Source organism: Falco peregrinus, chromosome 10 (assembly GCF_023634155.1).
Source record: "Falco peregrinus isolate bFalPer1 chromosome 10, bFalPer1.pri, whole genome shotgun sequence".
Lineage (NCBI taxonomy): Eukaryota > Metazoa > Chordata > Aves > Falconiformes > Falconidae > Falco > Falco peregrinus.
In genome coordinates this window covers 2063269-2351626 of record NC_073730.1, presented here as the reverse complement: position 1 = coordinate 2351626, position 288358 = coordinate 2063269, and the positions used below count along the sequence as shown (strand labels likewise).

The 288358-nt window shown below is 38.3% G+C and overlaps 1 protein-coding gene across 2 annotated transcripts; it reads right to left on the bottom strand.

Annotated features, from left to right (window-relative positions):
* Positions 1–63497: 63497 nt before the first annotated feature.
* On the bottom strand, positions 63498–277357 carry BRINP3 (BMP/retinoic acid inducible neural specific 3). 2 transcript variants are annotated; one of them, XM_005231130.3, is made up of 8 exons: positions 276747–277357; positions 258367–258652; positions 159117–159307; positions 149218–149408; positions 130126–130231; positions 126478–126714; positions 103446–103668; positions 63498–64964 (listed from the first exon to the last, which is right to left on the bottom strand). In XM_005231130.3, the coding sequence occupies exons 2-8, from the start codon at positions 258600–258602 to the stop codon at positions 63848–63850; spliced, it is 2301 nt and encodes a 766-aa protein (XP_005231187.1). In that variant the 5' UTR covers positions 258603–258652; positions 276747–277357; the 3' UTR covers positions 63498–63847. The 2 variants fall into 2 exon arrangements, with proteins under 2 accessions (XP_005231187.1, XP_027633667.1); XM_027777866.2 differs by lacking the exon at positions 258367–258652.
* Positions 277358–288358: the final 11001 nt, after the last annotated feature.

The following is a 288358-nucleotide window of genomic DNA, read 5'->3' as shown; positions in this document are numbered from 1 at the left end:
ATTCTGTAATTATGTAACTAGCTGGAGCTTTTATATCACACTGAAATTAACTGTTTTGTTTGAAATATGTAACCTCTGAAATACATGAGCCTTTGCAATGTAAGTGTTCTGTAGAGACAGAGCTGCTACCAGGTCTAATGAAATATCGCTTGATAAACAAATTGCCTCCTGTCTTGATATAATAAATGTTCTAGGGTCAAATCCTGACCCTACCTACACAAATCTTGCTCACAAATGTATCCACTGGCTTAATGTTCAACAGGGCTACAAAAATCAGTTATCACCACATTAATTGCTGTCAGAGAAATACAATTCAATCTTCATCTTCTTGTACATTTAGTAGGTTCATTGTTTACTATTTTAAAAATAAGTATTTATCAATGAGACTGTGTCAGTGGTTTAATGTTCCTTCCCGATAACATGAATGCAGGTGTTTGGGGTTTTTTTCCAAATGGATTCCTAATTATGAATTCTGTCCAAAACATATCCCTTTATAATAAGGTAAATGCGTAACTCTCTGTCCTTGTACACATTCTTCTTTTAGAGAAATAGGAGAGAAGCTGGCTAATATAGTTATGAAAACAGAGAAGTTTTTATTGTACCCCTCTATTTAGAGTTATTTATAACATATGACCCTGCTTTTTATAGCTGCCTATCTCATCTAGGATAGATGCAAACTCTTCAGCAATGGACGTTTTCAAAACCTCAGCTGAGGAAAAGTATCATGTTAGGACTGGAAAGATGAACTGGCTGGTTTGTATTAGGCAAGGAGGAGGATATTCCATACACTGATGTTATTTTTAACAGTCACCTAAAATACTGAATAGTCTCATACATTCTTCCAGGTGATAATCATCCCAAGAGAACCTTAAAATTCAATTTTAGCATTACATTTTATCAAGTAGCTTTTATTTGTCACCTGACTTAACATCTAATGTTTGCTTCATTATACAGTTAGCCATATATCAAGATTTTTATACAGTTTGTTAAAAGCTCAGCCAGGCTGCTTTAGCTGATGTTACAGTGATTTGCATTGGAAGTTTTTCAAGAACAACTATTTCTCAGACAAGAAACCAGTATGAAGTCTATCAACATCCATTTTTTTGCTAATAACATTAATTGTATAGATTGCCAGATAATATATTTAGCTCTATTTCAGTGGTTGATTCTGCAAAATTACATGAGTAATATTATTTTTAAAGTCATTTTAAAATAGTAGAACTCAAAACCAGTTTACCAGTTTACTACAGTTGTACATGTTCTTAGAGTGAGGGGAGACACTTTTTTTTTCTTTTTTTAAACAAGGTTCTCCAAATTTCTGGTGGTTTTGGAGCTGATAATGGGAAGCATCCTATTTTCCTTTTAGGTTATCTATGATTAAGGAAGGAAATAGAATTTTATGGAATACGTTTTTTACATTCTACCTTCAAATCTGTAAATAAAATTTGTGTAATGAATGTTAATTAAAGGAAGACATAGACCTGTCAGAATGGGTCTGGAGGAGAGCTACAAAAGACATCAGAGGGAAACACTTTTCCTATCCAGAAAGACAGAGAGCTGAGGTTCCTTAGCTTGGAGAAGGCCCTAGCGAGACCTTACTGCAGCCTTTCAATGTATACATAGGCTTTAATAATGATGGAAAGACTTTTTACTAGATCCTGTAGTGACAGGAAGGGGCAGCATTTTTAAACCAGAAGAATGTAGATTTAGATTGGGTGCAATTAAGAATTTTTTTATGATGAGGGTCGTGAGACACTGGCAGAGCCAGAGAAGTTGTGGATGTGCCAACATTGGAAGTGATCAAGGTCAGGTTGGACAGGGTTTTGAGTGACCTGATCTGGCTGAAGTTGTCCCTGCCCATGGCAGGGGGGGTGGACTAGATGATCTCTAAAGGTCCCTTCCAAGCCAAACCATTCCATGGATTATGTTTTCCAGAGCAGCATCTACTGATTACACCTGAAATTGGTTGTACTGTGAAAATTATAGATAAAGGTTGTCCCAAATTATTTGTAACTTAATCAAATATTTTTAAAAGGGCATATTAAAAAGGAGGGTTTCTAATTTCCTATTTTACAGGTGATGAACCAAGACAAACAAGAATTTCCTCCCTATTGAGATCTGGCTTTATACTAACTGCCCTGAAGCAGAATTTTGCTTGTTACAATTTCAGTGCATACAGTCCATGAACCTCATTTCTCTCATGTAATGAAGGCAATAAGTCTGCCATTTGAGCATTGTTGCATATGTATTAGACATGTGTAATTTAGATTCTTAAATGGTCATATTCAATAAAGATTAATTCATAAATTATATGCAGTAATGGCAACCTAGACCACAGAAGCTAATGTCTGGAGAAATACATTTTGAATAAAGTAATGAGAATCAGTTGTTAGTGTAACCTCTTATTTCTCCTGTTGAACATGTTTTGTCAAAATAAAATAAAAATAATAAAAATTGCATTCCTCTCTGTACTTATTATCGATCTTGTAATAAAATGTTTTTCTGTAGAAATATAGTTCTAGACTCTTTAATATCTGCCACCCTGTAAATCATACAGCACACCGGAAAGCTTCAAACTGTCATTGGTGATGTATTAATTGGTAATTATCATCCTACTTTTAGTATAATAAGAAACACGAATTACCAACAAATTATACTTTTTTTGGGGGGAGATGAATATTTTCCACCTTTTTCACTAAAAAAAAAAAAACAAAACAAAAAAACATATCCAAGACTAATTTATAAATTGCCTTGATTTTCCAGGGATCTAGTCAACTTTCAGTTTTTCCAGCATTCTGGATATGGAAGAAACGCAAGGCCTGCCCAGAAAAGAAATGCAACTAAGACATTTTCCTCATAGTTTCCTGATAAGCAGTATAAGCTTCTACAAATAGCAAAGCACTTTACAGAGGAATTAAATGTTAACCCAGTTTACCAAAGAATGAAAACTAAAGCACAGAAAGCAACTCATGCAATGTTTTGTAGGCCACTAACAGAGACAGGAATGAAATGAAGCCTTTTAGACTTTACCTCCATTTCCTAAATAATTGTAGCTGGCAATTTTATCTCTTTCCTATTAAGTATAAAAAATGTACAATTTATATAGGATTTGTATATAAATATGTAAAAGGTAATTTTTAGATAAGGAAATCAAGCACACAATATATGGAAAAAACTGAAAAAGAATTAATCAATGTATAAATGTGACCATTTAATCTGAATTAAGAAAAGGTTATCAGGTTTATCATGTTATTACTCATCTACCATGAAAAAGGCATGTTAAAAATTTGAGAAAGACTTTTGAAACTCCATTGTCCTATCTTTTCTCACTACTATAGACAAAACAGTTCCTAGACTCTCAAGTCTATTGGCAGAACTGATTTAAGCATGGATTTTCAAAGGCTTTTTAGAAACTACTAGGAATTTTGGTGCTTAAATGGCTATTAAAAGGCAAGCTAAGGCAGTTGTGATTTTTAAGCTGAGCAGCTCCCGTGTTGCTTTAATTGTAATCCCAACCTGGAAGCATGAGAGCCCGCAACTTCTCACAAAAAAAGGTTTTGTACTAGATGTTTTCCACCAGGAGAGCTAAAAATATCTCTCTGAGAAGGGCTCTTATAATGCAACACCTAAGACCACTGAGCAAACAGGAGGTGAGCTCAAGAAGCTCTTGTAACTGATTCACTTAATCAGAGCAGATGGCTATAGCTATTAGCTCATTAAAGCTAATTAAGGAATGTATAAAAGCTTGTCTTGCCCTAAACGGAAAGTAAGGAGCATGGATCTGTAGCTGCCTGTAAGGTTAGGGAGAGTCACAAGTATATTAATAAAATTTAGAAACAATATTTAAAAGGAGTTTTAAGGATTTTTAATTTATATTTCTCTCTTACACAAGCAGAAAAAGAAAGTCACAATATGTGGAAGATTCCTGGCTTGTCTGGTTTTAGACTTAATGGGCTTAAACTAAACCTCTTATACCTTTGGTTTCTATGTAATGTCTTCCTTATACATAAGAAAAAATGGAATGTGCTTTCTGTATCTGTTCTTATTAGCATTTAATGTTAATGCAGTAGATTGAGCTTTCCTAATGTGTTTTTCATTTGTTCTACTTGTTCAGCCAATTGATTCTTTAGCAGCTCTTATTTTCTCAATTCCAAATGCTAGCTGGTCTATAAAAGCCAAGAATTGGGAAGTGGTTGGTTTTTTGTGACTGCAACAAATTAGCTGTAAGCAACTAATTTAGATCAGAAAATTTAAATAAATCAACAACAATCTTAACTGAAGCTTTGTCTAGTGAAATCAGTGGAAAGACTTATTGACTGGAATGGCTTTTGGAGCAGACCTTTAGCAGGAAAGAAAGAGGGCAGAAATTAACTAGAGAAGAAAAAGGAATAAGCTGATAAATTTATTTAAAATTTACTTTCACTTTGAGTGTAAGCTCAACCTTCTTTTCCTGTTCCTATTTTTAAGTAATGTGATAATTTCTATGAAAGGTCTAATGAGGACTGTGTATAGCTGAAGCTTAGAAGACTTAGTGAGAAATTAAGTTATTCTAGAAGCTATAGAAAACTTTCAAAAAATTCCAGTTCTAAAAACCCCCACAAACCCAAAAAACACCCTTCCTCTCTCAGCTATAGTTCAGTTGCTGCAAACTAATGTTTGTAACATGGTATATCGTATTAGAGTACATTTCATTTGCCAATAGATCTTTTTCCTGAGAAGCAGAGGTGTACAGCTCAGCTTCAGGCAATTTTCAAAAAATACACAGGAAAAAGAGCTCAGCAAAATATTTGACTGAGAAAGTTTTTTAAATCATCTATGAAATTTCAATGTGTGGAGGAAAAAAATAAAAACTCTGAATAAAAAATTCAGAGCTTGGCTTTCTGGTTAAAATGTTTTCTGACTACACAGAAGAGAAGGAGCCAAGGATCAAAACAGTCGGTTTTGCTAGTAACCGTTTTCTAGTACTGTGCCGTTCTCTACAAGTCCACATATTTAGAAACTGTCTGTCAGAAAGGTAGTGTGTATTTCTCTCTTTGAATCTAATAACAAACAAATATAGCTAATGATAAAAGGACAGCTTCATGCTTACTGACCAGCAAAGCTAACTTTTTTTAAAACAAAAGACTGACAGAAGGTGCATATCCAATATACGAGAGAATCTAACTGTCAATGTCTTCTTCAGGATGGTTCCAAATCATCCACTCTATGCTAAAAAGTTCAAAGTGATTTTATAGAAGGAATCTTGTGTGATGTGATTTTAAAACCTGCAAGTCAAAACATTAATGAACTACCAGAAATTTCACGCCTAAAACCATTAAAGAGACTTTGTCTTCATTCCCTGGCACAGCAACTCACAAGCTATGTTTTGCCAGAGCAGGATCTGGAAGATTGAACAGGAGAGGTAATAATATGCCTCTGGGTTTATGAAGGGTGAATAAACAACCAGAGGTCTTTGTTTAGAAACACATCAATTTCTAATGCAGCTACTTTTGAAGGCTATATGCCAGGAGTCTGCCTGGGATGCAAGAAAATGGCCTTCTGAAACATCTTTCTCAAGGCTCTTTTTGTATCTCTGATCATTTATAGTAGTAATTCTCTAACAGAAATACGATTTTTAAACTGTACTGAACTGCCATGTTTAGGGATTGCTACCGACAACTGAAAAAACAGAACAATTCAACGAAAATTGTTGGGGGTTTTTTTGTTTTTTTTTTTTTTTTTTTTTTATGTAGCATGATTAGTACCTGGTTTTCTTCCTTGGTAAAGGAAACCTACAAAGGTTGTCCTAATCTGAGAAAATCATACTGCTAAGAACAGGGTGGAAAAGTGCTTCTATCTGAAGAAAGCTACTCCATAGCAAATTAGGTAATTTGTAAAGTACTTCTAAACTTTTCAGGAAGGAATCATGGCACTAAATAAGATTCTCTTCACATTAATTAATTGAAAATTCTTTATTCATCCAGGTTGGGATTAACCATTCTACAGAAGACATTTTTACCTTATTTTTGTCTAAATTTAAAGCTGCATGTTTGTAAACAGTGACAACATAGAAACATTCACCTTTGTAAACTTGAAATCTCTCTTAAAACACAATATTCTGTGTCTCCTTGCCTGGTAAACTTTGACTTTCTAGCTAAATGATCACATTAATCACTTAATAGGCTTGTCATTACTGTTATAAAAGTAGTTGAGAGTCATTTCAAAGACTTGTTTCATAAAAATAAGTGAGTGCAATAGAAGTTTTAATCTAATCTGGCACACATGTCTTAAAGATACTTGATTACCTATTTAATTTTCAGCTCTTCTGTGACAGGGAGAGGACATCCAGCAGGTGTACAAAACCAGAAACTAAAGTAATGTAGCCTGTAGAAGAACTTTCATAGTAGACTCTAGGACCTGTGACAGTCCGAGACAGTAACAATAGGCAATAATTGTAGGGATTTGAAGAGACTGGTTTCAAGAGTGGGCAGATGGCGAGAGGAACAAAAGCAGCTTTCTGAGGCTTCCTCACACTGCTGTTGGGGTCCATTAAGTTAAAAAAGGGTTTATTGCTGCTAAAAGGAAACTTCTCAGTGCTGGTGAGACAATTTGATGTTGAAATAGGCATCGGCAGATCACTGCCATTGCTGGATTGCTGACACTCGAAATTTCTTAGCTGAGATATAACAAAGGAATCACTGTAGTGTGTTCCATGTGTGACGAAGGGTCATTGCATACACTTTCTAATAGTATGTGCTGTTGCAGTTACCTTGAGGTTAGGTAACCTATTTTACCACATCTCTACGGGCTAGTGTGGCAACAAGAGCAAGATCTAGATAAGCTTATACTAATTATTGTTAAGGGCTGCTCAGTTTACTAGCATGATATATGTGAGGCTACAGCAGCTCAGTGCCTCCAGCCGGAGTCTGTAGCAAGGCTGAGCAGGTTCCCAGCTGGTGCATATACACACGTGTGAGCAGCCAACCACACTGATAACACCAACAGAAAACTGTGCTTTGGCACTGATGTAAACATACGCCATACTTACCAACAGCATGGATGGCCTGATCCTGTTCCTTCCCGCTAACTGACCAGCACCGAGGGCCACTTGTGGGATATACATGTATGTATATACAACTTGTATCACTCCACCAGCTGCCTTCGGATGCTCAGCTGACCCCTACGCTCCCCAGTTCCTAGTATCTGAACACGTGAGCTTCCAGTGTTTGTTGCCACACTCTGGCTGCACTGAGACCTCCTGTCCCACTCTCTGACTGTCCCAGCCTGATGTTAACTAGCACTCACCCATACCCATTCAGAATAGAGAACACCCACACAGAAAGTAGAAACAGACATTTCTCAGCTACTTTCCCATGCTGCTTGCCTCTCACCCACCCATCTCCCAGTACATCTTGATCTTTCCATTTCCTTGCATTCTGTCCTTCTGAATATCCCCAAATCTATGCCACATTCCCACAAAATTCATAATATATCCCACAGTATGTTTTGTACAATCCCTAAACACTCTTCAGCTGCACCTTGCAACCCAAAGGGGTTGGCAATAGCCCCTGCATGTCTGCAACACATTATGGGAGTTTCTTTGGCTGGCTCACATTGGTGCGTTTCCCAGAAGAGACAAAGGACCAGTACCTCTCCCAAGGTAGCCCCAGGGGAGAAGGGAAAGGCAGTGATCCATTTACACTGATTAAGCTCCTAGGGTTCCCCTGCCTGTCATCATTCCTCTGATCCTTGCTGGGATTTCTGTTTATGGTGATTAGCCTTCAGTCACATAACCCAACAGTTGCACTTGGTTTCTGTATCATGCATGCTTCCCATTTTTATACTTGGTCCTTCATTGAAAGTCTCATGAGATTTTACTAATGTAGAATTGTGTAGTTTAAAATAAATGGGGGAACGTGGGGAGGTTAGAAGAAGCGAGAAGAAAGCAAGCAACAGGATTAGAGCTAGTAAAATGTTTTTTCATTAGAACTCTAGCTTTTTAAAGCTTTTTTGCAAAACTTAGGGAATTAAAAATGAAATTGCTGATTTGTCTGTTTCTTGTTTTCCTTTTGAATCTCTAACACACTTAAAATGTAGATGAAAGTGAGAAACATTTACTCTGTTCACTGCTCAGTAAATGTTTGATAAGTGCTCAGCATTACTGAAAACTCCTGGGGAAAAGGGCTGATAAAGGCAGCCCATTTTCAGCTCTCCCAACCACAAATGGATGCCTTTTGGAAGAATGTGTGGATTATATTTAAAAAAAAAAAAAACAAAACCAAAAAAACCAACCAAAAAAAACCCCAAAAAACAACAACAAAAAAAACCCAAACCCCCAAAAAAACCAAAAAACAAAAAACACCACAGCAGATAGAAATAGAGATAATGTCGCTCTTAAAAACGTCTTATCTCCCATTTTGCATGTGTTTTGGGGCTGGGGAGGGTTGGTGGACATTATATGGCTGGGGGGTGTTTTATACAGGCTTATTGACATTTTCCTAGTGCAGAAAATGTCACATTAGACTTATTTAAAGTCTCTGTGCATCTGTCATTCATTCTGGTGACCTGATGTCATGGTAGAAGCTTCCATTAAGTCAAAAGCATGAGTATGGCATTCTGGGAGTGAGGTGAATCTTTCTGACCAGTTACTACCAGATTAGCATTTGTAACACTAGAGTACAATTTTACATTTCAGCAATTCCATCTTTCTGATATTCTGGTAACCCAAAGGCCCTTCCACCAGTTCGGCATCTCTAGCTTGCTGGACTAATGTCAAAAAGGTATCTCTCATTTTCAATGCCTATGCATCTCCAGCTCATTGGAGTATGCCAAAGCAGAGGTTCTTAGGACATCATTGGCTTGGAAAGCAAAGTAGTGGAGGGAGCCAGTAGTGGCAAAACCCCCATAAGTTCTTTTGTCAGTTATGAAGGAACATGAAATTATGGAATATCTGCAGGTGCCCTAGATACAGAGGCATTTTTGCCAAACGAAAAAAAACTGTCATATGAAAATGCTTTTATTCTAAAGAAAGCATCAAGATAGCTTACAAGTTATAGTGGGGCACCAAGCCATTTGGGAAAGGGTAGCTTAAGAAGAAAGCATTTTTTGAAAGAAAAAAAAATAATTCCTTGGTTACTGCTTTTTGTCAAATTTGATGAGTATTGAGCTACAACAGTCACATCATTTCATGTTCTAACATTGTGATTACAAGAAGAAATCACAGGATCACTCATGGATCACGGCCACTGTCTGTAGAATTCATTCACTGTTCGTATAATTCATTCATTCTAGAGAGCTCATAAATATTCAGCATAGTGAAAACAGCGACGCTCCCTTATGACTACAGCATATTTTGATTTTTATATTTTTGCTGTAGATCCTTCTCAGCTTAGTTTTTTTTCCCTATCAGACTGTAAGTAATTGGTTTGGTTTAACATTTTAGTTTTTTCTGAATTTGTATACTTTATCATTAACTTAATGTAAAAGTGGGAGCAACACGTTGTGACTATCATGAAAGATTACTCAAAGGAAAATGCTCTTCTCCCAAGACCTTTCAGGTGTCTCAACAGGTATGCTTACATAGGCAAGTACTGCTCCCTTTTTTGTCATGCTTCTTACAAAAGCAAATGTTGCTTACATCCCTTCCCTGTCCTCCAGCCAAGCTTGTACATATGAAGACATTTGCACAGGAAGCCAACCAACTTCCGTGGTGATCAGTAGCATGAAATCTAGTCGAAGCCAATATCTGGCACTTTAGGGGTTAATATTGAGTCTGATCTTGTTCAGCATCTTCATTAATGGTGTGGATGATGGAACATACTGTACCCTTAGCAAGTTTGCAGATGACAAAAAAGCGGGAGGAGTGGCTATTTCACCAGAGGGCTGTGATGCCATCAAGAGGGACATCCACAGGCTGGAGAAATGGTCAGACAGGTACTTCATATAGTTCAGGGAGGAGAAATGCAATGTTTTACACCTGCGGAAGAACAACCCCAGGCACCAGGACATGCTGGGGACCATCCAGCTGGGAAGCAGCTTGGTAGAAAAGGACCTGAAGGTCCTGGTGGACACCAAGTTGAGCATGAGCCAACTGTGCCCTTGCAGCAAAGAAGGCTAATGGTACCCTGGGCTGCATTAGGAAGTGCTGCCGGCAGTCTGAGGGAGGGGATACTTCCCCTCTGCTCAGCATTGGTGAGGCCACATCTGGGTACAGTGCCCAGGTCAGGGCTTCCCAGTACAAGAGAGACAAGGTCGTACTGGAAAGAATCCAATGAAGGGCCACAAAAATGATTAAGGGTTTGGAGTATGTCTCCTATGAGGAAAGGCTGAGAGAGCTGGGACTGTTCAGCCTGGAGAAGGGAAGACTCTGGGATCTTACCAATGGATGTCAATACCTGAAGGGAGGGTGCAAAGGGAAGCTCTTTTCAGTGCTGCTCAGTGACAGCACCAGAGGCAGTGGGCACAAACTGAAACACAGGAGGTTCCCTCTGAACATCAGGAAACACTTTTGCACTGTGAGGATGATGAAGTATTGGCACAAGTTACCCAGGGAGTGTGTGGAGTCTCGATCTCTGGAGGTATTCAAGAGCTGTCTGGACATTGTTCTGGGCAACTGGCTCTAGGTGGCTCTCCTTGAGTCGGGGGAGGTAGGGGTAGCAGTGTGGGAGGTTGAACCAGATGACCTCCAGACCTTGCTTCCAACTAGAATCATTAAGTGATTCTGTGTGGTTTGGTGAAAAGAGAATGTATTAAACATTGTATTTAACTATTGGTTTCAGATGTAACTGTATGCACCAGAAGATTGTATTCATGCAAAGTGTCCTGATTGCTAACTTAAGTGAGCTTAGGACAGATGAGAGCTTTTCTTTGGATTCCCACTTGCTCTTGACACATACTCCATGTATGTAATGGAGTTCCTGATTACTTAGCAAGCTGAATTTCTTATCATACTAAGACCAGAGACATGCACAAATTCTGAACAACTTTTTCCTAATTCTTCACTTCCTTTCATTATCAAGGTGGCCTCACTGGACAGCTAGAGACACTAGATTTCATTGTTCAGTCTGAACAAGATCCAAAGCATGTTTAGAGACTTATGCTCAGATTGCCAAGAACAAAAGGGAACAAATATTTGTGAAGTAGCTATTTTCAGATTCTGAACATAATAGATGCCTGCAGATGAGGACCAAAAATATATTTTATGTAACAGAGTAAGACTGGAACATAAAACTGGAAAGATAAAACTTATAGAAAATAATTACTGGATTTTTCTGTATTGCCTTTGAAAAGTAGATTTTATATTCTTCTCAGAAACTAATACTGAGATTAAAAGAGGCTTGTTACGCCTTAGCTTGATGTCCAAGATATTACAGCTCTGTCTGGAGTATATGGCAGAAAGTGTTGTCAAGCATTGGAACAGGTTGCCTGGGGAAGTGGTTGAGTCGCCATCCCTGGAGGTATTTAACATATGTGTAGAGGTGCTGCCTGGGGGCATGGTTTAGTGGTGTGAATGGCTGGATTAGATTATTTTAAGGTTCTTTTCCAACCTAAATGATTCTATGACTGTATTCTATGATTTGATGACTAAGTGACACCAGCAAAGTTACTTCATTCAAAATTAGTATTCCAGAAGGTAGTTCTTAGAGCATATCTACAATTAACTTGGTTTCATCGATATGCTGTGAGGGTAATAAACATTTTATTTCTGAGCATAGTCTGAAGTGCCTGTTGCACTGATACAACACTTAAGGTTAGTTTGTCTTTGTTGTGACTGACACAATAACATTCAAAGAGGAGTAATTTCCTTTAATTATTTTACTGGTAGGGGTATCCACTGCTAAATGACATAGCCAATCCTCTGATGCAGAAGTTCAGAATTAGAAGGGAATATAAACACATTTTTGATTTGTTGAATATTTAAAAAAAAAACAAGAATGGTAAAAATAAAAAAAAAACCAAAACCCAAAACAAACCAAAGGAAGAAAAAACTACTGCTCTGCGAGAGAATCTTATCCAAACAGGATCCACATGATCTTTGATTTCAGAGCTGCTTGCGGGGGGGGGGGGGGGGGACAGGATCCACATGATCTTTGATTTCAGAGCTGCTTGCGGGGGGGGGGGGGGGAAGCGGGGGGTGGGGGAGGGGGGGGGGGAACCAACAAAACCCCCCAAATCCGTTGTGCTTTACATTATCCATTCCTTCATTTTCAACTTGCCCGTAACAAAACCAGATCTAATTCTTTATCAATACAAAGTGGTTCACCTAATGTACTCAGAATAGTCTTTCCCAAATTAAATGCTCCAATAATGACCAATGAATGGCACAGGGTCACATTCATGATTCCCTGGCTAAAGCAACAGCAATCTTTGTCCAGAGGGCACATTTTGCAGACAGTAGTAGTTTTGTGCAGCAGAAATGATCCCAACTTCTCTGCCCAGGTCCAAACCAACCCAGTTCTCAAAATCCCTAGCATTGCTAGTTCATAAAATAGGTTAGTATCAACCTCCAAAGACAGCCAGATTCTCTCACCTTTCCTGCTTTTCCTTTTGACTTCAAGAAGACCAGTGAGTTAGTGCTATGGACATTTTGTGAGTAGTCTTTGTCCAAGGATGTATTTATTTTAATTGCCTAAGTAACAACTAATTCCATGTGTTAGACAAGTGCCTTAATATTCAGTTGTATCAGCTGGACACTGAACAACTTACATGACGCTGAGTTTATTGCAACATCTTTCTGTGATCAAATTTCTCCTGTCTGCAAAACTTGGCATTTTTATGCATACTTCCTACATTTGAGTTCACATCAGTAAACTCACGTTTTCTCAGTTGCTGCTGGAAGTAGGAATGATGAATTGTGGAAATTACTTTTCCCTCTGTTTTTTAGGACAATAGGTTTATGATTAGCTAAGATGTCAACAAATTCCATCGATAGTTAAATAAAGTTGCTGTTACCAGATTTATAACAATATCAAACCAACATGTAAGAGGCAGTAATGAAAGAACAAACACCTGACGTATCAATCTGGCTTCCTCCCCCAAAGAATCCAGCAGACAAACAACTTAAAGGCCTTGTAACAGTCATCTCAAAACACTTTAAGGTGAAAACTTTGGCAGCATTAAAAGGCAGCTTTGATATGAAATGTACTTTAAATAAAAGTAATGAACTTCTAAAAGGATCGATGATTGTAAAAAAAAATCTCCCTTATTAACAGACTACATTTCATTTTCAGATGCTATTTTTTTTACTTTTTTTTTTTTCCTTTGGACAAAAAAAAAATTGAGAATAAAGTAAGGAAATGATTGCTCTCCATTTTGTTCTGAGCTCTCATTTCCTTTTTATATTGTCCTGAAATAGTGTTTTGTTGTAGACTGACTTTTCTAGCTCATTCATTGTACTGTTCTTCCTCAAACTCCCACTACTGTTATATTGATTTCAAATGTGTATGCCTTAAAACTCATATATTGGCTTATCATTTTGTTCATAAGAAACTAAGTTTCACAGGTAGCTCACAGCTCATGGATTTGGCAGCATGGAAGTGTTAGTGCTTATATTTCAGGTATTGATTCGGTTGTGGGAAAGCAATTGTAGAAAGAAAAAGGAAAAACTGGAAAATGAAAGTGATCATAGGCAGAAAGGTACTTTTGTTAGCAAAGAAGTATATTGAGGCAAGGGGCAGTTTAATTAAAAAAAGTACAGAAAAAAAGTAAAAAAAAAAAGAGGAAATAAGGCAAAGTTATAGAGTATTAGTTCACAGATGCTGCTTAGGAGAAAGAAAAGGGCACTTTGTTATATAGATTACATATCAATTTATTGAACTGCACATGGAAATATGTACCAGAAATAGATTCCTGAAGCAAATTAGGTTATATTTATAGAAAACAGGTATACATGTGTTTAGAATAATGCCTACTTTTTTACTTTAAAAAAATATTCCCATTTTAAACCTAAATTCTAATGAAAATTTTTCTGTAGATCTCTATTTCCTGTTATAATATTACAGTTCATTTCTGCAGTTCATATAAAATAGACCATCCAAGTGACTCATGATATTTTTTAGAACACGATCACAGTGTACTCTAAAATAATGAGAATTGGTTTACAGCCAAGGAAAAGGAAAGTGGAGAATCATTTTAAACACAATTCAGAATCACTATCCTGATTGCAGGACAGGGAAAAAAATACTTTCTTTGGGTTGTGTCAGCATCAATTTAAATTGACACTGCAAAGCTAAGAAGCCATCTGGGAAGATGGAAAAATAAGTGTCAGCAGTCCTTTTTGAACTGGACAAAAGCATGAAGCTCATTTCAGAGAAATGGCTGATCATGACATATCCATTGTAATACTGTTTTATGAAAGGATGAAAAATCTCACTTTAATGATGAATTTTTTGATATCTTCTCTGGATGGAGGGACAGTTACTCTACTATATCCTTGTACTAAGATGAGAAAGGAAAGTAAAAATGCTTTTCCCCCAGGAACCAGCAGATCTGGCCATGTCTGATTTATACTGAAAATCATTGAGTAAGAACAACCTCCACCACCAGAATATTTTGTTGTATTGTTGGGTGTATAAGCAAGCTTTGTTTATAATCATCAGGTCACTGATGAATAGAGAAATCTCATTCTGCTTAAAACTTATAATTAACATTTTATCATTTTCTATCAGCTTCTTACACTCAAAGGTACTGTCTTGGGTATTTAAATAACAAAGTTAGTTTGTCATAGTCCCTGCAGCCATGAATCATTTTAATTGTTGAACAATGTGGAAGAGATGATTGATGTGAAATCATCTGTGGTAAACTATTGTACCTATGTGGACATCATAGTGGTAAACTATTGTACCTTAAACAGCTCCTTCCCACATACCACTCTATACACAAATGCCCTCCAGATTAGCCTTTTTTAAATATTATTCGCATTTAAAATGCAGGATGTATTATAGACTGTATTTTATGAACGAGGCTAAATGCTAAACCCAGCAGTTACATATTCTTTTAAACAGTGAAATTCACTGGTGTACTTTGAAGGCACAGTTTTAAGCAGACTGGAGAGTCAGGGACATAAGAGGAAAATCTCTTTTGATGTTTGCAAGGTTAGGGGCTAAAAGAGAGTGCAGAAATGCACTGACTGTGGGTTCTGAATTGTGACTAAAGGAAAGTATGCCATGTTCTGAACAGTGCCTTTGTAAACACATCTTCATTCAAGTATTGTACAGCTTTAATGGATTTTCTATACACTGAATTGTTTTGTTATTTTGCAGTTAAACTTCAAAATATTCTGCAGAACCGCAGTGTGGTAATAGAGTGCTGCAATGTCACTTCTATCCATAGCTTAAGTAACGAAGGCTCTAACTGTATATTGATGCTAAATACCATCGTTAGGAAGCCAAATTATATTTTTTTCCATGCTCAGTTTGAATAAGTGCAGTAGGTCAGTCATTCTGAATAACAAATCAGCTTCTTAGCCTTTCCCAGAAATAATTCATTATTCAAAAAATCTATTGTTGATTTTCATTTTCCAAGAGGTGGTTACAAGTTTTGTAAAAGGACACTTTTCTTTTCCAGGCCTTTCAAAATTCAGGACCTATCTATTTAATAGAGTGCCAAGAAGCTAAGATGTGCATTTCTCTTTAATAAATAATAATAAAATAAACCCAAACCAAAACAAAAAAAGCCATCAAAACCAACTCGTTCAAAAGTTTATACAATATAAAATAAAATTAAAATTTCCCTATATCGGTTAATATCTGTGGGGTTCACTTCATTGTGCAACATGCTAACACAGGACAATGTATCATAAAATGCCTACTGAAATTTGTTAGAGAAGGGTATAGCGATGTTCTTAGGAGAGTAATAATATCGAAGACCTAATTTTGTATCAAAGGAGTATGCCAATACAGAGTGTTATAGGTGAGATCTTGGAAAACACTGGCTGACAAAGAATCTGGTCCTAATCCAGAAAATAATGAAAGAATGGAGGGGGTTGTGGGCAGGGCAGGGGGAGAGTGGCGTGGGATATGAAAAAATGGAGTATTGGGGTGGGGGATGGATACAGTGGCAAAGGTGATTATTCAAAGACTTCATCAAAATAATTAAGCTGTGTCACTGGTGTGCTTGCTATGACTTCCAGGGCACTAGTAATTGGGAACAGAGCTTGGAAAATCGTTCATAATGAATGAAGAGTTCATATGAGAAATATGAATTCTTTTTTCCATGAAGTTAGAGAATCACTCATTTGAAATGCTCAGCTAGAAAGCTGTAATAACTCATAAGCAGCTCAACAAAATTACTTCTACTGCATCAGACACTTTAAGGGTAGAGAGTACATTTTACAATATGTTTGCATAGGCCATTTGGATGCTGCTCTTGATTACAGCCTTTAAGACAAATTGATCATCATGGTTTCAGCTGGGATTGACTTAATGATCTTCTTAGGAGCTAGTGTGGTGCTGTGTTTTGGCCTTGATGCAAGACTTTTCAGTTCCTCAGGCCTTGCTAGCACAAAGGCTGGAGGGGCAGAAGGAATTGGGAGGGGACACAGACAGGGCAGCTGACCCAAAGTAGCCAGAGAGGTATTGCGTACTGTGAGCTCCCCGGGCAAGCTGCACATACCCAACGTTGGTATTGACCCAGCAAATATGATTATTTATGATTTCATGCATATGTTTACAGTAGGTGGGTGAAATATTTTGAGCAATATATGTGAAATATTTGGATCACTGTTGAGATTCAGTGGTTATTAATCCTGGTAGTAATTCAGAAAGTGTCTGCTCTTTATTTGTATCTCAAAACAGCATCCCAGAATGATAAGTTATATACAAAGTCAAAGGCATGGGGTTCACTGACGCACCAGCTGCTCTCCCAAGTGGAATCCTTTACAAACAGCCAATAATCTGGTCTGCAGTGAGAAGCTTACAGCACTTTTTCTTAAACTAGAAGTGCTAGCATTGTATATAAAACATATCTTCTGGTATTTCATTAAGGTTACTGACCTTGTCTCCAGGCAAATAACAAGACTCCAGAAGGCTGCAAGAAATGCAAACAAAAAGGATGCATTGTTCTGGGACTGTTGTTTGCAATACTACAATGTTTTTAATTCTATAATGCTATCATTGGCCTAAGAATAGTAGGCTAAAGCTGAGAGTTACTGATACATGTCCTCAGTCACAGAGAGATTTTTAATGTACTTTTTTAACCATTTTTCTAATGGTCTATAGCAAGATGGTATGGAGTAGACATTCATATTGCCAAGTTTTAGACTCCTAGCACAGATACCTCAGTTAAAAAGCCAGCATGCTAAAGTACACAAGTTTCCTTCTCTGGTTTATGCTATCAGGAAACCTGTCTTTCTCCTGTTACTATAAAAAGAACCCAATGTTCACGAATATTTAAAATCAGAAATAATTTTGTTCTTTTCTCATTAATTATTTTAAATCTGCAGAACTTTAGACTTCATCTTTTGTGCAGTGTATTTAAATGGGAATTTCTGTGTACCTTGAGGAGAAGACTACAATGGCTGTTTTAAATTCATTCCAGAACAGCATGTGTTCAGGAACTGGCTCGTTCTACAGCAGTGGTAAGGGAAACGTGATTATTTTAATCCGTAATAATTGTCGAGAGCTTTAGTGGACTGTGCCAGTAGGTAAGAACTGGTGAGATTCTAAGGGTACATACCACAGTGCCTTCTCCTGCCAAATCTTAATCTTCAAAGGGATGACTCTTCTATGAATCTTCCAGTGATCAGTCAAGACACCTGCAGGACAGCTGTCTGCTGCACAGAGTACCGCAGTACTGCAGTCTCTATATGACAGACCACAGAATGCATCTCCAGATGTAAGCTAGTCTTAACATTCAGCGTTGCTTAAAAATATTGTGTACCTGATTCTGAGACAGTAAGATGAAGAAGCAACAAAAACGTTTCAAATGCCTTCTAGGGAGACCATACAAGCTCTAAACTATGCAAGACAAATTTTCCCTTCTTCAGCTATATTATCATCATAAGGGAATTCTCATGCTGTTGGTGTACTTTTAAGAGTTGTGTTTGTTACATTAGAGTATATGAAAACTGTGCGTGTGATCAGTTACAAGGAAGCGTACTACTAGAGAATGCCTTCTAAGGCTTTTCAGGTGGGATATTCTTGACATCAAATCTACTTTCACTTTCAAACAGAAATATTATCTTTTGACAAGATAAAAGAGTCTAGCTAATCAGCAGAGAGGCAACTTTAGTGGAAACTCCAGAAAACACTTTTTTTTTTCTTTTCACATCATCCACTACAAATGATTCCTGCCCTAGTATGAGGGCTTTGGACTTCAACGTGGTTGGAATATTTAATGATAATAATGACAATAATAAGGACTGTAACAACTGATGTAGGCAATGTATTCCTAGATCAATAAGAAACATCAAATAGGAAAATAGTATTCTGATTAGTAGTATAATGAAAAAGAGAAAGAATTTTATAAATACTGAGATACAGTGAAATTAGCAGAAATTAACTGAAATTTCAATTTTAATTGTAAACACTTGAGAATGAGAAAGACCTTGAAGATGAAAAAGGCCATTAGGTTGAGAATGAAGGGCAAACCTGTCAGGGAGGGATGTTTTGTTCTGATGACTGCCCTATTCAAAGGTGTTATTTTCTTTTTCTCTTTCCTCCAAGTAATGGAATAAATAGACTGCAGCATTGAAAGGCCATTTTCAGGGACCTGAGAGCACTAATAGTTCTCAAAAGCCCTGATTAGCCCAACACGTGGCCCCCCAAACCCACCCCTGGACCCAAGACCCCATGCCAGCCCCACTGTGTCCTGCATGACCGTAGGCCCTGCTGAACCAGGTCCCAGGCACAGGCTGCTGCCTTGCCGCAGCCCTGGCCATCTGTCCTGGGGCTGTGACTGGCCCTGGTGCTCCTCACTGGGGCAGATCCTGCCCCCCCTCTGCACAGGTGGACACCCCAGCCTGCCCTCAGCTCGTCCCCATTCATACGCAGCGATGGGATCTGGACATAAGGGCCCATGATGTGCAACAACACATCAGCAGCAGGGTAAAACTAACCTGTCTCACGACGCTCTAATCCCAGCTCACGTTCCCTATTAGTGGGTGAACAATCCAACGCCTGGTGAATTCTGCTTCGCAATGATAGGAAGAGCCAACATCAAAGGATCAAAAAGTGATGTTGTTATGAATGCTTGGCCGCCTGGACATAAAGACCCATTTCTTTTGAAAGTTGACAGGCATATTCCATATTTGCAAATGGCAACCAAATGTTTAATTTGCAGCTATTACCACAGCCTAGCTGGACAACAGTTTGTACGTCCATCTGTGCACTTCTCCAAGCAGCTGTGAGCATACAACACATAAACTCCTCAAAGGTTACAGTTTGTAGTCTCAGCACCCAATTAGAGTTACGTTCAGCAGGTTTCATATCAAAGGCCATCACTATTTTATGTAGCCAGCTTTTCTGTGTTGCTCTGATCTTTCCAAATGTCTTAGTTTGTTGAATATTTTTAAAACACAGTTACGACCTTGCAAGTACTTACACAAATTCTCTCACTAATGACATAATACATTTTCTTTGGTTATTGCACACTAATTGCAATACGCAGCTCAGCGGTATTATCTCAAAAATGTCTCAGCACATATACTGCTATGTGTCAGGGAATGCCGTTAAAATGTGTACACCTCTAGTCATTCACTGGGACAATTGGTTTGCACACATATACACAGGGAACATCTGTTCAAGGTATGAAAATAGATTATTTTAGGTATGTGTTTACAGAAACAGTGGGGGAATGAAAGGTCACATAAACTGTTATGTAAAATGCTATCTGCCATATGCATCAGCTGGTTAAAAAAAAAAGGTTTTGATTGAGAATTCTATTAACTGTAAACCTTCCAGTTTAGCATAACAGTTTGTATTTCTAATTTACACTGAATTAAGTAAGAAAAACTTATATAGGTATTTCTAAATTACATATACAATAGACATGTCAAAATTAATATCACTATATAATATAATGTATCTTATTAAAAAATGTTACATATTATAAATTAATAAATATTATAAAAGGACAGAAAAAAAGAGAACAAATTTATTTAATCATCTTGTCCCATAATGGAGAAAACTTCTAAAGGGCTCCCTGTAGAAGAATTCCTCTAGGTTTCATTCTTCCATTCATTCCCATGAAACTGATGTAAGGCAGAAAGGAGTAAAAAGGATCAAAGTTCATTTTAAGAGTCTAAAGAGATAATCAGCTGAAAACTCTGTTCTAGTGCTAGAATTCACAGTTCACATAGAGACATGGGAGACATGGTGATTGTTTCAGTAATCTTTGTGTAGTTTTTTTAACATTTCCAGGTTCTGAGTTTCTCAGTCCATCTATGTATATCCATCACACAGGATTCATCTCCCTAGAAGAGAACTCATCCCTTTCAAATTTAGTATGTTACTGGGTTTTTCAAATGTAGTTTGCTTTTTTGCTTTAAAATACATAACAGCAAAAAGAAATGTCCTATTGCGCCTCCCATTCAGAAGTGATAGACATTAGCAACCCATTAAAACAAGTGAGTTATGTGTCTTTAATCTATAATACACTTACAAGTAATGCCAAGTCACACAAAAAATAATTTGTTTTTATGAGATCTGTGCTTTCTGCTTTATCCTCCTTTTCAAATACAGAATCTTTTCAAGAAATATCAGAGGAGTTTTTTAAAGACACTTGTCCTGCTTCTTTATGATACCCTTCACTGACTGCTCTGAGTTCATAACGAACTTCCTTAGACACAGGGGACAACATGGTAAAATAGAACAACTTATTATCATTATGAACTCCTATTTTATTATTTTTGGAAATAGAATTATCAGAATAATACTAAAATTTATAATTTGTGAGGAGAAGAGAAAAGAAATAAAAAAAAATAACCCCAACTTAGAAGCCAGAGAAGAATGAAAATATCAAAAGCTCCAATAGTTCACTTTTTCTTCATAAACTAAAAAGAGCAAGAGAATGATTGTTACAGCAATACTGGAACCTCCTCGTTCTGTCTACATTGTTATCAGAGAAACCAGTATAGGAGCAAAGACAGTGAAAATGTCAATGCTTATGTGAAAAGTGAACATATGGCAGGGAAAGTATGTGCCATATATCAGTTTTTCTTTGCTTCCTTTTGTATTTAAAACAAGAGAATGAGGTAACTATATTTCTCATTTATATTACACCAACATACTGCTACCCTCCCACTCCCCAAAATTATCAGCAATCTACCATCTTTCAACTGCTGCTGTACACAGTGTACTGTGAAAAGGAGAGGATAAAATAATTCAATTTGCTAAGCTATTCCAGTATTTGTAGTCTTTTGCATAGTTTGTGAGAGCAATGTTTCATGAGAAAAGGAATTGTATTGATGATGGGCAGAAAGGCAGCAGTAAAACCAAAACCCTAACTTCTCCTATTACCCTTTTCTATTTTTTTTTTCACGTGTGATGACTTTGCAGGATCCCTCAACCTTATGGGCTTGAGAAGCTGACATGATATAGTTCCCTTTACACAGAATTTATCACCTTGTGGTTTCCTTGGTCAGAATAAGTTTTGGGTCACCCTTAAGTGCTTATTTGATTAAAACCTATAGACAGTCCCATTATCTTGCCCAGAATACCTGATTTAGCAATGCCTAAACCCAGATGCTGCCATCAATGGTGCTAGTAGTAACACTTAAAGTTAGGCAAGTTAGATTGCCCTCCTAAGTTGATCCCAACGAGGTTAGCAAGAGAAATCCTAGTTTAGAATCTTACAGAAACAACTCCTATGAGTAGGTCCTATGAGTAGGGTCCTATGAACATCACATCTCAAAATACTCTCTTCATAATAATTTTGTGGAATTATTCTTGTTCACAGAAATAACTTCAGCAGTAAATTAAAGCTTCTTTTAAATTAAATGCCTTTTCTACTAAAGATCACGACTACCTGTTGGAAATTGGCTCATAAATTCAGTTTCCCATCTGTGTATCCTTACTGAATTTAATTACAAGGAAACCCCAACACACTATAGTAGCAGTTGCAGGAGCCCTGCAACGCTTGGAAGTGTTGGTTGTGATACTGTTTCTAAAGTTTTAACCTTTACCTCTCTAGTTTATATCATGGATGTTTCAATGAACTGAGGAAAATTTGTTTTGATAGTTGATGTGAGTGAATCCAGTTATATTTATGGTCATCATCAAGTCACATACAACCTCAAAGGCAACTTGAGCTCTAATGAAGAAAGAAATAAAAAAAAAATATCAATTGATTTAATATAATTTTTCATACGGGATATAAGTATTCAAAATGTCTGGAACTCTGACTATATGGGTAAATATTTGAAAAATAGTCTACACTACTAGATTAAACAAAATCAGGGCAATTTTCTGTCTTTGCATTCTTGGTAGTATAAAACTATGCTCTAAAATAAGTTGAATTTGCCCTAAATAATGATCCTTTGTCTGTGTTAACTTCTGGTCAGTGGTCATGGCTTCCTCTGGGCTACTACTATGAGGCCCATGCCACATTCGTGACGCGCAGTTCTACCAGAGTAACAGCATCAAGGACTGAGGTCTTATGCCCAGAAAAGTTTTCTAGTGTTTAATTTTTCTGTTATAAAAACTTATATGTCTCTATGTGATTAGCATGTTGCTATGTCAAAAGTGAACAATGATGTATTTACATGTGGCTGTGCTATCTTAAGAGCTAAAGCAGAATGTCAATATTCTGGAAAGCATCTGTGAACATAGAATCACAGAATCATAGAGTCATTTATGCTGAAAAAGACCTTTAAGATCATGAAGTCCAAACATTAACCTAACACTGCCAAGTCCACCACTAAACGATGTCCCTAAGCAGTACATCTATGCATCTTTTATATACCTCCAGGGATGGTGACTCAACCACTTCCTTGGGCAGCCTATAACCAATAACCCTTTCAGGGAATATTTTTTTCTTAATATCCAATCTAAACCTCCCTTGGTGCTACCTGAGGACATTTCCTCTCATCCTATATTTGTTACTTGGCAGAAGAGACTGACACACACCTTGCTACAACCTCCTTTCAGGTAGCTTTAGAGACCAATAAGGTCTCCCCTCAGCCTCCTTTCTTGCAAGCTAAATAACCTCAGTTGCCTCAGCCATTCCTCATAAGACTTGTTCTCTAGACACTTCAAGAGCTTCATTGTCTTTCTGTGGATGCACTCCAGCACCTTGATATCTTTATTGTATGTAGTGAGGGTCCCAAAACTGAACACGGGATTCAAGGTGCAGCCTCACCAGTGCTGAGCATGGGGGGACAATCACTGCCCCAGCCCTGCTGGCCACACCGTATCTGATACAAGCCAGGGTGCTGTTGGCCTTCTTGGCCACCTGGGCACACTGCTGGCTAAGTCAACCAAAATACAAAATATACTTAACACCATTTAGGACAGATCTTATAAGACAGATCTTAAAGTAACATAATTATGAACCAGTAAATATCTCCAGTACTAGTTCCTGAAGTAAAATAAGCATCAGTGTGCCAATCCTAGTAATTTTTGATTTCTAGCCTTGATCAGACAACTCATTTCAAGGGCCAATCCCAACAAAGTGCATTTTCAGTGCAAGCAAGGTTGAAATGTTTTCTAGTTACTTCAGTTTCTGGTTAATTTTTTATTTGCAATTACTTTATCTTTGATATATCTTTTTCCTACTTGTAAATTTTTTCAAGTGTGGTGTGGTCTTTGCTTTATTGCTGCTGGCAAGGACCATTATTTTCTCCTGCATAGCTACTGATCCTTCTTTCCTTTCAAATATTCTTTTTTCATAAGAAATAAGCTTAAGAGGATTTTAGAACCCTCAGCAAAACCAACATTCACCAGCTACCAGGATGATGACTTTCCTGCCTACCCTTTTCTGAACAACAATATTTCTGCATTTCCCTTATGCAAAAAAAACACCAGAAAGGTTTAAGCGATGTATTTTTTTCTCATTTCTTTTGAGACAGGAATAGAACCAAATCTGTCCAAGCTTCTTCTTTGTTTGTTTGTTTGTTTTTAATTTTACAAAGGCCCTTACCATTTCACAGAGGGAAATAGTCTGCTTTACTATTGTTACGATTTGCTTAGTATTTTTTATTTTATGATTTTGGTTTTTTCATGGGTAGAAGTAAAAACGCCACCCATGTGGATGTTTATTCTTTGTAGAGTCTAACAACTTGAAAAAATCCAGTATTTGAATATATAGAAAAAGTAGAATTAGTTCTTTTCTAACCCACTAGGAAAAATGCATAGTTTTTATTCGGTAATTTCATTATGGAATCATTCCATATAAGCTGGTCAGTTTAGCATACAGTTATAACTTATTTTCTTATGCATTTTCCAATCTTACCTAGAAGCTATGGAAGAAGGAGTGGCTCATCAGAAATGAGAGAGCATAAGATGTCAAGTTAAGCAGGATGTAGTTAGCAAACAGTAGAGGTCAGATACTTGCACCTTTCCCAACTAATTAAACCCATAAATAAGCAATATAACTAATAAAAGTTACTCTAGATACCCATTCCACAAAATGCTTTGAGTCCCGAATCACCATTTGTAAGCCAACTGCTTATTTGTGGATGGCTGGTTGGTTGCTCGACTCCTTGCTTTTCCAGCTTTTTCCTGCCCTTTGCCTTCAATACAGTTATTTTCTTCTCAGTGAACCTAACTATCCTCTCCCCCTCACCCTGTTCACAATTTTTTTCCCTCCTGTGATTAGTGCAACTCAGTGACAGGTCTTTAACTCTCATTAGCAGCAGAGATGCCTTTCTCAGCAAAGGACTGGCAATGATAACATTAAAAAAGCGTCCTCAGCTTCAATGGACACGATAGCTGTGCCTTTTTGAATATGGCCCTGAAATTTTTTACCTCATTACTTCCATCCTGGATAATAGATTCTATGTGAATAATGGTCACAGAAACAGCTCCATAAAATGCATACTCTAAATGTGTTTCTTTGATTTGGTAAAATTACTATTCAGCAAGCTGTTGCTTTTAAAGCTAAAAACACACAAAGTGAAGGTCATGACCAGCTTTGTTTTAAATCAAAGGAAATAATTACAGAGGAAGCCCTTCTAAAGACAATCATTTTATGAATCAAGAACAAATTAGAAGCATGCACTGGAGTATTGAAATATACAAAGAACTTCTTTAAGCATCTTTGGGAAGTATGGAAAAATATTGTAAGGCTGTAAGTAGTTCAATTGCCACTGATTTAAAAGGCATGAAGTGCAAGGCACCCCAACCCCAGCTTCCAGCGGAAGCCCTGCTCCCTTCCAGCGGAAGCCCTGCTCCCTTCCAGAGGAAGCCTGCTCCCTTCCAGCGGAAGCCCTGCTCCCTTCCAGCGGAAGCCTGCTCTCTTCCAGCGGAAGCCCTGCTCCCTTCCAGCGGAAGCCCTGCTCCCTTCCAGCAGGCTCAGAGCCCAGTCACCCCCAAAGCCACTCCTCTCTCCTCTGGTCCAGTGGCCAGTGGTGACTGGCGATTGGCTGGCAGGATCCCCGCCCCCCTCCCCGCCCGCCCCCTTACCCAGGAGTACCTCAGGCCCTTCTCCTACATACTCAGGGGATGCCATTTTGTTTTGTCCACCATTTTATGGCAGGGAGACGCCATTTCACTGAATACGGTATTGCTCTGTGACAGCCATGTCTTGACACAGTCATACCCACCTATTCTTAGGAAGGCCTCTAACTGGCTGCCCGGTCCTTTGGTCCAGGAAGGACTTAAGACAAGGGTCCTCAAACTACGGCCTGCGGGCCGGATACAGCCCCCCAGGGTCCTCAATCCGACCCCCAGTATTTACAGACACCACCACCCCCCGCCGGGGGTTGCGGGGGGGCGGGGGGGGGGGGGGGGGGGGGAACCAAGCAGCCGCAGGTGACTGCCTGCCACTTCACCTGCGCCGGCCCCCTGTGTAAAAAGTTTGATGACTCCTGGCCTAAGACATAAAATTATGTTCATTTATATACAATCCCTGCATAGATAGATTTTTATATGCAGACAGGTACATTTATACACATAGATTGATTTATATACAATATGTGCATATATTAAATATATGTGGAGTGTAGCAATGTGTATATACATTATAAATTTAATATTTAAAAAGTAAATATAAATATTAAATAGCATACAGTTTTATTTTTACATAGAAACACAATGTTATAGAAATATGTAAATATTTATATGTTTAGATTAATGTGTATATATATATTTATAGAGCTATGAAAATGAAATATCAACAACCATAAAAGCATAGGTATAAAATGGATAAAACATTAGGTAATAAGAGCCAATATAATAATTAAAGTTTAAATGTGAACAGAAAGTAATTATACTAAAGTAAAAGTCTGGATTAGGATGCCCCATGTTAGCAGACTGCAGAACCAAACAAAATGGTGCCCCCACCCCCAGATTACAAGGAGAGATAAAAATTAATGACTAGGGAAGACATCAGGTAATAGGTATGATTATGAAGACATAGAGAGTGTAAAGATGAAGAGATAAAGAACTGTATACCTTTTTTACTCGCAGTCCCTATCAGGCTCTGTCAAATTAGTAACTATGGGGCAAAACCTCTGAGGCAGAAGAGGAGTTACTTGGTGAGATCAGAAAAAAGACCCCACTGGTGAGAGGTAGAGCCTCATCTTCTACTTGATTACAGAGATGGCAATATGCCTCAGTAGTGCAGGCCTGCTGTTGGGGAGAAGCACATACTCTCTGGTTTTGAGTATCTTGCAGATTCTTCCCAGTTTTCCCTTGTTTCTTGTGATATTAGAGGAATCAGGGGGGATCCGTGAGTTCCCTGTCTCTCTGCAAAGGAATTGAAGAGGAAGGTTAGTAAAGAAAACAAAAATCCTTAGAGCTTCCTTCCTTTCTACCATAAATATGCGGTTGGGACAGAGGAAAATCCATTATTCCTGTTTCCTACACAGAGAACTGAAGCACAAAGGGACTAAGTGATTTGATTCATACAAATTATTAGTATTATTGGAGAGATGGGAATTGAAATCTAGGAGTATTTCTGGTTTGGGTTTTTGTTTTTCTTTTCCTGTCAAACTAAAATCCTATCTTATTTTCATATGCATTCCCTTCCTGCTTCTTATCTTTATAGTGTAAATATCTTAGGATGTGGGCAATTTAAAACATCCATATTTCTTTGCACAGCATGACTTTGGTCTAGCAGCATCTTCTAGAAGCATGTTTCTAGATTGTGTAGAATAAATCATAAATAACTAAACCACAATAAAAATACAATAGAGGACCTAAATAATGTAATGAATTGCTGTCCAACCAGCTTCTGTAAAACTTCAAACCTTCCCACTGGGACAAATCTTCAGGATCTAAAAAAAGCTGTTATTTCTTACAGAGTTGTGGAATACTTCTGCTGATAATGTGTGTTCAGCATTCATTTAAAAAGTAAGCCAAACTACATCATAAATTTTTGAAGGAGACAATGGAAACATGGAATTTATGATCATTGACTCTTGCTGAAGGCTGATCCTGTAGATCTGTATTTGTCATTTCGATTGCACAAAGTAATTTTTCAGTTTTTCATGCCTGGCTGAAGGGTTAGAGTGCCAATGGAAACATCACATTGAAATAACATATGTCAGAAATATTGCACAAGGAACTAGAAGCTGCTTTAACAGACCTTGTAAAATACTGCTCCTTCTTATACCAAACATAGGGATGAGAGTATTTCTTATCTGCCTTTTAACTCAATTGGCATTTTGTCCAAATTGGAACCATAGGCTTAGGCTATGAGGGAATTTCAGTTTGTGTCAGCATATGTGAAGATTTTCTTTAAAGGCAGTAAGCTACTTGCATTGGCTTTTACTAAACAATAAATAAATTGGCTATTTTAAAGGTCCTTGAATAGTACAAAGCCATTGAATCGCTCCTTTAGCTGTTCCACTGAAAAATATTTAATTCTTGTCATGTGTTGAATTTATTTAAAGAAAAGTTATTAATTTTCTTTTCAGTTATACATTGCTCAGGGAATATTCTCCCATGCTTTTCTGGCTTGAGCTATGCTTGAAGGTTTTGCCAGCCTGAAGTATGTCAAACAAGAATGTGAAAAATCGTTTCCCTGTCAAGTGCATCTTTGCTAGAAAATAACAGATTGACTAAAGAGTGTGTCTGAAAAATGAGTGAGTTTTTATTAGTTAACCAATTTTATGCAGCAAACTAGTGTGACCTATGCTAACAAATACATCTCTTTGATGATCAGGTTTGGTGGCATGGCTGTTAACAATCACTCTAATAAAAGTAAGGTATTGTTTCTACACTTCTTAGGTCTCCTAACTAGTTGCTTGCATGATACTTTGGGGTTGTTTTTTCGTTGAGGGTTTTGTGGGTTGGTTTTTTTTGGTGTTTGGTTTTTTTTTTTGGGGGGGGGGGGGTTTCTTTGTAATAAATTCAACTTGGTATTTGTTTTTTATTTCAACATGAAGTGAGAGTATTGTGTTTACAAGGGAAAGTAGGCATTTGTGAAGGATACTGTTGGATTTCCTGGCCAGTTCCCTATAACTTTTCTGGTATTACCTGTAGATTTGGTTTGTTACACTCTGACTGCCTGGGAAAATGAGGTATGGATTTCCAGCAGTCTCCCCTGGGCCTGAAGCACTTTGCTAGACACGTGTCAAGTCCATAATGATGCAGTCAATACTCTGACAGAAGTAAGCAGTATGACTTGGGAGGCTATATTCAAGCTCAAATACAAGCACTGGAGCTAATGGGAAGTGTGTGCGTAACTCCATGAGACCAGGATGACTTTCTGACTAAGGGATTGAGTTACCTGAATTGGAAAAAATTGTTCCTTCATAGAAGTGACATGAAGCCAGAGTACAAGTGTGTTGGTGTTGAGATGAGGCAGATGTGGTTGAGATGTGGTAAGATGTTGAGACACTGTGGTAGAGTCCACACATATTTTCAAAGTCCTGAATGGAGGAGAGAATACATTAAAGCAGCAGTATGAGTCACCAGTGATGTTGATACAAGTGATTAAAGCACATACATGCAGCATCCCAAAGGAGAATAGCTCTCTGTTGATAGAGCCTGGAAATGTCTCCTGTCACAGCCATCATGGATTATTGAACCTCTTTTTTCTTAAAAGGAGTCTAACAAAGTCATAATCTTTCTACAGTGCTAATATCTTATATGTGTTCAGTTCAATAAAAATGTCATTGGATTTTTTTTGTGTGTTTTTGTTGCTTTTTTTTTACAGGGGGAGATCAGTGTTTGCCTAGTACTGCACTGGAAAAATGCAGTTGTCCGTATATATTACATGCTATCACTGTTGAACAGTGCTCCAGACAAGCAAATATTCTATTTTTTTTTTTGTTTCCTGTAAGAGAGATTTGATTTAGAGTTTGTTCATTACGGATTTGGTAAAGAACCTGATTTAAAAAAAAAACAAAAAAACCAAACAAACCAAAACCCCCAAAACAACAACAACAACAACAACAACAACAAAAACCCACAACAAAACAGACAGGTACTACAATGAGAGAAAACAAGAAACAGAAATTAAAGTACTATAAATCCAGGTAACTTCAAGTTCCTCTTCTGCAGAAGTAAGAAATCAGGAATGGAACTCAAATGCTTAAATTCAAAAAACTTCCTGGCATTTTAAACATCTTTCTTTGTGGAACATTTTGAATAAAGTCTGTATAATCTTTTTATACAACTATTGAATATTGCAACAGGAATCAAAAACATTATTCCTAAAAAAAAATAGTAATTACCCAGTGTTGTGGTTTAACCTGGCAGGCAGCTAAACAACACACATCCATTCATTCAGTCCCAGTGGGATAAGGGAGAGAACTGGAAAAAAGGTAGAACTCATGGCTTGAGTTACAGTTTAATAAAACAGAAAAGGAAGGGAAAATCATAATAATTATAAGAGAATATACAAAACAAGTGATGCACAGTGTAATTGCTCACCACCTGCTGACTGATGCCCATCCAGGCCCCAAGCAGCAGGCTGAGACTCCCCCCCAGCCAACTCCCCTAGTTTTTATTGTTCAGCATGATGTCATATGGTATGGAATATACCTTTGGCCAGTTTGGGTTAGCTGTCCTGACTGTGTCCTCTCCCAGTTTCTTGTGCACCCCCAGCATTCTTGCTGGCAGGGGAGTATGAGATGCTGGAAAGTCCTTGACTTAGTGTAAGCACTGTACAGCAACAACTAAAACACCAGTGTGTTATCAACATTATTTTCATCCTAAATCCAAAACACAGCACTGTACCAGCTACTAGGAAGAAAATTAACTCTGTCCCAGCTGAAACCAGGACACTCAGCTAAAAGGGGTATTAGATTGAAGCTCTGGGTTAGATGGAAAATAAGCAGGAGAGTCTAAAATCAAGCAAAAAAGTGGTTCCCTAAAAGAAATAGAGTACTATGCTGAACCTGTAAGTGTCTGCAAACTCAAAGGGCATCTAGAACCTTTTATAACTTTCCCAGTATTTGAACAGTGTTAGGACAAGTGATGGCCTCTGTTTTTTAGTGTACCCAAGACTGAAGCAGTAGCCTTGATCACAGGTATGGCTAATTTACAGATTCTAATTTGTCTTAACATCAACTGTTTCCTCCTTGCCAGCAAGCAGGAAAGTCTGGTCTGTAGGTCTCCCTTGCTGTAACCTGGTCACACAGTGACTCAAGTTAAAGTGATAGGGCACCTACTCAGTCTACAAGGCACTCAATCCTAGTGGGTATCATGGTGGTTCTACACTCCTACAGAGCAAACCTTGCCCAGGAGGCATAACTGAATGAGAAAAACATAAGGATTTTCACAGTTATAATTTGTTAACTACAACATCTATTGTTCCTCTCCTTAGCTAAGATCAACTAATGAATATACAAAATTAGAAGTCAATACATGTGCATTATGCATTTAATCTCTGAGTACTAAGAAGCCTGTGTGTTCATACATATTTTTGCAAAGACCTTGTAGGTTTCGAGTTGTCACAATAAAGTTATGGATTTTTTTTTCTTTCTTACCTAGAATTTTATTTAAACACACTAATAGTGAATCTGTCAAATAAAGATGGAGTAAACAAAGAAAAAAAAATGCTTCTACTTATCAGAGGGGAAAATCATAGGTTGTTTTGGGTTATTTTTCAATAAGAGACAGTTAAAAAAAACCCTTCATTTTTTGGTTGTTTTTTTCTCTTATTCATTTAAATCCCCACTGTGCATTCCAGTAGGCATCAAGAGGTGAAGAAGGAGAAACATTTTCAAATCTTAAAATCAGTGTTTTAGTTTCTTCTCTCAGGAAATGTACCTATTTCACTATACTGTCCCTTTGCATGTAGGTGTTTATGACTTCCCTTGTCCATGCTATATTGTAATCTGTTGGCCAGCCTTAAGCAGTTTTTGGCAGAGAGCAGAGAGTATTAAATTATTCCTAAAATAGATGACAAGACAGAAGACAGAAAATTAACTACTGCCTCGTTGAAGAAGACCACTGTATTAGGCACCAAAGAATCCATATAAAATAATTATATCAGGAATTTTCATCCTAATGAGTAAGTTTCACTCCAAGGTTACACCTACTGTGGATACCAAGAAATCTGAACATAAAAACACAAAGCCAGAGGAAACTATAACTTTGTGTATTGTAATAACGAAAGAACCACTTGTAGCATAGCTGAAATGAGAATTTGTTTTACTTAAAAAAATGTTTTTAATAAAAAATTGGAAATAAAACCCTCTCCCTTTTAAATGTGCCTAAAAGAAATCCTACTAAACAAATCTATGCTAAAGGTAGAACTTTACCATTAGAAATTAATAAGAACCTAAGCAAATTATACGTTTAATTTTACATTTCCAGACTATTTTTGTTTCGTTTGTATTTTTATTTTTTTAAAAATAACTTATCTCCTGTATTCTCTGGATTGATTGCTTAAAGAAATCCTGTGCTAAGGACCATACATAGTCAAAATAAAATTACTAAAAAATACCAATACAAAGGTTAGGGTGAGTGATTATAAAATAGAGATGAGAACTGTTTCACAGTTTTCCACACTGATGGAAATGAACACTAAATATCTAAGTAACTGCAACTCTAAGTTTTGATCCTGAGTTGTTCTGAAATCCTATACAAACATAAACTCTAGAATTAATTGCTTTTCACTGTTGATTCATATTGCTTTGTTCTGATTTCTCTGTTTTTATAAGAAATTATATACCATATTGAAATATCATTAAATGAATTTGAAATATTTTGAAAAAATCTTGAAGTATTCATGAACTTAACTTGCACTCACATTGTGTTACACCCTGTAAATCTGATCCAAGTATATGGTATGTATCTGATCGTTTGTGTCTTTAAATTCTGAGCCTTTACAGTGAGTCATGGTTCTTACATGTACATTTCATATTACTTTGAAAAATCACTACCCCAAGTGAGCCATTTCTACAGTGAATAGAATTCTAATTTCTTTGGTTTTATGAAGAGACGGTTTTGGTTTCTTTAGAAAGAGAACAATGACAAAAAATATTTGAAACATTAATTAACTGAGGCAGAAAAGTTAACTGGGAGGCAAGAGACTGTCTCAGATTAAAGCATAGTATTTTGAATTATCTTTTACTTGTTTCTGAGGAGAGATTTTTTAGCTACAAGCAGAAGAAGACATTCCATCTTCTTTTCTTTTCTTTACTGTTAATTTTACCATTTTAAATGTAATGAGAGTCTCTGTATATGTTTTGGGGGGATTTTTCTTGTACCACTTGAGGCAAGTTAAACACACATTTGTGTTTAAATATTAGAAAAAAAAACCCAACAAAAACCTCGAAGAAGAGAAAACAAAATAAAACAAAAGAATAATGCACTGAACAGAGTACTACTGCCATAAGTGGTTCTTATGATACATCATGAGCTTATATACATTTGCACCAGCACCAACAGTATATGAAGCATCTCAGCCTGGCCTTAGGTCCATCCCCTAGCCCAGCTCTGCTGCCTGAAGGTGGCTGAGCACCCATATTCCAGGATGGCCCTTCTTGCCCTCCATGCCAGATCATTTGTGGTCACAAATTACTACTGTTGAAGCAGTTACAATTTGGATGTCTGCTTCAACATTAAGGTCCAAGAAAAAGTAAAAAGAATAAAAAGTAAAACCCCCTCATATTTCCTACCAAAGTAACTTAACATTTTCTTCTGCAATTAAATATTTTGTCATTTCTTTCCTTTCTCAACAAGATAACTTTATGTTGAGTCTGTTTAAAAATAACTGTATATCATATACAGTCTAACTTAGTGATAATAATATTGTAAACATTTGTATGTTTTCCAATTCACAAATAACTTGTTACCTATTATGCATCATCCATCATCCTTTCTATACCCTTATCAGCCTTCTGAAACACGAAAGACAGAGTGTGAATTTTCCATAAAATGCTGTCTTCTTTATATACTTTCTCTTGACTTACTAATAAATCATGGGACATTATTTACAAAGGAAATTTTGTTTTCAAACTATTCACAACCCTTCCATCACAAAATCCTATGACTAAAATAACAAAACAAAACTAATGAAAAAAAACCAAAACCATTCCAGCCATGCATCAGTACAAATCTCAATGAAACCCTGAAGAATGGAAGCCAAACAGAAGTTTGGATGCAGGGAAATGAATTAAGAACACAGGAAAATGAATAAAAAAATACTATGACTTTGTCTTTTCAGCTCACATAACTTGAAGTGCAGTAAATGAAAATTATCTAAATATTAAAAAAAAGAAGAAATTACTCTATTGAATTTAATGTCTATCGATTTTGCTCAGTATGTGATCCAATCCTACTTAAAGTCAATGAAATTATTCCTATTGACTTCAAACTGTTTTCAACCAGACCTAAAACATAATGCATGTAAGTCTTGTTAATAAAGAAGTGCATGATTTAATAACGTTGAAAGGTTCTCTCTTTATCAAGAAACCTAAAAGTTATGAATGCATTTTTATGTACTTCAAGATATATCTAAACCAAAATATATAGCAGCAGCTTTGCAAGACAATACCTTAAGGTATATTGAAAGCTACCATACAAAACTCACCAGCTACTGCAGATCACTTGTGCATAGGAACGACAGACACTTCTCAGAATGTCATTTCCATCAAGTTGTCACTAGAAACTAGATTATTTCAGATCGGATGAAAGATCTTGCTAACATAGCTTTTTGCAAAATGAAACTACCCTGGTTAGTTACCTCTGAATAAGTTGTGGTTTAAAAATAAAGTTGGTGGGGTTTTTTTAGTATTCTGTGATTTAATGATTTTTTTACATTGCATGACAAAATAGTAATGGTGCATACTATGACTTAATGGCATAGTATGATATAATAAGTCAAACTATGTATTTTGAAAATAGCAAAAAGCTGCTGCTTCACTGACAGGAACCTCTTTTTGTATTAAGGTTTATCTGGAACAGGTAACATATTCAATATATGACAGTCTAATTCATTCAGCACTGTTATTGTATTATTCTGCTATGTCATCTTTAGTATCTTGTTACTTACTGAACAATTATGAAAGAATATAAAATGTAAATGCAAGTTCAAAGTCTTTTTCTAAACAGTTTTCTAAACCTATTCCTTAAACCAGTTGAAAATCAAATGTTAACTGTTAAAACAACATTTTGCTGGAATGACAACTTTTGGAAATTTGCTGGTGGACAAAACCCGACACCTTCCTTTCAGTTCTGTGGAAAAATATTTTAATTCTTGTATATCTTTTAATCATATTCTTCTTAGAAGATGAGAGGGATTTTTAGAAAATATACATAATCTTTCAATGGTATGATTTTTAATATGAATGTTTGATTTCTTTAGTAAACAGGGAATTTCTGTTCACTAGTAATCAGGGAAGCTCCTGAACAGAGCTGGTAACCAGAGATTTTTAGGGAAGTCACCACCTATTTTAATTTGACATCTCGTTTGACCAAATCTGATGAGGTTTTAAATGGAAATAGTTCAGGAAGAATTTAGACCATCAAACAGAGGTTTGCATACTTGTAGTTCTGTTACTAACCCTTCTCCAATAGTTGAATGTTTTTACTAGTGTAGTATTGGAGACTGAGAAATTGTATTCTATTTTTTCATCTGAACTTTTAACAAACATATTTAATATGCATATTTATATAGACAATTTGCAGACTAAAGCCATGATTACTGGTGCTATTTTGTTAAATGCTAATGATACTGTTGGATCAAATAATTTGTAGGAATTAAATTTTCTTTGCAGAGGAAGGAATCAGCTAAATGGGATAGCAGGAAGCGCTTACCTTTGTACTGATAATACTCTTGCAAACCCATATTGGTTCAGAAAGGTTTTCTCCAGTTAATACGGGTAATAAGCCTAAATTGTGATTTATTCAGTCAGGACAATGCTCCTGGGTATCTAAATTGTAACTGTACCTCATGTCTTTAGAAGTCTTGGCAAGCACATTCACAAGCTACAGCTTCTCCCCAAGGGAGACTAGAGGGTTTATAATATAAAAGATGGGATTTGTGATGTGAATAGTATCAATCTTTTTCTCTTGAAGATATGGATAATAAACCAAAAAAAAAAAATGATTTATGCGATACATTGAAGCCATTGCTGCCTGAGGTTTCCATTCATTGTATAGACAGAGAGAGTAGAGTACCACTATGAAAGGATTGCTGCTGAGAAAGTGCTAGCTATGTTGCTCAGGAATAAAATCACTGCAGACTTTTAGAGCTCTCCTTCAGGAGAAATTGCATTTAAGGTAGTAGCAGAGAAATTCAACTTAGAAAGCAGACATGAATATACTGGTGCTTACTAATATTATTTTTTTTCGTTTATTTTTTGGCTACTTCGCTGCCTCCTTGCATCCAATGATATATATTCTACCACTAGTATTAGCCTAAAAGATATCAGTCTTAGACATCCAGAAAAGATGTAATTATCTTCAAATTGAAGAAGAAATGCAATTCTTTAACCTGATAGCTTTCTCGCTCTCCTATTAGACATGTTTTTTAGTGTATTAGAGGAATAATTCCATGGCTAAAGCAAAAAAATGAGCTTTTCTCAGTTATTTGTCACATCTACAGCATGCATAAACCAAGCAGCCAAACCAGCTGTGAATATAGGATAACTAAAAGTGGTTTTCATGTAAATTGTTCCTAAATATTTTTTTTTTACATGTTAGCAACAGGGACATCTTTTTCAAAAAGACAGTGTTCCCTACATTTATTCAAATTGAATAAATGTGTCCATTGTGGCTACTCTGAGGAAGCTACCAGCCTCCATTCAGTGTAATCCTCATCTGTATTTTTAATCTTTTCTCTAAGAAGTATAACATTAGAACAGTCAAATGTACATATACATTAGTCCTTCCTAAATAAGGGCTGTCAACCACCTCTCTATACTATAAATAAACAAGTAGTAACATTCTTTGCAATATTCCTAAGCACTGACTGGCCATTTATAGCCAATCACAGCCTTTCAGCTAGAGCCACCTTCTTTTGATTTCCCGGTGTATCAATGTACTATAGCAATAGACTAGTAAAAAATAAACTTAAAAAAAAAAAAAAAAAAAAAGGTGTCTAAATCTCAGTCTTCCCTATGAATTCTGTTGCTGAGGATAGGACCTCTATATTAGTCTCTATGTTGCTTAATATTAAAACCAGTTCTCAAAAAAATTATAACTCCAAAATTTCTTACTTCTCCAAATCTGTGCAACCAGTATGGTTCTGGCTATACTTGTACCAGTAATGACAAAAACCAGAATGTAACTTCTTGCATCATGGTAATGCCTAAGGAAACTGTTGGCTCCATTACCATTGCCATACTACTTTAGCTTTGTTTAAGGCTGAACAACAATTCAGAGAGAGAATTCCAGTTTTTGGTGGGAGCTGAGCTGTTACACTGCCCATAATTCAGAGAATTCAGCATAATTGCAACAGTTAAAAATGCAGAGATATGTGCCGTACCACTTCTTCCACAACTTGAGCTAAATAAAAGATTTAGCCTCCCCTTTCCCACTTTGCCCCCCACCCTTCCCTGCTAAGGAGCACAGCTGATGCTGACAACATGCAAAATCATGAATTTCTAAACAAACTGGGCTAAGAAGAGTGAAATAGGAAACGGGGCTGAAAAAGCAGGGCTGTTAGCCTGCAGCAGTGCAAATAATTTACAGGACTAGCATGGTGAGAAAGCATCTTTTTAACCACTAGAAAAGGAAATTTGTCTTGGATCACTGGGATGAAAAAATAGAAAAAAGTACTGTATTATATCTGCAGAGAAATTTTGTTTCGGCTTTTGTGAGGCCTTTGCCGATTTTCATCTAACTTCACTTTGGTAATCAAACACTGAAGGTGAAGTGCAGTTTTTCACTAGGCATGTCAAGCTTCCCTTGTGTTGTTAGGAAGCATTTCTTATGAACAATTTTTAATTAGACAAAGTTCAATAATTAATTTAGTGAGAGCTACCTAGGTTATTTCAAAGTCCTTAGAGGGACTATGAGATCATTAATTCTCTGTAACTTTCTTCTGCATATCTGCTTTGGAAGGAAAACAACGGTCTTTGTAACAAACTTCAAAGGGAAAGGAAATTATCTACTTTCCCTGTCCATTGTGAAGGAAGTAGAAACATATGGCTTAAACCGTAATCTTTTCTCACTACAATTTGATATTAAAAACACGTTCTGTTAGCTAATGTAAGAGTTGTGAAGCGCTGGAATAAATTACATGGGAGGGTTGTAGGGGTTCAGTTACTGAAGTTCTGTGAGAGCAAAGTAGACCACCATCTGCCAGCAACTGCATTTGGATAGTTAGTGCTGCCTTGCTGTGAGAAAATGGACTACATGGCGCTCCAGCCAGTCCCATTTTCTGTGAGTCTGCACGTGCTAGTCATTATGATATTGTACAGTGCATAAAAATATACAAGCAAGGAGATAAATCTTTATATACAAGATACAAGGACCCAAAAAATAATTGTTTATCCTTTGGTGCATTTCACTAGAAGAGCACTAGGCCCTGTTTGCAATTGCATACTCAATGGAAGAGTTAATGCATGTTCTCTGGCTGATTTTGGATAAGCTTTACCCCTCAAAAAAGTTATGTCTCAATGTTTTTTGTGGGTAAGGAGGCCACATTGCAATGGTTTTGCTTTAGTGTAGTATGAGGAATGGTGTATATTTAGAGTTCTTGAATGTCTAAATCAAATTTAAACCTTTCAAACCACCAGATCTTTCTTTCTTTCTTACAATATGATTTTGTATCCTTGGTTCTTAACTGTCAATATTTTTGTTCTATCATGAATTTGCATGTGTATGATGAGATCTGATGGGAGTTTCTGTTCCCATAAAGGGGAGACAACTTGGAAGCTTCTTGGGTCTTGAAGGATTGAAGTAACCCAAATTTTTAAGTACTGCATTGTACTGTAATTACACTGCTTAATGTTTCCTTTGTTTTCATCAAGCTCTGTTGAAAGTTCATTCACTTGGGGTTTCAGGCATTATTTTTGCTGTGGTTATTGTTAAAATTTATTAGCCTTCCCTCAGCGAATGGTGATAACACTGTTATTTGTGAGAGTTAGAATTTTTAAGCTGTGCTGGAGGAGGTGTCTGTTGCCTTATGGGTTGCAAGATACAGTGGAGCTATATCATATCCAGGTTTCCTGTGAGTGCTTATGGCCAGCTTCTGGTATCAGTGGCAACATCATAACTGAAGAAATGCTACTGGACTTATGCTAATTCTAGGTGTGAGGCTGTTTTAGGACTGAGCTGAATTCCAGCCTAGGTTGTACAACAGTTATCACGGAATGAGGGACACAGACCATTTTCTCCCTCATCATTGGATGTTGAAACATAGTAATAGAAGTTTTGGGTGCCAATTGATTGATTTCATTTCCTAATCTTCCATGCACTGCAGGTGCTTTCAATGAATTATTCATTAGATACTTCTGTCAGTTGTGCATACAAAAAGAGGTAGAAAATCTGAGACACAGAGGGATACCTGCTGAGTGACTATTTAACATGCTGGTAAGTTCTAAGTATATTTTTGAACACACTATAATAAAGCTGATGTCTGCCTTCCATTGTATTTTCTTATCTATAATTTGTACGCTTAAGATTGTGTCCCACCCTGATTAATGGGACTAGCAAAAGGAAATTATCTTCTAGATGTAGTGATGCTACTGATCCCCAAAATATTTTTCCTATTTATATATATATTGCCAAGATTTGTTAAGATAAATAAGAAAAATATGTAAGACAATCTTAGAGGTACACTTAATGCTCAGTCTGGGCCATAAGTAATGAGTGGGTTTTTCCCATATTTCAATGACTATTATTTATTGATGACCAAATATCTGAGCTTATTCCTAAACCTGCTCAGATTCTTGTTACAATAAATCTGAATTAGAGCACTTCATTTACAGTGTTCATAAATGTCAATGCCTTGAACAGAAATTGTTAGTAAGTGCACTGAGTCTTCGAAATATATTCACTAAAGTTCTTAAAACAGCACAACAACAACAACAACAAAAACCTAACCAAACCACAACCAAAAAAAGCTTTCATAAACTCTTATTTCTACGGGGCTCTCTCTAATCAACAAGCATGTCACCACTTGAAATACAGTTACTTCTGACAGAGACTCCGAGACTGTCAGGTAGAAAAAATGATGGCTCAGGGTCATTCCTCTAGAAATACGTGGTCTTGAAAGGAAACCCTCTTATAGATTTGGTCCTTAATAAAAGTCTCAGCGTCCATGGAAATGCTTCATACAGATAATCCTCTTACAAAACTTCTGTGCGTATTCTGCAAGCACCCAGCATCAGTCCTTAGCATGCTGGACTTTGGCATCTTTTCCATACAGCTTTTTGATGGAAACTAATTTTAAGTAAGAATATTCTGCTTATGTAAGTATTTTTACAGCTTCAAATGGTAAGATCCTGGAACCTTCTGATGTATTTTTCATATTATCTTAAATAATTTCCCTGTTGTTTTGGGATTTTTTTTTTTTTTTTTTTTTTTTTTTTACATATAAAAAGCTGAGAAGGGAAGGATTATTTTACAGTTTGTAAAGTTTTTGCACCCCCAGCAATGAGGTGCTGAGAGACTCTGAGGGACGCCTGTACCACTTAAATTCTTTGTGACTTCTCCAGAAGTACACAGAACCTCAAAGAATGAAGCTGTAAATGTTTTAAGAAATGCATGGTTTTCTAATATTAATGGAAAGTTTTCATTATGAATGAATAAGATATTGCAGAGAAGTTCTAACGTTTCAGATCTGTTTGCCTTTCTTTTGTGGCAACTTTATCATGAGTTGTATTGAATTACTGAGTTTGACTGCCATCACGCAGTGGCAATCTTGTATGCTGCTTACAGGCAGCATATATGTATATTTTGCTATGACAAGGTAGAAAAGGTGCTGTGCTGGAACAACATAGCAGTGTTTCTGCCACTCAGCCATTCTTTTGAACTCCTACAGCTGTTTTGTTACTAAACAACGAATGAAGTAATGAGGACACCTCCTGCTAGTTGGCCTAGCAGGAGGGCAGAGAGACTCAAATGTGTTTAACAGTACAGAAAAAAAGAGTTAATCAGATACCTTCTTGGTTGTTGGCAGTTGAAAGCTCCATATTGACAGAATCACAATCAAGCATCAGGCAAACAATCATTGCATTTCTGCATGCACAATGGAAGAAATTACCAAGTAATAACAGCATTATCAGCAGTGCTGTTAGACAGCTTCATCGCCATTACATACCGCCAGATTATAACAGCCTGACTTTCATAAAAGAGGCCATAGGAAAGAAAGGCAGCAGGCACCTGTGCCCTGTGTTTGGGGAAGGGAACACAAGTCACTCATTCTCCCTGAGGAGATTACAGAGCTCATGGGGACCAGGCTTTTGCAGTCACTGGCATGAATTTGCATGTGTCCAGCAGTTTTAAGCAACATCCACTTTCTCCAATTGATTTTGATGCTAGATGGCCACTCCAAATATTCCAGACCGCAAGAGGAGCTCAGTTGATGAGGTCTGCCTGCAATATCACAAATCTACTAGTCACCAGGGCCAGTGATTACTTTTAGGCTGAATCAGCAACAAATTTGTGCACTCCTCATGGTAGTACAGTGTAATAGTATAATAGTATAATATTCTTCTTTGCTTTTCCATCTGGATGCAAAAGAGAATAAAATGGGGCCGTACTTTTTCTCTGCTTTTCCCCAAAATCAAACTGGTTCATGGTGGTGTTCCTCCTACTTAATTCCTCCTGCAGGTCTGTAATCCAAATTAGAGAAGCAACATTTTTCTCATACTATTTTAATAGCACAAAACGGGTCCATTACGTATCCCTCTGGACTTCCTGGAAATGAAGCAGGCATTAATTCAGAAAGATTAATTGAAACATTACCTCTGGCACAATTACAGGTACTTCAGCTCTTTATTGATTTGAGTTTGGCATTGACACCTAGCTTTCCTTGCAGGTGATGATGTAGAGCCTGGTGAGGGAATAAGAAAGATCTTGTTACTACAAGAACAAGGAGTTACTGAGGTGAATATACATATGACACATACACACTCTTAAATCTGCCCACGTAAGAGAGATCTGTCACAGCTGTTATCATTCACTGAGGTTGGTCAGAAAGTTTTTCAGTAGAAAATTCCATTACATTGAAAGCTAAATATCTCTCAGAGCTGTGTCTATTTTGACAGCCTTTCTCACTGAAAGTTTTACCACTGGTAAATCTACTGGTTGAGGAGAAGATGAAATGAAAACCAAACCTCTCTGAGCAAAAACTAGACATTTGCAAAATCAAGGTTTTCTGAAAGCCAATTGAGTTTTAACATTTTCTCCAAAGTGGAATGCAAAAAGAATTTAAAACATCACTAAATTATATTTCTGGTCTGTTTGTCTCTGTTATTCTCATAGCTGTTGAATAGGATCTTCCTGCAGTCCCTTGTTAACTTAGTTTGCAGATGTGCAAGTAAGGATTAGTACAGATGATTTTATCTCAAACATTCAAGAAAGAAAAATAGTATCAGGAAGAAGAGAGAAGGAGAAATAGGACACTTGTCTTAAGGAAGAGAACAGCTGCGTAAGACTGGGGTAGATGCTGCACCTGAAATAAAGGCTAATGAAGTCTAATTCAAGATTTAACAATGAAGCCAGGGAAATGGAAAAGCTCTAGAGGTGTTTGGAAATTAATAATGCATCATTGTGGTAAAACCCAAATTAAATTCTCAGTTCTCATTGTAAAAACACATTAAAACTAAAGTACTGCAGGATAAGGCCGTCTCATGTTGGTGCATTACTCCTCCAGAATGTTGGTGGTTTCTTTGGTTTTGGGGATTTTTTGTTTGGTTTTTGGTTTGGTTTTTTTTTTTTTTTCTGCCAAGGAATGACAAGATACTTACTGGGGGTTTTTTCCTGCTCATACTGCTAGCTGAAATTTTTCTTAGGACAAAGACAAAGGAAATAATTCTGAATTACTGAAAATATGAAGTGTAGAAACTTTGATGCAAACAATGAAGAAACGTTACTATAGAAGAATGTGTCAAAGTATTTGCTATAATTCCCTGAAATCATGAGCAGAAAAAAAACCCACAAAACCCAAACAAAAAAAAAAACAACCCCAAAGACTCAACTGAAAAACAAACAAACAAAAAACCCCCACAAAACCACACCACCAAAAAACCAAACAACCTGCAGCTTCTCAAGCTCCTGTTTTCTGCAACATTCTCTTTAACATTCAGGATTATGATTTTTACAGAGTCCATTTAATTTCTGTAGTTCTGTGCATAAATGTTTTCTTTCCTTTGAGCCATCTAATTTAGAGTTCCACTTAGGGTTAGAAAACCCAAATATTCAAAATTATTCATTTCTGAAGGCATCTGATTTTATATAATTTTATAATTGTCTCCACAAAATCCAGATCAGAAAGTACCTTATGGATGACATTAGTGGTCTCCTAATGAAAAGAGATGTTTACATCCCATGTCAATAATTTTCTATTTAATGCTGAAAACGTTAAATATTTAAAGTTCTTTCTCCCTTCATACAAGAAGTACACATGGAAAAATAGAAATTTTCCCAAAGAATTAAAATAGAGTCTTGTTACACTTCAACAGATTTGAGTAACAACAATATATTTATAGCACCAATCTCTCAGGTTGTTGTAAATTACAGCAAGTATACAGTTCTATCTATCTCATCACAAGTTGTTTAGTAAAGCAGTATCTTAAGGCAATGGTACCAACTCAAACAAATCAGAAGACAGAACAATAAACCTGCCTTGTACCTTCTAGGGAATGAAAAAATGTGGAAAATAAAAACAAATATAATATAAAATAAGACTAAATATAGTATATAACTCTTTATAAAATAATGATTAAAAATTAGTGCATAAATACTTTGATATAATACTCTCGTACTCGTTCTGTAGATATACTTTATTTTTTGTGTAGACTAAAGTAAGGATGACCAGATCATAGACAAGGATAATACACTATGTTTAGTGCCATATGCATTGCTGTTATGAAAAATCTCAACTGAAACTATTGTGCTTATAGTCATTGAGTGTGTGTAATACATTAACTTTGATATAAGAATCATTTAAGTCACTTAGGTGAACGGGCTGCAGCCACACAGATATATAAACTCAATATTTCTCTCTTCCTCCCCACTTTCAACAAAAAGTTAATAATGGCTAAACTTCTACCACCAAAGATTTCATCTATCATATGTTTACAGGGATCCAGATCTCAGTGCCAAGAGAGGTCTGTGCCCAGGCTGTTCCCTGCTCAGCGCAACAGCTTAATAAGATTTGCTGTCTGCAGCCTCACCCTGTAATTCTTCCCACTGAAAGAGAAGCCTTTTAAAGTCTTTTAACAGCCATAATAACACATAGGAAAAAATCTTTTCATATCCATTAGGATAAAAAATGCTAGTTGCCAGCCACCAGCTGCTTAGTAATTTCAGGACTTGGAAGTCCAATTGACTAACAAGCTGTACCGGTTATTAAAAAGAGCTAGCAATGATTACCTTATTTATTTTATTTTGATTATTTATGTTATGAAGTCTTTGTTTCACTTGTAGTTGAAATACATTTTAACTGTTGGGTTTTCTTTTCTTTTTAGTTACAATTGACATTATAAATTTGATGTACTGATATGAGAAGGTAATTGGTCTCATATAAGTACCCTTCTTTGTCCAGATTGCTTCTGACATTATGACCGGCTTATAACTGACACTCTGCATCATTATTTAGTAACCTAGAAATAATGACCAAAGCAGTTTGAGTTAATGGAAGTTCTACCAGGTTTACCTGAATTGCGCAGTGTTATTAGGACAGAAGCTTAAGGTTTCTAAAGGTAAAAAAACATTGTGTTGTTTTGAATTGTCACTGTACCCATGCAAATAAGTATAAGAATAAAGAATTGGTATTTCCCTGTTTGACTTTAAAAGAGTTTTCTCTGACTTTTATCTTCCCCTTTCCTCCTTCCCTCCCTCTCTCCCTCCCTCGTTCCTCTGTTCCTTCCTTCCTTCCCTCCCCACTCCTTCTCACTCATGTTTTCCTCTTCTGGAGCTGGCCAAAAGCATATGCTTTATGCCCTAAGAATTCTCTCATTTTGTGCATCATTTTGTATCATGTAAGTGAAAACACATACAAAATTAAAAATTATAGTTGCAAGTTTTGCTGTTTAATCTCTGAAACCTTTTAATTCCCTAATAATCTTTGCTGCTTCTTTTTCAGAGGTGTCTCATTCAGGGACTGGGTTTTTTAACTCAGATAATAATTACCCTATGTTATATTTAGGATGAAACCTTTGATAGATCTCAGACCAGGAAAAGCAGCTGCACTAGAAACAGAAGGTGTCCCGATGAATAGAGCTGGTCCTTTCTTCATGGATGAACTTTTGACTACTTGAAAGTGTTATAAACTGCTGTCATCCATAACCATATTTTAAGTTACAAGAGTGGTCCTGTGGGAAGAATAATGCTAAGAAATTTCTAACACAATAACTTCTATATCTCACAGAAATCCAGAAATAAAGTTCTACCTTATGTAGTATCTCTATTGTTATTTATAATTCCTCAGTTAATATTATGGCGGGGGTGTTGATGTTAATATTTGAAAATTGGGAGAATTAAGATTTTCTAATGAGGAATCTGGAGAAAAGGATGGTGAAATAAAACCTTTTGGTTTATAGCTTTTCAGGCACTTTTTCTACACTTAGTTTACTCAAAAAATAATAAGCAATTACTGAATAGCATCTCCATCATAAAGGATTTTCATATTGAGTGGGTTAGTAGAGAAAGTTTGAAACAAACCTTTAAAACAAGAAATATCTCTGTAGAGAGTGAAACCACAGTAACAGAAAATTAAGAATTTCTTGAAAATTGGATCTCAATACCTATCAAAAGGTTGCAGAGGATTTAGGCAGCAATATATGATATAAGTCATGGCTTAAAACCGACATGAAAGTCAAGTGCAGTGTCCCCTGCAGGCGACGAACTGGTGAGATGTTTCAACAATGTCCCTTGCAGTAGGGGCAGATGATTTGTAGACTGCTATAAGCTTTCTTATACCTGTGGTAGGTAGTAACCTGTTATAAATCTGATGGTATTGAATGAGTAACTTTTGATTCAGATATTAAGCAGAAATAGAGGCCATTCCCTGAGCTTCTGTTTAGACTTCAGTTTTTACCTACTGAAATTAAATTAATATGTGTTTCCCATGCGGGGATGTTGTTTTACTGTGACATACATGTAGCAATCTGTTTTTACCCAAGCCTTGTTTAGATTTGCTAAAAATACAGTGCCTAATTGCCAGTGTTGTTGCCTCTCCCAACTGCCTGGACAGCCTATAGGAGAAGGCAGATACTCTATTTTAGGCATGGAGATACCTACAGATCAGACAAGATACTGAGAAAAATTAAATTAATCCTGGGAAGATGCAAAGCAAAAGATGACAGCAATGGAGAATCAAGCTCTTTTCATTAAGTAAGGCTTAAAACTTACAGGTATTTTAAAAAGACAGTTAAAATGTTTCTGTTCTAACAAGTACTGAATATATCAAACAATAATTATAGATAAAATCTGCTATTGATCTGCAAGGCATAGCAGAGTTTAGCTTCTGTCTTATGTGTCATTGAGGAGTTCTGATTTCAGCAGAATTGGGTTTATACTAGCTGAGAAGCAGTATATAGCTCTTCTCCTTTGAGCAGCCTAAAATTGTATGCGTAACTCCAGGCTGGCCCCTATCTATAAGGATAGAATTTCATTAGCAAGGAAATAAGGATGGCAAATGCAGAACTGGAAAGGGGAGGGATAGGAGAATTGTTCTCACCAGCTGGTCACAGAGAAAGGTTCTTTTCTTGGGAACTTGAAAAAATCTCCATTTGACAGCAGAGCTGAAAAGGTGGTCACAAAATAAACAGTGCTGCTAATAGGAGCTGTCACCATATTTAAGGCTGGTGAGTAGTAATTAATGCAGATCCTTTCAAGCAAGTCTTGCAGGCTCAAATGGTGCTTAGTGATTCATAGAGGAAGTGGAAAGTGAGAGAGACTCACCTTGAATTTGAATTTACTCCCTGTGAAAGTCTGAAAGGGATGGTGCATGGGTCTCCCAAAGGGAGAATGCAAGAGCATTCACAATTAGAGGTGAATCTAAGACACATTCTTACTCTTTTACAAACCTTCAGATCTGAGGATAATTTAGAATGTGATAGAACCCAGAGGGCTACAAAGGTGATTAGGGGACTGGAACATCTCCCTTAGGAGGAAAGGCTGAGAGAGCTGGGACTGCTTAAACTGGAGAAGGGAAAAGTGAGAGGGGATCTTATCAACGTATACAAATATCTTAAGAGCAAGTGTCAAGGTGATGGGGCCAGGATTTTTTCAGCAGCGCCCAGAGGCAGGACAAGGGCCAAGGGGCACAAACTGAAACACAGAAGGTTCCATCTGAATATTAGAAAGAACTTCTTTGCCTCAAGGGTGACAGAGCCGTGGGACAGGCTGCCCAGGGAGGCTGGGCAGTCTCCTTCTCTGGAGACACTCAAACCCCACCTGGACATGATTCTGTGCAACCTACTCTAGGAAAACCTGCTTTAGCAGAGGTTGGGCTAGATGATCTCCAGAGGTCCCTTCCAACCCCAACCATTCTGTGATTCTGAAACTTTCAGCTCCCTGGCTCCATCCTCAGTATTCATAGTCCTCTTATTAAGATCACTGCAGGGTTTTATGAGTTGAAAATGTGTTCGTCTGAAAATGAATGGCTGAGAAAAAGTTGACAGGGATGATGATGATTGAAAAGTACTAATTTAACACCTTCCATTTAGCTCAAGTGCCAGCTACCTGTAGAAATATATCTTAATAAGAAGTAAGGTGCAATATGTAAGATGTAAGACACAGAAATGATAGATACAGGTATTTTAAGTATGAGAACCATATATCTTCTATCAGTTATAATTTGCAAATTATGTAATTCTCAAATGTTAGATGGAGGTACACTATGTAAGGCTGTGGCACATTGTGTTCAAACAGTCTGTCATGCTGTAGAAATGTTTATAATCTTTGTAAGCACAATGCGAAAGACCACAGATGTCTTTATTACTGGTTGTAGCATTGATCTTTTCAACATATGGATATTTTTATTTATAACAACATAGAAACTAAAAAGGAAATATGTTTTACATTACAGATGGGCTTTACAGTCACAGTACACAAATGTATGTATCACATAAGTGGTTAAAACATAGTACCACTGATGTCAGGGGAGGTAACAGCTGAGCTCTTCCCAGATTCTTATTTAGCTCTTGTCGGGCTACAGCTATTCCAAGTAAAACTTCTCTACCCATTCTCATAATAGTTAAAACCAATGAAAATCTACTGCTTCACCACACAGTTCAACTAGTTGAAAAGTGTTCAGGCATGTCCCACCTTTTAGATTCTCTGAGTTTTATCAGTCTGGAAGATAAAAAGCATGTCTTGTCAGGGAGTTCTGCATGGGCTATGGAGTTATTTCATGTGATTCACCCTTCACTTTGCTCAGACACACATGTCCCCATTGAACTGTAATATATTACAGTAAATAGTAGCCATCCTGTGCTATCTGTAGGTTGTATGTGATTTGACAGCAAGATTTAAGGAATGGGTATTTTCCAACCTAAATAATTCTATTACTCTGATTCTGTGACTGAGATGAAGTTTTCTGGCAAAGTGACCTACTGGTGAATTATACCTTGATTTAGTAAACACAGACAACCCCAGGTCTTTGTTCTCTGTATTGAAGTCAGATCGTGTATTTCCTGATTTTAAAACTATTTGTGGAAAACTGATTATTTATTACCAATTAAAATCAGAGTTGGATAGTACAAAACCAAACCAAGAACTTCCACCCCCCTCCATCCTTCCTTTCTTCTCAGGCTCAACTTCACTCTTTCATTGCCAGTTCCTATACCTCCTGCCTGCTGGAGTGGTGAAGGGGGGCTGGGGACGTTGCAGTTGTTCCATAACAGTTCCATTCTGTAGGTCTTTCCTCCTCCTTCTTTTCCCCTGCTTCAGCATGAGTTCTCTGGGCTGCAGTCCGTCAGGGTAAACCCGTTCTGGTGTGGGGTCCTGCAGGGCTGCAGGGTGGCTATCTGCCCCACTGTGATCCACGTGAGCCGCAGGGGACGCTGCCCGGGGCCCTCCTCCCCCTTCTTCTCTGGCCTGGGTGTCACAGGGCCATTTATCACACTCTGTTCCTCACTCTGTTTATTTTCAAAATACTAACATGGTAGTATTTCACTAATAAATTTAATAGTTGTTCTGTGTGGTGCAGATTAGATGCTCCATTGATATAATAATTAATTCTATTTAAGTTCCTGTCCTAATTAGCACAAAGTAGATATGAACTAAGACAAAAACGTTGAATATGTTTTTATGTTGAATGAAGAGTTTACTCTTCTCCAAAACCAGTACCTTCTTCTCAAGGAGCCAAGAACATTCTAGCATGTAAAATTTTTTGAATATAATAATTAATTTTCAGCCTAGATAGAAATCGGTTTTTGATTAGTTGTGAGCTTCCAAGTAAAAAACCCCACAGTAATCAGAGAGATATATTAGCATAAATTACATATACGTAGCATAATAACAAAAACAACAAGCATTTGAACCTCAGAATCAGGCTTAAAGAGCATGAGACTGCACTGTAAATTTGAGGACTTGGACTTGTTTAGTGTATTTGGTTTGATCTTTCATACCAGGGCATTTCAGCCACAGATATTAGAGCAAGAACTGAGAAGAATTTTGTCTGTTACAGAAACAGGAAACATTATATATCAGAAAGTTTAACAGCTTTGGCAGCTTGAAATACTTCAGAATTTTCTTTTAGCTTGAGCCTGGTATGGGACATGCCATCTGGAAGGCTATGGCCCACTGTATTCTTCTTATATTCCCAATTATTTTTAGACAAGTTTGAGGACTAGAAACTTGTGTGTGCATAGTGAAGAGTCATTTAATGACAGCTTTCCAAGACCTGGACTTTAAAACATAAATCAGATATCATCAGCAGGCTTACATTAAAATCCCTGAGTTGGCAAAACACCAATATTTCCTAAGTGAGTCAGATCAGTCTGCCTGCTAACAGGGACACTATACATTTTCTAGAGGGAAATAAATTAAAAAAAAAAAAAAGCTAATAAAAATGGTGATTTATTTTATTTGTATGATCCATTTGGAAAAATGTTAATTCATTCCCTTAAATAAACAGCAAGTAAAACTCACCCTCCCTCAAGCCGCAAATTAGCCAAAGCATTCATAGATCACTCTTGATTGCTCTTGGTAGTAGACTTTTTCTGTGGAGTCCATTTCATCCAGTGTGCAAAGTGCAGCTCCTTACTCTCAGCTTAATGCATTTAATAAAACTTAATGAACATTTGTAAACTTAATGAAGCACTCTGGAAATGAAAACAAAGGCAAGCCAATGTCCTTCTAAATGGAAACTAGACCATCATACTAGTACCATTGGATTATCTGAAATTGTGTTAAGCTTTTAATGTGTCCTTTGGGGTTAATAGGGTAGACCAGAGTATCCTGAAAATCCTGTTACAGTAAATAATTTATTTGGTTTTTATTAGTATCTCTGAAAGCTTCAGACAGATATAGGTATTTACATTGCACTGTGTATTCATAGTGATTTTCTAGGCAAGTAGGAAACATAACACTGCAATAAGGTATTGACAATGGTAGTAACGATTCACAAACTTTGTACTGAGCTTGCAAAACCTTAGTACTGAGCTTTATCAGGCTTTCTCTGAACTTTTATTGAGTTGGCAGTAACTTTGATCTTACTCAGTTTCACAGTAACATTTTTATGTTCCCCCTAACAGCTAGGTGGTTATCGCTAATTCCTTTTGCTTATCTTTCAATGGTACAATCAGGGGGTTTATATAAATAGTATTAAGAAGTAGGTTTTTGGTGTAGCAGAACACAGCTTGAACATAATGATATGATGTGGAGAACTGCAGGCTCAGTATGATAGTTGAAGCCTTGAGACACAGTGACACAGGTTATAGGGTAGAGAAAGCCAGCACAGGATAAGAGATAGGTTGGCACTAGAAAATTCACCTACAGTCAATTAAAAAAATAAAAAAAATGAAGACCTGGAGTCTGACAAAATCATTTTAGAAGTTACAAAGAGAACAAAACACAAATATCTAACCTATGCAAAATGCACCATATGCAATGGATTCACATGTAGTATGAACTTTCACACCAGTGAAGGAAGAGTAAGGTGTATAAACTTGTTAGAAAACATGTGAAAATACCAATCATGTCCTGGGGGTGGCTGCGTGGTGGAAAATCTCACCCTATTCCTCCCAGAAAAGGAATTGGGAAGTCAGTAACTTGCTGTACCTCTCTCCACATACATTTGCCTGAAGCCAAATAATACATTTAGCTATTGTTGTTGTTCCTGTTATTATTTTCTGTGTAGTAGTATTCTACTCTGGTTTTATTCTAATAATTTGATCTTAACTAATATTAGTTCTCTGATTATTCTGTTAAGGTTTTAAATATGCTGACAACAAATCCCTTGCTTTACATATAATGTGTGTTTTGCTGTTGTTTATAACAAGATTTTGAATATTAACAGAAGCAACTAATAATTAGTTATAGGTTGCTTTTTCTTTGCCCTTTCCTGTTATGTCTGAGCAATTAAGTACTTTGTCTGGAGAAGTCATGATTTTAGCAATTTTTTTTTAATTTATTTTTTTTTTTATGGAAGGAGTAAGAAGATAGATTTCTGTCTTCATGTTTGTGTGTGTGTCTTTTTAACAGCCAGGCGTAGGTATGTGCATAAAGATGTAGTGCTGATTCTTCAGAAGACATTCAAATTGATGTGGTTTAGAGCATAAAGTAGTAAGGTTTTCTGCTATCTTGGATTCCTTGGGAAGGCTCCACTGACCCAGATGAGTTTGTATAAAAGTTCTGTAATGCACTTCACTGGGTCAAAGGAACACTTCTGATGGACTTACAGACTTTGTATCACAAGGTTTTGAAAGTCAGTGGAATAAGGTGTCTGTAAAAGCAGAAGTTAAAAATTACCTTCTAATTATGAGGCTGAATTTCTGCTCTCTTTCTAGGTATAGGTGGGAGGGAGATCACCCATCATTATCATAAAGGGATTTCAGATTCGTATCTTCATCCAAGCTGTGGATTGGGCAGATCTTAAAATATCAGATACTTTCAAATGAATCTGTAGCTATTTTGATGGACTGGTGCACACACTTCTGTTGATCTACCTACAGTCCAGGATTGAAACCAGTACTTTATAACCACAAATCATAGATTATGTCTCTTTCCACCATGCCCTAAATTCTTGATAAAGTAATACATATAGCTTATGGACTGCAGATTGATTGTTTAGTAAACAGATAGGCAGAACAGAGTGATATTGTTTGAGAAAGCCATCTGATCTTTTTTTTATTTTTTAAGCCAAAGAAAAAGTTATGGATTTCATTGATTTCATTGGAATACTTGCATTTTGATTTTTGTTTGGGTTTGGGGGTCTTTGGCTTTTAGTATTGTTGAAGAAGGTTTGCATACTAAGTGGCTACTTCAAGTAGCGTTCAGCTTTGTGTCCTTATGTTAAGATTTTGAGTATGTAAGTCTTTGACTGCCCACACTTAAGCTTCATTCTCTCCAGCCAGCATACTTTGACCAAGATTTAAGGAAAGCTGTCTGTTAAGTGGAGAGCAAAGGCATTATCTGAGGACTTGTAAGTTGCTTGTCATGTGTGCAGTAATTGACAATTTGTCAATTATTTTCTCAGCTAACAGACCACTGTACTTTTTCCCTCAGGTCTGAAATTTTCTTGGAATATGAACATTTCCACGATGTTCACACACTTGCTCTTTCTTCTTGTCCAAAAGCAGAAAGGTCTTTACACATAGCCTTAATGAAGCTGTGGTCTGGGGGAAGATGCCCACCTACAGCAAAAACTGAGTCCTGATTTTAGGAGCTGCTCCTGAGAAGAAAAATTCTTCTGTAAAATTTTGTGATTTCCAAAGAAAACATGCCTTTACACAAGAAAAAATGTATTGCTGATCTATCCTTTTTCTTCACATGTATTCTTGTGTCGGTACCTTACAGACAACAGGACTTTTGCAGAAATCTTCCTACAAAACCTTCCAGATTTTTCTCTGCAGAACTTCCACACTTTCTCACTGTGTTTTACAAATGATTGTTCCTTTGAAATGTGCCTTGTAACTGAAGCTAGTGAATCATGGATTTTGAATTAGAAGCTATTCCAGGTTTCTTGGGTTCACAACATGAATGTACTACAGGGATAATTCATGTTGATGCATCACAGGAGAATCCAATACTGACAATACAAGCCAGATAAATTCATAAACTCTATTTCCAGTTTAAAATTAGTTTAAAAAATATTTTTTAACATTTCTAATACTGGGCCAGTTCATCTTGTGCTGCAATCAGAAATTCTGTAACGGAAGTGACATGTATTGCTGAATCTGTAAGATTTAACTCCTTTAGCCTTACAGAAACACAGAAAATTCCAGCTTGGGATCACTGAAAGGATGTCTGAAAATCCTTCTTTTGAGACCAAGGCCAGCTTATCCAGGACCCTGCCAAGGCAAGGCTTAATTCCATCACTCTTCTGTCCAACCCATTGCAATATTTATTGTCATGATCAAGATTTTTCTCCTTATAATGTATTTTCCCCTGAAGCATATTGTGTCCATCACCTTTTTTCCTTTCATCCTGCATGTTAGGCAGCATTCCTTCATCTTCTCTTATGCAGTCTTCTATTGAAAGACTGGGATTAAATCTCCCCCTCAATCCTTTTCCTCTCGGGTCTGAACTCCACTTAGAAACATAGAATTGTTTAGATTCGAAAAGACCTTTGAGATCAAGTCCAACCATTAACCCAGGACCGCCAAATCCATCACTAAAGCATGTCCCTAAGCACTGTAGCTACACATCTTTTAAAGACCTTCAGAGATGGTGATTGTACCACCTCCCTGGGCAGCCTGTTCCAATACTTGGCCACCCTTTCTGTGAAGACATTTTTCCCAATATCCAGTATAAACCTCCCCTGGCACAACCTGAGGCCTTTTTCTCTTGTCCTGTTGCTTGTTATCTAGGAGAAGATTCTGATCCCCACCTGCCTACAACCTCCTTCCAAGTAGTTGTAGAGAGCAATAAGGTCCTCCCTGTGTCTTCTCCTCTTCAGACTAAACACCCCCAGTTCCCTCAGCTGCTCCTCACAGACCTTGTGCTCCAGCCCCTTCCCCAGCCTCGTTGCCCTTCCCTGGACACGCTCCAGCCCCTCAGTGTCCCTCCTGCAGTGAGGGGCCCAAAACTGAACACAGGATTCAAAGTGCGGCCTCATCAGTGCTGAGCACAGGGGGACAATCATGTCCCCAGTCCTGTTGGTCACACTGTTTTGGATACAAGCCAGGGTGCTGTTGGCCTTCTTGGCCACCTGGGCACACTGCTGGCTCCTGTTCAGCCGGTCATCAACCAGCATCCCCAGGTCCTTCTCCTCCAGGCAGCTTTCCAGCCGCTCTGCCCCCAGCCTGCAGCACTGCATGGGGTTGTTGTGACCCAAGCACAGGACCTGGGACTTCTCTTTGTTGGAGCTCATACTATTGGCCTCAGCTCGTCAGCCCAGCCTGTCCAGATCCCTGTGCAGAGCCTTTCTACACTTTTTTCAACCTTGCCAAGATTTCTACCCCTCTAATCACATTAGAGGCCCACCACTGGACCATCTTCAGTCATTTAATGTCTCTTTTGAACTGGAAAGAATTGGACACAGTATTCCAGTCCTAACATCCTAGTAGTCCCTGCTCATTCTCCCTACTGGCTTTGACCTGTTGAGCATGAACTGTTGGCCTAATTGTCTCTTTCTTCCTGCAAAAAAGAAACTAATTCATTCTCTCCACCTTCCATTGCTAGGACCCCATGTCTCTTCTCCACCTGTTTCTTTCCATACAAGGGAAGAGCAGCTGTCTTGATGCTGTGGATACCAAGCTTTGTTTTGTCCTGCTGCCCTGCCCCTGCCTGAGCCTTGCTTTTGACCACCCTGTTCTGCATCCTGAGGTCTCAGCTCTTGTCTTTCAGCATCACTGCTAGCACCCTATAGATTTTCTGCTCAACTTCCCATATAGAGAATCATCCACCAACCTCTTCTTGCATCCCTTCATCTGACAGTTCAATGATTGAAGCAACACCTTTCACAGACAGGGTCTGCCCCCATCTCAGTTCATGGGAGAGCACCAGATACTTTCTGGACTGCATCACGGGAATGATTAATGACATCTCCACACAGGAGCTCTATCTGGTTTGATGCCCCTGATATATAAGAACAATCCAAGTGTTGCTATAGATGCAGTATCCTGTGTTGTGTCACCACTGTCTGAAATGATTACCTGTTTTTCTACCAGAACACCAGCACAGATCTCACTACCTCAAAGTAGCTCAAACAGCATCCTGGACATTTTGTGTGCCACACTGCCCCATCCCACCCAAACTGACATGCAAACTGCTACATCACTTTTGGCAGCCCCTATTTGCAGCAGTCCAGGTCACTGTGCTCCCTTAGTGCCAATTAAATACTAATTAGGAGGCAGGCACAGGTGCTTTCACCCACCAGGCAGGTTCTTTCTTGCAAGACTATGAACCCACCAAACAGCTCCCAAGTGAAGTTCAATTACCTGGCAAGTTCCATTGCTGCTTTCTTAGCCAGGGGAAGCTGGTTACAGATGCCATCCACTGCATCTATTTGTTTTTATATGAAGCCTTGCACAGTCATATAGTGTAGCTTTACATTGTGAATTAGTGCTATTTTTTTAATGACAAAGAAGATGTCATTCTTACTCCAGTGATAAACTCCTTAAGCTGAAGGGGTTTCATTCATTGCATTTTGCTTGTTCTCTAGTTGCCTCCTTACTGCTAGCACAAACATTGGAGAAGTAAATATCCAAGACCTGATACTTATTTGAGCATTTTCAAATTCAAAGTTTTCAGTAACCCTCAAAATTATTTGAGCAGAAGTTTTTGATTATGAAATGGGACTGTAGCAATATAGCTTGCACATGTGGACACTTCATCTTATACTTTACGAAAACTAGCCTCATTTGTAGTTGTCTAGGCAAGGTATGAAAAGTGCCTGTTCACAGTTTTATCCTGGTCTAACAGGCTCATTTCATGTCAGTAACTTTATCATCATGCTTCCTGACTTGGATATGCATCACTTGAAGCATGCCTAGTTCAGACTAGTGATTTATGAGGCAGGCTGAGCTCCCCGAGTTTAATTTGATTTAGGGAAATTTCCCAGAACTTACCAGGGGAAACTCAGTTATAAGTCCAAATATCATATTTCATAAGAAGATTTTATATTTTCTCCTAATGTTTTAAAAAATATTTCCTTAAGGCCTGATTCTGCAGAAGTGTTCACATTAAGCTACATCACAACATGCTAAATTGCAATGCATTGACCAAGGAAACTTCCTGCATAATTATGCAGTGGCTAAATGTGGCCCTTAATGGCTTCTCACTGCTTTTCTTTGTTTTGTTGTGCTTTTTTTAAATGATTGGGATATTTTTAATCACTGCCTGCCTGCTTTCCTTCCTTCCTTCCTTCCTTCCTTCCTTCCTTCCTTCCTTCCTCCCTTCCTCCCTTCCTTCCTTCCTTCCTCCCTCCCTCCCTCCCTTCCCCTTCCTTCCTTCCTCCCTTCCTTCCTCCCTTCCTTCCTTCCTTCCTTCCTTCCTTCCTTCCTTCCTTCCTTCCTCCCTCCCTCCCTTCCTTCCTTCCTTCCTCCCTCCCTCCCTCCCTCCCTCCCTTCCTTCCTTCCTTCCTTCCTCCCTTCCTTCCTTCCTCCCTCCCTCCCTTCCTCCCTCCCTCCCTTCCTTCCTTCCTTCCTTCCTTCCTTCCTCCCTTCCTTCCTTCCTCCCTCCCTCCCTTCCTCCCTCCCTCCCTTCCTTCCTTCCTTCCTTCCTTCCTTCCTTCCTTCCTTCCTTCCTTCCTACCTTCCTTCCTTCCTTCCTTCCTTCCTTCCTCCCTTCCTTCCTTCCCTCCTGTCTCTTAATTATTTTGCAGATTTCCCTAGGGAATGGCCCTAGGTTGAACAGAATGGGTAATAACAGCCTTAGGACTTCTGCCTATTTTTATGCAAAGCTTGACTATTCAGGCTGTCCAACACCATACATCTAACCGAGGTTAGGAGACTGGGATCTTTGGATAGCTGCTGGGCAGGTGTAGGCTACTAAGATGTCTGAATTTCCCTTCAGAGCTTCATTGAAAATAGAAGAAGCCTATGCTCCTATCTTAAACCCTTCATTTTAGATGCCTTAAGATTTACTAGACGAATGTCTCCATGTAAGTATGGATGGCTGCAGTGATCTGAAACGTGTTACCTCATGTATCAGTGTGACGAAGACCTTGCTTACAAAGCAACTTCAGCTCCTCATGATTCGCTTGTTCCTAGAGAGCTTAGGTGGAAATGACATCTATTAACCTTAAAGTCAAATATCTGGAATTGCAGGGGGATTACTGCTCAGTGTATTTGAGCTCTTATTATATAATAGCTTTTCCCAACCTTATCAAAGACACTAAAAGTTGCCTTTTAAAGAAAAAAATAACTAGTCAAGTTCAAGGAATAAGTATGTGTGTGGTGTGTGTATAATCCAGCTATTTTAATAAGTAATCACATAAAACATTTCAAATATATCTGGGATGAACTGAAGTGATAGAAGTAGTCCAATTTATTCGAATAAGATAATATGACAGGGATTACATTGCCTTTCTTGATGAAGGAAAAAAAGTCATCAATATATTCCATTTAACCTAAGCCTTATTAGAAATAACACTGATATTTTAAACTGTTAAAGCTGAGAAATAATACATGAAAATAAATGTTTGGTAATTTTCCATGTCTGTAACTAAGTTCTGGTTGTCTAGAGACTTTTAGTCCAGATAAAACTTCTAATACTTTCCAGTTTCTATTTTGTGTTGACAAGTCAGCATTTTAAAATGCTTAGTAGCTTAGTCCTCTTCTTAACTTTATAGATCCAAATATAAAAAGATAGCTGTGATGCTATCTGATGTCCTGCTGTTAAACAAGAACGTTCATATCTGATGCTTTCAATCTAGTCCCCTCAACAAATACTGATTTTGGTGGTGAAATCTTAAGCATTGGAAAGCAATAGAGGAACTAAATTCACAGAACATCAATGGAACAATACCAGTGTGGTGTGGTGGTTTTTTTGTTTTTGTTTTTGGTTTGTTTTTTTTTTAAAAAAGAATCATTTTCAGATCACTAACACAGTGTAGAATTACTGCTTAATCTATGGCATGTATTTTAACATTTATATGCACCAAAGCAATTTACGTTGTTACTAAATGATGTGATAAATTTGTTACACTGTTAGAATAGAATATGAACTGCTTTCAGCTTCTGCAAACAGAACTGGTTGAATTAATGTTATTAATTGAGCAAGATCTATACATCTTATATCACCTGTCATGTCCTTCTGGAAATTGGCTTAACTACATTTTATTACTTCTAGGGTTTTTCTTTTTGTTTGTTTTGTTTAACAGTAAGGAAGGATTTACTTGGAAAATTTATACTTGTATGCGAGACATAGAGTTATTTAAAAATATTTGGTAATCTTATTTACACAACAATAATTTTCTCGCATGGTACAATGCCTTAATTTTGTAGCCAAAGAAGTCAAGTCCTAATACATAACTGACATACTGAAAAAATGAAGTGGATGTGGGGAGGCTCAATAAAAAGGACACATAAATGAATATCTACACATTTATAATACTAATTATCTTTTGTTGTTCTCTTATGCACGTTTAATGCTTAAAGTTTCTTCTCTGCTGAGACAGAGATGTAAGACAAAATTTTGTGTGTTGAAAACTAATTCTGGTCAATTTTGTCAAGTCATGTTCATGCTAAGCGATTGTAGCTCATCTTTGTATTTCTGGCCTGCTGCTGCATTTATCCCTGTTGTATCAAAATGCTCTTAGAGTGAGTTACACAGATGCGATGAGATCCCAAAAGGCCTTCAAAGATTCTTTGTTCTTCCCCCTTCCCCCTCAGAACAATCATAGTTTGATACGCGTACACCTCGGTTTGTTTTGATCCTCCTCTTCTCCTTCCACTTTCATGTCAGCTGAGAAATGACAAAAAGCCTGTTTTAAAAAAGAGAAATGTCTTGTAATGTGCTTGAAAGGTGGTCACTCTCCAGATTAGGCACCCTCGGGGGAGTATTGTTTCAGAGCAAAACCATCTCTGCCTCCCAGGTGGTTTTACCCTCTTTTCTATTTGCTGTACATTGAAGAGAAGATCGTAGGCAGGCATACAACAACCAGTGCATCCGTGTCCAGAGAGCAGACAACCCCACACCAGTTATCGTTGCTAACATTGCATTTGGCTGTATTTCTCTTTCATATATGCATATGTTGTACTAAAACATGCCATAAAATTATGAGGAATATGTGTGTTGACAAGAGGCAGTGATAGTTTTAGATGTGCATTGTCATCCAAGAAATAATCTGTAGGGAAAGAAAAATTTGCACCATTTCTGGGTGGTAAAACTGTTTCCTTAATCCTAATTTGCACCTTAATGTTGTTGATTTGGTGAGGAGAGAAAGAAATTACAACTCCTGCTCCTTGACGCGCCCTCGCTCCCAAAGCAGTGTAGTCTCTGGTGTGGCCACCCTCCCAAATGTGTGACTCTAGAATGTCTCAGAAAGCCATATGCTCCTCCGTAATGTGGGTAAGTGAACATTATATACGCTGTGTCCCAGGGTCATAGGTTGCTTCATAAGTGATATCTGTATGCAGAAGAACATTAGATTACTATGTCACACCTAGAATAGATTTCTTGCTTAGAACATGAAGCTGGGTGAGTAGACCCAAAGTCAGTCATGCAGCCCTAGAAACAGCCTGTGCTGTAGGTCTCAGTCAGTGGTGTGTGGCAGTAATAACACCATATCAAGGTCTCTCATATCACTGATTTTCATTTAAAAAGGAGCCATGACATTTTTTGTTGCCAAACTCTGACCACACACAAAGTGATCTTGGTCTCTTGTTGTAAGTACAACAGAACATAGGGGTTCTCTTCCACTTCTTTAAGAGCCTAGTAAAATGAGATCCTGGTTCCTTCCCTCTCTCCACTTTTCCTGGCTTCCCGTTTGCACTCTAACTGTCCTGGCAGGAGACAGGAGCCCCTATTGCCCCATCTAAAGCATGCTCCCGTTCATAAAGGTGGCTGTGCTAGCACAAGCTACAGTTCAGGTTCTGTCATCTGCAATAGCTGCTGCATTGTAAAAGACTGACCCTTCACCTTATCACATTTATCTCCACTGTCATAGCTCTATTGCCACGCAGGGCTCATAGTTTAGGTGTAGCTCAGTGAGGTAGTCATGTGGGTGTTGAAAATTTTTCTTCCTCGGTGCTCTGCTATGTTTTGCTTTGGACCTGGAGTATGTGCTGTATTTTCAAGTAAATGACCTTTTGACAGTTTTAGCATCCTTCTGTATATCTCTGGCCTCCCTCCTGCTCAAGCTGCCTGGCTGCTTACTCAGCCCGGGAAAAACCGGCTTCTCTTGGCTTTTGCCTCTTTACTGACTTGAAGTATCTGCTGAATAAGCACTTTCACAATAAATACAGTCAATATGTGTATACTTCTGGAAACAAAGGCTCTTCCTCCAAATATTTGTACAAGTATAACTGTTCTGTGGCAAAGGAAAAAACATCCTGAAATACGACTACACTTCTCCCCTACACCACTAGAACTTGAACACATTTTCTTTTTGCCTGTATCTTTTCAGCAAGAAATGAGAGAAATGAAAGTTTATTCATCTTCATGGTATTTTTGATGTGATTCAATTCAGCCTGTGTATTCCAAATTGTGTCACTCAGAGATTTAGATCACTCTGGCAAACCTAATTCTGGTTTCTAGGTTTTTCCTATCCTTATTACAGTTTGTTCCTGCAATTGAACTAGATATCAGTTTGGCTTCCAGACTTCAGATATGATCTGAATTTTCTTTGCTTGGAAAATACTGTTATAAGAGTTTTATGTCAAGTAACAGTTGCCTTCACTTAACCAGGAAGGTCACTGTGTTATAATTAATATCTACCTGGTTATTATACCTGTAGTCACTAAAGTTTGTTCTGAATATTATTTTAGGTTGTCATGGTACAGTTCCATATATTACTATAATTTCCTTTGGGGTTTTTTTTCAGTTTATAATGGCAGGTAATAACAGCATTGGTGAATGCAAAGGGAAATGGACAGCGAAAAAACAGTCAGGATCTGGTGTACAGCATACACTAAATATTATCTGCAATGTCCAGATGGAAATGAGTATACATAGATGCAGACACAGTTCCTTCTTCCCCACAATTGCATTCGTAACTTATTACCAAATTTTGTTATGGATCAAGTCCTTGACTGCTTTGATTTATTCAGACCTCTCTTTTTTTACACACCCTGAAGTTCTTTTTGCTTTTTGAGAACATAGAAAGATTTTAATTGGAAAAGTATCAAAAGGGAAATACTGTTGGCTCTTGTTTGGAACTCAAGAACCAGATCAATTCTGTGACTTTTTATTTTCACTATTCACTTTTTAAAAAAATATAATTTATCAAATATTTTTTATATTTCTCATTACAGAATCTAGTTTTGGTAAAATAGAAACTCTCACTATTCCAAGATTCTGCAGGTTCCAAAATCTGAAACTAGTTCATGATAAGTAGGTTAAGAAAGTTGTATCACACTTCTAATTTGGCACAAAGTCACAGTAATGACAAGGGTTTTGCACTAGTCCAGTCAAATACACTTAATGTGTGGCGTAGCAATTAAATGATGTCTCACTGAAACCTTTTTCAGCTTCTTCTTATTTTTATATTCTATTTGGGTATAGCAACAAACTTTCCATCTTGGTAGAGAAAAATATTTAAACCAAACCAAAACCAAACCCCAAGCCAAAAAGAGAAAAATAGTCATTGAGGAATTATTTTAGGAAGAAGCATGAGAGGCAAAAAGAAACCCTCAGATAATTTACTGTGACATATTAGTATTTTTACCTAGTCAAGGAATAACATAAGCCAATTATTTATTTATCATTGCCCCATATTTCTATTGTAACTTTTACTTTCTATGAACAGAAGACAATATTTTGCTTTTTGTTCATTTTATACATCGTAGTCTTGTTTATTTAAAAAGACTACAGAAGGTACTTAGTAGTAAAATCACACTAGTTCTTCTATTTATTCTAGTTGCCAAAGACATAGCAAAGGAAAGACTTGGAGATGAATACGAAAATAGTAAGAATCTTAACTGAGAAGGTCTTACCAATGCAAGAGCAAGCCAAAATTTTGACACATGGAAAAGGGACTGAGATACATTATTTATCAGCAAAACAAAGCTGTAAGTAGTGAACAGAAGTTCGTCTAGAGGTTGATTATAAGTAAAAATTACTAATTTTAGCTCTGGGGGGGATTCCTTATATAGAAGGTCTGAGGAATTTTCTGAATGTGTGATGGTGAAATAGTAATCCTTATAAATATTTGGTGAAATCAGGAAAGACAGGAATCAGTAAAGAACAGAAGATTTTCCTTGGATTTCTGAAGTGTTTCAGGACTTGCATTTTATTTTGCTTACATGTATTTATGAAACATTGCATTTCTTGTGCTGCTGTGGCCTAGCTAGAAACAAAGTTAAGAGTGTACTGTACTTTAAATTCAGATTAGGCTACAATTCAAAATGAAATTGTAATGTAACTAAATTGAAATTAATAAAATGGAAATTAATTGGAAATAATGTAAGACTACTTGAATTAAAATTTTAAGTGAATTAAACGAGGGTTTTTTTCTTTCTGTGCTTGCACATAAAATGGTAGTTTTATACATTATTCCTTACCATTTTGAAAAACAGGTTGGCTTTTACACTAATGACACAGATTAAGATTTAATGTAAGGATACGTTACTAAAAGACTTTGTATCAATTTCTTTCATTTTACCCTCTGTTTACTAACAAGGACTTCTGACAGCCCGGCCATTTGTTCTATTCTCTTGCAAGAAGTAGCAAAATCTTTTTGAGTTCCAAGTTCTGCCATCTTAGATGTATTTTTTTCTGCTAGAATGTGTAATATTCCAAAGAACCTCATTCTGATCCAGAGTAATGCACCCTTAATTAATTTCATTAATTGATAATAACATTTATTTGCACTTTTAACTTCATAAACTAGATTTCAATATCTGTAATGTATCTGTAAAAGGGTATATTCTCTGTAAATTAAAAACCTTGCACTGAAAGGATATTATCTGTACCAATGGAAAAAAAAATCACATATTAAACAGTTGCATTGTCAGGGAAATGTTTTAAGTTAATTTGAATCTAATCAGCGTGGTAGTTGAAAACAGATAATTCTAGATTAATATTATAGTGTATGTATTTGGGATGAGGTAATGTATATATGCTTAATTCTTTCTATAAATATGCAAAGTAAGAGATTAGGGAGACTTTCAAAAAGTACTTTGGCTACAAAAGGTTGTTTCTTTTGTAGCATAAGTAGTATCAGTTGCAAAGACAGCCTCTCACCTGTATCCTATAGGGCTAATGCAGCCTTTTGTTACTGTGCCTCTCCCAGTACCAACCTCCTGTTCATCATACAGCATTCGATGTTACCACTCTGGGAGTCTGTATGTCACGTTAAGCGCCTGGAGAAGGGCATGCCTTAGGAAAATCTCAGACATAGCAAGTAAAGCATCGCTACATTTGTCACTTCAACTCAGCCTGAACATTCAGATCCACATCCTAAGAATAAAATACTCTATAAATTTGACTTTTCTACAGTTTCTGTTAAAATCTCAAGTCATTATCTTCTCTTTAACTACACCTCCTGTGTTCAACACACACAAAAGTGTATGAAGTTTACTACTTTTGTGTAAGAAAAAAGAATCCCACAGCATTTCTTTTTAATAACTGTTCAGCTACAAAATTTTATTGGTATCCTTCTATGTTCCCTCTAGAGGATGTAATGCACAAAAGCATTGCCACGGAACATATAAAATTACAAATGAAATTTATTGTAAAAAGTAGAATGTCTTCTAGACTGGTGTCAGTATTTATTTCATTCATAAACCAAAACTGCAGGTATAATATATTCATTGTCAGCAAGTTCATGTGTGTAAATTGCCATCCAACAGTATTGACTGATATAAGACAGATATTGAAAAGACAATTTAAATTTACTCTTCCAAACATAAACTGTTCCACAAAAGCACTGTAAAAACTCCTTCAAGGTTTTGTGTTGTGCTTCACATTTATGGTTAACTACATAATTTGGTTGTGTCATAATCCACTGTGTTTGGCAATTTGGCATTAAAGGCCTGCAAAGCAGATTGAATCCTCACCACTTCACTGGTAGACAGTTTGAGTCTATGACGAAGCAAGCAAGAGAAGAGGTCTAGACGACGTTGACCAGGTGGAGAGAGTTTATTTACACGATCCCGTATCTCTAACAACTGCAAAAGTGCTGAGTCCTGTGATCCCTGCGTATAGGGGTAGTCGAGCTGCAAAATCAAGTCTCGAATTGCTTCTGGGTCAAAGTGCATGCTGTAGCCAAACACTTGGATGTTATTGATTTTCATGTAGCCCAGATTTCTTGAGGGATCAATAAATTCCAGGGGTTCATAGTAGATGCTCTCATTGCCATTTGGACCATTTGACTTTATTCGACTCCTCAAATAGATGTGTACAGTTTCAAAAAATGTCTTCCACTTGTTGCCCAGAGTCAGCGTCCAGTTATAACACTGAAGGGGTAAGTCCAGTTTAGTCCGCTCCCAGTCTGGGAAATTATTTTCATTCACAGGCATAAACCAGCTCTCAGAGTGGCTGCCCCCAAAAGGGTTGACATAAACAGCAAGAACAGGCTCTAAGGTGCTGTTTTTAGTCAGGCAAATTTGAAGGGAGAGGCCCAGTATCATATGGACCAGGCTAGACTTGTACTTGTTACTCTTAAGAGTAAGGAGCATCCGCTTGCGCCAAGAAGGATCAAACCAGCTGTTGAGGCGCATGTCGTTGCTGATGAAAATGGCGTGGACCTCAATTCTCCGGTCTGTCTTCTGCAATAAATACCTCATTTCCAGGTCCTGAAGATCTGTCTCGAACCCAATGTAGTGCTCTGTTGATTCTGCCACTTCAGGCTTGCAAAGCCCTTGGCTCAGCATGTAGCCAGCATTGCAGCTCCCACAGCGGGTGCGATTGTCAGGAGCACAGCTCAGGCACGCCGAGCCATCTCCAACCGTGCAGGGAAGGAACCCGTGGCAGGCAACCTGGTCATTAGGGCAGGTGCATGTGTGAGTCTCTTCAGAAAAGCTTCCCAGGAGGCCATTTTCATTGCAGTAGAGAAAGGACTGGATGCGGTTGAGCCAATAGTTGGAAGATCTGCAACATTAAAATAACTTTTTAACACAAAGAGAGACCTGCATACAATAAATGCAACCTTATTTTTTTTATCAGAAAGAGAAAAATAAAGCTGTTTTTAGTAGCAGATTAAGGCACTAAAGTCAGATGACAGCATCTGCTGTCAGATAACTACATGTATAAATTGCCTTTTAACAATGCAAAACCACAAAAGAAGTTTCCTTACAAACTCACAGGCACAACAGGAACATTTGGTTCATGTATTTCCTCTTTCTGTATCTCAGGAACCCTGACAAAGATCCACTTTTCTGTAATTGTCTTCAGATTAACACCTTGAAATCCTATACAGTTGAGATTATTTTTCCTCATACTATTTATTCAGGGAGGTGCTTTGTATTTATCTAAGTGTGTATAACTCTCTACTATCTCTCTATTTCATTATGAAGATTTTTGTAAGCTTACAAGCATTCTTTTTTACTGGCTGTAGCCACTTTGATTTACAGACAGTGAGCCAAAACACTTTTCTGGAATAACAAATAGGACCATACACCCTACGAAAACAGATTCGGTCTTCATTCTTCAGATGATTTCCAGCACAACAATATCCTTACAGGAAGCCTTGCATGAACATGCTGTGTTTACTTTTCATCTTTGGAGATGAAATTAAAGGATCACTTTAATGTTCTGCTTGTCATCTCATTTTGGTTTCACCAGAAGCAACAGTTAATGTCTTGCATCACACTGGCAAAACAGATACTGAAAGCAGCAGTCTAGGCTGATGAGGCACACTCGCTAGAAGAAAGACAATAAGGAAAAATGGAGTTATATGGAAACAGTAAAGAGAAAAATTATCTTCTTTCTTTGTCTGAATTTTTCAGTTCTTATTAAGCCTAGCAATGCACAGTTTAAAGAAGCTGTTTTGGCTGCTGCAGAGTCAGATCTATTGTTGCCACATGAGTGATGATGGTTGTACAGTTTCTTCCCTTTTCATTGCATTTTTTCAAAAAGAAAATGCAAAAGCCTCATTTACTGTTGTCTTACTTCAAGTCACATCTGTATTTGTCTCAAATGTTAGAAATCTTATTTTTTGTTGTTTTTTTCCTGACTATAAAATAAATACTAAAACTGAAAATCTATGGCATCTCAAAATCTAATCATTTAGAAACATGAAAATAAAGATCAGTAAAATTAAATCATTGTATACTCTGGTGACTTTGTTTAATCTTTTTTTTTTTTTTTTTTTCTTTACCTTCTCTTTTTCTGGTTGGCAGTGGAATCTTCTTGTTTTGAGTTGTTTGTGTTTTTTAAATACATATAGTCTATCAGTATTTTCCAGAAGTATAAGTAAATATAATAACACCTATTAAATGAATTCCTTAACGCCATTCTTCTTTGCGCTTATTTGAAAGTCAGTGTTAAGCATAAATATTTTGGCAAATTTTTCCTTCATTTCCTGAATAAAAATCATAATGTCCATTCAACAAGAAAGGTCAATGTCACAATATAAGTTATTCCAAAACAGAGTAGAACATTAAAGCTATTGCTCTCCCAGGTAGGATGGGGAGTTCCTGTGTACTTTCTCTGGGCTGCCTTGCCAGTAACCCGTACCTGCTGAGCGTGCCCTGGCAGCTCACAGGATCGGCAGCTCAGGTGTGTCATGACCCCGTTTCCCATTATGGGATGAACTTTGCAGCCGGGCAGTGTCTCACATGGTCTGTCCTGTTGCTATTAGCCCTATGATGCATCACAGCAATCAAAACAGAGAGGATCCTTGTCCAAAGGAGTGAAACTAACCTTTCAAAGGTCTCTCATTACAGCTTTTTCCTAACTCTTAACGGCTCTCTGTACTTATTTCGGAATGGACACTGGGCTTCAAAAGCTGCTGGATGTAAGATATAAAAGTCTGGGGGTTTTACTCTCCTGTCGATTTTTGGGTTATGCCATTTGCTTCACAATAGCCTTTCATAAAGTTGTTATTTTGGTTTGTTTCATTGGACAGATGACTGGGCAGATTTCAAGAGTTTGTAATTTACTTTGTAATCTCCAAGTTTTCTGCTTGTACTGTTACTACCACTTGGTACCACATGACTACTGCATTAAGGTTAACAGGTTTGTTAATACGAATTTTAGCATCCTCTTCCACTGCTCTTGTGAACAGAAGTCCATGCTTTTGAAAAGTTTTGTGATGTATTAGCAGTACATTTCCAGAAAACTTAATTTTGCATAGAGTAACCCTGAGCTTACAGTTGTGATTTTGAATTCATTGCAGTGAAAGATAAACATTTGAAGACTTACTGTAAAGATTTTCCATATATCACAAAGTGTCGCCCACAAAGGCTAAATCTGTTTGGCTCACACAAAGCATCAACCATGCTAGGCAGTCTGTAGCATCTAAGGATAGGTTTGAATGATATATTCTAGTCAGAAGAAAGATAAGAGTGCCTGAGCTTCAAAGCCAGAGCCACAAGGCTCCATTAGTATTTCAGCAGAGATTAGTACCTGGATTTGGCATTGTGCTAGTATGGACAAGAAATTTCTGTATGTCTTGGAGGTTAAGCATATACCCCGGTTTACAGTTCAGACACAATCAGCTTTAAGCTACACAACGGTTATGAATTTCTGGAGCCTAATATTTAGATATGTTATGATAGATTTTAATGAGTAGATTTTTGCATGTCGATTCATTGAGGTGTACTTGGTGTCACTGGAAAGGTGTTGGCAGTGGGAAGGCAGGAACAGGAATGCCCTGTGTGAGAAGCAGCCAGGGGCTGCCCCATACCAGACACAGCTGGTTCCAGCTTCAACTGGTTCCAGCCAACAGTTCTTAGCTCGACCTACGAGCTTTTTTTTTTTTATTTCCCCCTCCCCTCCTACTGAGGAGGGTGAGTGGGAGAGCAGCTGGGTCAGTAGTCGGTAAGTAGGCATCTGGCAGGCAGCCTGTGCTAACCCACCACATAAGGTAAAGGAGATAATTTGCATCTCTAAGTTGATCCCTGTTATGTTTCATCTACCCTCTCTTCCTCTTAGATATAGTGGATAGGTTTACAGATTTTTTTAAAATATGATATTATTACTTATTATTCTGCTTATTATTTGGCATTAAAACAAGTCAAAGAATGAACTTCACAGTAGGTTTTTTTCATATAGAAGAGGTTTTGGATAAAGATGGGGATTATTTCTCCTGTGACTACACATGATCATTAGATGGCACAAGTATTATTTCTCCTGTGAATACACTTGTCCCATTAGATGGGACAAGTATCTGGCGTACACAGGCACCAGGCTAAGAAAGAGAGACCAGCATTACTGCAGACTGATGAAGAGAAGACGGCTGGGAAAGCAGGGAAGGAATTCTCTCAGTCCACAGAGGTGATGGAAAGAGAGACACCTGGTGAGGAAGATAGCACTGTTGGAAAGGAAGAATTTTCTATTGTTGGAATTAGCCTATTTAAACCAGCAAAATTAATTTGCTGGCAAGGGTTGATTTGGTTTGGGTTACTCACTTCTTCAGTCACATGGTCTTTAAAACATTTTCTTTCCTTATTAATGATCTAATCTACTGTTTCCATTATTATGAGAAGCAAAACCTTTAATGTCACTTTTTTGTTCTTTTTATTTTTAATGAGCCTACCTTCCTTCTTTTCTGTTAAGGGATAGAAAAAGCAGTCTAAAAGTCTGCATGAAACTAAATAGCTGCACAATTAAGTTTCCTTTCTAAAACTTAGTTATCAGTTTATAAGTTATATTTAGCTTATTAATATCTATCTATCTATCTATCTTTGATCATAACTGTTGCAAGGAGACCAAGAACTTTAGAGGGAAGGAAGTTTTCGACTTATTCCAAATAAAGTTCAAAATAACAATCTTCTAATATTTTTTACCTTATTTTGATTTTTTTACCTGATTTTAACCAGAGAGCTGTCAAGATGATCTACATATACTTGTGTTTGAACAGTTTACAACATAAATACTTTTTTTAAAAATAAAATCAACTGCCTTTATAAATTCCTTTTAAAAAAAAAATCATTATGGAATACTGTGACTCTTTGTAAATTTATTGCTTTCACTCAAGTAAATTAACTAAATTAAGTGAAAGTACATAAAATGTCAGCAATAGCTAATTTATTTAAGCCACTCATCCTTAATTAGATAAATTCAAACTGGAATGTCATTCTGGAAGCTTTCTTTTTCTCCTAGAAATAAAAGATCATTTAAAATTCTGGACCCTGCAGTCAAGGGGAAAGGCTTGGTTAGAAGCAGATGCCTCCCGCAGGTCAACACCTGGCTGAACAGCTGGTGCAGCCGGATAGGCAGGGTTAGGATTTTACAGCCACCAGATCCTCTTTGAGGATGGATGGCAGCTGGGGAGAGATGGGATTTAAGAGAAAATAATGGGTGACATCTTAGGCAACAGATTTGCTGACCCAGTGAGAAGGGCTTCAAGCAATGTTACCTTGGGGCTGGAGTCAAAATGAGGACTAAGGAAAAAAGCATCCAACAGGTCAAGGACAGCAAATATTCTCCCATGTTTGGTACTTGCAAAATGGCATCTGGGACATTGTGTCTGGACTTGAATCATCTGTATGAGAGAGTTATCAACAGACTAGAGCAAATCCAGTGATGAGAAGCCATCAAGATGATCAGAGGGCTGGAGCATGCAACATGTGATGAGAGCCTGAAAGGAACTGGGTTTGTCTAGGCTGAGGAACACAAGACTAAAGGGCAATCTAAATGCTGTCTCCAAATACATTCTGGAAGGATGTAGGGAAGTTAGGCCCAGACATTTCTTCAAGGTGAACAGTAAAAGGACAAGAAACAGGTGCAGAAGTCATATCATAGCAATTTTGATTAGAGAAAGGGAAAAATTCTTGACGGTGAGAGTGGCCAAACACTATGAGAAGTTGATGAGTGAGGTATAGAATCCCCATCACTGGAGGTCTTAAAAGCTTGGTGATCCAAGGCCCTGACCAGACTTTGAACATGAACCTAGTTTGGGCAGATGACTTGCAAAGGTCCATTATAACCTAAATTATTTTTTGATTCTATGATTGTTTCCATTTTAGTGGAAGTTTTGAGAAAATTACAAATATTATCATAAGTATTAAAAACAGTACATAACTATACTGCTTTAGATTTTTAAGTACTTTTACAGCTTCATATTTTAGAGGAGCTGCTCTCCCTCAGTGTCTGTTGCCAGTAGAAGCAGGGTGCATCTCTACTACCTAGGGAGAAAAATAACCTCTCTTCCTGGATAACGTATAATCCATCCAAGATTTTGCTACTGAATGAGTGCTTTGTTGTTTAAATACTCTATTTGAGTATACCAATCCTAATTGCTTTTTTTCATTATTCATTATTTGACGTATTCAAGATCCAAACCCTAATCTGATGCCAGAAAGAAACACGCTTATTAATTCTGTCATAGGACCTAATTGTATTTTCCCACTAGTTCTTTTTTTCTTTTTTTTTTAAAGTTGTGTTGATACGTGAGGTCTACAGGAGTCACTGAGAAAACCTTCTGTTTACTTTGATAGTGATAGAATCTGAATCTCTGACTTTAAGCTCCTCAAGTCCACATTAAAGTTAATAAGAGGCGTTGCTCAAAATTTATTATACTTCTTTCTTCTCTTCAAGTATAATAAATTCTTGGTACTTCATTCCCCATGACATTGTTTTGTACACATTCCCAGTGTTCTTTTACCTTTAATCAGCTTTATTTAATCATTTATATTCTCATTGTGTTAATGGGGGACTAGTGACAAAAGCTTCTTATCTTGAGCAGCTGCTTCTTGTTTATAGAAGTTAATAAATAAATAAAGACAATTAGCTTCTGAGGAAAGGTTGAAGGAGCTCTCAAATTATTCTTTTAATGACACTGCAAACATTATTACTTGATTTGGAAAATTGTATTTACTTGCCTGATATGTCAGTTTTTCAAACACTGAGATATAGAACTTCTGACTTCCAAACCTAGTGAATCTAGCCGGAATCTTCCTAGTTACTTCAATGAGCTTCAAATCAAAATGGGATGCCTGAAATATCTGTGCATTCACCATCATGCAAAATTATCTGTTAAGCTATAACCAAAAGCTATTTTTGCTGAATCATACATTTGAAATCACAACTTTACTTTAGAAATCAAGTATTATTTAATTTAATGAAATAAAATACTTGATAAGTATAGGATATTTTTTATCAAAGTATATAATTAATTACAGCACCCAGGAAATTCTTTAAATTTTTTAAAACGCTTTTTTTGTTTGTTAATATTGGCCCTTTGAAACCAACTTTTTAAAAGCAGCCTGAAGTTACAAAAGAAGTGTAAAACTCATGACAGAATTTCTATGAAAACATAAATATTATTTATTTTCCTGTTAATTGAATACCTGTTGTCTTTATAGGAAATAGACCATCAAGCCTCTGCTCTGACTTACGCGAAGCAGAACACTGAGCCAGGTAACCCATACAAATCACATACTCCTACCCTTAAGTTAAGACCTCCAAACTGGCTCTCCCATATTCTGAGGTCTCAGTGTCACCTTTGACTGCAAAGCCTTTCCAGTCATGTGAACCACATCTCTTCTGTGGATGATCGTGTCCCTCCATCTCTGTTTAATTTGCTTGATCGTATATATCAAAACGAACATACTTGGTTGTCTGTGACAACATTCCACGCATTTTCTCAATTCTTAAAATTTACTAGGAAACACATTGTTAATTAATTATGGTTTAATAACAGCTCCAGCTCCACCTTCTTACATTCAACCCTTCTCCTACTATACTACAAGAAGATCAGGCTGTTGTTGCTGGATGATGAGACTCTTTTATGGGTGAATCTTTTGCTGCATAGGATGCACTAAAGAGTTGGCTACCATACTTTCAGCTAGAATACTTACAGCGTAAAGAAAGCTTTCCATATAATCTTCACATTTACACAAGCATGATAAAAAATAGGATAATCCTATGGAACTTAATGTATCAGTTAACATCAGCCAAGTTTCTGATGAGAATTGTCTTAAGAAATATAAATCTTCATGTGTTTATAGTTCAATTCTACATGAAGTTGCACTGCATTACCTCTTTATGAAATATTCTCCAATTCTGAATTCTGAAGTGCATTTAAAATATTTTGTAATCTTTTTTTTCCTATGAAATACTTTACTTTCAAAAAAAAATAATTTGAACAATAGCAGTTGCAAGTTTAATCCAAAATATGTGCTTACTCTTGTTCAATACACTGTAACATTAAATATAAGAACAAAGCAGTATGGTCACCCTATATAATAGTTGTAGCAAGTATTTAATCATGATATGACACTTTTACCTCCTTCCCTGCCTCACTAAGTGCTTAACATCTGTTCTACATCAGATGGCTCAGTAGCAGATGATGAGTACTCAGTGAGGCACGTGCTAAATAAAAAAATGAAGACAATTTAACAAGTGTATAGGCAGTAAAATACCCATTACCTATTTTTCCCTCCTTTGGAGGCCGAGTCCAGTATAAATCTGTAAGACAGCAACATCAACACCAAATGCACTTAAAGGCATCTCTGAAATGTCCTACTCTTGATCTTGTGGGTTTACCTCTTGGGAAGGACAAATAAGACTCCAAGTACTTTGTTTCTGTGCTGTGATTCATAACAAGAACATTAATTGCTAATAAAGTTGATAATGGTCTCATTTTTCTTCTGGGAATCAGGGTAAAACTACCAACTGTAGAGTCACCAGGCAGCCAGTGAGTGCTTAGAAGAATGAATGTTTGAAGTTCATTCAGCCTCCCAGAATTAAAGAAGTACTATAACCACCCCTCAAACAGACACGCTTGAAATTATTTTGCTGTGGCTCACGTTACAGGTATGTCACCGAGACTCCCAGTGAGAGCTGCAAATCCTACTAAAAAACCATGACAACCAGGAGCAGCACAGCTGTTCTGGGTTCGCATCTTACACTTTCACAGCTGGGTCCGCCTGAGCCAGGTACTTTAAAGCTGATCTAAAGGCCTAAGCTAGCTATGTGGACCATGGTGAAAACAAGGTAAGCGTGCTGTGAAATAGAGAAGGAATTTAATACTTCTCTAAATTTATATAAATGAAAGAAAAACCTCTGTCTAGAGGGATGCCTTTGCTAAAAATCCCGTTAGCATACACAGAAAGGATATTAAATAGCTATGCGATTGTTATGGAAATGTTCTTTCCATATGCTAAAATTGCTTCTAGCAAAGAAATGGATGGGGTAACTTGAGAAATCTAGCTCAACGTGGGACTCCTCCATGGTGGTTATGCTACAGGAGAAGGACTAGATGAACCAGGAGGTTGATTGTGGGATTTTGTTGCTGGGATTAATACAACCTAAAGTGAATCTATGTTGACAGATGAAAAGAAAATACTTTGTTCTGTCCTGTTAATCACATTTAAGAAGAATCTTTACAGATCATTCATCCCTTGTGTCACCATTCTGCAGCTCTTTCCTGCCTTGCCCCCTCCCCCCCCTCCCTATGCTGATGCTTTATATTTTAAAACCAATAACGCATGTCACTTAAGTTCCAGATAGTCTTTGCATTATAAGAAGTAAAGGAATTAAGCCCCTATAGTAAATTATGTAAACCTCTCACACCTCATAGGACAAAACTGCTATGAGTTGTATGATATTCCAGAATAAATATTTTGACATTAAAACATTTATTATTTCAGAGGATATATCTAGTTAGTTATAAATTTACTTACAAAGATTTGTAGCTGTAACTACGCTAATATTGCACCCTTCTAATTCTCATTGCAAAGTTTTTCTAGAATGAAAAACTTTTGCCACCCCTGCCAGCCCCCAAAGAATGGTTCTAGAAAAAAATGTTAAGATAACATGCCCACAATTTTTTTGACACAGCTATAATCATAATGACCATTGTGCTACGACGAGATAGGAATCAAACTGCTTTGTAGTACCACCTATTTGTTTAAAGAGGTTCAAATTAGAGACAACCTTTAAGAGCTTTTTCTAAATAATGATCCATAGTGCAGCAGGGACAAAGGAAATACCAGTCACATTAATTAATGCTGTGAAAAGCAGAATGAAAGCAATTGGAGGTGTTAGGAAAGAGAGTGTTCATGTACAGGAGAAGGAAGGTGTCACGCGCACACACACACAAAAATTAATTAAGCAAAAACCCTGAACAAGCGAACTCATCTGTGGCATTCTATGTGGCTATCTATGTTTGTAGTGTTAGATGAGCGAAAAACTCATCTTGGGCCTCAGGTTATTTGTTAAGTCAGTGCAATTTTAGGTGAACTTTTCTAGATATATGTTAAAGTGTTATAATAAAAAAAAAAATGAAGTTATAAAAAGCTTATCTAGGTGCTTCGGTGACAGATGAATATGCCCCTTTAAGGCATTGGAAAAATAACAAATTTGCTGTACCATGACAAACTCTTTTGTGTGAAAGAAACCCAAGGAAATGTCATAAAATTGGACTAACTGAAAGTAGACCCCCAACTCTACTTTTACAGAGATAGGTAAAATGAGGGCATGATAATGCCACATACACAACTGTACACAATCACAAAATCATAGAATGGTTTAGGTTGGAAAGGACCTTTATAGATCATCCAGCCCAAGCCCCCACCATGGACAGGGATGTTTTCCACTAGACCAGGTTGCTCGAAGCCCACTCCAGCCTGATCTTGAACGCTTCCAGTGTTGAGGCATGCACAGCTTCTCTGCGCGAACAGTTCCAGGGTCTAACCATACACATCCTAAAAATAATTCTTTCTTATATCCACTCTAAATCTACTCTCTTTCAGTTTAAAACCATTTCCCTTTGTTCTGTCACTACAGGTCTTGGTAAAAAGTCTCTGCACCTTTGTTATAAGCCCCTCTATATACCGAAATGCCACAATAAACTCTTCCTGGAGCCTTCTCCAGGCTGAAACACCCCAATTCTTTCATCCTTTCTTCACAGGAGTGGTGCTCCAGCCCTCTGATTATTTTTTGGCTCTCCAGCAGACCTGCTCTAACACGTCCATGTCTTCCTTATGCTGGGTGCCCCAGAGCTGGATACAGTACAGCAGATGCAGTCCCACAGGAGCATAGTAGGGGGGCAGAATCATCTTCCCCAGCCTGCTGGCCATACTTCTTCTGACGCAGCCCACGATAGGTTGGGCTTCCTGGGCTGCAACTGCACATTGACAGCTCATCTCCAATTTTTCATCCACAGGTACCCCCACAAACTTCTCTGCACTGTTGCTCTCTGTCCCACTCGTCCCAGCCTGTACTGACACTGAGTACTGCCCTGATTGTTTCCCTGCACTGTTGCTAGCCTTTCCATCCCAGCTGGATTTATTACATTTGAAAGAAGTTCACATGAATGTAGCTTAAGCAACGGCCTGTTGAAGCTCTTTGCTCTCTGTTCAACTGCCCACAAGGTAGATGTAAGAATGAATAAACTCAGCAGAATGAAAACTCTGGCTTAAAACAAGGAGAAAAATTAAATGGGATTTTTAAGTGAAAATATTTTCCAATTAATAATGTAAGATAGATGTGTAAAAGTAGCTAATTTAGGGATGCCTTTGGATCTTAAAATACATATAACATTGAAGCAATTGTAGTATAATTCTGAGGACAGGTCACATTGCTTGTATGTGCTGGCATCAACCTAAATTGAATACTTAATCTATAGGAAGAAGTGAGCCAGCAGGGGCTGCTAAAACTAACTGGATTCCCAAGACACACCCTGAGGCCAAATGCACCAGTTCAAAGTTAGTCTAAAATGTAGCTATGAACTGCATTTGAAACAATAACAAAATGTACCAGCAGCTCTAGTTTGCAGTGGAAATTCCAGAAATAATTAAAAAATAGCCTTGACTGCAAAGTCTTCATATGTAATGCAGCAGGTCACAAAAACTATTGAAAAATGAATAGACAGTACTGTATATTTTAATGTTGTACTTAGGATGGAGGATGCAATATCCATGTTCTTGAAGTATTTTATTCAAAATAAGAGTAAAATAGAAAGTCCAGAGACTGGAGATAACTTCTGAGCTTGAAGCTTTCAGGTATTTTGTAGGATAATTAAAAATCATGTGAAAGGGTAATTGGTATTGTGGCTTACACCATAGTAAAAATGCAAAAATACTGTGCTGACAAAAGCATCTAAAGTTTTAATCATTATGAGGGGTAAAACTGGATATGAAAAGAGATTTAGTGCCACAAAAATCAGCCATCAATTGTATGATTTTCTGGAATTAAACCTCATTAATACAGGTAAAATCATAGCCTCATTAACAGCCAGTAGCAGAAAGACAAGTCCATGATTACATCTGTGAAACTGGTAAACTGGTATAAGACCATTATAGTTTTCTATTTTTCTGCTGAATTTGTAACCTCTATTCCTATTTTAGGCATCCTTTTTCCCAGATACAAATAACTGAAAATTACATGTGTGTGTGTGTGTATGTATGTATGCATGTATATGTATATCTGTTTCTGTTCCTGCAAAATTTGTTACAGGTATAATGATGGAAGTATAGAAAATGGGGATGCTGTTCATGCTATTCCTGGTTCCTTCACAGTCTTTCCATATGACCATGACTACGGACAAATCACTTGTTCTTTTCTTTTGAAAATCTTGTTATTTCTTTTCCCTGCTATTTGCTTATTTAGATTATAAATTCAGTTGCCTCTAGACACTACTGTAATATAAACAGCAACAATCTGTCATTTTCTTCCTTTGTGTAGGATCAGAAGTATTATACCAAAACAAGAATCTCCCAGTAAAGAGTAATGGTTTTAATTAAAGAATACAAAGCCCAGTTCTGTATTCATACCTCACTTATCATGATATTAAACAAAATAAAATAAAATAAGATTCTGAGATCAATGTGCTTTTTTTCTCTCTTGTAATAACTGAAAATAACATAATAACTATAATTTTGAGCAAATCCTTAAAGTTTTAATATAGGCACAAAATACATTACAGAAGAGAGGTTTGGTTTTCTGCCATGATATGTTTGAATAAATTGTAAGAACACCCTTACATTTCTGAAGGAAAATTAAAGGCTGTCTAGAAAAATTGTATCATGCTGTTTTTGAAAAAAGCATGTATTTCACTCAATCGTATATAATTTTTGTAATAAGATGTCACTTAGGTAACAGTCATAAATAGGGAAAGTATTCATTTAAATGACCAGATGTTGCATGTATATAATACAAATAAAGAGACAATATAGTAATAATGCTTATAAGGAGATATCAAGTAATTGCATCCTTCTGACACTTGTATCTTCCTTAAACAAACAAAAAAAAAAAACCCCAAACAAACCCACAGTCTAAAATGCAATGTATAAGTTAATAGAAAGGCTTACACTGGGTCAACGAAAGAACAATTTTCTGCACATTGATCTGCAAAAAAAAGGAAAATTAGAATACATAACTGAGAGTGAGGAAGCAAAGTCCCACCTTAGGAAGCTGTGAAAATTTCTTTTGGAATGTATATAATTATACAAAGATAAAGTGATTTATCTTGTAGAGCTATTCTCGCTTCCTCAGAAACTGTTAAATGGTTGCTAAGAAAAAAAGATCTACATACGCAATTCAGAATAACAATCCTTGCAGGTTTCTGAAATCTTTGTACTTTCTACTCATCAATATAACTGGCTCACTCTGGTTAGAATAACCCACAGGAGCCACAAGCGATTGTGATGGCGGTGGCTGAACCCAGGATGTGTAACACCCCTTGGAAACCCCTCAACATTTCTCCTGGTGGAACCACGTGAAAATATGTAATTGTGATGTATGCCACTACTGAATCTGTTTTGGCGTTTGTTAACTCCTGTACAATACTTTGTAACTCTGTCAAAAACTCAAAGTTGTTAGGATCTCTCACAGATACATTATTGAATTTTGGGGTTGTTTGGTGGTTGTTTGTTTGTGGTTTTGGTTTTTTTTTAATTATTGTTTTTTCTGGACATTTTATTTCTTTTAGAAAACATAGTTGGGACAAACTGTTTTGTCCATAGTTTTATTTTCTGCATCAGTATGTTATCTGTTAAAGTCAGTCACAGATGCTGGGATATAGTGGTGGGACTCTGTGCAAATCCCCTCCCCCTGAGAAGAGTTTATGAAGGCTAATGAGCTATGCATCATATCCTCAGAAATGACAAGTCTTGCAAAGAAAGAACAGATTATTTCTGATAGGCTATTTATCCAGATATTTAATCTCATTCTGTTGAGATGGCCCCCTCCTCATTATTACGTTTTTATATAAAATAATACTGAAAGGTAGAAAGAAAATCTCCCCATGCAGAACTTAACACCTTGAAATTTTAGTTTAAAGGGTTATAGTTTAAGAAAAATAAAAGCAAAACAAAACCCACAAACATTTTAGTCCCTTTTAAATTCCCTCTTGGTGAAACTAACATGCTGCTGCTGGAAGGAATTAGTTTAAGGAGCTTGCCTTTCACAAAGAATTTCTAGAAGTTAATATTAAGAACCATAAGTGGATTGGAGCAGACAAGATTTCCTTCTAGGGGGGAAAAAAAACCCAACCCAACCCAAATGTCTTAAAGAATGTATTCTTCTGACAAGTGACATATAACGTTTCAGAGCCTACAACAGTGTATGTTTTAACACCTATTTAGCATTCTTAACACAGCTATTTTAAATATCTTTGATTATAAGCACTGTGGGATACTAAAGGCTCTGGAGAATTCTATCATTAATGAGGTCTCTAGTATTCTTTCTATATATATCTGTGTGTGTATATATATATAAGCACACACACCCCTTCTTAATACCCTAGGCACTTTCTGAAAGATTGTTCTGTCTCTTCCAGAAAGACCAGATGCTCTGACCTGGGAAATAAAAAAAAAAAAGGAGGGGAAAAAAAAAAAAAAAAAAAAAAGGGAGAGCTACAAACATCCCCTGGAAATGTCATTCCAGACCCAGTCTCAGGGGCTGCAACTGAACCATAGGAACAAGGGTCATGACGGTATTAGGGGAATGATGATTATTCTAATTAATGGAAATGAATGATAAAGTGAGATAAATTTGCATTTTTTTATTGGGGAAAGAGAAATTATGTTTCCCACATACAAGAAGCAGTGCAAGACTAAATCATTGTGTAACTTGCTGGTCACAGCCCCAGACTGTGGAGTTACCATGTACTGTATGCTGATGTCAAGCTGTTAGAATGTACTTCTCTTAAACGAGGTTTCTTATATGAAATTTCCATTGAAATGCAAGCAGCTTGCTTATTTCTGGAGAGTTACTTGAAGGGAGGTTGTTGCACAAGCTGCAGAAATTTGCAGTGCTTTCCTGTTTTTACAGAATGAAATGGCATGCACAGCAACTTTCTATCTTTTGCTTGATGTATTTGGATGTCATATGTATTCAGCTTGGAACCTATATACAGAGTAAATAGCACACTTTTTTCCCTTTGTACAAAATTATATATCTCCTGTAGTTCAATATCTTTTCACTTTTAACTAGTTAAGCTCAGAAAGGATGGTTAACCTTTAAGATTGTGAATCAGATCATGAAACATGAAGAATTTCATAGGGATAGTTTAAAAATTGTTAATTATTAGGGTGACAGCACTACCAAGATATCCCAAAAAGGATTGCATCCATTGTCTCAACACCACAAAAGCTATTGTACTTTCTATTGAATTTATAATAAAAGTGACCACAAGAAAAGCCTGAAGACATCATCTGTAAGGAAAATGCCAATCTGCCTCAAGAGTCTTTGCCTTGAAGAGTTTCCAATCTAAGTGCAAAACAGACAAAAGGAATAGAAATAGGATGTAGGATGTGCTCACAAAGGTTTTAGAGACATAGTGAGGGGATGATGAGAACTGGAGGTGGATCACTGCAGAGCCACTAGCTAAAGTACAAGTCTGGATCTTCAGTATTCCCTCTGTCTGGCAAAGGATTTCCTACTGTGCACAGTGAATACCACTGAATAACGAGGAATAGCCACAAAACCAGCCCTAATGTCCCCAGGCAAACTTACCATCCATTATTTCTCCTATTATCCAATACACAGTCTGTATACACGGGGCTTGAAGTCATCTTTTACATGGATTTTGGCACATAAGGTGACTTAGCATTTATATTAAAGGAGCATTTACAGGACAGAGATGTTTTGGTAGGCTCTTTTTCACCCTGCTTGCTATGGCACTTTCATTCAATGCATTTATGCCTTTTCCCTCGTCTCCAGGTGCTACCATTTCGTGGTGCTTTTGACTGACAGTGAAGGTAAGCGGGCTTGTCACTGGGAGAGTAAGCAGGGCTCCAACACACACACACTCTCACCTTGATGAGTAATTACACTGCCTCCGCAACACAATCAGTCTCTGCTGGCAAACGGACTGAGAAGCCCAAATCCACATATAATCCAGTGTTTTTCGCAAGGCTGCTTACAGCTAAAACTGACATTACCAGAAAGTTAAAGAAAAATTGACCCTGCTCAAATGTTGCTTGCTTGTTTGATTTTAAAGTTAACTCTTAACAGCCCAATACTCATTCAAAGCAAGCCAAGCTGTATGTGATATAGGGAGTGCAACATAATGTTAACCTTACATCCGGCAGGAGCTTTACAATCATCAGTACCACTTACTGCTATGCAGTTTTGTCAAGCATTGGTATTATCTGAATGCTTATTACTCTTATTCTATTTAATTTACCTCATTATGGACTTAAAAAAAAGAAAAAAAAATCATCAGTAAAAAGGACCCTTTTAACTTCAAACATTCATGATCAACCAGTTACACAGTCCTAGCATTTTCAACACCAACCTGTAGCCCTGTGAGAAACCATATGCCTGACAGTAGCTGCATCTCAATGATGTAATTTTAAAAATATTTAAGAATGCCACCTGTCCTTGAAAACTGTTGTATGTTGCAAATGATCCTTATTTACTCAAATATAACTTGACTGAATTCTTTTAATACTATCTAGCAGTTTCCACTGGGTGTTTTTAGTTTCTATGGAAACAATTTCAATTATTTTTCACATAGGACTGAATTGCTGCATAGACTACCTGTCCACATATGGATATTTGAACTCTTGAATGAAATATCTATACTCTTAGCTCCAGAAAGAAAGGATTTGTTGGGTACTCTAAGTCCATTTAATTTCCCAGGATCAAATAATTGAGATGGGTGAGAAAACTTGAAATGCCATGGTGTAAACTCTAGTGCATCCTACTATACCCTGCAGGTTGAGTATCTCAACAATTTCCCAGCTTCTTTATGAAGATATTAGGGTAAAATTAACCATTATAAAAGAGGAGGAAAGGGTTGCTGTGGGAGAAAGTCTTATTTGCTTGTTGAGGGGGTTATTGCTTCTGGTACATAGTGATCTGTAATTTGATTGATTCTTTCTACTGACCTTAAAATTTCCTACTGAAGTTGAGCATGGTTGTCAAGGAGGTTATTTTGCACACCTTTTAAATTTTGAACTTTAACGTCTTTTATATTTTCACCTTTTACAACATACACCATGAAAAAATGATTATGCTTTTTAGCCAACTTGTATTCAACTGATGCTGTTAAGCACATAAAACATGAAGTCATTAGAATCCATTTTAAATCAACGTCTGTAATGCCAAGACATAATCTCCCACCCCCAAATCAAGGTACTTATCCTTCAGGTAATCCTAAAGACAGGTATAGTCCTCAAGTACATGAACAGAAGGCGGCAAGCAGTAAGGCTGACTGAATTCTGACAGGATGTCTCAGGTAGCTAATTCCTCTGCCCTTTGCTAAAGTACAAACCATGACTTGGAGTCAGGGAGCTTCAGTTTAGGAACAGAGCCACTGGACTTCAGACAGAATGGAATCAAGGTGAAGAACACATGGACAAAAAAGTAAAAGCCCTCTGCAGATGCCTAGCTTTAGCTTCTACAAAAAGAAAAATAATGTTTTCTGAGCTCTCATACTGTTCTGCAGAAAATTGCCATCTTTTTAATGTTGGAAGATATATTTATTTTCTTCTTGACTACTTTTAATGTCTGGGTTTTGTTTTCAGTTATGCATGTTTCCTTTGGAATGCAGAATTGCAGTATCTTATATAAATGCAGTGCTAATTATGGACACCTTGCACATAACAGTGACCAGGCTTTCTTCTAAATATCACAGGGACATTTATTACTAATAAACGAAAGACAGTCTACAAAATTTTTTTCTAGGGAAGCTTGGCAAATGTTAAGGAAAATAGATCACTTACATTACACTAAGTAATGTACCTTTTTCTAGGTCTAGACCCAGAGCAATTATGGAATAACTGTCTTATCTGAGAGGAGGGTGGAAGCTGTGTGTTGTCTTCACATCAGCTAAAGAGAGTGGTTAAAAGATGATTCTTTTTCTTCTTTTGCCAATGACTACTTCAGACATTGGACATAGCTGCAATTCATTTTCTCCTTGAGCAGAGATCTTTCTCAGAAATGATTGATGGATAAGACTTTCTGCCCCCAAAGTATACTCTACCAAGGGCAGAGTGAACCAAAGCTACTTCTAAGGGTCATATGAGGTCACATCACAATGAACTCAGAACTATCACTTCATACATTTTTCATCCCCTTTCCTTTCCTCATCAAATAACAACCTTAAAATAAATCAGCAGCAACAACAAAAACAAACAAGAAAATAAATCATCCAAAGTTTAGAAATGCAAGCATTTGAGGTGGCCCCTACACCTGCGATTTCCCTATGTTGTATGTATGCTCTGGAAGTCATCTTTTATTTATTTGTCTTTTCCTGGAACCATTTCTTAATTTCTTTGCACTGAAAATCACTCATGGATTTCCTGTGTCTCACTGTTTTAGAGAGAATTTCAGACCATTCTGCTCTGCATTGAGCCATGTTGAATCTATTAGCCATTTGTATAATAAGTTATCAGAACCTTTGATACAACAGTGATTGAGCTCAGCTGTAGAAATATGCAGCTTCTCTATTCAGGATCCACTAAAATGTAAGTGATTTGTGAAGATGTTTTCAGACGCTGCTCATGATTCTCCTGTTTTGCTACTAGAGTTGTGTAGGCTCTAAGCAGTGAATCCAATTTAGTGCATGAGCAGCACTTGTGTTCAGCATGACAATAACTTGCAAATACTTTTTTAGATGAGCATGCACACCACATTCACAGGTTCAGGAAGCCCTCTCCAATTAAAAACAGATTGTCCTTAATAGAATCTATAAATGTGAACTACAGTATCTGCTCTATTTTCTTTTGCAAGTTTTTTTTCCTTTGTAACAAGTTCACCCAACTGTTTTCTGCTTTATTGTCTTGATAAGGCAGCAAATTCCATTTCCTGCCATCTGTTGCTAAATTCACAACTTTCCACAAGATTAGTCTGTATGTATAGGTGGTTTTTTCTGTTACTTTAGAGAATTTACTAAATATTGGCAAAATGAATGTTCCATTTTTGATTTATTAAAACCTACCTTGATGGGTTGATTGGGAAAAAAAAAAGAAAAAGAAAAAAAAAAAAAGACTAAGATTCTCCATTATCTACATTGTGAGGTGATTTGTTGGTTTCCAATTTCACCTGTCTCTTCAAACTTACAGTCTATTTCTTTTAAGATGTTATCATTTCTAAAGCATGTTTTTTACTCAGCTTAAACCAGGTCTGTTGCATTCCTATTAACTGCTTATGTGTCTGTTTTCAGTGGTTCTTTCCTTTAAATGTCCAAGAACCTGTAGAGACAGAAGTAATTTTGCTGCAGTGCTGTTGTAGTTACTCTGTACGCATTTAGAGGTATGTCTGCTATTTCTTGTTGTTGTTTGTGTTTTTTTCTAAATCTGCATATAAATGCTTCTCAAATTTAAACCTCCCTGGTGCTCGTTGGATGCTGAAAAAGATCATAGGAAAATCTGTCCATGAGGATGGTAGTGATAATTAACAGAGATCTCAAAGGAAAAGGAAGAAGTAGTGAATAGAAGTTCTGCTTCATAAATAATTTATAATTGAGGGAGTTTTAGGAAAAAAATCATGGTCATATATGAACACAGAGAAGTTCTCAAATATGTATGCACAAATCTCATTAGATGAGATAGTCATGAAGGAAAAATCCTCTTTTTTTTTTTTTTTTTTTTTTTTTTTTTTTTCTGGTGCTGGGACTTTCAATATTCTCACTGTCATTTAAGATTTTTCATTTGGGACTCTAAAGGAGCCACTCTTGTTTGTTTTGTTTTCATGTTGCGTGTTTTCCCACTTGGATTCTGAAGAAAACAAAACTTCGCAGTATTATCGCTCAGTCCTTTCTACCATTCCTTCATTATTTCTGCCCGCAAGTTTTGGAAGTGTTCAGCTAGTATCTACAAAAATTTGCAAAGGGGAAGAAATATCACAAATATTGAGTTCCTCCTTGTTTTATCAAAAGAAGACAGTCCATAGGATGGACAGCCTATTAAGTTGCAGTGTAAGCTCAAATATTCCATAAATTCACATAGGAATTCAACGAGAGGCTAATTTATAGGTAAACAGGACATACTAGTTCAGTGCTTACAGAGCTATTTTCTTTTTTAATGATTTTTTTTTAGGCAACAACTGCTTAGAAAAGATAAAGATTCTTAGGTGGAAAAAAAAAACCAAATCAAAACAATAAAAAACAAAAAGGAAACAGTCTGGTAGATGCCTGATGTATTTTAAATTGTGTCTTTGTCAAAAATCACATCTTTAACAGATCTTCTATGAACACTGAAGTCAGTCAAAAGCCAAAACCAGTCTCTCTGAAGTCATTAAGATATATCACCTTTCTCCCAAGGTAATTTGTTTATGACAAATGAAAAATGACCGCAGGAAAACACTACTCGCTCATGCCAATAGCTTCCTTGTTCTCCAATTCAGTAAAACCAGCATTTGGTATATTCAGAAATCCACCAGTACAGTGCACTTCTATTTATCACAGGGTGCCACGGAAGAGTTACAAACTCACAACTACAGTCAGTATGCAAAGCTGAACCATTCCAAGGGGGGATAGTCCTTAAGAATATCCTTGTTTTCACAGCCAACGTTCTCTAAAGCAGTGTGTCAGGGTTTGAGCAACTGGAGTGAAACTATTATTTAGGTGTATTTTTGAAGCGTAAAGAATGAGTGTATTTTTTAACTGTATAACACAATTTGCTAATATGTACTTACATTATTTATCATGAAGATGGTTTTATTAAGGTTAGTATATTTGCATTATTCCTATTTATTGTCAGGTAAAGCAATATGTTGCTTAATATTATTCATTTCCTTCTGACCTGCTAAAGTATTTCTTATTAAACTCCATTTTCTCCTAGCAGGATCTGTCCTTGTAAGAACTTGAGGAACACAGAAGTGACATTGTATTAATATATCGAAAATACTGACAGTGTTCAGTGTTAAGTATATAGTCATTGCCTCACAAAGATACAGAATATCATATACTAACAAATAAAAAGCTGAACAAAGTTAATTTTCTATAGCAAGTCACAGTTTTAAAATGCATTCAACATTTTCTCTTATTCATTCACTGAAAGCTTAAAATATCCATAACAAATTAAAAATTATTACAGGAAAGTAGTATCTGAGCCCATGTCAACAGCTTGTTTGGTCCTTAGCATACATACTGAAGAACAAAGTTCAGAAATGTGGATTTAATTAGTATTATTCTTCTATTAAAAACTGGGGGGGAAGAGCTAAAATTGTACTCAGAAGATTTTATTTGTGTAAAGGAACTTCAGAAAATTTTTATTTCTTCAGTGTTAATTTTCTTTTTACCTGTATCTGATACCTGTCAAGTTGTTCTGTAGATCAACACGATTGCTGCTGTAGAAATCAAACTGAAACATTTTCACTATGGCTACAGTTAAAAGTAATGTAATTAAATTGTTAATATTTCATTAATGGTAAACTTTCTGTCATAAATAACAGAAAAAAGAATGGGACAGAAGTTAAGCAATAAGAAATTTCTCTTCTTGTGACTCAACTGATCATAAATAATAAAATTTTGGGGGAAAGGACTATTAATCAAGGAAATGGCATTTGTTATAAAAAGTATCTTAATTTGGATAGCTATTATATTTCTGAATATATATAATATTCAGATAGGTGTTATAAAGGAGAACTCTTATTCTTTCGTTGTGAGATCAGTGGGTATCTTCCAGCTGATGCCAGCAGCCCGTCAGATGAACGTCCTTTGTGAGCCAGATTTCGCATGACACATGGCAGCAGTTCTAATTCCGGCTGAGTTTCAGCAGAATTTAGATGGTTGCAAATTTTTGTCCTGTAATTAGTGGGCAATAAAAACCGTAAGTCAAATACCCTTTTTATTCAGAGTTGTTAATACGCTTTCGCCTCTCTGTGGCTGTCCAGGTTATTCAGGTGCCTGCGTACACCCGAAGGTACATCCCACCGGGGGGGCTGCTAGCGGTACCGCAGACACCCCGGGGCATTTCTTTAGGCTTAGACAGGACATGGAAGGAAGATGCACTCGATCTTTAAAAGTACATAGGCCCTTTCTTCAGAAAATAGTTGTGGCTTTGTGGCTAATCCCGTCACCATGAAGTACAGTAACAACTGTGTTGCTGGTCCTCAGAGCCCCAGTGCCCCACCGCCAGCCCCCCAGCCCCGGGCATGCCCTGAGCCTCTCCTCAGCCCACCTGAGACACAGAAGTTAAGCAGATAATCCTGTTTGTGTGCTCCCGGGCTCAACCAAATATTTACATCTCTTCCAATACTTGTCTAATGACCTCAACGTCCCCTAAAGAGCCTTCCAGTGTTTTATATTCCTCATCTTGCTTGAAGGGTGAATTCCACAGAGGAAGACCGAGTTTCCATGCAGTATATCTCCCTTTGTAAGAGCATGGGAGCTGTTAAGACTCCAATCATCAAGTAGCTATTCAGAAGTGCTATGCTACGATAATCTACTTTTATGGGAGTTTGGAAGATGAATATAAAATAACATAATCCCCAGCTGTGCTGTTATGTGTAAAGCCATCCCATTAATCATACTCAGTTTTACTTTATAGCTTAAAAGTATGCAAAGTGTTACTGCCATTCAGGTGCCTTAATACTGTCAGTTGCATACCTTAACTGCATTTTAAAAGCTATCTTCTCAAGAAATTAAGCACTCAATCTTTCTTTCCTCCAGTGGAAATGTTAATTCAGCACCTTCTGATGTCAACAACATATGCAGAACAACCTAGAAATCTATGCAAGCAAATGAAACTTCAGAAGCATGCCAGTTTCTATATCCAAATATAAAGTGTTAACTGCACAAAAATAAATAAATAAATATTTTAAAAAAAAATTCAATTATTCTGTTTCTTTGCAGATTGTCCAAACTGATGTAGCATCTGTGTTTTTCCATGAGGATACTGGGCACAAAATAACAGCAAGTGGTTAAACTACATCATTGCGGGGAGAGGGGATTAGATTATTTGGGGTTCAGAAGAATCCATGCTAGACTGATGCTGCCAATAAATAAATGAAAATCTTATTAAGGTCCAGGGGAGCTTGCAGACCTAAGAGTGCAAAGAAGTAAATAGTCAGAACTGCTGGCTTTTTTCCTGGAGCTGATAGCATTGATGTGATGTTGGATTTGAATTGTGATCAAGCAACTGAGTTCAGATCTAAAAAAAAGGAGTATGTAAGAAGGTCAGGAAGAGAGCAAACTGCTGTAACTAGTCACCACTTTTTATCTGATAGTTGAAAGCTCCAGTTTTCTACTTAATCATCAAGGCAATACATCAGATCAGAACAAGGAAATGTTGTGAAATAGAGCCTTTTCTTCCAAAACGTGGAAAGTGCTGTGACTCAGAGGGATTAATTTGTGATGTACCTTCCTAAAACAAAGCTTCTCAGAGTGAAAGAGCAGAATTCACAACGCAAGACAGTTTTATAAAATTCCTGAGGGTAGGTTTAAGAAGCCATTTATTTGTGGGGTTTTTTTAAGATACAAAGTCTTATGCATTTTAACTTGTGTGCACAAGACATTTCTGCTTCACTGTTTTGAAGGAAAGTTGTACAGTTCTTTTGGAGAGAGTTCTGCAAATGTTCTTCTTAATTTTATTCATTAAATTTCTGTAAATGTGTGAATATGATTTTCTGTGTGCAGAGTTGTATATTTTATGTCAATGATTAGGGTTTATGATCTGCAAATATTGCAAGGTATTTCTCATTATGTTTACTATCAAGGCTAGACTTTTAAATTAGGAATTACATTAGAATTATGTGAATTTCACACACACAGTATATGGGTTCCATTTCTCTATCACCTTCACACAAAGTGTGGAAAGGATATAGTGAATGCTCTTGCAAACTTCAAAGACAAAATAGATTAAAAGAGGTTTTTTGTAAAATATATTTGCAAGTTTGGGTGAGATGTCTGATCCCATAAACTGAGACTTGCAATGTCATCAATTTCACAACTGCATGGCACCGTTCATCTGAATTTGTCTATAGACCTCTATAACCAGATGACTGTCTGCTATTCAGCAAAAAGAAGAAACAGGCTCTGGAATCATTATATGCCAAGATTCACAGGTGCCTCCTGCAGAAAACTTCTTTATAAAGCTTCAGTCCTCTGTGTCAGGACACTAATCTCTATTCAGTACAGGGACATTTTGCCTTTCGTAGACAGAGGGTCTATTTTTATCTTTGAAGTTAATCCAACACCAAGTTAGAGCAACATTTAGAAGCACAGATGCAGATATTTTGTATAGACTTCCTTTTAAATATTCATGGGTGGAAACCTGTTTCTCTACTATCATTCAAAGCCAAGGATTCTGGCTTTCATGAACTTTTGCTCGCCTCTTAATCCACAAGTAAAATGTTTCCTCTCCAATGCAATTGACATTATATCCAAATGTGGATATACATAGATAAGTAGTCTGCATATGCAGCAGATGGTCAGCAGAAGAAATAAAAAATCACTTAATGTTGAACAACCTCATACCAGTGGCAAGACTCATTAAACTGTGGACTGGACACAGCAAGACAGAAATGCTGCTCAAGTGTTTTGCAATGTATTGAGGGCTAAATTGATGAAACAGAAAGTCTGCATGCTGTCTTGGGATTTGCTACATTGGTCTCTACTCAGAGCTTATTTAAGTGAAGTTTTGTAGAGGAACATTAGGGACAACACAGTCAGCAGCTTAGCTATCCATTTCACAGTACCTTGCTCACATCTTGGATGTATTTGCCAGCTATCTCATTTATATTTATACTGTATCTTAGCCATCACTCCAGGAATTATCTAAACCAGTAGTGCTTTCTGCAGATAATACACTGATGAAGCAATCTACACAGATGGTAAGCTTTCAACTTACATTAAAAAAATCATCAGTTATTGTTCCCATTTTTTTCCAAAATTAAGGTAACTTTGTTCAAAAATATGTGGAATAATATATGCACAGTTTCAAGGGCATGATGCCTTTGGGTTATTATGAGGTCAATTATGACTTTTTTAGGTTTCTTCTTAATTATCAACCAGAACTTTCTTAAATTTGGAAGACTAAAAAAATAAGAACTCAAAAATTTTAAGATACCGATCCTGATTTCAGATTCTATCGGAAATGTTGCTCTTTAAAATAAGGAAGAAGAGTCTTAGCAAATATAACGAACACAAACTAAATAATGTTGCAAGAGATTTCTAATTCTTGCTTTTTAGAAGGGTAGACATTTTGAAAAGTGAATTTATTTCAAAATTTCTTAATACAAAGGCTTATACATTATTTTAAATTGATGCAACAAATCCTGACATTTGCTGCACTTTATGTAATGAGGAGATGTTTGAATGCATATTGAAGTTTTTCCTGGCATATTTATTTATTTATCATACTATTTATCTCAGAATCTCAATCACCAAAGAGCCAGATAACCAAAGGAAAATAAAAAATTCAAAACTTTCTTTGTTTTTTCTTTTTAACTAAAACCTGGGGAAAATAAATTTTGTGGTAGATATGACAGCAGCTGCGCAATGGGGAAAAAAGCTTGACTCTGTCGAGATTGTGTGTATTATCATCGGTTCTTGAGTTTTGAACAAATAGAACTATTTATTATTGAAAAGTAAGCAAAGAAAAAGTGATTCTGGGTAGAATTCAAATAATGGTTTAGTCTGGTTCAGTTTGGGTCATCTTCTTACTGTAATAGCTCAACAATTGAGAGCAGTCAGTCATTAAAGATGATAAAATAAAACTACGTTAGAAAATCAGCAAGTGTCACTTTCTGTCTGGAGTGCCAAAAATTTTTATTACTTCTGCTTCTTGAAATACATAACTCCTTTATTTTATACTTACCGTCTGTGGTTCTATATGTGGGTTTCTAGAAAACTGGTAATTCTATGACTGGGATAATTTCCTGACAAATTAATTGGAATTAACGCCTTCTGCAGCTGTGCTGTATCATCTGCTACTTGAGGGATTTTTTTAATGATCTGTGGTCATCAGTTTTAAACTATACTAGTGATTGTATCCCTTTAATATGCCTTAGAGTCCAAAAAAACATGCCCCAGATGAGTAAACAGATTACATGTTCTGAATTAGCACTTGCTCTCCAGCTGCGTGGGATAGGTAGAGCACGTGGGATCCCCGGATGTGATTTCTATGTTATTTCCTCTTATGAATTCTGAAACTTGCCTGTTGAAATAAAAACCTTCCTGCCATTTTTTTCAGAGAGGTGCAGGTTGAAGCCATAGGATGCAGATGTCTTAGACATTTGACTTTGGCATTTCTTATGCAGTCGTAAGATATGGAGACAACTGACTCCAGAACACTGGTTGAACTGTGAATTAGGAGGAAGGAAACCTGACAGAAAGGCAATCTTGTTTTCATTTTGCATGTTGCTTTAAGGCCCTGGTCTCCTTCACTTCATGAAATAAAGCTTCATGCGCATCCTCTCAGCCTGAAGCATTTCTGTTTCCTGCCTTAAAGAAAAGACTTTAAAATTGATTTTTTTAAAGTATGTTCCTGATAACACAGTGCTTTGTATTCATTCTCTGTTATATTTATTGCGCTTCTCCAAAAGGACAGAAATATCTGGGGGAAAAAATGCACAACTATAGGTCTATGCATTTTGTACAATAACATTTTATGGAAAATCTCACTAATAAAGAATCATTGCTTTTTTTCTTTCCAGAACCACATAAAACATACGACCTAAGTTTATACGTCATTAAGATAGTGAGTTCCTCATAGATTATAAACATCCATGGCAGTTAACAATTGCACTGAAAATTAATATTTCTAATGGGCAACTTCTGTCACTCGTATTTTCTGCTCTCGTTTGGTAAGTAGTCTGAATGAAAATGACCTTCTTCCAGGGACAAGCAACTTGGTCAACCTGAACAAGGATAGCAGAACCCTCTCTTGAAACGTTTCTAACCCTAATGTTTCCCAGAGTAAAAGATGATAATCTGCTGCTTATTAAATACTTGGAATATCTTTTGAGATACAAAAAATATCTAAGTTGTATATCATCATACTGGACAGAAGGTTGTACCTCACCAGATATTGCTACATAGCAGACATAAGCTGAACTGAAAACTCTGGAGCTGGTTTGTGTTAGCTGGGGTCTTCGAGCGCAGCTCTTGAGCTACATTAAGTTTGCAAGAAATCTGTCAGGAATGTAAATGTTTGACAACACAAAATATGAGGTGAATACCTCAACAATAAAGCTTTTCCCTAGGTGACATCTGTCCACACAGCACATGTCACCACCACAACTGGCGACCTTGCCGACGCTTTCAGCCGAGAAGCCAATGAATAAAACGCGATGGAATTTATTATTTGTCACGAACTTGCTTTCACACCTCCAGCGATGATCCCTCCCAGTGAAAGCTGAGACATGTTGGCAAGAGAGTGCGAGCCTGGGCCTGCTACCACCCCAACTCTGGCAGCACGTCAGGGGGCTGGATGCTTCTGAGCTGCCTGACGGGCACCTCTCTGGAGTACCAAATCCATCAGCAATGGGGGAAGGCACGAAGGGAGACAGACAAGGGGAGGGGACAAAGGCAGCTTCTAGCTCATGTCATATCGCTGCTGTCAGCAGAGATGTTCAGTTTGCTGCTTGGTATTCTTGGGGGTAAATGAACTGTGCATTGTCATTGCCAATCCATGCACAGCTACGTGCATAGAATACCAGTATTGAATTCATAATTTGAAATTTTTGATTTTTCAGAGGTTTGGGGGTTTTTTATGTTTCCAAAAATCAAGTACTGTTGTATGTACTTTTTTCCTACTGTTTCTGTGCATACTCTACCCTTGACAGTATCCATAGCAATTACGCACAAACTGAATTCTTATCTAGCAGTTCAATTTCAGAAAAATTAAATGTGCCCCTACCCTTTACCTTTCTATATGCACATTATTCTTTCTATTCATTTATTTTGCTGATATCAAGAGCACATAAGAAAATATAGCAAACATATCGCACCAAAAATTAATGTATTTTTGTTTTATAAAAGACATAATAGACTGTAAATATGAAATAATGACCATCCAATGACCTGGAAGCTGCTGTATTAGAGTTATGTCTGTCTTTGTGTTGCAAATGAAAGGACTACATAGTATGAAACAGCCATATCAAACTTTGCATAAGTCTTTTCATGATCATATATGTGCATATCCGGGAGACCTATTCCCAGAACTATGTCATTTGGAAGCACTTAGGACACAATGGAATTGCAGCATTCTGCCTGTTGAAAGCAAAGGATATATTTCTTTATAAAAGGAACAAAAGAGTAGACATGAGATAATAGGAACAATTCAGGTGCAGGTTTACAGTGCTTTTCAAAGCATTTCTAAAAATCAAAAGCTTAAAAATCCACTACCTGCAGGACTGAAACTATCCAATCTTCAAATTTATCTGAAGGCAAAGCTATTCTATGTCTTTAACTAAGATGACCCGAGGCACAGCCCTGAAGGTTAAAGTGTGGTGTTTGATGTCCCCTTGGAGAGCTAGTATATCACCTTCCCAGTGAGCTAACAAGTAAATTGCATATGCACTAGAACAGGTGAGAAATATAACATACTTGCTTGTATGTGTCCATTTCTGTGTCAATGCTTAACTTATAGTCCTTTGACTTGTTAAATTGCAAAGTTTTTGATTCAGAGCCTGAAAACCTTGTTTTCAGAGTGCTGACAGAAATGACCCGACAAGCAGAGACCTCTTTGTCAAAGTGAGGCATCAGAGTGATGAAGGGGTTTGCCTGAAATATGGGTATGCATGGCAGTATCCCCCCACACACACACAATCCAACCTTCATCTTCCCTTTCGCTCTGCAATCATGCCAAAGCTTTCTTGTGCTTTACATCAATACCACCTTCTCACAGAGGAGACACATTTTCACTATAAACAGTGCAGACCTGAAAAGCATTTCTGTTACAGCAACGCATCCCAGCCTGAGCCGAGGCTGGGGCCCTGCCGCGGCACGTGCTGTACAAACACAGAGCGAGAGACAGCCCGTGTATCGCTCTAAAAGAAGCAAAACAGAAGCGAGCGAGGAAGATGTGATATGTCAGCCTATTGTCACTGCTATTGTCACTGTTCTCTGGTGGTGTCCTGGCTTCAGCTGGGATAGAGTTAATTTTCTTGCCAGCTGGTGCAGTGCTGTGTTTTGGATTTAGTGTGAGAACAGCGCTGGTAACCCACTGATGCTTTAGTTGTTGCCAACTAGTGCTTACCCCAAGTCAAGGACTTTTCAGTTCCCCGTGCTCTGCCAGTGAGCAGGCGCACAAGCACCTGGGACGGAGCAGAGCTGGGACAGCTGACCTGAACTAGCCGAAGGGATATTCCATACTATACAACACCATTCTCAGTATATAAACTGGGGGGAGTCGGCCAGAGGCCACCAGTTGCTGTGTGTTGGTCAGCAGGTGGGGAGCAATTGTATTCTGCATCACTTGTTTTTCTTAACATTGTATTACTCTCTCTCTCTCTTTATTATCTCAAGTTACATTACAATTATTATTAGTAATAGTAGTAGCATATTTTATTTTATTTTAATTATTAAACTATTCTTATCTCAGCCTATGGGTTTTACTTTTCTTCCTGATTCTTCTCCCCATCCCACCAGGGAAGGGAGGGAAGCAGGGGGCAGCGAGCGAGCGGCTGCGTGGTACGTAGTTGCTGGCTGAGGTTAAACCACAACCAGTGGGCACAGACTGAGGGACTCTGGGGACTCCACAGAGGAAGTCTTATGCTGGAGACTGACTATCAAAGATCACTCTTATTTTTCTCCTACCTTACTTAATAATTCATAGATGGTCCTTATGGTACATTTTACATGCTTTTATCAGATAAAGCAATGTTTAAATATGCTCTTATTAGGCAGGTGAAATCTGGAAGATACTGCCACTTTCTTGACCTAGGGACAGCCTGAAGCCCAGGATGCTCCAAGATCCAGTATCTCACTCTGGTGTCCTTGCCTGACCTCTGGTTGCAACTGTGTGCATTACCATGATGTTTAGAGGTGTGTGTGGGTGCTATCTAGAAAGGATCATGGCCATCGTGTCACATGTCCTGCCTACAAAGACAGATGGTCATCAGGCTAGGAGCAAACAGAAGCTGCCAAGCCCAGAAATGTGTGCCAGGATCTATCCACATGTCAAGTAATTATTTTAAAGTGTAGGCTTGCAAGCCTTGTGACTCACCACAGTGTTGGCTCTGATGTTTCTACAAGTGATTCATGTGGATAGGTGATTAAGATACCTTTAAATTTGGCCTGAGGGAAGGTCCTTTACAGCATTTTTTTCACAGTAAAAACCAAAAGGCCAAAACCAAGCCCCTCAGTATTGTAGATCTGTGCTGGGCATTAAATGTGCTGAATACTGCATCTTTATAGCCGAAATTCTGCAGCAGCTTTTTCTTAATTTGTGCTTTTATTTTTTGATACGACATCTATAAAATAAAATGCTATTTCAAGCCACTTGTCTTCAAATTATCAGGCTCCAGTACTGATAGCATCAATTGCATTACAAATTTTTCCTGGGAATAACAAGGAAGTCTGGACACTTGGTTTGGAAACAACAAGGAGGTTTGGGAGGTAAAAGGGGCCAGGGAAATTTGTAGTGGAATGAGTGTTAACACGTCTGAAACAAATGGATACTCTAGATAATGTTTCATGAGGGAGAAGCAGAAACTGAGCCCAGTTTTCCACTTCTCAGAACCAGACTGTTTAGAGGAAATTGGTCTTCCAAAGTAATATGGGACTTCTGTTCCTATCACCCTGGTACTCTTAGAAGAGAGCCCGCGAGAAAGAGATCGACACTGAAGTAGTAACTCTTGAGTGAAATTATTTCCTTGACTCATTTGCTGTTTCACTTCTGAACACTGTCTCCTTTGAAGTGTTGTCTAAATATTCACCAATAGTATGTAATATATGGTCAATACATGGAATAAAGTCAAATCTCTCATGTCACTGTTTTGCCCTTTTAAAGTACAGACCATTCGCCACTGCAGCAGTACTTACAGAGCGGGTAGGGATTCATAAATCATACTTCGGTACTGCAAGTCTCAGAACAAGGTGTAATACAACATCCTGCAATATTAAATTAATATCATATCATATCATCCTATATTGATATAGCTCCTTTCATGTCAGATGATTCTTTCTAAGATTATTTTCTTTCTTTAAGAGTTTGCATACACGACAAAATGCAAAATATGATTGCTAAAGCACTACTATTAGGGTACAGTTGCACTGGTAAGTAGTCCACACTTCAAAAGGACAAAACATTGGCATGAGAAATGTGGATTTCATTCCACATATTGCACATATGGTTTTTCTAGAGCATGGAAGCTCTGGCCTTGGGGATAGCCTGGCATACTCCTGCTCTATGACCTTAATATAGCCTGTCTGCTAGTTTCACAGTGCTTTATAATATCGTGAAATTACTTCATTCTAATATTGCTATGCATCAAAAAATCAAAAGTGGAGCTGTGGGGAGGCTGGAAAATTTTTCCTGTAGAGCATGTGATCAAGAACAGCCTCTATGACTATGTAATAAAGTGCTGCAACATTACAAAACCAAACCTCCTTGAAAGAAAATGTATTACAAGGACAGATGCTAAAAAGCAGTGTAGCCCCATGTACATACAGCTATTAAAATATGTGTGAAAACACATATGCACAAGAGTTTATCTTAGCTTGTCATTGTTATCAAACCTATTGTTTGCAGGCCTCTATGTCATATTTCTATGTCTGTCACGTTAGTTTTAAATAACTCTAATCCCCAATCCAATTAAAGGTATCACCTCAAAGCGGATCATTTTATTTCCTTCGAGAAAAGATGCAGCCTTATTATTCAGCTTAGTAAAGCAACCACTGCTAAACTGACCTTCATTTTATCTCACATACTTTCATCTTATCACCTTCCTTTTCTACGGCATACAACTTTCAGATGTGCACCTGGTGTGTTAGATCTAATCAAAGTTTCCACCTGAGAGGTGTCCCTTACATTGAAACCTGCAAATCCCATTTTTAACTCCCACATGCAATATCTTAACTGAAGCAGATCAAAAAATTTCTGGTATTTTTTATAATGCAAAATTATGTGCAATCTAAGTACATTTTTCTTTGTTCTTTCTTGGAACGACTTTTGTTTAGAAACATCTTTATGATACATTGTACTCTATTAAGAGGAGACAATGTTCTAAAACCAGACAGAATATTGCTTGTTTAGCACCTCTGGTTCAGAGGCATCATACACATTAGACCCAGTCCATTCAGCTGAGCTTTAGCTGTCTTAAATTGTCTTTCCGTACCACGATTTTCATCTAGACTCGCTGTTCACCTTCATTCTAGCAGTCTGCTAAGTGATGTGTAATTAGATTTTTCCCCCCTTACATCCAATGCCACAAATGTGCTTTGAAAATAAAAATCTCTGCGTGATGCATGGGGAAACTTCTATGTATTGAACTTTGTGGCTTCCTTGGTGGAAGATTTTATTCCTTAGTAATTTTGTGCCCAGGAATCAATTACAGCAAAGCAATCTAAAGTAGCTAATAAGCAACTTTGGGATGCAAGGAATTAATCCTGTGTAACATCCTGAGGGCGTGGGATCAATCTACACTATCTTTTTTCTTTCTTTTTTTTTTTTTTATTTTTGTGTGTGTGTGTGTGTATTTCATTCTGAAGCATTATGAAGTGAACAGCTTTCAAGCCCTCAGTATTCTGATGGACTGTGTTACAGATACTATAATAAAGTCAGATATCTTAAATCTTTCTTCTGCATATGGACTGCAGAGAAGACTAAGATACAAGTCCATTCTCCAAAATGTTTTTACAGTATTCAAGCCCTGTTGTGCTCCTAGGACATGTGAATTTTTTGCTCTGTAAAATTCAAAAAGAAGAGAAAAATGAGAAAATGCAAAGTCATAGCTCTTCCTCCTTTTATAGCAGCCCGTGGTACATTCAGTGGGAAATTCCAGGATAAATTCTGATTTTGAAAACCAGAATTCTTTCTGCAACAATTTTGTTTGATGCAGCCATTCACTGTCTCTGGCGATGAACTCTTTTGAAGGCTACACTAGCTTCAGAGTATGTTTCTTAAAGAAAATCCTTTATGAAGGATATGCTTCAAACATAGGGCTGCTGAGAATGGCTTTCCTTTCACAAATAAGGGTTTGTATACCTTACTTAAAAATATGGTTTTATAGATATGAAGTAGTCTTGTCTAAATTTGCTTTCAGCGTGTGCTACCAGAATAAGATCCTTTAAAAAATTGGCTAGAATATTGGTATAACCAACATCCTCACTGTAAGTTATATGGTAATATTAAGCAACCAGTATCTTCAAAAATTCAAATACTGACATTATATTCAAGATTACATGCTTTTGTGTGTAAATGTTGTACCTTGGTCTTTTAAAATGAAAATGCTTATTTACTTGAGTTGCTCAAAATCTTCGGTTGGAGTTTGTTGCAGCAGATTATCATTTTTTTATTATGCCAAGGAAGATGTAATTTTTTCCACTGGCTTATTGTTTATTTACACCACATTTCTGCTGATAATATCTTTGTTTGTATCTTTATTAAATAACAAATTGTGCTGGTTAAATTTGGGTTCAAGTGATGCTTTTTCATTATGAAGTGATTTAAACAGCATGCAAATAAGTTTTGTACATACAGCAATATACTGTACTGAGTGCATTCACTCAAATGGATAACGTTAGCCAAGAACCAAATTGAATGACGCAGAAAAGAATGAAATCAAGTGCCAAACTGGCACTTCTGAAGGAAGAAATGAAAGCTTTTCCCTGTTTTCAATGTCTTTCAGTAGTGTTTGGATATTAAATCCAATCACAGCAAATCATTCCATTCTAACTGAAAAATATTTGGGAAAGTGAAGCTTCTCCTCCACCAGCATAGTTTGTATTCCTTTTATGCTCTTAGGCATACGTATTCCAGTTTTCTCTTTTTGCTTCCATAATTTGGGTGGATGTTAAGGGCCAGTTTACCCTCAGAACTGGTTCAAGTCAGGTATTTTACTGACAGCAATCCATGGGTAGGATCAGGTCTTCTGTTCCTGTGATTTTCAGCTTTTCAGCATACAGTCATTACATTTAAAAAGAAATCTTACTGTTATGTTAACCAAAACAGAAACCGAACCAGCTTTCCCTGCCCATAACACAGTGGCAAATACATAACCACAACTTTGCTTGCTGCTTTACCTCTTTCTATTGCAATATGTGAGCTACGGTGTCCTATATGGACATTCCTTGTAAGTAAAATTGATTTTTCTTTATTTCCTCCACTTATTTTGTTTGTGAAAAATTAGAATAATCAATCCGAAGGTGATATTAACATGAATATATATATATATATATAATATGAATATACATCTATACACACACACACACACAGAGATATAACATGAATAACACACATACAGATCTATTTTAGTGCAGGTATGACTCGCAAGGCTCAGCCTAAGCTGTAAGGAAGCCTGCCTTTTGCTGCCTGTAACAGGGCATCACTTTCTCACCTCATTCCAGAAAGATTCTGCTGAAATGGAGAGCTGGGGCTAACTTAATTACTATGTCCTTTTCTCAGTGTAGATACACTAGACCCCAGATACCATATGCAAACTGCTTCCAAAAATTAACAGTTGTTCCTAGCATGATGAGCTTAGAGCAGACATATGGGTTTAAACCTCATCTTGATCCCTACAAGGCAAAATGTACTGTGCTTCTAGCACTGTTTCAACAACCTCTTATATACATTTTACAACACCTACTGATTCCTGCAAAGCAAAATGTATTGTGCCACTAGTGGCGTTTCAACAACCTCCTGTATAAAAACTGCAGCAAGAGCTGGCCATCTAGTGGAATAACAATTGCCGAGCAAACACAATGCATGAGCATGTGGTACTGCAGGATTTTAGGGCTGATGTGTCAATGCAGTAAGAACACATTAGTAATAATCACTTGAGCCTTTTGAAGCAGCAGAGCTTCAGATTCATGGAGGCAGTAGCTCACCTGGTAGCATAAATCCACGGGATATCACGGGGTTTTTTTCAGAGTGTATTTTTTATAATTTTGTTTTTTCTCTTTATCTCTTGAACTGGAATGTTTTATCATTCCATCCCTATATAGAACATGGGAATAGAATATAATATCTACATGGGAAATCCTGTGCTCCTTGTTGGTTTTGAATTTTTGGTTGGTATTTTTCTTTGAACTCAGACAACCAGTAAATACTTCACTGGCTACAGAAAGTGTATTGATTAATTCAGGTGAAGCAGTACTGTAACAGTTTATAATGGAAATCTACGGACTTTTGATGTATCTTGGCATGATTTGTCTTTCAGGAAAAGGAACAATGTTCTTTTTCATGTTAATGAAAGAAAGCTTAAAATCTGGGAAGAACATCTGGAACTTGAAAAGATTTTCAATGGACAGAATAGAATAAAAATAGTAATCCTGTTCTCATCCCCAGTGTATACAAAAGTGCTGCAGTAAATAAGACATTGTTCTGATTGCTAGTGCAGACTGAAAGAAAACTATTTATACATTATTCTAGATGAAGAGCATAAACTGTTTTAGAACGGAGACATGGAATGTAGTTTCTTTAACTTGCAAGTTAATTGACTCTTTTCTACTATGAACAATGATGTTAGAGGATTTAATGTTATTTTGATTCAAGGGTTAGAAAATTAAAATATAAATGTAATCTAGTCCTATGATTAAGTGGCTTGGTTCTTCAGGAAATACGGAAAAAGTTGTAAGCAATTCTGTGTAACTGATTAATTGAGTCCCCTTTAAAAAAAGTCAAGCACGAATTTGTTTCATGTTCAGTAACAAAATTCTGAGGCCAGTGAAAAGAGACAGGTATTTCCAGTAATTAATTATAAACTTGACCATATGTAGGAGCTCTTTCAAGTGTAATGAAAGAATTTCTGGCAGAGTACGTAGATAAATCCCTATAAAACTCAGTCTCACAGAAAGTTTTTATAAATTATATTAAACTTTTAAGACATAAATCCCAGTTTCATGGAAGAGGAAACCAGCTCCCACTTTCAACATATTCCTTTAAAAATCCTTTGTATATAACTTCTACTGACTTGTGAAATACATACTAAAATTAAACATTAGCACAGTTACTTTGCTTTTACTCACTGTCAGCATCGTGACCTTTATTAAAAACTGAAGCATTGGATCTTTATCCTGTATCTGAAAAGACAAGTGCCCATACAATACAATTTAAAATAGTATTTATATCTCCAGTAACTCAGTCTAATTTCTCTTTCCATAACAAAATTAACACTTAACTATAAATAGCAGAGCCCAAACACTAATCTGAGGGAGCTGTGTGAAAAGCCTTTGGAAAAGATTACACTTTGTTCTAATCCCCCCTTCTTGTTTCTTTGGAGCCTAGAATATCATTGGCACATGAAGCTGCCATTTCTATCTTCACTTAAACACAAGAATTTTCATACTTGGTTTCAGTTCTGTTATTCCACTCACTTTCTGCTGCGCTACCTGTTCAATAATTCTGTCTGAGTAATAATTCATGTTTCTCCACTGCATTACTCAGGTGTTCATTCTCCATTGCATTACCTGCTCTTCATGTGTGTACTTACCTGTTAGCAGTTCTATATTGAAAAATTCAGTACCTTGTTTGCATTAGGTATACCGTCATCATGAGAAGTACCTGAAGACTATTCTAGCAATACCTGTGGGGTTTTTTCTCCTCACTATCTGCCTTTTCACCACTGATATTCTTTTATCCATTCATGTATCTTGGTCTATCAGATTTTTTTTAAACCAGGTTTGGAAATTAAACCAGTTTCTTTTGACCTTTTCCCTTCACTTCTCAGTTTAAAGCTCTTCTTATCAGCCATAAAAGCCTTGATGTCAGAAGGCAATTTTCCCAGATAGTCAGATGGAATCCAGCCTCCAAAAATGCTCTCTTTTAGCAAATGCATCCCACTGGCTAAGTATTCCCAAACCTGCCTTTAGCACAGATCTTTGAGTCATCTATTGATCATCATTATGTCATCATATGTCAAATCTCCCTCTGTACTGACTAGAAAAAAATTTATGGCAGTCACTAAAATAGGACATAATTGTCTTAAAAGTGAGGATATTCCTAAATTAGGGATACATTGCTAAACCAAACTGTTAGGAAAGCTCAGCACAATTCCCTGTAAAACAGGCAAACTCATTGCTAGTACAATTTATTCTCACAGAAACACAGAGGTATAGAATACCAGGTTGGAAGGGACCAAAAGGATCATCTGATGCAACCTTTCTTGGCAAAAGCATGGTTTGGACAAGACGGACAGACAAATCTTAAAAGTGTCGTGTTGGGGAATCCACCATTTCCCTGGGGAGATTATACCAATGGCTCATTGTTACTGTGAAAAATTTTCCCCTTGTATCCAGTTGGAATGTCCCCAGGAGTAACTTGCACCCATTACTCTTCATCTTTTCCATGTGACTCCTTATTAAAAGGGAATCTCGGTCTTCTCTGTAGCCACCCTTTAAGTAGAACATGGTGATACGGTCTGCCCTAATCCTTTTCTCAAGGCTGAACAAACCCAGGTCTCAGCCTCTCCTCATACAGCAGGCTTCCCAGTCCCTTGATCATCGTTGTGGCCCTTCTCTGGACCCTCTCCAGCCTTTCCACATCTATTCTGCATAGTGCCACATCTTTTAATTAACAAACAAACCATGAACTCACAAGTTCTGCATACCTTTGTATAACAAGAAAGGTGTATTTTGATCAATCGTTTCAACTGATCTTTGTTTTTTGTACCTCAGCTCATCTGTACTCTATCATTACCGTTACTGATGGCAGCCAAAGATTGCCCCAAAACCCTATGGGAGTTATTTTGGACAACCTGATTATTTTATATTTTGGTAGGGAAAAAAAAAGGAAGTGAGGTTAGATTCTTTATTTTATTTTTAAAAGCTCTGGGTTCCTGCTGAAGTCTTTCGTGTTGAATCATGCCTTTGGCAGAACGTTCATTCAGGTCATGCCCAAGAAACACAAGACATGATGCTGAAGCACTGCAGTGACTATATAACATTTCTTAGTGGAATGTTTTCTAATTATGAAATTACCCCAGAAGTGAAGAAAACTTTTTTTTTGCTTCAACTAGCAGATCACAAAGCAAAGCAAACTGTAGAAAAAGGGGGGCATGGGAGCCATAACAGCTGTCTCCTTCTGCAAGAAAAAGGGGGAGGATTAGCTAAGTGCCACCAAAAGGCAAAAAGCAAGTGATGGAGCCTTAGCCTGCAATAGCAGAGCTGAATGCAGGGGAGAGGAAAGTACCCTGGAACACTGAACCTAAACTAGGTTTCTCTCAAATCAACGAAGGTATGTGCTAGCTACAGGAGTCACTGTACCAGGCTCATGACGCTGGCAGTCAGAAGAATAACATCCTTAAAAGCTCATTCATTTCAGGTTTACTCTAGTGTTATTCCACTAATTTCAATAAAGCCATTTTCGACCAGCAATCAACTATAACCACTTTATGTTAATATAGATTTGACTAGCTAGCTTTCACGATCTGTTTCTAGGGAGGACTAAAACACTCCTATTTTCTTTCCTTAGGCATCCTTTCAAACGTAATTCATATCTGACAAATGAGACAAGAAATCGATAGTATGTAGCATATACTGTATAATGACCTGGAAAGTTCTTAAAATAGCTGTGCTTGCTTCAGAATAGGTATTCAGTATTCAGTATACAATTATTTGGCACTGTTACACTTGGCCGAGTTCCACTGAAAATACGGTTCTGTAAAAACAGAGGCAGACCAAATGGGATGGATTTGTACGCTCATGTTATTTTTAAGTTGCCTCACATAATACACGGTCATATAGAAATCAGGTTTTATTTTGACCTTTCCCATCATATTTAGGAAAACATGAGTGGGGCAACATCGAAAGCTGGGATTGTTCAGCTCCAACAGATATAAAGATCACACGCTGTGCATGTGCCATGTGCTGCACCCATTCCAGCATCCATGCTCCTAAGGAGATTTTAGTGTCAAGACAGCAGTTTGAGTTTCTCAGGTTTTCATGGGCTTTCTTACCTCTGCCTTGGCATGCGGATGAGGGGCTGTTTATGGCATCTCTTACTAAGTCCAAAGAGCTTGTGAACAGTTTTCTGTGCCTTGAGGAAGAGTTGCTTCATGCTGTTTTCTAGCTGCTCATAGCGACGCTGAAAATTAGAATCCATTGTCCACAAATGCATTACAGTAGATGTGTTCAGGAAATAATTCATGGGCAGCCTTTTCATAAATAATTTGAATTCATCTGAAAAAAAAAATAATCATCGTCTTTAATTATGTAGTTATGGCTATTGTTGCAGCAAAAAACTTTTAATTCTTTTCTTGAACTTTTAGTATTTTTGAACTTGAATTTCTGCAATTTTAGAATTGAACACTTTAACTCTTTCAAAGTAGAAAGGTAATTGCATTTGTAGTGGTAATATTAGAATAGAACCAGCAAAAGTAAATATTTATGTATTTTTTTTACATTGATGTTGCAACAAATGCAAGCATTGTCAGCATTTTTTAACGGATAATATGAAGATTAAATAAGAATCAGGGTTTCTTACTTTCAAATCTCAGATCTGAAAGTAATCATGCATTTAAAGATCAATGTATATTGAATCATTTGGAGAAGATAGGAAACTGTCTTAAAAGGAGTATATTCCAAAATTTAGGCAAAGCAAGTAAATGCCATTTTACAGGTCAGCTCCCTTTCAGACTTGTTATTTCACCTGAGACAAGCCATGAAGGATCAGACTTTCAAAAGTATTTAGAATTGAAATGGAGCCTTTCAAAGCATTTTATGGTAATTTGACACTTCAAAAATGTCCTCATAACTTCTTTTTGACTCGTATCTCCACCTCTAAAGCGGTAAAAAGGGGTTCTCAAATCACAGGACCACTGTTACCTTGGACATTCTATGTTTTCTGCTTGTTCTGGTAGCTCCATCCCCACAATATGTAGACTGAATCTTATTAACAGAACTGTATTAATCAGTGAATCTATTTGCATAAGTAGGATAATTTACATGTTGATTAATAAGTTTTGAACCTAAATAAACTTCCATTTAAAAGGGCTCTAATTACTGGGGAAAAAAATGAGAAAATGAGCAGCACACTTGAATGCCAGTTTATCCCTTTTCTTTGTTGTTTCCGTAGATCAGTACATTTGCCTGCCTGCCTTCCTGCCTGCTGCTGTCCTCCCATCCTTCACAACCCATTTTTATTTTTTTTCCAGCTTGTTCCTGCAGTGAAGTCACTTATCCCACAGTTTAGATTTCACCCTGCCAGATGCTCCTTTTGGGTAGTCTGCACTTCAGCAGACTCTGTGAATGTAATGATCCAACTGACTGAAGCAGCCTCTCTAAAAACTAGAGTTTATCATAATATTTAACATTGCTATGATTTTAGGTTGCTTGTGGGAGAGAGCTGATTGGGGAAAATGTCTGTTCGCATGAAAGAATACTTGATTACCATCATTGTTCGTAAGCCTTTTGATTTTAGCTTTGGCTTTAGTTTAGCTTTTTTAATAATGTTTTTACACATAGAAGGCCAAAATATTTTATTTTTATTGGTGGAGAAGAAAGATCTTTTCTAAACGAGCTGGAGTGACCCTCGTCCACATCCTGAGGGGCACAGGGCCATGATGAAATAGGACAGCCCTATTGTGGCATAGTATTTTCTGTGATGGATGAAGATTCATCAGGGAAAAAAAAGCATTGAAAGGCCTTCTGGAAAGTAAAAAATTAAAGGTAAGGGGCAAAGATGATGACTTTATATCTAATAAAGTTGTTTTAATAATTCATCTGAGAGCTCTTTGGAAACGTGTTATTCATTTTCTCCTCATGCCTCCCTCTGGGTATTAGTTGTCCATTATTCTCCCCTTGAGGACAACACCGCTGCCCCTCTGGTGGACCTGCGTACAAATTAGGGGACTGAGGAAAGGAATTGTTTCTTTATTTTATCAAGTATTCTGAATCTCTGATCTTTTGATTTTTCCCTTTCCTAATTTTGTGTAAGAAGTGGGCTCTTACCCTCTGTCCAAAAAGAATAAGTATCTGTTCCTGGGTTTGTAGCTTAATAATTGGAATTAATAGGAGTATTTAATAAATTCTACATTATCAGATGAGCATCTCTGTGAGTCTTACTGTAGTTTTGGGAAAACCAGTTCCCCGTTTTCCCCTTCTCGAGTGACAATTTTGCCTTTGTCTCCTCATACTACACTTCCCAGTCCTCGCTTCCATTCAAGGCTTGCACAGATGCTGTGGGAGAGGGTCATGTCTGACTTGTGCAAAGTGTAAAGGAAGGGAAGCACAGTCCCATTGCTTGGGAAAGCCTTCCAAGACTAAAGAGTGCATTTTGAAATTTAACAAACTGGTATTTAAAAAAAAAAAAAAAAAAAAGGAATTAATAGGAAGTAAGGTTAACTGAACAGCTACAAAGTGTGTCCTTTGGCAAAGCGCAGATCTGCAGACTGTATAAATCGGCCAAACTCTACTGACTTCAGAGGAGTGTACTGATATACCTAGGGAGGATCAGATCCAAAAGCCACATTCCTGACTACCTGTTTTAATCACTAACTTCTTATTTTCCTTCTGTTCCTCTGAGACACTGGTATATCTACTTAAACTCCATTTCAGGAAGCCAAAAATAAACCCAAATCCCTGAGGACAGAATAGACTCAGAAGATGCCTTTTCAGTTTTCATATTGCTGTAATAACTTATTTAAGAAACATTGTCAATTTGCTGTCCTTTGCACAATGGCAATAAGCTCTACAGCTAACAACTAATCGGATGCAGTGTTTAGAAGTGATAAGGATCCTTAACTTGTAATGCAAAAGCATTTTCAATAAGAAAATGCTTCTTTTTCTCCCTGTAATAAACATCGCCTTTGACTATCCCTGCGCCCTGTATGATCATGCTAATGAGCACCATAATGCAGGTAAAAGAGAGAGAGAGATAAAAAGAGCATGGTTACATAGTGCCTTCTGCAAAAAAGAGAGGAAAAGATAATGTGCTCATATCTTAAACAGACACATTTCATGATCTGTGAAACTACAACATGAACTCCTAACACTGAGAGATGATTAAACTATTACACTCTAATCAACACATTGCACCAGCCATTCCTGAGGATTAACAGCCAGTATTACAGTGCTGGGGGCCATAGAAATTGATACTTTGAAAACACTATACTTGATACCACATATGATATGATTTCAGCACTTTCTCATATATTTTCACATGGGTTCCACATGCAATACTATTTCTTCATATTCTTAACTAATTGCAATTAACAGAGGAATTTTTAAAACTATATGCAGTGGTTGATCAAACAAGTTTAACTTTCATTTGATGGCTGGTCATGTCTGTTTTTCACTTCCCCCTTTCTGCAAAGTAAATCTTTGTATTAACGGTGTCTAGAAATTGAAATGGCATACTATATTGCAGCAGCAAAGAATAAATGGAAAATATCACAATGGGAGCAAATATTATTGCTGAAATCAGATGAACTTCAGACATATTTAGGCTGTAAGAAATACCTGGAGCTACTTAGCTTCTAACTTAGATTCTCAGTGCTATTCAGTGTCAGAGCAGGGCTCAGCGTTGAATACAACGATTAACATTCTGCATACAGAGCTAGCAAAGGCCAGAAAAATACAAATCAAAGGATTTGACAATGCTCTACTACAAGGAAAAAAGGTGCCTGTTCTGCATTGGAAAAGACTAGGACCCCTGATTTCTCTTCTATGAACATTTTGCATAACCCTGATATTTTGTATTACAAGACCTGTGCAAGACTATCACCTACACGACCATGCACATTTCTGTTTTCATTTCAGTTGAGGATGAGTGGGGTTTTTTAACTTTTCCAGGCTATCAAAAAGTTTTGTGTTAGCTTGTTTCCTAACCCTTTTGGAGGATCTTTGGAAGCATCTTGGAAGTCAACATATTTATACCAGCCTGGGAACTCAGAACCCTGGGTTAATAATTGTACCCCAGGCTGACGTCTGACTGTGCAGTGCAATGCTAGCAATATTAAAATGCCATATACTATCACTGCTCTTTCTTCTCTTACTTTCTTTACATTAAACAAAGTAAGTCCATGACTGAGCTTTTGAACTGTCATTCTTTTTTTCTTCTTTTTTTTTTTTTTTTTAATTATATAGCCACTGTTTCCCCGAACAGATACTATTTCTAGTCTACAGGTGTTGGAATCAGAGGGGTTTCCTCCTCACAGCCCAAGACACACCCTGTGTAAAGGCAGAGAACAATCTCAGCTTCTGCAGTCAGGATAACATGAGCAGTAGTATAAAATAGCTTCTTTAAGTCACAGCTTGTGTCTGAGGACGTCTCAGTAACGTACTGTATGGAAGATCAAAATTCCTGAGTCCCTTAATAAGTAGGAACATTCAAATTTGACATGGATTTCTAAGAAAGAAAAAAAAATCTTTTTTTTTTCTTTTTTTTTTTTTTCTGTTGGCTCTGTATTATGGCTGAAATGAATGACAGCATAATTGTACAAGTGAAGAAATTAAGGGAGGAGGCAATCTAAATGCAGTTTGGAAGAACGTAAAGCAAAACACAATTTGAAAATATCCTGCATTTGATGATGTGTCAAGAAAGACATTGTTTCACAGCAAGGTAGACTGAAAGAAATTTCATCCATCTTTTCTCAGTCTCTAGAAAAGACCTTCTGGGATACTAACGTTCGATCAAGTTTTATTCTGTCATTTAATTTCATGTCATATTCTGATGAGCTCTTCTACCTAAAATGAAACAGTTTAATCTTATGGCATCAAAACATTTAGTATTGGAGATTAAAACATAATGTTTCAGTAAATGTAGAAAGCTGTCTAATTGTGGATTAGATAGTCTAACCTAAACTTAATTTTAATATATTTACCAATATTCTAATATGGAAAAAGCAATGATATTATCTCAGCAAAAGCAACCTGACAATAACTGAAAAAGTATTTTTTCATGGCCACTTTAAGAATCTTTTATTGAGTGAAACATACCATTGAAAATAGGCTTATATATATGCCATGTACTTTCTAAAGTAAGTAAGAATTTGGACTGTAGCAGTTTTTCCATGTAATGAATAGTAAAAGGATGTCTGCAGAAGAAACCCCCTTTTTAACATCTTATTATCATGTCAAAAATCTACCATGAGGCAGCAATTGAAATGGGCTTTGTCATTTCTCTAAATGATGATTTAATGAAACAGTTTTCTCCCTTATTTATCTAAGAGTAACAATAAAAATACTTTGACAAACTTTGGAGTAAATAAAATGGTGTATGTTCATTAGTTTAATTGACAGTGTTTGTGACACTTCAGCGTCGTCTGTAAAATCTATGCATCTGCCATTTGTGCGTACATCTTCTTCTATCAAGCTCCTTTAACTTGCTCTGAAGGTATTAAAATTCTGCCATCACAGTCTAGAAGTGTGCAATACCTCACATAAAAACTGGTCTGCTTTGGCTCCAACAATGTTACAGTGAGCTTAAGGAAAATTGACAAAAATTGGCCAGTCTTTAACAAGGGTGGGATAATGTATGTCGGAATGAAAACTTGTGCAGTCTGACATGCTAGTTCAAACGAGAGTGTTTCATCCAATTTCAGAATTAGCTGAAGTGATTCCACGTTGTACATTGCATTTAATCTTTTCTCATATTTATAATGAAAACTACTTGCAAATGACTGGTGCTTTTTATAGACCACTACTACTTTGAGATGCCATCTCCCTTCTTAAAATGTAATTATATGATCAGATGTTAATTCAGGTTTGATGTGACCTTGGGTGGTCTCTAGTTCAACCTCTTGCTCTAAGTAGGTCTTCTCTGACATCAGGTCAGGTTGTTCAGGGTTTGGTCCAGTGTGGTCTTGGAAACTTCTGTGGATGGAGACAGCGCAACCTTTCTGGGTAACCAGGAATCAGCTGGCCTCATGGAGAAAAGGTTTCTCCCTATTTCCATTCTGAACCTCTCTTGTTCTGGTTTATGGCTGCTGTCTCTCACCATACAGAGCCTGTATGCTTGATTTCCTCCCTGCAGACAAAGGGGCTGCTTTGAGTCCCCCTGAAGCCCCCATGCCCAAGGCTGACCAAGCCTTCCTCCTGTGGCTTCTCCTTCCAGGGTGGGTGTTCATGCCTCAACTGCTCTGGGGACATCACCGACTGTGCTTCAATTTGCCAGCGCCTTTCCTGTACTGTGAAGCCCCAAACTGGGTGCAGTATCTGAATGTGGTCTAACAAGTACTGAGGCTAATCCCCTTCTTCATCTCCTGGTCATGCTCCTGGTCATACCACCCAGGATGCTCTTGCCCTTGGTGCTGTCAGGCCACTACATCCTCCCCTCCGCCTGTTGCCAAAGGCCCTAGGAACTTTCCTGCAGAGCTGCTCCTGACTAGGTAGGTCTGAGGCAGGGCTTTGCATTTGTCCTTGTTGAACTTCATCAGGTTCCTGTTGCCACATTCCAGAAGCCTGTCCAGGTCCCCCTGGATGGCATCCCTGTTCTTAAGCATATCATCTAGTTCTGTTCCTGTCCCCCAGCCTCAAACTCTTATCATCTGCAAGGTTGATGAGAGTGTACTTCATTTCCTCCTCCAGGTCAGAAGGCAAACAGAGCAAGTCCTGGAACAGATCCTTGCTGTATTCCACTTGCCACTGGTCTTCAGGTAGGATATGTGACCCACTAACCCTACCCTCTGTCTCCCACAATATTCTGGTATCCAAGTTAAGATACAGTGGTCTGGATGGAAGGACAAATAGATGGGTAAAAATCCAGTTGCATGACCAGGTTCCATGTCCAGTGTCTTGTTAAAACTGAGGTAAACAACATCCATCCATAAATCAGCATTTTATCATAGATAGAATGAGGTGGGTCAGACATGATTTACCCAGTCACCATCTTCTCCCTCACATCCCTTGTGCTAGTTTAACCTTGGCTGGCTGCCCGCTGCTACCCAGCTGCTCTCTCACTCTCCCTTGTCAACAGGACAGGGTGATAAAATAAGATGAAAAAGCTCATGGGTTGAGATAAGGACAAGGAGATGACTTACCAGTTACTGACATGGGCAAAACTGACTCAACTTTGGGAAGATTAATTTATTGCCAATTAAAAACAGAGTAGGATAGTAAGGAGTGAACTAAAAAAAAAAAAAAAAGACAAGCCTAAGAATACCTTCCCTCCAGCCCATCCTTCTTCCAAATCTCAACTTCACTCCTTACATTCCCAACTCTTCTACATACAAACAGTGCAGGGGAATGGAGAATGGGGATTGCAGCCAGTTCATAAAACTTCATCTCTGGCATTCCTTCCTTCTCGTGCTGTTCCTCTGTTCTGGTGTAGGATCCCTTCCTCAGGATACAGCCCTTCACAAACTGCTCCAGTTTGGGTCCCTTCCACAGTCCTTCACGAACACACTGCTGCTGCATGGGGTCCTCTCCACAGGCTGCAGCTTCCCTCAGTGCCTCTCCACCTGCTGCAGAGTGGGGTCCCCCATGGGCTGCAGATGGATATCTGTTCCACTGTGGTCCTTCATGGGCTGCAGGGGGACAACCTTTTTCACCACGGTCTTCTCCACAGGCTGAAGGTGAATCTCTGGTCTGGGACCTGGAGAATCTCCTCCCTTCTTCACCAGTCTTGGTGTCTGCAGGGCTGTTTCTCTCACATTTTCTCCCTCCTCTCTCTCTCAGCTGCTCTGTAGTGGTTTTTACCCTTTCTTAAATATGCTGTCACAGAGGCACCACCAGTGCTGCTGATGGGCTCAGCTTTGGGCAGGGGTCAGTCTGCTCTGGAGCCACTGGCACTGGCTCTGTCTGACACTGGGGCAGCACCTGGTGTCTTCTCAAAACAGGCCACCCCTGCAGCCCCACAACTACCAAAACCTCACCACATAAACCCAACACATCTCCAGAAATGTGGCCCAAGAGGACTCCATCTATTTTCCCAGGGACCAAAGTGAAGCTGATAAATCAGTAGTTCCCTGGATCATCCTTTGAGACTTTTTTGATGATTAGCATATTTGCCTTTCTCCAGACATCAGGGAAGTTCCCCAGCCTCCATGATCTCTCAAAACTAACAGTGAGGGAGGCCTTACATGGATATTATCCAGCTCTCTCAAAACCCATAGATACGTCTGTTGAATCCCATGGACTATCAAGAGTCAAGTTCTCTCAAATAACCCTTGATTCCACCATTACTCACTGCTGGTAGCTCCTTTTCCCCTTGAATCCCCTTACTAAGCTCAAGGACCTGGTATATTTGTTGATGAAGACTGAGGGCAAAGAAGGCATTTTGTGAAGACCAGGTCTACATTCTTCTGTTTTTCTTACCCATTACTTTCCAGATCCTGAACACCAACACACAAGGTTGCCATCGGTTATCCCACCCTCAGATAGCACTTCCTCATTAGGGAATAGCCAGCCCAGCTCTGTGCCACTCCTGTTGATTCATCCAGTATCTGTATCAAAGTGTTATTCCTGACACCTTCCAAAACTTCCTTGACTACTTATGTCCCACAGTGTTGGTTTTTCAGCAGATGTCAGGGAGGTTATAATTACCCACAAGAAGCAGAGTCTGTGATCCAGGTGTATCCTTGAGACGCTTAAGGAAGGCTTCATGCACTTCTTCACGTTGACTGGGTAGTCTATAAAACACTCCCACCACAATGTCCCCCCTGCTAGCCTCTCCTCTGACCCTGACCTACAAGCTTTCATCGCTGTGGTCCAGCCAGTAACATAGCTCCACACGTCCGAGCTACACCTTAACACATAGGGCAACTACCACCCTCATCGTCCCCGCCTGCCTTTCCTGATGAACATGTCTCTACACCCCACAGTATCACAGTCAGGCAAGATGTCCCACCTGTCTCTGCTGTCCTAACAGTGCTGTGCCTCTCCGAACACGCGTAGAGTACTGATTCGTTCTGCTCATTTCACAGGCTGAGTGTGTTTGGGTAGGCGTACTTGAAGGGCATTTCCATCTGCCCTGTTTAATCGTTACTCTTGTTACTGTCACCATGAACTATTGTATTCCTAAGAAAGGTTCTCCCTTTACTTGGTAGAACCAAGAAGACACCACATGGGCCTGAGCCATGTAGTCACTCCTGATACACTCCAGCTCTCCTCTGGCAGTACTGATCATGCTCGTATGGATGAGCAGCAAGGGATAATAGTCTAAGATGAGCCAAATGAGCCTCAGCAGTCTCTTCTCAACTTCCCAGCTCAAAAGTCCCCAGAAAATCTCCCCAGAGAGCAGGTCAAGTTGGCAGAGGGGGATCTGCATCTTCAAATGCCATTAACCATTGCTTTTCAGTACATGCATGTGGGTCAGGCTTGGCTGGTTCTGATGGCTCCCCAGGACACTGAACCTACTCTGCAGTCACAGATCTGCAGCAGAAGTCACAAGGCTCCTGTTCCCCTGTCCTGACAGTCTGCACTTGCCACTTGATGGAGTACAGACTCTGGCCACCCATCACGTGCAGCTGAGGGTTCAGATGCTTGGCTCCTCCAGGTCTCTGTGAAGATCCTACCTGGTTTTTCCATCTTTCCCAGTGCTTTGCAGAGGGAATACTATTCCCTCTCCAAGGAGTGATCCATGAGATGAAGTTCAAAAGGCAAGTGCCTGTAATAATGCCTTTCCAGGTTCCTGCCTCTCAGAGGAAAAACTAAAACTACTTAAGGTTTTTGAAGCGTTACATTAAATGAGAAATTTCAGCTGCAGTTTTAATTCAGTTGGGGTGTGGTGTTTGGTTTTTTTTTTTTGTTTCTTTTTTTTGTTTGTTTTGGTGGGTTTTTTTCTGAAATAACCTGTCTCCTTGTCTTTACTCATCATTTGTCTACACCTGGTTTTAATATCGCTCCAGCCTTCCTTTGGCACAATTCATTTTAACAGCAAGCCAAAATAAACAGATAGCTTTACATAAGGAAAACCAGCAATGCTCAGAGCCAACAAGAAATATTCAGACCAAAAGCTTTCGTTGAAAAACACTAAGGGAATATCTCTAGTAACTCCTGCAACCTATTCACCTACAGAAAAGATGACACGCAGCAGCAAAGAAAGTCATCCCACCCTGCTCTGCCAATTTGCTTAACCTCTGTGCCTGTTTCAGCACTGACCTTATCTGCTGATGCTGTAAATAAGCCTACTATTTAATATAAATACTGGTTTATATTTATTATAGTTTAGAAGCGGGAAAGAAGACTATCAATTAATTTCACACAAAGGCTAAGGAGCGCTGCTAACGCTATTCATTTCAGAACAAAGGCAGCTCTTAAGTAGAACTGTGCAGAGAATAGAAAATCCATTTTGTGAAAGGATTTTTAGCCTTCCAAAATTAGAATGCAACCTAAATCTTTTGAAATTCTCTAAAATTCTCCAAATGTCTCTAATTTATCTGAAATCCTCTAAAAGGAACATTGCAAAGTTTTCTTGTTTTACTTTGCTTTGAATCAGTCAAAATACTTCAACTTGACAGCAAGAGATTTTACATTTTTATGTCAACCTTTAATTTCCTGCTATAGCATGAACGTTATAAAGTAAGGAATGACAAAATAAATGAACATTTCTAAATGAAGGTCAAAGCGCTTTACTGTATTCTGTTAAAATAATATTTTGCAATTATTGAAAGATTATTCCTGATCTGTTTTTGTTTGTGTTTGTTTTTTTTTTTAAAAAAAAGAAACAGCTTCCTCAATATTTTGTGATATTCTTTAGATAAATCTTTGTCTCTCCTGCACTTCAACTGTCTTCTGTTTAGACTGCAAATTCTTCATAGAAGAGCCTGTCTCTTATTACATCTTTATAGGGCAGTTGGCACAATAGACCTCAAGTTTAATTGTTGTCATGTATTACAAATAATAATAATAAATTTGCTTATGGCTCCAGGGAACTGCATACTCCTTGGAGTCCTCCATGGTAGCTGCAATTAGCATGAGGAGCAAGAGTTCTGGTAGGAAAGATCTCATAATCCCCAACAGTTTATCACACTTTTTATATAATGTATGTGAAAAACCTTCTACACTAAAACAATGTGACAATGGTATTCTAATTCCTTTCCCATAACTATGCCTTTAATTGTAATCAGGGCAATAAATACGACAGCAATTCAAATACCAGTGTCAGCTGTAAATTGAAACCTCAAACCACCAAGCTGGTAGTCTGAGAGAATAAAAAGCAATAGGACCTACATTTCAAATGGCTGGATACGATTGCTGTTCAATAAAGTGCTGCCTCAATATGGTGTAGATATTACTAAGGAGATTTATAAAAGATATATGTTTTTTAAAATATCCTACCATTATTCAAAAGCCTGGAGAAAACAAAGTACTAAAATGAACATATATTTGTTTTTATGTTTCAGTGAATTTTAGCTGTTCATGATGCATTACATAATTTGTCAAAGAAGTAGCAGCTGTGTTCCAAGAAATACATGTTTGAAAATAATCCAATTCAAGGAGGCATAAGACTGCAGCTTGAAACAACCTTATTTCTTCACAGAAAAGATAGTAAAGCTGAATTTTCCTTCCCTTCTCTCCTCCCCATGTAGACTAAATCATTCCACTCTCCCTATAATTAAAACATTTGCTCCTCCAAAATAAATGAGCTCTCCTTTAAACTTGCTGAAGGACAAAGGGAAGGAAAGAAATGTATGTGCTCGCAAGATATGGGCTGCATGTGTAAGAGCAGAGAAGCTCGACCCTTACTATGGGACAGGCTACTTGAACTGGTGCAATCCAGCTGCTGTGTGAGCCTCAGGGGAAGCAACTTTTTATGATTCTTTCAGCGGGATAGGCTTGTGGGGCTTTTCCAGTTGGCTTTCCTTTCTGAATTGAGGAATGCTGCAGGAATAGCTCCTCCAAACCCCAGGCTTTGCCAGGAGGAAAGCACAGGTGAAGGTGGAATTGGCAGGGAACAGAGATCTTCTGATGGTTCATTAAGACATTGTTTGTGAAGAACTATTCTGCAAATGTTACAGTACTGCTGGTTTTGCATATGTGTTACATATGTTTATATATATAGGCATGTTATACGCACATATATATAACTAATGTAAGCAATGTCAACCTGTTATAGGAACAGGACACCACAGATCCTGCCCTCACAAGCCCTGGGATTCTCTTGGTGCCCAGATAACAAGGAAAAAATTGCAGAGTCAAAATTTGTAGTAAAGATAGAATATCATCATGCAAATCATGGATTAATTCTGAAGTTTTACGAGGCAGGAGACAGTAACCTTCCCTAGACCCTGCTGAGAGCTAGAAGGACTCACATTTCCTATAATCAAGAAGGACTTGTTTCTTATTCTGAATTTAATATGACCTTGACAGCAAGTTCACTTTTCAGAAACCAAAAAGCCAGGCTCCAACAGCTGTCTCTGTAAATCTCAGCATTTGAAGGACATTCCCTTAATCCTGTCAGTTTTTCTTTTGGGTGTGATTTTGGTTCATTGCTCTTTTAAAAATATTTGTATCGCTACCCTTCAAATGGATGTTCCTTGCAATTCATTGTAAGCTTTCAAGAAATAAACTCTCAAAAATGTATCTATGGGTTATTTTGGAATTTTTTATAAACATTTTGATCATTTGAACATGGCTTACAAGTATTCCTGCAATATGATTGTTCCAATTTCTATCTAGTGCTAGCTATTATTAACTTTCTATAGCATATAATGTAAATGCATATAATGCAAAGGACATAATTCTTATGCGTAGATTTAGACATAACCTCTGTCACCCCAAAAGTTACCTTACTTGTTCTTGGTCATGCTGGCAACTCCTGCAGTTTGAAACCTGGGTAAGCTGCATAAACACGTAATGTATCACAGAAGGATAGTTCAGGGAAGAGAATGAGCGAAACTGAAAAGTGTTCTTGGAAAACACATTCAAGTAAATAACCCGTGTTAAGCGGTTACAAGAGAAGATGTAAGAAGCTATGAATCAGAACAGACAACGCTGCCCTAGAAGAAAAAAGGGGCCACAGAGTGACATCCCTCTTAATAAAGAAAGTCCAAAGCTGCCAAGGCAGATTGGAATTCCACCAAGAATGAGGGTTTTTGTCACTAGCTTTGAAGGGAATTACATTATGTCCTGTACATGGTGGACATAAGCAGAATTATATTAGATCAAACCTTCTGCTCCTCCTCTTATTACAATGTCATCACAATGTTTAAAGTGCCTGAGAATGCAATGCCATATAAAAGTTTTGTAAGTTGATTTGCCAGGTGCTGGTTTAGCAGGAGTCATATAATGCTTTTAGTTCTGGAACAGGGGCAACAATACTGATGGCACCCGCTTGGCTGTACCTTCATTTTTGGAGTAGGAGATGAACAATTTAGACACGGACTCCCTGAAGAAATTATGCACGTACCACCTGTTCATTTTATTAAAACAGTGACACCTCCACAGGGGTGGGAGAGGTAGGGGCAGGGGGGGAACATTGGTCACAGAAGGAATGACAGCTTGGTGTATCTGTTCATGCTATTGATTACACTTCCTGACAACCACATGGGGAAGTTAATTACTGGGAGGCAAATTAACACCCTTGCAAGATAATAGAGAAAACAATAATTATATTAAGAACTCAGGGGGCTAAGTTTTCTTGGCCTTGAGCCTGAAGCTGTAAGCACTGTTTTAAAGAAAACCACCGCTCTATTGCTCAGGGGCAAATAGTTTGAGCCATATTGATTGAAGTCTTTATTCGCAGTGATTAAAAAGCACCTTCAACTGCCAGTGAGTCTGTTCGGACTTTTCACAAGGAGCCTTTCAATTAAGATTTCAAACGAGACTCACTTTGCATCGCAATCGGTCTGTTCTGGTCAGCAGAGAGACAGCCCGTGCTACCTGGCTGACCCGTGCCGCCATGCCTGCTGCGCACTGTGCACAGCGCGCTCACGAGGGCCCTTGCGCCAGCATGTTCTCCCACCCTTCTGAATCAATGGGAACAAAGCGTCTTGGAGAGCCAGCTTAACTTTGTTGATTTTATATGAATAGGAGAAATCCTCCAGCATTCCGTTTTACTTCCAGATTTCATCTGAGCATACGCTACATGCATTGGAATTGAAAGATGGTAACTGGAAAAGCGGTAACGTGTCACCAGACTGTGGTGACAGGGAACTTCCAGTGGAAACTGTCCTCACCGCAAATGACAGCGTGGGGCTCTAAATCTACACTCTGTCTCCAACGCCAAATTAAACCTGGTCATCTTGCAATGTTATTTAAGATTTGGGATCTCAACACCGAGTCTGAAAGTCAGTCTGGGCACTTCTCTTCCATTATAATTGCAAGAAGTTTCTTCTGATCAGAGCGTACATACAGCAACATCTATGTTTAAACTGACATTTCCAAATAAAAGCTGCAGTTACCTTCTGTCCTTTTAATCAGTTTTAGTAATATGGAACAGGTGTAAATGAGACATTTGGTGCACTACCTATGTTTTCAAATGTCTACCTTAGAATGCAGTGCCTCTTTTTCCTTTGTTTTTTTCCTTTCCTGCTTTTCTCCTGTACCAGAAGGATGATAGGGAACCCTATAAACATCAAGATAATCTTTACCTAGCGATTAAAAGGTAGTCTGAAAATTTTTAAAATAACATCACTGTAGTTTAAACAAGAATTATTGAGGGCATTGCTTAGATCTTAGGGTTCCCTAATTACTCCTATCTTAGGGTTCCCTAATTACTGCTGGTAATAACGGAGAAGGTTATTACCCAGGTTGATGCCTGCATGATGCAGTCATTCTGCAGGCTTGGCAGCTGGGAAGAATTACCTTTTTACTTGTCAGCTAGGTGACTTTGATTTGACGATAGTGAGAGGCAACAAAAGGGAATCCCATGGTGCCCACTTTTGCTAAAGCAGTTTTTGGAAAGAATTTGTGCCAGAGGAATAGCAAAAATCTGTGACTTATTGGGATGGCAAATAAAGTTTTATTGGATTTTTCTGACTACACGGAAGGATTGTTAAGGTTCAACATCACAGACTAAATGCAGACATGCTGTAGTTTTGCTGGATTCATCCATCAGAAAGAACCTGACACACGATAATCATAGTAATATTTTAAAATGCTTCTCTGATGCAGAGGAGGAGAAAGAATGAACCACATGATTGACACTGGTTGCATTCCTTAATGCACCGCTGGGATATATTAATATAATTCGCAATTAAGATGATCCCAGAACTTCAGCTGACAACAGTGTATGAAATTATGAAAAAGCAAGTAATTATCTGATGATGCAAACTTCTTTCCCCCAGGTTTCCTGTGTCTTTATGCTGTGATTCACATTTGATCTTGAAGGTTTGGATTTGTCCTTGGCTCTCATCATAACACATTCTGTCAACCAGATGTCTAAGATTTCTGTCTTCAGCACTGGACAATCTATTTAAATTTATTTACATTATTTAAATTTTTAAAATTTTAACTGTAAATTTATTCTATTTAAATCTATGTTAAAAATTTAACTTTACATTTTGTTTAACTACCTGGTATTGTGTCTGCTTTATTTAAGCATATTTTATTTTTTTTTTAGCAAATCAAATAAGTTTGATTACTATCCACGTCTGCTATTTTTTATTTGTTACTCAAATCGACTGAAAGAAAAAAACTTGAAGAGAAGTATTACTATGTGCTCGGCATCTAAGAGTCTCTACATGCAGGAATAATGACTATAAAATTGTCTTTCCTGAGAAAAATTAGGAGAATGGTGTAGATTTTGAGATCAAATATGATCACTTGCTATGGATGTATGCACTGACTGTGTGATTGTCATACCCAGTCTTTGACTTTGGAACAATCTTAGAATTCCTCCTTTACAGCTTCTTTACAGCCTCAATAATCATAAAGACAATGTTGCCCATCTGTAGCAAATTCATAAGGCTAGCAGAGGGTGTAAAGACTTTTCCCCTGAGCATCTGCACTTCCACGTCAGTGCCAATTGTCATTTCCAGTCTTGATTTCACTGCATTTTAGCACAGTTTCCAGGCTAAGCATGGGAAATCACCTTCACTGTAAGAACAGGGATCTTCATCCTTCACAAGAAACAATAACACAGTTTTGAAGCCTGGAGTCAGCACACAGTGCTATTTTATAAAGACATGGAGTAAGACCACAAATGGTGGGTCAGTCTTTTGAGAAGTTGTGACTCAGATGACTCAGATGTCTGTACAGCAAGACCACCATCAATCCCAAAATCCAAAGTATGAATTGAAACATATTCTGTCCTTTAGGAGCATTCAATAGTAAAAATATTGGCCACGTTTGCATATGAGTTTCAAATTATTCAGGTCTAGATTAACTTCAAGTGAGAGAACACTAATTCTTCAATTTTTCCAAGACCAACTTCGGACTTCTGTTGCACTTGATTTTAATAAAACAGGTTTGCATATCCATGAAGTAGATGTGCTTGCTGAAGAGAGCCTTTCTTGTTTCAAAGTTGGCATTTTAAAGTATTCTTGTATTTTGTGTAGGAAAATACGAACTGAAGAAGAGACACAGCTCTGTAAGTGTATCATCAAGACATGATGGCTTTCCACATTTTGCAGTTTTGAAGATGGAGACACAAATTCATGATGCTATTAAGTGGATAATTCTCTAAATCTCACTGAAGATTGTGGAATGGTGGAGATGATCTCTCCTATTACTTTCTGTAGATTTTACATAAAAGTAATTATATACAACGCAAATGCTACCCCCCAAAAAAAAGAATGGGATGCCTGAACTTCCTCATCTTCAGTATTACTGATATTTAGTTCAGTAATAAGCTTGTCATCTCCTCTGTTAGAACCTGCTTTCTTCAACCCTTTAAATCCCATTCTTTTCTACAAGGGATTTTGGGAACATCATTAATTCCATCATTATAGAGAAATGGAAAAATATAATTGAACTGAGGAAGCAGGACTCTAAAGTCTCAAAAGCAATCTATGCTGATGCAAACAAGAAAACTTTGGTAACTTTCTGTGTAGTGCTATATATTAACTGAGGATTCAGATCTAATTTTTAGGTGAACCTTTCAAAACTGGATTTTTGAGATGATTTAAGTCAGTACATGTAAAGGGTAACCAATGCTCAATAGCAAGACATCCTGGAGTTATTAAGGAATTATGAAATGCATTAGACATGAAGTCCAAATCCAGTGAATCCAGGGATTTAAGAAGAAATAGCTTGCAACAGCAATTCATTTCAGCTAGTACTTTACAATCAAAGCAGTGGTGCAGGATGGATGTACAATGAAAAATAGTTTCAGCAAATATTAATGTGAGAGTTAGTATTAATTTACTTCGGTTGCACTTATACCACTTGCACTTTCTGTGATACTGAAAATTACCTTTTGAAATATCTCTATAGACAGATACAGAAGTGATTGAAAAAATCAGAACCCATATTTTGAGAAGTTTGTCTTTTAAAGCTGTAGGATACATTTCAAAATAGTTACAGTATAACTTTTGATATTTAATTATGCCTATGAAAGAAGCACAAACAGTTTTTGTGTTTGGTGGATCAAACTCTTCAAGGCCCTAAATGGCTCAGGCTCTGATCTAGTTAAGCTGATGCTGAACATCTCAGCACACAAGTCAAATCTGTGAAGTTAATGGGCTACAAATTATTAAAATAAGCACATATTTCACCGCTACACTGAATCACCTTTAAATCCATCTGTGACAGTAAAATTTCTGTCCAATTTGTTGCAGGCCTGCTATTTCCTTCCACAGTATTTTGTATTTAAACTAAATGTTTGAAAGAATAAGTTTTCAATTTCAAAGCTACTTTGAAAACATACCTCATTATATTTGTTGCACGTCTCCTCCTCCTATGCCTTTCAAGGAAATATTCCAAAAGAGATTTTGTTGCCTTCAAGTGCAAAAGGAAATCAGCTCCTCAGCACTTGGGAAATATGCAAAGACAAGGCAGCAAGCTGCCATTGCATGTGAGCTATGTGAAAATAAATGCTTGTACAGAAGATTTTATTTTCATGTTTCCAGGAGGTCTCATAAATGCTAGCAATAAAAAAAGAAATTACAAAAATGCACTTTTGCCATCTTCTATTGTTTGAGCAACCCTATCAGCCATGTTCGTATTTATTTTTATAGCCTTTTTAATTTAGAAAAATGAAATCAAGTTGCAACATGGACTGTTACAAATTTATTTTAGATATCACTGAGCAGACCACCTTAAAAGAAAATTGCTGTCATTTAAATTGTTTAAATGAAGAGGCCAGATTTCCAAAGGCACATTGCAGCCAGTCACACCAGGATTATGGCACAGACAATGCATGATCATATTCTTATCACTTGCTGTCAGAATCCAGAGCCTGTGGATGTTTTTGTGCGTCATGTGGGTCATAATCTCTGTAAAATGCTAAGTTGCCAGTCACTCACTGACAGAGTTAGAACTTGCTTCTTTGTGCGTTAAGTCTTGCCAAGAGAGTCCCCAAAACTTCCAAAATCAGTGATGTTTAACAACACAGCATATTCACTAACACCATCTCCAACACAGCTGTAACCATAGGCTGTGAGAGTCCTACATATTTCAAAAATTTTAGATTTTTTCCAAGGAATCTTTTGACCCTCTGTACTGTGTGAAACTAATTACCACTTGAGCAGTTAGGTCAAAGCTTGCTCCTGAAAGGGCAAGATAAAGTTTACTGATAGGATGAAGCAGGAGAAGGAGCTGGACAAGTACCTGCTCCTACTATTAGAGGCAGAAGGGGTACAGGAAAATAGGCAACATTAAAAGAACAACACATTAAAAAGGTGGGGAGGGCTGCAGGCATACTAGTGAGGATTGCAGTGCTTTAACGTAGGTGGATTCCATATTCTGGAATCTCAATGAAATGTGGTTTGTGATGACAGCAAGTCAACTAGATTATCTAGTCATCCTTTTAAGCTGCACATTGCTGCAAAAGCCTAGTTCCATGAACATTAAGAAAGGATAAACGAAACACTGCTTGTCTCCATTACAGGTGAAATGTCTAGGCCATGTGGTAGATGATAAGAACACAGCTTCTTGGAATGATGTTCTCAGAGAAAACTTTGTTTTCACATTAATTCAGCCAAAGGCCTCAAGAAACTAATGAAATTTGTTAATAAAGGTTGAACAGCTTTAGTATAGATTTTTGATAAGGAAACAGCTGCTCATTTGCAAGGGTACTAAGCTGAGTCTGGAGGCCACAAGATATGGTAAAGAATAAGCAGATGCTTCAGACTAAACAATTCAAGTAGCCCTTGAAACTTCTTTGAGAACTTAGTACATACCCTGATGTTAAGAGGTTACACGAAGCTCATTGAGTTAATAGTGATCAAGTATGTATTGCTGGAGGGCAGCTAGAGAGATGAAAAAGGCAGCCAGATTTACTGAGAGATAAATAACATACTGCTCCATGTCCGCCAAAATAAGATTTGAGTAGTTAAAAGCTGCCAGAAGAGCCTGAGTGAAATGAAATCTGCACATAAGGATGGATGAATGACACATTCTGAACTGGAATGTTTGGTCATCTGATCTGTGATAATCAGGGTTGCTCAAGAGGAAATTGTCACTACCAGCAAATCCAACCTGCAGACCAGAGTCCTTCTATGTGAAGTCAGCCTGGTGTCCATCAGGACCCCCAGGTCCTTTTCTGCCAAGCTGCGTTCCAGCTGGGTGGCCCCAGCATGTCCTGGTGCCGGGCGCAGGGCTCCCTGGGTGCAGGGCTTTGCATTTCTGGCTGAACTTCACGAGGTTCCTGATGTGGTACATGCTTTCTTTTCACCCAACATTACATTCACCTCAAAGGACCCCTTGTTGCAGTTCGACTTGCGTGTATAGAGCGGTCATACGAGGTTATTGCCTTTTTGCAGCTGTAATTGTAGTGTTCAGGACCTTTGACTTTTAACTAAGTACACACATTTTTCTTTCACATCTCATAATTTAAAAGGCAAAACAATAACATAAACTGCCTAATTTGGAAGAGAACAGTAGGCTGTAGAGAAAAGAGTCCTATTCATGGTTTTGGGGTTTCTTTTCTTCTGCTTTTTTTGGTTTGTTTTTTATTTTTTCCTCTGGAAATTCAGATGGAGGGTTTCAAAGACACAAACTAAATTTAGCTACCCATTGATTTCAAATGGGATTTAGGCACTGAAGAAGTACCATTTTTTTGTTTTAAAAAATCTGTTCCTCTGTTGTTTTATCTTGAACAGACAGAAGGAGAGATATCACCGACAGTAAACAAACCATCTTAAATAGAATATTTTCTTTTTCCATTTAGGTTAAATTCTGGCCACAGATAATTTGCATGACCTCAGGTGAGCCCAGTAAGTATTCAGGTCTCCATGAGGGGAAAAAATTTGTTTCTGGATTCAGAGGACTATTTTGTTATATGTAAGGTAAGGAAGGGTTTGGAAGGCAGAAAAATTAGAAAGTTACTACACTTGTATTTAACTTTTCTTGAACCTGGAATTCATACTGTCAAAGAATGGAATTCATTCACTCACTTTTCTGCAGTTAGCAGCAGATTATATGAACCAGTTGTCAATGATCTGTATTATCCTGTCCCTTGTCGACTCAGACTCTAATTACTAAATAATCTGCCCTTCTTTTATCACCTAATTTGGAAGAAAGTAGTAGGCTGTAGAGAAAACAACTCTTTTCTAGCTAATTTATTTTTATTTTAAATTGATTTGCATAAAACAACATGCTCTTATCTCAGAAGCTTTAGACAAAGACTGAAGGATATATATCCCACATCAAAGTTATAAAACATGAATTTCATTTAATAAAGGGTACTTTTGTTCTCAGAATATGCTATTAACATGAATCAGATCATGCTGATATTTGTTAATAGTGTTTTTCATAGTTTAAATGTTGCACAGGCTTTGAATTTCTCAGGATGTGTCTCAGCAATCACTGTGGCTAGAAATGCTTGCAGACCACGTGTGACAGTACTCGAAGAGCTGTTCAGATGGTAATATATAAATTATAGGGGGGAGGTGAATGGGCATTGACTAACCTATCTATCAAAGGTTTACATGCCAACTGTTTTTTGACAAAATACAGATCCATACATGTACAAGGTTACCTATCCCATCTTTCCATTATCTGTATTCAAAACAGTTTATAAGGTAAAAGCAGAGATTTTGTTAGATACCTATGAGATGTGGAAGTCATGTTTTGTATGTTTTTTAGATTAAAAATTCTTTCAATAAATCTAAGGCTAAAAGAATGGGTATGGCATATGCTAATAATCTCTATTTCACACTTTTACTAACCACGCCTACTAACAATTACCTAATCGACAGATGTATGTGAAGTTTCCATTTTAGTGAATCACACGGCATAGCTAAAGAGCCTTTTTAAAAATCTCACTCTTACCCATTTTTCCCCTGACATTCATGTCTTGATCCTAAATATAGGACTATACGTGTAGCTGACAGCTATTCAAACTTGTAAGTGATGTGATGCCCCTATACAGCTTGCTGTAAGAATCCTCCACAGGTTCAGATATGTGTGCTCTTTCTGCTTAACTAAAATTGGTATTAAGTAGGTGCCATCAAATGACATTCTTCAGCCGCTAAACAGTGTAACAGCCCATTCAAATAGGACAAACTATGGTAAACAAAACTGTGCCCTTCTGCAAAGTCAATATGTTTGTCCTAATTTGCAAAGTAGTAAATGATAGCATGGCTCCATAAATGCTTAAAGATGTCACAATAGTCATCGAGAAAATGCCACAAATGTACATAAAAACAAAACATGGATTCATGCTTTTGTAATTAAAGAACTCTGTGATCCTCCGAGGAGAAATATTGTAAGTTCTGGTGTTCTCACGCAAAAAGAGACCAGGCTGAGAAAAGCTCCTGAGATCTTCCAAACACTCGGATGTAGGCATCAGATCTCACTAAAGGTTATGACGGCAATTTCAGCTGATATAGGGACTTCTGAAATTCTCAACCTTGAGCTGAGAAATCAGACTTTAACATTAAAACAACAGCAAAAAAATGAGTGTATACAATGCACTGTTCACAGTTAAGTATTGTACTGATACTTCTTCTCTCCTAAACTCTCACCATGGCCACTGTACAGTCTTCTTCCCTCTCTTCTGCTGACTCATTCTCTTTCTCCAACACAACTCACTAAAAATTGTGGGGTTTTATATTTTTTTTTCTGCTTCTTCCTTATCTCCCTCATTTTTTAATTTTTTTTTCCCCTCGGTGATTTTTCCCAGGTCTGCTGAGCTCTCCTTACTTTTCCCACCATCTGGCTAGACAGCTGTTGCTGATACTACTGAGTGAGTGAGTTGTGAAAACAGTTGTTCAGAAGCTGATTTTACCTGCGGTTCCCATTCTCTACGGGACTGGAAGTTCTGATGATCAGGACAGATGAAATGATGTATGAAACAAAGCTTGATGCTTTGAAGAAAACTCATGTGGCACAAATGTGTTGTAGTGACAACATGGATAAATCCAGTTTAAACAGAAATCATACAAAGAAGCAAGCTGCCAACTACAATGAAATGAACTATTAACTACTTGGTAAATCAAGGGCCGGCTATGCTTTCCAAGCCAGCTTCATGGTATTGCTGGAGGGACAGGATAAGGGGGAGGTGCCACAGAAACTTGGACCCAACACTGAAAAATGGATGTGAAATGAATCAGCTCTTTCAGCTGCATTACAGAACAAAAATACAGAATACCCATATAAAGTCTGCAACCTGGCTTTGTTCCTCATTTGTTCTGCTTTCTGCCTGCTCCAGTAAACCTCTTGCTCCAATAGGGACCAAGTTCTCACAGGCTTGGGCTCCACAAAGTATAGCAGATATTGTACAGAATCACAGAATTACACAGTTCTATGAATTCTAGAATATAGGAGATTACTCAAACACAGCTGCCTAAATCCTAATGCAATTACAGACTGCTGACCATCACAATGTGAGGACACTTACTATCAGAAAGTTATAATAATTAAGACTGAGATCCAGGAGGCACTTAAAAATGTTTAGCTCTAGATGTACAAACCATGCTGGAAATTTCAGATGGAGTCTGTTGTATAAATACTTTTTCTGAGATACAGCCAAACAGACAAAAATTTTACAAAACATCTCACCAGATTCTTCAAATTCATTGTTGTATGCATTCCAAGTCTCACTTATGCGGAGCAGATTTTCTTCCATGGCTTGAATGTCCATGTAGGGACAGTTGCACTCTGGGAATTTGGGACCACACTGGCACCAGCAGTCATTATCCTTGCAGATGAACTCCCCCTCTGAATTGCAGGCAATATAGCTCAGAGCTGCCTGGACAAAATGTTCTTGCAGATACTCGGGCAGGATGACCTGAAGACCTGAAGGAGATAGAGTAAGCACTATGTTATGAAATGTAACGGAATGCTTGAGCCAAGCATCTTCCCTGACCCACGTGAAAAAAAAAAAAAAAAACCTGTATGGCTGATTTAGGACAATTTACTCATCTGTCTAGCATTTGCACTGTCATATATTTCCTTCCTTAAGAATTAATTTCAGATATATCCCTCATATTTCCCTCAGTATGGAACAACTGTTCCACCAACCAGTGACCTGTGTTCCTCAGAGCATATACTGGTGTGATTTCTTTCTAGGGGGATTGTCAGGAACAGAAAGAAAGGATTACATCAACTTTTCCTTGTAAAGAATTGCTGAATGAACAGCCTCAGCAGTAGGGAAGCATGCAGCTGAATCATAATCTTGCTACTGGCAGCTAATGCAAATTTTGAGAGTGCTGATGAAAGGAAAGCAGCCCTGAAAGACAGAGTAAAGAGACAGTATAATCAGAAAAAGAGGTGTGAAGGTAAACATTCCCATTCTGTATTGGACTTGTTTTCCATGTTGCCTGTGAGACAAGATATAGTTTGTCTAAATAACTCTAGTTATCTCTTCATCATTCTGTAGAGACAAATGGAGATGAATGGGAAAAATTGGGTTGGGGGAAATTTTAAAGAAATAAAATTCAGCTGATATTACTTTTCTTATAACATTGGTATTTCATTGCTAAAAGACAGCCAATTGAATAAGTGTCCTGGTTTTGGCTGGGACAGGGTTAATTTTCTGCCTAGCAGCTGGCTTGGCGCTGAGCTGGGATTTGGTGTGAGAGCCCTGCTGATAGCACACCGGTGGGTTTGGTTGTTGCCGGGTCGTGTTTATACCAAGTCAAGGACTTTTCAGTTCCTCTGGCCCTGCCAGCGAGGGGGCTGGGGGGGCACGAGGAGCTGGGAGGGGGCACAGCCAGGACAGCTGACCCGAGCTAGCCAGAGGGTGCTCCATACCATGGGACGTCATGCTGAGTGTGTGAGCTGGGGGAGCTGGACAGGGCTGCTGATTGCTGCTGGGTGACTGGCTGGGTATCCACCAGCGGGTGGTGAGCAATTGCTTTGTACATCACTTGGTTTTTTTTCCTTTCCCTTTGGATTTTATTCCTCTACCGTTCTCTCTCCATCAATATCATCATCATCATCATCTAGTATTAGTATTAATTTTATTTAATTTCAATTATTAAATTGTCCTTATCTCTACCCACAAGTTTTTTCTTTTTCCCTGTTCTCCTCCCCACCCCTCTGAGGGTGGCAGTGAGCGGGCGGCTGCCTGGCGCTTAGCTGCAACCTGTGGTTAAACCACAGCAAATATAAAAATATAAAAAAATATAAAACCTTGAGAAATAAAAGTAATTCTTAAATCTCATAAAGGTTTAACATGGAGAAAGGGTGCGACATCTAGCTCCCATAGTGTTCCAGAAAACCTCCTGCTATATCACAAATCCCTTTGCGAAGTGTTTTCACACTTTACCCTGCAATGGCACACAGAAGCCTTGCAAAAGCATATCACGTTGATGTATCAGAACCACAGAGCAGGTGAATCAAAAACTCAGACCATTTGTGACCAGAAATTTATACTTACTCATCTGAAAATTCTGACTACTGTTTACATGATCCCAAGGATGGGAATAAGTATTTTATATACAAGCATTTTAATTTACTATCTATCGGTTACTCTAGCTACAATAGTAATCAACAATCAAAAAGCCACTGCAAGGTACATGGTAAATTTTTATTTATTATTTCTTGCTATCTTCCGTGGCAAAAACAGTCTCTCTGGAACCAGTGGGGCTAACTTATGGGCCAAGTAATTTCTCAGCATATGGGTTGGTTATTCGTGACGTAGGTTTCTTCTACACAGGCACTTGCATGATTTCATAGAGTTTTATCCTTTATTTTTAGGTACATAAAAATGATGCCTGTAATAGTAATTTCATAACCCTTCCAAGTCAAAAATTATATCATAATTGCTACAATCAGGTCTGTCTGCTTTCCTCTACTTTATACCAAAATTCGCCTGTTGTTACCCGAGTAAACTTCTCAAGTACTTATGTATTTATGAAAAGCCTTGAAATTGTGAAAGGAAAAGGAAGCCCAGATAAGCAAATTTGAGTCTTGATAATTTCTTCCAAGATAGGTATGAAATAGTTTATGCGGTTCTGATAAAATATTTCTCATAATGACAACCCAATGGCATGTGTCAAACCACTGTCTGAGGGATACAAAGACTATTTTCCAGATTTTAACTGACAAATGTTGTGCATATGCTGGTGGCCATTAAAAATTGCAGTTTTTTTCTGGAAACGTTTAACTGCACCCCCCTGGAAATGACCGTTTCTTTTTTAAAAAAATATATACTGTTTCTGAAATCACTGTATGATTTTATGGCTTTTAACCTTGCTGGGGAGGTAGAAGAGAAAGGGGAAAAAGCACATGGATGTTTTAAACAGGAAGATAATCTTTCCCTGACAGCCATTCTTAATAGTCAGCAACTTCACACTATATGTCCAACTGATTTATGAACCAATATGTTAAATTTTTAAAACTGGAAATAATTGTATAGCTACCTGTAACTGCAAATTAAGAATTGTATTCTTCTCCTGTTGTGTATACACAGAGGTATACAAGCCCATCAATTAAAGAGAATTTGGTCTGTTTTTATAGAAATAATAAGTTGTTCATGCTACATTTGTGTAACTGAAAAAAGCCATTACTTATGGCCAAGTATCCTAGAGGGTGACTTTTCAAAAATGTTCATGTGCTTAAGGTGCAGGCTGGGGAATGTATTTACTGGAATTAACAGAAAACAAATTAGAAATTATGCCTCTTTTCTTCCTTTTCCTTTCCCTTTCCCTTTTCTCTTCCCTTTCTTTCTCTTTTTTTCTTTCTTTATATATAATTATTATTTTTCTAATTAGTGAGGTGCCTAACTTTCCATGTTTTCTTAAAAGTCCCAAGAGGAGTCTTTGGACTCTTCATGATTTAGAGTCTTTGCAGTTCTACATCCTGCTCATCCAGTGACTCCACTTATTTCAGTGGGACAACTGCATGAGGGATAAGCTGCTGGTCAGTGTGTGCAGAGCAGGCTAAGCACATGGAATGTCACTCCCTGCTTGGCGGAATCCATAGGAATTCAGGCTGTTTGAGAGGTGTGCAAGCGGTTGCTAAATAGGGCTGTAAAATGTTAACGGCATTATCCAAATTATTTTCCGATGTGTACGGAAATTGTTTCTATTTCAAAGGCAACACGACTTACTGACATTTCCTTCGCTTTGTCTAGAATGTACTTATTGCACACACAAATAAAATTAGGGAAATGACCTTTTATGAGGTGGAAGAAAGAAAAACAAATAGTTTGATAAATGTCATCCTGTTCCAAAACAAATTAATGAAATTGCACCTACATACCTTGCAACTGAATCTTATTTTCAGGACTCTGAACCAGAACAGAGCTGACAGAATCTAGGTTGTCATAGTTACTGCAGCCAAGAGGACCAGTCCGCGTTTCTGTTACCTGATGGCAAGGGAATGGAAAAGTATCTGCTGTGTTATTCAAACCAGACTGAGTTCAGAAGCTCATTTCATAAAGTTTCCCTTTAATTCACGTGGTGGTACATTTCAGACTTAATTAAGGTGAGATTGTTCAATTTAATTACAAATAGTATGACTGCAAATATTTTACCAGTATCGCAAACTTTGGGGAGTGCTATTTCTATTGCAGAGAATCCTTACCAATACTTCAGCTGCCCAGCAGTCTAAAGACAATTCATTTCTTCATAGCTATGGGAATTGGAATGACTTCAATAAACGTGGTTCATAAAAATAAGGAGCGTGATTTTCAGTGATGGAACTTGAGCACATGACAACTCCTTGTTGAAATCATGGAAAAAAACCTGATTTTGTCTGTGTAGCGCAGCAGGATTCAGAAGTAAAAACCTTTTATGAGCTCTGTTTATGGGGGTAGTGGTGGGATAATTTTTCATCAGGGAAAGGCCTAATGTAAGTTCAGACATAAAACTCTTGACGTCCTGCCTATTGTAATCACCAAATCCATAAACACAGAATCAAAATACAGTTAAATTTATCAAAACAGAATCACCACAAGTAGAGCTTTGGCTTAACAGTTGAGACTCGTGCTTGGCAATGAGCAGTTATTCAAATGACTAAATACATTAAATAATAATAAAAGACAAGTAATTTATATGTTTCATGGAATATTATAGATAAGTTTTAAGTGTTAACAAAATAATTATAAAAACTAATGTCGTTTTCAAATGTTACCCACACACACACACAAAACAACAAAAACCACAAAAACCAAACAAGTAACCCCCAGTCTAACGTAATTTCTCAGCAATGAAACACACGGATTTTGAAGTGCTGCTGTGATGGCCAGTGGGTGGGTGAGCAGCTCCACAGCTGATTAGGCAGCACCTCAGCACTTCTATTTTTATTTATTTTTTTGCCTGTACAGGGAGCCAAAGAAAAACCTCAAATCATTAAGAGAGATGAGTATGCAATGATCTCACATTTTTTAAACTGTACAAAATTCATGGTTTTGTGGTTCCTTCTCGTTTATACCAAGACCAGGTGGAAAGAAGAAAGTGAAAGTGGAATAAAAGTAATACAAACCGGGCCACAGCAGAAAATGCTGGCCATGGGATATTGTCCCAGTCTACTGCCAAAGTACAACCAATTCCTCTATCATACCCCCTCCCAAGCTGCTCCCAGCCACTGCCCTGGGGCTTCTGAGCTCTCTTCCTTTTACCATCTCAGAGGCTGTGGCCAGATCTACCCTTATCTGGTGATCTGCCTCAGTTTTGAATACAAACACTTTTATTTTCTGTTACTTCAGGTATTATATTCAGCTCTGGATCTCCTGGAGAATAAGCCCAAATTATAGAGTCAAGGAGTTCATTTCCAAAATGCACACCTCCACAGAGCAGCCAATTGACATGCAGTCTACTAACATTAGTTCTTGTGAGCAGAAGGAAGCTTGCTGTTTTAACAAACTGTTTTGAAAAGAATATGAAGGTTTGCTAAAATAATCCATGAATTTTCATGTTGCTTAGGATTGTCTGGCTCTCTTGCAGTCTGTGCTACCACCAGCACGTGTGGGTGGCTGCAGCTAGATCATGCTATTCTTGAAACCACCGAGATTTCGCGTTTTCCAGGATCTCTAGCACTTTTGCAAAGTCCCTACAACATCTTAGTCTATTCAAAGCTCTTGACACCATTCATTCACTTTGAACTAGTGGAGAAGGAGACCCTTTACAATGCCAGTAACCAGTGGAGAGGACACGCTGAGCTGGCTCTAGCCAAACCTGTTAGCAGAGTGCCAGCTGTGCAAGGAAACGAGACAGTCAGGACGTTTCCTCCCTGCACATATTTGGCAGTCCTTAATATTTATGCCAAGGCCAGATTTACTGTGGTTTTTTGCTTAATCATCCTGAATCAGCACAAAGATTCTTACATGGGCATCAGATCTGGCTTGGACATGGCTGGAAAGACAATTTTGATTTAGCTGTGATCCTTCTGTCCTCTCCCTCTCCTAACAAGTGCTCTAAAATTCCATTCTAAAATCTCATTTTTGTGTAGTACGCCCAGCCAATATACAGAATCCTAACCTGTTTTTTCAATAAGACAGTCACCTACATGAAGTAAGATAAATAGCAAGAAGACAATAAGAGGTGAATGTTGTTGAGTTAAAACTCAACTCCTAGTTCTGAAAGATTATTCTCAGCATTTATCTATGCAATTATTTATTAAAAGATCCATTTATTTTAGTGTTGTTTTGTTTTGTATATTATTATTATTATTATTTTCAACCACTTGTCTATAAGGCAAAGCAGCTTCATAAAGTTGTAAGAAATGCATAAACTATAAAGCAAATTTTACACTCCCTATCCATTCTTATTATTTTTGGATCTCCTGAAATCAGAAAATGGGGAAGATTAGTAAGTATCTTAATTATTATTTTGTCCCTTTTCATGCATCTTCATTCTTCATTTGGATTAAGTAAAACATAGGTAGAGACTACCACTGTTTTGATTATGGGGGTAATAGCACTTGGTGTATTTAGATGGGCCAAGAAGCACAATGTGGAAAAATCATAATTAAATGGCTTTTTGACTTTTAGAAGCTGGCTACATAAATCCACCGATTCAACACAAGACTATATATATATATATGAAAAAAACTGAGCACGGTTAGATTTTGAGATGACTTACAGACATTCATGATTGTTATAGGTGAGCAATACAATATTGTCCTAATAGTAGCAATAAGAAATAATACTTTATAAACAGAGCAATAAATAAGGTCTTTTTCCAAACATTATATTTTCACCCAAATCTATATATTTGTATTATTAATTCTTTTAATTTCTCAAGTACTCTTGCCTTCCTGTGTCATGTCCTTTGCTCTAGTACTCTTCTTTGGCATAGAAAAAACATTGCAAGAAGAAAACCAAAGTCTATAGTCTTAATATACAACAAAGAAATACTAAAGCAGATAAAAATCATCCAAACTCCAACTTCCCATGGATGACACTTCTAGTCAGAGACCAAAACAATGTAGTTATATATGCTTTTTTATACTCTGTACAAATTCTACTCAATAAAGACTGCGAATAAAAAGAAAAAATTGAGTAGTTGATAAAGGAAAGCCTCAAATTTCTGTCAAATTTTCTAATCAAATTCAAGCTTTTCATTTTGGGGTAACTCATTTTGACAATAAGGCCGACTACAGAGAGAAAACAAAAAATGTCCAGACGTGTTAAATCCCCTTTTGATTCACATGTTACCGAAATCACTGATGAGTTTACATTTTTTGTTTCAGGAACAGTAGAAATGGAATTGGAAGGGCAATGGCACTTCTTTAATTCTCTTCCAAGCAGGGAAGTGTGACTATGCTTAGTTGCAAGATCACAGCTGAGAAGTATTTTGTCTTACAGTGTACAATAAAAGATAAACCCAAAAGAGGAGAGGGAGAGGTAAAATGTAAATGCAGAGTGCGCTAAGATGCTGCCCTAGTTGGGAAGCGATTGTGTATGAGCAAACAGCTTCGTAACCACACGCTTGTTTTGGAAGAGCTAGACCTGCAATCCATAAAGAACAGTAACTCACAAAGCAAAATGCCACAGAACAAGGTTATTTAATAACCAAAACCCCCTAAGAACCAGTAACAAAATATGTGTGAAACCATCTGACATGAACCAGGCAGGCTATTCTCAAGTGCCTTGTTTTGAAAGATTATCACAGAACAGGTTTCCCTGGGCAGCAGGATTTTCGGTTCCCAGAAATAAACTATAACATTTGGCATTAATGAGACAAATGCCTACAGTTTTGAGTCAGTTAAATCTTATAACCATGGTGATAACGACCCGATTATAAGTGCACTGAGAACATACCTCCTAGCACTTAAGCAGGACTGAATTCCTGTGATATCAGTGGGTAGTATTTCCCTGGGAAACAGCATGCTTTTTTTGTCCATGATAATTAAGCCTATAGAAGGCTTTCCTAATAAAAGGGAAATATATTTCTGCAGAGATTTTGTTCCTGGTGTGTCCTTTTAAATGCACATAGTTGATATTCCTAATTACATGCCCATGCAGAGGTGGTGTGCTGCATTGCATAAAGGTCTATCTTCTTCAGCAAGACTCTTTAAAAATGTATTTGGCTTCTAAGGAAGCTAACTAAGCCAACACAAAGGAGAATGAAACAATGCTCATCACTTCAAAAGAGGCAGCTGCATTCATATTTGTATAAAGCTCTTCAATATTTTAAACATTAAAATAATGATTTAGAGCAAACTCATCATATATAGATGACTACTCATGGGAGAAGGTCTCTTCTGAACAATTGGTGCAGACAGAAGAAAGGGCAAAAGAATGGAGCAGGGAGAAATATGAGGTCTTTAGGATTCTCCTGTATGACTCTCCTATCAGCCTCACCTTCAGGACTTGTCTTTCAGCCCATGTTCCCACACACTGTCATCCCTGACATTCTGCAGTCAATGCTCATTTCACCTAAAGAAAACTTGATCAAACAAATAAGAACTAGATGTACTTTCTATTTAGAAGTGAATCTCCTGCCAACTTTCTTTTTTTTTTTCCCCAGGCTCGACAGTTTTTCACAAAAGCACCTTTCTTCAGCACTTCCCCTTACCACACAATAGTTGCTGCTCTGCTGCCCTACTTGTGTCATTGAGCATATTAAAAGACTCCCACTAATCAGTGTGTAATTAAAATAAATCAAATCTTCTGAATGTTCCAAGCACTGACATTTATCATGCTACCAGCTAGATGAAGATTTCTGAAGGAGGTACAGACAAACCGACAGCACCACAGTGCCAGGGGTTGGAGTAGTATTTTCAGGTTTTATATATATATATATGTATCACCACCAGCATTCTAAAACAATACCTCATAGGCATGTAACATTTTCAACACATTTTTCTAGCAGCGGTATTGTTAGCATACGACTGACTTTTTAATTTGAAGATCTCACTAACTCAGAAGACCTGGAATTGCTCCCATCATAATTTTCTATCATCTGCTGCTGTAAGATGGAACAGGAACAGTAAACTTATCTTTCTGCAAATGAAACAAATGGCAAATTTTCCATTAACTTCATTAAAAGTGGAATAACGGCTTCTTTCAAGTTTTTGGGCCAGGAGAAGACTCAATGTCACTGAATACAGTAATAAAGCTTCCCAAGAGATCAGTGTAGTCCCTCCATCCCTTCTCCTTTTTTTCTACACTCAGGAATTTACTGTGAACTAGACTACTACATTACAACAATGAAATTGAAATGTATTATCTCCACATATAACATTAAATAACTTGGAAATCAGAATATTCTAGGAACTGGGAAATTACTCAGACTACTTGAATTCTGGTCTGATGTTACATTCATTAAAAATATGACTTTTTAAGGCTGTTTAGGTTAATCTGATAGGGAGCAATCACCTGTCTGTTCAGGTCTATTTCCCACTATCTCAGAGAGCAATTTATTACCTGGAAATTCCAGGAGAATCCACAAGAACATTGGGAAAAATCTTTGAATCTACGCTGTGCCACAGAAAAACTGGACAAGAAACCAAGACTGTCAAGAATGCCTCAGCTCTGAACTAGCAGGAAACACGCATGGGCTGAGCTGACTTCTAAGGGTACTTGAGATAGGGGTCAAGTAGGGAGGAGAAAACATTTACTCCTTATGCTGTTCTGTAATGCCGACTCTGCAGATCATGTAATACACCCGAGGCTATGGAAATTAAAAGTGAAGATTTACCTCAGCTGAAATCACTGGCAGCATTGACAGTTCTGGCGTCGGAGCCACAATTTTCCCTTTTCAAGGACATTTTAAACCTGCTGCATGTCAGATGCCATGTTCCCATGCAGCCTTCCGTAAAGCAACAGGGAAGGCTGCAGGAAATGAAGCCACTGGAGAAGCAGTCAGGGCAGCAGTACTAGAGACTTTATTTCCTGCACTTTCAGAAATCAAGGGTGCATTAGCCTCATACCGAGAATAGGGACAGGCATTTTTGCAGAAAGAACAAGTTATCTCTTTTAATTAATCTTGAAGAGTAAATTAGAGTGAAGTTCTCTTATGGAGAAGTAATAGACTTAGCAAAAATGTAATAAAAGCTGAGTATTTTGTTCCCTTTGCATTTAGATATTTCTGCTTGCCCACATCTTATTTAATGAATACTAATATTAATTTCTCACAACTTTTATTGCCTGAAGAGACAGCTGAGCAACAAACAATAAATGAAATCTATATATTTTATTTAAAAGATAAAATTAAAAACTAAGAGGACAGCACAGATAAAAATTAAAATAATATTTCATGTTCATAAAGATCTCAAGGTATCTGCAGAAAGCAAAAGCAAAGAAGCCTACTGAAGTAAAGCCCAATTTGTAACCCTCTGTCTTTTTCCAAATATAAATCCATTACTACATAAAGGACAAAAAGCTCCGAAGAAATCTTGGGGCACATACCATAAAGGGAGACCATCTACCTACATTTACCCCAGCTGCAAAATCCCATGCAAGGACTTCCCAAGAGTATTAGGAAGAGGATTTATATCCTCGTGGCTCGGTTCCAATATGCAATGCTGAGGCTACGGGGACTTTTCACTGTGTCCCCATTAGTTTCAAGAGGACAGCATGATTTGGCTATTTATAAGACTCATAGATATTATTAGTCATAATAATAACACAGCCGAATGGGAAAGAATTTTCTGAAGTTATGGAAGTATGAATAAAAAAAAAAAAAAGTCCTTCCTAAATCAGAATTCAAAGTTTATATGTTCTTTTTCTTTGTGAAGGGACATGAAGAAGAAAGCCTAGGTGAATATAAAAATTATCTTTGGATAATCTGAAACAGTTTATCTTTATCATGGTCAGTTTTAAAAATTATGATTTTAAGAGGAAAAGTAAGAATAATTTGTGCTAAAGAAAAAATAAGTGTTACAGGTTAACATTAGGACCTAAAAACAACATTAAAAGATTTTAAAGTCTTTAAGCTCAAAATCAAAGTGATAAGGGCAGGTAATTAAGAACCAGATTTTCCATGGAGATCCTACCTATGATTATTTATTCCTGTGCAATTCTAACACTTAGTTGCAATATCTTTTCAGTAATAACTCTAAAAATTTACTAATTTCAGCTATTCCCAGATCTTATATTTCTTCCCCTAGAGTGCATGTAGACTCCTGATTTATTTTCGCTGTCCATACCACTACAGCTCCTAACACTCTGCACCTCAGTCACTGTGACATCTGCAGCACGACATGTTGAACGTCCGTTTTATTTTACCACGCTCCAGTCAAACTACCCCTTATGGGACTGTCATTCTAACCTCTCAAAAGAAATCACATTACTGTCCACAATGTGTATGTCTGCTGGCTTGCTCTCTGCCTGGGTCACATATATGTTTCTAGGGATGTATTTTTAGGTTGTATCCTCATTACTTGCCACCTATTTATTCCCTCTGGTAAATCGATTGTAACCCATTTGCCCTTTCTGTCTCATTGGTACTGCCAACTCTCAATTTATGGTGTTGCAAAACTCTTACTTTTATGCTACTGGTTTTCACATGTTTTCCTGCATATTTGGAGGCCTACCTGCAGAATAAACAATTATCTCTGATCTCTAACTTAATTATTAAACCCTATCAGATGTTCAAACTAAAGGGAAAAGCTTGACTAAACTTGTTTTGGAAAAGAAAAGCAACTTTATACTGAAGCTCTGAACTTCGTTTCATATGGATGCTTCCTCAGTGCTGGGTGACTAGTTCAGGTGTATTGCTCTGTAACTTTGATTGATTGTGCTGTTCCATTAATATTGTGTAGTTTAATCCATAGCGAAAGCCAGTCTTCATTTTTAAATCTCACAAATTTATGAAAAGACATGGAAAGAACACCTGAGACTGGAATCTGATTCCAGATATCGCTGCAGTAAATATGTGTATCATGCATAGTGCAAGGCTACAGATTATATGACTCGCACTCAAAGTGGGATAATAAGATTGGCAAACGTGTTCACTGTATATATTATAATAGATTTAGGATTAAGAAAATCTCTGGTACTTACCTTTTGAACTAAAAGTGCATGTTGCTTGTTTATTATTGCATAGCAAAAAGCATCTTCAACTATATATTTGCAATTGCACTTGAAACTCCAGTCAAGGACCAACACCAAACTAGCTAAAGAGTAGTAAACCACAAAGGACTTACTGTTGAATCTATTCTGAAGCACACAGATGCTGATGTTTTCTAACCATTTAAGTGAGTTAAAGGAGCAATGCTCATAATCAAAGCTAATGTAAGAGCCCAGGAACTCACTGCAAGACTCATGAGTTTTAGGTGCTTGCTTTGACAAATGAGCCACAGCTTTTTATATTATACAAGCAGCTCTGAGAGCTTGACTTCTGAGATTCTTGCAGGATGTAGGAAATCTTAGTCATATTTTGGCTCACTGTCATCCAGACTGCTTCTGAATTCACTGTAGAGCTGAAACTTAAAGAAATATTGCAGGGCTTGTCTGCAACAGTTTAAACTGCAGCAGTCAGGAAGGAATAAAGTTGGTCCTCATTTACCATGCTTAGTCTTCATATGGAAAATACTCATCGCAAAAAATCTCCCAAGTCTCCCTATTTCTATTCCAGCTGCTAGTCTGGAATGCAGAACCATCAGTGTTTGCAGGCTGGGCTGGGAAAGGAGCCAGGTTATTTGGGATGTGAGTTTGCTGCGTTAGGTCAGCTTCCTGCAAGCCCGAGGTGAGGGTAAATACACCAAACCTGAGGGTATATTTGATCAAGATATAAATAATCACACAGTTCTACCTAGAACTCTCTACTATGAACCCACAAATTATTTTAGTAATTAACTATATGCACATAGAGAAAAATAACTTTTCAGGCAACAGTTTTTACAGAAAACTTGCAGCTGTGATAATGAGCACTATTCTAGATAAAACCAAAAATCACTGTGAAAGGCAATGCTGGAGGAAAAAAACAAATCTGCAAGTAAATAACCATATGAAATAAAAATGTTTGGTTAAAAATAAAACATAAACTCCCAATGCTTTTACCAAAATAGAATAAATTCCCCTTTTTATTCCCTCTGAAACCAACTGTATTCCAGACAGTTCTGTTGCCTGTCTGTTATAGATACGAAAAGAGGTCTGAACCTGGGTTTCTCATTTCAGTGAAAATTTATTGGAAATGAGCATTGGTAGTTGTGTTCTGTATACAGTCTGATATTTCAGATTTGGGCTTTCAAAATACTTGCAAAAAAAAAAATCATTCCTTTTACAGCTAAGTCCTGTCAAATATGCACAAGTCAGGTGGAGACCCACGTAGCATAAGGTCTGAGATGGTTTTGGTTGTGCCCACTCTTAAATGTAGAAACTTCCAGTGTGTCTATATTTACTCTCAAAAATAACATATAATTCTCAAAAGTCTGGAGATGGCAGAAACTGCCTTTAGTGAATGAGAACTGGGAAGGTGTGGGTGCCAAACTATATTTTCATTATATCCCTTAAAGTTTTAATGAACACACAAAAAGTGAATGTTATTAAAATGTTTATCTTGTATGTAGTGCGTAACTCTTTCTAAGCTATTGTCCTGTGATAGTAGTATGTAACTCTTTATATCATACACTATCAACTTGCCAGCTTTTTGTATTTTCATCAAGTAAGGACAGATCCTGCCCAGTGTAAACTAACATCAAAGTTGACAAACTCTATTCAATTATGTTAAGTAACTTTCCTTATTGCTTTTTTTTTAGCATTGTAATCTCCTGATGCTGTGGAGTTTAAGAAGTGAAATGCCTTTGTCCTTTACATCAAGAAAAAACAGTATGATACTTTACCCTCCTCTTTGTGCAATATACCAACTCCTTTCTACAGGTTTATTTTTAATATATTGGGGTTTATGACCAAATGACAAATTTCAAACATAGATTAAAATCATAATGCTTCAGTCCTCTTGCGTATCCTAAAAAAAAAAAAAAAAGAAGAAAAAAAGCAGACCCACATGTTTTAACATTATACTTTAACCAAGTATATCAATTGCTATGCTTGAGGGAATATAGGGCATTTATTTCTTACAATGATACGCGTGGCTCAGTATTGCTGTCAATGTCATATTTCAGAGAATCTGAGTAAGAATAAAGTCTACTTAAATAGACTAAAATATGACGGAAAAAATATTGTAACGGTCCTCTTCAACTGATTTTCTCTGTTATCTGCAACATTTTATCATTACTTATTTCTACACATTAAGGACTTAATGAAAAGTTGAAGGAAAAACATGGAACGGTTTTTCATTTTCAAGCCTCTAGGTACTCCTGGAGAAGATACAATTATATTTCCTTGTAAATCTATACACTAGGTAGGAGACTGTATACCAATATCCTCTATTTAGTGGAATTATTATAAATGTTGGAACATTATGAACCAGTATAACTGTGACACTATAGTTACTTTATGATTTCCCCCTCCTTTTAATTATTTTTATATTACTTTTAACAAAAATAAAAGGAAAACTACCCAAAGACCATGAAACATATTAACTATTCCCTGGGAATTAATGGGTTAATTTGTGTAATCTAGAGAGAGAAAGAGCAAAAAATAGTTTGATAAATTAGCAAGATGATGGTTGGGGTTGAATGCAGAAAATCCGGATCTTAATGACAGCAATATATGTGAAGAAATGTATATATATATAAGGTCAGAATCTCACCATGCAAAATTAGAAACACTTTATTTTGTATACTTGATTCAGCAATAAACTCTGTAGAACAGAGCTGAAACTACCAACCTTTCAGACATTAAAGATCTGAAAACACTACAATAATCACTCAATACTATAGGAAGTCTCCTGGATAAATAACAAAACTTTTCTTAAACCCAGCTTCTGCAACAGCATATATAGGCATTACAAGCATTATTGTCTTAGAGATTACATCATAGTTCTGCTGTCAGAAATGTAAATCCTGCTGAAATACTGTGAGAAGCCCTACAGGTAGAAATAATTGTGAGCTGCAGAAGACAGCAGTGATGTACCTCTCAGTTACCTGTAAAGGATTCTCACATTAAGGATTTTTTTTTTTTTTTTTGGGGGGGGGGGGGGTACCATTACATTAATAGATTGAAGAGTATGACTTCAGTTTGAATCATAATCTACAACAGCAAAACATATGAAAATTATTATGGGTATAAATTCTACATTCCATAGGAAACATAATATGAACACTGAAACCTTGCAACAGCCTTTTATTATTCTCTGAGCTTATTTCTTCTTGACTCTGAGTCTCTATTACCCTGAGATATTCCTCCAAATCTGACCTTTGTGTTCATATATGTTGTTGATACATGCTACCTCATATTTCTTAGGGTTCAGAGGTAGGGAAATGTTCTGTGAATTTTACAGTCCTTGCTTGACATTTTCTGACCTGCTGGCAGGCAGTAGCTGTCAATTAGAGAGTGGAGGAGATGGCAAGTGCTGAAGTGTCTCAACCCATGCACAAGCCACTCCACAGCCAGAACACAGACCAAATGAAGATCCATACAAATCTGAGTGCCTCCAACTTAGTGCTGGAATGCTCTGCTCCGACTGCATTGTTCAATATGTTCACTGTGGATCTCTCAATATTAAAACCCTTCTGTTTTCTGGGCTTATTTGCTTTAGTTTCACTTTTTAAGGGGGAAAAAAAAAAAAAAAAGAACATGAAACATTTAAGAAACTACAGTATGAATTGTTTATAGGTTTTTGACAACTGTGATGGCAAGTGTTGTGTGAGTGCTGTTAAGGTCTCTTGTTTACACATGTATATTTATAACCTGCTTATGGTTTGGCAGTCTTTATTTTCTTGGGGTTGTTTTTATGCTTCTCTCTTTACTAAATTACATAACTGATGTAACAAAGTCCTTATATTTGTTATGATCTATCATGTCATATGGTCTGTCCTTTTTTTGTTGTTCTTTTGTGTTGTTGGGGTTTTTTAAAGGGTAGAATAGTTATCTAAAGTCTTTCCAAAATGCCTATCCTAGCATCTCTATTATGTGCTATTTTGTTGATTTGAAAGCATTTCATGCTGTGTTACCAACTAGCTGGCGAGGTTATAACTTCTTGCACTCATTACTCCTCTATGCACATTGCTGAAAATATAATGAGACAGAATAGCTTGTATTAGAGGCTGCTAAAACACATCCTTTTACTAGTGTCATACTGCAGCTGCTGTGATGTATTGTGTCAATTATGTTGCTGAGTATGCATTCTGAGAGTGTTTAGTAAAACATGTTACTGCATTAACTTGCTGGTCTTTTTTCCCCTCCCCCTTTTCTCTCACTCTTTGGAATAGTGAGGGCCAGATTCTCAAAGGAATTGTGCTGTTTTACACCAGCTGAAGAGCTGACCTCTACATTACCTTTTAGAGAAAGCAGCCCTGGAGTTTCAATTTAATTAAAACTCAACTGTCCAAATGAATTAAAGTTGTTTTTAGTATCATCACCTTCAAATCCTGAATAATAAGTCCCTAACCTTTACAACTGGTGTATTCTTACAGTTACTTAACAGTCCACACATGGCAGCCAGAAGATTTTGTTTTACCTATGACGAATTTGATCCAAAGATCTCCAACAGTTCCCGGACATTAATGTATAAAACCTCATGTATTTCAACTTTATAATGAGACAAACACAAATTGCATGCTGCACAGTAGAAGATGGTACAGAGACTTCTTAGTTACCTGAAATTGATCTAGCTTCAGAAAAAGGAAGGGATATAGCTGTGGAACTCTGCTGCTCCTGAGCAAAGAAACCCCTGGAGAAACACCACATATTTGCCTGGGCACAGCACTGTGGTGGTGCAGCTTTCTGGCCATGTCCTGTGTGTCACTTCGTACTGGTGTTAGCACCATGTACTATACTAGCACACAGCCTCTGCATGGTGCTTTGTGGCATGATTTAGCCAGGCTCAAGGACCACCACCTCAGCATTTTGATCCCAGCTGTCTAAACTTGCCTATCCAAATCTGCAGTTTAATCCAGATTACTGAAAGACCCTTAGGAGATAGGTTATGCCCAAAATGTAATGGAAAATAGATAGATGCTTAACTGCAGGTCCCACTTCCTCTGGTAAGGTTAGTTGAAGACCCAAATTTAAGTTTAGAAATACATACATAACCATATAAATAGTGAGCTGATTTTGTGAAGCTTTTAATGATGAGTGAGACTTTCAAAATAACTTGCAAAAGAATTCAATTCTCACAAAAATTTCATGCGAGTTTACCGCATCAAGATAAAGATTTGGTAGCACAATCTCTATGTATTTCCTGAAAACCTTAATTTTTAACTCCCTCTGTGAAAAATTGCAAGCTTTGGTCTTGCATGAAGGCAATTTGATTTCCTTAGGTAGTGGAGAACTTAGAGTTTTATAATGGAGCTGAGCAATACCTGTCCTTGAAAATCTGTGCTGTGTTTTTTCCTTGACATGCATAAGTAATGTCACCGCACCTACACAATAGGGAAGCCACCAGTTGGTCATTCCTAGCTTTTAGTTCGCTAGATTTCTTTAATTAAACTTAGATTGACTATTTAATTTCTTCGGTGTAGTCAAAAAATACCTGATATTACAGGTCTTTCCAACCCAACATTTCAAACTCTGATTCTGCAACTTGAAGATCCTGCTGTGCACAATTTTTTGAGCTTCCCAAGTTTTGGTCATTTGCAAGGTTTCTCAGCTATAGTCTTAAATCCTGTCCACAAAATGAATGGGGAAGTGAGGGCAAGAAGGATTCACGATCCAGATTTCAAAAGCTTAAAAAATTTGGCTGCTTATACAAAATTCTGAAAACTATTTACATTTTGAATTTGGCAGAAATCTGACAATAGTGCAAAGCTTTAGTATTTCAGCATTTCTATTTTGATTATAGCAATTACTTGAATCCACAGAAAAACACATTCCAGTATGAGGTATGAAAGAAAAAAATGAAGTGAGAAAGCTTTCCAGGCAAAACAAAAAAAGAAAGAAAAAAAAGTCTGTAGTCCAGTCTGAGTTTTGAGTAAGAAACTAATTTAATTACACTTTCCTGTCTAACAGCTCACCATGAGTCATTCATGGGTTAATTATACATAATCAGATATAGTTACCATCACAATAGAGCCCTGTTCTTGGAAACTATTCATAATCTAAAGTTTTCAGAGACAACCAAAGTGCTTTACCCTTTCATAGGAAAAAAAAAGAAAAAAAAAAAAAAAAGAAAAAAACCACCCACCCAACCAAAAACCAAATAGCACAATAAAATTTAATTGAAATTAGAGGGCACATTCTCAAGGATGTTTATTCTTTCTCACTCAGATGGAATAAATGGGCTCTAATGTGGCTGTAAATAGCTGGTGGAAAATTCAATTTATGCCTCTGTTCTGTTGCCTCCTGTTCTTTTGTTGCACTGTGTCTGTCCCACAGCTGCTTGAACCTTAAGATAACACCTGCACTGTATTCACCTGACCCAACTCCCTTGAAAGAAAATGTATTCTGGAATGGAAGAAGATATCCTCCACAACACAATTACTGTAACACTTTATTAATGGCAATATTATACTTGCCTAATACGACTGTGTTTATCCTTTTGCAGAATGCAGTAAAAATATTCAATAATATTTAATTTACTGTGTAACCAATGTGTTTCTTCTGTGTTCTGCACAATTATTTGGAATTAGTGCAGAAGTTTATTAGTGACAGTGGTGGAATTATGGCTTTTGGTGAACAGGAATCAGGGTCATTTGAGTAGGGGTATACTGCTGTCAACCATAGAGTCAGAAAGCAGAATGAAACCTAGATGTACTATGCATAGCCCTCTTCCACCTACCCACCACTGGAAAAGTCTCCTGATTAGTTTTTAAGAGTATGGATGCACGATCTCAGGGTGGTACACCAATGTCATTCTGCCAGTGGGCAATGACAGGACGTGTTGCCAGAATCACTGTAGATGCTACAGTAACTTGTGACCTTCATGTCTTGTTCACACCATCCGTCAATCAGCAAAGGAAAGGAGTCAGTCATATGGATTAGGGTCATTGCATAGTCTTAGGTCTCAGGCCATTTCACCTTCCCCTGGGCCTCCAGCTGTGGGTAGATCTTCAAGAGGTGCAAATTAGCATGGCTGTACAGAAGCCAGAACGACACTGAGCTGGAAGAGCTGAGGTAGATAATGGAGAGCTCATTAAAGATACCACACAGGGAAAGAAAAACATTTGCTGACTTTATTTGTATTCTGCTTCCATGACTGTACAGGATTTTATTAAACAAGAGGAGAGCATACCCCATCATCATAATAGGGATGTTAATAGGGAGAGCTAACAGTCATCAGTGCATCTGAAGAGAAATTTTCATAGGAAAAAGCTTCTAAAATGAGCATGCAAAGGAAGTAATGTTGGATCTGTAATATTTCAAACACAACAGGATGTACATTCATGTAAATGTATATGCAAATTAGATGCAGCCCTCAGGCGCTTGGTGAGTTTCCAATGAGGCCCTTGAGGCTGCAAGCTGTTGATTTAGCATATGAGCCTAACCACTCACACTAAAATGCATGCATTAAATTAATATGGAAAGAATGTATGTATCGGGGACTTTTAAAAAAGTTAAATATTGATACAGTCTCTGGGTAGCTCCCATGGACATTTGGTTTCCAACTGGAAAATGTTGTAACATGGTGATTTTACCTTTTATAATATGGAATAAACAATGTGTTGTCTATGTGATTAATGTGAAGCCTCAATCTGTTGTACTCATGTTATTTTCAAGGATAATTATGTCACAGCTAACAAACTTGATTACAAACAAATTTGATTAAGAAACTTGATTCATCAAATACACCTCTCTCACTCCTTTCCTCGTGTTGCACTTTAATATATTTTGCTCTAAATGGTACTGTTTTTCACTAGATAAGTAAGAATTAAACATGAAGATATTAATGTTAATTCTCACTTCTCCCTTCTCAATGCTTTCCTTTCTCTGTGACATAACTTAGCGGTTTGATAGAAAAACTTAATTATAAAATTTATCAAAATATTATCTTCCTGCATCAGTCCCACAAAACAATGTATCAAGGCCTGTAAGAAAAAAAAGAATCAGCTATCACATATCTCAATGAATTTGAATGAAGAATGTAAGAAGTGCTCAAGGATTAATTGTTTTGATTACATAAAGGAGGAAAACGTTTCATTATGTGTTACTTTCCAAAGAGAACTTAGAATTTGTGAAAACACATATTTATTGCTAGCAATTTTTTTTTTCCTGAGAAGACTAATTGAACTTGATCATTCTCACCTAATATTTGATCTGTTGTTGACTTGGTTCTGTAACTCAAGAGAATTCATGGATTCCTCTTCCTTAATCTATTAAGGAAGCACCAGACAGAGAAGCTGGAAACGTTAGAAACGGAATGGACAAACGGAGACACAGCCCTGGTTTGTGAATGGATGAGCTGTTCATTGCTACCCTAGCATACGGCTGACTGCTGCTACAGCTCTGTGAAATGCCCATCCTCTTTCCTGTCCTACAGAAATCCCCCCTTGGTGGAGCTTTCAAGGTAGTATCAAGACCCCCTCTGCTACTGCATGCTTAGTTTTTCCTTACTATTTCATGCTCCTGTGGACAAGGGAATATTTCCTCCCATAATGTTCTTATTACATTTTTGTTGCTAAATTATCGTTAAATCTTATAAATGTGCTACCAATTTACAACGCCCAAACCAGATAACAAAAAAAACACAGGTAAGTCAGGAGGAAAGAAAAAAAAAAAAAAAGATAATATCAAATACTAAATAGATTCTGAACATGATTTTTTTGTTGTTGTTAACTAGTCAGCAATCCAGAAATGATCATGTATCACTTGGAAAACTTCTAATATAAACTCAGAATTTCAGGGATTTCTAAACCTGTTCCAATACTTTTATATTAGATTTCTTTGCTGGTCAGAAAGGAGTTATGGTAAACTGAGAAAGCTTTTCTTGGACTGCCTTTGCAAATCCCCAGCTCGACCTCTTGTGCAGAGGAAGGCTTTGAGCAGACCTGTGGTGAGCAAGCCAGACACAAAAGGTGCTGTGACTTAATAACCTACCCAGTATTTTATGATGTAAAAAGCACAGGGTTTGCTCTCTTCCCTGGAGCAGCCCAGCAGGTGAAGGCACAGAGCTGGCTGGTAGCCACCATGGTCCCCAGGTTCCCCAGGGGTCACTTGTCCCGAATCAGCCCTTAAGCTGATCCACTTGAACGCAGAGATCTGGCTCTGCAGCTCCAGGGAAAGTGGTGGTCTAACCCCGATGCCACTATCTATGTTTTAACAAATTATTTTGAAAGATGCTATTTACACCAACGATCTAGAATCTAGTTAAAAACCAAGAGTATTTAAAATTTCTTTGGAGGGGAAGAACAAAAAAAATGCCTTCCCTGGCTGCTTTTGTGTTCCTAGTTTTCAACAGAAAAAGGTTTTTTGTTCAGTTAAGCATTCTGACAATAGAAATTTGTAATGCAAATGCTCCCAGTCTGTCAATGGAAGCAAGCTAAAAAGTGAGCCTTTCACCTATCAGCACTGTTGCATCTGATGTGAGAACCATTTTCCAGAGACTACTGCAGTCAATTAATCAAATCAGATTTGCTGATGGACTACAGCTTGCATTTGTACCTACCTCAGTGAGAGGGGGGAGAGAAAACTTAGTCATTTTGTACTGTTGGTAAAAACCTTTGGACACGCAGAAAGTTCATTACATAAATTGTTAGCAAGCAGGGTAGAATTCTGCATTGTGACACAAATCTGCTTTAAAAATTTTTCAGTGAATAGAAAAGCGAAAATTCTTTCAGACACCATGTTTTCTCTACATTTCTATGTTCTATCACTTCAGTTACCACTGGTTTCAGTCATAAATTATATCGACATAGAAGGAGCCTAGTTTTAAGGGCTGCTGTATGTCTACATGATAAACAACTAGATTATGAAAATTAGTCAGATCAGATGGATGGGTGGTGTGCTGTTCTGCAGCAAGACTCTGTGATCAGATGGGTAGCCCTTACTGAGATTGGACTCTGTCAGTTCTGCTGCATTTTCAGCTGTACTGCCTAAACAGCCAGACACCATCCTGCACCTGCGGACCAGCTCCGAGCTGGGGGTAGCTGCCATACCGCCAGCCCGCCACGGAAGGGACAGGGGGAATGTGCTCCACGTACCAGCAGCCAAACTGAGCAAGTGCTGCCCAGCCACAAATTCCAGTTCCATCCTTCTCACTCTAAGGGTGCTGGCACTCCCAAGGAAGTAAATCTATATTTACTTGAGTAACAGCTAAGGTACTGGGAAACTGCAGTGGGTTCCAGATGTGGTCTTTAATGAAGACCTTAGTTACCAGTGGAAAGATACAATGAGTGGAATGAATTCTCAATCACATTTTACATTAAAAGCTTCATAATTAATGCACATTCAACTGCAAGTTAACATTTTATTTGCCCTCCAATGCTGGAAATGGTCTGAGAGAGGTTATTTCAAATAAGCAACATGAGGCTAGAGAGCTGCTCAAAAGAACAGCACTCACAAGAGTACTATTACTATGTTTAAAAAAAGAAGAAAAAGAAAAAAGAAAAGTATGAGGGAACTGTATTCTCCTGTACACAAACATAAGTCTGTCTATAAATGCAGTTGCTGAGTACATACGTAAAAGAGATTGTCTCAATGATGAAACAGTTCTATGAGGGCCATCTGTATCGTTCAAATTATGCATCACTCATCAAGAGTAGCATCTTTAGTGGGTTAGACCTTCTTTTAAAGTAGAATCTTCATTATCAATTGAATGCTTTGAATCAGGCGAAAAAGTTTACAACAAAAAGCACTGTTCTGCTAACAAATCTGTTTTTACTAATCAAAACACCTTTCTCCAGAGGAGAAGCCGGTAAATCTAGAAACATATCTGCAGGCCGGTATTAGAGGGCTTCCCCTACCTTTATGGCAGTGGAGGCAATCTGGATATGGTGGAGCCTGCGCAGCGTGCTGTCCCTGTCAATGAAGTAGGATGCTGCGAGCTGGTGCAGGGTCTCCAGAGTCACTGCAGAGCTGTTCGTGCTGGGATCACTTCCCTCTGACCTCTTGCTCAGCTTCCGTTTGTCCACAAAAATTGTGAGTGACTCCTCTCCTGGGCAGGGAAACAGAAAGCACAGCATTCATCAGGGACATCTGCTGCAAGTCTCATTTTGCCAGAAAGAAGGTGGCAAGCCAAAGTTTTCCCTGGCTGTTGCCTAATGTTTAGATATCCCTCCCTGGTGGCAGAGGCAAAAACTTCAGTGCTTAAGCACATGGACAACAGATACTATTCTAGGTATTTATTCTTATGGTTTGGTGCCTCATATGAATAACAATTATACAATAGGAACTATTTATGCCTAAAATGCAATGACACCGGGCATAGATCTGCTATACTAACTCCTATTTACCCACAACAGAGAGATACTCTGTAGACATTCAATTTAAAACATGCATAAAACTTGTTTATTTCCAAAGTTGCTTAATACCTTCAACTTTTTTAGTATTTAACATTAGCATTTTAAAAAATGGAACCAGGGAAATACCTGAGACCCCTTTTTTATTATTATTATGTTTGTTTCTTTTAAAACATGTATCATGTCTGATTTCAGAAGATACTTCATTACAACTTGTTATAAACAATCTTGTTATGAGCAATCCTGTGTTGTCTGATCAATTCAGCAATGCTAAAATGCCTGAAACCTTATAAAACAGTTGCCTTAAACCAAATTTATATAACTGAAAAGTATAAAAATATATTAAAAGAATGTTAGCTATTTTCTTTTAAAAAGGGGAAACATAAATAGCACTTTCCTAACTCCCAAAGCAGAGGTGTCTTTCTGAAAGCAAAGAGAAGCTCCAGCATCTTACACTGTGGATTTCTCACTTTCTTTGTCTTTAAAGAGATGTGCAGAAATACTATTGAATTTAGACATATTCATTCTTGTAGGATTATTGAAAACAAAGCCAAAGCAAAATCTCACTTGTTTAACTAAACAAGTTCTTAAGAACCATTCCAGATCAGACCTACTGATACTGTTAAATTTGTAAGGAATTTTCCATGTTTATAATTTATTTCATGGGTATTTTTGTCTTGTGTTTCAGACCAATCAGGACTTTGTTCATTTAGTAATGTGTTTAGGCAAAACTCTTCAATTCAGAAAATGAATCAGAAAAGTAATTTTTTAACTCAGTGTTTTCTTCAGTGCAACTTATGTCCAAAGTAACTACAAAAACACTTTTCTGACTTTCCTAGCCTGTGTTCGGTGACTTGCATTCTTCAACATTAATCTCAAGAACCAATGAATACTATCATTATACCTGTATTTTAGGTGCTGAACGACTCCACTGAATGTTATTCCCTTGTTCTTGGAAAGGAAGCTACCCAGATAGGGTCTGCCTCGCCACTTGTGCTAGTTTCATTGCTCACCCATCTGCTGCAGTGGCGTTTTGCCCATTCAGAGGGTGGGCTGCCAGCTTTGGATGGGTTTATGTGCCAAAAAGTAATAGCTGTAGAGGGATAATATGTAGGATGAAAACATGACATCATCTTCAAAGGGCGATAATGTTGGTGGTGAGCAATGCTAAATGAAGAGCGCGTGCCTCTGTGCAGGAGGCCACATCTATTGACAAATTCGACACACAGCTACCTCCACTCACAAAATTCATTTCTGTTTGGAGAAAGAGTGAATTCGTGGTAATCAATGTACCTTACAGTGTTTCCCAATCCCTCACAAATTCAGAGGACAGTCAGGCCTTTCAGACCTTACATAGGAAAAACTGCCATTATCCAGGAGCCTCTTATCTAATTAGACCTGCCAGGCTTGTCCAGTATGTTCATTTTGTCCTGGAAGGGACAGCTGCTGCCCAGGACAGCTGGCTATTCCAGCTGGAGCCTACCTCGGCTTTCACCACTATATTTATACTTCTTCTCCTACAGTTTCATAATGGGTCGGTTTTTTTGAGCATGCAGTCATCAAAGCAGGGATTAATTTCCTGAACTCCAAAGAACCAGGAATTACAGCAGCCTCCGTAAGTAACAGGATTTCCCCATCCAGTTACCTAATCTCTCTGCTCTAATAAGTAGACATAGGTTTGCATTTTATTTAACTACCGCCAAAACCTCCTGCAAAGCAGCCTACGGTTGCTTGGCAGGGCAGGTATGAGCACGTTGCACTAGCGCAGACTGGAGCACCACTGTTTGCTATGCTGCGCTGCCGTGCGTTGCTGATGGCCCGGTGGCCAGGTGGGCCGTTATTCACACCGTGCTGCATCCATGCCAGCTGCCATGGGTACGGAGCTGGAAAAGTACAGCAAAGTCTAATGACTTGTACTCTAAGAGAAATTCGCCGTCAAAACCTGGTCTAAGTTCCAACATTGCTGGCATTCAGCTGTGCCCGCACAATAAAACCTGCCTCTTCTAAACCTGCCTTGTGACTCTGGCCAGCGTGAAAGATGTTTCTGAAATGAAAAGTGATGGAGTGGGCTGAGAGCTGAGCCAGGGGCCACAGGCTTGATGCAGCTGTTTGTGGAGCTATAAAGGCACGGTCATACCAGAGCAGACGACATGAGAACTCCCAGGGGTAAATACTGTGTCAGTGACCCGTTCAGCCTGCGCAAATAAAGTGTAAAATTTCACTAGGAGATCCCTCCCATTTTTCCCCTTTCCAGAGGTCTTAGCTAATATATTTATTTTACAGTGACCTTTGCAAGCTCAACTGGCTTTCCGCTGGAAATAGCTTATAATGAATTGTAAGATACAAGAAAACAAGCCCTTAATGTTGCAGAAAATCTCTGCAAAGCGGAGAAAAATATTTTATTTATTTTTTATGTTTGTTGTGTTTCATTAGCCAGCATGCCACCCCATCCTGCTCTGGTGTAAACTCTTTTGATTGGTCTGTATTAGTTATTAGTAGAGACGGTGGGACTGCTTCTATGTCAACTGAATTCTGGTAAGATTCGTTATTAAAACAGAGTTTATTCACTTTTGTTCCCTTCAAAACCATTTGTTTTCCAGGGGGGTGGAGAGCAGAACTACAATAAAACCTCCTGTTTCAAAAAAATAACTTGAAAAATAACAGTGTTATGTTGCTTTGATTAGAAAATGTCAGGAAAATAACATCTGAACTCCCTCACAGTTATCACATCATCCTATTATCCTAGTCGTGCTTGATCCCATGCTTGCCGTGGCAGTTGCTGGTGGGGGTGTTTTGTCAGGCAGGATCCCCCAGCACCCAACCCCTGCCATCTCTATCCCCACTCCGTGACAGATATGTTTTCTTTTTTCATGCTCTGTAACCAGGTTGAAATGATTTTGAATGTTTACTTTGACTCAGATCACATCAGATTACATCTCCCAAGGCTGATGAAAGCACATAGCTGGAGTGATGGGGGCCTTCAGTGCAACTGTGATGGAAGCCCCTTCTCCTCAAAAGTCTCTACATCGCATTTGTAGGGCAGCTCACACAAGCGGGTCCTAGCTCATCACTCGTCTTCTCAGGCACTATGCTAATACCAAGTGCAATCAGGTAAATTTCAAAAATATTTCCTGCTCAAAAGACATCTTAGAGTTTCTGGAATTTTTTCATCTGTCAGAGGTGATTTAGCACTTGCTAGAAAAAGTGGATTAAACCCCAGAGAACTCCCTCATATGTTAGCACTCAGGCATCCATGTCACTGCAGAACTGTAACAGGGATCCCTTTCACACTCAGAACTCAGGGCTTATAAAGTAAAATCACTGGCTCGTATTTAATTTGTGGAAGATAATTAACATTTTAAGTTCTTTTTTCTCTGTCACATCTGAAACATGGATGGGTCTTGGTTTTTTACTGGTTATAGTCTGCCACCATGAAATAGGCTAAGACAACACCCAAGCATTAGTTAAAAGCAAGTGTGTTTTAAAAAACTGTTCAAAGTTTAAATTTTAAGAACTGAAAATTATTAATGCCAGTGTATACTAAGAAAACATGAATATTCAGCATTGGATCCACACAGCTGTATTCTCTCTAATTCACAAAATTCAAGAGTCAGTTAACTTCACTTTCTCAGGTTTAAAAGAAATAGCACAAAAACATTTGGTCGTGCTCAAAACAATGCTACATAATCCAATGAATGGTTCAGAAAATTACCAGAGTCACTGCAGTGATGCTTTATAACCGTGTAGCTGATGTCACTGACAGATACTCACTGGGGGGCAGGAGATTGACATTCACACTATAGACTGGCATTGGCACAATATATACTAATGTCCCCCTGAGCCCTGGAATTTGCTAGCTTATAACTTAGCCTATATATTTAATTCTTTCTAGGTTTGTATAAACATACTTTCCACTATTTATATTTATAAGTTAAACTAACTCCTGAGTTGAAAAAAATATTCTACATGACATTTTTCAAAAACTAAAGCATAAAATAAAACAGGTATATAGGAATTTACCTAGACACATAACCCATCCGTGGCCATTTAGGTGTAAGACTTCTAAACAATAGTTTAGAAATGGCATTCAGAAATTAGAAGTTAATTTTGTGTACATATTAAGAATATCTTCACAAATTATTTAAGTAAAAAATGCAAATCAGAATCATTGACATGGTAGAATTGGAATAACGCTGTAACAACTGTAACTAAATATAACCATCTGTTGAAGGAGTAAATACATTTTGTTATACATAATAATACATATTATTATGATTTAAATATTTAGTGCCATTTTCTAACTCAGTTATTGAGAGATTGTTCTCCTGTACCTACATCTTTGTAACAATGAAAAGATCATATGCCTTGATGTGTCATATTTTTGTCTGTAGATGGGGAGTGGTAGGAAAAAGCAGTGATCCAAGCAGTACCCATCACTTCATGTCAGAGAGTGAGGAAACTAATAAAAGGAGAACACTCAAAGGCAGATATATCTGAGTGCCATGGACAGTTACCTACCTAGAGCTCTGTCTTTATATACATATATGTATTTTACAAATGCATAAAGGTCTTTGGTCTATGAATGCCTCAAAAGTTTCTGATTAAATAGAATACTCAAGAACACTCAGCTACAATAGCTGTAATGCATTATAATAATAATAAAAAAAAAGTTATACCTTTGTTATAAAAAAATAGCTTAGTGCTAGTGGAAAATCTATTCATGTATGGATTGCAGAATGTACTGTTAAGGTTTTAGCAGGTCATTTTCCCAAACTTAAGCAGATGCTAATGGAATTGCACAGGTTCAAAAAGCATATAAATTAATGCTAGGCCAGATGTGGTATCATTTCTGTGGTTCGAGTGAGTAAAGTACTCGTTAATACCATACATACAATCTGTTTTAGTACTTAAAATTTTTCTTCTTTAAGTGGGGAGAGAAAAGAAAGAAAATATATTTCTACATTTTTCTTTTCCCCTTAGCATCCATAATCTTAAATGCTGGAAAGTTTATATACCTGGTGGGTTACAGGTGGGGGGTGGTGTTTGTTTTCAAACCTGAGGCTAAATTTTCAAGTTTCTTTCTCACATCAGTCATTTGAGACAGGATGCTCCTCCCTTATTTGCCAATATTTTGTCTCTTACATGGAAATAATTGTTATAGAAAAACAAAGGTCATATCAGCAGTTAGTGTGAGCATAAATCTTTCATAAATTATTAAGATTCACTGGTTTACACCACCTGACAATTTTTCCCATCTCTGTACAGAGAGTAATATACTGCTTAAGAAGACTATTAATCAGCAGCAGAAAATCTGACCCTCTATTCAGTGTGTAGAATAGAATAGGTGTAACTATCCAACTCACCTGTGGGACTGTAATGAGTGAAGAGGAGAATGACAAGAGGTCGGAGTTAAGCTGATCTACTGACACCCATTAAGATTGTCTGTTGTCAAGACCAAACTGTTTCTTTTTGTTCTCAAAGACTCCAACATTATCAAGGGATATTTTGTGACCCAGAGAGGCGAGTGTATAGATGGTCTGGTAATGAAGACTTTAAGCAGTTACGACTGACAATAACAGCAAAAATAAATAAATCTCAAACACTCAAGATTACCGTTTAGCCAATTGCCTAAAAAAAGTTCTAGTTTCATAAGAAGCCTTGGCAACCTCCTGCAAATTTGTTTATACAGAACAGTTACCATGTTTCCAGATGCAAGTAGGACTTATTTGCAAAAGTCCACTATCTTCATCTTGCAAAGCACGCAAATCAGTCTCACATCACCCAAAAGCCTGGAAGGCCCTGTCATTCCATTGTAGTATGTTAGTTATCTGTAATTTTCTCATTGCCAAGCCTATTGGTTGGCTGAGTAGCCTTTACATCTATACATAGCAACAGCATTATAGTGAATGCCTTTGAAGTAGGATCCACTGATATTTTTCTCTTCCTACACTTATTCCACAGTGGTGCCCTAGGCTTCATGATAACTTCCAGTTCTGAAGCTCACCACTGTACACTAATTTTTGTAAACCATTAAAGTGTACAGCAGCTAATGCTCTTGCTTATTATTTGGCAAGCTGGACCTTAATTGCATCATGCTGTATGTTAGCAAAACAGAAAAATGTAAATGCAGAACAAAAGGAGAAAAAGTAATACTGTGTATTGTCCCTCATTTAAAGGAGGACATTTGCTTTTTGGAATTGCTAGGTGAAAGCTGTTAAAGAGTTTAGAAACACAATTCATAGAGTCAGAAAATAATTTAGGCTGGAAGGGATTTCTGGCGGTCATCATGTCCAATTCCCTGCTCAGAGCAAATCTGATTAAATGTGGTGCTCGGGGACTTGTCCAGTAGAGCCTTCTCTCACCTTCAAGGACGGAGTTCCCTTGTATGAGTCCTTTCTTACCTTTCCCCTAAAGCTGCTCTGGTCAGTGTTGCCTGGGCTATGTAAATTTGCAATTTTGCTAACAAAATCAGGAGATGTGTAGTCACAGAGGAGTGGAGGAAACTTCTTCACCTCCTAGTACTGGCCCAGCCCAACAGAGCATCCCCATTTGTGCACAAAATTTAACAAAAATGAGCAGCCATTTCTCTCCTTTCCCTGCAGATTTGACGCTGCAGATAGTCAATGTAGATGCAGTAGTTACTCCTGTGCACCGGCACGTGAGCACGCCCATGAACCCACTGCTCAATGCAGCGTTTGCTGTGCAAACAGTGGATTACATAGGGTCCTTCTGTCAGGCAGCTTGAAGCTGCTCATTATGGACATTTGGTTTGTCACAAGAAGATAAAATTTCCATAAGAAACAGAAGCAGTGAGAAATGTAATTTTCCACATTATCTTGTGGCAACAAGAAAAATAGAACTTCCCTAAGTTCTTGTTTGAGAATGCCCTTGAGGAGTATATATCTGCATTTGTGAATAAAGATTTGGGAACATATCACAAACAACCATGTGCAAGGGTTCCCTTTATGGTCAAAAAGGGATATTCATGAAAGCCAAATGGTCACAGAGGCACACAAATCTTACCACGGGATTGTTCATTTGCCAAGCTTTCCATGTCCATGAATACAGATGACTGGGGATTCATTAAATAAAAGTACTATGCACACACAGTTTGGTCTTCTGCTTTTAAGGAGCTACGTAAGTGACAAAGGTTTCTGAATAAACCAACTTTCAATTAAAGAAAAAGGAGGAATACATTATTGAAAGTGAAAAATATAATTACATGTTATAAGTGTGGACAAGCATCTCTGGGAATCTCCATTCAATGTAGCACCCAAATGAGAACTAACACAGACAGGAAAGTATAGGGTTATTAGCTACCTCATGAAAGCATTCTTAGATATTTCTAATTCCCTGTAATTATTTTAAATGAACCAATTTTTTGAAGTCTTCAGCCCCCATCTAATGATAATGGAAGGCAGCAAGTGTGCCTGAAATCATGCCTAAAAACTGAGGCTAGGGGCCTAAATCAAAACCCATCACACTTGATATAAAAACTCTCTTTGACTTCATTAAGTGTTGGCAGAGCCCAGAAGTCAACACTGACTCTCTGTGTGTGGAAAATTTTTCCAAGCGTGTGGCAGCTACTGCATTTTAAGGCCTTTGTGAGGTGGTCTGAAGAGGGATGAGAAAAGGGCACCCTGCCCCAGTTTCCCTGCAGCAAAACCCGAGGCTGTGGGGACAATATCGAATGTTTAAACTACAATTTTCAAGTGTCTTCAAAAGTAATACCCGTGAGTTTAACTTTTTACTTAGGGCCACGCTTCCTAAAAGGTGTCATGTCTGCAGCTCTTTTGTGATCAGTGTCATACTGGTGTTTTTTACTTTTAAAGAGCAGCTACTCTCGTTTTCCCAGAGCTGTTGGGCCCAATTTCACCTTGAAAGTGAATTTCACCATATGGAGGTTCCTACTGAAAGTTATGTTAGTTAGTCATCAGCAAATAGCTAATAATACTAAAAAATATTTTTACCATTGCATAATCCTTGCATTAGGATACATGCTTCAGCCAAATCTTTAATTATTATGCTTTATATTTTAAGAAACATTTTCTTTCACTTCTGCAGTTAGTTTTTCTGTTCAGATGTGCTATGTGCTGTATACACAAGAAAATTGATGGTAATATATAAGAAGTGTACTTTTAGCATGGATGAAATGTACTGAGTAATTAAAAGAAATTCTGGGAATTTTGTTCCAAATCACTGGTCAACACATGTAAGTTGTTCTTCAAATTCTAATGGTAATGAATTTGCTTTAGAAACACTAGTTTCCAAAATAATGGTAGGAATGAGTTCTTTATTATTTGAAATAACCACAGCAAAAAAGAAGTTCACCTTGTTTCTAGAATGGTCTTTTCCAAAAGGAAGCTACTGTGAGCCATTTCAGCTGTTAAAGATCTCAGATATCAGCCAAAAGAGAATAAGAAGAGTGTCATTTCCTTAATATATGGTAAAAATTCAGTTATGAAATGTATTAAAGAGAACCATTCCTCAGGTGAATAAAGGATTTTGACAAGACTGTTCTGTTGGAAGGATACTCAATCACCAGAATTATCTTTAATATAATCATCCACCAAGGGATAAAACTGCATTTTGAAAATGTCAGTTCATTTTGAAATGTCTAGATGGGTAATCACAGGTACTAATTATCTTTCATTCACAACAATTTATGCTCTCTCTTGAACATTAGGCCTCTTCACTGGATTTCTTCAATCCATGTAGTGACTGGATCCCAATGATACATCAGGCTACCTTTTCCAAATTAGGCTGTGGGGATTTAGAGATGCAGATTCCATTATATTAATAGGAATCACATGGCAAAATCTCATCATCCTATTTTGAAAATTTAGTCACACCGGTTAAGTGAAGACTAGTTCTAAAAGGGGTAGAGTGACAATACAGGGACTTCCCAGCAGCCAACGTCGTTTAAAAGATTCCTAGCTGAAAAGATTTGTTGGAAGTTATTGTTACTGGTTTTCTTGCTTCATGTCTGCAGTACCATGATGGACTTGTGTAATCTGGTATTATGTAAATTGTAAGGACCTCTTACAGAAAAAAGGTCACTCTCCTTAATGACCCCTTAGTGCAGAGATACATCCCAAGAAGACCAGAAGCCTGCACACCAGGAACTCGAGTAAAGTACTTCAATCTTAGCTATGGGATTTCTTATTTTTTTGTCTGTAAAATTCTTTACACAAGGTAAAGAAATTTCAACAGCAGAAGATGAAGGAACCATGAGGCTTGTAGACAAAAGCTGCTCCCATGCTTCCAAGCCCAGTCCAGGGAGCGCTGCTCAGCCCAGCTGCTCCGAGAAGGAGCATCACAGTTTACAGAGAAATCAGTTGTGACCACCACTTTTAGATCAGTCACACAAACCGATGCACGATATTTCCAAGCGTTAACCCTACCTCCCAAGGTAGCTGACAGTAGGAAATGTGTCCCATATTTCTTGATAAGGTTTTCTGTGATCTGTTGCAGGGTCGGGCGGCGTCCGAGTAGCCTTATGTTACGGAAGAATTCAGGGGCAAGTGGCAGTGGGGAGCCAAGGAAATTTCTTCTTTCGACAGCAAGATTGTTTACTTTCCAGCGGCCAAACTCTCTGCAAAACAAAGCAATTCTCATTCAGAAATATGTCATTCGGACAAATGTTCTTCATTTGCAAGCTACTCTGCTCTGTTGACTAGCTGGAGGCGGCTAGCCGGGTACTATAACAGGCCTTGACAGTGATACTCTGTCATGTGTTATAGGCATAGGACAAGCAACCAGTGTTATTTATTAGAAGTGGAGGCAGTACTCCATAATAAAATCATTGTTTGGAAAAAAATAAATAAAAAATAAGCCACTTATGGTGTTGCTGTTCCTATTGTTTATGTTTAGCCTCTGATGTGAGTACAGCCCTAGAACAAGCAGATTTGCTAGAAAATGAAACTAAATTAATAATTTCCCCAAATCTGGACCAAATGCAATAAATGTTTTCATGACACAAGGCAAATTTTAAAAACATTTGAAGAAACAGGCCATGCTCTTTGCTTTTGATGGTAGGTCACTTAGGTACATAGCTGGCTAATTTGAGCAATTTGGAGAAACACTATCACAGCACATTTGACCTTACTATGATATTTCCAGTTTTCTGTACTTTTGGCCTCTATTTTGAGGAAATATGTAGACAGCGGGACCGATTCCTAAAAGTAGATGACTTTTCAGTTGTAGGAGGGATATAAATGAATTCAAAGATTTGTCCCCTTCCCCTCTCCAAAATCAATCAATGATAACAGGGCAAACAAACAAGTCAATTGCACAGCAATAAACACATTTTTTTTATTCATTTACGTACCAATTAAGATACCAGATAAAGTTATTAGTGGAAGAACTCATTGTCCTCAAAATCTAGCCAAGGGACACAGCATTTGTAGTAACTTTGTGTTTGCAAGGTACACCAAGAGCTGTTTTGGTTAAAGACTTGAGTACTGTGAGAATTAAGTCCAAGGAAACCTCTGGACTGTGGTTTAGCTGCCACTTTGTGGAATCATTCATATAGCTATATCAATTAAGATTTTTCTTATATAAGATTATAGAAAAGCAAAAAGATTAGCGAGCTTGAAAGATCCTGCTTAAGGTTCCAGCTAAATATAGAACAACATTCATTTACAAGATTAACACAGAAGGCAAAAATCAAGGATGCAGTAGGAAAATAGCATTTGAGGGATAGCTGAAACAAAGGAGTTGCCTGCGGCTGACTGACTAGGATGAGCTATGTAATACATAATCAACACTACTATTTTTCAGTATTTTTACATCCAAAATTATTGGTAGAAGCCAGATAAATACATTCTTGCATAGCCCTTCTACTTTCCAGCACTTTCCTGTTTCACTTGCGGATCCAAACTGTCTTATACCCAGTCTAGCTTAAACTTGGATGCATAACATGGGACTATTTGGTGCAACATCCATGGATTGCCTTTCTTCTCGAAACATGCCGTTTTTTATCAAAAACAAATCAGAAGAATTACAGTAGAAAGAGATTTATGTAACTTACCTGAAATATAATGTAATTTACCAAACAAGAGCATGAGACTAAACAGACCCCCTGGTTTCTTAAAGACTCTACACATCACCAGTGTGCCAAATTAGTATTTGGAAATCACTATTTGAGGGGGTGTGTGTATGTCTTTCAATTCAGTTGTCAGGTTTTGAAGTTTTCTCTCACAAATTTAATTTCCTTTTAAAAAGGTATAAAACCTATTTTTTTCAGCTTTTATGGAACTACTGCATATCAGTAGAAAGAAATTATAGACAAACATTTTTAATTCCTAAAGTGAAAAAAATATTCACTGGGCGTATTGACCACATTAATACAGGCACTAAAACCAGTGAATTACCCTGCACTGTAAATGTACTTCTTAAGTGAAAATAAATAAATAAATAAATATTTAAATTGTGTGCTTTCTGGGCATGTTTGAGTGGCTGTTTTTTTTTTTTTCCCTTTGAATATGTCAGAAAATATAGGTCAAATATAATTCCTGAACAGACCATCAAGACAGAATTGCTTTGACAACAAGAAAAAAATACAAATTTTATTACGTAAAATAGTCATTTCATATCTTGTTGAAACCTTTTCTTCTAAACTAGCTATCAGATTAATTGTCCATACCAAAGCTGAGGTTCAAATACAAGAATAACAGAATAGTTAAGATTCTTACAAATGCTAGTTTGCTGCTACTCTTCCTTTGATTTTCATTGCCAGAATTTTTAAGGACAGAGAAGACCACCATAATCCCCTCACACGTCCCCTTTCTAATGCAGGCAAAGGACCATCACCAAATGGCTCTTGCTGCCTATGTCAGAAAGTTTGTGACTGAAGAAGAAACTGTCTCCCAGAAAAACACCCCTTCCTGACTTAAAAGCTGATGCTGAAGATTTCTCAGAATTTCAGAACAATCTGTTGTAGCATTTAACTACAGGGACTGCATTTTATTTTCAGTTTTAACATTGCTAATTTCAATTTCCAATTTTGGGAGGTTTTAATGTGAGGTGTTTTTTTGGGTTTTTTTTCCGAAACATTAGGTATGTTCTGAGTAACTAATTACAGCTCCTCTTAACCTTGGCCTAAGCTGATTGCCTTTGTGTTTCTTTGTGAATTGTGGTTTTAGATATGTCCTACAGCTCTTCTCCAAAAGTCACAAATAATTTCTTGGAACAGTAAAGCTAGAAACAGCGGCCTCTTCCATACCAAATTCAGAAGTATTTCCAAGTTGACCTCCTCATGTTCTACTGCAATGTCCTTTATTTACAGAATCCAGGGATGGAGTTATTCTAGCACTAGGAGAAATTTGTTTGGCTTAGTTAAGCAAACTAATTCCTCCCACATTTTTTTGCTATGGAAAGGTTTTTTTGCTGTATCTTATGCTACTTCAGAGAAAGCAAGTAGGTTAATGCTACTCTGAAGGTTTTGGCATTCTTTTGTGATTCAGAGCATACCAGTTGGAAGCCATTATTAGTGTAGCAAGTAATCATCTTTTGAAACTCACTGCTGAGGAAACTGAGGAAGAAGAATATAGAAGCTGGATTATTATTATTACTTTTTTTTAAAAAAAAAAGATGTCAGTTTTATAACTCTGCCACAGACTGAGCTGAAGCTTTTAGAGAACTTACAAACCAACTTTTATGTTTTCCTGAAGCTTTTCTTAAATTAAGTATTTTAGAACCTGGAGAGAAGACAACATAAACCCTCTGGGAGAGGCAAGAAGAAGTGCCATATCTGAAGACAAAAAAAGAGACACAGAACACCAAAACTGAGCTGCCTGGCTGCAAGAGCAGCGATATCTAGATGTGGACAAGCAAGAAAGTGACTAGCAGCTTCTCCAACAGGACACCAGAGGAAAGACAGCAGACCTGAGAAGTAACTGGGTTTATCAGAGCAAAGCATATCAGCAGGGAAACCTGGGCTGGAGCTGGGGGGTTGGGGGGGGATGTTCGTGCCACATTATTTGTAGCATGTTGAGTGAGGAAGCTTTCACAAACTCTCTCTGGGTATGTGAGAGTCACTAATAACTGATATCCTAAAATTAGAGCTTTTTTTTTTTTTTTTTTTTTTAAATTTCATTGTAAGTAAAATCATATCCTTACCTTCCTTTTATATGATTTATATAGATATATATATTTATATACTTATAAGTTCTTTTTCTTCTCTTGATTTCACCTTGCAAGCAGCAGTATCTTCTCTCCTGTTTCCTTCTCCCCTGTTTTATCACACAGCAAAGCTCAACCTTTATTTACCTGTTTGCCTTGCAGTCATTCTCTCTAACACAAATTCTCCAGCCCTCAAACGATTTTCGTTACCAAATGTGCATTACTCTCCTTTGGAAATCATGTTCCTGTTTGCTGCCAAAGGCAGACTAGCAGGCCTGACACAGTTAATGATGATCTTTTTAGTAGAGAAAATACTGCCTTCCAAAGTCGCTGGAGTACCATTCATCAGAAGAACACCTCCCACAGAATAACATAGTATCTGTGCTGGCTGCTGGTCAAGAAAACCAATGATGCACTAGAGGTATTAGAAGCTTATTCTTTCCTCCTCTTCCTCTTCTTCTGCTGTGTAAGAGCCAAGACTAGCAGCTGTCATGGCTCTATCAAGAAGAAAAGATTTAATAGCAGGTGGTATCTCCTGTGCTGCCCGTCTATTTCCAGCCCAAGTAGTATGTTAAGCATTGGATGGAGTTCCTTAATGCTCAGGGCAAAGCCTGTTGCTGAGAAGGATGATGGCTTTGAGTTCCTGGGCTTGTATGAGAGAGAGGAAATAAGTCAGTCTGGCTCCTAGGATGAAGCCTATAATGGAACCTCATTATTATCATGAGTAGTGCCAGAGGCCATGGGCATCATTCTCTCCATCTTCCTACATATCAGAACTGTGTATTTGTATGTCCTACCAAAAAGCTGGTTCCTGGCTGGTTGGTTAATGCATATGCAAGAGCCCCAAAGGCCGACGGTGCCAGCTCTGCCCAGCTGTACCGCATGCACGCCACAGCCCGTCTGCGGAACAGGGTCTCCTGCCACTTGTGCTGCTTGGAGGAAGATAGGCTGAAGAACGATCAGTCAGGGAGTCAGTGTGGGGTAAAAACAAGCACAATTTCAAATGCAGGGTTTATTTCAACACTATTTCTTTTATTATTTCTTGCTGTTTCTCATTTGTGTTGATACGCTATGGCTTTCAGAGTGATGTTTAATCTAAAAATACTGTTCTGACATTAAACACTCCTTACTAGAGTATTGTACAAGTCGTGGGCATGTTTTTATCTTGAAAGAAGCTTAAACTGCAAGTGGATCTGAAAGCAATTCTAGAGCAGCAGGCCAACAAGGCTGTGAATGTCTCTTTTGACTTTCAAGCCATAGTTGGTGTTTTTTTCAAATGTGTATATAAATTATACATTTTCTTCTACCTTGCATTCATTTCAATACATTTTAAATAATACTTTATAGGAGAATATAGGGAAAGGTCTATATAAAACATTTAGTTGAAGGAAATTAAAAAAAAAAAAAAGACATTGTACTTTAAAATTGTAGCATGTGGAAACTTTGAAATGGGAATATAATCTCTGCTACTGCAGATGGTTAAATCAGAGCCTGCAAAGGGATTTACATTGAGTGTGATGGATTCCTCTTAACAACAACAGTCTCTCCTAAGGTCAACCATATGCAAAATAGAGCCCAGGCAAATTAGCAATGTTAGGCCTCATTGTAAGAAACTTAGATGTTTTGTAAAACAATACTAGTACTGGTAAGCATAAATGTTAATGAATACCATCGTGGCATAATTTGGAAAGCATTATTGGAAAAAACCCCACTCCACATCATTTTTAATACTAAACTCTTCTGTGTTCCTTTCTCTTAATGTCTTCTAAATGAGACAGCTCCAGCCTTGGACGTTGAGAAGGGGACTGCTTCAAATGGGCTGGAATGACAGTGGGATTCTGAAGCCAATATTTCCCATGCAGCTGCAAGTTAATCTGTTGGCAGAACAGCTCAATGAAAGAATATACAGTGTTTTTCTCCCCCTACCTTCTTTAAAAGGCTGAGGATTTCTTAATGCCTAAGGCCATAGCTCGAATAAGGCCAAGATGATATAAAATGAAACTACTACCATATTAAACTTCAGAAGAAAAAGGTCACCAAAACGTTATAACGCTCACGACTTGCATCACGCGCTGATCCATGACCGGGGCTCACGCAGGCTGCCAGCTGCACAGACACACACCCCAGACAAGCTCAACTGCCTGGCTCTGCTGGGGCCAGAACACTATCTCACCACCATCAACCGCAATTCCTCCGTTCCGTTCAATGCAAAAGCTACATATAGCTACGGCTGTTGGAGGAAACTGCACACAGCCTCATTCCTCTACAGGAGACAGGTTCAAAGCAGATCATACACACACCACCTGGCCCCAACTAGACCACATTCCTACAGATTTATAAAAGGATCCCATGGCAGCAATGTCCCATTACTTTGCAGCTACCTACTAGTAGTCCCACAACAGTAAGACATAAGTACAAAAAATATTTGCAAGAAAGAAAGACAGACAGACAGACAGACAGACATTGATAGATAGATAGATAATAAGATAGATAAATAAATAAATTGGCTTTTAAAAGAAGATTCAGCCAGATGTGGACAGAACCAGAATCAGGTAATAACCAAGGCCATGTTATTCAGAGACTGTTGGGGGAAAAATCTCTCCTTACCAGCACAGGTCATAAAACTTTCAATATTTATTAAAATCACTTAAGCGATGGAGAATCTGCTACAACATTTACGAAAATGTTTACTACAGTTGATTTTTACTATTCACAGTGAAGAAGGAGGGAATTAGTCATATCTTGACTGAGCAGCCTTCTGAAAATATCTGCCTTTCTATAGAAGCATGATAATAGGGACAAATACTGCAATATGGGCAAAGTAAACATAAGAGCTTCCCTTGAGGTGGAGAAGAAGCAGGGCCTGATACTATATAATACATCTTATCTATATCTCTTAAAATTGTCAATTATCCAGACATGTTGATTAAAAAGAAAAAAAACAAGATATAATAAGGTCCTTTTAAACTTATTTCCCATTGCTGAAATAGAATTTCTTCATTAATCATATCCTCATAACTGGCATTTTCCCAAAGTCAGAACGGGAATGTTTGCTAAACACATATGTATTTCCCCTATTATTGCTTATATTTATACTGGCTTTCATCTTATAATGAATAAGCTCTAACATTAGGATTTCTTTTTATCATAATACACCATTCTTTTGAAAAGTCCTAGTAATACTCTTGCCTTTCTATGTCTTTTTCACCTTACCAGTATCCTAACACCTGAAATTCTACTACCAGAACTAGTATCAGCTTCACTATCTTCCTACATAATGCATATGAAATATGAAGAAATCTATGAACAAATTTTAATAAAAAAATATATATATTATATAACTAGAATGTACTCAGATGTATTTCTTTTTTATGACTACTCACAGACAGATTATTTTACCAACTACTGTGACATAAATAATTTGAAACATGTCACCTGTCATGAACATCAGAGTTTACTGCACAAAAGAAAGGTGGCTTTCCTTTTGTCCATGACTGATGGACATTTAACCCTGTAACACATATACCAAAAAATTCCTCCTGTAATGAAATCTGAGAGGGAATTATTTCTGTATCTTGTCTTGTGGCTTTACTCTAGCTTTTTACCTATAGTTTGTGATATTCTTCCAAACACACTTGTGAACATGCATTCAGAGTCTCACTGTTCACATATCTAACTGTGCTTGTACCCATGCAAAGGTATTTGCACAAAACTAATAGCTCTTTGTGACTTGATCGTATTTGCCTTCTGCCTCAGAAGAATCTCAATAACCCAAGCATTATATAGCAATAGCATGAAGAAATGCACTTATAGGGATATGTTGCAAATTACACAAAAGATAAAGAGCAAGAACTGGCAGAACACAAACACTTCTAATCTGAAACATGTTTGTATGAACTGTCCATCTAATAGTGAGGAATTGGTGAACTGGGCAGTAAAATTGCAGCACCTTGCACAAGCTTTTAAGACAAGGATTAAATTCCAACCAAATTTTACATTAGACCTACGTATGACAATAATGAGTCACAGAGCGCAGAAAGGAAAGGGAGAATCCCTAGTAAAACTACTCTTGCCTCTACTGCATCTGAAAAGGAGAATAACTGGGATATTTAGGTGTTTCTTACAGTCTGAGTAAGCAGAACATAGATTTTGCAGCTTTTTCATATTTCTGGGGTTTGAATATCCAGATGTGCTCTGGCCAGTAGGTATTCTTTCCTGTGTTAATGAAATAACAATACGGATTTACAGCCTACTAAGTAAGAGGGTGGCATTTTTTGAGTCACAGGTAATTGTCCATTCAATTAATTAAGAAAAATCCAGGTCACTATTCATTATCACTGGTTTATATATTTATTCTTCCCTGCAAGAAGTACTGACTTCATGGTTTGTCACATGTTTTAGAGGGGTAAGAAGACGGTTCATTTTCCCCTTGACAGTATCAAGAGAGTTTCTAACAACTTATACCAGCACTGCTCAGTAATCCAGCCCTTCTAGTCTTGGCAAGATCAAAACATCCTTTTTTTTTCCTAGTTCATATTTGCCCATAGGAATCATTTATTATCTAGGCAATGGGTTTTATAAAATGGTGCATTTGCTTAGACTTGTGGAATCCAAAAAGTTACTCTGACTTGAAGATTCTCATTTCTTTCAATTTATTTTCAACTGTTATGAAAGCTGATGTTGTCTAAAATTCAATGTGATGAAAAGGTATGGATTTAAATTTTGTTAATGCGGTAGAAATACCGTTTCCTATGTTTTCCACAGTGCACTTTTTACCTTAATTATGTTACCCAGAACATTTTCAGAGAAGCAGGTATCTTACTATCTTAGCTGAAACAGTAGTTAACCTTCAAAATGGAGAAGACTGCCTTGGAGTTTTTTGATACAATAAGGAAAAAAGTTATGAGAAAGAGAAACAGAAATGTATATTTACAGTCTTTTTGTCTAACCTTAAGAGCCAATAGATATCATGGTCCTGTAGTTGATTGTACATGAAAAAAACCTAACAACTGTGGGATTTTATGACTGTACCTTTTACTGCTTCAAAATCAACAAAAAAAAAAAAAAACAGATTACTCTTCTTTCTTTTCTTGTACTGACTAAAATAGAAAAAATAGAAGCAGATTCCTTGTAGAGATGAGGAAGAAGAATCTGTGGAAGTGTTTGGTGCAATAATCAACATACAAAATTACAATTTATCAAGACTGAATCAACATAAAGATCTGTGGGAAAAAATAAAACATAATAGAGGATTCATTGATTCAGTGTTGGTGGATACTCTCAGGTGAATTACAGGGGAAACACAGAGTGCTAAAATACTTCATCGTTACATGCCACAGCTAATACTCTCAAAATCTTTGAAATGTCTTTGATTACTATTTTAATAATTCCTGTTTCAGAACTACACATTGATCTGTTGTACTGGGTAATAGAGATGCATACAGACAAAATCAAACTGTGATAAATAATTTAAAATTTAAAGATTGTGTTTCTTAGTGACCTTACTTCGCATTTGGAAAACTGATGCACAGTAAGGCTAAGGGTATAGAGTACTGTGAGTAGGCATGACCTCCTCTTCCATGTTCAGAGGAGACCAAAAAGCTTTATGACTTGGCTGGTGTGGCAAGGGATGTAAGATCTTAAACCCTTTGAAAACCGTTTCTGGGACATTACTGATACTCAGTATTGGCTTAATGCTCAGTGTCAGGGAGACACCAAATTCCTGTCTACTCAGACCAAAGGCTGATGTTGCTCCTGTCTGCCTGGAACTGGAAAAAGGTACATTAAGTGATTAGCCTTAGACAAAATATATATTCTTAATCTAGTCTCAAATATATTCCTAAATACTGATCCAAAGCCTTATCTGTGAAGCTATACATAATGTTTAGAATTGTTCCTTTTCCAATAAGAATGTTATATAAACTTAAATAATCTTCTATAGTGTAGATTATTTATAAATATATCCTTCCAAATAAGAGACTTTTTGTCACCCATTTAGTTCTACACCACTCTTGCAGAGTGCATTCCAGAAGTACTATTTACAGCACTGATGGATGACAGTTACTTAACCTGCACTTGAATTTATAAAGGCAGTTCTTTCTAGCAACACTCTGGGACAAGTCTGGATTTACACAAATGTAAATCTCACAGACATATGCCTGAATGCTGTTTTGGTATTGTGAAATATAACAACTTTACTGTTGCTGTTTGTAGCAATCCAAATTGTTGAAAGCAGTAGAATGTAAACCAAAGTATTTTCTGAAAATACTTTAGTGTATTATTTGGGGTTTTTGTTGGTTAGCTCTTGGGGGAATGTGCTGCTGGTTTTCTTTGCATCTAAATTTTACCCTCCTATCTAAATGTTGTTCCACTGGTAGCAGGAAATGCTCAGATCTCTACTTGGACATAAAAAATAAAGCCAGGGATTCTTACCCAGCAAATAAAAAATATTTCAATTTTATTTTCTATCCCAACAAAAGATGCTTCTTCTTTATCACAACTATTTGTATTAATTCCAAAATAATTTTGGAGCTGTGGTTTATTAAAAATGGTCCCTGTGTTATTTTTTTCCAGTAGTGTAAATTGTAAATGTCTCTAGAGAACCAGTGGAATTACAACAGTGAGCTGAACAGAGAGACAGGGCAGTAAACTTGTCAATATAATTCCAGATTACAAACACAGAGCTTTCTAATGCTCTTAACTGAATAGACATTTTGAATGGGAGTTGAGTTACTAACTTCTGCAACAGCAACAGTTAAGCATTAAACGTATTTTCTGAAAAAAATAAAGCCTATGTATCGGTTACGTTTAATTTCAAGTCCTTCTTGAATGACATGGATGTAGAAATTATCCAAGGTAGAGAAAAAAACCTGGAAACAAAATTTCCAGGACTCTAGGATTTGTATAAAGCTGGGTAGGTCAGCTTGTCGGAGACTTTGTATGCAACTATGTTTATTCTGAAGCTCAGACTACTATACCATTAAAAGATTAAATAAAATACTTAATCCCTCTACAGAGTCCAAATATGAACTATTTCAAGAAGCTTCAGACAGAATGAAGGCCTGCTTTGACTTCTACTATTGTAAAATATATGTATTGAGAATGCTTTATTACAAAATTTCTGTGCATCTGCGTCCTTTTCATTATCCCTCACAGCACCTTTATAGAATAGGTCTGAGAAAGAAAAATAAAAGTGATTAGGAAAACATCAAATGGGTTATAAGCACCAGTGAGAGACAAAATGTTATTTATAATGTCATATAACTATCATATACCCCATAAATTTTATTTGTAATACAATGAACACCGACACAGTTTAGGCAGGAGTGAGACTTTACGCACCCGACAGAGGTTGGAACAAGAACTGCAGAAGAGGGATGTGTTTTACAGACAACTAAGAGAAGCAATACATGGCTATGCTCATGAACATTTAGCTGTGCTCAGAGTTACTCTGCCTTTATACCAACACGGGTGAGCAAAAGCCTGTTCTGTATCACCAGTATCTGTATTATCAGTGTCATCACTGTGCTTGAGCTATCAGCATCATCATCGGGAACGGCTTGTTGGTGTAAGAGGAGCGCCAGTGCCAGTGCCAGTGCAGCTGCATTGCTGGTTCATGTCTTGCCAGCTTGCCAGGGTCAGAAGCCTTCCTTTCTCTTTTCTTCCATTTTATTCACGAAACAGGAGTTTTGACGTATTTGGGAGTCAGTGTAAGCTATGCAGGCTAGTTGCAATAAAGAATTATTAAATTAAAATGACCAAAAATATGATCATATACCTTCTAGATACACTTCAGCTTGAGGTTGATCAGCCAATAATTTCAGATTATTAGCCACGGTATAGCAACTGTGCTTAGGACCCTGTTGTTCTGGTCGCTGTTCTGCACTAAGCTAAACATAATGAGGGCTTACATGAATGTTACAGTATTTTCCTAGAAATGTTGCTTAGGAAGGAACAGACTGCAACATGGCTGTACAGATCTAGAAACAGAGCCAAGATTAACTGGCTTTCCAAGCCATACGCCCAGCAGACATGATGGTATGTTTGTCCAACTTCTTTGTGTAAGGAGTAATGCCGGGCAGTTACTGGGGATTCTGTTTTAGCGACAGGAAACTTGACCTTAGTGATTAATGTCTTGGCCAGAATAATTTCCATCCTATTGTAGAACACACCAGCTTTGCAATGCTGCCATGAAAAAATACCAGCGCACCTCCACAGTGTGTGCTGTTTCCCATAAATCAAAATTACTTTTTAAATATAGTGTGGTATTTTATATATAACAAGAATCTTACACAGAATGAAAGAGGTGAGAAGATAAATGAAGTAATCTATATTGCAGTTCTGACCAAGGGCAGTGTGTTACTACAGAGCCATTCAAATAGGAGCCTGTGATGAGTTACAGAGCCTTGACCGTCCAGATTGCCAGCTGGAGTACAGTTCAATGCGGTACCAAAGCAAGCATTTTTATTATTTGATGGTTGCCTAGTGGCCATTGTGAAGCTCCAGTTCCTAGGGCAAATGTAGATATCTCACAAACATTACCAGAGGATGCTAATCAGCATATTCATAAATACTCTCACTGAAAACAATACAGCAAATAGATGATAAAAGGCTTTGCCTTTCCTGTCTCAGAAAATGTAAGTAGCGGGGAAAAAGACAGGATGGTCAAAATATCTTGTTTCACAATGCTAAATGCTGCCTTAATGTTGCTTGTGGATCGAGTTGGCTCGGGACAAAGCTGTTCTATAACATTGTTGCAGCAGCATGGAACTCACACAGCCATCAACATCTGTAGGTAGGTTCATCTTCTCCGAGTCAGACCTACTGTTGTGTCACTTGACAAGTAACACTTGATGTGTCTTGGACAAGGTCAGAGCAAGTTACTGTACCATACGTGAATTTGCTTCACCCTTGAACCTGGGACCAGCTGAAAGCTTGTCAAATTTGACAATAAATTAGGAGTAGAAAATGAGCAAATAGCCAGACACCACAGAAACAGAGATCTTCCCTCCATAAGAGTCCTTGCCTTACTTTTCCTGTAAGAAGTTATTCACACTCAAAGCAAGCTACAAAAACAACCTTCCTATCCCCTCTACACATCAGTTACTCCTCTACCAGGTAGGAAGAGACAGGGGTAGACATTTCACTCTTATTTTTCTAGCAGGAGTTCAAGCACCGTGCCGTAAGATTAAAACAAATGCTCAGACAGATAAAATAGAATTAGCCTCTTGATTACGCCTCCTTTTTGCTCATCTTAAACCTAACAGTTCTGTGCAGTTGAGATTTAATTCTACTCACCACAGCGTCACCTCAGAGCAGTGGAGAGATTTCTCTCCTGCAGGGGTCACAAATATCCACAACCAGGAGCAGGCTTTAACAAAAATGGCTTCACTCCACTGAAACCAAGGTTGAAAAAGTAGAAAAGCAGGTTTCAAAAAGAAATGCGTAGCTCCCACAAGAGCACTTGGTTTCCTCAAATATACTTCTGGAAGTTAGAGCAGATGCCTTACGTGGAACCTGTATACTGTTGGCTCTTGGGGGCAATCTTGTCTTCAGACTGAGCTGCAGGGAAGTACAGACCGACACAGAAGTCTGGTGAGACTTCCAGCCTGTGTTAATGGGTCTTTTCTTCCAAGGCTATTAAGACACAGGAAAAATGCATGGATGAGACCAGGCACGTGGATGAGGCCAAAAAAAAAATGCCCTTAATATGAAGAATTAGGAATCACTCTTGTATCCAACAACTGACATAGTCATGAATCCTTGCATCCTTCCAGGAGAAACTCTACCCAGCAGGAGCTGCACAGATAGGAACACACACATCCTTCAACTCTTCTACCTAAATAAGACCACAAGATTCACTGCCAAATGGAGACTGTTTAAATGCTAATTGTGACAGCAGGTGATTTCATTTCCTTCCTGATTTTTCTGTGAAACAGAAATAAGGAGAGTTACAGCAATGCAGGCCTTTTTTGTTTGGTTGTTTTTTTAAATAAAATGCTTGATTTTGTTGTAACTGTTTTCTAATGCATATTGCTGCACCTTGTGAAAATTAACACAATTGCTGAAATTGAAGGAAGTTACAGGAAAAGTATTCTCCACATATTTACATCCGTACCAAAGTTAATTTACTGAACCAGTGAAAAGTTTTAAGTATGAAAGGCAAAAGTACTTAAAGTGGTTATAAATCAAACACTTTTCACGTACATAGTGATTTTTAATCTCTTTGTTCTCTCTCCGGTTAATAGTTTAGTATACTTTGGCTTCTATGAGAAAAACATATATAAAACTTTGGAGGCATGCAAATTTTGGTTCAGTAATGGAATTCTTGTAGCATTCTGTATATATAAATGGTACTTTTACAACATAAAAAAAAAGAGAAAAGATTTTTGCATAGGATAATTTAAGACCTAACTGCAGGTTCCCTCAATATTCTCCTTTGCCATGAAAACAAACTTTGTAGTCCCAGTAATCATCATGAAGTGCAAAAACTATGTGCTATGAACCAGCTAAGATCTTTCATGCCACAATTTGATCTATTAGTATCCATCTACAGCACAAATAAATTATGAAGTTTTTGCGTATCTCTCCAACGGAGGGGTGATTACAGCTGCTTGTCTGAATCTAGCAGGACCTAGATCCCTTTCAAAGGGTGTGGTGTTAGTGGTACCTTATTGAGTTAGAAGGGTTTTATATGTGGGATCCTACAGAAATTATTCTGAACCTGATCTTTTTTTAAGATTTTTATTATTGAGTAGGATGATAGAAAGTATATTCATAAAATATGCAGACAGAGCTAAGCTGAGGGCTATGACAAGTGGTTCTGAAGATTTATAGAAACCAGAGAAATGGTTGAGAATCAAAAAGATGGATCGTGGTAAAAAGCAAGGTACTATGCTTTAAAAAATAGAAAATACATACAAAATAATTAAACAAGTAGAAAGATGGTAAAACAAATAGATTAAAAAAAAAACCCCACACCTAAATCTGCTTGGAATTTCACTGCAAGCATGCAAATTCTTACATAAAACAAGAACATTTGATGTATGACAACAAAATAGCTATGTTACTTTCCAGAGCTGTGCTAAGATCTCAATGAGAATAATGCCCCCTAAGAAAGATATTTAAAAAAAAAAATCAAAAATCTGTGTAATTTCTTTTGAAAAACATCAAAGAGAGAAAAAAGTAAAGGAAATTCCTCAACAGGAAAGGCTGGACATTTTGTTTTTTCAAGAAAATACAAGCTTTTGGAGATGACAACAGGCTTCTAATATAAAATGTTATTCAGAAACAGGAGGTGAACAATTGCTCAGCTAGGGAAAACAAGCTTTAGTTGGGGCAAAGAAGGCTGAACAAGAGATCTGCCTCATCCCTACAGTTCTGTGAACCCAGCACTGTAAATCTGAGTAAACCTATTGTACTGACCAGCACTGCCATACAACTCGCTATATTCCCTTTCTGCTGACATCCATCTACTGTCTCTTCTTTCCTACTTAGTCGGCAAGCATTTGCCAGCATTGCAAGCATTTTGTGGGCACCTTCAGTGTCTGTACATACTCTGCTATAGGGCAGTCTTGGTCTGTTGGCAATGCCCAGTACACAAACTAATAATAGTAGCAGCTATTGTGCTAACCCAACCCAATAGTTCCTCGGAAAACGCAGAAGTATTATTACTGAAGGAAAATAAGGAACTCTAAGCAAAAGAACTGGGTTTAACTATATTTTAATGCAGGGTAAGAATTTCCTACAGGTGGATACAACATGAAATAAAAGAAGTTTTAAAGTGTTAAATATAATTGTTACATTTCAGAAAGGATTGATCATGGAACAGATGTGTCAGTATACAGGGAGCATTATCGTGGAGTGCCACAGTGGAGCTGTAGTCTAGAGCTATGCAGTCAAGAAAGTTCTATTCAATGAAAATGTCAAAAACGCGGTAATTACTAGCTGTTTCAGTATTTCAGTAGATTTACTATACTTGGATAAAATGGACTGTTTCAGTGATATTAAAAATACTCCAAGATTATTTTTTTTTACTAACATTTTCTGAAACTAGTATGTTTCCAAACCTTATACATTTTGAGTAAGAGATAAAATATCATTTCAATGACATAGAGCTTGTGTAATTTAAAATAATATAATGTGATCTTTATCCTCATGGGGTTAAAAATAAGAAAAAGCATATAGAGAGGGATATAATTTTTTTGTTATTAATATTCTTGGCCAACTTTTAGATAACCAGGTTATCATTTCATCTCACACCCAGGAAGAGGAGGGGGAAAAAAGTATAATTCTGCAAATAACAAGTCAGAAAGAAAAAAGTGCCACTCATCTCTGAAACCATGAAATTGTTTCTTCTTTGCAGTCACAGAAAGAGGAAAAGCTGGTCCTGTCTGTGACAGCAGGCATACATGCTGTCCTTCACACATGGTCTTGCCCTTACAAAATTATTCCTGTGTGGTTTGAGGGAAGTACAATAGAAAACTTAATTTGTACTAAGTATTTTTCACCTTTGGTTCTTACTTGGGTTACGTTGTTGTATTCTCCTAGTACATTTTCAGTAATCGCTTGAAGCATGACCATGTAAAGTACTAATTTTGTTTACATCACTGCTACAAACTACAGTGCTGCCTTGACAACTAATAATCACTATACGAGTCATAAAAATTCCTACAAAATGTTAAACTATTTTAAAAACCTATAAGCATTATTTCAGGAGAACACTGTGAGAACTGGTGATTCTTTAGAAGCCGACATCCTCAGTGGGAAGGAGAACAGGAAGATGTATCTTTGATACATTTGATACCACTGAAGGAGAATTATTTATTAGGAAACTGCATTTCTAGACTTTCTGCAGGACAGCTGCGAGTCTTTAGTAAACTACAGCTGTAGCGATACCCTGCCCTTTCAGTCCCACAGTCAGTAACTCAAATGCGCCTGTAACTCAGAGATGATAGCTACCCTGACAGCTGGAGACAGGGTGACAAATAGCTTTTCCAGTTGAGACATTGACATAATTGAAATGTGCTGCCAGGGGAGAACAAAAGAGAGAGCACAGAGGCGCAGCACCAAAACCCACGTGAAGGGTACAGCCCTTCCACTGTTCTGATTTTACTGGCACAGCAGGCTTAGGCTGTTCAGGTCGACTGTGATAATTGCGATCCCCTAACGGGATTGCCATCACACTTGAAACAGAGTGGCTTGATCTTTCATTAAACATTAAAAAAAGCTTACAAGCTGGCTGTAGAAGATGAAATGCAAAAACACTGCAAGCGTGCTAAAGTTCATAGGAATACCCCACTTTAAGTCTTTTATGACAATATCTTGAGAAAGTATAACTGAAATGGTATTATAAGATTGTATTTACCTTAAAATAGTATTAACATTTCTGATCAAAATACCTTTCCACTGCATTTGTTCAGCCAAAGACTAGGATGCAAATAGTTTCTACAGTGGAGAAGGCTTGGCATTGAAAACCAGAACTGTAAGAGATCTTACCTTATTTTCATGGGTGACTAAGCATACTCTTTATAGGTCTTTTACATCTTAAAAACCTTTACTCAGTAGCAGACCATATATATTTTCATTTTTCTAGCAAGTGTTCAGGGATACAAAATACGTGACTAATCGGCATGTACCTGACCTTATGCTGTTTGGGAAGGGGCTTTAGGGATTTCAAGATCAAAATATGTTTTAACTCAGTCATATAGCCATTGCAAATTACACTTCTTTAAACATAGAGAATAACCTATTTCAGCCATGGTTTTCCCATCTGGCAAAATGATAGGTATCAAGACATTTATTCTTTACACAAGGAAGTCATAATAGTTCTATTTGTAAAATATTATTCAAAGCACAATTCTGTGCCACTCTGTAATCAGAAATGTCTACACTGGGAATATAATTAATGCCTTTCTTCAGTACAAGAAGAGCAGGATTTTATAAGCTGCTGCTCAGGAAGAACATAACCTGGTAAATGAAAACTAGGAATATTTGCAGAGGAACTTATTTACCCACTGTTTTTTTTTCCCTCTCTTCATTCTTTAGAATTCAAGACAGTGAGATTTTACATCTCTCTGCTGAAGGCAAACTTGGCACTGCCAATATTATTCTTTTTTTGGCCAGTCATGATCATTCTTTATTAGCCTGACAAACAGTGCAGAGGTAGAAATTCCACAGCCTTCACCCCGATTATACTGAAAAATGCACTTTCATGTTATGGGGACAAGAAAGTACAAAGTGACCTAAAGCCTCTGTCTAGGGAGCAGCAAGCATACAGCTAATACTTTTGCTCTGATTAGAAGAGAACTACAGCTGCATATAGAGCTAATCTGTTGAAGGAAACCTGGCTGGAAGCAGGTGGGAGGAATTAGAAATTTCCCCAGGGCACTTACAAAAGGTTGTGCTTGAGGAAGGGCTGGTTTTAAATGACCATATGTTTTGGGGCAAGTAGAAATGACATACAGGGTGAAGAAAGAAAAGGGATGCTTAAGAATGAATTTGAAATGCCTCTTCCAATGTCATTCTTTCTGCAAAAATAATTTTGGATAAGGATACTCTGAACTTTGTAGAATAGTTAGTGGGAAGGTTTTGTGTTTGCCTTTGTATTTTTAAGGGGCCTCACTGCACTTCCATGTGGCAGCAGAGCTTCTCTAGCTCTAGGCAATCATTGCTGCCCCTAACAGCCATAGCTAGTTTGTTCTGGAGGTGTTCAAGTTGCAATTATCTGCATTTCTGTCCAGATGTACGCAGACCTATGAGCTTTGTTCTGTCAGATAATGAGACAGGAATACAGACCTGCCAGCATAACTTCTTCTAGCAAGGTAATAACGGTGGTATCATATGATGATCTAAGCCATATAACCTAAAAAAAAGTGCTGGCAGTCAAAATTGACAAGATTCAAGTATATTTAGTTTCATAGGCAAACAAGCTATATCTCTTATACAACCCTTGAACATTATTGGGGAGGTGAAAATCAGTATGGGTGGATGGATCAGTTGCTTTTAGCATCTTTGCATCAAGCTGTCAGTCAAATTGCTGACAGCAGAAAAGGTCTGTTATTCACAGCATCAGAGTTGAGATTAGAAGGCATGCTTGATTTTATTTTTACAATTGTATACACCATCATTTTAAACAGAGCTGTATCTGTCGTAGCTAAAGTGTCCCAAACAAAAATGAATCCCTCAAATAGATGATGCAAGACAGAATAAGAAGACAGCAATATAACCCTTTGCCTGCTGAAGCCCTTTGGGTTTCTACTCACTCTTTACTGCAACAGGTCTCTTACCTCAACCACGTCAAAGCAAACTTAATTGCTTGGCACTTTGTGCTTGTTGGCCAAACATACCCACGTCTGGAACATTTCTGTGACCAGTTTGTTGACAAGATAAGAAAAAAACTGTTGGCTGTTTTAGGGGCTCCTGTGATAACTTTAGCATCTCTTTCCATATAAGACACATACAAACACAAGTAATGGTAAAAACCAGAAACACACTGCAGAGCTGCATGAAACATCATAAAAACATCATAAAATAACGAACCTGCTTTTATCTGGGGGGGGGGGGGGGGCAGGGGAGGGATTTGCCCATAACTTACCTTAATCAAGACAAATCAAATAACAGAGGCATTCTATGGAAATAACCCTCTCTGCAAATCCTAAGCATTTAAATTGTGCCAGAACCCACAAAAATTAAAGTTGGAAACAGTGGATTTTGCAAAAATCTGTAACTTTGCTATTGTAAAAGGAGATAATTATTAATTTAAAGATAGAATAATTGTAATTTAAGGTAAAGATCTGATCTTCTAAATTCAGTGTGTGCTTCAGTAAGTAGTAAATATGCTAAGTGTCTGTAATTCTCTTCCTCTTTTCCATGTCCCACCTGGCCTTTGACTTAATTGATTAAAGACAATAAAAAATAAGTATAAAAAATGGAAAATGGTCACCTTCCTTTTTATCTATACCTAGACATTTGAATATCTAACTACTCCCTGAGGCATCTTCAAAAGGATGAGCCATCAACATACTTTCAATAGCTCAAAAAAACCCAGTAATCTTCTAAACACAAGTTTGGAAGCACAACTAATGAAGTAAATAAAGAATAGTGTGAAGCAGTTCAGAAATGGCTGGGGAATGAGAAGTGAATAACGTCTGTTCTGCGTCTGTGATAGGTATGAAATTTGCCATGAGCCACTGGAGGCTTCGCAGTGGGACCTGTCCTCAATAATGAGACAGGAGTTGGTGTTTTGTTTTGATTTTGGGGTGTTTTTTTTTTATCTTTACATCAAAGACAGTCAACTTTTCAAGCTTATGTAGTGGCTGATAAACACACTTCAGGATATTGATATTGTGCAAGACTGTTATGAGCCTTAGGATTCAAGACCCTCTGATACTGTTGATGTGTTAGTTTTGCTACATGATGATATGCACAAGCAAAGTTATCCAACATTGAGGAAATGTCAGCAGCTGAAAAGTTTTCAGCACTGAATGGACATCAGTCACTAAGGAAAAGTGAATCTATAAGTGTACATATAAGTGCCTATTTATTAATTTGCAGTAGGTGTAAATAAGTGTATATCCATATTTAGGAGTTTTACAGCATATGTAAGAGATGTACACTTCTCATACACTAAAATGCCTACATTAAGCACAAATAATATCATTAGTGAGCTCTGTGGATAATCTTGCTGTCTCTCTAAGTAAATTTAAAACCAGAATCTGTCAGAAAAGCTGACAATTCCATGTTAGAGCATCTGATTTACTGTATTTAATAGAGATCTTAACAGAAGAAAGAAGTCAGTAAATGCAAACAGTTGTTCATATCAAGTCCTAAAATTATAGAAGCAAATGGTAAAATGTACCTAAGTTTAATGATCTCTAATATAAGTCTGCTGTGTGAGAGCTCAATACAAAGCCCACTGAAGTAAATTAAGAGACAGTCAGAAAATAAATCCACAAGCCACCAAGATTTTAAAATGGTATTTCTATTATTATGGTCTTAAAACTGTATTTTAGTAAATTATTCAAATCAATGACTGATCAATTTGAATTCTTTTGGTTCACAACATGTCCATTATCATACTATTTTTTGTAGCTTATTCAACATTTGAATGTAGTGAGAGTTTTTTCCTTGTATTTTGTACTGGGGAAAATTCATTGTATCTACTTGACACCATACCCAGAATGCCAGTTAACTATGGTCACTACACGCATCTTCTTTGATTGGATTAATATAACTGATAAGTAAGCAGATACGCTGCCGAACTGAATCACACAAAAACATGTTGATCTGCCCATTTTAAATTGTTTCTGTGTCTTTGGGGAGAGAACAACTTAAATTGAAATATTTGTTTTCCAAAATTGTGCAAAGAAATGGGTACTAATGTTTACCTGGTATACACAAAAATAAGATTATTCTTTCCAATCAAAAAAAAGAAAGTTATAGCTTCTGAAAAAACTCAGAGGAGAGGATATCTGAACAGGCCATCCCATCACAAATTATGAATCTGAAAAATTGTCTTACATGTTTGGTATCAAATTGTTCTAAAAGAATTGGATCAATATAAAGTTACCCAGGCCAGAAATCCAGATGGTGTTGATTTCAGCCAACTAAAATTAGCTTCACTGGTTTTGACTCACTTATCTATTCCTGTTATATATGTGAATTTATGAGGAACTGGCCAACTGCCGAAAGCCATACCCCACTCATTACAGATGTGACTCCATCTTTTCCAGTTAAAGGATATTACAGTAGATCTTTTTTTAACTAAAGTATACAAGAAATTCAATTTTATCCAGGAGTTGGACTTTCTGTGATGAAAATAATAATCTGCTTGTTAATCAATTTGCACAATAGAAATATTAAATTTTTACTTTGTCAATCAAAATCTCAGATGACTTTAAGAGAATAACTAATGACCTTTTAATTCCCCTGTGAATATATCAGCCTTGAATGTTTCAGATATGATTAATTCTCCTTTGTTATTTATATTTTAGCAGTGTCCCAGTACCTTAAGCTACAAGGTTTATTAACAACAAGGTTTGTTACATAAATTACATGCCACAGCAAGCCACAACTAAAATTCATGCAGTCTTCTATTAATAGACTAATAAGTAAAAGTAAATTATTTTGCTGCCTTATTTTACAAATAGTGTGCCACTACCATGTGATGATGCAGCATGCATCTACAATATATGTGAATGATAGAAAATTGCCTCAAAAAAAACCCCCAAAAAACAAAAAAAAGGCTTACCAACTTTACATAAAATACATTCCCAAATGAATCCATATCAAATTAATCTGCAGAGATGTGAATACTGCTCACTGATTACTAGCATACAATGCAGTTTTTAAGGTTTCTAGCAAGCAAGTTGAAAGGTACATTTGAAGTACACCCATCATGGGTTTTAACTTATAAATCTGTATTTATTTCCAGCTGTACTCGGTCAGAATCAAAGGCAAAAAAAGCAGAACTAAAAATGCTTGAAGTTCAAAGTGCAGGTATGTTGATTCAGAAAGGTCATTGTCAGTTAATCTGAGTTTCTCCATTGCAACCTGAACTGTGGTTTGTTAGAAGTATTTCTCAATACTCTCACACATCTTCTTAAGCAGTATCATAAGAAGATAAAAGGCAGAAGAGTTCTGTCAGAACATCCACTGGAAGCTCCCTGATAATGAGCGAGCCTACTAGCAAGGAAAAGCAAGAATGTGTAGTCTTTGCCTAATTTAATTTTGTATAGAACAACAAATTTTTATATACTCTAACACAAAGCATTCACAAAAGTTTTCTTTTGAAGGAAGGATTTAAAAGCTGTTGGCTTGTAATTACTGAGTTAAATTTGTCCAACAACTTCTGAATGGTAAAGGTGAGGCAGTTCAAAGCTTGACGTAAATGGACAAAATGCTACCGGTTTTATTTTGACATTAAAAAGAGGAAGAAGAAAAACCTTCAAATTGTCATTAAAACTACAGGCTGGCTAAATGCATTAGTCACAGCTATATATATTAGGTTTAAATTGCAAAGTTGATGTAACTTCTAGGCAATAGTGGAGTCTACTCAAATGTGTCCACCACAGACTACATTTATATTATCTTCGTGTTCTGTGCGTCATCTGTTCTACTATTCCATAAACTCAACTTAGAAAGTGAATACAAAATTCAGGATGAGCTTAATGAAGCAAAATTCCATTTGTGAAGGCAGTTCTTTCAACAAGTATTACAATCTGATATGACCAATTACCTTTGTGTCTATTCTTTAAGTTAGAAATTCAAACCATACATTGCACATATCATAGGAGATTACACTGTAATATAAATGCTGATGCTGAAGTGATAGCCAGGTCAGGACTGTAAATGAGGTGTGGTATGTCAGTAGATCTGTCCATAAAAAAAACATGTTCAATTAATACAGTATTTCAGACCCAGAACAGAGAATACAAAGAGTGAAGAAGCAAAACTTACACAGAGCTAGGATTGGTTTGAAGCTAAAATGGGAGGAGTATTGTTCTTTACCTCCATCACTATTTTCTATTTATAAGGTTTTCCTCTACATTAGAAAGTGATTACAGATTAATTTCTAATACTAGTGCTTCTTGCACTTCATTTCTCTGCATTCCCTGAGTGCACAGTTGACACATGGTGGCAAGTATTATCCTCTGTTACACTTCAGTGGAACTTCTGTCTTTTTAGTCCAGTACCCAATTTACAGTAGAGAAGTAGCTAACAGCAATCGCCTTCTTCCAGGTGCTCTGTTTATCATTTCCCTGTTTCTGTGCTTGATAGCTTCCCTGTGAGGAGGTGCAAGATATTTCCATCTTCTTTCATGTGTATTTTCCTGCTATTTCATTATCATCTGCTAATAGCATTTCAGCAAATACTTAAATGCGTTGTCTGGAATAACGACGACTACACGGCTGAAAATGTGCTGAGATTGCAGCGTATGCAGCAACTGTGTCATTGGTTCAATGTTATCTTGTCCTCCCCTCGGTTTGTTGTGCTCTTTTCAAGTACCTTGTCACCATAGTTCTAGTTTGGCAAAGAACTTTTTGTTTAATTATTGCATTTCCGCAATATTTGTACCTTGATGAAGGCACTGAAGAGATTCTCTCCTTCACCATTAGGACTGGTGAGTTATTTCTTCAGTCCCCATTTGCCATTTGCGTCGAGGCAATTACACACACCCCTGACAGAGTTAACTGTTGTCCTCAGGTAAAAGGCTTGGCTTTATCAAGCAAGGGAATTCACTTTAAATCCTCTTACCTTTTATCGCCACCAGCATAGGCACATAATGGACTGGCAACAGCTCGTTCCCAACCCTTCCCAGGAGCTGTGCTGAGGGGCAGGATGAAGGCCTCATCTCTAAAGCGATCCAACCTTTTTCATGTAGGTGGTAATCCCACTCAGGTTTGCTTTAGCTGCAAGTCTTACTTTTCTCCGTTTGCTCTCAGTCAGCTTTCACGGTGAGGAATTATTTTTCTCATTATAATCACTAGCTTTTCTTCGTAAGATATTACAGAGCTCAGAAATGACTTTGAGCGTGCCCTTCCCCCGTTTTACCAATCAGTTGGCATGGTGACACCACAGCTGCTGCAAATCACAGGAAAGATGAATAACGGGTACGTTTTAGATGGAAGTTCATGCTGAAGAAACCAGTAAATTTGCAATCATAGCACTTGTTCTTTGGGTGGCTATGTTCTTGTGGCTGTCGCTAGAGGAAAAAATATTTTGGAAGTGTTGTAACTAATGTATGAACAAGCTTGTGTTGAGAAACAAGCTACGATGTGATCTGAAGCATTTACATTCTGTGCATGAGGTGGTTCTTGGCTTCACGAGCAGAGATGGAGCCCACACAGGTTGGTATCACGCAGATCCAGTGACACCAAGGTGCAGCTGAAGGTGCTGCCTCAGCTTTGAACTCCTCTGGCCTTCCACAGTGTCATGACACCTCCAGCACTCCAAGCTGTGAAAGTTTAGAGTTAAGCCCATCACGTCAAACTGTAATATTCATTCTTTCTAGGGCAGCCACAGCTCTGGAGATCACTAGATGACAGGACAATGAATTAAGCCACAATGCCTGTGACAATCCTGTATGCCAGAATCAGAGCTGGGCCGCCTCTCCTCCTCCCATCCTGCTCAGAAGTAGATGGAGATGGGCCAAAATACACTGCCAGTGCTTTCTACTGCTGCCTTTTTTGGATTGGTTTGGATTGCAGGATGGTATTTTTGCCACATAATTGCCTTATCTGACCTTGTAGCTTGCCTGATCAGACCTTACATAATTTGTAACAGTCCTGTGGGCACTCCCTTTGAAGATCACTTCTCATACATCCCCTGGGTCCCATTTGGAAATTCCCAGTGGCATCTTAGGATCAGAGCCAACTGTATTCATTCTTTTTACTAGATTTTTTTCCTTTCCCCCTCAGCATCCTGCTTTTTCAGAGTTGTTTATTTCTTGATTTGTGTTAACAACCCTGAACAGGTCTAATAGATCTTTTCCCCAGGCCCCTCCTTCCCCTGGTAGCAGGTATTTCTCTACAAAGTGGTTTATGAACCATTCAGATTTGCAGCCAAGACTTAAAAAATCTTCAAAAATCAAACTGAAATTTTCGATGCTTGTGTTTTTGAAAAGCAGCAAGTGGCTCTTTTAAAATTACTAATACTCCTTTAACTGGCAGTGTGCTTGAATTTGGTTCTGGATGTTCCAGTTTTCTGCCTAGAACACGCTTTTTGCAAATGGAGAGCATTCCCATTAAAATGAGGTTTTCAATGGAAATGCTGACATACTGCAGCAGAAAAGCTAGTGCCTTTGAAATTATGCAGGACTTAATAACCAGAAAAGTAAGCAAGACCTGAAAAACTCAAGGTATCCAGGTGGGATATATTCGTTGACACAAATTATGTTCTTATGAAACTGTCCTTTTGCACTGATGAGGTGATGATGGGTTTAGCTTATGTTTTTTAGAAATGTTGTACCAAGTGCAAGGAAGGGTATTCCCAAGCTCAGTTACTTAGCAAATCAACCAGTATTAAATTAGACAACCATACTATTCTTCAGCACAACTGGGAGTTCTAGTCCTGACCTTCCTCTCATGTCTTCAACTTTTTTTTTTTTTAATTGGTGAATCAATTTATTATTTATAACAGCAATATCTCATGCTTTGCAGGAGTAGACTGAAACACATTTCAAGAAAGGGTTGCCTTTGTAAATGGGGAGATACAAATAAGCAAAGTGACCAAGGCTATTCAGGAGACAATTGGCAGACACAGAAATGGACCCAGGTCTCCTTGGATTTGTTTGTAGTGCCCTCCTAGCTAGGATTAGGGTTTGTTTTAATTCATAAAAGTTAAGATGGTGAAAGTGCTAATATCAATAGACTTTAATTTGACTTTCATTGCTAGTATATATACATATATGTGTATACAGATATAGTTGGCATGCTACATATATATTCATACATATTCTTGGAAGTCAAAGTCAACTAAATAATGCTTTTTGAAAAGGGATCTTTTTCTCCTCCTTTCTTTGTGTCTTCTTAAAAGTGCTATATCTGGGAAGAGCATCTAATAATTCCACCATTGCTAATGCTGATTCAATAACTAAAAATGAAAACAGAATATATGTAAACTGTGTTCCTGTGTTAGAGAACACAAATATACACTGCATGTCTGGACAACTCTTGTGGGGTTATTTTGCTTTTAACTGTGAGGTTTCCACTATGCCTGCTGGGGAAAAGCTAGACTGGTGTTTTCATGACATTGAACGTAAGTAGCATGGCTTCACTGTGGAAATCCTGATCAAACTAGACAGCCAAATCTACCAGATCCCAATCCCACATGTATCCATGAGAAATAGGAGGTGGTTTCTAGCTTTATAAAATTCAGTAGTAATTCTGACAAGATTTGCAGTTACTTTTAAAATATTTAAAGTGATAAAAGTGTTCAAAACAACACATTAAAGAAATTATACATAGAAATAAAGTGTATCTGAACCTAAAGCGTGTCTACCTCGTGACTCTTCCTTGTCAGTTCATCTTAGAGCAGTTTACAAGGGAGCTGAGAAGTGCTATCCTCATTTTAAAGGTGCCACCCATAGTTAAAATGTTCAAAATCATCCAGCCAGCTAGCAAGACACCTTGTTTCTTGTCTGGCCCTACAATCACTTAATTCCAAAAAGAGGATAATAAAAGCCAGCCCAGTTGCTGATCTGTCTGTAATGAATGACAGGGTAGCAAAACTAGTGATGAGAAAACAGAAAAAGAGATGTAACTGTTGCTTTTGTCTTGATTATTTTTTTGTCACTGCTTGAATACCTATGCTATATCTGAAAAGGAAAGGTAAATGGAAAATTTTAACTGCTGTTTACTTTAGGCATGATATTCTGCCTCCTTGGGCTGTGTCAGTAGTGCAGTGCAGGCTACCACCCATGGGGCTTGGGGGCGTCTGTAACTTGGACGCATGTGTGCACATGTACCATAAGAATTGCACAGCTATAAGATCGGGGAAAGATTATCTCAGAATAATTTCCACAAAATGTTTTATTTTATAGAAGAATCTCTACTTTCAGAGTCCTTCAAAATTTTGAAATGTTTGGAATAAGAGCTGGAATCTGCAACTCTCCAGAGAAACAGAATTTTTTTAGATATATGATTCTTAAAATTAGTATTTTTATTTCATCTTTGTTGTTTTGTGAAGTGTATGTTTCAGGGATGTTCTAGGTTGTGATCTATTTTTACATTTGTTGTGATCAGTCTGAGCTTGAATAGCTTCTGGTACTCTGGAAAAGCTTAAACTCTGAACTGGTTGGAAGGAGAAGGGAGAAAATGCAAACTGAGAACGGAACCTGCATTAACGAAGGCTAAAAGATGACAGGAACTCAGTGGCTGGGCTGCAATGCATGTTTTTCCCCATCTAATTGATCCTTCCCTTTTCTGTGCTGGCAGATGAGGTTGTGGGAGAAACAGAAATAATTTTCTGAAATAAAAATATTCACTGATATAGAGGTAAATACTTTCCTACAATATTTATTAATATAATGATAATAATTACTAACTAAAAAGATATTTTCCTCTTCAAAGTCTTCTGAATGTTGTATATTAATCCTCACAGTGTTTTAATGAGTTGCTCTAGAAAGCAGCATATAACGGACACTGCTCAGATGTTATATGCATTTCCTCACTGCCCCTGCTTACTGCTTCATGTACTGAAGTGGAAAGTCCACCAAAAGTGGAGTGAATGTACAAGGACTCATCCCACAGTACTCTGAAGGCTATGACAGGAACCTCTTGTAACCTCAGCCAGCTGGAGTAGCAGGGTCCATTTTCTGGATGAAGCATCGGCAAAGCCTGTTTAGTCCCACATCAGGGTCCTAAGCACCAACTAGATACAAGAAATCTAAGTAAGTGCTCATATCTACTTCCAAGCATATTTTGATTATGATTTCCTCGAAGGAAAAAACGATGTTCCACATACACGTGTAAAAATAACCTCACTATCAAGGCCATCAACGATTGTGAAATGACGTTCCAAAACATTTAATTACAGCAAGAGTTTAATAGTCCAAAAATGGTCATAAACATCTACAAGATTTAGTCAAAGGCCCAGATCCATCAGCCTTCCATCTGTATTCCTTTAAGTTTTGGCACAGGCTTTTCTGCCAGTTTTAGACATCCATGCTACAGAGGGCACACCAGCAGGTATAGCTCACTTCCTGAGCTTCACTCACCTTAAGTGAGCTTCACTCAGGTCCATAAAAAGTGTTTCAACTTCCAACTGGTATGCCTCCTTCATAAGAATTAAATATTTTGTGTTATGACTTCACAGCAAAAAAACCCAAGGTGGAGGAAGTGGGTAATTTCTGCTGTGTGGCAATAACAAACCATTTTCATTGTAATCACCCAAATCAGTTATTTTGCTTAGCTTCTTTTTCCCAGCTGTGCTGTGGCTGAATGACAGTGTGACACTTCTGGAGAATGTGTTTGCCCAATTATGAATGCTGTTCAGTTTTGTGAATACTATTTGTAATTGCAATAACCACAGTGGATTAAATCACACTTTTTTTTTTCTTATTTTTTTTTTTTTGTGCAAAATTGCGACACATTGTGGGGATACAGTCTGAAAGACTGTGACAAAGTAATCAAATTTTATCAACACTGAATGACTCTTCTCAGCTGGAATAACGGTGCTACTGTCAGCAGGGCTTTTGATTGAAATGGATTTTAGACAGAAAATTAACCAAGCCTAGCCTGGCTTGAGATACGTAGAGTCCTCCAAGTTCCACTTCACCCAGTAACCTGGAGAGCTGATTTACACCACTCAGCCAAGAAAGCACGGGAGCTTTACCTGTTAGCAGCAACACGGTGTGGAAATACTTTGGAAAAGCAAATGCTCTACATGAGCTTTAAAAATAAAATACTTTAATAGATTTCAACATGATAACACAGAAAATGCTGTCAATGACTGTTAGCAGCCTTTATCAGTTCTTGGGTCTGTGAAAACAAAGATTTTGCACCTTTTAAAAAACCTGTCCTGGTTATGAGAAGCAGTGTAGCTTCACAGCATGAGTTACCCCACACTGAGTAAGCCTAAGTGCTGTCTGCCTGTGTGGCAGCAGAGGCTCTGGAGTACTGAAAGACTAGAAATGTGGTTGTCCTCCATTTACAGAGGTCTTTATTTACACGGCATATTGATGTCAAACTGCATGGTGTGATGAGCTGACTGAAGCAGGCTATCCTACCAGAACACCTTCCACCCCACGTTCAACCACATTTAGTTCAAGTAAGCCAAGACAATAAATGAAGAAAAATCATGTATGCAGCAATGCAGTTCTGTGCATGTCTTTCCTATACACTATAGTACATTTATTAAAGAGTGTGATGTCAGTTATAGGATACTTTCAGGCACTAATGACTAGTTCCAACATATAGTCAGGCTGTGATGGTTTTTTTTTTCTGCGGAGTTCAGTGAGCTTTGGATTTCATCCCACATCAGCAATTTGGATCTCTTAGTACAAAAATTAAATGCATTCCAAAACCGGTGTTAAAACTAAGAGAATTTAATAGCTGTCAAAGCTGTATACAGAGATACAAATTGGCTGAAGCACAGGTAGGAAGATGGTAACCATCTGGACAGCTTTCATGTGTTAACTACATGTTCCTCAGGTTAGGGATTTGGCATTTTTTCTGAATTTACAGCCAGGCACAAGGCACCTGAGCAGAACTCACATTTGGAGCTTTCCAAAGGTCCAGACCTCTTTTATATGGCCTAAAGTTCAACACCTTTTATATGCTGAAGTATTGGCAAAACCAAACTTTGTAAGACTTGGCTTACTATTTCTGCAGGGTACAGGACTGAACAAGGGGATCAGCATTGCTTCGGTGCCTTAGCCAAAGCGACAGCCTCGTCACTTCAGTTACTCAGGAGGTCATGCTGGTTGATCCGACAGCCTGAGGAAACGGGCTGCCAGGAGATTGGTATTTCGGTTTCATTAGCTTGCTGGGCAAAATTGAAGGCAAAAGCTGCTGTGGCAGTTGAATATTTCTGACATTCACATATGACGGTACCAAGCATTTATGATGTTCCTGGTTATGTGCTCCAAGTCACTGTAAAACCTCCTGTGATCGGTATCTATTGCATGTCAAGTATATTTTAATACCAAGGGAGACTAATGTGTATCCCTGGCAATTTGCACGAATGTCAAAGTGCAGGCACCCGGGATGTCTCCAGCTTAGATTCTCTGGATGCTGCATTGAGGTGACAGCACGGAACTACATCAAACTCCTGGCTCAGCACCTATTCTTGATCAGATGATAAGCATACACAGGTTTCATTGAGGTCAAAGGAACAGTATCTATAGATTGCTGGGGTGACAGGGAACTTTTTGAAAGCTCAACAACTGCAGCTGAAAGGTAACAAACCACAAGCCCTAGTAAGCTCATTAATCCAAGGCTGTCCTTGTGGGAATTTAATGTCAAGAAGCTCTAAGTCTTTGCCCTTCTGGGTTGACCTTGAAGGGTAGATTTCTGGGTTTCAAACTGTTGATTGTACAATCTCTGTGAGCTTACTAATTGTACATTTGAGTTTTTTGATCAGATGTTTGGGTATTTTGAGGTCATTAACTCTTCAGCATCGATATGACAGAACAAGGTTCAAGGAGCCAGTGTATTCAGTTTTTTCTGCTGTTACCAAAGTATAATTTTTTTGTAGAATCACTGGGATATCACATTTAGCTGCACGGTCTAATAATGAGCTTTGTTATTATTGTCATGTAAATCAAGATATATAGGACAAGTGGAGGATTTTATATTTTTTCATTTAAATCAATTTGTCATCTATTTATTGTATATAGCTACTGATGGAAAGTAGATATAATATGACCAATATTTTACCGTCTTCATAATTTTTTCTTAAGCAAAAGACAGTAACTGTTGGCTTATACCCTTTGGAGACACATTTTTATCAGCCTCCTGACATAGCGGTCTGTGCTGAAGTTTGGTGTAGTGCAAGGCTGAGCGTGGGGTGAGGGGAAATGAATCGCATGGCTTGTCATGCACAGTCAGAGCTATGAGGAGCCAATTTCAATTACAGAAAAAACATGACAAACACATAAAAGCAAAGACATTTCTGAAACACTTTTGAACAGAAAAGTTATTTGCATTTAGAGTCTGAAGAAAAAGTTGTCCTTTGCTTTCAGTGTATTGCTCCTGTAAAATCACTCATAATGCCTTTTTGCTAATAGGTTGAAAGTGGCATTAAAATTTCTGGTGTGCATCAGGAAGATTTTAATCATGCTGTAACAAAGATGAAAACAAAAACAGACTTATCAAAATATTTTCTGATAAGTCTAGCAGTATGCAATAAAGGAAAAAAGATATTAAAATCTAACTGTTACTTTAATTCTCCATTTTTCTTCCTAGTTTTATGGGTCTTTTAACTTGAGATATTCAAAGTGTCTAGAGAATTAGGCATGTTAAGGTATACAGGTAGATGACTAAGCCCTGACATGAGATTTGGGTGAGTGAACAGACCCTGGGAAACCACCAGGCATGACGTGAGAAATTGCTGGATGTGACAACGTAGTAGAACAGGACAAAAGTTACAGACAGTGCTGTTAGGAATGGCCAGGTTTTACAGGGGTTTAATGGGGTTTATTGAAGAGAAAGATGCATTTTATAAATATTTGGAGGGGAGCACTGGGGACCTTTGGAGGAGACAGTCTGACGAGTCAGCAGCACCTAGGGAACTGTATCAGTAACACCAAGATTGCCCAGGAAATGTTATCAGAAATACCAAATTTCTGTACTGATGTAGAAAAAATAATGTCTATAGGGAAAAGTAAGTAAGGGCAAGTCATTTATTCAGGAGGAGCCCAGGGCAGAGAATGAGAGGTTATAGTAGTTGCAGGAAGAACCAGTGTGGGGAACTGGTGGGAAGAGGCTAAAGGAGAAGCCTGTGTGGGGCCTGGGATCTGCCTGAGCAGCTGTGCCCCTGCAGTGCAAATGCACCCACACCCCTGGGAGAGGTGCTAAGCCAGAAAGAAGGGGGTGTCCCCTGCATCCTGCAGTCCACCGGGTTTGGCTACCCAGAATTCCTACAGAATTTCAATACACTGAGATTTCATTGAAAAAGTTCTGAAGTTTTCCTTAAGAAACCACTTGCATCATTTAGAACATTAATAGCAATGTTAGGAACACGGCACCCTCTAATATTTTTCTGGGGAATTTTCAGAAAGAAACTAAAATTAAAACATATGTTTTATCACATTTAGAAAAGATCAAAATTTAAACTTTCTCTGCTATTTAAAGGAAAACACTGAGATCCCTTTAAAACCTGAGCAGATTGCATGTAAGGTCAATTTTTCTCTGATTGCTACTCTGTTTCCCTAGGTGCATAAATAATCGTTCTTCAATCCTTTTATAGGAGCTTAGTTGTACAAATAATTACTCAGTCACCCGTGTGAAAGGTGCTACAGGTTTTACAAACTGAAAATAAAAATCTAGGGAGATTAAAAGCAAGCATCAAACAGAAATACAAAGAGCTTTTTATTTTGAGCTTTTTTTGTAGTCTACATAGTAGGGGCATTGTTTTTCTTCTATATGTATAAGGAACAGGATATGTAAACTCTGATTTATCTGGGTTTTTTTCTGTAGCAACAATACCAAATTTTGCTACAAATGCATTATTTTAACTTTGTTTGTAAAAATAAACGGCATCCCCCACCACCTACCTGATTAAATCTAGTATTAAATAATTATTTCAATAATATTATTTTTCTGACCCTTCATACATGTAATCACCCAGTGTTCCTACCCCTCCTTTGTTCTATTTTTCCCAAAGTTTTAGATATTTCCTATTACAGATTTTTTTTATTTTATATAAAAATCAAGGATAATTGCTAAGACATCTCTGTCTTCTGATTTGCTTTCTTGATTAGTTTGGGGTTTTTTTTAGGTTTTTATTATTATTATTATTGCATGGGTTTATTCTCCTTCAGATCCAGAATAGCAATGTTACTGTTTATTACTTTGGCTGCACTTTCCTCCCAAGCAGTCATCCTTTTCTATGTATGTTATTTCACATTCTGCTGGCTTTCTTCTTCCTGTCTTTCCACTGGCATGAACTTTCCCATTCATAATAATGTGAGGATAAAAAAACTCCAGACAAAAGAGACAGAGAGAAATGTATGTGTAAACAGTCTAAATGGACCATCTGAGAGGACATTTGCCCCAAAACTGATAAGGTTCAAGAGGAAGACAGCTGTCAGTCGAGTTAAGCAGTAACCAGACATTGCCCCGTCAGCATCATAACCACCACCCTGGCTGGCTCTCAGCCAGCATCCACCTTGTGGGGTGACATTACAAGGACAGCACCCAGGGACACTACTTGGGTGTGTGGCTCTGACTTCTGGGGAGCCTGGGGGACAGGGGAATTTTTCTGTTGGTTTGTGGAGTCAGTTGTAGAAGTGTACATGGAAATCAGAGGCATATATTTACTGCTTGTAGGCACCTGGCACTGTGGTTTATCCATTGCATTACTAGCATTGATCCTGAATGCATCCTGACAGTTAATCGGTTAGCATCAATAAACTATTTCAATTCCAAATTGATTTAAATCTCACGAAATCACTTTTTCTTTGCAACGGGTATCTACCCCACTGATGTACAGAAGCAGGTGCTCTAAAGCCCATGGGACGGGTTACACAGGATAATCTTTCTCCCATGATCTTTTCTTCCATTCCTCATCCAAGTAAGTTTTTAATTCTTAAGACTGCAGTTTAGGGGGCTGTTTTCCTGTTGGAAGACTAGTACTTCTTGTGGTGGAACAGACAGGCACTTTTGTCAAATGTTTTCTTTCAGATTTTCTACAGTAAAAGCCCCTACAGTCCTCCTCAACTTCTGGCTTTTCTTTGTGTCCTTTAAAATATCTTGTCCCTTTTGAATGTGCCTCAGCCTTCTTTTGACACTGGGGGAAGTGTACTATAGTATCAAATTTAGCTCAGAAGATAGGACCTCTTCCTAAAACACTTCAAACTAACCTTATTTCTGGAATGGGTTTATAATTTTTATGTTATTCAGTGGGGTTTTTACCCCCACGTGCTTTTTCTGTGGTTTACCTTGTAACCTCATACAGTAGAAAAGGGATTCATTAGCTTCTTTATTCAAGCAGTACATAAAACAGCAGCCCCACCTCCACTCCACTTACTACATTCATTTTTACTACTGTCATTTGAAAATGTTAGGAGCCAGAGATCTGAACAGTCTGAGGACTAAATGAACAATTTGTTTGTGATACAAATAAATGTTTCCAGGCTGCTAGACAACTTCCAGCACCTGCATTGCACACTTTCCAGTGTGTGACCTTGACAGATCAGACATCAGCTTCTTCTCAAAAGGAAAAAAAAAAACAAGGAGAGGAGGAAGGGGGTGGAGTGTGATATTGCATCTTTATTTATCTGAAAGCATATTTCCATTTTTTTTCAGCCAACTGAATGGAGGATGGTAGAAATAAATGTCTGTGACAGCAAGAAAATTAAAAGCAATCTGTAGGTCATACTGGGTGCATTTTAAGATGGCTTTCCAGGGGTGCATATGGCATATCTCCAAGGCAGTACAAATAATTTTTTTCAATTTGTTAAGTGGGGTCTTTTTACGTGGTAGGTGAAAATGCTGTGGTCACCCAGATACCCAAAATGCAGCGTGAAGCATGGTTGCTTTCCATGAGATACACAGCTACCCAGTAGCCCAAAGAGGTATGCTGCTGTGGGAGGACATACTTTGCAGGTAGCTCAGACTGCAGTTGTGAACTGTGGCTGAAGTTTTCAAAGCAGAAGACTTTTTGGTTTGCATTAAGGCTGATGATTTAAGAGACTCCCGTATCATGACTCCTGTCACGCAGATTACACTAGGAAGGAGAATAAGCACAACAAGAAAGACAGGAGCATTAAGCAGCTGCATAATTGCATGTCAATGCAAATTGCTTTAGCTACAATTTTTGAGGACACAAAAAGGAGAAGAGAATCCTATAGCAGGATCAAATGGGAGCCTACATGAATAAAAATGCACAGGAAGAAAATTTATCCTACAAGCAAGAAATAAGATCAGAAATTTATAACATTCAAATAAACAGGAAGAAGAATGACATAACTCTTTGAGGAGCTGTAGAATCTACCGCAAGCTACAAGATTATCACCAAGCCAGGCACCTGGACAAAAATGTGTTCGCAAAATTTTGATATGAGCACAAGCCTCAGTCCTGTCTATAGTATCTCATCATCTAAATTGTCTGTCTTGTGCATCCAAAATGCTAAGTCAAGGCTGGAGTTGGCCATGTGGGACACCTACTGTTGGGAAGCCAAGTCTGAATCCAAGACAGAAGGAAAGGGACTGTTTGCTGGAAGGTTTTTTTGGGAAGGAGGTGTCTGACAGTGAGAAGGAAGAGAAAAAATGGGAATGGAACTGACCACACCCTAAGATAAATTACAGGGCTTTGAACACAACAAAAAATAGCCTCAGATACCTGTCTAGAGCTTTTGTCTTTGTTTTTCACTTTCCTACTCTATTTTAATTGACAATAAATTAAATTAATTTTCCCTGTTTCGCCTGTGGTGGTAGCTGGTAAGTGGTCTCCCTGTCTTTATCACAACCCTACACAATTTTTCATCTTATTCTCACCCCCTGTCCTGTTGAGGAAGGGGAGTGTGAGAGTGGCTGGGGAAACAGCTGGAAGCTGGCTAAGATGAACCCACCACAACACAAACTAACCCCAACATTTTATAGTGAGATTTTGACTTTTGAGTGTTTAAGACCACCACAAATCTCCTGGCTTTCCTAATCCTTCCTGCTTTTTTATACACCCCTTTCTTATCTGAAACAGTTTGTAGTGCTCCTAATTAATGTTTTCTTGCATCATATTTCAGTTACCTTTATTGAGTTGCCTAGTTCTCACACATTGTAACCACAAATCCTTGCTTCACTCATCCAACTTTTTTGTTGACACTTTCTGTTGTCATTTATCCTCTGTGTCCTTTTTCTTGTACAGACTGCTATAGAGATGGAGTTAAAAAAAAAGAAAAAAAAAAAGAAAAAAAAAAGCCAACCTCACAACCTTACAAAATTCTGAGTGTTGACAATTTCCATCAGTATAACACAGAGTAGAGAAAGCTTAGCTTCAAAGCAAGGTTTCTGCACTAACATGACAAGTAATGTTTTTCCTATTAAAATCTACAACAGAGAATGAAAAGATTTTAAGATAAGTGGGGTTTTTTTCCTCTTTGATTTAATAAACATTTTATTTTCAACCCCCTTTTCTTTTTTCTTTCAGCACTCATTGCAATGCAAAAATTAATGTAGATTTGTCTCTTTCCAGCTGCAATGCCAAACAAAAAGGGCTCTCAAAGTCAAGCCAAAGAGGCACAAGAATTACATAATTTTATTTTTTTTCCTAATTCATGACCTCAATTGCATAGGCTTGGGAGATGAAAGCACAGTAGGAGATTACATGCTTCCTTTAGCTTTAGCAATAAGGAAAAGAAAAATTTAACATCCAAAATTGTTAATGGGGTTCTCATAATTTCTAAGAAAACACCTAACTTTTAATTTTCTAAATTCATAATTTACTCACCTTTGGGACTTACGATGACATTGTGGATTAAAATAATCCATAATATTAATTAATAATAATTGATCTGTGGTATGGAACCAGTTATTTAAATTCAAATTTTATAAAGGATGTATTACCTAAGTGCAATGTAATTCCTAAATGTGTGATTTTCTAATTGTGAAGGGGCGTAACACAGCAGGCCTTACAAAATATTATTAGAGCACACACCATTCACAGAAATAACCTACAGAAGCTTCTAAAAAGACTTACTATTTAAAAGCATAAGAAGCTTCCATTGTACTACATCACTCCTTTTGCTGAGTGCAGGGGACTGCACTGTTCCCATGAATTGCTGCTTGAAATAATAATCTTTTACTTACAACTTTAAAAGCTGGTTTTCTGCAGAAGTTTGTAAAAAGGACAATACCTATAGGTGATTTAGTAAACATGGAGAACTCTTCAGAAATAAGGGCAATATTTTCAGCCAAAAGTTATTGAAAAGGTGTATTAGAGAGTAAAAAAAAAAAAAAAAAAAAGTATTATAGCTGTGAAGCATTTCTAAATAACTACATTTTATTGTGTTCTGTGAGATATTAGCCTTCAGAAAGTTCAGCACAATAATACCTACAGAGAACACAGCAAAGAAAATACAACAGTAAAGAAATCCTTTCGTGTATACATCACCTATACAAATACCTTCCAAGACACCACAAGGTCTAGAGGCAGGCTTTGTAATTTCTCTCTGCTTAAGCTGTAAATGATTAGCTTTCTGTATGCTGAAATGTTTACTACTAGCATTAAAAGTCAGCACCTCCATTAACCTTGTATCTTCTTTGTCAGGGTTGCATACTGTTTTGCTGCAGGGGAAATAAGGCAACTAACAGAAAATCTTGTGTCTATCATTTTTTTAAAAGCTATTTGTTTTCTGTAAGGTCAAAATTATCAATTTTTTAGTCAATCCATATGTGGACATGTAATTAAAATATAAAGATATAGTTTAGTGACCCTGATGCTGTACTTGATCATGGCACACCGAAAAAAAATGAGCAAAGCACTTCAGCTACAGCAAGTTAAACTTCTCACTAGATTAATGGCTCCTATCATCTTCAAGGCATAAGTTACACAAAATTTATCTCAATCACTAAAACATATATGGAGGCTAGAAAGAATCAAACTTTCAAAACTCAAAAAAAGACAACTTCATACTCAGCCTTCTTTTTAAGAAGCTTCAAGTTCAGAATTCACCAGCTTATGTTAGCAGTAGATGTGCTGTAGGGGATTTTGGGAATCGGAGATTCCTGTAACTGGAAACTCTTTGGAAATCAGAAACTCCTGAAAATTGTCAGACTAATAGGTATGAATGCCTTTCTATCCATCCTTATGATTGCACATAAATAAAAAGCAAGCAATGTCATATAAATTAAGTAAATGTAACATTCTGAATACTCATCATTTCACCTTTTTACTTGTGAGTTGGGACAAATCTAGTATCTAAGTTCATTCTTTCTGCACTAGTAACAAAAATAACTGTCTAATTCCTGATATGATTTCCTGCTTTACAATAATTCCCTTGATCAGTGGGTGACTAGTGCTGAGAGTGTTACTGGTTTCCAGCCATAACCCAAGTACCACAATACATGTCAGCAGCCAGGCATCCTCCAAGACTGCTCTTACTGTGTGACATACCATAATATTTCCCGGATGACCTCCTCGAATCAAATGACCTGCCACTCTTTTTCCACCTCACCTCAGGAGATGACAGAAGGTTCTTCCCCAGAACTGTTTATAACAAATCTTCTCCTCCCCTTTACATTTCCTTGGCACTTGTATTTCACCTAAGCACTTCATCAATGCCCATTGTGTGGTATCTGCTGGGCTTTCTTTCTCCAAAATGATAATGAAGGAACAAAGTCTTATTAAAAAGGTGCGGGTGGCATTTGCTTTTCACTAGTGGCACCACAGCAGCTTTAGTTTTATTCTGGCATGGAGTGAGCATTGCCAATTGTTGGCAGAGTATTGTAAATGGTTTATAAAATATTCTTTTAATTTATTAAATGCACCTAGAGGCCTCCTAGGGAAAATAATCTAGCTCATGTTTATATGCAGGTACGTCTAGAACTATTACTATTCAAAATCAGAATGTCAGCCAAAATATCCTATAGTCGCTTACAGCAAAGCACTTGGCAAACACTATACCGACTCTGAACTTACGTGCTTCATCCCTTGAGCAGGATAAGGGACTACATAAGTGACATTAATTTTATTTCCATTCTGAGGTCTGGGATTGACATGATTGCTCCCTAGATGAACTACTTCCTCATAGACATTTACATTTAAGCATTTTTAAGTATAAATTCCTCCAAAGGGTCACAGCCAAGCCAAGACAGATTATTTTCATGAATAATTCTTGTGAGCTATGATATCAAATGCTTTACTAAGTTCAGATATTAATCTAATGCATTCTACTGTTCTCCCCAGAATATGGAAATTAGAGTCAGTGGTTCAGAAAATTCCTCAGTGAGCTGGAGGTCCTTGTGGCTGGAGCTATGAAATATAATATGTCTTTTGCTTCAAGGATGGATGGATCAATGAATAAAAATGGGATAAGTAGCCTACATCTTTTCAAATCTCCTGGAGGGGTAGGAAGCCTTATTACAGCATGTGTGTGTGTGTGAATTTGCTTGCACACACTCTGGTTAGACAATTCTACATCAAAACATAAGGCATAATGTGCATAGGAAATATGTTGTATTCAAACATATTATAAATCATTTGGGATGGTTGTTGAGACCGTTTCCTCTGCTCAGCATCTTCTAGAATTTAACTTTAGGGATGAACTCAGTGGAAAGCACCTGGACTTAGAGGAAAATCAACCATGAAAAATCCCCATTCTTACACTAAGCAAGGCCAGATTGTGGCTGAGATTTGTATAAAAGTGGAAGGGCTATTTTTCTTGAACCATCAAAAGAAAGCTCTAGAGTGACAGAGGAGTAAAGCCAGGCTCTATCTTTACAAACATGCACGCATTCATTTCTCAAAAGTAGAGAGAACATATATGGATGAAGGTAAGGCTTCTGCTCCCCTACTTATGTATGGATCAAGGCTTGCTGTTAGCATAGTGCTACTGAATTTAGTAGTGCTATTACTGGAATAGTGTCTGCAAACTTTACTTGCAGGACAAGACTTCAGTCTGCTAAATGCTCTGTAAAAAACATCTTTTAATCCACAAGGATAGTACAGGGAACACAACTAGCTCCAAGACCAACTTTAACTGGATTAATTGGAAACCTGACTGCGGGATTATGTCTCTTAATCTCTTACACCCTTCTCTCCCATTCAACAGTTTCCCATAGAACACCACAACAATACAGCCCTCCGTGGAAAACGGCTGTAGCTCTTGAGTTTTCTTATCTGGGGGTTATTTTGCGTGTCTAATTCAGCAGAAGAGCAACCACTCTACCACTCAAAACCTATACAGCTATTGTAAGATTCTGATTTTACTTGCAAGCTGTCATCTTTTACTACCTTTGAGACAGGACAATGTTTGTGAGAAGATCTGCTTTTCTGAAAAGGGATCTTAGGGAAATACTTATTCCTAATATGCTGCATTAGTGTCATATATGGGCTGCTTGAATGCACATGTATTTCCATTACTGGAAATGAATTCACATACAGTACTAAAGTAGAATTATATATCTTACAACTGAATACTATTTAAACATGTCCAAAGAAATATAGCTTATGAATAATCTTGTTCCAATACTTTTGCAATGAAGTATTATGTTCAGAATTCTAAAGTTATGGGGAAACAAGTTTGGTTGTGTTGCTCTTTTATTTGCAATATGCTAGATTTTAATTAAAATTACATCACTGAAAGCTGTTTTAAATGTGAAACTCTCTTGCTTCGGTTGCAGGAAGTCTTTTCTCCCTTTTGAATTTCAGTTTAGCTATAACTCTCCAGAATCAATGGGGACTCATTTTTCTCTTTCCAAACAAGGATTACACAGAACAGTATCAAACATATATCTCTGTGTGTTAAAAAACTGAGATTCCAGTTTCTTTTCCTAATGAAGATTAGAAACCTTATCAGCTTCTGTTGTACTCCCCCAGGAACATTTCCATTAATATAACTCTAGATCTTCTGTTATGAAAAACAAAGGCAAAAGCAAAGGCCAAAGAAAGCCACAACTAAGAACCACTGGAGATGAAGTCATTGGAGATAAGACCCAAAGCAGGACCCAAGAAAATTCGAAAGAATGGCAGTAGAAGTAAAGGTAGCAATGTTTTGTGCTGAGAAATAAAATAAGCTTCGCACCAGGACCCATCCCATGAGGGGTTCCATGAGGTGCCTCAGCCTGGCCTTGGATTGGACCCTCGTCCAGCTCTGCTGCCCAAAGGTGGCCCCTGAGCATTGCAGGTTGGCTGCATGAAAATAAACTGTTCCTTATCTCATCGACAAGGGAAACCTCACTTCCTTGCAGGGAATCCTTCTTTCTCTGGCACCCCGGCTTCCAGCCAGTTTAACCCTTTCTGTAGCAGGGCCTTCTTGTCCTCTGAGCCGGATCATTCCTTGGTCACAATTTACCACTGCTGAACAGTTACAATTTGAATTATCCCTTCACTGTAAAATAGTGATGGCATAGATATTCTGCAATATTGTTTAACCCTGTCTTATTTGTATGCATCTGGAAATTTTCTAGGAAGTAAGTAGAACTTGCCCTTACTCAAATAAACCTCAAAAGCTCTTGTGGGTCACTTCAGCAGCTTAAAATTAAAGTATGATACTCTTATGCCTGTATACTTTTTGATGGTATTTCCACAGTGTTTGCAATCCATAAGCACTTTTAGCACTGGTGTAATACCTTCTGTTTCACAGATGAACAGAACCAGCCCTGGCCAGTTATTCAAGATCAAGCTGAAAGTAAATTATCTCAGACAAGAAGGGAATACTGTGAAAGTTCTGTGCAAGTGTGACCTGAATAAAACACGGTACACAGTGATGAGGAAAAGAAAGCTATTCTTGGTTAAGCCAGCTGGACAAGTCTTTGAACTTAAGAAATTCTCCCTTTAGAGAAACATTTTCAGCTTCTGTGCTAAACTACAGTTTCTCTGCACTCTAACCAATTCTAAATGGGCTGAAACACTTTTATCCTGTCAAAAGCATCAGCTCAGTCTGCATTCATTACATTCAAATTTTGGAAGTGCATCTCAGTAATGCTACGTTGTGCAGGAGAGGAGAAATATTTTATGGTGATAGTAAAAATATACTTTTAGATTTTGATTCTAAGAAACTAATGCTTCATTATCGTATTTCATTTCAGTATGTTTTTCAGTCCTGTATCAAAAAGTGACCACACAGATTTGCAACAACTACCTTGAAACTGTTAAAGCCCTTCGTTACCTTTTGGAAGCTCACAGTTTTTATTTGTGTGTTTCTGGTAGCAAATGTTTACAGTGATAACATTTCTATACACCAGATCATTTCATAAACATTACCAGCTAGTTCTGCTCCTGTCTAAGTGAAAACAGCTTTTCACCTCAACTAGATCAACTCTGTAATGAATAAATTGATAATGACAATGTGCATTCCATCACACTTGCAAATAATGAAAAAACATTGGGGCTTTTGTGCGTGTGGGGGGTGTGTGTGTGTGGACAGAAATCTATGGTCAGGAAGGTTAGAATAACCTGAAGTTTTCTGTCTCTTTCAATGCACCATAAAATTAAAATAAAGCAGAATATTTGGGATCAGCTTATTTTAGATTCTGTTTCAATCCCTTTACACCATTTCATCTGAAAGCAGGAGAAAGTCGGTTGCAATAAGTGTTTCTTTAAACAACATACCCTGGCAAGAAGCCACTGCTTGTAGCCCCTCAGTTGACTGCAGCCCCTGGGACTAGAGGTATTGAGAAAAAACTTACAGGAGATCCCATGGTCTGCCCCTGCTCCAGACCCACACCTCAGGATCAGCTGCATTGTGGTCTCACACCGTATCTCTATGGTGTGCACAAAGGTGCGTACAGACCCTACTACACTGTTAGAGGTTCTTGTTTGGCCTGCAGGGCAACACTCAATGATAGAATTTCTCAGGAATGTGAATCATACTTCAGCCAGCTTGAGTATTAAAACTGAGTTCTTCCTTTTCTGGTGACCAGCCTTTACCATGAACTCAAGACCTCAATATATAAATTGATTTTTTTAACAAAAGTAACCTTCAGCTTCAAAAGGTGAGTTATGTGTTTTTGGAGATGGACCAAATGCTGAAATGGAGGTGCCCAGGTCAAGATAAAGACGTGAAAAATGCTGATGGCTCACTGCAGGACTTCAAGGATGACAAAATGTGGGGAAACAAAGGCTGTTGTTGCTCTCTGTGTCATCCTCTGCGCATATTACAGGGCATGAAAACCCTTAATCCTTCCTTTCTGATTCAAAGTTCTACAAACATTTGCCTTAGCCGTACCAGAGGGTATTGTGATCAGTTTAATAGATGTCTGTTTGAAAGAGGTCCAAAACTGAAAGACATGTAATCTCCAGGAGACATGATAGCAGTCCCAAGACCTTTTGATAGTCCTTTAATACTACACTGCTAATATTCAATCATAGTGTAACATCAACAGCAAAGCTGTGCATCGAAATGCGCTTTTAAAGAGAGCTTATTCTAAACTTGTGCCTGCACTACCCTTCAGTATGTCTTCTGTGAATGATAATACTTCAATTAAGTCATTAATTGTATGTCCCCATTTTATGTAGGCAGAATTATTTTCTTAGCTGGCAATTTAGACAAATGTATTACATAAGTTTTTATTTCACTGGCTGTGCGTCAGCTTTCAAAATCTATGATGTTTCAGAAAAAGTATGAAGCCAATATTAAAAGAAATAGCAGAATTTAAAACCTGTTTGCCTATGTACAGCTTTCCATACTCATGGTTCATGCCATGAATCTTGTCTCTCCTGCTAGAATGCCTCTCCTGTTTTTCCTCTCTGAGGAAGCATATGATAATGTATAGCCCCGTATTTGAAACAGACTAATAATATAACTTTAGAACGACATTTGTTAAGCCCAGTTTTCTGGATTTAGTGACCCAAAATAACAATCACATTTAGCTGGAAATGCCAAGATGAAAAATGCTTAGAATTTGCTCATTTTCTGTTTCCTGGACAATTATTATTTCAGTCTTTGACTCATGAAAAAAAAGTTATCCACCATTTTGTGCAACTGCAAATGTTTTCCTAGCATGGTTTTGAAATTAGTTTCATCACACATAAAACATAGTACCTGTATTCAGGAAGAACAAATGCAAACTTCAAGGCAATGTTCATGTCATTACAAACACAGGTGACACTAGAAAATGTACTAACAGATTAAAACACGTAATCTCTTACCTCTGTCTAAGAAATAAAAATCCATGAGGGACCAAAGGATGAAAGTATTATCAATGAGCTGCTAAAACAGTGCAGACTGATCCCATTGAGGCATGTCAGCAATATCATCTGTTCGTATGCTAGTTTGTGCTCCCAAATACTGACATAATGCTGAAGTTTTGCTTACTGGTAGATGTAATTGTATAGTGAAATAGCCTTTTGATTTCCTAAGAATGTGCATCACGACACTACATCATTGCACAAGACATTAAGATTAATACCATTAATAGCATTAGTAGCACAAGATTAATAGCATATGCCACGTTACTGAAAAATTACACCATCTAGGCAGCAACTTCTGCATTTACAGCATACTATGATGCCAGAATATATGGTAAGTGCTATAAAGAATGGTTCAGTTTAACAAAGTTTAGCTAACGTTACCCTAAGTCCTTCTGAACTTGTTGTTGCATATATCATTCCTTCTGCACAAAAACCGGTCACTATATGTCTTTCAGATAAGGAGGAAAACAAAGAAATTGTCCCAAGACAATATAATTAACAAGGTTATTGGTGTCTTATGCTCACATTCTAATTTAGGAAGCAATAAATAGTGAAAACAATAGTCTACCCATGGGGAGCTCCATACAGGAACACTGTGTTGAAGACAAAGCCCAAGGTGGCACCTCTACAGCCAGAGGCTGGACCAGCAGCCGGAACTCAGGCATGCCAGATGTTGAGAGTGACTGTCCTGTCCCCTTGCGTCCAAGGTGACTGTTTGAATTGGATTGGAGGATCTGTGGCCTTGGCAGGCATAAGTGTGAAATGTGTGAGTATCCAAGGACAGAAATCTGAGAGCAGAAACCACTGTCCACATGCTATTCCAATCCCGCTAAGATAAATTTTAGATTTTGTGACAGAGTGATGAGGTTCTGTTCTTGTGGTTAACCCATGCTAAATTGCCCCATGGCAGTTCGTGTCAAAGTTCCTATTACAGGGTGGAAGTGAAATAGAAATGAAAAAGTGATAGAAATCAAACTGACGTAAGTCCAAAGCTGTCAGTTCTGGCAAAGACTTCTTGGCAAGACAAATTTCAAATAGAAATAAAAGCCAAAAAAGCTACTGATCTGTGTCTCCTCAGTCTTAAGAACTAAAGTCTCTATATTCCTTAAATTACCCTATGAGACAGAGTTCTTTTCTCTTTTTCTTTTTGTTTTTTAGCTAACTTTAGCAATAAACAATTTAATTTATCTCAAGTATAGTACTGCCAGTCAACCAGCCATTGCCAGCCCCTTTGTAAGGCCTTCCTAACAGTACCCTCTTTGCCAAGGTGATGTGAGGATGATGCATTACAGACTGAAAGATACTGCAGTAAGAGGCACATTTTGAATTTCTATGATAAACAGAACATTTAGTTTTAAAGATTAAGAGATTTAGGTAGTCATTCCTTAAGTCAGTCGGTGTAGCAGCTAGTAGCTGCAAAGGGATTGCTGGAGGGCACAAACAGAACCTCGGGGGCTAATTCTTCATTTTTTTACCCTGTCACAAAGCAAAGACGTAAAAACAAGACTAACAGCTCTTAAGGTAACTCAGAGTGAACATGAACTCAGTCCTAAATGTGACATTTCTGCTAACGAAAGGACAATCTGTTTTCCATGATAGCTGAGCCCTTGTTTCTGCAATGAAACAATGATAGGGTTCCCTATGCTGAAGCTTGGTATTTTTACAAAGTACTTTTCCCTTTGTTTAAAAGACAATAAGGAAGACAACTTCATTCAGACAAGTAATTCTCAGAAGGCATATGCCACCTTTAAAGTTTTACCTTCAAGGTCGTAACAGCTGTTTGATTTTGAGATGATACTGTGTATAGAAGGTTAATTCAGTGACACTAGAACAAGAATGGAAAGTGGCAAGCTCAGAAATATACTAGAGATGACTTGACATGATTTAATGGAGAAAGATACACTACTCTTGAAAACAGTTGCTTTTACAGGATTTTTTTTCTTTTTGAAAGAACTTGTTCATAAAGTCTCACCTTCTGAATCTGAGCAGTAATACAAAATAATGAACCTCCAACACAGACTTGGGCTAATATTTCTTTCTCTTAATAGGGTAATTGTATTTGAAATATTAAATAACAAAAGCCAAACACAATATTATTTGTTAAATATCACTCTCTAAAGTCATCAAAAATTTAAAGAACAAGGAACAAAACAGACTACAAAATGAACAAGATGGTAAGTTGGAAAAATCATATTGGATATTCTTTAGAAAAGTATGGCAAGATGATCATTTTTTTAATATATATATTTCAAGATCATCTATTTCTGAAACAGTGAGTTCACAAAGCATGGACTTTATATCATGGATGTTCATCTGTTGATACAGGAGCATCAGGTAGAGGCACAAAAAGGGTCTAGTCAGAACATTCCACAGGTCTTACAATCAAAAATAGCAATTTAAGATGGATAGTGCCAAATGTGAAGTACAAGAACCAGGCTGCATTTAACTGCAATAATGCAAAAGTATGTAATCATATTGTTGTCTTTGGAACTAACTCTAACTCAGTGGACCAACCTCACCAATAAAGTATAAAATTACTACAACTATTGAGTTCTGAGATTACAGCAGCGCAAATCTTTATCAGATTGTGAGGAGATAACTATCTGAACAGAGTTCCAAAACCTCAAGAAAGGCATTCAATAATTAAGTGCAATCAGAAACTGAGGACAGCTTTTAACTTTTATTTAATCTGCTTCCTAAGCTTTCAGACAAGTTCTTTCTAGCAGAGAAGGCAAAAAAGAATTATTTCATTAAAATAATCTTTGCCCATCCCATCAGTTATATTTTTGTCTTCTTGGAGTGAATGAAATCTGCTGCCTCCCATTCATTATCATTTCAACATTTTTCAATCTGGAAAAGTCCATCTGTCACAAACTATACAACTGCTGACGGTACCCAACATACTGATGTACACAACCTTATGACATCCTCAGCAGCTTTGAAGATACATCACATTTTATCCATAAAACATCTATTGCGGAAGTTTACAGCTTGGTCAGTCACTAATCAAGAAATCATTCACCAATGATTTTCCAAAGCAGGGCTAGGTGCTTCAGATGTATCAGCAGTATTTATTACTCCCTGAGACAACAGAACATACTTGGTTGTACCAAAAGGTGTAATGTAACCAAATCTCACTACTCCCAGTCTTAAGTTGGAGCAGTTCTGCTGGAATCAGTGCACAGCTAGAAAGCCAAGTTGGAGCATGGGACAAACCTGTCCAGGAGGCCATTCACAAGCATCTGCTGCCTGAAGAGCTGCTCCCAGGTACCTTTCTCCCACAAGGCAAATCTGCCAACAGATTCTAAATACCTCAGTGTGAATCACAGCTGGGAGCCAAGTAAGTTCCAAGTATTTCAGTGCAGTATTTCAGGGGAGAAATTCAGCACTGTTTCCTTCCCAGTCAAGCAGATGACAATGGCAATCAAAACTGACAATATTATTTCATTAGTTGGCCCCACTAGCTTAAGTAGTGCAAGGTCCTAACTACAGCTGATAAGCCTCAGGGCCCGCTACACTAAAGCCATGTGATCAGAGGCTGAATTAAACCCTATTGCAGGGCAGCGGCCTACCAGGATGCCAGGGCTCTTAAAAGCCAATCCTAAAAAACTGAGGAATGAACCCTAAAGTGAATGTATCATCTCCACAGAGAAAACAATTCCAATTGAATGTAATTAGAACAAGTCTAGTATCCATACAGATTCTAATAAGCTTGCTCTTGGAAAAAAAGAAACGGAGCTTTAAAGTCTGTAACCTATTAATTTTTATTTTATGTTGTCAATAACTTCAGCTTGCTTTTAATCCAAAATATGTTAGTTTGTCTCACTTATTCTAGTCTTATGCAAACATGAGCCCACTCAATGTGTGTCTGTACTGCAGAAACAGATGCTACTACGTATATTTCAAACCTGAGTCTGAATCAGATGGTCTTTGTAAAGCGTCCTACTGGCAAATATGCATTTCAGAGAGAAGGGGCAAGTTTTCCACAGCTTTTTCACCAGTGTAAAATATGTGTCTCTTTGGACTGGTTTTGGCTGGGGTAGAGTTAATTTTCTTCATAGTAGCTGGTATGGGGCTATGTTCTGGATATGTGATGAAAACAGTGTCAATAACACAGGCATGTTATTGCTGAGCAGTGCTCACACAGCATCATAGCCTTTCCTGCTTCTCCCATCACCCCACCAGCAAGTAGGCACAAGGAGCTGGGAGAGGACAGAGCTGGACAGCTGCCCCCAGCTGACCAAAGGAACATTCCGTACTATATGACATCATGCTCAGCAATAAAAGCTGTGGGGAAGAAGAAAGAAGCGGGGGGGGGGGGGGGGAGGGTGCTGGTGGAGAACGGGACATTCAGAGTTATGCCATTTCTCTTCCCAAGTAACCATTACACGTGATGGAACCCTGCCTTCCCAGAGATGGCTGAGCATCTGCCTACTGATGACAAGCAGTGAATTAATTCCTTATTTTGCTTTGCTTGTGTGTACAGCTTTTGCTTTACTGTTAAACTTTTAATTTTATCTCAATACGTGAGTTTTCTCACTTTTACTTTTTTGATTGTCTCCTCCATCCTATTGTGGGGGGAGTAAACAAGCAGGTTTGTCGATCACAATTTGCCTTTAGTAAACCCATGCTGGCTTTTCCCGATCATGCACTTCATTTCACTTGTGATAGCCCCCAGGAGGATTCATTCCATAACTCTCCCAGGGACTGAAGTAAGCCTGATGTGTCTACAACTTCCCAGATCCTTCTTTCAGCCTTTCTTGCAGATGGGGGTTGATATTAACCTTCTTCCACTCTTCTGGGGCATCCCCCCATCTCTACAGCCTCTCAAAGATTACGGAGGGCAGCCTCGCAATGATGTCAGCTAGCACTCCTCGCACCCTCGGGTGGATGTTGTCAGGGCCCATCGCTTTGTAAGGGTCAAGCTTCTGTAACGGTACACATTCACTCCTTCGCTGGCAGCAGGCCTGTGTTTGCATCAGCCTGGATTTTTTTCCCAAGGCCTGGGGCCAAACAGTGCTGGTAAAGACAGAGGTGAAGAGTGTCAAGAACCTCTGCCTTTTCAGTGCAGTCGACTAGTTCACCCCACCTGTTTGACAGTGGACCTTCTGTTTCTGCTTGTCGTTTATAAAACTAAAGAACTCACTCTTGTAGTTTTTGACATCTCTGGCCAATTTCAAGCTGAGCTATTGCTTTCCTAACTGCATCTCTGCACACCCTGACAATGCCCTCCTAGTTTGCAATGGGTATTCATCCACTTTTTCCATCTCTGGTGTGCTTTTCTTCTGGTTTCAAGCAAACTCAGAAGCTTGCAGTTGAACCGGGGGGGTCTCTTGCTCTGCCTCCTTCCCTTACCTTTAAAGGGGATGAACTGGTTTGGGGCTTCCACAAGAGCATTCCTGGAAAACTCCCAGCACTCACTGTCTCCTTTATCCTCCACGGAAGCTTCCCATAGAATCCCTCCCAGCCGAGCTCTGAGCAAGCTGAAGTTTGCTCTTCTAAACTCTAACCCCTTTGTCTTAGTAGCAACCTTCAGCATGCGCGGCAGGAGCCCAGACTCCACGACCCCGTCACCGCTGCAGCCAAGGCTGTCACTAACGGGGCACTACAAAGCGGGTTCTCCTGGTTTGCGAGCAGCGGTTCCAGCAGTGCCTCATTCCTGGCTGGCACAGCCAACAGCCCTGTGAGGGAGCAGTCCTCTGCGCCTCCCAGGAACCTGATGGATGACGTGCCAGCTGCTGCGCTCTTCTTCCAGCAAACGTCTGTGTGGCTGAAGTCACCCATAAGAACCAGGTTCCGGTGACCCGAAGCTCCCTTAAGTGACCCAGGTATTGTCTTGTTGGCCTTGTTGTCTTGGTTTGGAGGTCAGCAGCAGATACCTACTGTAAGAACCCCCTTGGAAACAACTCTCTGGTCTTGACCCAGAGGCATTTGATAGGGCTTCCACAATCACTGTAGCTGACTTTTATACATCCAAGGTTCCCCTTAACATAGAGCATGACTCCTCTTCCTCTTCTTCCCTACCTGTCTTTACAAAACAGCCTATACCCATCCATCACAAGCCTCTAGTCACGTGAGTTGTCCCACCACGTTTCAGTTATTCCTATGAGATCATAGCTTTCTGACTGGGCACGGAGCTCCAATGTTGCAGCACTCTCAAAACTAGCCGGCTGCAACAAGGCTTTTACCATCCCATACCAGGTTAGCTTCAATAACTAGTTCCTGCACCTTGCCCTGGCACAGCCACTGATCCCCCACAAGGTTTCAACAGTTCATCTACTGTTTGTGCTGCTCCTTCATACTCTTCAGGCCAGTCCCCCTGCTTCATCCTTCTCCTTGTCTCTTCTCCATCCAGGGCACTCACACTCTCTCTCCTCCCTCTGCTTCTTCCAGGCCTCCCTGCATTGGCTGCTCCTCTTCCACACCCCTTAGAGCTATTTAACCACTCAGCAGGAAGCAGCCACAGCTGCACCTTACCCACATCGGCCGACCCACCGCCCCTGAAGCCAGCCCACAGCTGTATGTTATCAATGGCAATTAACCCAGCTTCATTCCTCTACAATTCCTCTACACTCCAGTTCCTCCTGTTCGTTTCCCAGGCTGCATGCATTGGTGTACATACACTTGAGGTGGTTGGTCTTCTGGTTCTCATCTTGGGAGGCAGCTAAGGAACATGTCTCACTGCTCTGCCTGGCCTGGCTTATTCCCCAGTTGGTTGCAATGGTGTCAGCATTGCTGCTTTGGACCTGCCCCACAAGTACTTCTGGTTAAATCCCACCTCACCAAGTTGACCAGCCTGCTGCCAAAGATTCCCAAATAGTTTTATTTATAGTGGATGAATATATATTTATGCTGCAGCACAGGCAACTACCAAGTCCTTGTATCCCCTGCAAACCCGTGTTTACTCCTGAATGGCTCTGTCTCTGATCACAATCTTTAACAGAAAGCTAAACCAAACAGTGTTTGTTTAAAAAACTTTTTTATTACACAATTTTTTATGGTCCAATATTAAAATAAAAGAGCTATTGAAATAAAAATAATTATATCTATTAGTTTTAAAAAGCTTTTTGTGAAAATTACAGCCTTTCCATGTCAATTTTGAGTGTATCATTAGTGTTTGGGAAATTTGGTTGCATCGATGATTTTGTTTTAAAGATAAATGGTGTCCTGAAGGGTTGTTTATAAACATTTTCCTGGATTATTTTATGACCTTGTAGGTTCACGGTTTAAGCTCCAGTTATCTGACAAAGCTTTGTGTCTCATTTTCTGCTTGCTTTTTCAGGTGAGCCATCCAGGATTATTAGGAAAGTACTTCTATCCCTTATTATCCTTGGAAAATGACAAATCTGATGAATCAGAAATGACACCAAAAAGATATATATCTCTTTTTTATCTTTAATTGCAGATTTGTATGAAGTCATGCCACTTTCCTGTTACCTAAAGGCTTGAATTGCTGATTTTGTTGGTTTTTTAGCTCAGATTTTTTTTAATCCTTATTGCAGCAAGAAGATATTTGCTTAATCTCTGTGTTGGTAGTGAACCAGTTGTACTCAGCTTGCAGTATCTGAATTTTATTTAGCTATTCTTACTGAGCTAAAGCTTGGTCAGCATTCCTGCATATACACATTTACATCCATTTGCTGTTGCTATCCTGTTGCTCCAAATTAACCATTTCCCCCAAACAGCTGAGGGCACAAAGGAGTGCCCAAAAATTCAAGTAAGAATTATTCCTTGTAAATAATGATGTAAACCTGTCCTTCAAATACAACTGCTTTTATGGGTTGCAAAACTATAGAACATTTCATAAATATAAATAGGCTGTTTACATAGTCCTCAAATGAACATATTTAAGATGATGACATGCAAGCCACAGTACACTGTTTCTAACAAAAATACACATCATGCTTGGAGATGTTCATATCGTTCCCTGTCCAGCGTATATTCATGGCACTGGTTTAAACAATATAAATTTCATTACTGAATAGAGGAAAAGGTATTGTCTTGGTAATGCATTAAATTCAGCATATGGCCTACAAGAGTTCAGTGGTTTGGTCTCCCAGGAAGCTTTTAGATGACCTTTGATAAATACGTCTGTGCTTCATTACCACCATCTAAGAAAGAGGGGTGGTGAATGTGTATTTTTTCCAACTCGCTTTTTCGTTTTACCCATTCAGGTACTAAGCACTCTCAGACTGTATTCTGCCATAGGAAGCATTGGGCATGCACAGGGAGGAGATACTAGGTTCCTACAGTGATGCAAATGCTAGTAGATATGTCATGCAAAAAATGCAATAGAAAAAAATTATGATTCAAGTAATGCAACAGAGCTGAAAAACTGTGGATGAGTCCAGTTTTATTATCAGTATCTTGCTTGCTTCAGGACAAAAACTGCTTCTCACTAAGACACAGGAGCTTTGTCTTATGAAATGAAGAATTTCACAATTTAAATGTGGCAACAGGTATGAGTGGTAAAAATCTGTGATCTGTTTTCTTGCACTGGAAGTCAGAATAACATCCTGGTAAACCTATTTGGCACATTCTAGAACATCAGGGGTTTAGAGCAAGTGATTGCTATTCTCACTGCTGGACACTGATAATGTGTGAAATAAAGGATCATGCCCATGAAATACACGCAATACAGAACAAAAAACTGAGGAAATGCCAGGTTCAAACTCAGCTGAAGACTAGTTCAGGAAAGGATCTTTTAAGAATGTCTGGAAAGTGCGCTTTCAGAATCCTTTGCAACAAAATAATCATGTGCTTACTGCTTACTGGTGGTCTGAGTACTCAGCATGAACTTTAAGTTCCACAGGTTTCCACCTCTGGTGTTAACTCTTCAGTGTGTCCTTGAATGCTTGTAAAGCCTTTGGAATGACCTGGAATACAGGCTGACCCTAAGCTTTCATATTCCCAGATGTGCGTTACAGAAGCTGCTGGTGTTTTCATAACAGCATGGGCAGCTTTTAGTATATATCTTTTATGCATACTAGCACACTGAAGTAATTACTTAAATATATAAATTTCAATATGTATAAATAAATAAATATCCATAATTTTATATACCTGGGTATATGTTCCTTCTCAAAATAAGTGACATTCTTACACAGCTCTTAGAGTTGTGCTGTCTGTACTCTGGTCAAAGACTTACCAGATAAATGGTATAGATCAATCAAGCTACTTTCCCTCTTTCGGCGTTTATGCTACTATTGCCAACTCACATGGTCTTCTTCCTCTTTTCTTCTTGCCTGCCTATATGAACTATTTCTCCTTACCACTCCCTGAACAATACTTTTTTCTCTGAACATAGAAGATACCTTAACAGCCTTATCACCACCCTTTTGTGGTGTAGAAGAGAAGGCTTTTTAGAAGGGTAAACTATAGGGAACATCTAACAGCAAATACCAAGGAAAAAAAATAAATCGATTCAAGGGAAGTTACCTGCTGGATTCAAATTCTCATCTTTTGCTATACTAAAATGGTATCTTTAAGGAAACCACCCTGATCTCCCATTAGCTGTAAAGGGACAGATACCATGGGAACACTAATTTCCAGGAAATATAGCAAATTGTTAAATGTATTCCTTTAGGTATGAGCTTACCCTTTTGATTACTTGTTAGGATCTTGCTTCATCTGTTAAGATCACTTATCTCACACAAATTTATCAAACTTTTCATTATTTTTCTTCTATGCAGGCTGTCCATCAGAGCTGCATTTCCTTAAGTAACTCTGCCAATGCAGTTTGGCTAACTATCTGGTAGTACTAAAAGCTAATAAATCTTTGCAGGAGGACAGGCAGCCCTGAGAAAGTCCTGAATTTAAAGTCTGATTTATGTCCATGGCTCAGCAAAAAGATCCCCTCTGTAAGAACAAAAGCTCCAAAACCTAAGTGGAGCTGAAAATTCTTTAAGTGGCAAAATACTACCTAAGTCCAGGTTGAAGTTTAAGTCGAGATAATAAATCACAGCTGGGCTCTGTCTGAGAACCTGAACCTTAACTGGCCTGTCTTTTACTTTAGGCTTTGAAAGCTGATCTAACTGCCAATTAGATTGCCCTTCCCTGAGTGAAATAAAATTGCTGCTTGGTATGAGATTTCATATTGGTCCATTGCAAAAATCATCCAAATTACTGGAAGTCTGGAAATCAATAACATAAAGTGTCAGTGAATAAAAACCCATTAAGGAAGGAGAAACCCATTTCTAATCCCCTCCTTTTTTTTTTCTACCTCCCCCCCCCCCCCCCCCCCAAAAAAAAAAAAATCTTTTTGGACAGTCTCATAGAAAAGTGATTCCAGTAGGTTTAGAAATATTTTGTTGCATCTTTCCTTCTCCAGATCTCGATCATGTTAGGGCATCAAAGAAAGAATTTTTATAATGCCATGCATGTATGGTTTTTTGAAAGAAGAATCTCAAGTGCCTGTATTATTTCACAGACTCACAGAGTAATTTAGATTATGAGGAAACTTTGGGGTCATTTAGTCCAATGCCTTGTTCAAAGCAGGTCCCATTGTCTCAGGCTGCTCAGGACCTCTACAGTTGAATTTTGAAAGCTTTGTCCGATCAAATTTTTGACTATTCCCCAGAAGGTACCCATATTTCCACTTTGTTGACAACATATTATGCTGTTTAACCACTCTCACTGTGATTCTTTTTCTTCTATGCCCAACCGAAATTTCTCTTGATGCAACTTTGATCATTTCCCTGTGGTATTTTGACAAGCCTCTGCCTGCGCCCGGCTTGGTTGTTGCCTCAGTAACTACAGGCGATGTGTTATCAGCCAGCGTCAGACCTGGCAACTTCAGACAGCTATGCCTCCTCATCCTGTGGCTTTTCCACTTCCATTTGAAAGTGTCCTATATATATCATAGCTACTGCACTTGTATATCCACCTCGTGAAAACCAGTAACAGAAGGGTGAGTCAGGACCCAGCTGTACCCAGGAAAAGTGGCGACAGGGACCCAGTAATTTCTAACCGCTCAGGAGGGAAAATTCCAAGTCTTATCAATATTCTAATGATGTTTGTCCTGTGCTGCAGATCACTGGTTTCTAGCTTCTGGCTAGGAAACAATGTTTCTGTAAACAGAAAAAGCTGTCGACAGCAGGACAATAAGGATAAAGGTCCTTCCCCCCCCCCCGCCCCCCGATATCTTGCTCCATCTCAGACATGGTTTTTTACGGGACTGTGACTAGCGGTAGACAATGCTGGGGTTCCTGCTTTTGGGGAGAGCTTAGAGCAGAGACAGGTTTGGAAATTTATCACAAGGAGACTTCTCCAATGTACCAAAGAGGCACAGCTAACAAGATTTAAAACCAGTATGCCAATATTTTATGTATTCTTTTAATATCTAAATGAATTTAATCTGTTTTGTCTGTATGGGGATTTCAGATATTTATGAAAGATGATTTCTTTGTATGGCAGGCTTTCTAAAGCTCACATTTCTTGCACTCTTTAACACACAGTACCTTTTCTATTGATGAAATATGAGATTTAAAATAAGCTATTTGTCTAATAATATTCTTTACACTCGGATGAATATTATGCTTATTCTTAAATTTATGAGAAAATGAAGAACTTTTGTAGTTACAGAATAGAAAACAGAAAATAGTTTTCTCATTTTAATAACTTGAATTAAATTTTTGTATGTACTATAATATTAAAAATCACAAACAGGAATAGATAGACTAGCAAGCAATAAATCAGCCTTGCCATTCTTCTGTTATTACTAACCATGAGTGAACATTACAGATTTATGTTCTGGTAATTCATCACTTTCCATCCATTATCCTGTGGATAATTTGTTGTGTTTATAATAACACATTCTCAAACTCATTATATTACATCCTCAGATACTAGAAAATGTATAAAATTGAAGGTAAAAAAAAAATCCTGGTTATGCAATCTGCTGCTTCAGTAAAATATGGATCCAAAGTTAATTTTTTTTCTAATTTCAGAGGTAATTAAACAGTATTTACCTGCTGCATCAGAGCGAGGGATGATGGTTAAAGCAGCTGTCGTGACAGCTAGAAGCATATTAAGAAGCAGAGATCAGCTAAAAACTGCAAGCTCTTTCTCCTAACAGTTGTTGCTTCGGTTTATGTTAACTTCAACACATTAGTTCTATTTGGCATCTTTTTGTCATGTGAAAATTTAGTCAGGTTTACTATCTAACAGCAATTTACATATAATACACATAATGTTGTGTTTCCTCTTTTGAAAATGTTGTTCTCACCAGCCTAGCTGGCAAGTCTCTGGCTAGCCTTGCTTACCTGAACCACACAGGCACTTTTGTGAGCTGTGTCACCAAAGCAGGGGAGAGAAAAGGCTGATTTCTCAGCTCATCACCAAAAGCAAAAAAAAAAAAAAAAAAAAAAAAATTTGGTTAAATTGTTTCAACTTTCACACGTGGGAAACAGGAAAAATAGAGTTTGTCACTAACAGCTTCATCTCCTGTTTCATAAAAGCGGACAGGCTGTTCTTCAGCCTTTCATGGTGGCATGAACTTCCCCAGACAGCTACGCTGAAGGCAGTGATCCAGACCCTGCTGCACCATTGTCTTGAATTTATCCGTCTTTTATTTGCTTCTTATTGTTATAAATTTTAAACAACAATTCTATTAATGCAAAAAAAAAAAAAAAAAAAAAAAAAAAAAAAAAAAAAAGAGTAATTGATAACCACGGTACAAAACTTCTGAATCTTGTAAAGCAGTTGTTTTATACTTCAATTCTGAACCCTACCTCCCAATGCTCCAAACAGGTGAACCGGCTATCAAAGAAGGAACCTTGACTAGTTTAGCCAAGCTTCAGAGACTACCCTGTCCATGAGGCTGGGCCACTTCAAGGCATCTTCTGATGACAAAATCTCTAAACAAATAAAAGTTCAGTACATGGCAACACTGCCTTTATGGTGATATTTGCAATCAATTTTTTTATTTTTGCAGTCAAGTCAGTTTTCTCTGTGTAATATAATTTTTTCTAATGGGAGCATTTTGCAAGGCTTGGGAACAATTTCAAGTACGAAGACCTAAAGGGATGTCAGCAACATACTACGCACCTGCTAACATATTTGTCACAAAAGCTTAATGCAAAATTCATTACAGATAGGGGAGCAGAGAGGCTTCCCTCCTTCTATACAGGTGTGACTAGCACTGGGGATAATCCATGAATGAAAGACTGAAGAAAAGACCTGAGAAAAATTAAGCCGCTGATGTGCAGTCTACAAAATCCAGAAAAATTAAGTATATTTCTACAAAAAATATAAAAAATTAGTAATAGCAAATAAATAGCAAATAAATTCAAAGACTTCACTGCTGAAAACTAAACAGAAAGTGTTAAACTCTTGCTAAGCATTTATTATTTCATCCTTTTCTGTTAAGAATGTATTTAAAAAGCAAGCAAACAAACCTCCAAACATTTTTTTATGAACAGTTACTGATTGTCAGTAGGATCATAGGATCACAGGCTGGAAGGGACCTCAGGGTATCTCTGTCAGGACACCTCTAGTCCAAACTCCTGCCCAAAGTAGGGGCAGCTTTGAGGTCAGACCAGGCTACTCCAAGCTTTATCCAGCTGAGTGGTGAAAACTATCAAGGATGAAGGTAACAGTTTTATCTGTTTTAATCTCCTGAATTATTGCGAGGGTGTGAAGAAAAATGCTTTTTCCAGACAAATTTCCAGTCACAGAATGAATCAAAAGAATTCAGTGGGCCATGCCTGAAGCAAGGTCCTACATACTGTGTTTCAGAGTATCAGATCTGTCTCTCAAGGAGAGCTGAGACATTATCTTAATAATTGAAATTATTTCCAGTGAAAAACATATATAAAGCAAGAAATTCTTTCCAAATGAGTCCATGAAAAAGAATGATTATTTGCAATGAAGAGTGGTCAGCAAAACCCTTAGAAGTGTTTGTGAAACTAGATTACCTATGAGCTGAAGTTATAATGAAAAATAAGTTGCAAAAACAGACCAGCTGCTGTAAAAAAAAAATAAATTCTTAGAGGAAACAAGGGATCTAGAGAGCTTCAACTCTGCTAAGGATATTTACAGTTCATGCAGGCAGAAAGAAAATGGATAGGGATGTCCTTTAAAAATTATTTAACATCAATAAATGTCCACAGATCTTGTATTGCTAGAAATAATTAAAACTTTTCATGATAAGTACTGGCAAGTACCACTGGGCAATTACAGATGCAGAAAAGGGAAGAGACTCCATGAACCTGCCTTCTAAGCTGCAGTTATCTGCGATACCTCCCACAAACAGATGAAAATTAGCTAATGGAGGGCTAGTGTTAATTAATTTATCAAAACAGAAACGAGCTTAAAAAGTGATAAGGAGCTAGTATAGGGCCTGATACTGAAATAAAAACTTCCTGTCATCAATGCTTCTCGTGAAAAACTAGTTTGCTGTCTAGAGCCCAGAAGTATGTGCAGGAAAAGGTAATGAATTTAAACAACATGACTGATGTCAGCTCATTGAAAATCATCCTTTTTATTGTAGTATAGATATAAGAAAATTGGGTGCTACTTTAAAACTTGGAAGCAGTTAAATTCTGCTTACCTATCTTCTGATTGCATTTCCCACAGGATGACTTTGCTCTGCTTATTATTTTAGCATTAAGAATACCGTGTCAGTCCAGCCTACGCAAGTACACACTGTGATATTGTTCAGATTCAAAGAGATGTTAGCTACACATGCCAACAAAACAGAATCCCTGCAATGCTTGAACTCGTCCTGACACCTTTCAGCAGGAGACTAAGCAGCTGCTTGAGCCCAAAGCTGCCTTCAGAGGCAAGCCAGCCCCCTCGGGGGGGGGGCAGTAACCAAGCATCAGGAAACCCCCAGCGGAACCGAGCTCCAAGATGGAGCTGCATTGACTTCTCCTTCATATGAACTACCCCAAAAGACCAAAAGCCCAGCTCCTAAGAGCCAGCTAATGATTTAAGAAATGAATAAATAAAAATAGACCCTCCGACTTTTAAAATACACAAAACTCAAAGTGACTGGGGAAAGGAAGATAGAAATTAAAATTTAATTTATGCATTGCTTTCTGTCTGCTCCTGGCTTCAATTTTACCAGTTCAACAGGTACAGACTGAAGCACTGAGCCCTATCTCACCAGAAATTTCCCAGGACCTTCACAGGGATTTTTCTCACCTCCACAGTCTGTCTCCACACTTCTAGTTTCCCAGTATAAAATCACTGGTTTGCTCCCTCTGAAAGCAACTCTGCCCTAGCTTTCTCAATCTCTTACTCACCCCTAAGAGTTCAGGTCATAATTTTCTTTTATAAAATTAGAACCCAAAGAAAGGGGTGAGGAGACAGGAAATAAAACAAAGGAAAAATTATCATCAGGATCCATTAAGCAGAGCTTGGTCTTGACTATCTTTCATAAAGAAACCAAATGTCATTCTACTTGCAGGTGCAGTAGGATGAAACACAGTATTCATATATAGAGAAATGTTTCCAATTTTTTTTAAAAAAAAAAGTAGGTAAGACAATAATACTCTTTCTAGAAATGACACCAGTTTTAATTTTTCTTGACTAGAATCACCAACATGACTTTAAGAACTCTGGACACTAAAAATAAAACATGGTAGACTAATAAAAGCAAACACTGCAATCTATCTCAAAAATAGTTTTTAAAAATTATTCAGAATTAATCTTCATGATAAAACATTCTAAATGTGTTTAACATATCATTGGAAATCTAACAGCAGGCAAAACAAATTTGTAATCAACCACTGAAGCAGAAAGATGCATGAAGAAGTCCTCTGTTTCCAAACATAATATTAACGGAGAAATATTGGAGCTTAATAGGTCCAACCATAAAGTATAAAAATAAAGTTTTATCAACTTAAATGGGAAGGTAAGTACTATGTTTGGCTCATAGAAAATTTAATATGCATTCAAGAAGGACTTCTGTATTAATGAGAACCCCACTAAAATTTCTGTTGTTGCTTGAGCGTACAAAAATGGAACTGGGGGTGATGAGCTACACAGGAAGAAAACTCGTCAGCTCTGGTCTCTGATTATGGTGCTGGAGGGTTCAGACAGCATTCCAAGAGCAGAGGGAAAGAAAATGCTTCAGAATTATTCAATTAGTTCTCCCTAATCAAAACCTAGTATTTCAGAAAAAGAGAATATTTTTTACCAAAGGTTTTGCTGTTCAAAGTATTTCTGACTTTATTCTACTCCCTTCAAAATCCTGTATAATTCACCCAAGCAAAATGCTCACACTCTGAGCATTCAGTTGCTTCTACAGTACAGGTCCTAGAAGCTGAATCCAGTCCTAATGAGTTCATCAAATACCACTTTAATGCATAGTGCTATAATGCTACATAATCGCATCTGACAGGAGGGTTTGCTGCTACAGACAACTACAGCATCTTTTTCGTACCTTTCTACCACAGAAAACCCAACATGATTCAGCCATTTATTAGCAAAGACAAAGCAGGATTCAGACTTCTGGGTCTAAGGGACTTTATGTGTCACCACTTCCAGCCCTTCTGTCCCTGAAGCCCCAATGCATTTCCAAATCTATTTCCATTTTTACTGTATTCTACTATATCTTAACTCCCATGAACATGTTGCTGTAACTAGTCCAAAAAACTGCCAGCACAGTCTCTTCACTTTCAAAGGTGTAATCCAGCTAATTGTCAAAGGTCTTCAGCACCAAAACAAGGAGTTATCTTTCATCCTGTGCAAATTACAAGCAATACTACATGGTGTATACAAAAGTATCCACTACTTTTCTTTCAGAATTTCAGAATTTCATTAAGAACCATGAGTTTATTATTGTCACACAAACTGTGGCAAGACATTTGCATCCAAGGATGTAGCCCCAAAGACTATCACAACACATCAAAGACTTGTTTTGCACTATTACCAATATTGGATAGTAAAGATTACTCTTCAAAAAACATACTTCATTCAGGAGTGTACAATTAAAACATAATTTTTTTCAATAACATTGACCTTAGCTGATAATGGGGGGTTTGGCATATTTTTTCTAATTGCAAATTCTCTTTCCAAGTGACAATATCTGTATAGCTAATAAACACCAAAAACAGAAGCCTTTGAATTTGTATCATCACAAAACAATTTGTTTTCACTTATCAGCACATTTTATATAACAAACCTAAGGCAGGGGTAGGGGTTGTAAATACTCTAATTCTATAGTATCACTTATAACTCTACTACAGGGAGATGGATTAAACTATAAAAATAGCTGGTCTAACAGAGTATGAAGAAATTAAAAATTGAATGCAATTAAATGAAAAAAGGTGAAACAGTCCTTCCAGGTCTGGTTTTGGTTTGGTTTTTTGTTTTGTTTTGTTTTTTTATATCCCTATTGTCCACTGTTCAGTAATTTCTACTCTTTGCTTCATATTACCAGGAATACATTTTGTATATTATATTAGCTATTCATAATACCTTTTCTTTAACCTCCTTTCATCTAAAAAAGTTTCCCATTCCTATAAAGAGCTGTCTCTGCAATTCTATGGCTTTGTCACAGCTACAGCTTGTCCTACAGCAGAATGCAATGGCATATACAATGTATCCTCATTTTACTGAAACTAGAGAGAGGGAAAAGATTTGTTTTCTACTTTTGTTTTAAATGTATCTAAACCAAAATCAGTTTCCAAATCAAAAACAGGAAGGAAAATACATCTGCTGGTCTACAACATGAGGTTTAATACTTTGCCACTGGAATTCATTTTTCTCTGAATTGAACAAAAGGGAAAAGTTTTATAGTTACGTGTGTGTGGTATATATTAGTTTGACATAGCAATAGAACTCCTATTTTGATGAGGTTGAATTAATCTAAATATTGAACAAACATGCACAATAATATCCTTTAATAAAATTGAGTACAGGTTTTATAAGTTCAGTCTTCCAGTGTTGCTTTATTTCAGGTAAATAATGCACATTTCTCCTACCTATAGTTGCACTGTGCTGGTAGTGGTTGTTATACAATGATGATAGCAGGAGGAACAAACCCACCAATATTTAAAAGTATTGAAAATATTGCTGTCTTGATGTCAACATACAATGTGCTAATAAAGAATTTTGGAAGTGCCAGATTGAATTTCCTTTTAGAAAAAGGAAAATAACCAACTGTCTGAAAGTATAGCCACGAAGCCAAAGTTAATTATATGCCTAAAAATAAAGCCCAGGTTATCTGAAATACTGCAGCGTCATACAAAATACTCCCGAGAATATCCTCAGGTAGGTGACTGAAAACCAGATATTCTAAAACGTTCTTGTAAATCCCCTGATCCCAGACAGTGAAACTGGCATCCACAGCTGGCTGCACATACACTGTCATGTGGCATCACTGAAAATACCTGAAGCAGATAAGGGCTTAGTTCAGAAATTATTGAATTATTAAATTACCCAGGAAGCCAGACCACACATTCATAGACTCTCTTTCCTACTTGATAAATGCAAACATTTTATTTGTTTTCGTTGCAGGATTCACTAAGACTGAGTGAGGTGTCCCAGTGGCTTAGGCTGGTGAAGCTTGGGTTGCTACCAGAAAGGGGAGGGGTGCCTTGTCTTCTCCTGCCTGGCCAGGCTGGCCGTGACAGTGCAGAAGTGCTCAATCACACAGGGCAAGCAGCAGAAATGCAACTGCAGAGCACAGAGGTAGGGCGAAAATATTCCTTTCAGCAGGTTAAGCAGCATCCTTCATCAATGTTTTCGGCAGACCCACAGTGAAGCCCAGAGTCTCACTTTTGCAGCTCAGCATGTCATTCACCAGGGCACCAAGAGTCAGAGCACTCACCTGTTTCCCTTCTATTTCATTATTCTTCCTCTGGGACTAATTGTCTTTCATTAGCTTGGCTAAATGATAAATCCAATCTCTTCTGATGGAATAATGTATGTTTGAATAATAAGAATAAAAAGTGTTTTATTCTTTGCTGTGAATGAATGCTCTGATCTCTTCTGATGGGCTTAGCATGGGGTGTGAGGTGGTCCACTGGAGCCTCATTAGCCTCATTTGATTGCTGCTGAGATACTAAGATGGAGTTAGAAACAGCTTGTGCTCCCCCTCTTCTGTCACACTTACTTGATATGAACTGATATGGTTCATGTTTCAGAGCAGATTACTGGTTGTATTCATTTCTTGGTTTATATGGCCTTCTTTAACCTGAATAATGAAGTATCCTACACATGCTGCAAGATATACTACAGAGACTATAATAACACCCAAGATACTACATATTCTCCTGCACTGACATAAAAAAGAGAAAGGAAGTCTCCAGTCTAGTGCCTTAAAAAAAAAAAAAAACCACCCCAAAACAACAAAACCAACACCCCCACCACATCTTTCTCTGCTTTCATTTTCTCTGCTTTATTTTCAAATATCAAGAGATTCTTTTTTCCCTTGTATACCAGAGACAATTTGAACTTATAGCCCCCTTATGTGTTACCATTTTAGTTAATCTATACTATAAAATAAAACTATTTTCATTTTTAGTTTTTTGGCACAAGCAGAATTTTTTTTATTTTTTTTTTAATGTTCTAGTTCCTAGGAAGTAGGGGGAAACCATCCTTTACTGATGCCTGAATATGGGCTTAAGCTAATCTAACAATACAAGCAGTGATGATGCTATTATGGCATGGTACATTGAAATGTGAAGAAAAGAGAGAAAAAGAAAAAACAAAACACCTTGACAAAGCCACCATTTTTTGGCTCAGAAAGGACATTATTGAAAGGTTTCACTGTTTGACTTCGTATTTTCCTCCACTGAGAATAAAGTAACTAAAGTAAGTAAACATTTTGACTTTGATTAATACGGAACTACAATTTTCATTTATGTAGTGCCTTTTTAACATCAAAATGGCATTAAGCTCTTAGACAAACTTGAACATATACAAGGGCTCAATAAATGAATCACTTCATCCACTGCTGGAGTGGAACTACTGTGAATACAAAATACGAGAGGCATTTAACAGGTGATGCCAACAGTCAGGCACAGGAAAGGAACTGAAGAATAGCTTCTCCATCTCAAGATGAAGGGAAAACAAACTTCATGAACAGAAGGTGACCCAGGCCTTAGGGCTCACGTCGCTTTCCTCTACCACTGCTTGGCTTTTTGACCAAGACAGACAGATTATGGGTCATATGTCTCCCAGTCATGTGTGATTATTACTATAGATGGCATTTTTTTTCATCTATATAAACACCTTTTCTCTCTCTGTAATAAGTAATACCTGAAATGTTCACAACTATTAGAGCAACAGTTCAATACTATTAATCTGTACCGAATACGCTGCGGTAATTTGGCTCATTGGTAGCTTTATTCACCAGCCCACACTGGGTGAGGTGCCGAACCGTATGGTTGTGTTATAACTTCCTGATGACTCAGATACCAGCTCTCTTCAGCGCACCTGGCCCAATGGAGAACTGCACTTGATCACCAAGACAAAGGACTCTTTCCTCCAGCTCAGGGAGCTGCTCCTCCCAGTTGGCAGGTGGGGGAGGTGGGCTGAGAGGCTGTACACCCTCCCCAGAGCGGCAGCCGTGACTGCCTTTTGCCCAGGCAGTCAGATGCTCCCTTTGTCTCTCCCATTTCAGATGGAATATCTCTTCCATCTCAGCAGGTACACAGGGGCCTTTTGCTGCTCGAGTCCAATGTGTCAGCTTATATTCTTTGGTCTAAACATAGAGGGGACTTATTAAAACACGTTTTGTTTAACTTCTCAAGTGTGCTTGAGTGGCAGTAGTTTAAAGAAATGGCAGCTGCATGGCCCCAGGACTTTTTTCACATGTCCTGCCACTGTGATGCAAATAGCTTAAGTGCCTAAAAAGACATGGCCCAGCTGGGCACATTAAGAGGCACAACACTCAGTGGCTTAATAAAGACACACTTCTATTACTGGCACCAAAGGCGAGGTCAATTCAGGAAACACTCGATCTCTGATTCACAGCCTACTTGCTCCTTGTTTTAATGAGAAAACACAGTATGGCTTAAACTGAAAGTGAGATCTCGCACTGCATCTCACATTATATTTTCCAATAGTAGATATATTTATACGGTTCCTGGCTATAGTTGCAGAAAACAGGCTTTGATTCCTTATTATGTCCACTGTTCATTACATACTTCATAAACACCTACTTTCACATCTGGAAGCCAAAGAAAAGAATATTTAAAGTCTAATGTTACATACCTGGATCCTGCAGTCTACTCCAGCTAGCCTTTCCAGCCTCACAAAGGCACAGAGAAATGCATAAACATTTCTACAAGACAGAAAATCCAAGCGGCTTGGAAGATACTTCCAAAGCAGAGAGCATTTAGTGAAGAACACCCTGCTTTGAACAATCAAATGTTCTGAAGTATATGAATACATATATGGAAAAGCAGCAACTACAGCTATACCTACCTAGAAAGAGTAAAGTGGCATTATATAATTGTTGAGACTTTTAAGCAGTTCACGTAGAAAAAAGCTGGTGGAAATCTTGTTCCAGGGAATGGGAGGGTGAACTAGATGCAGAAGAGTCACAGTCAGCTGGATTGTGTGTCTCATACAAAAAAGCTGTTACTGTGGTTATACATCTATCTAGTTTTGTATTTGCTGCATTTCATTTCCTTGCTTTACCTATTGGTGACAAACGTGTCTTCAAACCAATGGCATGAAGATCATCTGAATTGTTAGTAACAAAGGTGATATAGCTGTCACGACTGATTTAGCATCTGCCACTGTCCAGAGTAAGGAAGGTTAGTAAAGGAGCCTCTGCATAAGACATTTGAGATCTGTAGGTATCTCAGCTAAAGCAATTTGAGTAACAAGAGCAAAAATAACAACTTCTATTTGCAGTATAATAATTTTGGGATGAAGGGAAGGGGCATGTTTCAATGGACAAAGTTCTTGAATGTTGTAGACTGTGATCATCTCCCAGAGAACCGCAAAGCAAGTGACTTTACACGAGCCCATTGGGTTCTTTATGTTGGATGTACCCAGCTAACCTCAGAGGCATTCAAGCTATTATGGAAAAGTCAGTATGGTGCAGAGGATTCACAGAATCGGAGATTCAAAGAACTGCTGCTGCTTGCAAGTGAAGCAAAAACTTCTGCCGTGACACCAAGCTTCATTATTCCTTGCACAATAGAGACTTGAAAATAAAGTGAAAATAAAAAACAAGCTAATGAAAACTTACTGTAGCAAGAGTCATTAACTGCTTAAATAAATGTGGTTTCTAAGATTATTACATTAGAGTAAGTGCTGTTTTTACTGACTTGAAAATGTGTGGAGCTGCTGCAAACTACTGCTGCACACCCATAAAAGATAAAGGGAAAGAGACTTTATAGCCTCACAATTATGTTTACCAGAGGCTAGAAAAAGGAAAATGTGCTGGTCAGATAAAAAATTATGTATGCATGTTTGAAGTAAAGAAAAGTAATCATCTGATATGAAGATAAGAAATAGAAAGCCTGTTCAAATTCCTTTACTGCAAATGTCCTTATTTGTCAGTTTATATATTTCCATCTTTTATTGGAGGATACTGATAATTATCAAAGGCTTTCCAGCTTGTCAAAAAGACAGAGATGTTTCTTTTCACTTATAAGACCAATTTTTTTTGTGGAATGAGGCAATACATCACTTTTCTCCCTCTCACATTGTGGGGTCAGCTCTGCATGAGAGATCTTTGCTGTAGTCCAACAATATATCAAAAGTATATCAAAAGAATGAGAATGTTTAGTTATGGCTATGCTCAAAGTGTCTCATCAGCGTGCTAAGTGTCCTCCTCTTTTCACCTTTCTCTGCTGTGTCCCAGCTGTAAAACTTCTAGGTGTGTTTTCCTTCTGCTGTCTTCCAACAGGCCTGGATCAGACCCCTGAGACTGAGTAGAGCAGCAACTTCATTTGCTATCTGATAACAATTCAACAAACTCTTAGGGGGACATGCTTATTGCATAATTCTAAGAAGGTACAATAAACGGAATGGAAAAGTAATGGAAAAACTATGAAGTTATTTAGGGTGGTGCTGAGCTGCAAGTCTTAGAGAGATTAAAGAACATAACCTATTACACCATTTCTCAACCCCTACTGAAAACAAAAATGGGAAACATCATATGAATTTCTTTGCTTGACTGGGGAGAATTATTACTGAGCTCTGACAGTACTCTGTAAAAGACAATTTGAATACGCTTTTAATCATGACCTCATTGCCAGGTGCAAAACTACTTTAAATGGAAGTGAGATGTCCAAGGCAAATGGTGTTTTATATTTTTCAGTAAGCTTCATTGCTTTATGCAGCATAGCTTGGAAACCAAAGGAAGTCTAAAGCCTGTAAACAGCTTTTCTTCTCATTTAAATCTGCATATTTTCCTCTTACCACCGAAATAAAATAATAAACTAATCTAAAGGAGGACACATACCAAATTCTAAAGCATCAGAGGAAAAGGGAGGGTGAAAGGGTAGAGATTACTGCATGGAAAAAAAATTAAAAGCTGGTTTCTGCAGAAAGCATAAAAAAGTTACCAAACAGTGGAAGTCATATGCTTTACTCATATATTAATTTTCCCAAGGTCGAGTGGCTCTTTTAACATACCTGTGGCTCAGTCATAAGGCAGTCTGAATGAAATTCAATACTCTTAAAAGGTTGGCAGCTGATGATGATTCAAAATCAAAATATTTTATCTGTGAAATATTCTCCTGAAAATTAGTAGCTGACAGTCACTTGATTTGTTTTTTTCCTGGCAGAGTGAAAACTGTAAAGTGAGCCTCACCTCACACAGACCCCAAATTTAAACCCAACACTAGCTGGCTAAGAAATAAAATTATTTCTGTTTTGACTCTTGAATTCCAGTTTTTCAGTAAGAGATCTGAATTATCTCTGGCTGGGATTCTTGCAGGGACAGAAAGCTGTTTCTGAATTGAGTATGACTTTCTATTCTTCCCTCATAGTCTCTCCCCTTGTCCCCCAGTGCACTGCTGTCATCAGTGCCACTGAAGCAGAGCAACAGGACCCAGCAGAAGACTACACGTGTGCCTGAGCCTTTGTTTTCTTCTTTTTAATAAAAGAGGGAGTTTGTAAGTAGAGTCTGTCACTTTCAAGAATTCTAAATGAGCTAAATAAATAAATGGACAGTAAATTTACCACATTAATATTAGGGCAGAAAAATAATAGAAATAAATTGCAGGTGTTAGAAATCCCTTAAATATCTATCCCTGTCTAGAAGTTTCCGTTGGAGAACTGGGCTCATAACTTAGTTATGTATGATTTTGAGGCTGCTTCTATGATGAATTTGTAATCTCCTCCCACTTCATTTACACGTTCCTCCTTATACTCTCTTTGTCTCCTGCCTCATATTCCAATGCAAGGATACAGAAAGGACCCAGCTTAACAGGCTATCCTTCCAGTCTTTTCCGTATCTCACCTCCAGCTGTGGCAGAATGGATGGTTCACAGATGGGTGGATTAACAACCACAAAGCATCTGGCAGGGAATGCAAGCCGGCGAGGTATCCAGCCTCACTAGAAGCTGAAGGCATTTAGCACTCAACCGATAAACCTTAATTGTGCTATACTTCACCATGGAAGCAAATTTCTTCATTGCCCGGTTGGTTACCGGTTTAAAAACCAAAATATGAACACCAGCAGCCTTGTCAGTCTTATGTTAGAAAATCTACAGCTGTCGATGCTGTTCATGGAATTATCCACACCTTCTATGCAATCTAGATAATATATTTCTCCTGCTATCATGTGACAGCATATTCCACAAATTTAGTTGTATGTTATCCTTTGCACGTTTTAAATATCCTGCCTTCTTTGTTTCCTTGAAGGACTTACACTTCCACTGTACAAACGTGCAAAGCAGCCTGGTAAATTGAGCAACATCCCCGCTGAAGCAAGAGGGGCAGAACGGCTGCCTGACCAGTGGAGCCGCACCTTCAGGTGCATGGCAAGTACAGGCAGCACTTTCCATTTTCCAGCAAACCAGCCAGTACTGTCCCTGTCTTCCTTCTGGTTTTTGCCTTCGATTCTTTGCCTCAGAACTGCGGAGACCTGTGATTGTGCAGAATGGATTCATCGGTTTTGGCAAACAGAAAATAGAGAATATCACAGGGCCACTCCCTGGTGGAGACATTATATTCTTCAATTTGGAGCAACACTGCTGTTTTTCAGATGAAGTATCAACTTCCCAAGAAATTGCTAGGTCATATTTTCTTTACCTTTCCCTTGTCTTCTCTCCTGACTCTATGAAATCTTACACACATAAGTAACTCGATGCTACAGGTATCGCCTTGGAGACAGCAAAAGGCATGAAGACAGCAAAGCCAGGAGTTTTTGCACAGCTTGTGCAAAACTACAGCTTTCATTTCTAAATCCAGGACATGAAATATGTTTATATTCGGTGAGATCACTGTGTACCATATGAATAATAATCTGGCTGATGACAGCATGCAAAATAGTAACGAACTGACATTTCGATAACAACACAAACAAGTGTTTTGCTCTAGAGAAAAAACATGATTGCCCAAAGATAAATTTGGCATCAAAATTGAGGTTTAGTCGACTCATTTTTAAAAGAGGGTTTCAAAATCTATGGCATAGAAATATGGCGATAATTCAGTCTTTATAAACAATCTGTATAAACTGTCACAATGCAATTTTTTTCACAACGTTGTGTAAAACCCATGTACTAACTTTTAACCAGAATCACAGGGCACATGAAAATAAACCAGTTTTTAAACAATGCCTTCCTGTAGTTGTTCAGCGCAGTCTCCTCATATTAAACAACACTATTTGCAGAAAATTTCCTAGAGAAGAAAGATATACCTTCTGTGTAAGTTTTTTTGATTTCTCTATTAACTGTTGGTTCCACTTTTGTCTCATGGTATTGCAAGGGTCAAGCGGATTTCTCTGCACCATAAATAAGACTGGAAAGGTACCGAGATCTGTCTTACTATACATCTGCTACTAAGCCTACAGGCAATCTGGTTTGCCTACTGAGTAAAACTAGAAATTCAATTTACACTCTTTATTTACAACTTAAATCTTATACAGCTACAAATTACATGAGACTGATGTGATCACAGGGGGTTGCAAAGACACGTGTTCACCTAGCACCAACTCCCCAGTTTGGCTCAGGATCTAAACCCGGGAATCAGAATTGTGCTAGTTTGGTTGACAATGGTTTATTACTGCTTAGGATGTGAGCCATGATGCAAGGTGCTGAGAAAATAGGAACAGCGTCTGATCGACAGCACCAGAGAGTATTATGTGGATACAAGGTAGAACGTCTCTGGTGAAGCACAAATATTTGTTATGCCTGTGGCAGGATTCGTCCCAGGATACCACTGCAGTATGGAAAGAAAAATGGGCAGGCTTTGATGATTTTGCAGTAGTAATGACACTAGCTGTGCATGGTCCCATTACAGCTCTTCTGGAGGGGATTACCAGAGGAAGAGTGTTCTTTCCCTCATCCAAACAAAAACAGCTTCACTTTAATCTTGGAACATTCAGCTTTCCAAAGACATTAAAGAAGTTTCCTAGCCAAAATCTCATAAAGAAGCCATGGTGCGATGGGACATAACAGAAGATACTCTAGTGGATTAATAACTTGCTAAAAGACAGGAAACAAAACCAGAAAAAAAATGATGGGCTGCGCACAAGGGAGAAGATTGTCACTGTGTCCCACAAGGATCTCTCTTGTTCAGCATAGTTCTAAGCCATCTGGAAAATGAGGTGAATAATGAGGTGGAAAAGTCAAAATTCAACATTTTAAAAATGTAATAAAGATCTTCAGCTGAACTGAGTAATTCCTTTTTGGATTGTTGGTTCACAAATACTTTTTTGTATTTAAACTGTTCAGATTTGAAACCTTTTTTTTACCACAGGAGAATATTTTCTTCCCCAGTTCCATTTCTGCGCATCTACTAGGTTTGCTGCAGAAACAGTCAAATTGTGATGGCAGTTACCAAACTCACTTGCCAGTCCTTTCCACCTTCCTAAGGGACTACTTCATTATCTTACGCTTCATGCACATTCTAAGTCAGAGGCACAGTAACTCTTCATGCTTACAACTGTGTTTGTATTATTATTTTTTTTTTTTTTTTTAAGAAGCACCTTTTCTCTGCAAGGAAATGCAGGAAACAGATAAACAAAGGAATTTTTTCCCTTTTGCTGCCTGTCTCCAAAGTCATTAAGTCCCTGTGCTGCAAAATCTTGATCCTTGTTGTCCAGGTAAACCAATGAGAGAAACTTTGGTAATACCCCAAAGCTGTGCCTGTTTCTCCTCTGTCCAGTGAATAATGAATGAAATCAATACTGTTTTGCACTTGTTCTTCTCCGATATACGAGAAGACTTTTTAACCTCTGAAAATGCAACAAAGTTCAGCTTACAACTCCAGAATTTGCAAAGTAAAGTACCTGAATTCTAGAATGACTTTATTATTGTTGTCATCACTTTGGCTGGGTATAGCAAACAGATATTCAAAAGGTGAACACAGTGAAAGCAATCGATGTGAACTGTTAAAATTTGTCTTGGCTATGGTGTTTTATACATATTTGTTGATTCCTATTTTAAACACACCGAAATAAAATCATGTGATGGTAGCTCCCGGTTGTCTCAAACTGTCTCCAGTGATTTGGAGGAAAAAAGCGAGCATCAGATAATCCCTACATGGTGCTCAAGTACTTCTAGTGATGAATGTGGTATAAATACTGGAGGAAATGTAAGTGCAACGTACTGGATAAAAAGATATGGAAAGCACAGCAGATGCTCTCATTGTGTGGACTATCCCCTCATTTCTAGTGACATGGTGATGAGCTATGGGCAAGATGCACCCTTATTTCAGAGATTCATATACTCATATGTTTTAAGGCTAAAAGGGACTGTTGAGTTCATCTGATCTGACCTACTACAGTGTAGGGCAGTGAATTGTGCCTTGTAATTTGTCTATTAGAGAGAGACATTCCTCTTTCCTGAATAAGTGAATGATATTACTCCAGGAACTGTGGCTGAGCAGCAGTCTTTCTCAAGTACAACCAATCATGGATTAAACGGTCTGGATCTAATTCTTACTTGCAGTGCTAACAGCTACAGAAGACAGTGACAAAGTCCTATAAATGCCTACAAATTCTTAAATGCATTATGTGACCAGGTTACATCGGAAACTAATGCTTATTGGATAATCCACAGTAATCCTTCGTTCCTTTCAGCTTTCAACTTCTGAGATAAACCTTCCTTCTTCCCCCTGTTAGTCCAGGGAAAGCTCTAATCAGACTTTCCTGATGTTTGTATGTTCTCTGTGACCCTGTACTTTATCATCTTCAGCTGCAAGAAATTTATCAAAAGATCTATGTGGAACTGTGCTTGAACTACAGGTCGTTTGCAGCTCATGTCTCACCATCACTCCTTCACAAAGCCATCACATGGCAGCCAGATCATACTTCATCATGGGTGAAAGAATTGGAAAATTTGTCATGAAAACTTCCATCCATCACTTTGCTTTTCCTTCCACAGAGAGCAAGCAACACCTTGAAACAGAAATCAAACCTACTGTTGGTATGTTGCAGTGTGTATTGTATGCTGAAAATCAGAATGATGTTGTAATACCAATAACTAAACCACGAACATGGTCTTGAGAATGCAAAAGTTAAATTCCTCCCTCCGTTCTAACAGAATTGAAACTTGTTAATCATAAGCTTAATTTATAATCGCTAATAATGTCTTCTGCTATGTTTTTCATTTCTAGAGGACTCAGCTGAGGAGAAACACAAACATTTACAGGAAACAATACCCTTACATCTGTAGAAGGATTAAATAAGAAGGCGTGCCCCTTGTTAGCTTAATGATCATGTGCTCAATATTGGAGAAAATATTATGGACATTAAAAAATCTTCTGATATTTATTTGCATATTTATAGTTACAATTATGTATTGTAACCCAGAGAGCTCAACTTAGACACATTGTGGTTTAAATGGGAAAGGTCAAGCAAGTACCAATTCAGCAAAAGTGGTATTCAGTTAATCTCCGTGCCCCCTACCCTTGCTGTAGCACCTGGACACATTTACATGTATTCATTCTGACAGATTCCTGTGAGGCAGGAAATTGGTTTTATCTGTTGGAAAAGCAGACTAAAGGATTTGTGCATGGTCACACAGTGAATCTATAAAGAGAAAGGGATTTAGGCATAAGTTTTCTAAGCTGCAAAAAGCACCAAAACCCTAGACTCTTAATCTACATTTATTAGAAAGGCAAAAGCCCAACTAGAACTCAGGCTGGCCACTGCCATAAAAGATAATTAAAAAATGTTTGTACAAATACATTAGAAACAAAAGGAGGGCCAAGGATGATCTGCATCCTTTATCGGATGCAGGGGGAAACTGCCACAGAGGATGAGGAAAACGCTGAGATACTCCGGTGCCTTCTTTGCCTCGGTAGACCTGGTGGCACTGGCTGACAACTGGCTGAACAGGAGCCAGCAGTGTGCCCAGGTGGCCAAGCAGCCCGACAGCACCCTGGCTTGTACCAGACACAGTGTGGCCAGCAGGGCTGGGGAAGCGATAGTCCCCCAGTACGCAGCACTGGTGAGGCCGCACCTGGAATCCTGTGGCTGGTTCTGGGCCCCTCACTGCAGGAGGGACACTGAGGGGCTGGAGCGTGTCCAGGGAAGGGCAACGAGGCTGGGGAAGGGGCTGGAGCACAAGGTCTGTGAGGAGCAGCTGAGGGACCCAAGGTTGTTCTGTCTGGCAAGGTGGAGGTTGAGGGGAGAGACCTTATTTATGCCTCTCCACAGCTCCCTGGCAGGAGGCTGTAGGCAGGTGGGGGTTGGTCTCTTCTCCCAGATAACAAGCAACAGGACAAGAAGAAACTGCCTCAAGTTGTGCCAGAGGTTTAGTCTGAATATTAGAAAAATTTCTTCACTGAAAGGGTCGTCAAGCATTGGGAAAGTTTGCCCAGGGAAGTGGTTGAATCACCATTCTGGAGGTATTTAAAAAACACGTAGATGTGGTGCTTAGGGACATGGTTTAATGGTGGACTTGGCAGGCCTGGGTTAATGGTTGGCCTTGATGATCTCAAAGGTCTTTTCCAACCTGAATGACTCTATGAGTCTATTTCAAACAAAAGCAGATAAGATTAATCATCCATATTTTCTTAGGTAGCGGTCAGTTCTGAGTCCCTTAATGAGATGTATAAATCAGCACTTTTCTAGAACTTAATGAGGAAAGACCAGACAGGTCTTTCAGGTCAGACAGGTCTTTAAACCCACAGGGCTAAATCTCCTGGAATACATGCACATACCACTATATTTTTTTTAACTCATAAAGCAGATATACATGTACGAGCAATACATAAGGAAAATACAGCAGAATATCTTTTCTCTACAAGAAATGAACAATGAAGCTAGACAACTTTTTGTGCATTTAAAAAATTTTCAAAGGACAAATGCTTTTGATCAGAAGATGATCAGAGGGCTGGAGCACCTCTCCTATGGACACAGGCTGAGAGAGTTGGGGTTGTTCAGCCTGGAGAAGAGAAGGCTCTGGGGACACCTTATAGCAGCCTGCCAGTACTTAAAGGGGGCTTATAGGAAAGATGGGGGCAGACGTTTTAGTAGGGCCTGTAGCAATAGGTCAAGGGATAATGGATTTAAACTGAAAGAGGGTAGATTTAGGTTAGATATTAGGATATCATTTTTTTTTTTTCTGTGAGAGTGGTGAGACACTGGAACAAGTTGCCCAGAGAAGTTGTGGATGCCCCATCCCTGGAAATGTTCAAGGCCAGGTTGGATGGGGCTTGGAGCAACCTGGACTAGCGAAGGTGTCCCTGCCCGTGGTCCCTTTAAAGGTCCCTTCCAACCCAAACCGTTCTATGATTCTATGATATATACTATAGATATAAGGACTGAGGACAAATAAATTGGGGAAGCTTAGTAGCATGCTATGGAAAAGTAACACGTAATAAGAGGCTCTGTTCTCAATAGCAGTAATTATCACATAATGGAAGCCACATAGACAAGTAATATTTTGTACCCTTTGTTAAAGGATGGGAATGTAAACAAAGATGATCTGGCCAGAAGTATTTCTTAGCCAAAATTCAGAACCTTTGCAATATCTCTACATGCTTGTTTTCTTCTAAAGGGAAAACAAAAACCCTCCCTAACACAGAGACTAAAATATTCCTTTTCCAGGTTATTCACCATACTACTTGGGTTTCAGCAGGAGATAAAATAATCAGAAATATGTATGTTTCTGCCAAGCCTCTGATTGCATGTGTTAGCCAAAGTGATAGCATGGAATCTCATTTTAGGGAATGCCACACGTTTTTTAAAAGTTCATTTGACTGCAGACACATTTAAAGTGTAGTGTTGTAATACAGTAAAAATGTATATTATAGCAGCTATTGCACAGGATAACAACAGTGCGTGCAAGGCTACTGCCCTAAGAAGATGCACACACCAAAAAAAAAAAAAAAAAAAAGGAGAATGTTTTGGCAATATTATTTACCCAAGTTGAAGAAGCCTTTCTATGACCTTAAGGGGCTGCACTAATTAAGAATCATTTCCCAAACTGAATTCTGGGTACAAACATTGTTAATTTGTGCCTTTATTGAAAAGTAAATGGTTGGAAAACCGGTGCAATGAATCATTCATCTGTAATGGTGTCCATTTCAGTGTGTGGCTTCTGTACTTTGCATTCTTGAAGAGACAGAAAACCCTAAAACCAACAAGATTTTATTTGCAATCTGCAAGAACTTTGCTTTTGTCTATATATATATATATATACACACACACACACACACACTCCTTCATCTGTTTGGTTTTTTTTCAGGTTTTGTTTGGGAAGTTTTCCAGGTTTTTTAAATGAGTAGTACTAATACTGACTTGTATACATAGAGGTTATTTGGTTGGTGTGATTTTTTATTCTTAAATAAACTGTACGAGTTTTACAAAATTAAAAATCTGAACTAGAACAAACAGGTGGATGATTGTTCTCTCTGGAGGGTAGCCGAAATTAGGATTTTAATTACTTTTTGATCAGAATTGTGACTACTCCCCACAATCTAAATCTCTACAGAATCACAAAACATCTTTTATATACATGTTCACTTTTGCAAGTCATTACACCATATTAGTTTCACACATTTTGATGTTTTTATAATTAAATAGATAATTCCAGAAAGTGCCATGAATAGCTACGGCAAAAAATATTTAGGCGAGATTTATGTTTAGATCATGTAGAAGTATTTAGTTCTTGACAACCCACTGATTTAAATGAGTGCCTAAATAAGATTTGAATTCCAAAAATAATTTTGAGATAATTTTTAAGTGCTTTCAAAATTAAATCTTGTGAACGTTAAATGATACTGAACTTCTGTGTTTCAGATGGTGAACTTTTATTTAGCTGCACAACCTAAATCATCAATAAAAGTGCTTAAAAACTGCAGTATATAATCTTTGCAGTTACTGCTTAACCAGAACTGCTGCTTTTTGATGTGGCATGAGACCAGCAAAAATTCCATTGCCATTACCAGAGCTATAACAGTATCTGTGAATATACAAAAAAATTCAAAAAAACCCCAGCACTTCTACTGGCTGTTTGTCTGACACATTCTACAAGCACAAGTCTAACTTTCAGGAGAGGTAAAGACACTGAAATTAAAAGCACAGGTGAATACTACATAGCTGTGGATAGAACAAGTTGTGGTGTTAGGAAGCAGCGTGTTTTGGGCAGTCAGGCCCCAAGAGGCACGCTGTAGGAGATGTTTAAATCTCATCTATCAGTCCACCTTTCCCTGCTCAAAGCAGGTTTAAGGCTGCAAGAGTGAACTTTATCATGCATGACAGGAAGGTGAGTGGCTGCATCTGCACATGGGTTTTTTCTTCCACTTAACAAAACAGATGCCGAGTAATGTAATGATATAGTAACGCTAGGCAAGATCCTTACAAAAGCAGCTTCCAGTCTAAAAAGAACGTCGGATTAGCTTTCTCTGCTAAAAGACAGTTTTTGTAAGGAAACTAAGGTGAGAAAAAGCAGACAGGAAAGAAGGTTGTTCTAGCAGAGAAGATGGAAAACCAAAGGCTGTCTAGGGTCTAACCTGGCCTTTCACCTGTTGGTGCTAAGAATTCTGTCAGATCTGTAGCGTACGTGATCAGGAAAGGCCAGATGGGCAAGAAAATCTATGAGCCATGCTCAAAGGGGTCCCTCCAATCAATGCTGTACTCTATTTTCATCCAAAGTTTGCAGTTAGACACTCCCCAGTCGGAGTAATAGTCTCAACAGCTTTTTAATGACACATGCCAACACATCAGAATTTTTGAATAATTTCTTTCCCCTCCAAGGATACACTGTGACCACTGCAAAACTGTTAAATACAGATATAAATACCAGAGTACCTAGCAGGTGAGAAAAGAGCCCCAGACCACTGAAGAAATTCTGCAGTTTATCTGACAGACATGCCAGTAGCTTCCTGACAACTTGGCTTTAACTTCCATTTTCTTTCTCCCAGCGCCAAGTACCATATGCTAACTGTTACAGTGAAATGACACATCCCAAAAGTCTGCAACAGAGATTCTATATTTAAATTCAACTGTTAGGTGAAAGTGTGTTTTATAAAAACTCTAGGAAGCTCTATCCAGATGGTTACAGAGAAAAATCTATATCTAGGGAATCTGGGGAGGATAACAGGTTACAGCAGCATCACTTCTAAATTTGGGATTATATAATAGCTATTCCTTTTCCTTTCAGGTAGAACTAAAAATATTGCATAGTGCAGTGTTTGGTGTACACCATCTTGACTATTTTAGCAGAAATGAATTAATAAACTTGGTTTATTTGGGATTCTCCATAATTATTTCTCCCTGCATATTATCAGTCTCAACTTCTTATTGAAAATAACCTAATGAACAAGAGTGAAATGTTAATACCTTTATTTCTACATTTTGTAAGTATAGCTTTACTTATAAGTGGCAGAAAGACTCTGGAGGAAAGATCTTTAACTGTTGGAATTATCAGCATTGAATATTTGACATTCTGAATTAGATTATTTCTAGCACGAGTCTGTTCCGTGAAGGGAGAGATGGCACTCAGGGAGCTGGTGATGTTTTTCAGATATCCAAAGCAAATGTCAGTCCTGACAGTACCTAAAGCTGCTCAACAAAGCTGTGACATTGGTACAGACTATGTGTCTTCAGGTTTTGGAGGAAATGCTTTAGAGTAGCTGAGAGTATTTATGAATTAATGTTGAAGAGTTCCTTGGTCTGGCTAATGACTGACTATTCCTTGTAAAAATTTCAGAGGCTGAGAACAGCCCACCATGGGAAAATTCTTCAGTTTGACAGTTTGCTCTTTAGATAAGGGAGACATCAGAACTCCAGCCCTATGCTACTGATAGGACATCACGTATTTTCTTCTACAAATCTCTTTTAAAACAAACAGATAAAAAAGGTGAATGAACACTATTTTCTGAAATACTTTCAGAGCAGTATTTTCCCAAAGTAAGCTCAAATTTCTGCTGGCTTTGTTTAACAATACTGTTGATGTTATCATAATGATTGCATGAAGCTATTAAACTTCATGTAAAGTGTCCTGCAAAATTGCACCTCTTTATATACATCTGTTCACATCTTGTATTCATGTGTGCATACACATACGTGCTTACTACAAAGGGTATTTCACAAATATCAGCAAATTTCAGAGAAGTCTAGAGCTTTTTTACATTTACATAACAAATCTCTACAGTTCATATGAAGGCAGGATGTTCTCAAAGCCCACATAAAGCATCCAGCAAAAGCAAGATAATGAAAAATTGCATTATGCAGGTAAACACACACGTACACACTCAAAGTGGTAAACAAATTTCAGAACAAGTACATTGTGAAGCATTGCGATTGGGAAACTGTCAGTATGCTTCTTGTAGGGAAAATCGCAAAAGGCTGTCAATGAACAATGAAATAACACCGTCTTGAAAAAATAAACTTCTAAAGCTTGATTGAATTGACCAATATTTCTATTTGATCCAGTTACTCCTCAGCACAGCAGCAACCTCACACCAATCAAGCAATAAAGCTACTGGTTTTCCTCAAATATTTATGGGGTGGTTTGTTGGGCTTTTTTAGCGTAAGTCAGGCAGGCCTCAGTTCTGCTCTTCCTAAAAGGATCTGATCTGCAAAATTCAGTTTAAGAAAGCTCAAGATAGATCTTTTAAGATTTGACGAGCAGACTTGTTCATTGGTGCCTGAGTTCCTGCCTTGCTGCAGGACTGAGGTTGTCTGCACCCACCTACCTCTTGTCACAAGGTGTTTTCCTGATCTACACCAGTCCAGGGTCCCTGCTAGTGCGGAGTGAGAGGGGTTGGGGTGTACAAACAGCACAGGGCCAGTGTCACTCACTCCCTGCCAGCTAAGGGCTCTCTATTGATTTGTCTCAGTTAATGAGGTGCTGCAGCCTGGCAGAGTACATTTTTTATGAGCAACACTGGACCTGAAACACATCTTGTGTAGAGGAGTACAAGTTCCCTTGTATCTGCTTATGTTCCAGTGTCAGGCAATCTACAAATCTGCCATTAATGTATACAGTTATTTAGCTATGCTATGCACTCCGCCCAAATCTAATTTACAAATGAGTGCCTGCGCAAGGAATAGCCCAATTCACTTTCACTCAGTATAGGAGTGGAGATCTGCTTTTTAATGACAATTACACTGAATCAGTGGTTTCAGCAGAAGAAAAATGGAGAAATTTTACTATGAGGTTCCAAACAGGCTACAGGGAAGAGAGATATTACCATCCACAGTCCCATCTATTACTAACTCATCTGAATCCAGCTCTAGACACCATTTGCCAAAAAAAAAAAAAAAAAAAACCTTAAACAATCCCCATCTGAATGCATATTCACAAACATATTAAGAAAAAATGTTACACCGTTACACTGCCTTTTAGCTGTCATTCTCGGGGGGGTTTGATCCCTCTTTCCCATGTAGCAATTTCTTCTAGAGCGGAGCATTACGTGCATGACTGTGTTCTGCCTTTATGCTCCTGCACTATTAATGCAGGATGCTCCCCATCTCCTTGATACAGGGCGCATTACAAGACCACTGCCCCCAATATATTTAACAGGAAAATAAAGAACGCACAGATTTGGTGAGTAACTTACAGTGATATTTCAGCCAAAATGTTTCTCTCCTCTCAAAAATATTTAACCTGTTCAGAACATTTGAGAAATAAACCAGTCCCTAAAGAAAAGCAAGCAAGCAACCAAACATGCCATCACACAACTTGTTAGATGTTCTGGTCTACTATTTTATTAAAAGTAAAATAAGGGCAAACCATAATAATCAGAACAGATAAGTTGACTGAACTGTTCACAAGCATTCAATATTTTTTTTCCCTTAGCCTGGAGAAAAGTTTTAAACAGATTGCTCTGTGTTCTACTGACAGAGATCTGCTCACTCATGGATTTGCATTAACATTAACTTCTTCATGAAAAGCTAATAGAATAAGTAAATAATCAATTAACATACCACCCACACAGCCATATAAAACCTTGGTAAATGCAGTGGTATCAGCTGGCATGTATAGATACTTTACTGTGCCAAGACTGGTTTTTTTTTTGAAAAAAATGACAGGAGAAAACAAACATTTTTGCCTAATTACTCAGGTAGACCATCATAAACTATGAGTTTGCATCTTTCTAGAGCAATTAATTTTAATTCTAGCTGTTCAAATGTGGGCTATGCCATTAGGAACCAGAACAAATAGAAATCATCCTACTTTGCTCTACCTCTACCACCGGGTCAAGACACGTCTTTGCAAGTGAACCAAGTAGGTCAGTGGTAGCGCCATTGTCAGAAGCCAATGCCAATGGTTCAGAGACTTAGGAAAGGTGGACGGAAATGTCACCTCCTAATTCCATAACAAAAGGTGGTTAATAGCAACACAGAAGGTAGCATGTTAGCAATCTATGAAAGAAAAATGTTGGGATTTAGCTGAGTGATATAATGCCATTCACTGCCACATTACTCTCCTGCCTTGAGTAAGCTAAATAAAATGACGATGCACCAGTATTATGTACATCATATTATGCAAAAATATACACTAAAAATAATTTTAAGTTCAATGATAGATTTCTTGTCTGAGCTTTTCACCTTTAAATTTTTCCCCAATTCTGTTTACAGACCTTTTAATTTCATTATTCTCTATAAATGCTGGTGTTCTGCGCTCTTCATACTCCTTAAACTTCAAATGCATAGTACTAGGTCACCCCCTGTAAGTAATTTATACCTGTGTATAAAACTCTACGTCACAAAACCACCAGGGTTTCCTTCTGACAGACTGAACTTTTTTCTTCTATTTTTGTAGCCTCACATAAGCATTTATTTTGTTCCTCAATCATTCTTTATCCCAGACATTTTGCAATCAGGATCTGAACCTACTAACCCAAACTGCTAGGCATAATCTTGTTAAACATATCAACTGTTTACGTGAATTTAACGTGTTAGACCACTAATGACAGCAGAACCATCCTAGTTATTAATTTGAAAACTGGTGAACCATCTTCATCAGTACAGCTCTAACCCTTAGGTTCCTTTCATAAACAAATGTCACACCAAGGACTAAAGTCTTTTGAAAATATAACACTTTTGAGAATCTGGTTCTGCGTGCTAATGCTAAGCTATACAGAAAACTTCAAGAGCAATTGACTGGTGAGAAAAAAAAAATAGTACTTAGCCTATTTAATTGTTATGGCATTAGCTTTTATGATATTTAGAGAGCATCAAAGACAGAACATATCTGTATCATGAGAAGTGAAGCAAAACTGGAACTTCAGCAATATGATCAAGTTTAATTCAACAAGCAACAATAGACAGGATAACAAAATATTCTATGAAGCAAGTTTACTCATCCTCTTAACTTTATTTGTGTAGCCTGAAATTGGATTCCATAGAAATGCAAAGTTTTCCAGATTGCTGAGATCTGAACCTTTATCTTTCCCTGCAGGCTATTTGTATTAATCTACTTTGCTTTGAAGCACAGAGCCGTTAAACTGTTAAAGCTCATTTAAAATGTGGCTATATTTCTATCAATGGACACAGCTACTTGAATTATAGATTTTAATTATGCTTTTTATACTTTGGAGATGCTTACTTAGAAATATGTGTAACAAAAGTATGCAATTAAAGAGCCTTTATTGCTGCTGATCAGTGAATTGCGTCTATATTGACAGCAAGATGTGGCTTAGTATTTAGAAGAATTTACATGGGCCACTATTTATTACTGATTAATATGAAACTCAGTCAGCTTTGTTCCCTACCTTTATTAGTATTTTGTCATGAAATCAATGCAGAGCAGAAGATGTGAATATGTATAACACCTTCAGCTTTAAAAGTGAGATACAAGAAAACTTTGTACTTGAGTAGCACCTAGCCTACAAAGTCAGTTAAATACATAACTGGTAAATTAGAATTTATGCTTACAATTTTAGCTGCTATATACCTGACACATCTGGCTAACTTTTCCAGTTTTGTAAAATCAGAGCAGGACAGTTAATATCATGCAATATTCAATCATTTTTCCCAATGAACCCATCAACGCATCAATAAAAGCCCCCTCACCAACTGAAAGGGCTGCAGCTATAGTTAGCGTGGTGTCAAGACTTCAAGTCTTTAACCAGAAGGCAATGCCAGTTACAGCTGGTGGAGGGAACCTGCTTCTGCAGTCCATTGCATGCTGCAGCTATGGGATGTCTACAGCTCAGGGAGTGGGGTGAAGAAAAAGAAAAAAAACAAGCATAGCACGAAAATTATAAAGGTGAACTCCATTTCCATTTCAGGGTACTACTGAGTAGCAAGGAGCGTGCTACTCTCTGCTTTGCCAGAATTTGAATAAAAACCCCATCCTGTACCATCAAATACCCCTGGCAATAGAGTGGAGACAGATACAGAGTAAAGTTAATTCTTTCACAAATACCACCAACCTGACAAGATTTACACAGCAGAAACGACATGGGCGCATTAGGGAAGGCCAGGAAATAGGAAATGTTTGTACTAGACAGTTATGTTCTTTCTTGAAATTGCCAACTTAAGCTTATCAGCATTTAAAAAAATGTTTGAAAATAGAAATTACTACAAACTGCTTCAGAGGAAACAAAGTGTGTGTTTCTAACATCTTATCTGCCTCAAAATGGGTTCTAAAATCTGCACGTACATACACATATTCTCAAACTTCTATTTCTTTTGAGCAAAACTTTAGTTATATCATTGACTTCAGTGAAACTGATGGTTTAGAATATTATTTGGTATGAAAGAGGTGTTCAAACAGCCTGGAAAGGCCCTAGAGAAATGCAGCAAACCAGAAGAATTTAACTGCTTAGTGGTAGGTATTAGAGTGTGCTGCATTGCACAGCATTTGTACCTGCTCCACACAGTATCATCATCACATCACAGTACATTTGGACCAACACAACTGGGATGAAACTTCCCCCCTGATACACAAACCACCTTCCAATGTTTCAGTTTCCTATACAGAGTATTTTGGTTTCCAGCCCACTATGGATAGTCCGTAGACAACAGGATAAGAACAGCAACCAAAATTAAAAAACACTGTGCAGTTTTTTTCTCTATATTCAGGTTTAATTTGGGAGTAGCATTGGGACTCCTAGTTACTGGTATTGTACGGAATTGTTCCTAGGGAGAAAAAAATTATCTAAGAAAATCAGATGTCTGAGCCGTTTGGAGTGGTGGTTGGGAGTGAGAAGCAAATTCTTGACAGTCTCCAATATCTTGGATGCAGAAATAAATTCCTGCTCACTTTCAAGTTTTTAAAGAATTCTTAAAAATATGAAATCTTAATTCAATTTGCCATTGGTTTGCCATTAAGAAAGTATTTTGATGGAAAATTATTGATGGCTTAGTAACTAGTGGGGTAGCTATCACATTTATGTACTGCATTCATTAGTAGATGAAGATCTCATAAAAAGTAAATATGTAGTCCTTGAGCACATTAGTTGTGAAGGCCACCTTCTTCTTCTGCCTGTGAGGAGTGTGACCATTCCTCATTTCACAGCAAGAGAATTAAATCTCCATACTAATGTTCTGAATTCCACCATTTGTTATCAGTGATAAAGATATATTTCTTTGTGTCAGAAATGAGTTAAATCCAAAATCCTAATCCTTTTGCTGGATTAGTCTCAGCATCAAGTCTACAGCAGACACATTTATACTTTTTATATACTTTCCTCTGTGTATGCCTGTCTCTATTTAGAATGAAGACCAACACACCATTTCATGCTAGGCTAAACCCAGAAATTTCTGTAGTCAGACAGTTCAGACCCTTTGCTTTAACCGAAAATTGATTAATTCATCTGAGATAGTAGTTTACTACCACAGAAGACTAATTCACAGGTAACTCCATGTCATTTTTGCATATCATTGTTACAGAGATAGTGTGGTTCCTGAATTTCAGCATCTAATAAAAGCCAAAGGGCAAGTAACTAGAGGAGCTTTGCTCAGGGCATCTGTAATGTGAAGTCTTTAGTTTTGCTCCATTGTTGCATTTCAGCATTGATTAAAAGGTATTACCTAGACTTGTGACAGGAGAATAATTTAACGATTGGTTTTTTTCAGCAAGGCAGAAGAAATAGCAACTATACTTGATTCCGACTCATATGCTGCGCAACACCTTCCACTGAACATTTTTCTAAGACCCAACAGGTGAGACATTCAGTGACATATCTCATGCAATTATAAAGTGATAGGAACTATATTGATTAACAGTGTTAAGCTGAAGAGGGAAACTGCTCATCTTTGTCTGATTGCCTGAATGGTGAAAGCTTCTCACATTCATTCTTAGAATCATAGAATCGTGGAATAGTTTAGATTGGAAGGGTTCCAACCCACCTGCCATGGGCAAGAACATCGTCCAGTAAAGCAGTTGCTCAAGGACCCATCAAGCCTGGCCTTGAACATTTCCAGGTATGGGACATCCACAACTTCTCTGGGAAACCAGTGCCTCACCACCCTCAACATAAAAAAATTACTCCTTATATCTAATCTAAATCTACCTTTTTTAGTTTAAAATTATTACCCCTGGTCCTATCAGAACAGGCCCAACTAAAAATTCTCTCACCATCTTTATTATAAGCCCTCTTTATATATTGAAAGGCCACAATAGGGTGTCCCTGGAGCCTTCTTTTCTCCAGGCTGAACACCACCGACTCCCTCAACATTTCTCCATAGGAGAGGTGTTCCAGTCCTATAATCTTTTTCATGGCATTCCTCTGGGCCAGCACCAACAGAGCCATGTCTTTCTTGTATTCAGTGCTCCAGAGCTGGATGCAGTACTGCAGGTGGCATCTCGTGAATGCCAAGTAGAGGGGGAGGACCACCTTGTTCCTTTGACCTGGGAAGAACAACTGATTCAATGAATGTAGTATGTCTTAGCAACACCAGGAAGCATGGGTTAGACCAGTAGGCAGTGCAGCAGACCGAGAAGTGGCTGAAGGGCAGAGCTCAGAGGGTTGTGACCCACAGTGCAGAGCCCAGCTGGAGGCCTGTAGCCAGCGGTGCTCCCCAGGGTCAGTGCTGGGTCCAGTCTTGTTCAGCCTGTTCATCAGTGACCTGGGTGAAGGGGCAGTGTCCCCTCGGCAAGTTCGCAGATGATACGAACTGTCAGGAGCGGCTGACACACCAGAGGCTGTGCTGCCATTCAGCAAGCTGGGGACATGCTGCAGAGCTGGGTGGAGAGGAGCTTCATGAAGTCCAGCAAAGGCAAGTGTAAGGCCCTGTGCCTAGGGAGGAACAACCCCCCACACCAGCACTGGCTGGGGCTCACCTGCTTGAAGGCAGCTCTGCGGAGGAGGAGTCCTGGGGGACAGCAAGCTGCCCGGGAGCCAGCAGCGTGCCCTCGTGGCCAAGGGGCCAGTGGGAGCCTGGGGGGCATTAGGAGGAGCGTGGCCAGCAGGTCGAGGGCAGTTACCCTCCCCCTCTGCTCTGCCCTGGTGAGGCCACATCTGGAGCGATGTGTCCAGTGCTGGGCTCCCCAGTTCCAGAGAGACAGGGAACTGCTGGGGAGGGTCCAGCGGAGGGCTACAAAGATGAGGAGGGGGCTGGAGCATCTCCCTGCTGAGGAAAGGCTGAGGGAGCTGGGGCTGTTCAGCCTGGAGAAGAGAAGACCGAGGGGATCTTATCAATGCATACAAATATCTAAGGGCAAGTGTCCAGAGGATGGGTCCAGGCTCTTTTCAGTGGTGCCCAGTGATGGGACAAGGGCCAATGGGCACAGACTGAAACACAGGGAATTTCATCTGAATAGAAAAAAACTTTAATTTGAAGACAGAACACTGGAACAGGCTGCCCAGAGAGGTTGTCTAGTCTCCTCCAGAGACTTTCTAAACCCATGTGGATGCAATCCTGTGCAACCTGCTGTAGGTGACCCTGCTTTAGCAGGGGTTTGGACTCAATGATCTCCCGAGGTCCCTTCCAACCCCAGCTGTTCTGTGATAGGTCATTAGACAATCTCCAGAGCAAAAATTATGAACAAGCATTAAATCCATGTTCCCTTTCTATAATTAGAAACAAATGTATTGGGGAGTGGGGCAGACAGACATAGACACAAATAAACTTCACATTGTGTCCTGCTGTTCTTGGCCCTCAGTTGTTTAGATGTGCTTCACAATAGCAGGGAGTACAATGGGACTCCAGTCAAGTGTGGTCCTGAGTTTCCCGTTACAAGTCTGGCCATGAAAAGCCAGCCTGCATCACCTTCTCAGTGTCAGTTGAGGCCTAAGCTCCTGTCCTACTAGCTTAAAATCTCACCTCAGTAAACTGGTGCTCTTTCAAGTCAGTGGCATTAGTGACCCTTATCAATCAAGAAGGCAACCTTTCTCATTTAGGCTGATTCTAGATTTGATTTGCAACTGTGTCGTGGTAACAGATACAGGTGGATGTTACAGGCATATGGCTATACCTCTTCCAAATAATTTTTGAGCTCACTGGCCAACTTCAAACAATTTTCACCTATTTTTAGACATGTTAAACCATAAACTACTTTAAAACCATTTTTCACATTTTGTGGCCATAAGTCATAATGGGCAAAATAATGTGATCACAAAGGCACACCTGAAAATGACCCCACAGAGCTGAGTATGAGTGCCACTTACATTTAAATGCCTTGAATGCAAGATAAACTCCAGTCAGACCCAGCCATCAACCAGGAAACACAAAGCTGTAGGAAAACAATCTTCACTCTTTATGGCACTCAAAGAGCAGCTGGTTCCCTGTCATTACCCTGTGGGTATTAAGCTCAAGCTCTTTTCCTTCTGCCCCACACTCAGCAGATAGTGCTAGCAGGCAATCGCTCCAGTGGCCTTTCCACACCTGGATTGTTACCATCATTTTCCTTTGGTTTCTGGCTTTAAGGGATGTTACTTGCCAGACTATCATCTTCTGAAATTATCGTTTTGTTAACGCATTTCAGGATGATCTCACATCAAAACAGAGAGGAACAGCACAAGCATTTTTTTCACCACAGATCAGAAACACAGATTTCACAAGGATAAAATAACCTCATACTAGCTAGATGACACCTTTCAACACAGCTATCGGCCACAAATCCATTTAATAACATTTAACTGGACCTCCCTCTGTTCCACCCCACCCTCCCTCTCAAAAGATCTGGCTAAATTCCGAGACAGAGTTACAAAATTTACTTAACTAAATTTGACCTTTTCCTACTAGTTTATTCCAATTATTGTGACAGAACCAGTACTTCTCAGGGAGAGATAAATATCGATTCATGCATATCAACCATACATGGTAATTTCCAAAAATTCAAACCTAATTAGAAACTGGAGTCCCGTCACCTCAGTTTTTGTTGTGTAGAAACTTGCCAAGTCTCTCTTTGTATTAGCATAAATACCAAATTAATACTATTTTATTGAATATGTCAATGATATAAAGTCTTGTAAACCAGCTCATGGTATGGAATGGTCATGTTTTAACATGAATAATAATATATTTCTTATTTACTTATTAAAATGAATAAAAATAATAGAGAACCAGAGAGAAATAGAGTGAAATAAGTGTGACTTGCATATAAAATTTTGTCTCCTGATAAATATAGACTAGGTACACAGAGGCATTTTAAAAGTGGAAGTACACTTATTTTTGTTTCATTTAAGTGGCTTGTGAACTAGGACATTAAACTTTAAACATTAATGCTCATCACACTCAAAAAAAGTTTTGAAGCATTTGTTGATTTTCTGTTTGTTTATATTTTCTCTCATTACAGAAAAGGTGAGAGTCAGGGGACTTCAATATGTTGTATTGATATCTAACACTCCTCGATGGTTTTAGTAGCAAGGGCATGCATACCCAAGTCACACAGAACCTCAATGTCGGAACCAGGGAACAAGCACACATTTGTTTGTGCTCATCCAGGCCAAGGAGAAAGCAGTAAAAATAGACATAACTATTATTTCTTCAGGCAAAATTCTAAATAAACAGATGGACCTTCAAAATCAACCATATGAGAAATAGATTTATTAAAAGGAAAAGCAAATTTCAGAGCCAACCCAAATAAAAATATCTTTCAGATAATATTCAAACCCTGACATTAAAAACAGTTAAAAGACAAAGCTGTCTAAGCAGGAAATTGATCCTTGAGAAAATTAGCAATGAAACAGAGCCTAGTGAGTCTTTTAAGAGGCACAGGAAAGACGTGATCAGGATCCAGCTTTTGTGCCATGTTCACATGCTTCTTCTAGTCATAACTTGGGCACTGAACTCAGCACAAACTTCTTTCAGATTCCTTGAAAGTTAGGAGTTATGCACCACAGACTACATATTTTCCACTTATTCTAATTTATCGAGTCTTGTTGTTTGCTACCAAAAGCATCACTAGATATTTTATAAAAGAAAAATGGCAACGAACAGTTCTTTGTAGCAAGAGACTCACTACAGGTCCTTCACTTTTAATCAGTTGAATTATTTTTTTTTTTTTAATTTCCTTTATATGGTTAAATATGTGAAATGTAGCCAAAAGACTTTAATCTCCTTGTTAACGCAGATTATCAGTTTGGTTATTCTGTGTAATGTTGCTATAACCTATACTCAGTATTCTCTGTAATGGTTAAAGACATGGTTTAAATAAAATACAATTAGATTTACTGAATAAAACTGTGTTGCTTCCGTTTACTTTTTATTAAGAGAGCATGTTTATTACTAGGAAAAGCTGATATTATATTTGAGTTCCTAGCAAAACATCCAAAACTCCTACTAGCAGTCAGGGTATAAGTTAAAAATCCCAATTTGTTAAATTTCAAGAACTGTAATAATATAGTTCAGTATTTTAAATTAATCAATTCTATTTCCTCCCATCTCAGGTTCTGCTGACTTTTCAGAATATTTGGTAGAATGTGCCTTATGTTTTTGATTTTAAGTATAATATTACTCATACAAAAGCTGTATATATGTTTTTCCCTTGAGAAATTAACATTCATCACTTAAAGCCAGATGCCCTCTCTTTACGCATGTGAGACCTGCATACACAACTTCTAAATTGCTAGTTAGCTTTGTGTGTGCATTTTTCAGAGCTCTATATATATCAAATTGTCTGGTCAGTAAAAGTATCTTCTCTTCTCAAGCTGCATAAATAAAGTAGAAATTGAGATCATCAGAAGATGAATTGAGATATGGAGACATTAATGACCTTAAGAACACTATTATCCATAACAATCATATTGGGATTCTAGGGAGAATTGAGCAACAAGACATTATTTTGAAGTATTGCTTTTCTTCACAAGGGTCTCTGTCGGAATGAATCTGTAGCTACACAATAAAAATTCACAACCAGCATAATGACTAGTAAAACCTGTAGAATCAATCAATCAGAGCTAGAAGACAACTAAGAGTTGAATTCTGAGATATTGAACACGACCTTAAGTCAACGACAGTAGAAGAAAATGACAAAAATTCCTGAGTGAGTACACTTGGTGCCAGCTGTTCTTTTTCTGTATGGAAAAGGCACAAATACCCTTCTATACAAAGAATCATACATTCTAGTCAGTACTGCTGCCTTTCTGTACAGAAAAGGTTTCTGTGCTCTTCAGTTCTTTTCTCTATTTAAGATATAACATGCCACCCATATAGACTTAACATATGGACAAAAAGAAAATCCTGAAAGCCATTCTGTTTGGAGACAACTACTGACCTAGCAGCAGTAAGGAAAAATAACAATATAGCACAGAGCACGAAAGCACAGAGAACTGATTCAAGTGATAAAAACACACCTTTTCTTAAGTAACCGAAAGAAATCTTGACAATTGTTTTTCTGCTCTATGAAAGTCATGAGCATTTGAAAACCTCTGCATCTTGAATATCAGTGATAGTATTGGCAGGGATGTTTAAACAAAAACGGAAAGGAAGGGCAAATGAAAGAACAAAGTCCCAACCAACCAAAAATCTTCAAAGAATTAATGAAAATGACCTGATTTCATGCCCAAGATCCTGGCAGACTATCCTGCTGACTGAAGAATGAATCTATTATTAGTGTTAAACAGCTTTTATACTACTTCAGTGATTGCATGAAACCATTTAAGTTACAGCCTCTATTATCCTAATTTTTTTAGGGCAACTTAAATGATTTGTGAACTTACTAACTGAAATGATGACACACCATATCCTCTAAAGAAATGTTCTTTGTTCTAGAGAAACATACCAGTAGGAGGTTTGATCTAATAATTATCCTTAAAATATTAGCTTTTGAAAGTAAGTGTATTCTGGAAATAGATTATAATAATGTTTACAAAAAATTATATTTGCTATCGCTCTTGCTATTTGAGTTGCCTTGGGATCTTTGATTAAATACACCAAACAAATAAGAAGAAATACAAAGAGAGGTTGTCAAAACACAGACTCCTGCAGTGTATTATAAATAAAAAAAAAATACAGAAGGCAATCTTGGCATCTATATTTGCTTTTGTTGCCAAGCTGAAACACACTTGTGGTGTTGTCAAACTGACTCCCGAGAACACTTAATCCTGCTGGCCTAGCCAGCACCGTTCCCCAGTATCCTTCCTGGTGCTAGCACCTGTTTCTCTCACAGAAACTCCACCACTGTTTTGAAACCCAGTGTTTTAGTACTGAGCCAACAAAATGAAGTGAGGGGATATGAGGTAGGCCTGATACTTGACAGTGGCAAGGTAATTTAGAGGGGGTTGAATGCAGTAGGATTCAATTCACCAATAAATTTTCTTCCTGCAAGATTCTGCAAGAAGCCAACATCTCTTAAAAATACACTGTTTCAGCAGGGTTTGGTCATACTTCCCCCAAGACCTTCAAAGGTGGACTGAGGGTTGATGCTGTGGAAAGAGATTTCTCTAGTGCTCTTGAGTGATAAGTGTTAGCCCCTTTACCTAGGGCAGATCACTTTGCTGTGCGGCCTCACATATGCGAGGGAGCTGGAAAGAGAGGGACATTTGGGGAATTAGAACTCCCTACCTCTCTTTAGTCATTCCTGCCCACCTCCGAGTCCCTCATATCTGTCTGCCCTTCTTCCTGGACCACAAGTATCCAACTCAGACTCTTGGAGGCATCTTTTATCATTGCCTGCAGATATATTTCTACCTGGGGAAGACCTTTTGCATAGCTGGGACTGAGGGGACAGACCTAAACGTGTGTCCAGTCCTTACCTCCTTCACTTCTGGTACCCATCTGAGGGACCCTGTAGGCTTGCAGTGCCACTGGAGATAGCCCATATGTGGTAGCCATAGGAACACCAATGAAGACTCCTTTGCCTTTGTGAACATTCATTCTACATACTTGCCAACGCCTTTAGACTACTGGTAAAATAAACTAGGCTCCAGTTATAATTAATCTGAAAATATTTTTTAAAGCTTTCTCTTATGTATACGTAGCTTCTTAGTTAAAATTATTTGTTCCTTTATTTCCATCTTTTCACAAGCATGTACCTTCCAGAGAATCCCCTGGATAAACAGAACAAGGAACTAATTTTGATAATAAGAATTGCTAATTGTAAAGCATCACTACCTCATATGTGTTTAGGCCCTAAAGATAAAACAAAAATGAAGGAGATTTGCATTTGAAACTAAGGGCTGGAAATTAGATGATTTTGGAGAACATTGTCCAGGTATTGCTAGACCTGGAAATAGTCATCTAAAGCTTTTATTTAGTGTAGCTATGTACTTACACAAGCAGGTTCACCAAAGCCAGTTATTCAGCTTGCATCATGTCTTAGTTATGCCCAGCTACCTAGACTAAGACAGGCTGCTAAAGTATATCACAATCAGAAATGGAACCCATTGATATTTTTCAGACCCAGACAGTCTTAGAAAAAAAACAAAGAATTTTTTTTCTTTTTTCTTTAACTTTTCTTTAAATTTTTCTTTAATTAAACTATTCTTCCACTGTAGGACACTATTGCTGTTTCATTCCTCAGGACCCAGATCAGCATCCTTTTGTTCTGTGTTTCTATACTGCTTGTAATAGAGGCCACTGTACTGGACTACAAATATTATTTTTCCAGTAGCAATCTACCAACTCATAAGCCCAGAAACTCTCTTTGAGCTGCTCTTCTGTTCCTAGTCTGTGAGCCACTGGATTTAAAAAGAGGACTTTGTGCATTCAGTAGTCTGTTCTTTTGTAAACATCCCGAGAATGATGACCCATCCGATTACCGCACCTTTTATCCACTAGGTTGAATGGAAAATTCCCTAAAGCAAGCTGACCAATTACAATGCAGGCCAGAAGCAATTTACTGATACAGTGAATTTCTGGAAAAGGCAGACAGAACTGTTCCTGCTCTTTATTCCCTATTGATATGGCAATTGTGGAAGATAAACTTGTTTGCTCCTTGGCGCATTTATAATCCCAGTTCCCCATTGCCCAGCAGTGATACTGCACATGCAATTCAGTGCCTAGGGAAGCAAAGGCTCTGAAAAGTTGAAGGCAATGGTTGGCCAGTTTGCTAAGCTACCTTTTGGAAGCTGCCTCATCACCATCCAATACGTTTTACTGACCACAGGCCAATTCTTTCCTCAGCTTCTACAGTACTAACTATAATCTGCCTCATTGCTTTCTCTGATATATCCTGTTCCACTCCTCTGTCAGTTCCTCCCTCACCCTTTGGGGCTTTTGTATGTGATGTTTTTTGTTAACTGAGGTCTGTGTCCGAGAGATGAGCTCCTGTCTTAGCTTCCAAAGAATCAGTTTTATTTCAAAAGAACAACAGCTCTGATGCTTCCGCTACCAAATGGTCCTTCCAAAAAATAGTCAGTGATGATGGTTCTATAGTGTGATCAAACATACAGGAAATAACAGCACCAAGAAATGCCACAACATCATTTCCTTAGATTTTGAAAGGTGTGATAGCAGAGATGTCTCTTCAACCTTCCATTTTACTGAACATTTCTATTGGAAGAAATTGTTGAAGAGATTTCATTAGTTCTTCTCAATGCCTTAAAATCCCTAAATTATCAGTTCAAAGCAACCTTGGGAAAAGCACAAGAAAAAGCCATTCGGGACTGTAGAGTGGGGTGAAAATGGCAAATCAGCACATGTTGATGTGTACCTCCACCAAAAAAAAAAAAAACAAAAACAAAAAACAAAACACCACTGGTTTTTTTATTAACACTGACTGTCCAGTGTATACATGTATCAAGAAGTCTAGTGATAACTGTTGGATTAAAATATGTTGATAGGGAATAAAAAACACAACTGACTTTAACGCTGGCTCTACTTAACTTCACATACAAGTGTTAAAACATATTAGCGAGTGTTCTGCTACAGGCTTCAGTCTTGCTCACTTTACCCTATAGGTTCAGCTACCAGAGGATTCAGAGTATATGAGAGGACCCAATATGTTCTAATACAAAAAAAAAAATCTTTGATATAACATTATTTTCTGATACTTTTATTTTTCAGTTGTTCATGAACAAACAGAATCCCTTTTAAAACAACCTCTGAAGAAATACTTCTTAAGCTGCATGAGTACCATGTTGCTCACAGCTAATCAATTCTTTAGGAGATTTTTTTTTCTCCTTTTGCAACTAGTATTCTACACTTGCTAGGGATACTTACCTCAAAGGTATTTCAATGGTTATTAAAACCTAGCCCACTATCATAAGCATCACATCTCATAACCCTTTCCTTGTATTCACAGGATTGGTAAGGTTTTGTATCTTAGTATGTCCCAGAACTATTTTACTCTAATGATTAGAAGCCTTTTTTATATAGCCAGCCAAAATTTATTCATAGACAGTTTATACCAATTTGGTTTTATGACAGTGATGGCTTTTGGTTTAAATAGTTCATCTCACTTTATGATATGTATATTGACAGGAACTGCATCCTCTTTCAGCTTTCTGGAGTTTTGGGGGTGGGGGGTGTTTGTGGTTTGTTTGGGTTTTTTTCCCTAAACGTGCTTTACAAGAAAAAGCTAGGCTCTTTTGTCCCCTGATTTTTCACATCGGTTTCAGATTTAAAATCATTTTGCTTGAACAAAACTACACAGTATCCCTGAGGAGATTTCCTCAGGACCTTATTTGATAGCATGAATACTTCCCTATTTCTGTAGAAATTACCTCTTTTGATACAATGTAAGTTCTTTGCATAATTTCACAATCACTCTTTCCATCCTGGTAACCTCTCATCTCATTCTGTTTGGATTTAAATTCCTTTGTCTGGGTAGCTGATTTACATAAGAGGCACAGTACTCCCATTGTGTGTTAAATAACAAATTATAAACTCAGCATTCCTTGCCAAAATATTTACTGATATTAACTACAGGAGCCACCTTCCTTAAATGCTGACACAGCATTCCAACTAAATTAGCGGTTTTCAGCAGCCATCCAGGTGCTTCCCTGGCACTTCTCTTCATAGATCAGTGGCAACGAATGCCACCAAAGACTGTGGCAATCACTAAATTTCCTGCAGGAGGGTATTTCCTTTGAACAGCTACAGGGAACACCACACTGCCACACAATCAACATGACCAGCCCACCAATCCCAATTATGACAATGCTGGTAGCATCAGTTGCTATTATTTAGTGTTCTGCAATACCCGATTAAAACGTTATTACATATACATTTGTCTCAGCTCTACCCTGCAATGCTGAAAGCTCCTCTCCTTGGGGAGCTAAGCACACTATGGAATCACCTTTGTTTTGCCCATGGACATAACTGTTCTTTAACGTTTAGATTAAAATATGGGTGACAATAGTTGTGTTTTTTTACTGCTACCTTCCCATAATTTATGCATCAGTTGTTTTTATCAGATGGCTGGTCTATGCTCTGAAGCCAAGATAGGAAGATATGGCAAAGTGTAGCTTTTATCTTTAAAAAACATCCTATGCTTCAGTTAAGACCTCTCATAAGAATTTTGGGTTAGTTAATGTGTGCTCCTCAGTGCCAGTCTTCAGCTTCACCTCTCCAATGTATAACAGATGCATGGTCAGATGAACACTTGTTTATAGTGACCACGGGGCAGGGATACAAAGCAGTTGCTTTTTGCCTCATGGCATACAGTTAGGGGGGAAATAGAAATGCTAGCACAGAGTCTATACAGTAATATTTTTTTCTTGGTTTAGTCTAAAACTTGGATTCCATCTATTTTAAGTGCAAACAGGTTATGTAATTTAAGAACAAAAAAATAAGGCTACTGGACATTATGGAAAGCAATTGCCATATATGTCCAGGTGAAACTAAACTTTAAAACAGCCTGTCACCTGCCATGCAAGTCACAGGAGTAAAACAAGAAGCACAACATTCTTGTACAAGAAGCACAACATTCTTGTACTCGATAGCCAAGAAACAACGACAGTGTTTCAAGTAATCTTCATTTTAATAATCTTTCTTGTTCTCTTCTAGTATGTGCTTTTCCAGTTATCTGTCCTATTATCATGGTTTTATTAATTTTATACCTTTCACGGGCCTCCAGTATGTGACCTTGTCAAATCAGCGCCAAACAATGGTGCAGGATAAAGGCCTTCACCTCTGGCACTTCATTATTTACAGAAATATGCATTGCCTGATTCACCAAAAGCAGAATAACATGCATTCTCTGCTTTTTAATGTGATCTTGATTATAATAGGTCACGCTATTTTGAAATATTTAAAAAATTGGGAAGTTAATGGTTTAATTAATATTTTATTTTTTCTACATCATTACTGACTCTCCTGAGACTACTGAAAGAGGGGGGGAAAAAATAATGAAATCAAAATATCATTCTCGTCTCTGTATAATTGTTCCACTGTTGGGGAAGACAAAAAAAGCCATACAGCATTTTCCTGCCGCAGTCTCCAACACATTTTAAAATGCTACATACAGAATGTGCAACTCACTGCTGGTTTTGTGTTATTTTTCCTGAAACCATTTAATTGCTGTTAATTGCAAACACCTAGTCCCAGCATTAGGTTGGTTGCCCAGAGTTAGTTCCCACCGGCAGCAGTACCTGCTAGGTTTTGGCAGGGAGATATAATGGGTCATCTTCTGTATACAGCTTGGATGCCATTAGTTTGGAGACATGGAAAGAGCTGCTACTGGTCACAATCCCATCAGTACTTTTTGAGCCAACTCCTTCCCCAAAGGAGAGGCATGCTTTTAGGTAGTCTTCAGCTACTTGCCACATTTGTACATGTTTGTTTTGAAAAAACAAAACAAGAGTCTTGTCTGACCCTACTGTGCCAAGCATCCAACCGGAACAGATTCAAAATGGAACACTTACCCTATACATTTTGCTCTCCTTCCATCCCATGGATTTTCACCTGGTACAGATGTTACAGTGAAGCAAGAGGGGTTTCCTTTCCCATGATTCTTAAAACATCAGGTCTCAGGTGTAGGCTTTAAGGGCTGATGTGAAGAACAAAGGGAAAGGAGGCCCTCCTTATAGCACTGTTTGGAGTGGCACCTTTCTTTCTTGTTAATATGATTCAGCTGAGCCAGTGCAGGCCTAGTGTTTTCCCCTTCCTTACCTCTCCATTCAAATCAGGACTACGTCCCTTAAGGATCGTTTTCATTAGGTAAAAGATCGGTGAGGGAATGAGCAGACCAATTAGACTCCAGATCCCTTAGCCTGGGAAAGCTCATAGAAAAGCAACAGGGATTAAGTTTACAGTATGTGGTTCGTAACAAGGTCACCGTGTTCTGCACTGCTTTCTAATGGGACCATATTTCACAAGCGAACTTTGCAGTAAGGTTTCTATTTGGAGGACTAAATAAAAAAATGCAGCTTTTCTTTTGACTCTAGTAGCTTATGCCTCTTTTAACTTCCCAGCTCATTTCTTGAAGCGAGTAGGCAAAGGGTAGATATAAACCAAAGAAACACTTTCTGTGGGATTTTGTAAGTTAAAGTCAATTGAGACCTATGCACAAACTCAAGTAAATGTTAGTGATAAGATTACAGATCTATAAAACTTAACAATGTTTCTGTAATGATGGCTGAGAGGAGAAAAATTCTCAGACCTCAGTGAAAGATCTGAAATGAAATACAATTTCATCTTTCATGTTTTTAGCAAGATAATTTTGGTTTTGTGTTGACTAATACAGAATAATAGGAATAAAATATGTTGCCTCAGTCTCTGCATTATTGGCTTTACGTTATTGGTCCTGACAGCTGGCTTTTAAAATGCAGTAAATATTGGGCAATGCTGTTCTGTTAAGACAAGCCACTTCATCAAGCATATTTCAAAATCACACTTTATTTTCAAAATGTGTTTAATTTCTCTATATATGGCAAATGAGCCCACTGAAAAATTGACCTGCAACAGAGTGCCCTCTACTGCATGTATTTAGGAAAAGAAAATAAAGTGAGTTCCTTAAAAATAAATCTTTACAGACTGAGACCAGCAGTTTTGTCACAGGCCACTGGACATTGAACCAAATATAACATACATATAGGCATATATCACTAATAGTTTAAAATAGGTATGAGATTTGCACAACCTGTTTCATGATTTTAAATGAAATCTTGTATGTCTTTCCATACCAAAATGGTCTGTGTTTATAGCCTGGAGAGTTACTAAGGAAGTTAAAAATCTGTCCTGCATTGCCCTGCTGCCACCCCTCTTCTCTCTGCTGCCAGGAGGGATCTATAACATGAAGTGGAAAAGTCTCTCTGCTTATAGATTTGTTTTCTCAGTCCTTAATCTCTCATGCTCCCTCATTTCTATCCCTTCTTTCTAGTTGCCATTAGGTCACTACTATTAAACTGCACTCTCCTTTTCATTCCCATCTCGACAAATCTATTCGATGTTACTGAGTTATACCTCTTGCAAATGATTAAGAAGACTTCACCAGTGCTGTCTCAAAAGAGTAGAAAGTGATAGGTTACAAATGTATCGTGAAAGCAATTCTACAGCAAGACACAAATTCTCAAGCAGATCTGTCCTTTTGAAGTCTTCTGCTTTTTTCTTTTCCCAGTCTGAACTGGGCCAGCCTGATGCTGAGGTTTGTGATGGACCAAACACCTGCAACTTCTGCTAAAATTCCCAGTGGCTTTTATTGTTCAGTCCTTCAGGGATGAGAAAACCACTTCTCAAAACAATGGTATAAACTCACATTAAACTTTTCGAGTCACTTTTGAAATGCCCTGATTTGTATAATGAGGTCCATGCTTTGCCAACAGTATCTGTGGAGCCCAATTCCCACTCTTAAAGTCTCGGCTTATGTCTTATGAGCCACATTTAAACCAACTGAACTGGAGTTTGCTGCATGATCAAAGATGGTCCATCGTAGCTCTCTGCAATTAAAGATGGTGTTTGAATACCTTAAGGGTATGTCACTAGGACAAAGTAGAGGTAGGTAGTAAACAACAATGTTTTCCAAAGCAACATAATCAATTACCAAAAGTTCTTTAAACAAAACAGAAACAACACAAGCAGGCATTTCCACAGTACACAGTGCATATATGATGGCCTTGCATATATTTCAGCAATGAATTTCGTGTCTATGGATTTGTTCCCACACTGAAACTTTCCCTTAAGGAAACCCCTGATGATAATTTACAACTTCTAAGGATGATATCTCTTAATTGCTTTCCCTTTGCTTCATACCTGTAAATCTTGTATCTTGTGCTAAATCCCTGTCGACTTCTTTCCACAAAATCTGTGTATTCCTGTGAGCGATGGAAGGGTCCCTTATCAGAGAGGAGCCAGTCGAAGGGGCTTGTGGCATGCTGATCCGAAACAGCAGCAACTGCTAAAACCCAGCAATGAAGACTCAGTGCTATCCACTCCCATAGAGCCATCAGAGAGAACAATTCAGCACCAGCACTGCATCGCCATATCATGCTTCCACTGGGGACTTAGAGCCTTCATTCTCTTAGCTTTCCCTCAACACCTAGACAAAATACACAGTCAATTAGATAAGCACACACTAGGCATCCCTTGGAAGTAGAAACAAGTTTCCTTTCTTTCAGCTTAAAGAGATAGTGGCCTCTACTTTATTACTTTTACATTAGCATAAACCCCACTAGGCTAGTTAATAGTGGAGTGTTTCAGTACTTCAAATGCGGTGAAACTAATGTCTTCATTAACATCATCAGTGATAATATTTACTGTTGAATGGAAACCTTCACAAATGTCAGGGGAGGGATTGTTGGGTTTTTTTCCAGTAATGCTAGTCATTAATGAAAAATATGCAACACAAGAATTATTGCCTGTTAGCATCAGTACAAAATCATTCAACAATGTCTATGCATAAGGTTGCAGTTCATATATTGGACAGAAAACAGATGAGATTAAGAAGACCCAGATTGCTTTCTTTTTTTATGTCCTTGGAAAAGTCACTTAATGGCTTGTCTTCACTACAGACGTAGTTAACAGACTCACATTATTCTGTTCAAACTAGCATGGCTGGACAAAGAGTGACTGCACTGATCAATAGCACTGGAGCTACCCATAGTGATGAGTTCAATGAGTTATTCAAGCTCCAGACGCTGCAATTTTGAGTATCCCTAACAGCACTTGACTTCCAGTCCAATTCACTCCAACCCAATGAATCAGCCCAGAAACACTATTTAAATGGAGCCTAAACAATTGTTTGGGTGCCTGAGCAAAAATCAAGTATTACCCATAGCCTCATGTGGGAATTCAGTGAAGACAAGCCACAGTTTCTCTCTGTACCTCGGTCCCATACCTGTGAAATAGGATAATGATTCTACATCCTGCTCAGATTTTGTGAAAATATCTATGCAAGAGCATGTATTTCTCATAAATACTGAAATGACAAAGATCATGGAGATACCTAAACATATAGAAACAATCAGTTCTAGTTTTCAGTCTAAGGTAAAACAGCACAGAATTAATTAAAATATACTAGTGTGAGAGCTTTCATTTTTCTAGGTAATGAATTTACAGGGAAAAACACTTTTTAATTCACATTCACTCAAAAAAGCACACATTATGACATTTTTACAGTGCCCCTTGCTATGATTTTTTTTTTACTTGGTGGGAATTTATTCTTTACCATCAGTAACTGAATTTGTAAGTGTACCATAAATGAAGGATGCTTCCAATAGAACAGTTCTGCAACTGCACACTCAGTACCACTCGTCCATTATAAGGGAAATGGTGTAGCTGAATAAATATGCTCTCTGCATATATTTGAGACATTAACATTTTGAAGAATCTTTTGTATAGATGATAAACATTACAGCTGCAGAAAGTTAACTGCCTCCAGAAGAGCACAGGAGCTCATGTGAACCAACAGGAATTTAACGTCTAAGAATATAATAATCTGTCTATTTCTCTATACAACCAGAGAAATAGTCAGTTTTACTGTCTTCCTAGGAACAAATGTAAGAGTTTGTAACATGATTTGGACCTGATCCTGCAAACAACAAATGTGTAAGCAATCTTACTGAAAAAAAGGACCTTACTCATACATTTCATGCTGAGCATATGCCAAGGCACTGACTCGTAACCATAAATGGCTACAACCATGCAGTAGTTTATGATCATAAAACACAGATTGCATTAATTTTACAAATCCTTTTGAAATGAGATTCCAGGAGTCTACAACAAAGAGTTCTCTAACTTTTATTTATACTCTTAAGCAATCACTTAAATTCAAAAAGCTTGCAGATCTGTATATATTGTATGAAGTCTCAGTATCTTCTCCCTAGATTGGTGTCTGCTTTCTTTTACAGGTTGAAGTTCATGTATGGGAGGTTTAACTATTGTGTAACTTTCATCACATCACATGAAAAAGCATGTATAGATCTGAGGCAGGACTGAAAACCAATAGATTGCTCCCCTAGCCCGTAAGAGACATGATGATAGTTTGAGCATCATTTCCCATTAAAAATTAGCTCAGTGTAAATGAAGAAGATGTCAGTCACTTCCAGACTTCCTGGCCAGCTGCAAGCCAGCTTTTGCATCACAACAGAGTGAAAATCCACAAATACTTCTGTCTCTCTTCTTGACAATCAGGGAAAAATACATTGCACAGCATACTTGTTCCCCTCCATCATCCTCTTCGTTGACAAGGAAGACCCTGGGCGTCATTTCTTGACATTATGTAAAGCTACGAAGAGCACAGTAAGAATTTTAATTTTCATACCTACTGCTGTTATAAAACGGCTGGCTAAGACATAAGGTTCTATTTTTCCTAAATTATCTTTTCTGTTGAAAAAAGCTGTAATGGTTTAAATAGCAAGAGGTAGGAGTTTACTTTTTTCGGGTGCTTATTAACACTGAAGTGTTTCAGGCCATTAAACTGTAATGATGACTAATTGGGTCCCTTTTGAATTCAAATTGATAATATTAGGATTGGAAAATTAATTACTTTGTATATGTAGCATCTGCCTAAAACTAGACCAAATGAGCGTCTGAAAAGGAATAGTGAAGATCCCTGCTCTATGCTTGTCTTAATGCTACACCTCATGGCATGTCATAAATTAACCACTGGTAAAATAAACTTTAGAGAACCTGTGTAGTTAAAGAAGAAAATAAACTCCTTGTTGTAAAGATATATGAAGGTATTTTCCAAGAGTATAAATATACAGCTAGGCCTTAGGGAGAGTAAAATAATGTGTGCATTTCTAACTGATACTTATCCACTGTCTATATTGTCCAATCATTGTAGAATCAGTCTGCATAACATTAATCCTCATAACACCTTTGACAAGTAAACTTTTACCTCAATTTAACAAACAAAGAGATAAAGCATGAAAAGACCAAGGCTAAGATTGTTTTTAAGCTGTTAAAGGGATTTAAACATGTATTTCCTACTGAAAGATAATTTAGAAAATTTCAGCCTAAGGAACTTTCCTAAGGATAGAGTGTGAAAAATATCTCAAAATTTTAAATACTTAAATTCTCTAATGAATGCAAATGCCCTCAAAACATTTTTCAGAGACTGTTATAGGCATGTGGAACATACAAAGGTTGTAGTTACCACAGCCATCATGGAACTCTATGGAGGAACTATCTGAATTAAATTTGTGGTAGAGCACCTGCTGATTTCAGGGTGGGATGTGAGAACTGAAAAATAAATGAACACCTTTTAAGTAACAGAGCTAGCAGATTTTAAAGTGAAGAAGACACTCTGTAGAGAAGACATCTTCAAATAAAACTGTCATGTCAACATGCTCCTTTTTTGAAGTGCTAACTTAGAGGACAATTATCAGGTATAGATACTCAGCACTATTATGTTCTGTTATCCTCAGGGTTTCACCCAGCTACCACATGCAAGTGCTAATAAGTTTCCAGCCCTTCCTATTCTAAATTCTGAGGTTAGAGTGAGTTCAAGAAGCAAAATGGGGTAAATTCTTCTTTGTTAGAAATCCGTTGTCCCCTCACTGGCATTAATGCAGAACTAATTTGACTCAGCATCTTCTGGAAATACCATAGCTAAGTCCTAGGTTTCATGAACGTGTAAAGGGTGCTGAAGACTGGCAAAATCCATGCATTTACACCACCTCAGAATATAGTTCTGGCAAGTGCAAAACAAACATTGTGGCCACTGGGACAAATTTCATCAAGCTTCAGCTGCTAACAAGAATGCAGAATATCTGTAATCTTTTTCTTGTCATCCTATTGAAGGGCAAACCCCAACAAATTCAGTCTTCCTTTTAGCAGATCATTATTTTTTTTATATTAGAAATGGTATATAATTACATATGGGTGGTTTATGAACTCACTAAGCTACTGTACCTAAAATAGTACAAAATGAAATGTCTGCTTAATTTGTGGGTTGATCTCTCTTGCTTACAGAACATGAACTGATAAATCACATGTACTAAGATATACAGAACAAGATAGGGTCAGCCCGGATGTGTGGACAGCAATGTTCAAGAAAAAGCAAATCAAAAAGTTTAAATCCATTCCAAAATGGAAAGAGTATAAAATTTTCTCAAGGAAAAAAATTAAATTTGTGGTAAACTAACTGCATGCACCTTTTTGGTTTTTGTAAGAGGCAAAAGTCGTGTATAAAACAGATGTTCTAATATACAGTAGACATATAGCTACTAAACAGATTGCTGCTGTTTAACTGGTGAAGTAATTTTTTATATGAAAGTCAATAAAGTTGATGTTAGGCATCATCAGTAGCTTTCTTGGGCCAGATCTATACCTGTAGTTTTCAAAATAACTGTACGCTAAATGTACAGACATTCTTAATAAGATCGGGGGGGTGTCAATATTTCTCTCTATTAGGCAAGTCTGGGAGGTATTGTATCCTTGGTCTGAGGTGCTCTTTCCTCTGTTACTCATAGAACAACATCCCTGCAATCTCTGTCAGCACCACAGAAATGAACACGGCCTTGCCTCTGGCATTCCCTCTTTCTCTTTGCATCTCATAGAGATCTCCTTTGGACAATGGAAGTGCAGAACACCAGGATCTCGCTGAAGCCCTTTTGGTTTTACACTCAGTAGAATTCCATGAGAATGCTGAAATGTCCCAGCTCTCCATGGAAAGTTGAGAAATCTCTATGCTGAAGTGGGATTCTCCTGGCTGCAACTTCCCATCATGAATAAATATAAATTTAAGATTGTTATTCTCTATTTCAAAGAAAAGTAGTATAGTAACTTATCAGGAAACACTATGTTCCTGTCTTCACAAGAGTTAGAAACTGTAGTTGTCTCTAAAATGGTGCTTTTTTATGCAAAACACAAAGCCTAGTTTTCTTTGAACTAACCAAAATAAAAATTAATAAATATATATGCCTTTAAAAACAAACAAAGAAAACAGATGGAGGAATACAACCGATTTTGTTTGTAGGTAGTTAGATTTCAGTAAAATAATAATTTTATCATTTATGAGGGTTTTGCTATTCCATCTCTCCATTCATTTATAAGCCTTAGGGATTTCAAAGTTACTCCTTTTGATGTATCATGCTAGTAACTGTAACAGAGTACATTTGATATTTCTTTTAGATTGGAAATCATGGAAAACAGGTATGAAATAAATTATTTTCTATTACACAAAATTCTCAGGAATTCTATGAGTGACTTCAACATTAAGCAATATTTTATTCACAGCAGCTGGATGGAAAGCAGTAAAGCTCACAGAAGAGAAGACAGAACCATTTTTTTCAGTGGTATCTTGGCACTGAAAAACTGAAATTTTGCATAAAGAATAAAGCTTATCTGCTATAAGACCCTGTTTTTCTCACTCTATGTCTCTTTGTTTTCACTTCCTCAGCTGAAGTGTGATGAGCATGTTGTCCACCTTTGTAAAACACTACAGGATACAGGACCTACTCAGAAGAACTTTCTTATAACCACTGATTTTTTAACTTTTATTTTAATTTTTCACATGTTAACAACTTTAAATGAATGAGAACTGGGGAGGCACCTGTCCTTGAGTTTCTCACACTGTCTACTGTGAATGAAATAGCCATGAATTGATGACATGCAGTGGAAGAAAAGAGCAGAAAGTGCTGCAATCAGTATCAGTTACAGAGGAGGAGGGTGCAGCTAAAGAGCATCTCACTTGTGCTCTGCTCTGCTCTCAGCCACCACACAGATTCTGTTCTTCAAAGGAAGATACCCAGATCCACAGCATAAACTCTTCCAATCTGAACTTCCTGAAGGACAGCAGAAGGACTCATGAACTGTAGTAGACTCTTCTGTCCTGTGCTTGTAGGCAGCTGTTTGACAGTAGTTAGCTTTCACACATTTTAAGAACCACCAGAAGTCTGGTGCAATAACAAAAGAGACAGTGTTTGGTACATGGAGAACTATGCACATTTGGTAGAGCAAAGAAACAGAAGAGGAGTTTGGGGAGCGAAGGGATGGAGAGCTCTCCCTGCCACCAGATCCAATACACGTGAGCTGCAGGGTACAGCTTGTGCCATTATGCAAGAAGTAGAAGGCATCTGGAGAGACAAAATATAGTTGTCAACAGATGATTTTCAGTGAAGGGGGTTGAATCACCTTGTTCTCTGTTATTCATTGTGTTTAACAGTAAGTCCTGACCTAGGAACTCTCCTCAGCAGAGGCTCAAAAGCAGAGATGTTGGCAAATCTGAAAGGAGAAAATAATTCTACATCTAGCATCCTTAAGTGAGTTCTACACTCCAGGCTTAAAAATAAGTGGAGTCCTCGTATCAGGTCCTGGTACCTGCTTTGACTATCTGCACCCTAAAGCAACAGCTTTTCTTTGTTCAAATAAAGCTTCGTCCAATGCCAAATTTCAGCTTTCTTCTATCTTCTCTATGTAAGATAAGGACAAGACCCCTGTAACTATGTCCTTGAAAGCTGAAACAGAGAACAAATAAGTTGTCTGATTTTTCTTTACTTATTTTTTTGTAAAAGCAATCCTGCTAATTTTTCCTTATCTCAGCCTTCAGAGAAGAGGAACACAAACAAAATACACCCACAGAAAAAGAACGCCTATGTCAGCCCAGCCTCTGCAGCCATCATTGGGTCTGTCTGGAACATGAGAGTTAGTTGCCACAAGCTACAGCTCCTGCCCATGAAACAACCTAGGTGTTTGCTCTGTCCCTGCAGAATTTCACTCCTGCAGGTGCCTGTGAGTCTTTAATTGGATGTACCCACGTGCTTTCTATTGCATGCCGGTACAGCTAGTGCCAGTCTCCTTAGCCCTTGAAGTACACACTGGCTGTCAGGTGTACCAAGGTAATTGTTTTAATGCCTGATATTTGTGAAAGACCTAATTTCTTTCCTTTGCTGCCCTGATCATGATGTGTAAATTCCCTCAGGTGCTTTTTTCAATCTGTTAATCTAAGTTCATCCTCCTGTGCAAATGGATTCTTACCTGTTTAGCTGATGACGTAGGGCAGCGTCCCCAAACTGCAATTACAGTCTTTCTGCCTTAATGAGTAAATCTGTTCCTGCGAGGAACACACTGAGGGGAAGAAATTATCTGTCAGGGCCCTGAGTGCACACACAGGCCTCAACGGCCATGACTGGCCTCATCCGGGGCCTGTACCCACCCTGGGGCCTGGCCGGGCGCTCCCGGACCTCCGGTCCCTGCCCGGGCGGTGCTGGTGCGACTGCCCCAGCTCCTGCACGGCCGCATGGCCTCCCCAGCCAGGCCTGGGGCTTGGGGCATTGGGCCTGGCCATACACACCTTTGCTGGGAAGCCACCATGCCACACTCAGCTCCTGGCCCGGCTGCAGACACTGGGTGCTTTAGCCCTTGTTCTGCGCTCGTGAGCCAGAAAGCGCCATGTTCCTCGACCGTGGCAGAATGCACGGTTTATGACAGCAGTGAGGTGCCCGGATGCCTCAGACGTGAATTGTGTAGGTGCACAACAGAGAGAAGGCGGCACCCAGTCTTCATGGTATCTCAGTTCCTCATCTTTACATGGGAGCTAGTACCTAAGTGTTTGGCAGATAACATCCATCAGTCCTACACGAAGCTAAAATTAAGTTAATTTCTGGAACAGCTAGGCAGGACCCTGACCGAGCCCCGGGTTTCAGCTGACTGACACTCAGGGTGCCAGGAAGCCACAGAAAAATCTGCTGCCTTGAGAGCTTTAAACCTGCTCCAGGCTGACTGACTGTACTTGAACAATCATAAAAGTTTGTAGGGGATTAAACTTTATCTTTCCAAGTCCTTGAGTGCACATGGAGTGTCCCATGTGCAAAAAATCTTTGCATGTAGAACTGTGCATGACATTTCAGTCTTAAGTCACACTTCCACTGCACAAGTTATGCTAAGAATTCGCCCAACCTGTCCAAAGGTTTTCAGCTGAAGCATCTAATGGTATGAAAAGAGTTAGAATGGAAACAGAACAAGCTCTCTTTGAATAAGTTTGAGATCTGTGCTACAGGAAAAGAAAAAGAACAGCGCAGGGAGAGTTTCTGGTCCACTGTTTCCTCAGGCACAAGCTGACATGCATCACTGTGACATAAAATTTTGCATATTGGAGCATTCAAGTTTGTAAAAAATCCGAATGGAAGAGAGATATTTAGAAGCTTGCATTCCAGCTTACTAGAATTTTTTAAAACTCAACAATTAATTTTAAAATGTTTGATATTCTCTGCTATTATAATCTCATTGACTGTGTTTTAAGAGTACACTCTAAAAATAAATAGTAAACTATCACTGGAAAGTCATGAAGTGTGTTCTAGTTCTACCATTCTAGTAGCATGTCTCCTTTTCACCCATAACTGTTCCCAGACAGTTTCTGGCCTAATTTATCAGCCAAGTATCAGCTGGTTATGAAAAGAGCATGCATACTAAGACACATGTAAGTTAGCTATATCCAGTAAACCACATCAGAACAGCAAACTGCTCTTACTTAGTCAGTTTCATCCTTCTACTAATTTTAAACCCCAGAGTTGTTTCAGTTGTTGCCATCTAGAATGGGAGGAAGCAGCTATTTACAGGTTGTACACTAAGGTTTGAGTTCCAGGTTTTCCAGTCTGAGGACCAATCCAAATATGACTGATTGTTCCCTAATGGAGGACTCACATCAGGCTAAAACGAGATGGAATGCAAAGCCACTTTGCTCACCAACAGATTTTTAAGCTGAAGTAGATTCAGTTTATAGAGGAAGGAGAGTACTTGGAGCAGAGTTAACCTTGCAGTATAGCTCTGATTTTACTGTATAAACATTGACAAGTCCCTTAACCTTCTTTAATTATAGTTTCTGTTCATACGACCAGGAAAGAAGGGTATTGTGAAGCCTGAAGAATAAAGGTCTATAGAATACTTTCAAATCATTGGATGACAAAAGTGTTATAAAATACAAGGGAGGATGTTCACTCTACTAATGGAGTAGCTGTTTATTTTGGTTGCTACTTAGAATTTCTGTTTCTGGAGATTCTACAACAAATGTTCAAAAAGGGATGGAGAGGAAAGGAATTGTCAGTCTCAGATAAAAATAGTTTCTTTGAAGCTGTTGAATTTCTAATATTCCTTGCGTAATAATGAAGAAGAAAAAATAATGGTGTGTAGCTGTTCTCTGGTCTTTAGAAGAGGGCCAAAGAAGCAATGAACGCTATTGACTGTAATGGGGACATATTTATAAAATCCATCTTCCAGCCTAGTTTCTTGTACTTCCATCCCTTCAGATATTACCTAATCTAATCCATAATCCTGTCCATGTTTCAAAATGTTCCCACGAAAATAATGGAGGTTTTTTTATTTCTAAGAATGAATTTCTCCGTTTAGAGCTCTGGCTGAGGCATGGGAAATAGCCTTGTAATTTTAGCTAAGTGATACCTGATCAAGGATTTACACTCTTCTTTATTTTATTTTCCATGTGAAAATGAGTGGTTACACTTTAGACCAGTAGTTAGAAAAAATCTCCATGAAGATCTAATGGCACGACAATTTTCTTTCAGTGCATTTTTCTGGATACATTGCAGTAAGAATGGAAGATTTTATATATTTTCTTAACATTGATATCTAATAGAATGGTAATGTTTTTTGTTTTGCTCTTCTCTTCTGTCTTTCAGACAAAAGTGTTCCAGACCTTATTAGCATATTTTACAGCTGATTTCACAGATGGTGTAGCTGGTTTTCAGCTGGTATGAATGGATGGTTAAAAATCCTTTTGGGTTCCTAAGCTTCAACATATTTAAGGTAGTAGAAAAAAAATATAAACTTACACCACTGCTGTCCTGTCTGCAACCACTTGTCACCTGTTGTGCAAGCTCCTTAGACAGAACCTAAAGAATTCAAGAGACCATGGTTCTACATCTGATCCTACAGTAAACTGTTGTGTGACTTTTCATAAGTCCCTTTGCTGCAACACTTTCAGCCTGTAGCTAGTATATGGGCAGTAGCCAGATCCTCTTAAATGTTCGTGTTATAGCTATTAATTTTTTATAGTGAGAGTAGGGACTTTATGGCTGACTGAGCAAAGATTCAAGCTTCAGCAAGCCAGTCTGGACCTAATTGCATCTCAGGATGGATAACACACAAAGCTTGACTGTACAAGTAATAATTATGTCATGTGTACCGGGTAGCCTGCTGTCTCATATAAATATAACACCAAAGCTTCCTTGTAAGTCTTGATTTTTAACAAGTTTAGAAATATTGCAGAATTTGAGAGAAAAAAAGTCTGTTTGCTAAAATATGTCTTTCTTATGAATATCATGTTACATACAAGGAGATAAAGTCTAGGGTTTAGAGTCTCATCACAAGTTATAGTCTCTCCACTGATTTAATTCAGCTACGTGATACTCTAAAACCATGTTAGTACAAAATTATCAGTATTTCTTATTGTAACTGATAGAGAAACACATTCCGATTTAGTAGAAAGGTGTTAAGCTAATGCCGAAAAGCTTTAAATTTTCAGCTAGGATCTTTTCAGTGCAGAATTAGAGACACCTAGTCTGTTTATTAGAGATTACAGATCACAGCAGTCTAAGTATGAGGAACATAGGGTTGTGTGGTTTTTTTACTGCAGCCTCCTTTTTTTCTCCAGAAAGACTGAGAAAAAGAAAATGTTCTGGACTGCCTAGCCAAGACAAACTAGTATGAAAAAAATGGAACTCTTTAATAAATAAGAGTACCTGTCAAAAAAAGTCACTACTGTCTCTTCAACTAATGTGACTCCGAGTAGTAAACTTCTGCTAATAGATAGCTTAAAGGGTACTTAGTAAGTTAGTAAAGCTCTTACTTTTTAAGCCAATGAGTCAGATTCATATCCCACAGGAGCAGTGATTAAAAAAGAGAACATCACCAACTAATAGCCATCACCATCTAATGGTTCTACATGAAATACATTCATAGTCTCCAGAGGCTGGCAGCAGGATGTCTCCACTTGCATAAACATTGCTGCTTTACATAAACAAGCATCTTCATAAGAAATGTTGGTACAAAACTAAGGAATAAAGTGATTAATCCAAGAAATGCTGAGCATCTGCACATTCTTGAGGACAAGAGGTGGGTATCAGCTCTGCCCTGTAGATCAGCCAGCAGCTCAGGATGGAATAACAAAAGGTTGAATGCCAACATTGTGCTTGTACTGTTTTCAAACCTTTCCTGTAAGTAAATGCAAGTGCTGATGTGATCACTCTCAAGATGCTAAAGTACACATATCTATAAATTACATGTATGTAAAACTTCATGTTCAAAATTCAGCAATTCTAACTTTTAGGACTGCACATTAACTACAAAACAAACAAGATTATTCAAGATAGAATTTATTGTAAAAAATATTTGTTCTGTCTGTCTTCCAAACTGCTAATGAATAAGGATCAATATTGGTTTAGGTGAAAAATAGCTAATTAAAAATACACTCTCGGGCTGCCATCTCAATCCACAATACCATTTTTCAGCATGCAGTGGTATTTTTCACCAGTGATGTTAAGCCTCCTTAGAAATAGAAATTTCTAACAAAGAAAGGGGAAAAAAGGCAAAAAAATAATGAAGAAACATATTTAGATCAGATTTTAATAATCCTATTTAACTTTGGAGTCATCATCCATGTCCAGTTAACCAGGTGTTTTTGTTATTTCCAGTAGATTTATAAGTACTGAAAGAGCTAAATTAACTTACAGAGTTCTAGTAGTCATGAATAATACAGGATTAAAGGTATAGAGTTGTGCTTTGATTCCCCAGATTTAAGTCCTTTACTTGGCAGTGTATAATAAATACCTTAGAAATCTCTTTTCTCATTAATCTAGGGCTGGTAGATGTGGCAGTGAAGGTGTTACTGCAAATTAGCAGAATTTCCTAATCACCATTAATGTGACTGCTACAGTAAAGGTATCTGACAGACAAGCCATAGGATCTCACCTCATTATAAAAGAAACCACTACGGTTTAATAGTCTTAATTTAGCTAACAGTATATATTGCCTGGTCAATCTTCTTTTGAAGGTGCAACAAAATCTGTGGCCTTTGTGAGAGGCTCATTAGTTAAACATGAAAAGCTTTGACATGGCAGAGTGTCCTTCTTTCCTCTTGTCAGCACGTTATTTTGTGGCATACAGAGCAAGTGGAGACTGTCAATGGGAGACAGGAAAAAGACTGTGCCAAATAATTGGTCACATGAGCCAGGGCAAAAGAGTAATTACACATACCATGTGTGTGGAGGGAGGCATGGGTGGATGTGGGTAGCGAGTACAGTACATATTAAGCCTATGTATGCATATGTATATACAAACTATGTTTATGTATGCACAGTTACTGTGATACATCTAAATGATTAATTTCAGAGCCAGGAGACCAAATTATTCACATTATAGCTTTCAGCAGTACGATGACTTGAGTCGCAAGGTACTGAACGCCTGCAGCTCAGTGGGGCACTTCAGAAAATGGAGCTCTCTTAATGTTCCTCAACTTCATACAGAAAAAATGTTTATTTATCAATGATGATAGAGTACTGAGACCCAAACCAACATAAGATCAGGTTAAAAATCCTTCAGTTCTTTAGTATTTTAATGTTATTTGATTCAAGATATGCAAAACCTTACACTGCTCAGTTGCTCAGTATTCAGCCTGTAACTTCCTGATGCTCTTTCTCGCTTTCTTTTTTTTTTTTTTTTAATAAATCTTAAGTTCATTTTGGTCCCAAATTATTGTCTTGGAAATTGATCTGGCTTTCAGTGAAGTTAATAGCAATGTTATGATCTTCTTTAATTGTGCAAGATCAGGCCCTCACTGAACAGCAGACATATTGAACAATAGGAAAACAATGCTATGAAGAGAACGTGGCTGCATTTTATTTTTAAAAAATGCTGTCTCTTATGAAGGTATAGGATGAGATCAAGAAGAAGAGTAAGATAATTTCCCCATAAAATTACTAGCTGTAAGTTACTAACTGCAGCAGTCTAACAGGACAGTTTTCTTTAATGCGACCTTTCTGAAAGAGTATTTTGGCTCTATTTGTCAAGATGTATTTCTGGTGATTTTGCTCCCATATGAGATTCCTAGTGTTTCAGGAGAGAAAAAAATCAATGTCTACCTCTGATTTTGAGGAGAGCTGTAGCTCTGGAGAACAAGAAAGGGCTGCACTAGGCATATATGGCAGCTAGAAAACAACGCTTCCAGAAAGTATAACTTAATACTCCCCACCACTCCCTTTTTCTTCTAAGTAACAACTTAGGTAAATTGATTGATCTTCCAAATTTCCATTTACATTTTCAAAAATTGCTAAAGAAGTAAGCTTGCTGCTAAAAAGAGCTTTCTTTTACTTTCAATAGGTGTTGCATCTCAAGCAAGAAATTTCTTAGATTGATCGTAGTCAGATATGATCACTCAATTTCACATTAAGCCAACAGAAGTAAAAATATTTTAATCCCATGAATCATTATCTTTGCTTGGGATTGAGAGGAGCAAAAAGTCACTGCAATCTACGTAACTATAGAAATAACTTTTCAAACACACAATCATGTAAACAATGAGCAGACTTCTATAATGAATTTTTCACAATAGCATTCAGACAGTAGCAGAAAAAATGGGAAAGGATGATGGGGTGATTACATCACTCAAAGATCCTCAAGTTGTTTTGTTGGCTTGTTGTACAAATGCTGCCTTCTGCAGCAAGATCTGTAAAACATTCAGCTGCTTGTTTTTATGTTTCCTAGTTAACATTTTCAGTCACAGTGTTTCAGCATTTCATGAACACCCCAAACACAGCAACTCTGGTGAACTCCACGTCTGTCGGGGAGGTTAGCTCTCACTGGTGGTGGATCAGCTTACTGAAAATATAGCAGATCTTTTTTTCTTTTTTTCTCTCCCATGCTTAAATTATGTACATGTAGAGAGAAATGGTGAACTCAAGAATCCGTAGGTAGTTTCTTTATGGAACTCTGATAGACAGTACACAACAGTTCTGTTGCTACACTTAAATACAGAGAGGAAGAGATATAAGACAAATGTTTCTACTCTCAGAGCTAGGTCTTACGGTAAAGCTGATCGAGCACATATTTAAAATGAGTAACTCCTTGTACAGTTGGAGTTGAGCATTGACAGCAGTCTGTAAAGTCTGATATCTAAATGGATTGCTCCTCCGAAGTTATTCCTTATATCCTGTAAATCTAAGTGGGGCCACTGTAGCTTTATCTCTGTATACTTAATGTGTCAGTCACTCATCTTTGAAAATACAGACTCTGTAAGGGTTTGACTTTTTATAGCATTCTTTTGTGATGCCATGTTTAAATAAAGTCAGACGTGGGCTTTTCGAGGGAAGAAGTTATTTTTATTTCTTCTGTCAGATTTGATTGTCAGATACATGTCTCTGAATTACTCTATGTATTTTTTTTTTCAAAATCGGGTCTATCTCACATTGGCCTCCATTTGATACGGATCCATGACTGATTTTGGCGTTACAATAGAACATCCTTCACTTATCACATACATTACATTTCTCTGCCGGTCATAAATTTACTTCACATGCATACACATGCTTAATCTCTGAAAGAAATTATTAAAACTTGAAACTGACATAGCCTTTCAAAAAAATTCCCAAACAGTAAATCACACCGCATGCCACTTTCTTCCCGCTCTGTGCTACACAATTTAACACTTAGTGAAAGGTACACAGAAAATACACCAAAATTCGGAAGTGAACCACAATACAGACTTAGGGTAACAAAGCCCTTACCTCTTTAAATGCATGATGGTCTCTAAATGGCACAGAAATCGTAGCACAAAAATACAGCTCTCCTGTCTTCCAACACACAGTCACAGTTTACACTATTTTCTTTACCTCGCCTTTTACACCATGCTACACATAGTTCATGCTTCCGTTGCCTGGGATTGGCTGGTGCATCTATGAGGCGCACACCGGACTCATGCTCGGAGCACCCTGCAGCCCTTGGTTAACCCTTCGCGGTGCAGCCTCTCCCCGCTGCGGGCAGCCCTGGCAAGCCCGCGCAGATGGGTGGCTGCCGGGCACCCGCTTCCCTGGGAGGCTGGATCCGGCCCTCCCCTACCCAGAGGCAGGCGAGGTGATGGAAGCAGCGAGCTTCCCTCTCTGCGGAGCCTGGGGGAGGCTGGGGGAGGCTGGGGGAGGCTGGGGGAGGCGGGGGGTCCCGGCAGCCCGCGGCCCGGACCAGCGCTGCCGCCCGGCTGCAGGAGCTCGCTCCTCCCGCAGCCCCTCCTGCTGTTGCGGGCGGCGGCGCGGTCCGCACGACCCCCCCCACCCCCACCCCCCCACCCCACCCCCCGCATGCTACGTCGCCCCGGGGGCGCGCACAACTTGGAGGAAGGGTGTAGGGTTAAGTCCAAGCGGATGACCAGGCAGGCATCTTTAAAGGTGTTTCCTCTGCCAGAGTCCCCTCCCTGGGTGTCCACCCGCCACTGCCAATGTTTGAAATTAGGAAATTTAACTCCTGGCCAAAAGGAAGTCCCAAAGCCACACAGCTCCGGAGGAGATGAAGGTAGCAGAGGAGGCAGCAGATAATCCTTGACAGTGAAGCCTGACACAGACATGCAGGGAGACTGGACACCTAAATGAAGAGGGCTGTTGGGACCCTCGGGAATGGGTCGCAGGGCTTGGGAAGTATTTACACACGACCAGTCTTATGTACAAAAAGCAAAAGAACCAACCAAAGCAATGCAAAAAGCCGTCAGGCTGCTGCCTCGGATTCCTGTTTTTTTCTGAGTCATCCAGCCCTATGTGAGCAGAGGGTATCCGCTGGTCTGGTAGTGCTGGCCACTGGAGATGAACCATCCAGGCTAACGGGAACCTTGTCTATTAAGCAAACCTCACGCTGGCTTGTTGCAATCGCCCATTAGGCCTACATTCATTGCATTGATTTATTTGATGTTTCTATGCAAAGTGTTCGGTGCGTGTCCCCCTGCCTTGTGCTGAGTATAGAAACGCCACCCGAGCCAACCTGTGTCAGTTTTACTGCCCAAGCACCGTTCTGCTGCCATCCATCACAGTGACTGTAATCTAAACAACTCCACTGCCCTCATCCTGTGTCCTACCATCTCCCACCCCCGTCGGCACAGAAGGAATATAGAGTGCTCTTAGACCCAGGAAACATTCCGCTGATGGGCACATAAATCTCTTCTGCAGAACGCTATCATTTAACCGGCACAGCGAGTTGATGCTCACCGGCTGAGCTATTCCCACAGCCAGATAATCCCGCAGGACTCCACGGGTTGGGGTTTTTTTTCTCCAAGGTTTGGGGGTGGGGGGTGGGAGGAGAGAAGGATTAAAAATCAGGTAGAGCTTTTGAAACGCACTTACCTAGGCAATCCTCTATACCTAGGAAGGGAAAGGGGCATGACTGCGCGGAAACTTTCCGGAGCAGCCTGGTGCGGGAGGATCCCGGCAGCGGCGGCGGCAGCGGCGGCGGCAGAGGCAGAGGCGGGTATTTCAGGAGAAATGGCGGGGATTTGGTTAATTACCCCAGTCCCGTGCGAAGGGGCCCTGGGCAGGAGGTGTGTGCGGCCGAGGGGCAGGCGGGGCAGAGGCGGCAGGTCGGCAATGACGGTAATGGGAAAAACCTCCCGCAGGAGAGACTCTGGGAGAAAGAGGCTTAGCTGTAAGGAGAGAAGTAGACATGGGGCTTTCGTGCTGCTGGGAGAAGCGAGGAGCTGGAGAAAGGATGAATTTTGGATCCCACGCTCGAAGGGCTTTTTCACTCCCCCTTTCCCGACATCAGCCAGCAATTTGGAGGGGGAGAGAGGCGGGGGAGCACTCTCGGGAGTACGGTATTGAAGGGGGTATTGATCTTTTCTATCCTCTGCTTACCACCAGGCAATAAATTCGGATCTCATGTATTTCTCGCTGGCATCTCTACCTGCTTGCAAGCCTTTAGCACCTTCCTTGTGATCTCTGCATGTATTGCTTTGGAGACATGACTGCACACAGACACACACACTTATCCTGCACACCAAATGACAGCGTTAAATGGAGCCCAATCAATACCTCCCCATGAGAAGTAACATGTTCCCTCCCTACCTTCTGCTGTTGACCGTGGGTGGGTCTCTGCCGCTAATTAGAGACACAGAAATACTGGAAGTATTAGACATAAATAGCACTCTGAAGGCACTTGTCCTTTTTTTTTTTTCCCCTCTTTTTTTTTCTTTTTTCTCTTTTTTTTTCTTCTTTTTTTTTTCTTTTTTTTTTACAAAAGCTGTTTATTTCCTTGGTCCCCTTCTCTATTTTTCTTTCAAAGTAAAGAAGCCCCTACTTGATCCAAAAGATATTCTACGCTTCAAAACGCGGCAGGTATCTCTGTGGGCATACGTTTTGTGAAGACGGCGCCTCACGCCTACCCTGCGCTCCTTAGGCCAGCAACAATATAGGTATTCCCGAGAGCAGCGATAAATAAACCCAGGAGGTGCGAAGGGATGCCGAGATGCGGGAAGGGCGTGCAGCGGGAAGGGCAGCGGCAGGGCAGGAGCCGGATGCAGCCGCACGCCGCTCCCCCGCACCCTCCCCGCGCACCCCGGCGCGCTGTCACCTTCGGGCACAAGCGACAGGACAGGTGTAATTAGGGCTGGAAATCCTTTCCTCTCTCTTCTGGAGGGAACTTCCCCACCCCAATCCAATCCAAGCTTTTTCAGGGGATCAGTAACCAACTTTTCCACCTTATCTCCCTATGCAGACTTCCAGGCACTCCTTCAGACACGCTCACGACTTCCCTGAACCGCCAGCGGTTTCTGTCCATCCTCCTACACGGGGAGGAACGCTGAGCCCCTCCAGCACCCGTGCGAGCAGCTGTATCTGCAAGGGTTAAACTAGGGAATGCAGCATGTACAGTGCTTCATGAAAGCATTCATAAAATGTGATGCATAAGCAGTAGAATGGTAAAGACTCTGCGAGCGAGACTCCGGTGCGGACTGCCAACTTGGTGCCGAGAGCGGCGACTGACGCACGGAATGGATGTGGGCAAGCAGGGCTGCTGCTTCCTAATTCTTCGAGTTCAGAAAGTGGAGCCAGCCAGGCTACTGAAAGGTTCAGAAGCAAGGCGAGGCAATTAGGACGTTCCTTTTCTTGCCTTTTGCTTTTCCTTTTTTTTTTTTTTTTAAAAAAAAATATTTTTAAAGTATCCTCTTTGTTGAAAACAAGCAACCTGAACGTGAAATAAAACCTACTCACCGGATGAAATTGCAGGAAGCCAAGCGGCTGTGAGCAAAATGCATCCCGACTCCAAGCATATAGTCCATGATCTTCGGCTTCAGGCTAGAGGAGGGCTTTGCATGGTGGTGGGACTTTGAGAACCATCAGCAGTTCTGTGCGGCACAGCAGCAAGTGTAACAGCCCATTCCCACCGCGCGTCCCTCCGTGTGTGTGTAGGGAGAGAAGCTCCAGACCCAGAGACGGGGCGGGGGAGGGAGGAGCAGGAGAGAGGGAAGGAAATCGGAACGGCAAGAGGAGTTGCGGGGAGGGTTAGGCTTTGCTGGGCTTGGGGTGGGATTTTTTGGTGGTGACGGCAGTGATCCTCAAGGATAGAACAGCAAATTGTGGGAACTGAGCAGCGGGCAGGAGGAGAGGGGTTTGCCAGCCGGGCGAGGCAATGGCCGGAGCGCAGCGGGCGGTGCGAGGGGCGCCGGGCCGGGGCGGGCCGGAGAGGGGCGAGCGCGGCCCCGCCAGCGGCGGCAGCGGGGCGGGCTGGGGGCACCGGCCACCTCCCGGGGCTGCTCCGCACCGCTCCGCTCCCCGCGGCGCCGGGATTCCCCGGACATCGCCACCGTCCCTCGGGGAGGGGGGCGGGGGCGGCGGGGCGCGGAGAGCTGCGGAGCGGGGGGGAGCGGCATAGCCGGGGGCGGGGGACACACGGTACGGCCGAGGGCAGCCCGCGGGGCTGGGGCGGGCGGCACAGCCGGGGGGGGGACGGACACACGGACAGGCAAGGCATGACCCGTGGGCCGGGGCGGCGGGGGGGGCGTGTGGGGGGGGCACGGCATGACCCGGGTGGCGGGGGCAGCCCGCGGGCCGGCGGCTGGGTGGCGCGGCACCCGCTCCTCCTGCAGCCGCAACGCGGAGAGCCACGGCGGCGGTACCGACCGGGTAAGCGGACCCCTGCGCCCCGCTTCCCCTACCCTCGGCCAAGCCTTTGTGTCAGATCCTTTCTGTTTCCCCCCCCAGCAGGCAGGTTTCCCCGGCGCCCGCCCGCCCGGCTGCGGCAGCCCCACCGCCCGCGCCCGGCCCCCTCCCCGCCCCCGACCGCGGAAGGCGGCGGAGCCCCGGCGCGGCTAGCCGGCCTGGGGGCGCACGGGGAGACAGACCCGCGGCTGTAAACATCGGCGGGGTGGGGTAGGGGGATGAGCGGTAATGTTGCTGCTAATCACCCGTGCCCCCCCTCCCCGCTCGGGGAAAGCTAAGCATCCCCCCTCCATCCCCCCCTTCCCGGCGCTCCTGGGCTCTCTGTATGGAAATCACGAGCTGGCTCGGTGGAAACATCTCCCTTTTCCTCGCACAGCGGCTCCGGAGCGTGTGCTGATTGTCAAGGTGTGTGCTGAATGGGGAGGCAGCGCCAGCATTTATGGAGCTTGGGTGTCATCTGCCACCCACCCCCCACCCCCCGGTCCTTCTCCTACACACGTGCTGTAAGCAGGCACGTGCGTTTATGGCTAATAAAAATGTGTTTCCCTATGTATAGTTAGTCTGAGAGCTCAGTACCAATAAACTGAAAGCCAGTCCGTGTCAGGGCACAGCCTGCAGATGAACAAGAAGCTTTGGCATCCTTGCGTGTGAATAAGATAGCCTGGCTGTGTTCACACCATGCTTTCCAGGATCTATAACCACAGTGACCATACAGACTATGTGATGTATACATTGGACTATATGGAGTAACCACCAGTATTGCACTAGCACTTGTCCATTGTGCTACATGTGGTCAAAAGAGACTAATTTCTGTTTAGCTTTTTTGATCAAGAAGGTTTTTGTCTCCTTCCAATTATCTCTTTAAGCACCAGTGTGAAGTGCTCATGTACCGGGGTTCACTTGCCAGTCTGGCAGTTTTATGTTTCCAGAATCTGTTGTGAGACGTTCGGCAACTGCAGAAACCCAAGATTTCTCTGGCATCACATTGGTTTGTTCGTGTCAATGTATTTCGTCATTTTTATACTAAAGAATTGTGCAGTGGTCTGATCTTAGTAATGATTTAGCCTTCTTTGGGTTTTATTGTCTTTTTCTTTAGAGTGGAGGGAAAAAAAAGAAGTGAGGGAAAGATGTTATGGTCAGTAAAGGAAAAAATGCAGTGTCCATTTCAAGTGTAGTAGCTGTTAAATATGTAGGCATATGCATGATTCATTACGCAGTTATAAAAACAAAAGGCATCCCATCTTGCACCTTTGCCTCAGAATACATTTTCTCTTACAGCAACAAGTAGCACAGGCTCCTCCTCGCCCCCCCCCCCCCCCTTGCCTTCACCCCCCCCCTGACAAAATGCCAGTTACAAAGGTCAGCCTGTTTATGTAAAGATCACTGTGTTTCTTTACAAAGACTGCTGCACATCAAGCCTGCAATGACTATCAAATAGACTTTTGGATTCGAGACACTCAATAAGAGTACTGTCCATTTTCTAGAACTGATAAAATCCCAGAGAAAACAAAAGACAAAGAGACATAGTGTATGAATGGGATAGATCAACAGTGCCAGGGTGCACATGGGCAGCAATATCTTCTTAGCAGTGTTTTTTACTGGAAATGCTAGCAAGATCCAATGGACCTTTATATATAAGTGTGCGTGTGTGTGTGTGAGAATATATAAAAAGATATCTGCTGTTATGCTAATGCTTTTCTGCTCTTCTCTTTAGGTTATTGCTACCTCTAGTGATGTCCTAGGCTTAACTTGTTCTGCAGCCACTTCACACCAAAGGTAGTTTAAATCAGACAAGGAGAATTTTGAATCTGACCAACCTCACCTTCCCAATAAAAGAAGTTGACTTCTCTAGACCTTGACTCAGACCTTTCACAGTTAGGTTCAGTTTTTATTTCATACCATCCAGAGGTGCAGTGGACAGTCTGATCTATACTGTGCTCCCTTTTCCTCCCTGCCAACTTCTCTAATCTAGAGAGCAGTACAACTCTGTTTCCTCAACTAGTATCACCTCTTCTGATCCTTTCCCACTTTAATAAGCATATTCTGCCATTATGCACTTGTGTATATCTGTCTAATACTTAAAGGTTAAAAAAAATTACCTTAAAGTAACAACACAGATTTTCCACTGTGGTCAATTCCAAGACCTGATTGCCACAACAGTTCCATTTTAGCCCTTAAAATAGTCTTGAAGCAGAGTTAAACTGCTGTAGTGGACTATGATGCCTTTTGTTCAATTATGTTAATAAACTATGGCCTTAGAATATAATATTATGAAATCTCATGATAAGGCAGAATACTGAAATTGCAAACAAACCGTACTTGAATAGGGCAGCCACCAAAAATACTAAAACCAAGCCTGGGACCTCGTCTAAAATGCGGAGCTGCACAACATCATGTGAGAGGGAAGAGTCCTCCCATGCCAAAAGCCCTGTGGTCCTGAATTACAGGTCATTACATTCCTTTGTCCTGTAAATCTGCATTAAGTAGCAGTGTATGTCTGTGTTGGTAAATGCATATTTCAACAGTGTATCCCATAACATTTTATTTTTTTTTACTTTCTATAATCAGCCTTTTGACCCTCTTTCTTCCAGAACCTGCTGCATGCTTCTCTTTAGCTACTGAAAAATGTATGTAATTTATTAAGCCAGTTCAGCAGTTACCCTTAGTTTGCAACAGGCAAACCTATTAAGCAAACAATACTGTCACCTTCTTAAAGTGCCTCACTTCTCCTAGCTATAATGAATTCTCTGCATGCTACTCTGCTGTAAATTCTCCATCTAAAAATTCCATCCACTACGTCTTTTGTCAGGGGAAACTGTACTTGACTTTTGAAACAGTTGGGAGGAGCAAAGTGATAACCTACTAAAGTGCCTTGCCCTTAACTGAAATTATGGTGAAGTAATTAAAGTAGAGCAAAAACGCCTAAGCTCTGGATTGCTTATGTTCTTAGTGGTTTTGCTTGGGTAAGGTTTTTTTTAGAAGTCTGGTTTGAATGTCAAATTTGCATATTCAGCTAGAAAACATAGGGAATGCTTAATTGCCTATGTCCAGTGTCCATATTTAGCTTTGAAAACAATGTGTCACATATTCCTGGGTTTCATTTCTAGTTACTATTTACATCCACAAATTGAACTGTGTATCTAAACAAGTCATTATAGAAACATTATGCTGTATTTAGAATTTTGCTTTATACACATATCAGAGAAACATAGAACTGCAGAACAGCTCAGGTTGGAAGGGACCTCAGAAGGTCGTCTGGTCCAGCCTTTCATGGGAAGGGGAGTCTAGATGAGATTATCTAGCACACTGTCCAATCACATCTTGAAAACCTCCAGCAATGGGGCTCTCCCTGTCCCTGAGGAGGTTGTTCCAGTGAATGATTGTTCTTACTGTGAAAAACATTCTTTCTTATGTTGAGATGAAACTTCTTCTGGTGCAACTTGTACCCATTGCCCCTTGTCTTCTCCATGTAGTTCCTTGTGAAGAGCCTCCATACTCTTTGTAGCCACCCTGTAAGTACTGGGACACTACAATGAGGTCCCCCTGAGCCTTGTCCAGGGAGAAAAGACCTAACTGTTTCTGTATTTCCTCACAGGACACGTTCTGCAGCTCTTTGATCATCTTCATGGCTGCCTTTTGGACCCTTTCCAGACTGTCCACTTTCTTGAATTGTGGGGACCAGAATGGGACACAGTACTCCAGGTGCAGCATGACAAGCAATGAGTAGAGTGGGATGATCACATCTCTGTCTGTCTTAGTAATGCTCTGCAGATGCAGCCCAGGATCTGATTTGCCTTTGCTGCTGCAGTTACACACTGCCGACTCATGTTCAGCTTGTTGTCCACTGACAACATATTTCAACGTATATATTTTTTTGCTTTAACAGAGATATGATTCACTTGAATAAAATTATATCCACTGACTTTTTCTTTTCTTGCAGAGGAGATTATTTTTAGCATTTTCCAACATTTCACTTACAGGGAATGAACTAGTACTGTAGAATGTCTTTAATTTCTCCCCCAAAATTAGATCTAAGAAATACAGTATTAACAATGATTGAATACTCACTGGCCCTATCCTTTGGCAGCAGAGGACAAACGTAAAGGGGTTGCTTCTCTATCATTAAAACACCAACCTTCTGAGATAGGATAGCCTCTTTGAAGAGATGGTATTTCTCTACTGCTTTCAGAAGATACTAACTGCAAGACCTCTAAGCTCACGTGAACTCACTAGGCATAGCTAGACACGCGTCTAGAAGGGTTACAACAGCAGTGGAGATGTAGAGGGATGACATTCTCTAGAGTTTGACAACCTACTGCTCCCTTTTCTTTTAAGATTTAAGTTTATTCTGTAGAATCTTCACAGCTGTTATTATCTGTGCAACATACGGGTACTACAGGACTTGCACTGCAAATGCACACAGCAGCCTGAACCAGAAACAATGTCCCTCAATGAACAGAGGGATTTAATGGCTGTACCACGATAGGCATTGTTAGTAATTGTAAATTCTCCGTAGCACATAAAGCAAACGATGACTGCTATCACACAGCTTGCTAGGTAAAAATCAGATGACTTCTTTAAAGTGCCCCTAACCTTGATGTTAGAACTGAAGTGTGCAACAGAAAATGAAGTAATTGTCTTCAAATCCATGGGACAGTAATGTGCTACAGTACCGTTACTGACTTTTTAACCTGTTTTTTTAAGTTAGGGTATATTTTGGCTATTTTTCCATGAACAATGGCAATGCAGGCAAAAATATGGGCCTGGCATTTTCAAAATAAGCTCTGATATATTCAGGTATTCACTTTTTCTTGCTAGATGGATTTAGAAAATCACAAAAGATTCTTACTTTCAAGAAAATGAAAAGATAAAAATAATTGTAGAGAAAAAGGTAAAGGAAGAGATGCATTTGAATTCATGTTGAAGCATGGTGTGGAGATGCTTATACATCAAATGCCTGGTTTTCTTAGGGAAAATTTATCCTCAGTGGCTGTAGTAGCGCAGTACCGGAAGGAATGTCCTATGAAAGCAGTGCAATATGTACTTCCAGTAGCTGATATGATGGAAGTGGAACAGAGGCCTCCGTCCCACAAACGCTGACTTTACAAGCAGTGTGAGAAGCACTGGTCTAATACTTAAGCAGATTTGCAGAGGAATGGAAGTGTATTTTTAGTGTCTTTGTGTTTAAATACAGAAGTCGTGCATCTTCTATCCCTATCTGGTTTTAGTGTTGTCACACAGACTTAAAGTCTGGCTGTTACTGTTTTGTTACTTCTGTGTAGTCAGAGATGAGTCCCTTCCAGACTACGCAAGGTATTAACACAAAAAATCTCTGTCCCAGAGAGGTCAGAGACTGAAATGCATTTGAATTAATGATGTAGGACAGAAGAAGTGTTGGAAGTGAATAGAAGACTCCTCAATGCATTTTCTGTGGTGCACATAAAAAAGCAAGATCCGCTTTCAGACAAGATGAGTTTTTAGAAGGTTGATGGAGTCAAATGAAGTTCTGTTATATCTGATGCCTGGTACAAAAGACAGACTTACAGTAAGTTACAACAAAAGTAAGTCTGTATTCAAGGTGTAAGAGAGCCTGATTAGAATCTATGTACTTTCCCTTTATGAATGTTTGCAGAAGTAAACTATATATTTGCCAGAACATATAAAAGAAATTTTTCATGGACTGAAAAGGGAACAACTGACAGGTACCACTGAAATTTTCAGTGCTTTACAGTGTCAAGGAATTACACACTAGAAAGGCACAGTTTTACAGGGTGGTTATGCTGGGAAGAAAAGGGCATGTAGAGAAAGCAATTTGCATTTGAAAAATAGATTATTTTACAGATACTGGTTCAAATTGATAGTCATTCCCTGAATAACATCTGTTGCATTATCTCAATAGATGTGGTTATCTCCCTTAGAAATGAGATCTGTAGTAAGATTTGAAAATAACCTTTGTTATTATATGTCATTACCTCATAAGAATCAAAATACATGGGCCACTAATGACAATGAACAAGAACAGCACAGTTTCTTGAACAGTCTGTTCAATGCATTTCCAGTCTCTAGCATGCACTTAAAATGCAGCAATATTACAAGCATTTATCATTTGCCTGGGCTATGGAGCTAATGAGATAGAAAAAGCATGAAGAATTTGGATGGATGAACTCCATTTACCTAATTTCCAACTCAAACATAATTATATGAAAACTAAGTAATATATGTATAAAGTCTTTTCTTTTTTCTTTTTTTCTTTTTTTTTACAGTTCTTATCTTGCAAGAGCTTGGGTTGGGTCATTCTGGTGCACAACAGGTATGTTTTCCTGTTAGCAGCAGCCATCACTGTTGTAATATTTCAACTTCTTCCTGCCTGGTGGGGGACCGCTACTAGGAAGACGTCAGGTTCTCTTCTCAGTCACAAGGAAAGGAGGCAGTAAAAAAGATGTCTCTTACATCATTTATTTGATTACGTTCTCCATTTGTCAAAGCAGTAGAGCACAAAGCCCAAATGTACTTTGTGAAGCACTCTGGAATCTGCTTGGTTTTAAGCATGCCCTTAAAAACCTCAGCAAACAAGGGTGGCTTTATACCTTTGGTTACTCTTTAGCATGTGTTTTGCTGAATCACATGACAACAGTTGTTTATACATTTTAGGTGGTGCAAATGTCTTTTCCAGAAAGCCATATTTTCAGTTGCATTCATTTGAATGACATAGGAGGAAAAGTAAATAAAATCTTAGGACCTGATTCATAAAACATGTGCCTCCAGTTTTGAGTTGGTTGTCTTGATTTTGCTCAGCCTTAGAAATAACATTCACTTTTTGGCAGAAATCTCTGACACAGCGGAACACTAAGATGTGTTCCTATTTTGAATTTAGGAGATCAGACATCTGTTTCCTTGTTTTTTTCAGATAAACCCAGGAAAAGCAACACTGGCAAAATGTATTAACATAGGATAATCTCAATGTCCCCATTCGTTGTGCACTTCACATGACTAAGTAATAAAAATACCACCAAACAACAGAACCCCAAGGTACCATTCTCATCGAGTACTGTTTGGATTGTCTAGAGGCAGCAGAAGGTCTTCTCAGCTACTGACATTTATCAGACAATTCGTTGTCCGTATGTAAGGTAATTGGCAGTTGCTTTTTGAGACAATTAAGCACTTAGAGTCTGAATAATTTTTGTAGCTGACATGTATTAAGCCAAATATGGTTGGTATGGAGTTAACCAGTCTATACCTTACAGTTAAAACACCTGTACCTACAGTACCTTACGTTAATGCTCCAATCACTATCTACTCTTAAGAAATAACCATAGCATGATTTATATTTTTTTTTCAAATTTAGTAGTCAACACTTGTCTTGTAGTCCAAGGAATTGCATAAATAGCAAAAACCAGTGCAGATACGAGTACATGAAGAAAACATTTACAACTTCTCTGATTTCTGAATGAGTAAAACATTTTCCTCTGTAAAAGTGAAAAATGAGAAAACAAGGACAAGGAAATTTAACTTGGTCTACTCACAAAAATAAGAATTATCACACATGAGTTTTCCTTTCACAATAAGAGAAAAAAAATCAGTGAAGTATAACAAAATAAACACCTTCAAAACAAGTTACTCACTAGATAAGTGGGCCTAACTCCTGAATACTGCGATTGGAAAAATATACTGACTCAGTACCTAGTTTATTTTTTCATAGAATGTTCAAACCTGTTAAGAATACTTAATTTTCTGCAGGCCTCTGGGCCTGTGTGCGATGGTGTGGATGTTCCCGGTGCGGCACGGTGTGTCGGGTCTGTGGCTGGAGCAGTGCTGGCGGCGCGCGGACGCGCCACTGCTGCGGAGTGGGGCTCACACAGTGGCCAGGCTGTCCCCCCGCACGCCCCCGCACCCCACGGGCCAGCAGGAGGGGACACCCCCAGGCCAGCAGACCTGAACTGACCCAAGGGATATTCCATACCGTGTCATGTCATGCTCAGCAGTAAAACTGGGAGCTGAGGTTTTTCCCAAAGTAGCCATTGCTCAGAGACCAGCTAGGCATCGGCCTGCTGCTGGGAGGTAGCCAGCGATTGCCTTGGAATCACTTGGGGTTTGGGGGTTTAGGGGTTTTTGTTGTTGTTTTGGGGGGGGGGGGGGTTTAACACTTATTAAACTGGCTTTCTCTCAGCCCATGAGTTTTTCTCATTTTTGCCCCTCCTATTCCCCCTCCTGTTGCAGAGGAGTGAGACAGTCTGAGTAACTGAGTGAAGAATGCCCAGGTGGGGGCTTAGCTGCCTACCCCCTCAGTTAACCCGCTACAGCCCCCAAGGCCAGTTTTGGAAACATAAGTTGTTCTGCCTCAGCAGTTGTTGAGTTTTTGAAACAGAGAATGGTCTTGCCTGCCAAATACTGTAGCTCCACACAGCTATCTTTTTTCAGTAATCTCAAATTCTGTTAAATAAATATTTATATATGATCCTAAGAAATGTAGGAAAGCACAGAAAATAAGAACAAATACTTAAGAAGGTGGGAGTAGATTCTCATATGAAAAGTACTAATATTATTAAGCTGGCTTTTGCTGCGATATTTCGTTCCCTAAGTAGCTGTCAATAATCATGGGTCTTTGCTGGGTCAGTTTTCTTTCTTTGTGTTTGTCCTTTCACTTGGTCATTTATTTCCTTGAAAACTGAACATGGTTTGTAATTTTCCTGCTACTCTACTTGTGGCTGAACACACACAAAAATCGGGTATTCACAGAAACATGGGGGCTCTGACGGCCTCACCTTGCTCTGTGATTTTGCTGGAGAGTATATATGGGAGCAGTGAACCCAGTAGGGGTTATGTAGAGCCTCTGCTGGAGGTGGGTAATAATATTTATTGCTATTTGGCATCTTAAGTGAAGCTAAAGTCTTATGTAATGCAGGTAGAGATTTATTTGGGAATGTAAAAGGCTTTAGCATCTTTCAGTAAGAGCCCGTGGGACCCCATGCATATGCCATGTGAAGTGGATGTGACCGTGCAGCATCCAGCTTGCTTTGGTTGTAGAAAGACTGTGTCTTCATCATCCACTCAGGCACACAACTGATAAGTATAACTGAAGGATCTTATCACTGCCTTAATCCTCCATCCACGTTGCCTGCTATTATCTCTCATGCTTACTTGTTATGCTTTGATCCTAGTGAAGCTGGAACTTTTTTGGTTAAAGAATTCTGGCTTATTGTAAGTCTGCACCCATGGCCCCTGCAGGGCTCCAATACTGCCCTGTAGTATCATGAGAGTATGGCAGGAGAGGAGAGCCTGCTAACCTGTAGAATGCTATCACATAGAGATTGAATATACCTGTAAGACCAGCTGTTTATAACTTGGAAATATTTTATGTGGTTTGTATTTAAAGAATTATTAAAATGTGAAAACCCAAGCTTGTATGGAATTACATATTTTTCATGTCAGCAAAATTAGATCATAAAATTCTTCCTGATTTTCTTGCAAATTAAAAGTCACCCAAAACTTACAAGGTTTTGATTAGAATAATTTCTGTGGCAAAAGTAGCTAACAGTTCAGACACTAGGTCATTTCAGTTTTCAGTGGATATTTGTGTTACCGAGTCATCCTTTTTCTGAACCACATGGGGCAGGCACTTGTTGCTGGATCAGATCCTCTATACCCTGCCTTGCAGATTGCTGGATAACTGAAGTAAGCCTGCTAACTAAAAATTGTACTCTAGATCTAAGAAAATTTTCTGATTTTCATTTTTACTTTCTGTAGGTCAATTTCTGACAAATTTTACCAGGCATTTCCCTGACAACTTGCAATCAGCTTCAGATGTAAATACATGTAAAGACTGTGTTTTAACTGCACATAATATAAACCTGCCATTAAAATAAAAAAGCATATGTAGACTCATATCTTTCAATTATTCCAAAATGCAAAATTCTTCTTATGATAACAAGCCCCTTTCATTTCTGGGAGCCTGTGAAGAAATGCACTTAGCAACATGTATTGATGGCCACCAGATCTTAGGGGTTTTTCAAATGTTAAATGTTTCTATAGAAATGCAAGGAAAATGTCTCAAATATATTTTTAACATCCCGTGCTTTCAGGACTGCATTTCATTCATCTCATGTGTTTGCGTGCAGATGATCTTATTCTGCAACGTACTGTATGCAACAGTTGAGAAAAAGGGGCTTAATAAATAGTCATATTTTATACTTGTCACAGGTAATTGTGGTGCACTTTTCAGTGGCTTAGTTAAATAATTTCTCTTCCTGTAGGGCTGTAAAGTTGGTAAGCAGCAAAGAAGAACTATTCAAAGTTTGCCAATGTATCCACCATTTATAATAGTACTGGGAGCATTTTCCTTTCTCAAATCAGCAATTAGAACAATGAAGTCATTTTAAGTTATGCTGTTTCTCAATGTGCTCATTGCACAGTAATTACTGCATCATCACCTGCAACATCTTGCAGTGCTGGAAAATGAAAGCCATTATCCTAAGAAGTTTTCTGTAGGATTTTTCATTCAAGTTAGCTAAAGCACATGCAGAGTGATCCTACTAGCTTCTTCATTAAAATCTACTCCTACACCCAAAGTGATTCTCATCCTGTTCAGACACTCTCCTGTGTTATTTAAAGAATCCTCTCCTAAAACATGCCACTACAATGACTGGTGTCTCTGGCCAGTCTTAAAT

Excerpts from the sequence above, each read along its gene's own strand:
- BRINP3 (XM_005231130.3), bottom strand. The coding sequence starts at position 258,602 with ATGATATGGCGATGCAGTGCTGGTGCTGAATTGTTCTCTCTGATGGCT. Across the intron at positions 103,669-126,477 it reads CAATGAATTTGAAGAATCTG|ATGAATTCAAATTATTTATG; the intron begins GTGAGATGTTTT and ends TTTTTTTTTCAG. Across the intron at positions 64,965-103,445 it reads ATCCGCATGCCAAGGCAGAG|ATCTTCCAACTATTGGCTCA; the intron begins GTAAGAAAGCCC and ends TTAATGTTGCAG.